The sequence below is a fragment of the Kogia breviceps genome, chromosome 5, assembly GCF_026419965.1.
Source record: "Kogia breviceps isolate mKogBre1 chromosome 5, mKogBre1 haplotype 1, whole genome shotgun sequence".
Lineage (NCBI taxonomy): Eukaryota > Metazoa > Chordata > Mammalia > Artiodactyla > Physeteridae > Kogia > Kogia breviceps.
In genome coordinates, this window is record NC_081314.1 from 1,272,072 (window position 1) to 1,560,429 (window position 288,358).

Consider the following 288,358-nt stretch of genomic DNA (forward strand, 5'->3'; position numbering starts at 1 on the left):
GATACGTGTATCTCAAGCAAAGAAACAATTCAATATACTTTATTAAGTGATTGTGAGGTATACATATCAATATTAATTTTAAATATGTTACATTGCAAAAATGCAGATATCACCTTGTCAGAATATTAGTAATGTATGTTTCAAAAAAAAAAATTAGGAAGTGATTTTTCCTCAAATTGCTTTATTCTGATATTTCTGTAAACATACATTAAATGTATTACCTAAATGTTTATTTTCCAAAGTTAATGAGTTGACATTTTACATTTTAAACTTTGTACACTCTCAACTCACATATCTTAGTTATTATTTACAGACTGAGTGAGTTATGTTTTAAATGATTTATTCTGGTTTCTATTTCATTATATTGAATCAGAATTCTAAATTACTTGACATGGGCTTTCAGACTGTTTTATCTTCAGATGATTATTTTGCTACCAAGAAGTTATTTTCAAAATAATTATCTCATGGACTTTCCCTATCTTTCACCTAACTTCTCAATATATCATTATCTAAACTTGGGAAGCAAATGTAATGCCCCTAGTCATGTTAGTAAAGAAAGTCTCAAATAATGCATAACATATAAATACAAATTCAGATGTATTCTCATTAAAAATACATTTAACTTAAGATAATACTTTTTATCTCCAAACTTGAGGGTTAATTTAACATGACAAACGGCCAGATCAATCTGATGTTATAAATCAACACCATTAAATGTCTGTTATAAAAGCAAAAGTTGAATTGAATATTCTAATAATGCTTTGTAAAAGATAGGTTTTGATATATTAAATTTAGATGTATAATTTTATAAAAGAGAAAAGTGATTTTGCTGCTTAAAGTATAATTTCTGGTAGCAAGGAAATTAGAAACAGAATCATAATAAAACTGAACAAAATAATAAAGACAAATCCTTTATAACTGCACAGCAGTTTGAGTGGAGAGGAGATATGATGAAAAACAAGATTTAAAGAATACAAGAATTGGATTGGAAGACAGTAATACCCATTTTCTCTCCTGTGTTCCATTTTCTTTTCACTGGACTTGGGCCTATGCTGGGGGAACTGAAAAACAAACAAACAAACAAAAAACCTAGGATATTGTCCCCATTTGACTGTCCTTGGTTGTTGAATTAACTGTATGATGGATACATTTAAAGGTTCAGATATATTCATACAATACCAGGATTATTTACCGCAAAGCCACAGACTTCGGCATCACATTACTAACCTGCAACACTTCAAACTTCAAGGCAACAGTAGTGGATCTACAAGAAAAATCTACAGGGGGCTATGCCTAAGCACGAACAGCTCCTACCAATCCCTGTTGAGGGGATGGTTCAGCTATACCGGTTTAAAGTCTACTTTCTCTTTTTTTTTTTTTTTTTTTGCTGTATGCGGGCCTCTCACTGTTGTGGCCTCTCCCTTTGCGGAGCACAGGCTCCGGACGCGCAGGCCTAGCGGCCATGGCTCACGGACTTAGTTGCTCCGCGGCATGTGGGATCTTCCCGGACCGGGGCACGAACCCGTGTCTCCTGCATCGGCAGGCGGATTCTCAACCACTGCGCCACCAGGGAAGCCCTACTTTCTCTTTAATGTGATTACAATTGTAAAAATGCATTCTGGTATAGGACATACCCTTATAGATATTTTGTGCTCTATATAAATATCTTACCTTTGCATTGTTATCTTGTTCTTATTATTAATAAATGCTCTATTTCATATAGTTTATCTCTTTTCTCTATAAATTGATGTATCTGAAAACAAACTATTTACCTAATAAAAATATCACCATCTGGTGGTGACTTTTATACACTGAAAAGACATAATCCCTAAGATTTCCCAAAAGATAAACAGGTATTACATTATCCAGAGACTTCCAAGAATTATGACTGACAGAAGCAACCATTTTGAAGTCAGTGAACATCACAGTATTACTTAGAATATAATAATAAGAAAAGGCTTGGTTATGCATTAATTGGAAGCTTTTTCTCAACATAGTTCTGTAGTATTGGATTTCATAGATAGATTTTCTCTTAATTTCTCGTACTATTCAGCTACTTTCATTCATGTACTCATCATAATAGTTAATGAATGCCTATTTCATGCTAAAAATAGTTCCAGGTACATAGGATTATAACTGCAAACAAAACCGAAACAAACATATATACTGTGAATGGACCTGTGAGCACACAGTCCACACGAGACTCCCCTCACTTCTGACACCACGTGCAAGTTCAGGGTGTTCCCTAAGCCACTGTCAATTTTAACAATTCACTAGAAGAACTCACAGAACTCCTTGAAAGTTGTATACTCACAGTTACGGTATATTACAAGGAAAGGATATGGATCAAAATCAGCCAAGAGAAGAAGCACATACAGCAGAATCCAGGAAAAAGGCCGAAGCGTGGAGCTTCTGTTTTCCTCTCCCCGTGGAGTCAGGAAAAGCAGTACTTCCCTAGCATCAATGTGTGACAAAACGCATGGGGTACTGCCAACAAGGAACAAATCTTGGTGTCCAGTCTTTAATGGGGCTTCATCATGGTAGGAGTAGGGTAAGCATGGCTGACTGCTCATAAGAGTGATCTCAGTATCCAGCTCCTCAGAAGGTCAAGCTTATATGGAACGAATAACTCAAAGCCTCCACCCTAAATCATATTGTTACTGTCTGGCTGGGCCAAGGCCTCCAAACCAACAAAGTCACTCCTATCGGGCATAACATTCCAAGGGTTTAGAGATGACCTCCTCAGAAGGGCAAAGGCCAGCCCTCTCTTTGGATAGGATTAAGTTCTTCACTACACATATGTAATGTATATACATATATATGTATATGTATATGTGTATGTATACATCTCAGGTAATGCTAAGTATTTTGACAGAAAATAGGCACTAGAGATAATAAAAATGAAAAGAAGAAAAATTAGACTAAAGGGATAATGACAGAAGGAGTGCTTTTTCAAATATTTTAGTGAGGAAAGGCTTCACTTGTGTCTCATCAGAGACACAAGTCCAAGATCAAGGTGTTGACTGATTTGGTTCCTGGTAAGAGCTCTCTTCTTGGCTTGTAGGCAGCCTCTGTCCTCACATGGCCTTTCTTCAGAGGGAAGACAGACCAAGTTCTGGTGTCTTTTCTTTTAAAACATTCAAACAATCCACACTATTTCCTTCTCATTTTGTCCCTACTATCTCCAGTATGACTACCCAGTCTTTCTTACTGAACAGTTCACATACTTGTCATATCAGGCATGCCCAATGGGTACATTTATTGGAACTATTCATTCCTATAATATAAATATTTGCCAGAACTCCCAAAATGTATAATCTCAGTCTGCTCTCTCTGCGTCTTTCACTCATATAACCAACTGCTTTCTAGACATCTCAATTTGTATGTTTTACAGGCACCTCAGACTCTACAAAACTCTAATGTGTTAATTATACACATTAGCTCAACCCTCCCGCAACCCCCGCAAAATCCTCCTCGTCCTATGTTCCTCATATCTCAGGTTATGGTACCCTTCCATTAGGTCATCTTTCAAATCTTAAACTCGGGGGCCATCTGACCCTTTCCTCTAATTCTCCGCATCCAATGAATCATTAAATCTTGACAATTATTTTCCCTAGTAACTCAATTCCAGTCCTTCCCATATTCCATCTTGCTCTGTCATCTCATTTTGTCTCCCCTACACCACAGCCTGTTAACTAGTCTCTCTACATCCACTCTTGCCTACTCCATTCCTTTCTACTCAAAGTAATCACTCCCCTACTTAAAACGTATTATTGTTCTTTCTGTGGCATGTAAGGTCTTTTATGGTCAGGCTCCTTTCTATCCCTTTGGCCTTCACCACATCTCTTAAGTTTCAGTGTGGAATTTTCCCACTCCCCAACATTTTATCATCTTTCTTCACGCACATCATTCCCTCCACCTGTAATAATCTCTTCCCTCCCCAGTAGACTGAGGTAAGTCTACTTATCTCAGTCACTGCTTACCCTCTCATTCCTTAGAAAGAACTAACCTGAGTCCAAAATTAAATTCTTTTTGCTGTAACATCTCATGGCTGTTGTGAAGGGGTACTTTTTCCTCTACCCTCCCATGTTTAGTTCTTGGAGACTTGCAGACTACACTGACAAAAACAGATTAGCAAGTGATAAAACAGATATAATCACTTATCTATGGGAGTTCACAGAAAAACGTGACTCAAGGCAGTGGTTAGAACTTGGGGCTTATATACCATCTTTTAGGGAAGGGAAGGAGGAGAACAGTATTTATGGGAAAACAAACGACTTTTAGGAAAGATAAATGAGCTCTTATGAGAACAGATGGAAAATATGTTGGTTTTGTTATAATGTCTTTTTAGGTGTGGTGCTGATTTGCAGTCTCCAATGACAAAAGTCAATCTTCCCTGGTTCCTCTCCCAAGGAAGGGATTTATGGCAACAGAGTCCTTCTGAGTTCTTTTGGGAGGCTCTGTTTTTAGGCAGATAAGAGATTTCAGGAACTCAAATGCCTCTGCTCAAAATAATTTTTCTGCCACAGAGATGCATTCTGGAATCCTTCATATGGCATTTTCCTTCCTTAACTCACAACACACATTTCTTTAGCCTTTATCTTCTCCACAAGACTGTAAGCAAATAAAAGCTGATGCCAATCTTCTCTTGTTCAGTGAGTATTCCCAGCACCTTTAAATCAGTCACATGTGTAAATGAACTAGATATTCCCTGATAAACTTGCAAGCCTATGTGGAGCAGTCACTTGATTATACAAGAATAGCCTGTGCTAATCAACAGCAGACGGCTTCACATGAACATAGGAATCTTCAGCTGCTGTTTTATCTAAATTGCCTAAGTGCTCTGCACTGAATTTGGGTAGACAGGCTCATCTTATGCCTTTGGATAAAGGTGGTAAACGATGATAACCCTTTAAAAGAGGCAGGGACATTTTTATACTTAATTATAGATTTGAAACAGATGCTAGGCTGTTTTCATGACATAACCACTAGTTTAAAAAAAAAGAAAAAAAAAGGAATTCATTTTTTTAAGGACTTTAGGAGGCAAAGCATCCGATCCACAGGTTCTTTTACTGTGCCAATAGACGTTTACAGGACCTACTGGGAAGCAAACTCCGGATTTTACCGAGAGAAATAAAGTAAAACCCAAAACCCGTTTCCTCACATGCTGGGCGTCGGGAAAGAAAACCTGTGAGCCTCCTGCTGGCTCTGCCTCCAAAGGTACAAAGGTAAACAATTGAGGGCACATCAAAGGTTTCACGTGACCCAACCCGGGGACCTCCAGGGCCGACGGCCTGTGACGTCACCGGAAACGTCTGCTTGTGACGCTCAACGTCCCTCCCCCTTGAACTGGGCGCCGGAAGCAAAGCGAAAGTGGACGCGCACCCGCTTCCGGGCCCGGTCGCCATTTCCAGCGGTAGCGGGGTCTCACGAGTTTTGGCCTACTGGGACAATGAGCTATGACTACCATCAGAACTGGGGCCGCGATGGCGGGCCCCGCGGCTCCGGCGGGGGTTACGGAGGAAGCTATGGAGGGGGCCACGGAGGGAATCGAGGCTCCGGAGGTGGCGGCGGCGGAGGACGGGGTGGTCGAGGCGGCCGAGGCCGACATCCTGGGCACCTGAAAGGCCGCGAAATCGGCTTGTGGTACGCGAAGAAACAAGGCCAGAAGAACAAGGAAGCGGAGAGGCAGGAGGTAATCTGAGACTCGGTAGTGGAGGGGGATGAAACCGGACAGGTTTTCTTTTCCATCCTTCGACCCCTAACTTTTTCTTCACTGGTGCATGTGCTTTGTGAAGTGCAAGTGTTGAAGCTTCCAGTAGTGGATATAGCGGTCGGTGAACGTTAGCCATGCGCATCTGACCTGAAGCAGTTGGGATTTATGCGAGTGTATACTTTGCTTAAAAGACGTGAGAACTGGGGACAAAACAAATGTTAAATTCAGGGTCCATCCGAAATTAACTTTTTGGGAGTGTCACTGTCATAGTATATCTGGCTACCTCTTCCCTTAGTATAATTAATGTCACTTTAAGTTCTTTGCCTGATGAGCTCTAAAATTACGGCTTTATACCTTAGACATTGGTTTGCGCCGAACAAAGACTATCAAGCACTATTTTTGTAGATCCTTAAGAGTACTCCAGCTTCCACTTAGTATTAAAATAGGCACAAACACAGGTTTTTTGTTTTTATGTGGGGCTATGCAGGTTTCTGCTGATTAGCAGCTCCTCTTTGAGAAGGAAACCTAGGATCCTAGAAGTGGAGGAAATTTCAAGAGATGATTTGGCTTAGTCCCTTGTCTTCAGGTTGGTAATTGTCCGTTTGATATGTATCCTGAAGACTTGTAGGAAAGGAAACATTAAAGTTACCTGAGTGGCCTGTTCTGATAATTATTATATATGTGGTTAAACCGAAGTTTTCTTAATATAAGCTTTATAAAAGCTTTTTACTGACTTTAAAAGCATCTTTCATATTAGATAGAGTGTAATTGAATCACCATTTAGGCTTCTGTTTTTTTGTTTTTTTTTTTTGCGGTACGCGGGCCTCTCACTGCCGTGGCCTCTCCCGTTGCGGAGCACAGGCTCCGGACGCGCAGGCGCAGCAGCCATGGCTCACGGGCCCAGCCGCTCCGCGGCACGTGGGATCCTCCCGGACCGGAGCACGAACCCGTGTTCCCCGCATCGGCAGGCGGACTCTCAACCGCTGCGCCACCAGGGAAGCCCTAGGCTTCTGTTTTTAAATCATTCAATTTCTTTGCTTTTCTTTTATCCATGTCATTTTTGTTGAATTGGGGGGGGGCGTTATCTATTTATCTTCACAACTTATAATCTTTAAAAATATATATATTTCTTCAATAACTAAAAATTAACTTGTTCATTGAGCAAACTTTTTTTTTAAAGGGAGGCACATCTAAGTCATCTTGAAATTGGAAGAATAATTAAGTGATTAGTACAGAGTAACTTCCTAAGAACTCTTTATCAAATTTTATTTACCCCTTTTTTCACACAAGGTTTTATGCATGTTGCTATGGGGGTCTGAAGAAGTGTGATATGCAAGGAGCTTACAGTTTAGTTGGGAAAAGAAAGAACTAAACAGACGAAACGTTAAGTAAATCAGGAAGAATTCTTCATTATTATTTCCATCTGAAGCCCGTTGTGCAGTGGGTCATTATGAATTAAACTCTTGATTTCTACTACCTCCCGAAACCTTCTCCATTTTAGTAAAAGTCACTACCATTTATTCACTTGCCAAGGCCAAAATGAGATTTATTTTTGATTCTTCTCTTTCATTTCAGCAAGTCTGTTTTCTCTTCCTTCTTAATATATCTCAAATCTAACCACTTATCTCCACAGCAGTTACCATAGATCAAGTCACTATTTTGTTGTCTGTCCATGGCTCTTAACTGGTCTCCTGTTTCTACTCCCCGTTAAGTCTGTCTTTTGTAGAGCCTTAGATCATCTCATTCTCTAGCTCACAATTTGAAAGCCAAGTCAATTCTGTCTCAGTCTCATATGTTTCAGTGCATCCTAACATGTTTTCCAGGAATCTTGGCAATTTAGCTTCTACATATCAGGTTTCCCTCTATGTACTTACCTTTCTGAACCTATGTTCCCAAGATGTAATTAAAGCTTTTGTAATCATACTTTTATTTTTGCTTTTTTATTATAGTTCTCATATCATTCTCTAAAATGTATGTCTCCATTTTCTCTACTAAATATGATCATATTTCAGTAATTGGCTCATCCTACCTCTTTTCTTTGATCACATTCAGCCCTTTGTGATTGCTTCCCATTCAGAATTTCCATAGCTTTTACTTTTTAAGTAATACCTGTGTTTACGAAGTGACTGCATTCTAAGGATGCATGCTTATTCTTTCAACAGATATTTTTTAGGTTCTAATATATTTGAAATAGTATCATAGGCACTGTGTTAATAAGCTAGATATAGTCCCTACCCTACAGAAATTGTGGTGTGTTAGGCACTATAAGGTGGTTAGAATACAATGCTAAAGAATTATACTAAGGAGGATGTGGGCTTATCCCTTAACTCAAATTAGGAAGAGCTTAGAAGATTTCCCAGAAGAGGTAACCCTTAAGCTGAAACTTGAAAGATAGCAAAGCATGTCTGTGTTTGTGATTTGGGGGCTTGGAAAGGGATTTTTAGGCCGAGTCAGCAGCATGTGCCACAGCCTAGAGGTCAGGAAGACCACGTTTAAGGAACTGAGAAGGGGATAGAGCAGTGGCTTTTACACTTTTGACCGTTTCCCACAAAAAGGGATATATTTTAATTTGCAACCCAGTGCATACACGTGTGTAAGTGAACAAAAAGTTTCATAAAATAATGTTTAATTAACTGTACATTGCCCTGGGGCTTTTATTCTTGTTGTTTGTACCTTTCTGCCCTTTTCTTAAATTAATACTGGTAATGATCCTTTAATTTTACAGATCGCAGTATGAAAGCTGGACTAGAAAATAAGCAGGGCTTTGAAATTCTTTCCCTTCAGAACTCTGGCAAGTCATTAAAGCATTTCAAGCAAAACATGAAATGATTGGATTTGCGTTTAAATTCACCCTAGGTAGCAGCATAAAGAATGGATTGAAAAAGAGGCAATCCTGGGACCGGGAAACCAGTTAAGTAGCTCTTGCAGTAATTAAGGTGAGAAATGACAGCTTGAATTAGGACATTGCTAGTGGAGATGGAGGGAAGCGGACAGCTTAAAGTGATTTAGGAGGTAGACTCAAAATGATTTTATCTGGAGGGAAGGGGAAGGCAGGTGTGAATGGATGACACTAATGACTATATAAAGAACTGGCTTGATGGAGGAAGACGATGGGCTCAGCTTAAGCACACCGAGTGTGATATTATAGGGCATACAAGTGGTGATTTCAAGGAAGTTAAAGGCTGTGTGGACCTGATGCCTACAGAAATCTAGACTGCAGGTGAACGTTTGACAGTTTGTGGGCCTATGGATAGTAGTTGTAATATAGAAATGAATGAGAAGAGGAGTGGGTGCAGGCCTGAACTCTGTAGACCATTGCTTCTAAAACCTGATTCACCTGGCATCTTGTAGAAATGTAGAGCTGGGGTGGGTCCAGAGATTCACCTTTTCCCACAGGCTCCCGGATGATGTCAGTACTGCTGGTCTGCAGAGCACTTGGGCTGTACAATGTAGAGCAAGAAAATTTAAAGTATGGGCTGAGGAAGAGAAGCTTGAAAGAATCTAGGAAGGAACAGCCAGAGAAGAGAAAAATAAGGAGATGGATGTTGTTTTGGAATCCAGGAGTGTCGTTTAGGGAGAAAAGAGTATATGAAAAAGAGAAAGTAATCAGTAGTGGCAAACACTGCACTGATGTCAAGTGAGGTAAGAGTTCAGAGTGTCTTGGATTTAGCAACAGGGTAATTGGTAACCTTGATGAGAGCCCTTTTTGTGGAGTGCTGGAAGTAAAAACCAGATTGCACTGGAGTGGCTAGGGAAGGAGAGAGGAGGAAATGGGGGTATCTCAAGGCAGTTCTCCTGTGAGAAGGAGGAGGAAAAGTAGGGGTGGGAGAATTCAGGACAGGATTTTTGTTTTCATTGTTTTAAAAATGAAGAGATTTGACTGTGTTCAAGTTCATGTACTGATGGTAAGGAGCCAGTGGAGAGGAAAAGCAAATACATCAGAGAAGACTAATTTATGATGCAGTAGTAGTAGACAGCCCACAGATCTTAATGGCTTATAGCAACAAAGGTTTGTTTTCTACTCACATTACTTGACCGTTGGAGTTCACAAGAGTTCTCATGAGAATGAGGTCCACATAGCCTCCCACCCATCTGGAGCATAACTGGTTTTGGTGGCAGCAGGGAGGGATACAGTAAATCACCCCTGATTCCTAGAAATTCCCATTCACATGGCCATGGGAAATGCATTTCTGCCTTGTATCTGTAAAGAAGCAAACCAGAATATTGATGTATAGCCTAAAGACTTACTAGAAAGAAAGATCTAGGAAAGGAAGATAAATCTTAATCAGAGATGGCCCTGAGGAGGTGGAAGGAAGGCTGCAGGGCTTAAGTGGAGAGATTAACTTTAACTAGGAAAATGTATTCCTCTTCCATTTTAACAGGAAAGAAGAGCAAAGGATGGGTTCTGATACAGGTGGGTTTGGGTTGGGTGGCAAGTGATTGAGGACTTTTCCTTTGGGTTTTGTTTTCCTTATGAAATATCATGTGTAAAATGTGGAGAGTGAACAGGAAAAGTGGTATGGGTGTGTTACAGAGAATGGAGAAAGTTTGAAGCAGTTACAGATAATTAGAAGCTGATGAGAAAGACAATTTGCTGCATGTAATTGAGGGTCTCCTTTGCTAGGAATTTCCAGTTAGAAGCGGAAAGAATATTTGAAGATTTCCAAAAGGGGGGGAAATAATAAAAAAATCAAATGCCTTGATAAAATAAAAGAGTCATGAACCATAAAATGTGTGTCTGAGATTCTGTGATTCTTCAGGCAGGGGGTGAGGTAAAGTGAAGGATGATGGAACTGGAAGAAGGTTAGGAGGGAGATAACCTACAGAGAATCAGGCTAGATCCAGGTATGGAATTTCAGAATTCCTAAATTCACTGCCCACAGCCTTTGGGGGCTCATTGTGCAGAGAACCACGTTGAAAATATTTTTTTTAAGTGTATGTTATGTTTTTATTAAAACGTATAAAATTTTCAGGGATTATTTCATTTTTCAGTCATCCCAGCTTTTTCTGCATATCTAAAATTCATTTAACAAGGTGAGGAGGAGAACTTTGTTCTTCTAGCAGAGGTAAAAACTTCAAAATGTGAAGTTCTCTTTGGTTGAAGAAATTCATTAGTGTGAATGAGTTTCATTGGGAAAGCAATCAGTCTTAAATTACTTAATCTTTGCCATTTTGAAAATGAATGAAAGGGCTTCCCTGGTGGCGCAGTGGTTGAGAGTCCGCCTGCCGATGCAGGGGACGCGGGTTCGTGCCCTGGTCCGGGAGGATCCCGCGGAGCGGCTGGGCCCGTGAGCCATGGCCGCTGGGCCTGCGCGTCTGGAGCCTGTGCTCCTCAATGGGAGAGGCCACAACAGTGAGAGGCCCACGTACGGGGGGGGGGGGGGGGGGGAATGAATGAAAGAAACTATGGCTATGAACCCTTGAGGTGTTTGGAAAGACTGTAAAAATTAAGGAACCTGTGCTTAAGGATGACTTTATGTCCTGGGGCTTCCTTTTCAGAGGAGGCTTTAATCAAAGTATTGCTGAGGATTCTTAAATTTCTAAGGGCCAAGAAAAAACATAGTAATCAATAACTTTCTTATGTAAGTACACAGAGCAGTAAATGTTAATGCGTACTGAAGCCCTACAGAATTTAAAGCATAGGGCAAAAGTGTTCTAATAATGATCCTTTGTGTTGGGGGTCCCCAAGACCACCCTCAGGTCCTGAAATTCGCTGGAAGGAGTCACAAATCTCTGAAAAGCTGGTGTACTCAAAGTAGCTGTCCTTAACAGCAAATTATTACAGATTAAAATTGGCAAAGGTAAAGGTGCATAGGGTAGAGTCCAGGAGAAACCAGGTGCAAGCTTCCAGCCCTAGTAGAGAGGGCATATTCTATACTATTGAGAAAAGATACATTAGTCTAATTTATTAACCATTTAAAAAAGATATCTATGTAGTACAATTATTAAAAAGCGAAAAAAATTGGACTTTATTTTTTGAATTTTTGAAATTTATATACAGCGGATTCTTATTAGTTACCTCTTTTATACATATTAGTGTATATATGTCAATCCCAATCTCCCCATTCATCCCACCACCACCACCTCCCTGCCACTTTCCCCCCTTGGTGTCCTTGCATTTGTTCTCTACATCTGTGTCTCTATTTCTGTCCTGCAGACTGGTTCATCTGTACCATTTTTCTAGGTTCCACATATATGCGTTAATATACGATATTTGGTTTTCTCTTTTTCTTTTTTTTAACATCTTTATTGGAGTATGATTGCTTTACAATGCTGTGTTAGTTTCTGCTTTATAACATAGTGAATTGACTATACATTTACATATATCCCCATGTCTCCTCCCTCTGGCATCTCCCTCCCACCCTCCCTTTCCCACCCCTCTAGGTGGTCACAAAGCACCCAGCTGATCTCCCTGTGCTGTGAGGCTACTTCATTTGGTACTATATGTAATTCCATGCCACCGTCTCACTTCATCCCAGCTTACCCATCCCCCCTCCCCATGTCCTCAAGTCCATTCTCTACAGCTGAGTCTTTATTCTTGTCCCACCCCTAGGTTCTTCAGAACCATTTTTTTCTTTAGATTCCATACGTATGTGTTAGCATACGGTATTTGTTTTTCTCTTTCTGACTTACTTCACTCTGTATGACAAACTCCAGGTCCATCCACCTCACTACAAATAACTCAATTTCGTTTCTTTTTATGGCTGAGTAATATTCCATTGTATATAGGTGCCACATCTTCTTTATCCATTCATCTGTTGATGGACCCTTAGGTTGCTTCCATGTCCTGGCTATCGTAAATAGAGCTGCAATGAACATTGCGGTATATGACTCTTTTTGAATTATGGTTTTCTCAGGGTATATGCCCAGTAGTGGGATTGCTGCGTCGTATGATAGTTCTGTTTTTAGTTTTTTAAGGAACCTCCATACTGTTCTCCATAGTGGCTATATCAATTTACATTCCCACCAACAGTGCAAGAGGGTTCCCTTTTCTCCACACCCTCTCCAGCATTTATTGTTTCTAGAGTTTTTGATGATGGCCATTCTCACTGGTGTTAGGTGATACCTCTTTGTAGTTTCCATTTGCATTTCTCTAATGCTTAATGATGTTGAGTATTCTTTCATGTGTTTGTTGGCAATCTGTGTATCTTCTTTGGAGAAATGTCTATTTAGGTCTTCCACCCGTTTTTGGATTGGGTTGTTTGTTTTGTTGATATTGAGCTCTGAGCTGCTTGTAAATTTTGCAGATTAATCCTCTGTCAGTTGCTTCATTTGCAAATATTTTCTCCCATTCTGAGGGTTGTCTTTTCATCTTGTTTATGGTATCCTTTGCTGTGCAAAAGCTTTTAAGTTTCATTAGGTCCCATTTGTTTATTTTTGTTTTTATTTCCATTTGTCTAGGAGGTTGGTCAAAAAGGTTCTTGCTGTGATGTATGTCATAGAGTGTTCTGCCTGTGCCTAAGAGTTCGATAGTGTCTGGCCTTACATTTAGGTCTTTAACCCATTTTGAGTTTATTTTTGTGTATGGTGTTAGGGAGTGTTCTAATTTCATTCTTCTACATGTAGAAGTCCAGTTTTCCCAGCACCACTTATTGAAGAGGCTGTCTTTTTCCACTGTATATTCTTGCCTCCTTTATCAAAGGTAAGGTGGCCATATGTGCATGGGTTTATCTCTGGGCTTTCTATCCTGTTCCATTGATCTATATTTCTGTTTTTGTGCCAGTACCATACCATCTTGATTACTGTAGCTTTGTAGTATAGTTGGAAGGCCGGGAGCCTGATTCCTCCAGGTCCATTTTTCTTTCTCATGATTGCTTTGGCTGTTTGGGGTCTTTTGTATTTCCATACAAATTGTGAAATTTTTTGTTCTAGTTCTGTGAAAAATGCCAGTAGTAGTTTGATAGGGATTGCATTGAATCTGTAGATTGCTTTGGATAGTATAGTCATTTTCACAATGTTTATTCTTCCAGTTCAAGAACATGGTATATCTCTCCATCTGTTTGTATCATCTTTAATTTCTTTTGTCAGTGTCTTACAGTTTTCTTCATATAGGTCTTTTGTCTCCTTAGGTAGGATTATTCTTAGGTATTTCATCATTACTGCATAGGAACACAAGAGATTTCTGTGCATTAATTTTGTATCCTGCTACTTTACCAAATTCATTGATTAGCTGTAGTATTCTGGTAGCATCTTTAGGGTTCTCTATGTATAGTATCATGTCATCTGCAAACAGTGACAGCTTTACTTCTTCTTTTCCTATTTGGATTCCTTTTATTTCTTTATTTTCTCTCATTGCTGTGGCTAGAACTTCCAAAGCTAGGTTGAATAAGAGTGGTGAGAGTGGGCAACCTTGTCTTGTTCCTGTTCTTAGTGGAAATGGTTACAGTTTTTCACCATTGAGGATGATTTGGGCTGTGGGTTTGTCATGCATGGCCTTTATTATGTCGAGGTAAGTTCCCTCTGTGCCTTCTTTCTGAAGGGCTTTTATCATAAATGGATGTTGAATTTTGTCAAAAGCTTTTTCTGCATCTGTTGAGATGATCATATTGTTTTTATTCTTCAGTTTGTTAATATGGTGTATCACATTGATGGATTTCCGTATATTGAAGAATCCTTGTATTCCTGGGATAAACCCCACTTGATCATGGTGTATGATCCTTTTAATGTGCTGTTGGATTCTGTTTGCTAGGATTTTTGCATCTATATTCATCAGTGATACTGCCCTGTAGTTTTCTTTCTTTGTGACGTCTTTGTCTGGTTTTGGTATCAGGGTGATGGTGGCTTTGTAGGATTAGTTTGGGAGTGTTCCTCCCTCTGCTGTAGTTTGGAAGAGTTTGAGAAGGATAGGTGTTAGCTCTTCTCTAAATGTTTGATAGAATTCGCTTGTGAAGTCATCTGGTCCTGGGCTTCTGTTTGTTGGAAGATTTTTAATCGCAGTCTCAATTTCAGTGCTTGTGATTGGTCTGTTTATATTTTCTATTGCTTAGTGGTTCAGTTTCGAAAGGTTGTGCATTTCTAAGAATTTGTCCATTTCTTCCAGGTTGTCCATTTTACTGGCATATAGTTGCTTATAGTAATCTCTATGATCCTTTGTAATTCTGCAGTGTCAGTTCTTTTTGTTCATTTCTAATTCTGTTGATTTGAGTCTTCTCCCATTTTTTCTTGATGAGTCTGGTTAATGGTTTATCAGTTGTGTTTATCTTCTCAATGAACCAGCTTTTAGTTTTATTGATCTTTCCTATTGTTTCCTTCCTTTTTTTTTTTTTTTACTGTATGCGGGCCTCTCACTGTTGTGGCCTCTACCATTGCGGAGCACAGGCTCTGGATGCGCAGGCTCAGCAGCTATGGCTCACAAGCTCAGCTGCTCTGCGCTGTGTGGGATCTTCCCGGACCAGGGCACAAACCTGTGTCCCCTGCATCGGCAGGCAGCCTCTCAACCGCTGCGCAGTCAGGGAAGCCCTTCATTTATTTCTGATCTAATGTTTATGATTTCTTTCCTTCTGCTAACTTTGGAGTCTTTTTTTCTGTAATTGCTTTAGTTGTAAGGTTAGGTAGTTTATTTGAGATGTTTCTTGTTTTTTAAGGTAGGATTGTATTGCTATAAACTTCCCTCTTAGAACTGCTTTTGCTGCATCCCATAGGTTTGGGGTAGTCGTGTCTCCATTGTCATTTGTTTCTAGGTATTTTTTTTATTTCCTCCTTGATTTCTTCAGTGATCTCTTGGTTGTTAAGTAGTGTATCGTTTATTCTCCATGTGTTTGTATTTTTTACGGATTTTTTCCTGTAATTGATATCTAGTCTCATAGCATTGTGGTCAGAAAAAATACTTAATACGATTTCAACTTTCTAAATTTACCAAGGCTTGACTTGTGACACAAGATACGGTCTATCCTGGAGAATGTTCCATGAGCACTTGAGAAGAAAGTGTATTCTGTTGTTTTTGGATGGATTGTCCTATAAATATCAATTAAGTCCATCTTGTTTAATGTATCATTTAAAGCTTGTGTTTCCTTATTTATTTTCATTTTGGATGATCTGTCCATTAGTGGATGTGGGGTGTTAAAGTCCCCTACTATGATTGTGTTACTGTCGATTTCCCCTTTTATGGCTGTTAGCATTTGCCTTATGTATTGAGGTGCTCCTATGTTGGGTGCATAAATATTTATAATTGTTGTATCTTTTTTGGATTGATCCCATGATCATTATGTAGTGTCCTTCTCTGTCTTTTGTAATAGTCTTTGTTTTAAAGTCTATTTTGTCTGATATGAGAATTGCTACTTCAGCTTTCTTTTGATTTCCATTTGCATGGAAGATGTTTTTCCATCCCCTCACTTTCAGTCTGTATGTCCCTAGGTCTGAAGTGGGTCTCTTGTAGACAGCATATATAGGGGTCTTGTTTTTGTATCCGTTCAGCCAGTCTATGTCTTTTGGTTGGAGCATTTAATTCATTTACATTTAAGGTAATTACCAACAAGTATGTTCCTATTACCATTTCTTAATTGTTTTGGGTTTCTTATTGTAGGTCTTTTCCTTCTCCTTTGTTTCCTGCCTAGAGAAGTTCCTCTAGCATTTGTTGTAGAGCTGGTTTGGTGGTCCTGAATTCTCTTAGCTTTTGTTTGTCTGTAAAGGTTTTAATTTCTCTGTCAAATCTGAATGAGATACTTGCTGGGTAGAGAAATCTTGGTTGTAGGTTTTTCTGTTTCATCACTTTAAATATGTCCTGCCACTCCCTTCTGGCCTGCAGAGTTTCTGTTGAAAGATCAGCTGTTAACCTTATGGGGATTCCCTTGTGTGTTATTTTTTGCTTTTCTCTTGCCGCTTTTAATACTTTTTCTTTGAATTTAATTTTTGATAGTTTGATTAATATGTGTCTTGGCATGTTTCTCCTTGGATTTATCCTGTATAGAACTCTCTGCACTTCCTGGCCCTGATTGACTATTTCCTTTCCCATATTAGGGAATTTTCAACTATAATCTCTTCAAATATTTTCTCAGTCCCTTTCTTTTTCTCTTCTTCTTCTGGGACCTCTATAATTCAAATGTTGGTGAGTTTAATGTTGTCCCAGAGGTCTCTGAGAGTGTCCTCAATTCTTTTCAATCTTTTTTTCTTTATTCTGCTCTGCAGTAGTTATTTCCACCACTTTATCTTCCAGGTCACTTATCCATTCTTCTGCCTCAGTTATTCTACTGTGGATTCCTTTTAGAGAATTTTAAATTTCATTTATTGTGTCATTCATCATTGCTTGTTTGCACTTTAGTTCTTCTGGGTCCTTGTTGAACATTTCTTGTATTTTCTCTGTTCTATTTCCAAGATTTTGGATCATCTTTACTCTCATTACTCTGAACTCTTTTTCAGGTAGAGTATTTCCTCTTCATTTGTTTGGTCTGGTGGGTTTTTACCTTGCTCCTTCATCTGCTGTGTGTTTCTCTGTCTTCTCATTTTGCTTAACTTACTGTGTTTGGGGTCTCCTGTTCACAGGCTGCATGTTCGTAGCTCCCATTGATTTTGATGTCTGCCCCCATGGCTAAGGTTGGTTCAGTGCATTGTGTATGCTTCCTGGTGGAGGTTCCTAGTGCCTGTGTTCTGGTGAATGAGTCTGGATCTTGTCTTTCTGGTGTGCAGGTCCATGTCCGGTGGTGTGTTTTGGGGTGTCTGTGACCTCTTTATGATTTTAGGCAGCCTCTCTGCTAATGTATGGGGCTGTGTTCCTGTCTTGCTAGTTGTTTGGCATGGGGTGTCCAGCACTGTAGGTTGCTGGTCGTTGAGTGGGGCTGGGTCTTAGAGTTGAGATGGAGATCTCTGGGAGAGCTTTTGCTGCTTGATATTACGTGGAGCTGGGAGGTCTCTAGTGGACCAGTGTCTTGAACTCGGCTCTCCCACCTCAGGCACAGGACTGACACCCAGCCAGAGCACCAAAACCCTGTCAGCCACACGGGTGTTGAAAAAAAAGTCCTTTTGTGTCATATTGATCTGTTTTTCTCTTTCTTACAATTTTGGACCTTGTGTCTGTCAGTAAATAGGTTTTGCTGCAGTTTGTAATTTCTTAATGCTTTCTTATCAGCCGGAGTTTTGCTGTATTGGACTTTTTAAGTGTATGAGCATAATGATGCTTTTAGTAAATCCTTTAATAACTTATCAGCAGAGGGCTTCCCTGGTGGCGCAGTGGTTGAGGATCTGCCTGCCGATGCAAGGGACACAGGTTTGTGTCCTGGTCTGGGAGGATCCCACATGCCACGGAGCGGCTAGGCCTGTGAGCCATGGTCGCTGAGCCTGTGCTCCACAATGGGAGAGGCCACAACAGTGAGAGGCCCGCGTACCACAAAAAATAAATAAATAAATAAAATTTATCAGCAGAAGTTTTCTGGAATTCCCTGGAGATCTCAGTGTATTCTTTTTGTGTGTGTTTTACTTCTTTAAAGAGAAAAATGGTTTAACACAAAAGTCATATATGCTCATTCGAAAAGCTAGATTCACCCATTCATTTGATAGACTTCTCTGGGGTATGTACTATGTGCCAGAATTATATCTGGGAGAAATACTGCAAAAGGCATAGAATGTGAAAAGCAAATAACCTTTTTAAAAATTAATAGTAGTGAAAGCAAGATCCCATTGCACCTGTTTTCTGCAGCTGGCTTTTTTCATTCAGTAACTTGGCCATCTTTCCTGTCTGTACACCTGGGGGAAAAAAATCTATGCACTCTTCTTTTTTACCTACTGTGTTTACTTATAATTCAGCTAATCATAATTTGCAGTTATAAAAAGGCAGTGTTTAAAAGTTCTTGTTCTTACTGTATATAGTGTAACTCATATTTTCTCTTCCATGTATTCTATACTAAGAAAACAATCTAACTCATGTTTTCTCTGGTGTCGCTTTTTAATTAAATCTCATTCTCTGAGGTAACTGCATCGTTTGGAATATTATTTTCATGAGCACTGATCATTTTATTTATTCCCTCTGAGCTCAGCCTTCTTCCCAATTTACTCCTCCTCATAATGTAAGAGATTTAAATGCTCTTAAAATGCTCATTGCAACCAAAATAGCATTTGCAGTTTTTAACTTTTGTTTTTACCAGAACATTTGGATTTTAATACATTTAATTGTGAGTATCTTTTAAAATTTAAGATAAGGAAAAGATTGTAACAATTAGTATTATTCAAGGGTAGGAAGTAAGGGAACCAAAGTTTTAATAAGTGACATAAATATCATTTCTTTGCTGGTAATAAGTAAAGCTAATTTTATAGACGTACAGTAGAAAAGGGTCTAGAGAGCAAGTGTGGGATGACTTTAACTTTCTTTTATATATGTTTGTTGAACACATGTTACTTTGCCTTTATTTTTTTAGTTGTCAAATAATTTTGCACATGCTTTCTCACGTTGATGAGGATGCTTTTTCTTTGCACAACATAGAGAGCTGTGGTACATATGGATGAACGTCGAGAAGAACAAATTGTGCAGCTGCTACATTCTGTGCAAGCTAAGAATGATAAAGATTCAGAAGCACAAATATCCTGGTTTGCTCCTGAAGATCACGGGTAAACAAAAAGTATTCTTTTATTTTTTATTTATTTTTTTTTTTTTTTGCGGTATGCGGGCCTCTCACTGTTGTGGCCCCTCCCATTGCGGAGCACAGGCTCGGGACGCGCAGGCCTAGCGGCCATGGCTCACGGGCCTAGTTGCTCCGCGGCATGTGGGATCTTCCCGGACCAGGGCACGAACCCGCGTCTCCTGCATCGGCAGGCGGACTCTCAACCACTGCGCCACCAGGGAAGCCCAAAAAGTATTCTTTTAAAAATGAACAAAGAGTGACACTTCTTTCAGAGCACTGGCTGGAAAAAAAGATAATAAAAATAACATCTTTAGACTCTTCTATAAGTGAAATTTAGCCTCAAAGTAATCTTTTTTCTTATGTTGATTGAGCAAATTTGGTGAAAGATTTAAAAATTTAGGTGCCATATTTATTTCCACAGGAGATCTAAATGGTAGGAATTGTCTATATAGGATTTTGATGAAGTTGTTACTTAGTTCTTCCTACTCCTCTTTGTATTTCTGGAATTTTCTTGTGGAGGAGATCTGTAAGAAGTTAAATTGCTGCTGTTTTAGGAAAATCATAGGAACTGTATCATCAGGGGCAAATTAGAAGTAGTTTGTCTGGGACCGTGTAATGTAGCATCCTATTTATAGCTCAGAAAGGGTGGCAAGAAAATGAAGTAGTGAAATAAAACATGGCTCAGAAAACTTGATAAAAAAACCACTGTGAGTCTTTGCAATGGAGGAATGACTATTGGGTGGATTTTTATTCTTTTAACTATACCACAAGGAATAACCTATCTGGGGGTGTCTTATTTGTAGTGTGGAAAAAAATTGAGTTCATTATAAGAATCTAAGTATTTTCAAATTGCTCTACTAAGAGAAAAGAATAAAGGCTTTTGATTTTGGTGACTTTGAAATCATTAAACAACATATATGGGACTTCCCTGGTGGCGCAGTGGTTGAGAATCCGCCTGCCAATGCAGGGGACACGGGCTCCTGTCCTGGTCTGGGAAGATCCCACATGCCGCGGAGTGGCTGGGCCCATGAGCCATGGCCGCTGAGCCTGTGCGTCCGAAAAACAAACAAACAAACAAAAAACACAACATATATTATTTTGTTTCAGGGCTTGAGTGGCTCTTCATTCAATCTTTATCATTTTTTTATTTTTGTCAAAATAGATATGGGACTGAAGCTCCTGCTGAGAACAAACCAAACTCAGTAAAGAAAGTTGAGGATCAGGAAAAAAAACTGATAAATCAAGAAAAGAGGCCATTTAGAATCCGGGACAAATATATTGACCGCGATTCTGAATATCTCTTGCAAGAAAATGAACCAGATGTAACTTTAGACCAACAATTATTGGAAGATTTACAGAAGAAAAAAACTGACCTTCGGTATATTGAAATGCAGGTAATGGAAAAGCAAGATGGGGAAAATATTTTTACTTGTCATCTCTTCTGACACTTGATAAAAATGTATTTATGGTTAGAGGTAGTTGCCTGATATAAATCAGTGCGATTGCTCAACAAGCCATCCTCTGGGAATTTTTTTCCCCCTTATAGTACAGAAAAGTAGTAGGCCTGGAATTACACATAAGTAGCCTATCTCATCTACAGTAGTTTAAATATATGGTGAAGAGAAGAAATATCTGAGAAATGGTAGTGCAAATGAAAAAAAAAAATCACTCTTAAGTTTAACATTTCTAGGCCATTTTAGCGAGATGTCATAAGAGACAAGGGTGGTTAGAATTGTAATGTTTTTTCTTTTAGAACATCTAATCCAACTCTTTAGTTTTACAGATGTTAAAATTAAATTCCTCAAAAGTTATATGATGTGCTTACAGTCACCAACACTTTAAAGACAGAGGTGTCTTTACATTCTGAAATTCTCCTGAGTTTTTCCAGTATTTTCTTTTCCTGCTAGGCAAGATATTTTAAGGTCCCTTCCTGTTAAAACATAAAATTGAATGCTTTATGGATATTCTAGAAAGAGATGTAATCAAATGTTCATATTTTTTTTAAGAGAAAATACTGAGGGAATTCTGAGGGCTATGTCTTTAATATGCAAATATGTACTGCCAGTCTTGAGAAAGGCAGATTATCACATCTTCTGTAGGAAAGAAACGATCTATTAACTGGCACTGAAGATTGGATATCCTCATTAGAACAGATCAGCTGAGGTTATCCATGACCAAATTGTGTAGTTCTTTGATGCCTTTTGAGTGAAAATATGATTTGGGGAGAGGAGATTTCAAGATGTATTAATTCAGAATATTTTAGTTGTCTTACAGCCTTAGGAACAAGAAGAGTTAGCTACTTGTCTCTGTTTGCTTTGTATGGAGGACAGAACTCAAATATTATTGAAAATGAATAATTGCTCTAGTTCAGAGAAAGTTAGAAGAAATGTGCAAAACAAAAACAGTTGGTGGTCTTCCTTTTGGTCAGGCACTGTTGTAAAAGTTTCACATGTACTACATCATTTGAACCTCTCAACATCCCTGTGCAAGAGATTACGCATGTCTGTTACAGAGGAGGAAAAAGGATCTTAGGTTAGGTGACCTATATGTGGTTGCACAGCTCGTAACAAAACCAAGTCTAAAATTTAGGTGTGTTTAAGAGCTCAACTTTTTAATCCTTGGTAATATGCCATATTTTTCTTTCAGTTATAAATTTTTTTAAACATTATTTTTCCACTTTCTAGATGCCTGTCATTCTGCTGTGTTTTCCAGACACTAAATAAGACATTTCCTGTCCTCAGACAGCTTATAATCCCATTGCTAAGTTCATTAGTTCTTTTTTATAAAAATTCTTTTTTTTAAGTCTTGACACATCACATAAGCTGTGAGGTAATGGTTTTGCACTCTTAACATATATATCTATGATATATTCTATTTACCAGGTTTATAATTTGATTACATTTCTTTTGTAAAAAAATTAAAATTTTTTTTTTAAATTTCAGCACTTCAGGGAAAAGCTGCCTTCATATGGAATGCAAAAGGTAAAATGAATATACACTATGTAATTTGATTTGCAAAATGTTTAAATACATTTTTTAAAGCTCTATATCAAGAAGAAATATAAATTAATGAACCTTTCCCTAAAGGATATTCTTGGAAGTTCATTTTATTCCTTTGAATTGTTGAAGGACTTAAAAAAAAAAAAAAAACCCAGTTCTGAAATAGTTTTCCTGAAGTTTTCTCATATTTATATGTCCATGAGTTTAAAAATAGAATTTTCACTTGTAAATTGCTTTGGATAGATAACGCTTGCTCTTAATTTGAGATCAAATATTTTAATTAAAATTGGGGCACTGCTGAAAATACAGTGCTTTAATTAACATTATGTTTCCTCATACAATCACCCTATGTAGAATAATATAGTCTCCTATCCTTCTCTGACTTCTCAACCTTCCTTTATTTTTCTTTCCTTTTTTTAGCACTTACTACCACCTGACATGTGTATCTTCCCCTCCTAGCAGTGTAAGTTCTTGAGGACAGTCTGTTTTGTTCACTATGTACCTCTTGACTCAGAACAGTGCCTAACATTCTATAGTCCCCCAGTAAATATTTGTTGAATGAATGAATCACATTCTACTTCTCAGTACTTACCAGCTGTAATTTCAGTGTTCAAACTTGGAACTTGTTCTGATATATATGAGGTGGTAGAATAGATAAGAAAATTTTAAATGGTGGGTTTTCATGTTAGATTGTTTCATAGATAAAGATACCTCATGACACCTCTTTGAAGTAGTGGGATGGTTTTGTTAGTACGGTGAATATTACATTAAAAATACTCATGTTTATCTAAACCTTCTAAGAAAGAAGATCTTTCCCAAGTAGGCAGTTTTCCAGATATCTGAATTTTAGTCATTTGATTTAGGTATTTAAAACTTGTCTTTATTTTAATTATTTGAAAGGGAATCGTCTTAAATTATACTCTTCCTTGTTCTTGAAAAGAGTATACAAAACTTGTCCTGTAGACAAAGCCATATTTATAATTTATGATATAAATCCTTAATGTTCCTAGTAGTTTTTTAGGTATCAGAGGATTTGCCTTGTACTCAGTAGCCCCACATGTCACCATTCTTTTTTTTTTTTTTTGTGGTTCACGGGCCTCTCACTGCTGTGGCCCCTCCTGTTGCGGAGCACAGGCTCCGGACGCGCAGGCTCAGCGGCCTTGGCCCACGGGCCCTCCCGGACCGGGGCACGAACCCACGTCCCCTGCATCGGCAGGCGGACTCTCAACCACTGCGCCACCAGGGAAGCCCCCATTCTTTTTAATTTGTTAATTCTTATGTATGGATTTATAAGCTGTCTCTTGTTCTTATCAGTATGTTTTTCATTAACAGAGCCATGGCTCTGTTCTTTTTATAATATGGTGCTTCTTATCTCTTGAAAACTGGTAGATCCAGATATCCGAACTGCCAGCGTTGCATATAACAGACTTTTTAAAGTATTAATATGCTTGTTAAAAACAATTACCTTCAGTTCGGTAGGATTTTGGTAACTATCATTTCAGACTTAGTCAACGTGTGATGTCCTTCACTTATTTTCCCTTTTGAAATAGGAATTGGTAAATATGATCGATAACCATCAGGTAACAGTAGTAAGTGGTGAAACTGGTTGTGGAAAAACCACTCAAGTCACTCAGTTCATTTTGGATAACTACATTGAAAGAGGAAAAGGATCTGCATGCAGGATAGTTTGTACTCAGCCAAGAAGAATTAGTGCCATTTCAGTAAGTAATCTCTCACTTTTTAAAATTCCCCACTTTGTTTTCCGTTCTCCCATGTAGTCCTGCTAGAACTTACTGATTTTGAAGGTTGGGGTGATTTTTTATTAGGTTTAAGATATGTTGCTATAAAAGCAAAATTTGGTTAACAGGTACTTGGTAGTAAAGCCCCAAAACTTGACCTCTCTCTGTTAGTGATAATAGATGTTTAGGAGTTCAAGATAAATTAAAAATGCAGACAATTTTCAATATGAAACTAAAAGAACAAGAAATTGATAATGTTTATAGAATTGATTAGGAGCTTCAAATAATCTGCATCATTAGATGCTTTACATTTTACTCCTTGATTCATTCAATACTGTTTTCGGCTCTCTCTGATTGTTTTTTTTAAGTATATAAGTACACTGAGTGGTGGTAGCTGTATTTCTGACTTTTTAAAGCAATTCAGTAAGGGAATTTATCATAAAAAAATAAGGCATTGTTTCAGGTTTATCATAAGCAGGTATAAGTACATGTTTATTACAAATAACATTTTTTGTTTGTGTTTAGTTAGATGACCTAGTTAAATATGTGAGTTATATGTTCTTTAAAAATGTTTGGGGTTTCTTACAACATTCAGTGTGTATAGTACATTTATTTCAGTGTTATGTAATTCTGTGTGTAAATTTAAATTATGAAGATTTATGGTTGTATTTGTTTTTATGAAAGTACTATTTATTACATCTCTAAGTCATTTAATACAGAATCTGGTCAGGAACTGCATTACCAATTAGCATTGTTTTGTAGGAGCTACTATATACGTTTTAAACTATGATTTCTAAGAGATACTATTTTTTAAAAAGTAAAGCAGCAGTCTTTATGGGAGGACGATATTCCTAGAAATGGCATAGGTTCCTAGAATGGTGAAAAATAAACCGTTTTTGTCGTAACAGTGTTATATAGCCTGACTTAAGTTAAAAATCTAATCTTATCATTTTCACTAATATATGAATGTATATATTGACAGTAAGGAGAAATGCAAATTAGGTTATTTCTTTGCTTATTTTTCTAAGATCTGTTGGTATTTGAATGGGCAGTTTAATCAGTAGTAGAAAGTGAAGTAATGGTCCAAGTCAATTTATATGAGATAGAATGATTGAAAACTTTTCCTTCTGAAGTATTATTTCTTAAAAACTAATCATGTCATTTTCTATTTCTAACCTCATAAATCACTGTTCTGTTACTAGATGACTGTTGGTTACTTTTAGTTTTACATATCAGTGTTGGGTTATAAGATTTCATCTGTCTAGAGCTTATCTTTGGCAGCCATAACTGTAAGAACATAACCAAGAACTAGAAATTAAGCCTACCAATCTCTACGAAAAAGAAGCAAATGAAAAAAAGTATCAACATATGTTTACCCTCATTATATACAAGTTTTACAAGTTTAGATTACAATTTCCAACTTTTTTTAAAAAAGACAAAGGTAGAGAGGATTTATAGAAAGTCGCTTTGAAAATAGTTATGAGGGAGAATTTCAGAGGAAATGAGAAGTAAACATAAGAAGCAGGTAGTCTTCAGCTCTTAAGGGACACAGTTTTAGATACCTCAGATTTTAATATCTTTCTATTTTTTAAATTCTGAAAATCTAATGGATAGTGTTTCAGCAACCAGATTTTCATAGGCATTCACGATATTTACTCTAAAGGAAATGCTTTCTTTGTAACTGTACTTTATTTTAATTAAAGGTTGCAGAGAGAGTGGCTGCAGAAAGGGCAGAATCTTGTGGCAATGGTAATAGTACCGGATACCAAATTCGTCTCCAGAGGTAAAGAATGTTCACTTGTTTACAGGTAGATTTTGGTGAAACTTTGAAGTTAGAGTTTCAAAAGAAAGATCTTTCCCCTATTTTTATGCTGATTATTGCTATTAGAATTAACATTTAAAGTAACTGCAACATATGAGGCTTGCAACCCACAAAATCATTTTTTTAACCCAAATTCAGATTTGGATTGCCATTTTAAGATGTCTTTTACATTATGGAATGATTAGAAAGATAACATTTTTCCTGGGTATATGTTAGTAGACCATCACTCACCCTGAAAAGGAGTTGACCTCCTGTATATTTTGATACCACCATGCAGCCACTGACTGACTGAATTTAGTTTTGTGTCTTTAACCCCCTAATCCCATTCCACTGTATTTCTTTAGTCCTTCTCTGCAGGTCAAGATTCCATTTACCTTTTTAAATGAATTGATTTTCTAATCACTGAACAGAAGTTTAGTTCCCTAAATATTTGGTCTTTTTCTGAATGGTAGCACTTTTGCTTTTAAAAAGAAATCATTAACATTGTATCATAACAGAAATAATGTATAATGAACTTGAAGCTAGTATGTCTCATTACTGTATCGTTGTAAGGGTTCCAGTAGTTAAAATTTAAGTATGAAGTTTTTCATTAAAACTGAAAACATTTTTTATTTTTTTTTATTTTTTATTTTTATTTTTTTTATTTTTTTGCGGTACGCGGGCCTCTCACTGTCGTGGCCTCTCCCGTTGCGGAGCACAGGCTCCGGACGCGCAGGTTCAGCGGCCATGGCTCACGGGCCCAGCCGCTCCGCGGCACGTGGGATCTTCCCAGACCGGGGCACGAACCCGCGTCCCCTGCATCGGCAGGCGGACTCTCAACCACTGCGCCACCAGGGAAGCCCAGAAAACATTTTTAAAATTGAAGATATTCTTTTAAACTTTTGTGGTACTTAAGTAATTTATTAGTAAAGAAAACCAAGAATTAACGCATGTCTTCCATTCACAGTCGGTTGCCAAGGAAACAGGGTTCTATCTTATATTGTACGACAGGAATTATCCTTCAGTGGCTTCAGTCAGACCCGTGAGTATGTTTCAACTCAGGACATTTAGTTAAATGTTATCAGAAGATGTAATTATTAAATTGGATTTTATTAATTTACATAAAAGTAAAATGGTTCTGTTTTTGAATTTTGTGTTAACGAAATTTACATTTCTGCTTTAGGCATTTGTCCAGTGTTAGTCATATCGTGCTTGATGAAATCCACGAGAGAAATCTACAGTCAGATGTTTTAATGACTGTTGTTAAAGATCTTCTCAATTATCGACCTGACCTGAAAATAGTTTTGATGAGCGCAACGTTGAATGCTGAGAAATTTTCAGAATATTTTGGTGAGTAAAATTTATGGTTGTTACTTTAGAAAGTTATCACAAAGCCGTTGAATTTAGAAACTTTTTTTTAAAGAAAACTAATACAGTGCTAGGTACAAAGTAGTCAAAATAAATGTTTAGCAGTTCATTTTATTTGAATATTCATCTACCCTCTAGTCTGACAGAGAATTGGGCGTTTTTTTAAAAAAATGTTGGCATCATCTTTGTTCTTATATTGAAGACATGTAGCCTTTTGGTGCTTCCACCAGATAATTAATGGCATGAGTGAAGTCAAACCACAGATTTGAATAATTCTATAAACTTTTTTTGTGATTCTTCTGTGGCTTTTATGTAATATCACAGGCTAGGGTGGCAATTTGCTAGTAACAGTAATAACTAGCAACCACTATGGAATACCTTCAATGTGCCAGCTAGTGTATTTGGCATGTCTTCACCAGTCCTCATAATGCCTTGTGAAGTAGGTGCTGTTCTTATTTTTACAGATGAGAAAACAGCCTCAGAGTAGTTAAGTAGCTTACCCAAGGTTGCATAATTAACAGAGAGTCAAGATGATTTGAAACTAAATTTGAGGGAATTCCCTGGCAGTCCAGCCATCAGGACTCAGTGCTTTCACTTCTGGGGCCCGGGTTCAGTCCCTGGTCAGGGAACTAAGATCCCACAAGCTGCACAGAGTGGCCAAAATATAAAAAAGGAAACTAAATTTGAGTAGCTGCAGAGTACATTCTTTTAAAATTATGCCTCACTGTCTTTCCTGCTTAAATTGTTGGAGTGAGGAGGAGAAGAGGGAATTAAAATAGAATAGAACTATATTTAATGTGTTTGTATTCAGCCCAGTTGACCCTCAAAGCCTTGTGAGATTAGTTGAGCATATTATACTTTGTCTTTGTCTCTGTCTCAGTCCTTTTTGATGAGAAATCCAGAACTAACTTTGAGTAAACTTAGGCAAGTCAGAGACAAAGTTTGGTGCCACCTCAGAAACTTTGATCTGTGTCTACAGTGTTGGCCTTTGTTTACAGTGTATATGGTTTATTTTGTTCGATACAAAAAACCTAAATAGCATTTAAATAACAATACTAAGAGACTTATTTTTTAACTAATGATTCTAAAATAGTAAGCAACAGTTTAATATTTGGTTAGGTCTTGCTTTAACTCCGTTTTTTCTTTCCCTAATTCTGGATACCACAGGGGTTATGTTTCTTATGTAGATTTCACTAAAACTTAGGTTCTGATGGCACCATCTTGGCTAATGATGAAGAGAAATAGACTTAATAGGTCTTGAATCCAACTTAAAATACTCTATTTTTTGGTATTCTGGGTTACTCTGTAGAACTGTGAGATGTGTCTACAGTTTGGTAACAGTAAATCAGTACTGAGTGAACACTAGACTGCTGGTTTTATTAAATTAGGTATGGAAAAATAAGGTAGAGCTGTAAAAGTGTCAGGACCATTTTCTGAAGTTAAAACTAATGGAGTCATTGTCCTATTTACAGTCTGTTGAGTTGTGGTTTTTTTGGAACATTCAAGTACAGATTTATGTTTTATCTACCATGATAGGTAACTGTCCAATGATACATATACCTGGTTTTACTTTTCCGGTTGTGGAATATCTTTTGGAAGATATAATTGAAAAAATAAGGTAAGTAAATAATAGGAACTAAAAGAGATTAAAGGTACTAACATGTCACCATTTTGTCAAACTTTAGTCTCAGAAACGCACCCTTACAACTGTTTCAAACTCATCTCTAAAACATTGTTTTTCCTTAAATCAGGGATTCCCAAACTTGGTTGCACATTAAAATGACCTGGAGCTTCTTAAAACCCACATTCACACTTCATACCTTAATGATATTATAGAGTCTGGGCTGGTAGCCAAGCATCAGTATTGTTTAAGGACCCCTGGGCAGTAAAGTTTGGGAACCTCTGTCTTTAGGGCTGAACCTCTCTTCTGGTTCTCCTAACTGGTATTCCTTCTCTTTTGCTGCCTTTTATTCCCCACCCTTTAAATATGTCCCCCTAGAGTTCTCACTTATACTTTTCTCAGCCTTTTATGATTTCACTGTTAAATCTTTTTTCCATGACCATAGTTCCGAATTTTCAGAACTATTTTCCAATAGCTTGCAGAACTAGAGCTTCAGAAGTGAAGCTCTTCCTGAATTCTAAACTTGTTATCTAACTCTATACTCAACAGCATTGCAGTACCACAGATTTCTTGAACCCCACATTTTTCAAACAAAAATCATGATCTTATATTTGATTCCCACCATGTTTCCACCAAAAAATTAAAGCAATCTGTGTTGCTTAGTATGCCTTATTATAATGGTTACTCCTGTTATCCTCCCCCAGTTGTCTAAGCTGTAAATCAGAAGAGCTGGTATTTATCAAGCAGTTATGTACCAGGATATGTTAACTGCTTTACATGCTCAGTAACCAAACTACTCTAAGTCATTCTATATGCCATCCCACTCTCCCCCTCAAAAACCCTGAGAGGTTTCTCCTTGCACATACCTTCTCATTTTAATTTCTTCTACTTAAGGTCCTTATTATCTCTCCTGTCTTAATTAAATAGTTCCTCTCTCGGCACTGCGGTCTTCACTCTTACAACCGCTGCCATCTATTTTCCAAAGAAATCTGGTCATGTGAGCTTTCTCCCCCAGGGTATGCCCCTTGAGATTTTTTTAAAAAATTATTTATTTATGTATTTATGGCTGTGTTGGGTCTTAGTTTATGGGCAAGGGCTTTCTCTAGTTGCGGCGAGTGGGGGCCACTCTTCATCGCGGTGCGCGGGCCTCTCACTATCGCGGCCTCTCGTTGCGGAGCACAGGCTCCAGATGCGCAGCGTCAGTAGTTGTGGCTCACGGGCCCAGTTGCTCCGTGGTATGTGGGATCTTCCCAGACCAGGTTTCGAACCCATGTCCCCTGCATTGGCAGGCAGACTCTCAACCACTGCGCCACCAGGGAAGCCCGAGATTTCTTTTTGAAAACTGATTGAGGAACCTTTATTGGTTTGTCATGGCCTGTAGCAGAGCACCTCAGCTGGTATGCCCGTTATCTATCCCCTCAGCCCTGCTCATTAGCTGCTAGCAGACTTCTCAAGGAGCCGTACAAAATTATGTTAGTATTCCTTGATGAGAAAGGGCTGGGAAAGCACAGCCCCATAGGATCAGGTTTCAGTTCCTTAGCCTGTCACCCCACGGCTCTTTTACAGTCTGGCCCTGTCCTCTCTTTCTAGCGTCACGCATCCCATGGTCTGCCCATCCTAAATGTACTATTCTCCGGTCTGCCAGCTTGTGCCCTTTCTTTCATGACTGTGTGCTTTGTTAACGTGCTATTTCCTCCTTTTAGAGCTACGTTTGCCACCTTCTTCATCTTTTCATCTATAAACTGTTATGTAAGAACAATCCCAGCTTCATTGCCCATTAAGCCTTCTCTGATGCCTCTCACAGAGTGAGTTACCTTCTCAACAAGACTCCCAGAGCACTTCTGTCATATCTCTTACAACACTTATTGCCGTGTAATGTATCTTTTTATATTTGCCTCTTGCACTAGATTTCAAATTTTCAAGGTCAAGGATTTTGTCCTGTTCATCTTTGTGACTAGTGCATAGCATAGTGCCTGGCCTGTAGTAAACATCTGAAAACTATATGGGCAGATGTAGAAACATTGGTGCTGAAGGTTTTTTTTCAAGACTCCACAGCTTACTTGTTAAAGGAGAAAATCAGGAAGTGATAGTGGGAATGTGAGAACAAAGATCCTGCTGCATATTTCACAAGGAGAAAAGTCAGCTTTTGAGTGGACTTTATTTAACAAATATTTTTTAAACTTTATGGCTTGCACTGTGCACTAAGATCTGAGCATAAAACAAGTGAAAGACTCATTACACACCCTCAGAACTTATATCGAGATAAGGAGACATACAAGCTATTACTCTAAGGTGTGATTGACCTGTTCTGGGGAAGTGAGAGTACATTGGAAATGAGTTTATAAAAGCAGGGATAGGCTGGACAAGTCAGGAAAGTAGTGAAATCAGTGTAGCAAAGAGGGAAGTGTGTATGTCAGGGAGGAACATATAAAAGTGAAAGTGTGTGTTAGTCTTCCATGCTATGGTTTTATCATCAATGCTTATAAATTTGTATGCTTTCCCTCCTCAATTCCACTTTCTATGATGTATCCCATTTCCTACCATTAGCACATTTGCCAGTTTTCTAAGATAATAATAGGCAACAGTTTGACAGTAAAAACAAAGTTCCAGGGATCAGTAATCTAAAATTACATAAAGATGGATTGCTTTCTTAAGGTCCCCGTAAGGCAGGGAATGTACAAGGAATTGTAGCTAAGGGGAGTCTCTTGAAGCAAAAGGATGGTATCTGTGCACTTGTCATTCTTTAGCCAGCCTAAGAGGGGAGGTGAAGTAGGGTGGTCATTGGATAGAAGTTTTCAGCAGAGGCCTCCAGCTGTTCCTTTCCCAGAAGAAGAGCTGTGCTACAGGGAACTAGGGAAGAAAGTAGGTGAGGTATTACGGAGGGGTTGTGATTGGGTTCTTGGGGAGGGGGGTTAAAGGTTACCTCTGTTTTTGGAATTGCTGGGAAGGGAGCCAACTGTGGGTCCATCCTGCTGACTAGACTAATCTCTGTCTCAGGTTGCCCTACCTCACATTGGTGCCTCTATATGTATCGAAGACTTAGGGGAATCCTGGGTCACAGGTACTGAATAGAGAAGGGGACTGATTAATACTTTTGGGGTGTCTGCTATGTGTCAGGCACTGTGCTTTATCACTTTTTAAAAAAAATTCTCATACAATACTGTTAAAAGAATATTACTCTCTCAAATAAGGAAACTAAAGACCAGAGGTTTATACCTTGCCCAAGGTCACACAGCTAGTCAGTGGCAGAGCAAGGACATCAGTCCCATTCTGTCTGACTCACGAAGCCCATGCTCCAAATCCCCCATTCCATCTGGATGCTCTCCTCCAGCTGAACTCTGAGGGGCTTTGGGGTTAAAGTTGTAGGTTCATTTTTCTTTGTCCCTCTCTACTCCCATGCCTCTGAGAACCCACTTATGGTAGGTGACATTCTTGGGCAGATGTGCCCTCTGTGTTTAGCAGTCACTGCGGCATGGTGGAGTGAAAGCATAGCAGTGGCCTGACACGAGATTTGAATGCTGATTCTCACTCTGCTGTTAGCTGTGTCTGTGAGACTGGGCAGAGCTAAGTAGTTCTCAAGCATGGGTCTGTAGATCTCTACACTGTCTGAATCTCCTGGGGCACTAATTAAAAGTCCTGGATTAGCAGACCCCAGCCAGACCTACTGAATCCAAATCACAGTATAGGATTTAGCAGTCTATTTGACAAACTCCCCAGGGGATTCTTATGTGCACTCAGGTTTGGAAACCTCCTATATTCAAACTCTGAGTCTTCTAGGCAATCATTAACTGTTATTTTAGACTTACTAATGTTAACTTTTGATTTAAAAGCAAATTCAAACTTAAAGATGGAAGTTACTCTAGTTATTTTTAAATTTTTATTGCTGAAGATGATCTAGAGGTTTATATGCTCTGATAGAGAAGAATGCTTTTTATCTAAAATGTCATTTTATATGTTAATACTTGGCAGTAAATTTATATTTAACTAGCATTCACTAGAAAGGATAGTGAAGATGTTCTTTAAAATTTTTAAATTCTAAATGTAAAAAAGTCAAGAGATATTGAATATTAGCTAAAACCAGAGTTTCAAAAAAGTGAAGCTATTTAAGAATGTTTTTATTTTAGATATGTTCCAGAACAAAAAGAACACAGATCCCAGTTTAAGAGGGGTTTCATGCAAGGGCATGTAAATAGACAAGAAAAAGAAGAAAAAGAAGCAGTCTATAAAGAACGCTGGCCAGGTTATGTAAGGGAATTGCGAAAAAGGTAAGTCTGTTTTGTTTGAAAGTGAACACGGTGGCTAAATGACTAAAACAAAAAGCAGGATTGTCTTGATTTTATACGCATTTAAGGATAGCATTGCAAGTCTCATATTCTAGCTGAATACTATACTGATTTGACTTGTAAACACTATCATAATCCCAGTAATTCTTTCCTATTTATTGATTATGTTTTCCCATTTGCAGATTGAGTTAATTATAAGATTTTATAGCAAGTTAAACTTCAGGAAACTGTCAAGTATTTCACGGCTTTCTATTTGACTTTGACAGGTATTCTCCAAGCACTATAGATGTTATAGGAACGATGGATGATGATAAAGTTGATCTGAATTTGATTGCTGCCCTTATTCGATACATTGTTTTGGAAGAAGAGGTTAGTTTTGTTTTTAAGTTTCAAAATTGAAATATAATTTCAATTTTATTTTTGTATCAAGGCCATGAAAAAAGAAAATTTTCTTAAATGCTTTAAAAAAAGATAACCTATGGAAGAAATGGCTTTTGACACCAGAAATAGGAATTTCAAAATACCAAAAGATTTAGACATTTGACCTGTTTGAAGGAAAGACTAAACAAATGAAATGTCTGGATTATAAATCCTATTTTTAAAAAGTGAACTTATATTCTCTAGTTATAATTAGTAACTAAAGTTATCTTGAGCTAGTATAATTTTAATGAAGACTTAATTGTGCACAGAATTGTACTTAGTGTATTTTGTTATGTGATCCTTTGTAATGGTTCTTTTCCCTCCATATAGGATGGTGCAATATTGGTCTTTCTACCAGGTTGGGACAATATCAGCACTTTACATGATCTCCTGATGTCACAAGTGATGTTTAAATCAGGTATTATAGAAATGCATTTTTTTGTAATTCCAAGAGTGGTACTTGAATCATATCTAGCCTGGTTATTTTCTTTCATTTGAGCTTGGTGGTCTTAGTCCAGGTTGGGTTTTTTCAAACGTTGGATCTTATTTTTTTCTTCTTCTTTTTTTTTTTTTTCTTGGGAGTTCTACATCAGAGATGAAGATGGTAGGTATGTAGTGAAGTTCCTTATTTAGTATTATGGTGAGACTATTTTTCCTCTCTTCCTAGATTTGCCTAATAAAATTGAGTTCATAAAGTTAAGATGTTGGCTTTGAAGTTTTTGTTTTTTCACTCACTTCTGCATTTAGTTGGGCAGAAAAGAAGTTTGAATTTATCCCTTAGTCCACTGTTTCTCAGCTGACTATACAGCAGAGTCACCCATGGCACTTCTTTAAAATGCAGATACCCAGATCCCAAAATATTAGAATGTGACCTGAACATCTGAATTTTTTTTTAAAAAGTCCTTAGGTGATTCTGATTGTTTAACAGCATGTTTTGAGAGGTATACCTCTTATATCTTAGAGAAATGCATGGGAACATTTTTCTCCTATGAAATTCGGTTAAAGCTTTTTCAGGAGTCATCATTAACTTTAGCAAAGCAAATCTATTTAGTATTTTATAGTTCTGAATATACTTCCTAACCTTACTCTGTTGAAGTGCTTTTTGATACATTTTATTTTTACAGAACACTAAAAAATATTTCGATCTAATTTTATTGGCTAAAATATTTTTTATTCTTTGTTAAATCCCATCATGGTAATGCCCTCTCTATAATTAAAATTATTTATAATTATTAATAATTTAAAATTTATTAATAATTTAAAATTATTTATAATTAGAATTATTTATTCTCTAGCCAGAAAAATGTTTTTATCTGATCACCATGATTCTTCTCTAATGAAATACTGCTTTCTCTTTTCCTTGTCATTGATAATCTTTCTCTATAGGAAAAGTATAGCTGTGATTGAACTATACAACCAAATTATGTTTTTAAACAATTGGAATACTTTCTTGGCTGAACCTTCCAATTTTGGCCTCTTCTTCCCCCGTCATAAACACTATTGTGTGATCTTTTAGTTTTAAAAAATATGGGTGTGTATATATTTTCCAAGAAAAATGCAGGGAAGATCATTGTGGGGAGAGTGAGGAAAGGGTGTGACATTATACATTATTATAATTGACTTGATTAACTTTCTAATTGAATTATTCTCAAGGATGGAGGTATTAATTTATACTTGCACCCCCAGCTTAATTTCTTTTAAGGAAATCTTTCAAAAATTTAACATACCTAATCTTTAACATCATCTGATATTTGTCTGTAATCAGATTTTCCCATTTTTTCCCCTAAAGTGTCTTTCACAGCTAGCTTGCTCAGACTATAGAAAAAGTCAAACTGATAGATCGTTTACTCTAGTTCTAGAACATCACTCCCATCCTCCCCTTACTTTACCCATAGTAGAAAAGACTAGGTCTGCAACATTCTGGAACTGTCTTGAATCTTTATGGTATCATTTCATTTGATCCTCTCTTACCTCTATTCCCTTGCAAATTCGAAGTTATATCTGAAGGCTTGATTCAATTCAAGTTAAGTATTTAGAGTTGATGTATTTCATATTTTGTCACAGAGACATGTAATTAAGAGCATTCTTTTTTAGCAATACCAATTGCTTGACAGCATTTACTGCTTTTTAAGTTCAGGAGGGTCATAGAGAGTCTAAGGGGGAGGACCATATCTCCTTTGAATAGCAACAGTTCTTTATCTGGGGGAAATACAGCTATCTAGGGGTCATTTGGACACTCTTGCTGGAGATGTAAGTCAGGTTGCACTTCGCTTTGGTAACTGTATCTAACTGAAATTTACCCTTGCTTCCTTAACATTCTCTCCTTCCCATTACCGTATTACATCAGACTTTCTGTCTATTGGCTGATAATCATGAATGGGCTTGAGCAACTTCATTTTGAATGTTAAAACTTCTTATATTCCTATTTTTTTTTTTAAATGTGGTCACTTTTGGAATGTATTACATTTAACCAGTGCTATTTCATTATTTTTAAGTAGGACATGGAAATTTAGTAAGTAATTTGCTTCAAAATTTTAAATATTCTTTGTATGATTAAAGTAGGATTACCCAAAGTCTACAAACATATTTATCCACATTAAGCAAAACGCTTTGGTCTTCAGTGAGTGGTGGGAATGGAGTTAATGATTTTTTTTTTTTTTTTTACTATAATTTGAAAAGAGAGCCTCCAACTTTTTAAAGCATTCTTTAGGAATTTAGAATTAACAAAAAAAATTAATGAACATAAAAAGAATAAAGTTGGTCTTATTATCAGGTAGCTTAGCATCTGAATTCATTGTTCCATATATATATATTTTTAAATAAATTTATTTATTTATTTATTGGCTGCGTCGGGTCTTCGTGTTGCGCGTGGGCTTTAGTTGCGGAGAGCAGGGGCTACTCTTCGTTGCGGTATGTGGGCTTCTTGTTGCGGTGTCTTCTCTTGTTGCAGAGCACGGGCTCTAGGCACGTGGGCTTCCTTCCGTAGTTGTGGCTCACAGGCTCTAGAGCGCAGGCTCAGTAGTTGTGGTGCATGGGCTTAGTTGCTCCACGGCATGTGGGATCTTCCCGGACCAGGGCTCAAACTCGTGTCCCCTGCATTGGCGGGCGGATTCTTAACCACTGCGCCACCAGGGAAGTCCCTGTTCCATATTTTTTTGATGGAGCTTTTCTGCAACTATTTGTCTTAAAGTTTAATTTTCTTTTTAATTTTCAGACAGGTTTCTTATTATACCTTTACATTCACTGATGCCTACAGTTAACCAGACACAGGTATGTTGTTAAATTTACCTTTCAAACTGAGGCAGGCTTTAAGGACTGCTTATTGTAGGTTTTATTTTCTTTTATTTTTTAAGGCACATTTTCAAATAGTAATCCATATAAAAAATTACTTCTTTGAGAACCTTTGCAAATGAGTCTTCAAGGAATGATTGCACAAAAAGTTGAATAAGAGAGGGTAATCCACAAATCAAATTAGTTTTGTCAGCATTAGGGAAACATTTAAAGATTGGTTTTACCAATAACTTGTTTGGGTTTCCTGAATAAAAGAAAAAGGTATGTGAATACCAATAAAAATAACTCAACCTAGAAATTAATAATCTATGACATGTACAGCTTGATATTTGAAATTTTGATTTAACAGAATTAGTACATTTGCAGGCATGAGATTTCAATAATGTATTATTACAGTTTTGGATGTTTTGGCTCTGTCAGATGCAGGGATTTCTTTAGTTAGATTGAACACTGCTTTCTCAAAGGCAAGGTGATTTTCTAGTGTTTGCAGTTCCTGGCAGAATGAGATGGATCCATTTTTCCACTCCTTGTAAGAAAATAGAGAGCTTTTTATTTTAATATACTTTCTGCTGGTACCTTAGTCCTGAGTAAGGCTCAGCCAGCTGGATTAGATACAGAGTGCATACCTGAGGGAAGAGAAGAGGAAAGAAAGAGAACTTTTGATTCCAAATATTGGACAAAATTGTATCCAGTGTGGAGGTACTGCCATCTCTGACACCCGCACCATAAATTATTTAGTCCTTTGCTAGAGAATATGTGACTAGACTGGCAAACAATATTTTCTTTATTGATTGTCACTTTTATAAACGAGGGGATAAGTTTATGCATTTTTTTTGCTTTTCGGCCAAGGTGGTACGTGCTGTCATGACATTGTAGGATTCGCCATGTGAGGGGGATTTTTTTTTTTAATCCAGTCCAGTCAAAAAGCTAGTATACAGTGGCACAGCCAGCTGACATTCATTCTGATGATAGGGTATCTGCCTGGTTGGTTGGTGATCTTACCTTTATAGTTTTGGGTAATTCATAATCCTTATCTTGAAACTTCTGTCCCTGTCCCTTAAAAGTTTGACTATACAATAAGACGTTTATACTCTCCAGCATTTGTTAAAAAACAAATTTTAAATTATCATATCTAAATATAGTTAGCAATTTATATACTACTTAAATACCTATAAATTCAAATTATGTCTATATTTAAATTATCACATTTCATTTGAAATCTTGTTTGTGGTAAGGGTCTGACATCTGTGGGAGATTCAGTTTGGTTTACCAAAATGGAATTCTGTGGTACTGAAGATGATGTATACCATATAAATATATCTATAAATATTAGATGCCTATGTCAGTGAACACAGAATTGCTAAAAATGAACAGTACCTGAAGTAATTCCTCTATTTGCAAGAATGAGGTATCAGAAATTAGTTTACTTTTGGGATTTTGATGTATTTATTCTTACAGGTATTTAAAAGAACCCCTCCTGGTGTTCGGAAAATAGTAATTGCTACCAACATCGCAGAGACTAGGTAAAAATTGTTTTAATTACCAACTACTGATGATTACATTAGTTTTGAGCCCCATAAATTATTAACGTACTTTAATCTTTTTCTTCTACAAAATACTTTGTAATTTCTTAAAAGTAAAGCTATTTTAATTTAGTTATGGTAGTGAACATAGGTTTTGTGGGGTTTTTTCCAACATATACTAATGTTCTAGCCTCTTTAGAAATAGTCTATTAAGTGGTTGTTTTAACACTTTCCTAAAGAAGCATGGGAACTGAGGTCAGTGTTTCTGGTTGGGAGTAGAATTGTTTGGTAGTTTGGTAATTAGTTATATACAGCATTTAAAATGTATTGTATTCCCTTGGAGGTACTATTATACCAATATGGTTGCTGCAACGGATTGTTCTGTGGAAACTGATATTAAATCATGGAACTGGAGGGCTCATAAAGCTACGTACAAAAGCCCTCAGGCAAGCTGTGAAGTTTGGCTGTAGGCAAATAAGAATTTAGCACATGATCTGTAAGATTGGCCCTATGTGCTGCCACTAAAGCTGCTGATGCTGCCTGTGATTTGGTGCTTGATCCCCCTTATGTTGGTAACTGGGAAGAGTGGTGGAAATCCTGAACTGCTAAAAATCAAATTGATTCAATAAAAAATGCTTTAAAATCCCTGTTTGTAGGCCTGTTACCAGTTAATGTATTTTTCATGTGTTTTTAACATTTTTTATATATTTCTTTTCCAAACAGCATTACCATAGATGATGTAGTTTATGTAATAGATGGAGGAAAAATAAAGGAGACACACTTTGACACACAGAATAACATCAGTACAATGTCTGCTGAGTGGGTTAGTAAAGCTAATGCTAAACAAAGGAAAGGTCGAGCTGGAAGGTAAGATGGGACCTTTGTATGAAGCCTTAAAAACAAAAAAATTTAGTGTAGCAAAATGTGTTGGTGGCATTTAAAAATATTTAGGACAGTTACCTTTCATATTTTTTAAAACTAACTGCAGCACGTTTTTAAATGGGAAAGTTGTTTTAATCATAGTTACTTTGGGAAAACTATCTACCAAGTTTTCTATTTTACGATTATTTCTACCTCTAATTCCTCAGTCTGGTTAATTAAAATTAATATTATGTTATTAGCTATATTACTTATAATCGTGTTTCTTTTTAAAAAGCATATGTTACTAATAATGATAGCTATTAATAATATTTGAATGTCAGGTCATCTCATAGATACTTTATATACGTTAACTTGCTTAATCCTTACCACAGTGCTGTGAAGTGTAGGTTATTATCTCTGTTTTAAGGGTAAAGAAATTAAGGTACAAAGAAATTAAGTCATCTGTCCAAAGTCACACAGTTTTGTAAGTAGCAGAGGCAGGATTTGAAGCCAGGCAGTCTGGCTCCACAGTCTGGGCTCCTCATCAGTATACTTCACAGCTGTGCTGGTTTTCACAAGTTACCAATGAAAACACAGGGTAGATACCTTTTCCGCACTCATGTGATAGCAGAAGAAATAGAAATATCTCTGTTTAATGGTAGGAGAAAAGATTTGCCTTTAACACAAATAATTGCACTTATTATTTGTTGTAATGCATACTTCACATTATGTTTACACCGTTACTCATATGAGTAGTAGAATCACGTCTGGAGTTTTAGAAGAGAGTTTTTATTTTGCCTCTTACACGTAGAGTAAAAAGATTCCTATTAATCTTCAAATACTGCCTTAAGTAAGGAAAGGGGAGTTGAAAGAAAATTTTACAGACCATTTTATCAGTCCTTTAAGTTGGTACTATATCTTTAAAGCTCTGACTCGCTTGCTGTGATCTTTGCTGATTATCCCAGTGTAACTTGATTCCAGGTAGTTTATTAGATTATGCAGTTGGTGCTGTTGAGCACAGTCACGGCTTAATTCACGAAGTGTGCCTTCTAATCACTTAACCAGGGCATACCTTGATTGGGGACCTAGCAGGATTGGAGTTTGCCCGTGCAGACCTGTCACTACTGGATACTGATTCCAAAAGTATTCACTGTGGTGAATGGGTTTTGGCACACTTTTATAAATGAATAGTAAACACACTAGGCCTTAGATTTGATCCATGAAAACAATTATGGAAAAAGAGTAAATGAAGTATTACATTTTATCTAATTCTTCATCCCCACTATCCTGGTGAAGGTTAACTGTGGAATTACAGTGGGTTGTTTTTTTTTCCCTAATTGAAGTATAGTTGGTTTACAGTGATGTGTTATTTTCTGGTGTACAGCAAACTGATTCAGTTATACATATATATACACACACAGTGTTTAATTCAAATGGAAAATAGTCCCTTGTGGGCTCTCCAGATATAAATTCCTTTAGCAAAGCTAATTAGATTGATAATTATGTTGAAGGCCAGAGCAAACTACATTAACTACGTGGTCTTCAGTGGAGACCCTCTTACTTTTAGTTTCTGCAGACATGTAATATACTAGATAATGGGTCTTTGTAGACTCATGACAGAAATAGCTAAGATTTTTAGAATTAATTTATTCCTATAGGAAAAGGGCCCTCCCCCTCCTTTAACAGCAAGCGCCTACAGAAATATTTTATAATGCTTGAAGATGAATGAATTCATTAACCTCTTCATATCTGTCCTTAACATTGTACAAAGAATAGTATCATTCAGGTCACTAGATGCAAAGAATAACCATTTCCAACATCCCTCTGAGAACTCAATAAATAGCACATACCTAAAAGCTTTTAAAATAATATAGACAGGTTAACATCATACCAGGATTTGTTACGTAAAATGCTCACAAGGCCCAAAGAGATTAACCTACGTATACTGCTGTTATTGAGAGTAGAAGTCTGGAATCTGTAAGATAGAAGCAGGGAACCGCATTATTGGTAGGGGAGGCAGGCCTGTATCTTTTAGAGCTAGGACTTAAGGTTGACGGATTTAAGCTTGTTCACAATGGGTTCGGGAGCAGGAATATGTGATTAATAAAGATGAAATAATACATTAGTTACGGTGTGGCTTGACAGAAATGTTGACTATTTCCCCTGCCTAGTCTTTTTCTCTGGAGTTCTAAACAGTCACTGACAATACACCCCCCGCCCCCTTTTTTTAAAGAGTTCAACCTGGTCATTGCTATCACCTGTATAATGGCCTCAGAGCAAGCCTTCTAGATGACTATCAACTGCCAGAAATTTTGAGAACGCCTTTGGAAGAACTTTGTTTACAAATAAAGGTAAATCAGCTGGGAGAGTTAAGAAAGTAAATAGGGTTCTAGTTTTCAGCATCTTTTATAGAGGAAAGTAGTGTACTAATCTGCCAGAAAGAACTCTTAGCGTGCATTTGTCTTTCTCTCTGTGTGTTAGTACGGTTGATCCTTGAACAGCGTGGGGGATGAGGGTTGCCAAAAATCCACTTGCTGCCTTTTCTGCCTCAAAACCAAAGGAACTGATAAATGACTCACCCAAGGGTGGTTAGTTGAAACAGTTTGGGTAGAATCAGGACTCAAACCCTAGTTCTTTTGATTCTACATATTGTGACCTCTAACTGAACACAAACCTTTCCCCATGCTTAGTTAATTTAAAAATCTGTAAAATAAAAATGCAAGTACTGTATTTATTGGGAAAAAAAATCTATGTAAGTGGACCCATGCAGTTCAAAAAAGGTCAGCTGTAAATTATATTTTTTTAAAGGTTTGACCAGATATTGACTAAACAGCTTTTAATTACATACTGCTCTGGATCCAGACTACTGGGTTTGAGTCCCAAATCATCCTGTGGCAAGCTGGTTCTGTTACATTGGGCAGGTTATTTAAATTAACTTCATATAAAATTCTTAGAGCAGTGCCTGGCATATAGTAAGTGTTCAGTAATTGTTAGCTATCTTAAGATCCCTCATTATATCTTAAGATCCCTCATTATAGACTACTTACCATTTTTTCAGTATCTTAATGTATTTTGATAAAATTAGCTGCCTTATTTTGAAGGTAATTGGTAATCAGCTTGTTTGTTGAGATTTTAACCAGCTACTTTTCTCATTAATAGAGTTGGTGGGTGTTAGAAAGTAGTATGTTGGCCTTTAAACATGTTTTTATAGAATCACAAATATAATTTTTACTTATTCTGGTAAAATAACTTGAAAACCGTGTATAGGTTTGATGCTTTATTTTGAGTCAGTGACACAGGCAGGATTAAAGTGTTAATGTCAGTATATGATATATGTTTCATTATGTTTGTCTCTCCCCAGATTTTAAGGCTAGGCGGGATTGCTTACTTTCTGAGTAGGCTAATGGATCCACCATCGAATGAAGCCGTGTTATTGTCCATAAAACACCTGGTGGAACTGGTGAGCTTGATTTTTTAAAAAACTGTGACTCAGCGTGTTAAAGTCAGTACGCCAGCTCTTTATAAAATTTACTTTCCTTATGGCCAGGTAGGCCGGTGAATGTGCAGTGCCGGATTGATTCCCTCTTTGGCTATTCGGCTTGGAGTATGAAATACAAGTTAGAAAGTTATAAAGTGATACCTTTGTGAGTTTTCTTACACTGGGCTCTTTCCACACAAGTTTTTTCATTATAGGCCTGATTTTAAATTACATAAAATTTTGAAATCTTTCAATTATTGGTCCTCTTCATTTGTATTCTAGAAATGAATTTGGTTGCTTATTCTACTCTTTCTGATTACCATAATGTTTTTAGAGCTTTTGTCAAATCCAGGTAATTTAATGACAGTATGAACATTTTCTAAAGGCAGCTCTTCTATTTTTGAAGGAATACTAGCAGGTGGCTTTTCTCCAAAATATCCCCTCCCCCTACCTATCATTTTCTTCTTACAGCTTCTTTCCTTCGTTTCTTTTATGAAGTTAGTGTTTTGAGGAACTAGTTTCAGTGTCTTAGTCAAGTGACCACTTAGTCGGTAGCCATCCCTGCACGAGACCATGTTGAGAAGCAGCACAGGACTGGAGAGAATTAGTGAGTGAGTTAATACCCAAAGTGGAGAGAAAGAATAGAGCTGTGCTGTCCAACACAGTAGCCACTAGCCACAGGTGACTGTTTAAATTTAAATTTTGAATTAAATTACAAATTCAATATCTTGGTCACACTTGCACATTTTAGATGTTCAGTAGGCACATAATGGCTAGTGGCTACCACATAATCAGTGCAGAAATAGACATTTCTGTCAGTGCTGCAAGTTCTGTTGATTAGTACTGGGTTAGAGGATGCTGAAGATGTATTTTATGTATTTCCAATTTATTCGTGCCCATCCATGTAGATAAATTTGAGAATTTGGTCCATGTAAAAATAAGCTCTTAATGTGAGTATTAAGTTGTGTAAATGAAAAGCATTGTAACTTATCTGACCATCTTTGTTGGAATTTGAATTAGATTTAGTGAGGTTACTGGTATTTTACAGAGCAGTGCGGTTTTACTCCTGACCTCTCTTCCCCTCCAGACTTTTATCGAATAGAACAGCAGTAGAAGGCTACGTGGTGATCAGAGAATCAATGTATTATTTGTGGTAGAGACAGACAGCCAGAGGACGGCTGGAGTCTGAAGCCAGAGTGGGGTGACTTCCTCTCTCCCAACTGAATTTAAGAACCAGTCTTTACTTAGCCATTTGTAGGCAACGAAATTGTGAAAAGGCTTGGAAAACCCTTGCCAACAGTAGGGTCTGAAGCCTACATTTTGAAAAAAACTTCTTGTTGTGCAATACAGCATTCCCATCCAGGGTAAAAGAGCAAAACAAAAATGTTCAGCTTAATGGTTTATCACAAAGTGAACACTCTTATTTTTATTCATGTCAAGAAGTTAAGAACATTTCCAGTATCCTAAAAACCAACTTCCTACCCTCGCCCAATTACTCTACTCTCAGGCTCAAAAATAACCTCTATCATGACTTTAATGGTAATCTCTTGCTTGTTTTTCGTGATGGTTTTACCATACCAGTATATATCTCTATAAAGAGCTCAGTTTAACTTGGCCTTTTGTGAAGTTTACATGAACTCACACAGGATGCGGGGGGTTTTGTTTTTTGCAGGGGGAACGGGGTTCTGGATTCTTTCACTGAACATTGTGAGATTTGTGTGCATTATTGCTTTTAGCTATAGTTCATTCATTTTCATTTCTTTACTATGTTTTATTATATGACTACTGAAAGGCATTTTTGTTATTTCCAATTTGAGGCAGTTACATAGAGTGCTGGTATGACTGCTCTTCAATATTTATTGTTTCTTGGTTGCACGTGTTTAAGTATTTCTCGTGGGTGTACGCTTGAGTGAATTCGCTGAGTCATAACGTATGTGTGTGATTAACTTTGGTAGGTAATGCCCAGCCATTTCCCGAAGTTGTCGAACTACTTACACTCCTCCCAGTGTCAGTGGTAGGTAAGCATTCTCAGCTCTATAGCACCACCAACCTGTAGTCTTTTATTCTAAGCATGTTGATAGGTACGTAGTAGTTTTGTGGCTTTAGTTTGCATTACCATGACTACTGTTGAATTTGTAGGCAGCTTTTTATGCTCACTGCCCATCTGGATAGTCTCATTTATAAATTATTGATGCCTGTTTTTCTTTTACATCGTAAGAGGTCATTGTATACTTTTTGTGTACTCTTGATCTGAGCCTCTTGTCAGCTGTGTATTGCACATGTATGTATTTTTACCTTTGCACTTTTTAACAGTGGTTTGATAAACTGAAATTCCTAATTTTAATGTGGTCAGATGTATCAGTCGTTTTCTTTACTGTTACTGCTTCTTGTCCTTTAGTAAGTTATTCTCTACCCTGGAGTCATGAGGATATATTGTTTTAACTTTGTTTTCTTTTTCACACTTAGCTGTATAATTCATCTGCAATGGATGTGTGTGTGTGTGTGTGTGTGTGTGTGTGTGTGTGTGTGTGTGTGTGTAGGTAAGGTAGGAATCAAAGATTTTAGACATGTAGAGCAGTTGACCGAAACCATTTATAGAAAAGTTCATCCTTTTCCTCTTTGTTCTGCAGCCATAGTCATAGATCAGGTGTCTGTGGATTTATTTGTCTGTAAGCTCTCCTTTATTCTGTTGGTGTACATTTCTATCTTGAGCTGGTGTCACACTGCCTTAATTACTATATTGAGTCTTACCAAGCGACATGATCTGTCCCATTGATTTAGTTAGTTATTCTCTTGGTGTTTTAGCATTTTCTGTGTATTATAGAACTTTTTAAAAAAATTATATCTTGGTTTGTGGTATTTTTGGATTATATTCAAACTTCAAAATTTTCCATTTTCTTGTGAGTCTGATATACAGAAATCAAATTGGTTTTGAATATTGACCTTGTATTCATCAATGCTATGAAACCCACTTACTCTGATAACTATATGTAGATTTTTGAGTACACAGTCACATCTATAAATAATTGCAATTTTATTTATTCCTTTCCAGCTGTTGTCCAGAATCCTTAGTACAGTGTTGAGCAGAAGTGGTATGATAGTGTGCGTTCTTTTTTTTTTTTTTTAAACATCTTTATTTGGAGTATGATTGCTTTACAGTGGTGTGTTAGTTTCTGCTTTACAACAAAGTGAATCAGTTATACATATGTTCCCATATGTCTTCCCTCTAGCGTCTCCCTCCTACCCTCCCTATCCCACCCCTCTAGGTGGTCACAAACCACCTAGCTGATATCCCTGTGCCATGCAGCTGCTTCCCACTAGCTATCCACCCTACGTTTGATAGCGTATATATGCCCATGCCACTCTCTCACTTCGTCCCAGCTTACCCTTCCCCCTCCCCATATCCTCAAGTCCATGCTCTAGTAGGTCTGTGTTTTATTCCCATCCTACACCTAGGCTCTTCATGACATTTTTTTTCATAGATTCCATATATATGTGTTAGCGTACAGAATTTGTTTTTCTCCTTCTGACTTACTTCACTCTGTATGACAAACTCCAGGTCCATCCACCTCACTACAAATAACTCAATTTTGTTTCGTTTTATGGCTGAGTAATATTTCATTGTATATGTGTACCACACCTTCTTTATCCATTCATCTGTTGATGGACACTTCGGTTGCTTCCATGTCCTGGTTATTGTAAATAGAGCTGCAGTGAACATTTTGGTACATGACTCTTTTTGAATTACGGTTTTCTCAGGGTATATGCCCAGTAGTGGGATTGCTGCATTGTATGGTAGTTCTATTTGTAGTTTTTGAAGGAACCTCCATACTGTTCTCCATAGTGGCTGTATCAATTTACATTCCCACCAACAGTGCAAGAGGGTTCCCTTTTCTCCACACCCTCTCCAGCATTTATTGTTTCTAGAGTTTTTGATGATGGCCATTCTCACTGGTGTTAGGTGATACCTTTTTGTAGTTTCCATTTGCATTTCTCTAATGGTTAATGATGTTGAGTATTCTTTCATGTGTTTGTTGGCAATCTGTATATCTTCTTTGGAGAAACGTCTATTTAGGTCTTCTTTCCATTTTTGGATGGGGTTGTTTGTTTTTTTTGTTATTGAGCTGCATGAGCTGGTTGTAAATTTTGGAGATTAATCCTCAGTCAGTTGCTTCATTTGCAAATATTTTCTCCCATTCTGAGGGTTGTCTTTTCGTCTTGTTTATAGTATCCTTTGCTGTGCAAAAGCTTTTAAGTTTCATTAGGTCCCATTTGTTTATTTTTGTTTTTATTTCCATTTGTCTAGGAGGTTGGTCAAAAAGGTTCTTGCTGTGATGTATGTCATAGAGTGTTCTGCCTATGTTTTCCCCTAAGAGTTCGATAGTGTCTGGCCTTACATTTAGGTCTTTAACCCATTTTGAATTTATTTTTGTGTATGGTGTTAGGGAGTGTTCTAATTTCATACTTTTACATGTACCTGTCCAGTTTTCCCAGCACCACTTATTGAAGAGGCTGTCTTTTTTCACTGTATGTTCTTGCCTCCTTTATCAAAGATAAGGTGACCTTATGTGTGTGGGTTTATGTCTGGGCTTTCTATCCTGTTCCATTGATCTATATTTCTGTTTTTGTGCCAGTACCATTACTGTCTTGATTATTGTAGCTTTGTAGTATAGTCTGAAGTCAGGGAGCCTGATTCCTCCAGCTTCATTTTTCATTCTTGAGATTGCTTTGGCTGTTCGGGTTCTTTTGTGTTTCCATACAAATTGTGAAATTTTTTGTTCTAGTTCTGTAAAAAATGCCATTTGTAGTTTGATAGGGATTGCCTTGAATCTGTAGATTGCTTTAGGCAGTAGAGTTATTTTCACAATGTTGATTCTTCCAATCCAAGAACATGGTATATCTGTCCATCTATTTGTATCATCTTTAATTTCTTTCCTCAGTGTCTTATAATTTTCTGCATATAGGTCTTTTGTCTCCTTAGGTACGTTTATTCCTAGATATTGTATTCATTTTGTTGCAGTGGGAAATGGGAGTGTTTTCTTAATTTCTCTCTCAGATTTTTCATCATTACTGTATAAAAATGCCAGAGATTTCTGTGCATTAATTTTGTATCCTGCTACTTTACCAAATTCATTGATTAGCTCAACTAGTTTTCTGGTAGCATCTTTAAGATTCTCTATGTGTAGTATCATGTCCTGTGCAAACAGTGACAGCTTTACTTCTTCTCTGATTTGGATTCCTTTTATTTCTTTTGCTTCTCTGATTGCTGTGGCTAGAACTTCCAAAACTATGTTGAATAAGAGTGGTGAGAGTGGGCAACCTTGTCTTGTTCCTGATCTTAGTGGAAATGTTTTCAGTTTTTCACCATTGAGGACGATGTTGGCCGTGGGTTTGTCATATATGGCCTTTATTATGTTGAGGAAAGTTCCCTCTGTGCCTACTTTCTGCAGGTTTTTATCATAAATGGGTGTTGAATTTTGTCAAAAGCTTTCTCTGCATCTGTTTAGATGATCATATGGTTTTTCTCCTTCAGTTTGTTGATATGGTGTGTCACGTTGATTGATTTGCGTATATTGAAGAATCCTTGCATTCCTGGACTAAACCCCACCTGCTCATGGTATATGATCCTTTTTAATGTGCTGTTGGATTCTGTTTGCTAGTATTTTGTTGAGGATTTTTGCGTCTATGTTCATCAGTGATACTGGCCTTTAGTTTTCTTTCTTTGTGACGTCATTGTCTGGTTTTGGTATCATGGTGATGGTGGCCTCATAGGATGAGTTTGGGAGTGTTCCTCCCTCTGCTATCTTTTGAAAGAGTTTGAGAAGGATAGGTGTTAGCTCTTCTCTAAATGTTTGATAGAATTCGCCTGTGAAGCCATCTGGTCCTGGGCTTTTGTTTGTTGGAAGATTTTTAATCACAGTTTCAATTTCAGTGCTTGTGATTGGTCTGTTCACATTTTCTATTTGTTCCTGGTTCAGTCTCGGCAGGTTGTGCATTTTTAAGAATTTGTCCATTTCTTCCAGGTTGTCCATTTTATTGGCATAGAGTTGCGTGTAGTAATCTCATAAACTTTTGTATTTCTGTAGTGTCTGTTGTTACTTCTTTTTCATTTCTAATTCTATTGATTTGAGTCTTCTCCCTTTTTTTCTTGATGAGTCTGGCCTATGGTTTATCCATTTTATCTTCTCAAAGAACCGGCTTTTAGTTTTATTGATCTTTGTTATCGTTTCCTTCTTTACTTTTTCATTTATTTCTGATCTGATCTTTATGATTTCTTTCCTTCTGCTAAATTTGGGGTTTTTTGTTCTTCTTTCTCTTATTTCTTTAGGTGCAAGTTTAGGTTGTTTATTTGAAATGTTTCCTGTTTCTTAAGGTAGGACTGTATTGCTATAAACTTCCCTCTTAGGACTGCTTTTGCTGCATCCCATAGGTTTTGGGTCATTGTGTCTCCATTGTCATTTGTTTCTAGGTATTGTGTGATTTTGTCTTTGATTTTTTTCAGTGATCACTTCGTTATTAAGTAGTGTATTGTTTAGCCTCCATGTGTTTGTAATTTTTACAGATCTTTTCCTGTAATTGATATCTAGTCTCATAGCGTTGTGGTCGGAAAAGATACTTGATACAATTTCAATTTTCTTAAATTTCCCAAGGCTGGATTTATGACCCAAGGTATGATCTATCCTGCAGAATGTTCCATGAGCACTTGAGAAAAATGTGTATTCTGTTGCTTTGGGATGGAATGTCCTATAAATATCAATTAAGTCCATCTTGTTTAATGTATCATTTAAAGCTTGTGTTTCCTTATTTATTTTCATTTTGGATGATCTGTCCATTGGTGAAAGTGGGGTGTTAAAGTTCCCGACTATGATTGTGTTACTGTCGATTTCCCCTTTTATGGCTGTTAGTATTTGCCTTATGTATTGATGTGCTCCTATGTTGGGTGCATAAATGTTTACAATTGTTATATCTTCTTCATGGATCGATCCCTTGCTCATTATGTAGTGTCCTTCTCTGTCTCTTGTAATAGTCCTTATTTTAAAGTCTGTTTTGGCTAATATGAGAATTGCTACTCCAGCTTTCTTCTGATTTCCATTTGCATGGAATATCTTTTTCCATCCCCTCCCATTCAGTCTGTATGTGTCCCTAGGTTTGAAGTGGGTCTCTTGTAGACAGCATATATATGGGTCTTGTTTTTGTATCCATTCAGCCAGTCTGTGTCGTTTGGTGGGAGCATTTAATCCATTTACATTTAAGGTAATTATCAATTTGTATGTTCCTATTACCATTTACTTAATTGTTTCGGGTTTGTTCTTATAGGTCTTTTCCTTCTCTTGTGTTTCTTGCCTAGGGAAGTTTCTTTAGCATTTGTTGTAAAGCTGGTTTGGTGGTGCTGAACTCTCAGCTTTTGCTTGTCTGTAAAGGTTTTAATTTCTCCATCAAATCTGAATGAGATCCTTGCTGGGTAGAATCATCTTGGTTGTAGGTTTTTCTCCTTCATCACTTTAAATATGTCCTGCCACTCCCTTCTGGCTTGCAGAGTTTCTGCTGAAAGATCAGCTGTTAACCTTATGGGGATTCCCTTGTGTGTTATTTGTTGTTTTTCCCTTGCTGCTTTTAATATGTTTCTTTGTATTTAATTTTTGATAGTTTGATTAATATGTGTCTTGGCGTGTTTTTCCTTGAATTTATCCTTTATGGGACTTTCTGTGCTTCCTGGACTTGATTAACTATTTCCTTTCCCATATGAGGGAAGTTTTCCACTATAATCTCTTCAAATATTTTCTCAGTCCCTTTCTTTTTCTCTTCTTCTTCTGGGACCCCTATAATTTGAATGTTGGTGTGTTTAATGTTGTCCCAGAGGTCTCTTGAGACTGTCCTCAGTTCTTTTCATTCTTTTTTCTTTATTCTGCTCTGCAGTAGTTATTTCCACTAATTTATCTTCCAGGTCACTTATCCGTTCTACCTCAGTTATTCTGCTGTTGATCCCATCTAGAGTATTTTTCATTTCATTTATTGTGTTGTTCATCGTTGCTTGCTTCCTCTTTAGTTTTTCTAGATCCTTGTTAAATATTTCTTGCATTTTGTCTATTCTATTTCTAAGATTTTGGATCATCTTTACTATCATTATTCTGAATTCTTTTTCAGGTAGACTGCCTATTTCCTCTTCATTTATTAGGTCTGGTGGGTTTTTGTCTTGCTCCTTCATCTGCTGTGTGGTTTTTTGTCTTTTCATTTTGCTTATCTTTCTGTGTTTGGCTTCTCCTTTTTGCAGGCTTCAGGTTTGTAGTTCCCGTTGTTTTTGGTGTCTGTCCCCAGTGGCTAAGGTTGGTTCAGTGGGTTGAGTTGGTTTCCTCGTTGAGGGGACTAGTGCCTGTGTTCTGGTGGATGAGGTTAGATCTTGTCATTTTGGTGGGCAGGTCCACGTCTGGTGGTGTGTTTTGGTGTGTCTGTAGCCTTACTATGATTTTAGGCAGCCTCTCTGCTAATGGATGGGGCTGTGTTCCTGTCTTGCTAGTTGTTTGGCATAAGGTGTCCAGCACTGTAGCTTGCTGGTCTTTGAGTGAAGCTGGGTCTTGGTGTTGACATGGAGATCTCTGGGATATTTTCACCATTTGATATTACATGGAGCTGGGAGGTCTCTTGTGGACCAGTGTCCTGAAGTTGGTTCTCCCACCTCAGAGGCACAGCCCTGATGCCTGGCTGGAGCACCAAGAGTCTTTAATCCACATGGCTCGGAATAAAAGGGCGAAGAAAAAGAAAGAAAGAGAGAGAGGGAGGGAGGGAGGGGCTAAAATAAAGTAGGATAAAATAAAATAAAGTTATTTACAAAAATAAATAATTATTAAGAAGAAAAATTTTAAGAAGTAAAAAAAAAAGGGGGACAGTCAGAACCTTAGGACAAATGGTGAAAGCAAAGCTATACAGACAAAATCTCACACAGAAGCATACATATACACACTCACAAAAAGAGAAAAAGAAAAAAAATAATACATCTTGCTCCCAAAGTCCACCTCCTCAATTTGGGATGATTCGTTGTTATTCAGGTATTCCACAGATGCAGGGTACGTCAAGTTGATTGTGGAGCTTTAATCCGCTGCTTCTGAGGCTGCTGGGAGAGATTTCCCTTTCTCTTCTTTGTTCGCACAGCTCCAGGGGTTCAGCTTTGGACTTGGCCCCGCCTCTGCGCGTAGGTTACCTGAGTGCATCTGCTCTTCACTCAGACAGGACAGGGTTAAAGGGACCGCTGATTCGGGGGCTCTGGCGCACTCAGTCCGGGGTGAGGGAGGGGTACAGATGCGGGGTAAGCCTGCGGCGGCAGAGGCCAGTGTGACGTTGCACCAGCCTGAGGCACGCCATGCGTTCTCCCGGGGAAGTTGTCCCTGGATCCCAGGACCCTGGCAGTGGAGGGCTGCACAGGCTCCCAGGAGGGGCGGTGTGGATAGTGACCTGTGGTCGCACACAGGCTTCTTCGTGGCTGCAGCAGAGGCGTTAACATCTTATGCCCGTCTCTGGGATCTGCGCTGATAGCAGCTGCTCGCGCCCATCTCTGGAGCTCCTTTAAGCGGCGCGCTTAATCCCCTCTCCTTGCGCACCAGGAAACAGAGGCAAGAGAAAGTCTCTTGTCTCTTTGGCAGCTCCAGACTTCTCCCTCCAGGCTGGCCGTGGTGCACTAACCCCTTCAGGCTGTGTTCACACAGCCAACCCCAGTCCTCTCCCTGCGATCCGACCGACCGAAGTCTGAGCCTGTTCCCAGCCCCCACCCGTCCCAGCAGGTGAGCAGACAAGCCTCATGGGCTGGTGAGTGCCGGTGCGCCCCTATCCTCTGTGCAGGAATCTCTTCGCTTTGCCCTCTGCACCCCTGTTGCTGCGCTCTCCTCCGTGGCTCTGAAGCTTTCCCCTCTGCCACCTGCAGTCTCTGTCCATGAAGGGGCTCCTAGTGTGTGGGAACGTTTCCTCCTTCACAGCTCCCTCCCACTGGTGCAGGTCCCATCCCTATTCTTTTTTCCCTGTTTATTTATTCTTTTGCCCTACCCAGGTACGTGGGGAGTTTCTTGCCTTTTGGGAGGTCTGAGGTCTTCTGCCAGCGTTCGGTAGGTGTTCTATAGGAGCAGTTCCACGTGTAGATGTATTTCTGATGTATCTGTGGGGAGGAAGGTGATCTCCGCGTCTTACTCTTCTGCCATCTTCTCCGATAGTGTGCATTCTTATGTTCTTATTCTCAAAGGAAAAGCTGTCAAAAATTTGTTGAGCATGTCTTTTGAAGATTTTTGGTGGAAAGTATCAAATTATGGAAGTTTCTATTCTTAGTTTACTAAAAGATTTTTATCATGCATGGATAATGGATTTTATCAAATACCTTTTCTGCCTCTAATGAGATTATATAGTTATGCTGTTCTTTATGTTAAATTTGTAATATATTGAATTACATTGATTTTTCAATTGTTAAACCAATTTTCATTCCAGAAACAAACCTGTCTTGCTGGGATTCAGTATGCCATTATTTTATTTTGAGTTTCTCATGCGTAAGATTATTTCGTTTCCCTTTCTCCAAATGTCCGTTGTCAAGTTGGTACCAAGATTATGCTAGGCTCAGAAAACAAGTGGAGAGTTGTTTGGTATTTTTCCCTATTCTCTGAAAGAGTTTTTATAAGATTGAGGTTATTTCCTCCATAAATGTTTAGTAGAGATCTTTGATGAGACATTTGAGTTATTTTTGGTTTGTTTTTTAATTTAAATTTTTACATTTTTATACAGTTTTTAAAGGTTACACTCCATTTACAGTTACTACAAAATATTGGCTATATTCCCCATGTTGTACAATACATTCTTGTAGTCTGTTCAACACCTAATAGTTTGTACCTCCCACTCTCCCACCCCTATAACCAGTGGTTGGTTGCCAGTAAGGGGGGGCAATTGAGTTATATTTATTATTAATTTTGTTGTTCAAATCTTGTTATTTTGAATGTCTACTAGACATTGTATTTACAGAGGTCTTTGTAGATAAAAACTTATAGCTTGGGGTGATGGTAGTTTCTTCCAGAGAGGATTTATGTTGCTTCTTCTGGGAAAAGATGCCCCAATGTTGGGTTTACTTCCTTGGACTTCTGTCCCTCCCCTAATCCTGGACTTGTGATTTTTGTAATTCTTTTGTAACTCCTCAGTCTTCAAGTAGCTTTTCCATCTGTTCAGTAGGATGATTGGATCAAATTACCTAGGTAATCAGAGCAGAAGTCACCCCTGTTTTGGGGGGTTCTAAATAAATATTTTATCTCTTGCTCTCCTGTCTCATGTCTCCTAAAGTACTAGAATATAGGGGCTATGCATTCTATAGTCCAAATATGTCGTAGTGTCTCATTTTTTGTTTTATTTTTCCTACAACTCTTGTACTTTACTGGGTGATTTTATTTGAAGACTTGTGTGTTATTTCTCTCATTTCTCTTCCAACATTTATAGTAAAGCCAAGTTGTTTCTGTTTAAATAAGTTTCTAACCTTTGCTGACCTCAAAACTTATGTTGCAAACTTACGTTTTCATGAAGAGAACTAAAGCTGAACAATATTAGGGAATTTGGACTTAAGAGTGGCCTATTATTTTTTCTTAAGCAAACTAAAATGTGGTGCTTACAATGTGTTTTAAACATAAACTCTTACTTTACAGAACGCTTTGGATAAACAAGAAGAATTGACACCTCTTGGAGTCCACTTAGCGCGATTACCAGTTGAGCCACACATTGGAAAAATGATTCTTTTTGGAGCTCTGTTCTGTTGCCTCGACCCGGTGCTCACCATTGCTGCTAGTCTTAGCTTCAAAGATCCCTTTGTGATTCCATTGGTAAGAAAGATACAAGTAAAAGGCCAGGTATTTTTAGATACACAGGATAGTTGTTTGCTTAGATAGATTTTTCATTGGCTTTTTATTAGAATGCCATTCTCTGTTATATACCATCAGAGCAATTTAAGTTGCCTTCATTTGTTTTAAGGGAAAAGAAAAGGTCGCAGATGCAAGAAGAAAGGAATTGGCAAAGGATACTAAAAGTGATCACCTGACAGTTGTGAACGCATTTGAGGTAAAAGGAATATATTTAAAATTTTAAACTCTGTATTATAGTTATCAGGAATAAACTGCTAAGTGAGAATGCCTAAAATTAGGTGAACATTTGAAAAAAATTGTACATCATTTTTCAGTTTTGTGATAGCTCATTACATTTACCCTTCTGGAAAAAAGTCTGTATTTGTGTTTTGATAACAATAGAACAAGTGAACAATTTATTTTAAAATTTTATTTGCTATTATTCTTTTGTATCTTTGTCTTACTGACATTTATGACAGAAGGTCCCTTTTTGTTCATTAATAAACTATACCTGTATTCAGATTTAACATTTTTGATAGAGCATGATAGTCATGTACACTATTCAGGATAGGGAGACTTTTTCTCTTATAGACAGGCTTATCCGAGGATAAACGTTTATCATACATCTTTGCAACATTTAAATGTAATTTGGTGTATAGAGACAGCAACTTTTTACTATAGTTCTAGTCTCAGTTTTGTACTACCTATTATGGGAAAGTTTATAATTTTTTTCTTTTGAGCTCATTCAGTATTTTCTTTTTTCCCATCTTTCTTCCTTCTCTAGCTTATAGCAAAGTAAAACAGTATAGTTTTGAAGTTGAAAGTATATAATAGGATTGAAATTTGTTCAGCAGAGTGCTCAGTTTGATTAATACAGTCATGTACAGAATGATGCTATTTTATGTAAAATGCACAGTATGTTACTATATAACTTGCTCTTTTTTGTGTAAAGAAAGGTCTGCAAATTCAGTTTTGGTTATCTCTTAATGACTAGGATCATGGGGAGTTTATGCTTTTTTAGTTTGTTAAGTTGGAAATTCTTTGAATTTTTTTACAAGAAAGTGACATATCAGTAGAAAGTAAAATTATTACCAAAATAAAGACAAACTGGTAAGCAGTCTTTGCTTTGGGGGACAATATCAATACTTTTCTTCATAGGGCTGGGAAGAAGCTAGACAACGTGGTTTCAGATATGAAAAAGACTATTGCTGGGAATATTTTCTGTCTTCAAACACACTGCAGGTAATGGTGAATGTTTTGAAGTGATTCTCATATCTTAGGTTAGGGGGACTTATATGTATTTTGTGTAGTCAAATCTATAGCAGAACGTTTTTGCTTAACTTTTGTGTGAGTTTGTCTTATGAAGTTAAATCATTATACAGAATCATAAGAGGCATCTTTATTAAATCAACTGCAACAAAACAAGAAAAGGTGTATAGCATAATAAACAAAAAACTAATGGCTAAGAAAAAAAATGAGTCCAGAGTTTAGCAGGAAAACACAGAGAGGCTCGATTACTGTTCCTGCACCCACACTTTAGTTGCCATTTTGATGATTCATCCTGAAAATTTTCACTAATACTCCTAAAATCTGTTTTAAAATCTCAGATAGAGCAAGTATCTTTTCTTTAACTTTTGGATAGGTATATTTATCTTCAACTGACTTAGTGTAGTGAGAAAACACTGGACAGGAGGCATTTGTGAAATAGAAGAAAGTGAACAATTAACAGGGCAGATGCACATCAGACTTCAGACTCTGCACTGAACTGGAGAAGTGATCTCAAGCCACTGGGAGTAGAAATATCCTCACCTTCCCCCATTACATGTACACTCCATCTTTGTGGCATAGATTTAACAAATCTACGGAAGTAAAAGAATCCAGAATCTAGCATATTTAGCCAAAAGTGCCCAAACATTAACAGAGTGAAAAGAAGGGTAATAACTCTGAAAGATACTACAGCCAATGGAAAAAAAGGTAATAGGTGTCTCGACATAGAAAATTTAAGAGTAATCGAATATGTATTTAGAGATATATTGTAAGAACATTTCCCTTAAGTGGGAAAAAATGAAGTACAGTATGAAAAGATGGTTGAATCCAACCAAGTGTTTTTTGAAAATATTATATCCAGTCAAGATACTAATTCAAGTATAAAGAAAAATGACAGGCATTCAAGAAAGCACTTGAGATACTGCACCCATGAGTTGATCTTGAAATATTTACTGACAATGAAATGCTGCCTATTAAGAAGTGAATCAGAAAGAATTCAGGAATGGAGAGTACATGCTAAGTCAGCTGGTGGTAGATACTGAAATTAAATATGGAAAAATGCAAAACAGTATTGGGAATTATGGAGACGGAATAAAGGTTATTGTCCTGAACAATATAAAATAATGGTGATAGAAACCAGGAGATAACCTAGAGAGTCAGTTATAAGAGAATGTAGGTGGGGAAACTAAAGTCACATAATTCATAAAAGGGATATATACTTAAATGTGACAATTTTATGTCTCATAATCTCTTACTTTAAGCTCACAAGGATCCTTTATTAAACATCTCTTATGATTATAAAAATGTAAGATTCATCTATTCAGTGTCATTTCTATTTAATTTCCTTAAATTGAACTAAAATTAATTTGAATGCTTTTATAAAAACAGCTTCTGTATTTACGTTATCCCATTGTTAGGATAGCATTTTTGTCTAATTCTTCTGTCTGTATAAGTGCATAGTAAGTGTCTGCAATATTATTTACTTAGTTAATAATATTTCTGACAGTATTGAGATTAGGGTAGTATTCTTTTGTACTTTGGTATACTACTTAAATGTTTTTTATAATGAGTCATGTATCATTTTTACCCAAAGAGTGATTTTTCTTATAAATAAACACAAGAAACAGGCCTTAAGCTTTTGTGCCAGGATGTAACAGTAGTTAACCAACATATATGGATGTTGGTTATTTTCTCTATGCTTTCCTGTTTTTTTTTTTTTTTTTTTTTTTAAATATGGGGTAGAGAGCAATTTTGAAAATTATGAGCCTTTTTGTAAACTGAAGTAATCCTTAAACATCAGTTGTTATTCCCTACAGCAGGCAAGCCTTAAGATTGGACAGTAAATATTTTTGGCTTACAATCCATACGGTTTCTGTTGCAACTGCTCACCTCTGCCATTATAATGCAAAAGCAACCAAAGATAGTGTGTAGATGAATGGGTGTTGTTTTGTTCCAATAAAACTTTATTGACAAAAACAGGTTTTTATAAATTTTGTAGTTTACCAACCCCTGCTCCAAAACATCACATTTTTGCAAAAGTGTTTCATAAAGCAGGGAAAGCTCAAAGCTAAATTTATTTATGAGTACATGCTTTATAACCCCTATAAATTTGTGTGAAAGGTATTCTAGTTCTGTTTGTTACCATTGCTCCCTAGATGCTGCATAACATGAAAGGGCAGTTTGCTGAGCATCTTCTTGGAGCTGGATTTGTAAGCAGTAGAAATCCTAAAGATCCAAAATCTAATATAAATTCAGGTAAAGCAGAAAATACAGTGTAAATAACTTGCTGCTGTTGTCAGTTGTATCAATATTTTACTTTTTTTTCTCTACCTTCCCACCCCGAATAGATAATGAGAAGATAATTAAAGCTGTCATCTGTGCTGGTTTATATCCCAAAGTTGCTAAAATCCGACTAAATTTGGGTAAAAAAAGAAAAATGTAAGCATTGAAGATTATTATGCATTATTTGTAGTTCTCTCAAACTTTCACAATCCTCTGCTGCCACAGGGCTTGTATTGTACATTTGTTCTTACTCATAATAGGGCCATATTCTTGTTACTTTTGGTCATTGACGAGAAGGCAGACTGTTTACCATGGGCATCACTTTCCCTCATAGCACATCCCTGGAGTCTGCTCCTTCACCACCCATTTTTCACAAAGAATGTTAGTGAAATATAATATCAATGTAAATGTGAGAACAGTAAGCCAGCTATACCTTGTTGAGAGTAAATTTTGTTTCAGGATTTTTATCCTGTCTTTTAAAACAAGTAATTTTCTACTTGAGCGCTTTGAATAAAATTGTGGTGATTTTACTATTTTGAGAAGTAAAGTATAACTTTAAATGTATGTACAAATAGAGTCAGCCTTAGTAGTAATTGGAGACAACAAATAAGGCATATTTTTGCCCAGTAAAAGAATTCATTCCGGTGAGGCAAAAGAGAAACTGAAAGTCACAAATGACTAGTGGTATGTGAATTGGTGCCACCCTTTTGGAAGACAGTTTAGATTAGAATTATGTATCAGCAGTCATTAAAATAGTCACTGGCCCTGTGGATTCATAAGTGAATATTTTAATTTAGTATGTTCTAAGGAAGTAATTCCAAATGTTTTTTTGACAGGTATGTTGTAAACAACATAGATGTGTAGTAGCAGTTGGGGAAATTATGATTTTATAAGACCATATTATATGGCATTTCTGTTAGGCATATAAAACATCACTATATTGACCTAAAATATTTGAACTGATGTTAGATGAAAAAGTTGGATATTCTGTAGACATGAAAAAATATAGACCTCAAAGATAGCCTAGAGTGCAGCAGTGCAGTGGTTCGCAACCTGCGTGATTTTGCCTCCCTGGGGACATTTGACAATGTGTGCAGACATCTGTGGTGGTTCTAAGTGGAGGAGTATATACTACTAGCATCGAATACACAGACGTCAGGGATGCTCTTAGGCATTCCATCACGCACAAGACGGTCCCCCACAACAGAAAATTCAATATGTCGAGAATGCTGATGTTGAGAAACCCTATTCTCTCATGGAAGATTATGGGTGACATGAATTTTAATCACTGTAGTTGGATTATCCACATTTTAAGTGATCTGAGTACTTTTTTGACATCAGTACTTTGTCAAATTCTTCTTCATATCTATCCCTAAACTTACAGGTAGCTTAACAGAGAGAGTCCTTGAAATACAAACATTTTATATATCCCTCTGCCATCCTGGGGAGGCTTTATGAAAGAAAGGTTGTTCTCTTGGGTTTATGCTTTGTTTTGGTCTAGTGCAGGGGTCAGCACATTTTGGCATACTGGCTGAGAGTTTAAGTTTTTGTTGGAACACAGCTGTGCCTGTTTGTTCACATGTTGTTTGTGCCTGCTTTCCAGCTGCACTAGCAGAGTCGAGTGTTGTGACAGAAGGTCCACAAAGCATAAAATATTTTCTCTCTGGTCCTGTATAGAAAAAGTTTGCCAAACCCTACTGTTCTGGTGATGTAGGGTTGCAGGATGGCACTGGTTAAGTTGACTGTGCGGTAAGGAAAAACAGTTGCTGATTTTATTCTGAATAATGGCTCATGACTGTGATTCAGATTTTGGTAGACATATTAAGGATTCCTAGAACCATGAAAAAGATGCTCTTAAAAACAAAGAGGAAGGATTAATGGATTATCAGCTTTATTCTTTAATTACCACTGACTATATAAACTATCAGACATCTCCCTGTTGAATAATATTAATTAAAGACTCCTACAAATTGAGGTGAAATTTTTGTGACTATCGAAGGAAGGACCCGTAAAAATGGAGAGATTGAACTAGAGCTGTGTACATTTATTCCGAGTATTCCTGTTTTGAAGCGGGGGGGGAGTTCAGTGAATGTGAGACCATTTAAAGCATATTTTAGAATAGGTTTTTAAAAACCAATTTTAGCTAACTCCCTTTTAAACAGAATTCTTCATTTTTAATTTTAGATCATTTCACAGAGTTATTCTGTAAATTGACGGCTGTTTATCAGTATCATGATTTACAGTAAAATGTACAGACTATTCTCTTGGTCTGATTCACTTAGAATTATATCAGGTATTTCATTTTTTGTACTTTACTGGTATAGTATATATACTAACATAATTAGGGAATATTTTGTCATCTTTCTAATATGTTGAGTAATTATACCTATAAGAAAAGGATTTGTTGTATGATTTAGAGTATTCTTATTTAGCCAATTATTTTTCCATGTCTTATTAAAATAAAAATTTGGTAATTTATATTGCAAAAATAAATTGAACTCATCTGTGGAGTTTGTTTTCCTTCTGGGATTAGTTTGGAATCCTCCAGAGTTTTGTTTTGTTTTGTTTTGTTTTTAAATTACATTTTAACTCTTTTAAAGGGTGAAAGTTTACACAAAAACTGATGGACTAGTTGCTATTCATCCTAAATCCGTTAATGTGGAGCAAACAGAGTTTCACTACAACTGGCTTATCTATCACCTGAAGATGAGAACAAGTAGTGTAAGTGAATACATAAAATAACCATGGGTCTGAATAACAGTCTTGTTGTATTTTTTAAATTGTATAATTTTCACAATTAGAAACAAAATTTATTTTCTTTAAAAAAATTTTTTTATGACATGACTTTATACCTTCTTTAAGCAAATAACCTATACTTTTAACGTGCAGCTCTGTCACAATGTATCTTTGTATTTTAATTAATTGGGATGGTTTTTTGATTTGCACAGTTTTCTTTCAGAGCCTGCTTTCAAGACATACTGGTATTTTATGGTATATAAGAGTTTACCCTTTGCAAAGAATTTTGTTGGCCTGTCGATACACAAGTATTGGTCAGAATATTAAGTGGGAATTCTGTTAATATACAAATAAAAAGAACTTCAGCTACATTAGTGTTTTGGTTTTATCACTTAGGAAATATTTTGTTTACAGAACAGTGCTATTGATTGAATTGAAACAAAAATATAAAACTCCTTTGTTCTCTGAAGTAAGAATGGCTTGTTTAAATGGTATTTCTTCAAATTTAGTCTCTGTAATTACACTAAAAGGATAATACCTGTTTTAGAAGAAAAGCACTAATAGATTGATACTAGTGATATTATTGAATTAATTGTGGCAATAATCCTTTCAGACTCCTTAATGTATTAATTTGCCTTAATTCTCCTTATAGATATACTTGTATGACTGCACAGAAGTTTCTCCATACTGTCTCTTGTTCTTTGGAGGTGATATTTCCATTCAGAAGGATAATGATCAGGAAACTATTGCTGTAGATGAATGGATTATCTTTCAGTCTCCAGCAAGAATTGCCCATCTTGTTAAGGTGAGTAACTTTACATGATTGTCTTTGATTCTGCATACAAGTTAGTATGTGGTCTTGTGGTTTTGTTCTTCCAAGTGTTCTACATGTTGTGTTAAATATTTCTTGCTTTATTTCAACAGAGGAAATTGTGTTGAGAAATCGATTCATAGTTTTTCTGAATTGTTTTTTGAGATAGTTATAGACCAACCATTCTCAATGGCTCAGTGTGATAAAAGTTTGAATTTTGTTACTGAAGTTGGCTACTCGTAACCACACTTTAGTTAGTTGCTCATTAGATATTTCAGTCTTTTTGTATAATAGCTTATTAAATTTCTTGTACCAGCTGAAGTCACTTTTATTTATTACATTGTGGGATAGTACATCTGCCTTTGTTGAACATGTATAATTTTTCCAACTTCAGGAATTAAGAAAGGAACTAGATATCCTTCTGCAAGAGAAGATTGAAAGTCCCCATCCTGTAGACTGGAAGGACACTCAATCCAGAGACTGTGCAGTTCTCTCAGCTATTATAGACTTGCTCAAAACACAGGAAAAAGCAACTCCTAGGACCTTGCCACCACGGTTTCAGGATGGATATTACAGCTGACGGCTTTTCTGTGGTGCCCGGAAAAGCCAGTTTGATAGCCATTTTCCATCATGGTTTAAGTCAAACCCCAGGACATGAATAATTTTCATGTGTAAGGTAGAAACCTTCAGCAGGTAGTAAATAAAGACTTAATGTGCATGAGTTAACAATGTCATCTGTAGCTATTATAAATATACCATAAAAAGCAGTTACTGTGTAGTGGTCATGTCCACATTTTGAGAGTATTCCTCATATATCTTGAATGTCGTACCACTTGAGAAATTCCTTTGTTCTGTTATGAAATATTAATCTCTCTGCCCATAATGACTGAGTATAGAATCAGTAAAAATAGAATGGTTAGCCAAAAAGCAGTATCAAATAAGAATTTGAACACATCCACATTTCTTCTAATGAGACTTCTATCAGAAGTAAATTAATTTGTTGTAATAAAGCCCAGTATTTAATAAAATGTACAGTGTGTAAATCTCAGCTAGCTTTTTGGGTTGCTTTCTGCATCTCCACCTATCCCTTGGTTTATCTGATGGTTTTTTGTCTTAGAATATATTTGTACAACTTTTACATCACCCTGTGCAGAGTAATGTAGCAGTTGAGAGCATGGGTCTAGAGCCTATCTAAGCTCAAATTTTAGCTCCGTCACTTACCACGTATCTTAGGCAAATTACTTGGCTTCTCTGTTTCCTTTTCCTTATCTGTAAAATACAGGTAACAATTATGAGGATTAACTATGTTATCATATGTAAAGTGCATAGCCTAGTGTCTGGCATGTACTGTGTACTAAGTTATAGTTATTATTTGAAATTTTTTAAATAACAATCCATTAGGTTAGGCTTTTCTTCCCCATGCTCTGAGTGCTATTTTACCCTCTCAGCCAGTGGAAGCTAGTGTGACATGTACTGTATGTTTTCGGCCCTGTCAGATTTTGACAAATACTCTTGGTTGCTGTCCAACAGCCATTTTGCCCCTCCCTTCCTGCTTGCTTGTTCATGTGTCCCTTCCTCCGTGCAGCCTTGTTCCCAGGGATGTTGGACCCTCTTCCCCAGGGGTGAATTGGATTGTTCTAAGCCAATCACGCATGGTCTTTTTCTCCTTAAAAGTAACTGATGAGGCATGAATATGTGAACGTGTCCTGGCCAATGGCAGCTGAGAAGAGATCTGCAAGGGGACATCTGAGAAGATTTTCCTCACCAGTAGACTTATTAAAGAAGGGAATTCTGTGCTCCTCCTTTGGACATTATCTCGTCTGACTCTGGCACTGGGAACTGCTGCAACCCTCTTAGGATCACAGGGTTGGCTCAGCGGGCAGGTGGAAATCACCAGAGGCCTTGATAATGCTAGTGAGCTGTTGAATTGTCCAGACCCTGCAACTTCCCCGCACATGGACTTATTCTGACATAATAAACCCTTCTTTGTCCTAGCCACTTTTAGTAGGGTCTTTTGTGTAATTTGGCAGAAGGGTATTAACTGAAACACATACTATCCATTGTTGAGTGTTGTTTGCTGAGGCTTCTGTCGCTTACTTTGTGATCTAACGGTTTGACCCTATGTCTGAGAAAAGTTGTAGTACTGGAAATACTGCAAAAAGAGACGTAGGAAGAACATCCTGCTGCACCCTAAAAAGTACAGATTTTACTGCCTTCCGAAGAAGCCAAAGGAACGGAGTATCGTATGATGACTGGGATTGATTGATAATTCTATGGTGGTCTTAACAGCACTGGTTCAGGTACTGCTTCCATTTCTGGGAATGTTTGTCAGCCTGTCATTGCCTTCTAGGGATTTTGAATGTATTTGTGTGTTCTAAGTCCATTCTCTTGGCTAGTATCCCAAAAGTGGTCTGCCTCTCACTGAATTCTTGTACTGGGTCATTTTGTGGCATATTAGTTTTGCCCCTAAACTGAAGGTGATCATTAGGTCCTATTCTATAAGAACGTTTGTGCCTGTTTTTTTTTTTTTTTTTGGCTTGCTTTTACTATCCAGTTTAAATTCAGTCAGTTGGCCAAAACGGTCTTGGCAGAAAGCATTTAAAAAATCTGTAAAAACAGATTACTAGTTAATTGGCTGCATGTTCATAGACAAATATTTAATCTCCATAAATGGGGAAAATGTTCCTGCAGAACTGTTTAATAGATGAGCTATTCAGAGAGATCAAAGGAGTTATCACCTCCAATTTATGTCTTCTCTATACCAGTCAAGATGGAAATTTTGCCTGAAGGTGCTATTTATGTTTTTCTTTTGTTTACAGAATAGGGTGTTACTTAGTGAAAAATGTATTCCGGGTCTCAGAACTGTCTGTTATTTGGTAGTTTTAAAGAATAAGAAACTAAATTACGAAGAAAACTATTTGCCTCACCATTCTGAGCGATACCAAGGATAACTTAAAAAAAATGACCCTGGGGCTTCCCTGGTGACGCAGTGGTTGAGAGCCCGCCCGCCGATGCAGGGGACGCGGGTTCGTGCCCCGGCCCGGGAAGATCCCACGTGCCGCGGAGCGGCTGGGCCCGTGAGCCATGGCCGCTGAGACTGCGCGTCTGGAGCCTGCACTCCGCAATGCGAGAGGCCACAACAGTGAGAGGCCCGCGTACCGCAAACAAACAAACAAAATAGCCCTGAAACAGAAGCTTACAGAAAAAAAGAAATCACTGGATAATCTTTACAAAGTGTCTTCGAAAAGTGAGTCCATGCGACACCTTCCTAATTCATTAACTTGGGCAAAAGCTCTTGCAAGTGATTTTCACTTCTTCATTTTTAAAGCAAGATCTACCCTACAAGTTAGAAATCACAGAAGCGCTATAATAGGAAGAATTTATTTTAGTACTCCATTACCCAAAGCAAATGGTAATTTTCCTTCCCCTCTTTTAGCTCTGAGTTTGTGTATATTTTTAAGTAACTGTGATCATGTAGTATAATCATATATTTATAATATGCTAATTGTTTTTACATGGAATTTTTATTCTGATTTTTAAAATACATATTCATTACACAGTATCTGGAAGTGCAACATATAAAAAAAAAGTTAGCACTGTTACAAACTTTTTTAATAAGCTTTAAGATATTATTTTATATAAAGTTACCCAAGTATAATTCTGTGTATTTTGTCAAATGTATAAAGTCATGTAATTGCTATGACCACAATCTTGATATAGAACATTCCCGTCACCTAAGAATCTCCCTTTTTCCCCTTGCAGTTAATCCCCTGCTTCCACTGGTAATCATTTGGTCACTAGTTTTGCCTTTTCTAGAATTTCAAATAAATGGATCCATATGTTGTCTTTTGTGTCCAGCTTCTTTCACTTAACATAATGCTTTTGAGACATTTATGTTGCTGTGTATATCAGAAGTTAGTTCCTTTTAAAATTATTTATCTTTGCATTGTATGGTTGTACCACAGCTCGTTTATTCATTCACCTGTTGGACATTTTTTTTTTGCTATTATAAATAAAGCTGCTATGAATATGTGTATACAGGTCTTTGTGTAGATAGATGTCTTCATTTCTCTTGGGTAAATAAATACCTGTGATTAGGATTGTTGTGTCATATAAGAAATTGCCAACGTGACTTACAGAGTGTGTATACCATGTTTTACACACCCACCCTCCATATAGTATGGTTCCAGGTGTTACAAATTCTCACCAGGACTTGGGTATTTTTAGTTATTTGTTGTTTTGTTTAATTTTTGCCTTTAATGGATGTGGAGTCTCATAGTTTGTTGTGGTTTTGTTTTTTATTTCTATTGAATGTAATAATCAGTGATGAGCATATTTCATGTGCTTACTTGCCATTTTCCTTGGTTGTCTTATATACTTATATGTGTGTTTTGATTTTCCACCTCATATGTTAAGTAATTGGGGCTTTAGGGATATATCTGATTAAAAAGAGAAAGGATTATTCTTTATGAATTTTAGAGCTGCAGAAAATTTTAAGTTCATTGACCTTTAAAATGGCAAAATGTGCCACTCTTCAATTGGCTAGTACAGTGGCAAGTAAGCCACGGTTACCAAGTGCCAGAAGAGAAAAGCACCGGTTTTAGGGGTCCATGATGTCAGGAGGTTGCACATCCACCGTGAGATGATGAATAGGGCATAATACAAAACATTTCTGGTGTGGGTAAAGGCATGGGAGCGAAGGAAGACGGCTGATGTGGAAGCTCTGCAGAGCCAACCTTTAAGGTTGCTCGGAGTTTTGGTAGTTTGTGATTTGCAGTGAATTGGCCCATTTTATCTAAGTTGTTAAATTTATGTCGAGTTGCTTGAATATCCTCTTAACCCCTTTGTGTCTCTGGAATCGGTAACAATATGTGCTCTTTCATTCTTGACATTGACAGTCTTTTTTGGTCAGTCTTGCTAAAAAAAGGTGTATGAATTGTATTCGTCTTTTCAAAGAACTAGCTATTTGTTTCATTGATTTTCTCTGTATTTAAGTGTTTTAGTGCCATAAATTCCTTTCTAAGAACTGCTTGAGCTGTCAACTACATGTTTTGATGTATTCTCATGGCATTCAGTCAGTGTGTTTTTTATTTCTTTATATATTTACCTCTTTGATCCACAAATTGTTTGAGCGTGCTGTTTAATTTCCAAGTGTTCGAAGATTTTCCTGTGGTGTTTCTGTTAATTTTTAGTTTGATTCTTTTATGCTGGTTGGAAAACTTACTTTGTATGATTTGTTCTTTTAAATTTGTCAGTTTATGACCCGGAATGTGATCTGTCTTGGTGAATATTACATATCTACATGGAAAGAAAGTATAATCTTCTGTTGTTGGGTGGAGTGTTCGCTAAATAAATGTTAGGTCCCACTCCTTGGTGGTGTTCTGTTCTACAGCTTTAACCACTATATTATGGATTTGTCTGTTTTTTCCCTTCAGTTCTGTTTTTGCTTCCCGTATTTTGAAGCTCTGTTATTTGGTACATACACATTTAGGGTTGTTATGTCTTCCTCACAGATTGACCCTTTTATTGTGATGTAGTATTCTTTGTTCCTGGCAATCTTCTTTGCTCTGAAGTCCACTTTATCTGTTCTAGTGTAGCCCCTCCAGCTTTCTTTTGATTGGCATTTGCTTGATATTATTTTTCCATTCATTTACTCTACACTTACCTATATAATTACGTTTTAAATGTGTTTCCAAACATATAGTTAGGTCACTTTTAAAAACTACTCTGGGGTTTCCCTGGTGGTGCAGTGGTTAAGAATCCACCTGCCAATGCAGGGGACACAGGTTCGAGCCCTGGTCCCCAGGAAGATCCCACAGGCCACGGAGCAACTAAGCCCGTGCATCACAGCTACTGAGCCTGTGCTCTAGAGCCTGTGAACCACAACTACTGAACCCGCATGCCACAGCTGCTGAAGCCTGCGTGCTTGTTTATCAGTATATCTCTAAGTTTTGGGGTTTTTTTGCTTGCTCTATGGATTACAGTATACATGTATAGCTTATCATAGTGAACAAGTAGCAACATTTTGCCACTTCAAGTAAAATAGATGTAAGACATCACCACTGAAGCCTGTGTGCCTACAGCCCGTGCTCCATAACAAGAGAAGGCACTGCAGGGAGAAGCCCCCTCGCCGCAACTAGAGAAAGCCCCCGTGCGGCAGTGAAGACCCCATGCAGCCAAAAGTAAATAAATACAATAAATTTATTTTTTTAAAAGAGACACCACCATTTAGTTTTCCCAGATAATTCCTTTACATACGTTGAGAACCAACCGTATCAGACAATGTAATATAGCTTTCAGCCCACTAACTTTTAAAACCTTAAGGATAGTCTAAAATATTTACCCAAATGTTTACCTGTTCAGTTGTTCCTTTGTTCCTGATGTTTCAAGTTTACTTCTGCCACTTCCTTTGTTAGAGGAACTTCTTAATTACTGGACTGTATATTTTTAGAGCAGTTTTAGGTTTACAGGAAAACTCAGCATAAGGTACAGAATTCCCTTATCACCTTTACTCTCTCCTAGTTTCCCCTATTGTTAACATCTTGGTACGCTTGTTCAAGGGATGAGCCAATAGTAGTACATTATTAACTAAAACCCATAGTTTTAGTTAGCTTAACATTAGCTTAGTTTAGTTAGCTTAACATTAGCTTCTTTGTGTTGTGTATTTTGATCAATGTATTGATACATAATGACCGGCATGCACCCTAACTTAACCATGCAGAATACTTGCACTGCCCTGAAGAAACTCCTCTGTGCTCCACCTATTCCTCTTTTCCTCTCCCTGAACCCCTGGCAGCCACTGATCTTTTTACTGTCTCCATAGTTTTGCCTTTTCCATAATGTTATATAGTTGGAGTCATACAGTGTATATAGCCTTTTTACATTGGCAACTTTTTCTTAGTAATACGCATTTAAGATCCCTTCGTGTTTTTTCACGGATAGCTCATTTCGCATATTGCTGGTGAATATTCGATTGTCTGGATGTATCAAGTTTATCCATTCATCTACTGAAGATTATCTTGGTTGCTTCCAACTTTGGCCATGAAGAATAAACCTGATATAAAAACTTGTGTGTAGACACTCGTGTGGACATAGTTTTAAACGCATTTAGGTAAATATCAAGGAGTGTGATTGCTGCATCATACGGTAAGTGTTTAGTTTTCTAAGAAACTGCCGGACTCTTCCCAGTGGTCTCTGCATTCCCGCCAGCAGTCAGTGCAAATTCCTCTTGCTCTGTGTCCTCACCAGTGTTTGGTGTCGTCAGGGTTTGGGATTTTACAGTCATTCTAATAGGTGTGTAGTGGTGTCTCATTGTAATTTTTCAGTTCCCTAATGATGTTTCATCTTGAGCATCTTCTCATACGCTTATTTTCCATCTCTGTATCTTTGGTGAGTTTTCTAGATTTTTGCCCATTTTTTAATGGTGTGTTTTGTTTTCTAATTATTGAGTTTTAAGAGTTCTTTGTATATTTTGGATGCCAATCCTTTATCAGGTATATTTTGCAAGATTTCCTCCAACTCTGTGGATTATCTTTTCATTCTCCTTTTAATGAAGTTCAGCTTCTCAGTTTTTCCTTTCACTGATCATGTCTTTGATGTTATATTTTAAAAGTCGTCTCCAAACCCAAGATTATCTGTATTTTCGCCTGTATTCTAGGAGTTTTATAGTTTTGCATCTTAAATTTAGGTCAGAGTTTCCATATAAATGGATATTCCTTAATTTTTGTTATTGATTTCCAACTTAATCATGTAGTCAAGAGACCTCACTCTGTATAACTTCAATCCTTTAAAATTTGTTGAAACTTGTTTTACGACCCAGGAAGTAGTCAAAAGTAAATATTCTATGTATGCTTGAAAAGAATGTATATGCTGAAATTGCAGCATGTCCTATATAAGCCTATTATGTTATTCTTGTCCAAAGCTTCTACACCTTCATTGATTTTTTTAAAATTTTTCCTATGAAATGAGAGAGGTGTGTTAAAGTCTCATTCTGTGACTTTTGGTGTAATTCTTAACATTTCTGCTCATTTTTGTCTTACTATTATTGAGACCGTATTGTTGGAAGAATATATATGTAGAATTGTATCTTGCTGGTGAAATGAAACTTGCATCATTATGTAGGCTCTATCCCTAGTCATACCCTTTATCTTACAGACTTGTTTTATCTAATACTGACATAGCTACAGGTACTGAATGTTGTGGTATTTTGCTCAGATCCTCCATCAGCACTGATGATCTTCCCTTAGCTGCTGGAAGTGCTACCAGATGACAGCCTTCACTCACCAGCCCTCTGCAGGAATTGTCCTCGCCTCACCCAAGGCCACAGCCTGCATCCTATGACTGGTCAGAGCAAGGTTAGAAAGACCTAGTCTCCTTGCCAAAGCTCTCTCTCTTTCCCCTCGCTCTCCTTTGAGACTCCAGTTAAATCCTGCACTTTCCGTCTCTCTCCTCTTCATGCTTCCTTGTAGGTTTCTTCTAGCCTCTCTTTCAGTTCACCAGAATCTTTTAACTATCAAATCTGATGTTAAATCCAGTTCCATAATTTCTAGTTGTTTTTTCTTTGTCACTTCTTGTGGTTGTTTGTTCTGTATTGCTTTTTGAAGTTTGGCTTTATCTCCATAAACGTAGCAATTGTATTTTACTAATGATTTTACTGTCTAGAGTCCCTGTGAATGTATCAGTTTTTTTGTTTTGTTTTTGTTTTTCCTGTATCCAGATGCTGTCTCGCAGAGGTTTTTTTTGTCTGTTTTGTTTTTTGCTGATCCTTTCATTTGAGAATTCGTTTTTTGGAAATAATTGAGAACTAAGATGATGATAGCTTTCTCCAGAGCAGGTTTTATTTCCTCCTGTCAGGACCTTGGTATGCTAGAAGCCTGAAGAGTAAAGCTCGAGGTCCTTGAGGTTTACGTCCTCACTCCAGAGGAAGCCCTTTGGAGACCGAACCCACAATGGAGATTATGGTAGGCACTAAACTCTGACCTGTGTTATTTAGTACTGCAAGTCTACCAAACAAACAGCTGCCTCTCTGCTGCTTTCCAGAGTCCAAGGAAAATGCAGCAGTAATTTGGGATAGAGCAGGGCCCAAAGACCATAGAGGAGGATGCATCCTGCTACTTCCAAAGATGATATCCCCCACCTCTCCCCTCTTTCGTCACTACCCTGAGCGAAAATCCAACAGAGATGCCTTGGATTTATGTATCCTATCACATAGCTGTATTTTAGCTGCAAAGAATGCTGGAAAACTAGCATTTTAAGGTTTTTAGAGGCTGTTGTAGACAGAATTCTAAGATGATCCCCATGACCTCTGCTTCCTTGGTGTTGCAGCTACCATTAGATTACACTGCATGGCGAAGGAATCTTACAGATCTAATTAAGGTCCCAAATCAGTTGACTTTGAATTCATAAGGGAAATTATTCTATGGGTCTAATATAATTTTATGAGTTCTTTAAAGGCAGAGTTTTCTCCAACTGGTAGCATAAGATGTGATGTAATGAGAGATTCCAAGTGTGAGAAGGACTGAATACGCCACTGCTGCCTTGAAGATGGAAGGAGCCACGTGGCAAGGAATTCCAGTTCCTGGAAGCTGTGAGCACCCTCCAATCTCCCCCTCCTCCAGCAGCCAGCAAGGAAACAGGGGCCTCAGTCCTACAATCACAAGGAATGGAACTCTGCAAATAACAGGTATGAGCTGGAAAGCAGTTAAGCCAACACTATGATTTCAGCCTTTTGAGACTCTTAAGCAGAGAACCCAGCCAAGCCATCCTAGACTTCTGGCTACAGAACTGTGAAACCATACAGGAATGCTTTAAGCCACTACGTTTGTGGAAATTTTATTCAGGAAAAGAAAATAACACGGAGTCATTCTTTGTCTTCCACCAAGATTCACAAGGTGGTGAAATGTCCCAAGCACAAAGGTTCAGATACTGAGTGGCCAAAATGAATGATAAGGTGTATACTCCAAGGGTCAGCAGCAGTTAGGAAGCTATGAACTATTTGAGATAAGCTGTTCCGTCATGCAGTTTTGTGGAAACTATAAGAAGAAACAGGATGGCTCAGTTCTTAAAAATGCCCCAGCCTTCTAGGGCAGCTAAGGCCCATATGTACCCAAAAAAGAAAGATCAGACACCTTCAATGTTAGCTGCAGATACCTTTTGAGTAGAACTCTGATTTGGCCCAAAATTCAGCAAACTATGTACTTAAATGAACACATCCTACAGTAAATTAAATCACATCAGCACAAAAGAACAAGTATATACAAAATCTTTATAAACTCATATTTTGCCAGAAGTGTACAAGCAGTCTCAATTCATTGGGACAAAAATGAATATTTTTGTTCTCCACAGGTCACTGGATGAAGTCATTGTACAATTCAGAAAAGCTACTAAGTTTGAAAGACAATACTGTGTCATGTTCACCGTTGAATTGAAACATTGTGAATGAGTTAATACCTGCCATAAAACAACACTTTATCTATTAACAGTATTAACCTGCTTGCTAAACAAACAGGCTCTGATTTATAAGATGCACATATTTCCAAAATCGTTCACCATCTCTACTGATAAATTAATTCACAGGATTCATATAGTTGCTTTTTAGTGTCAATAGCGTGTTAGCAAAAATAAGATGAAATGGTGTCTTTGCAAGCAACACATTTACCTTCCTTCCTAAATGAAAACATTCCATTAGATTAGATTTTAATTTGTTAGCTTCTCCTCCAGAAATTCTGTGACATCAAAGAGGAGACAGATTTCTTGTTTTACCAAACCCGAGACCTTGCTTGCTGGATCCACTGCTATTCTCCATTGACAGACTGGCCCAGAACTCAAGGAGCTCGGGGCCTGGCATGTCTTTATACCCAGAAATGTGTGCACTGATGAAGGAGAGCAATCCACAGGCGAGGCAGCCACAGGTGCCCCCTGCAGGCTCACTGCTGCAGTGACAGGACACAGAGCATGTGAGCTGAGCACACTTACCTCCCGCACTGGGCTTCTGCATAGTTACTCACAACTGAGTAACTGGTTGGCAGTCAGTAGCTGGGGACATGTCACACATGGATCTGAGTCCTTGAATGATGTACCCTCTGCCAGGTTTTACCCCTCTATGAAAGAGAATGGAGTAGAGAGGGAACGTAGCTGCCAGAAAAAAAAAAATCACTCTTCCCCACCGTCCAATTCCCTCTTTATGAAACATACTGCTACAATGACTTTTCTCTCTCCTTGCACTAGTGGAAGAAATAAAGTTCTACAGACACCCGCAGTTAAGAGAGGCTTCAAATCCAGCAAGCAAGGCCTTTAGTGCAAATAAAATGAGTTCCCATGAAGGTCAAAATGTTATGTTGCAATTAGGTACACCATGTTGCCTTCTTGATAACCTTTTAAGGTCCAATTTTATCTTCCTTGAGATTGTTAAAATGTGTTTCAGCCAATTTCCTTTTGGAAAGGGGAGGAGAAACGGTCAAAAACCTTACATGATTGAAGGCAAAGCAGCCTCACGTCAGTTTATCATCTCATATAGGTCTGTTTTTAAAAAGTATGACCCCTGTCCTATATTCAGGATTTTCTCATATATATGAACCATCTAAATTCTATGTTGTTAGAGTAGCTTACGTTTTATTAGAATATACTTATCAAAGACCGAAGTTGGGTGAGATGGATTTTTTTTTTTTAATCTTTAAAGTAAGGCTCCTTACTTCCCTTCTAATGAGGAAAGAGGTGGAAAAAATTCAAGTGTCAATTTCCCTTTCCTGGGAAGAGGTTTAGAAAAACTGAGCTCACCTTCAGAACTCTACCAGTTCCTTTTGAAATCGAGAAAGCATTAGCATCAGATCTAAAATATAAGAGGCAGGAGCAATATTTACAAAACTGGGTATTCCTTAAAGACATAAAACCTTGCTAACACTGGAAGAACCATACGAAGGAGATGTTTAAAGAGGGATAGTATACATTCTTGGTTAAGTGAGGATAGAGAAAACCAGGATACAGCATCTTACATATATATATATTTTTTATGCCAGAACATGATACAACTAGGAGTAGCTGAGGCTGCCTGATCCCTGAAGTGGACTGCTCAGCTATTCTGTTTACCTAAAGAGGTTTGCAAAAGGATTGCTGTGCACAGACTGAGCTTTGTGGACTAACTATCCAGTAGCTGTTCTTCCGAGAGAACAGAACCACCTGGCAAGCTTAAAGGCAAGTGTTTCCTTTCTTTTAATTAAATAGGCTGTGTTAAAATTAACATCAAAACCGGCCTTGAACCAGCCAGCCCACCATGATGTAGTGCAAATCTCCCAGTGACAAAATACCATCAGAGAGGCTACACGTTGGTCTCCAGTCCCAGCAAACGTCCCATTCTCTCCACATTCTTATCAATTGTAGCTTGACATGTTATCTCCTTGGCACATTCCATAGGAAACCAGCCCCTTTCTCCATCTCGCAGTCTCTCCCCTTCATACCAGCCTGCAAAGAAGAGCAGAGTCGTCATGGGGCACCAGGCATTTGGATGAATCTTGAGCGTTCAGCTCCGAGGGAGGACCCTGCCCCGGGTTGGGTACCACGGATGACGCAAGGTGAGAGAGAGGTGGGACAGGGGGCAAGGTTTCAAGAGGGAATCAATGGCATATCGTGGTGAGAGGCAGAACATGATCAGAGGCCCTTTAGTGAGGTGTCTAGGAGAGTACTGAGCTTGGGCCGAGCTGCAGAAAGGGATGATGTTTTGGGTAGCAAGAACATGACTTTTATTTTTTTACTTTATTTTTATTCAAGTATAGTTGATTTACAGTGTTCTGTTAGTTTCAGGGGTACAGCAAAGCGTTTCAGTTATACATATATATGTATATCTTTTTCAGATTCTTTTCCCTTACAGGTTTTTACAAAATATTGAGTATAATTCCCTATGCTATACAGTAGGTCTTCGTTGGTTATCTATTTTATATATGGTAGTGTGTATATGTTAATAATCCCAAACTCCTAATTTATCCCTCCTGCCCCCAACCCTTCCCCTGTGGTAACCGTAAATTTGTTTTCTATGTCTTTGGGTCTGTTTCTGTTTTGTATACAAGTTCATTTGTATCTTTTTTTTAGATTCCAAATGTAAGTGAAATCATATATTTCTCTTTCTCTGTCTGGCTTATACTTCACTTAGTCTGAGAATCTTGAGCTACAGCCATGTTGCTGTAAATGGCATTATTTCATTCATTTTTATGGCTGAGTAATATTCCATTGTATACATGGACCACATCTTCTTTATCCACCTTGTCACTGGACATTTAGGTTGCTTCCATGTCTTGGCTATTGTAAATAGTGCTGCACTGAACACTGGGGTGCATGTCTCTCTTTGAATTATGGTTTTCTCCGGATATATGCCCAGGAGTGGGATTGCTGGGTCGTATGGTAGCTCTATTTTTAGTTTTTTAAGGAACCTCCATACTGTTCTCCATAGTGGCTGCACCAATTTATATTCCCACCAGCGGTGTAGGAGGAGATGCCTTTTCTCCACACCCTCTCCAGCATTTATTTGTAGACTTTTTAATGATGCCCATTCTCATCGGGGTGAGGTGACCTCACTGAAGTTTTGATTTGCATTTCTCTAATAATTAGTGATGTTGAGTATCTTTTCATGTGCTTTTTGGCCAGCTGTATGTTTTCTTTGGAGAAATGTCTATTTAGATATTCTGCCCATTTTTTGATTGGGTTGTTTGTACTTTTGATACTGAGCTGTAAGAGCTGTTTGTATATTTCAGAGATTAATCCCTTGTCAGTTGCATCATTTGCAAATAACTTCTCCCATTCCATAGGCTGTCTTTTCATTTTGTTTATGGTTTCCTTTGCTATGCAAAAACTTTTAAGTTTAATTAGGTCCCATTTGTTTATTTTTGTTCTTCCATTATTCTAGGAAAGAGATCCAAAAAGATATTACTACTACTTATGTCACAGTGTTCTGCCTGTGTTTTCCTCTAGTAGTTTTTATCATATCTGGTCTTACATTTAGGTCTTTAATCCATTTTGACTTTCTTTTTGTGTGTGGTGTTAGAGAATGTTGTAATTTCATTCTTTTGCATGTAGCTGTCCAGTTTTCCCAGCACCACTTATTGAAGAGACTGTCTTTTCTCCATTGTGTATTCTCGCTTCCGTTGTTGTAGATTAAGTGGTCATAGGTGCATGGGTTTATTTCTGTGCTTTCTAACCTGTTACATTGATCTATGTGCTGTTTTTGTGCCAGTACCATACTGTTTTGATTACTGTAGCTTTACAGTATAGTCTGAAGTCAGGAAGCCTGCTTTCTCCAGCTCTGTTTTTCTTTGGCTATGCATCGTCTTCTGTGTTTCCACACAAACTGTAAAATTTTTTGTCCTAGTTCTGTGAAAAATGCCATTGGTAATATGATGGAGATTGTGTTGAATCTATACTTGATCTTAGCCAGAAGGTGGAGAAGCGATGTGTTGAATCTATAGATTGCCTTGGGTCGTAGAGTCATTTTGACAACATTGATTCTTCCAATCCAAGAACATGGTATATCTTTCCATCTGTTGGTGTCATTTTCAGTTTCTCTTATCAGCATCTTATAGTTTTCAGAGTACAGGTATTTTGTCTCCTTAGGTAGGTTTATTCCTAGGCATTTTATTCGATGCAATGGTAAATGGGATTCTTTCCTTAATTTCTCGTTATGATCTTTTGCTGTTAGTGTATAGAAATGCAACAGATTTCTGTGTATAAATTTGTATCCTGTGACTTTACTGAATTCACTGATGAGCTCTAGTCGTTTTCTGGTAGCATCTTTAGGATTTTCTATTTATAGTGTCATTTACAGTGTCATGTCATCTGCAAACAGTGACAGTTTTACTTCTTCTTTTCCAATTTGGATTCCTTTTATTTCTTTTTCATCCGATTGCTGTGGCTAGGACTTCCAAAACTATGTTGAATAAAAGTGGTGGGAGTGGACATCCCTGTCTTGTTCCTGATCTTAGAAGAAATACTTTTAGCTTTTCACCACTGAGTATGATGTTAGCTGCTAAGGGTTTGTATCAGGATGATCATGGCCTCATAGAGTGAGTTTGGAAGTGTTCCGTCCTCTGCAGTTTTTTGGAATAGTTTCAGAAGGATATGTGTTAACTCTTCACTAGATGTTTGGTAGAATTCGCCTGTGATGCCTTCTGGTCCTGGACTTTTGTTTATTCGGAGTTTCTAAAACACAGATTCAGTTTCAGTACTTGTAATTGGTCTGTGCATGTTTTCTACTTCTTCCTCATTCAGTGTTGAGAGATTGCACCTTTCTAAGAATTTGTCCATGCCTTCTAGGTTATCCAATTTATTTGCATATAGTTGCTTGTAGTAGTCTCTTATGGGCCTTTGTATTTCCATGGTGTCAGCTATAACTTCTTTCTGATTTCTAATTTTATTGATTTGGGCCCTTTCTTTTTTTCTTGATGAGTCTGGCTAAAGGTTTATCAATTCTGTTTATCTTTTCAAAGAACCAGCTTTTAGTTTCATTGACCTTTTCTATTGTTTTCGTAGTCTCTGTTTCTGCTCTAATCTTTATGATTTCTTTCCTTCTACTAATTTGGGGTTTTGTTTGTTCTTTCTCTTGTTGCTTTAGGTGTGAGGTGAGATAGGTTATTTGAGATTTTTCTTGTCTCCTGAGGTAAGCTTGTATCACTATAAACTTTCCACTTAGAACTGCTTTTGCTGCATCCCATAGGGTTGGATCGTCATGTTTTCATTTTCATTAGTCTTTAGGTATTTTTTTATTTCCTCTGATTTCTTCAGAGATCTATTGCTTGTTTAGTAGCATATTGTTTAGCCTCCACATGTTGGTGTTTTTTTCTTGTAGTTGATTTCTAATCTCATAGTGTTGTGGTCAGAAAAGATGCTTGATATGATTTCAGTTTTTAAAAATTTACCCAAGGTTGCTTTGTGGCCCAGCATGTGATCTACCCTGGAGAATGTTCCATGTGCACTTGAAAAGAATGGTATTCTGCTGCTTTCAGATGGAATGCTTTGTAAATATCAATTAAGCCAATGTGGTCTAGAGTGTCATATAAGGCCTGTGTTTCCTTATTGATTTTCTGTCTGAATGATCAGTCCATTGATGTGCGGTGTTAAAGTCCCCCACTATTGTAGTGTTACTGTCAGTTTCTCCCTTTATAGCTGTTAGCATTTGCCTTATATATTGAGATGATCCTATGCTGAGTGCATATCTATTTACAATTGTTCTATCTTCTTCTTGGATTGATCCCTTGATCATTATGTAGTGTCCTTTTTTGTCTTTTGTAACAGTCTTTATTTTAAAAGTCCATTTTGTCTGATATGAGTATTGGTACTCCAGCTTTGTTTTGATTTGGAAATCCTTTTGCGTGGAATTCCCTTTTCCATCCCCTCACTTTCAGTCTGTACATGTCTCTAGATCTGAAGTGGGTCTCTTGTAGACAGCCTGTATATGGGTCTTGTTTTTGTATCCATTCAGCCAACCTATGTCTTAATCCATTTATGTTTAAGGTAACGATATGTGTATTCTTATTGCTATTTTAATTGTTTTGGATTTGTTTTTGTAGGTCTTTTTCCTTTTCTCTTTTGTTCTCGTGATCTGATGACTATCTTTAGTGTTGTGTTTGGATTCCTTTTTCTTTTTTGTGTGTATATCTATTACACATTTTTCGTTTGTGGTTACCATGAGGTTTTGATATAGCAGTCCATATATATACATGATTGTTTTAAGTTGCTGATCTCTTAATTTCAACTGCATTCCATATATCCCTCATTTGTACTCTCCTCCTCTCATGATTACTGATTTAGATATCATATTTCTGTGTGGATGATTTCCTACCTTTACTGTAAGTTTGCCTTTACTGGTAAGCTTTCCCATTTTGTAATTTTCTTGTTTCTAGTTGTAGCCTTTTCTTTGTTGCCTAGAGCAGTTCCTTTAGCATTTGTTGTAAAGCTGGTTTGGGGGTGCTCAATTCTCTTAGCTTTTGCCTGTCTGTAAAGCTTTTGACTTCTCCATCAAATCTAAATGAGAACCTTGCTGGGTAGAGTATCCTTGGTTGTACGTTTTTCCATCACTTTAAATATACCGTGCCACACCCTTCTGGTTTGCAGAGTTTCTGCTGAAAAATCAGCTGATAACCTTATGAGGATTCTCTTATATCTTTCATTTTTGTCAGTTTGATTACTGTGTGTCTTGGTGTCTTCTTCCTTGGGTTTATCCTGTATGGGACTCTGTGCTTCCTGGACTTGAGTGACTGTTTCCTTTCTGTGTTAGGGAATTTTTCAGCTATTATCTCTTAAAATATCTTCTCAGGACCTTTCTCTCTTCTTCTGGGACCCCTATAATGCAAATGTTGGTGCATTTGATGTTGTCCCAGGTCTCTTGAACTGTCTTCATTTCTTTTCATTCTTTTTTCTTCTGTCTGTAGCAGTGATTTCTACCACTCTGTCTTCCAGCTCACTTATAAATTCTTCTGCCTCATTTATTCTGCTATTGATTCCTTCTAGGTGCGCTTTTCATTTCAATTACTGTATTCTTCAACTGTTTGGTTGTTCTTATCTTTTCTCTTTGTTAAAAACTTCTTGTAACTTCTAGCTCTGTGCATCCGTTCTTTTCCCACATTCTTGGGTCATCTTTTTTTTTTTTTTTTTTTTTTGCAGTACGCGGACCTCTCACTGTCGTGGTCTCTCCCGTTGCAGAGCACAGGCTCTGGACGTGCAGGCTCAGCGGCCATGGCTCACGGGCCCAGCCGCTCCGCATATGGCATCTTCCCAGACTGGGGCATGAACCCGTGTCCCCTGCATCGGCAGGCAGATTCTCAACCACTGCGCCACCAGGGAAGCTCTCTTGGATCATCTTTACGATCATCACTTGGAATTCTTTCTTAGGTAGATTGCCTATCTCCACTTCAGGTAAGTTGTTTTTCTGGGCTTTTATCTTGTTCCTTCCTTCTGGAACATATTCCTCTGCCATCTCACTTTGTTTAAATTTCTATTTGTATTTTTATGTATGAGGAAGTTAGTTATGTTTCTCAACACTGGAGAAGTGGCCCTCTATAGGGGATGTCCTGTGTGTTTCAGCAGTTCACTCCCCTCTTATCACCCAAGGGCCAGGGACCAACTGGTCTCAGGGTAGGTTCTGATCTGCATTTGTGTACTCGGTTCTGCAGGCTGCTGGATCGTAGCTTTCTTGCTTCTGGTGTCTGCCTCTGGTGAAGCGGGCTGGGTCTTGGCCCTCTGGAGGCAGGGCCGTGTCATGGGGTGTGTCTAGAGGTCTCTGTGGGTTCAGGAAGTCTTTAGGTGGCCTGTCTGCTGATCGGTGGGGCTGTGTTCCCGCCCTGTTGGTCGTTTGGCCTGAGGTGTCCCACTACTGGAACTGACAGGCTGTTGGGTGGAGCCAGGTCTTGGTACTAATGAACCAATATGTCAGTCATCCACCAGGACTGTTCATGTGGTTGAATGTAGCCCAGTATGTCTGCCACCAGGGTCTCTGTCCCCACAGTGAGCCAGAGCCAACCCCCACTTCCAAGGAGCCCCTCCAAGACCCACAGGTAGTGACTTCATAGGAGCCTGGGCCAGATCTGCTTTTGCCCTGGGTCCTGGTGCACACGAGACCTTGTGTGAGCCCTCTAAGAGTAAAGTCTCTGTTTCCCCCTTTCCTGTGGAGCTCCTGCACTCAAGCTCCACTGGCTTTCAAAGCCAAATGCTCTGGGGGCTCCTCCTCCTATATGCCGGACCCCCACGCTGGGGAGCCTGACATGGGGCTCAGAACTCTCACTTCTGTGGGAAAACTCCTGTGATATAATTGTTCTCCAGTTTGTGGGTCGCCCGCTTGGGCAGGGTATGGGATTTGATTATATCACGAGCGCACCCCTCCTACCATCTCATTAGGTTTCTTTTTTTCTTAAACAAAAGAGAGAATTTTATTGGCTCGTGTAATGGAAGAGTCCAAGGGTTGACCTCAGGCTTGGGTAGATCCAGATGTTCAAAGTACATCAACAGGATCCTTTTCCTTCCCGCCGTCAGATCTGCTTGTGTTCAGAAGATCACAAATAACCCCCAAGTCATGGCCAAGGTGGCCCCAGCAGCCCAGGCTTTCATTCTGCCACTAAGCCAGTCCAGCAGAAAGGGAGCATCTCTTTCCAACAGCAGTAAAAGTCCCACCTCAGACCTTGATTGGCAGGTCTGAGTCACGTGACTACCCCCCAAGGCTTCCAGGAGGAGGGGCCAGCCTTTCCAGAAAAACGTAGACTCAGTTGGGAAGGAGGGGGAGTGTCCCAAAAGACAAAGAAGAACGAGGGGTACAATAACCACTATCGTCCACCCCTACCCCGTGGACCTGTCCACCTGCAACGCAGAGCCCTGCAGCAGCACCTTTGCGGAGGTCAGCTGCTCAGAGAGCAGAGTGGTGTGCGGCAGAGGCAGCCTGCCGAATATTTCTCTTCTACAGTCACAGTCCTTTTGTGCCTTTAAAGCTCTCAAATCATAAGCCTGGAGGTTACGATTTCCAAGGACAGTCTTCTTCTGTGTGTCTGCTTCTTTTTCATTTTACTCACTAGTTTGTTGTATTTTTTAGATTCCACTTATAAGTAATATACAGTATTTGTCTTTCTCTGACTTATTTCACTTAGCATAATGAATACAGTTCCTCCGTATTGCTGCAAACGGCACCATTTCATTCTTTCTTATGGCTGAGTACTCATCATCAATCAACTTTATTTACTTTTGTTTTTTGTTTTCTTCTTCTTTTTGGCTGTGTTGGCTCTTCGTTGAGGCGTGCAGGTTTCTCTCTAGCTGTGGTGTGCGGGCTCCAGGACCCATGGGCTCTGTAGTTTGCAGCGCACAGGCTCTCTCATTGAGGTGCATGAGCTCCGTCGTTGTGGCGCACGCAGATGTAGTTGCCCCAGGGCATGTGGGATCTTAGTTCCCCAACCAGGGATGGAACCGGCGTCCCCTGCACTGGAGAGCGGACTCTTGACCACTGGGCCGCCGGCGGAGTCCCCATCAATCAGCTTGAAAGTGGGCCTCTCAGGCTGTGAGTCCCAGCCCTTCTGCCTGCTTTGTAGGACAACGTTCTGTTACCTTTATGCTGTCACTCTTCAAAATGTAGAATTTTCCAGATATCTAGAAAATTTCTGATCCGCATCTCAGCTCTATAGATTCTTTCCCTTTGGATATCTTCTCACATTTCACTGGCATCTGGGGAGGAAGAGCAGCTAAATGTGTGCTTGTTCCTCCACTGACTTAGAAGAATTTATATTCATTTTGCTTCTCTGAGCTTTTAAAATGAGTATGCGTCACTACGTTCATAGTAAGAAAATAACCCCCAAAGCTATTCTTAAAATGGGAGGGGTTTAGAAACATGTTGTGGTCAGGCAGAAAGGAGAAGCGTCGTGTCAGTGATTTGTACCGAGCATCATAGCACGGACCAGGAAACCACCTTCCCACAGTGCTTCAGGCTGAAGGAGAAAGAGGCTGCAGAGTGCTGCCATAGAGCCCAGGGCCTCACCTGTGCTTTTTATCCTCACAAGCTGAATTAGAAATGGTGTTGATGCAGTAAGAGTGTCAAATATAAAGCCTGCCATTAAACAGACGTGTCAGCTGGTGGCTTCACATGGCGAGCATTTATCAGCTTGCTCTTTGGAGGGACTCAGGTGCGTGGTTCTTCTGCTGGTCTCACCCAGGGTCACTCATGCGTCTTCAGTCAACCGGCAGTCGGTGGCCTCACTCACCTGTCTAGGGCTTGGCTGGCTGTTAGCTGGGGCAAGAGGGGGGACTGGGCCAAGTGTCTCTTGTCATCCCAGAGGCTATCTTGGGCTCGTTCACATGGCGACGGGTAGCAGGGCTTCCACGAACAGCAAGAGAGGAAGCTGCCAGGCTCTGGACTCACACAGCATCACTTCCACCAGTCTCTGTGATCAGAGCAAGTCACAAGGCCAGCCCAGATCCAAGGAGTAGAGACCACCTCTTGACGGAAGGAGCTGCGAAGTACCGTGGCAACCTTTGCAATCCACCATTTCATAATTCTGTCCTTTAATGCTAATGTTCTGTTTTCTAATTCTGTGTTGTCCTCAGGGTTCTGAGGACCCGGTCTCTGGAGTGGTTCTACAATAAAGGGAAGAGCCGCTTCAAACGCCTTGGCAGCACCAAGGTCTTGAAGAACCTGTACAGGAAACACCGGCTGGAGAGCGGCGGGTGCTTCGACATCCTAGGTACGCTGACTGCCCTCCATCTGGGAGTCTTTGCGCGGTGGGCAGGGTAGAAGAAGGCCTGGCTTGGAGGCCCTGTACACTGCAGCACACTCACCTGCAAAAGATTGCATCGCGGTGGTGGTCTTCAGCGGGGAGCGGGGGCAAGCCGTCCAGGGCGCAAGCGGTAAGGGTGCATTGCCTGCTAGTGTTGGAGGGTCTCCTGCAGAGCTGGGGGAGGCTGTGGCTCACCGCGGGGACAGGGACACTGGCAGTGGAAGTCCTGGGAAGTACTCCTTCCGTTAGGTTTCTTCTCCACGCCTTTGGATATAGAAAATCTTTTTTGGTAGGTTCCAGTCTTTTTTTTTTTTTTTTTTTTTTTTAAATCAATGGTTGTTCAGCAATTAGCTGTGATTTTCGTGTGCTCGTGAGAGGAGGTGAGCTTAGAGTCCTTCTACTCTGCCATCTTGTCTCCCAACTGACTTTTATTTTCTAAGTGAGGAAGGAAGAACCTCTGGAGATGAGAACTAGGTCACTGGGGGACTGGGAAGGAAGGAAAGCATTTCATGTTCCTTTTGAATAACAACCGTGTGACCAGATCCTATTAAAAAAACATTTAGAAGCAATGAAGTGTAGATAAAGGAGAGGCAGGCGCATAAGAGGAAACCAAAGGGACAGGGGATACGAGCAGTGATGACAAAATGAGACCGTGAACGCTGGGCCACCAGCGCCCCCATCAGGACACGGCCACTCACCATCGCTGACACACTGATAAAGGAGGACCACGTCCGCCACCTGCAGGGAGAGTTCATCGGGCTGCTTGGCAGTAAACGATCTAATGACTTCCACTTGGGTCAGTGCTGAGGGCGAAAGGGGACATAATGAACTTCCGGTAGCAGTGGAAAAACAAAACAGGTACAAATCAATAATCTGCATTCACTTAGTCTTTCTGTGCAGTCACAGCCAGCACAGATAGAAACAAGGTAGCCTCCTAAAAAGCAGAAAATCTTTCCCAGGAAGAGCTTTAGGATTTTAGAAGCTCAGAATCGAGAGAGGCCTTTTACGATACATGAATCCCCTCAAAAATAGCCTTGGTAAGAAGTCATTAGATACATCACACAGTAGAGCAGAAAACAGTCACTGTGCGTTGGGGAAACGGAGTCAAGACAGATTAGGTATGTGCCGAGGCCATGAGGATAAAATCCAACATCTGTCCCGTTCTCCTGGCTCTCATCCAGGGTGTTCCCCAGCCTACCCAACAGCACACAGAAGCTGCCGGAGAAGTTTAGAAATAAAAGGAGCTCCAAGCAAAAGTTAGATAGAAAACATTTTAGTTTGCCCCAAATTCTCGATCATAACAAAGCAATTTTTACTTCAGTGACTTTTCTACTGGGTGGCCTGAGTTTTTACTCGGTTTTTTAAAATATGAAAATTGATTCTAGAGAACTTTCAAACCAGTCACTTTAGCTCTAACTCTAAGCTTAAAACTGTGATTTTTGAGTGCTCCAGAATATCCACTTTTGCTGCCCTGATTCTTTGAATTTGACCTTCCAGCTAGAATCATCCAGAGCAGCGTAACAAGATGCTTAGCAGGTGACACTAATCTTTACTGTACCAGTTCCCAGTTCCCTAGAAGAATAAAATATATTTTTTAATATTACTTTAATTTTTTTTAAAACGGTCAAAAGGAAGGGTAAAGTAATTTACCTTAAGGTTAAAAATCCATTTCAGCTTCGATTCACACTGTCAGTATGGAGAAGGTTTAAACATGCTACTATTGCCCATCAACAACAGCTAGAAATTTAAGAGCCTTACAGTATAAGCAGGGCTTTCAATGTAAATTTAACTTAATCCTCACTGTCATAACCCCATGTTGTATATAATCACCTAATTTGCAGACGATTTCAGAGACTCGGAAAGGCTATGCAGTGATCTGCCACGTTTACACAGAAAAGAACTGCACTTTGAATTCAGTCCCCTTGACTTCCAAAGCAGGGGGCATCCAGAGCTGAGGTGGGGCAGCAGGAAGGAAATCTTGGGAGAAAACGTACAAAGCAGGTACTGTGGAGGTTAACCACTAATCACGCAGCAACCAGCAGGGGGCAGAGCCCTCCATGTTCCAGAGCAGCCGGCCCGCCAGGTACTTACAGGTTCGGTCCGGGGGCTGCTTCCCGCTGCTATGTCCCAGGGCAGTTATCCAGCGGGCTCGCTCGCTCCTAAACACAGAGGGCAGAGCCGGTTGAGAGATTCAGCGGTGCTTAGACACAGAATGAAGTATGTTCTAGAATGCAAAGGCTTTCCCCGAAAACAGGGCAGACATTCTCTAGAGAGGTAACTGGCTAGCCTTCAAAGCTAGGGTAAGAGTTATTTAAAAATGAAAAACAGTTAATACAAATAAAAATGATCATCTGGGAAATCTCAAATAGGACTCAAACGAGTCATTGTCAAAAGATTCTGAATGAATTTAGCTTGTTATTAAGTGGAATTTCTCATATAACAGTTTAACATTTAACAAATATCTGATTACACTAATACACTGTAATCACAAAAAGGTATTTCATACGCTCACTATCTGATGTTTAACATTTCAAAAAAGTATATTTCATTAAAAAAATCCTAGTAAATCAGTCCCTTACCACTCCCTCCCCTCTTCTCCTTCCCTCACACTCAACCCATTTCCAAATAAATGAGAAGCCTGACATTATTTAAAGTTGTTCTGTTCCTAGTACAACACATGTTGCCCAATATGAGCCTTAGTGAAATAGAAATTCTTTGTTCTCAAATGCTTAAAATAATTTAGTGATTACAGGAAAAAAAATTTTTTTAAGGTAAAAAACAACCAAAAGCTGTTAGACAATATTAAGCTACAATTCCATGAAACAGAATAATTATTTAACTAAAGGATCAAAAGTTTCAGGTGAGCAAGCATTACTCCATAATATAGTAACCAGGTTTTTGATCTGGAAAGTCAAGTATTAGTACTGTGATTAAATAAACCACACACACATACACACTTGAAAACCTTTTAAGAAGCATTTACATGGCAGATACAGCACTTGACACCCATTATTTCCTGTAAGCTTCCCAAAAGCCTGTTTAAGGGATGAGAAGACTGCACAGAAGTTCGGAGGTAAGAGAACCAAACGAAGGTCAGTTTCTACTGTGCCACTGTACCTTCTTAAGAAGGGATGCCTTATAGAAATAAAAAGTAAAAATTCTAAAAAAGAAATGGAACCTAATCAAACTTACAAGCTTTTGCACAGCAAAGGAAACCAGAAAAAAAAGAAAAAAGACAACCTATGGAATGGGAGAAAATATTTGCAAATGATGCAACTGACAAGGGCTTAATCTCCAAAATATACGAACAGCTCATGCAACTCAATATCAAAAAAGAAACAACCCAATCAAAATATGGGCAGAAGATCTAAATAGAGACATTTCTCCAAAGAAGACATACAGAGGGCCAACAGGCACAAAGAAAAGACGCTCAACATCGCTAATTATTAGAGAAATGCAAATCAAAACTGCAGTGAGGTACCACCTCACACCGGTCAGAATGGCCACCATTAAACAGTCTACAAATCACAAATGCTGCAGAGGGTGTGGAGAAAAGGGAACCCTCCTACACTGCTGGTGGGGATGTAAATTGGTGCAGCCACTATGGAGAACAGTATGGAGGTTTCTCAGAAAACTAAAAATAGAACATATGATCCAGCAATCCCACTCCTGAGCATATACCTGGACAAAACTCAAATTCAAAAAGATACATGCACCCCAGTGTTCATTTCAGCACTATTTACAATAACCGAGACACAAAGGCAACCTGAATGTCTATCGACAGATGACTGGATAAAGAAGATGTGGTACATATATACGATGGAATATTACTCAGCCATAAAAAAGGAGGAAATAATGCCATTTGCAGCAACATGGATGGACCCAGAGATTATCATACTAAGTGAAGTAAGTCAGAAAGAGACACATACCATATGATATCACTTATATGTGAAATCTAAAATATGGCACAAATGAACCTATCTCTAAAACAGACTCACAGATATAGAGATCAGACTTGTGGGTTGCCAGGGGGAGGGAGGAAAGGGAGAGATGGATTGGGAATTTGGGGTTGGTAGATGCAAACTATTATAGTTGGAATGGACAAACAACAGGTCCTACTGTAGAGCACAGGGAACTATATCCAATCTCCTGGGATAAACCGTAATGGAAAAGAATATTAATAAAAGAATGTAAGCGTGTGTAAAACTGAGTCACTGTTATACAGCAGAGATTGGCACTGCACTGTGAATCAGCTGTACTTAAAGGGATGCCTTTATGCCGGGTACTTTAAACAAAAAAACTTGGAGAAAAAAAATGTTTTTTCTCCCACAACGGCCTGCACCTAAAAGATGCTTCTCACCATCACTGTATCTTCACTCCCCGACGTGTATCCATCCTTCCATCCAGACAGAGCAGACTTCTTACAGTCTGGAACCCAACATGCTCTTCCACACCTTTCCTATTTGTTCTTCTCACTCTCAAGTACCACCTTCCCCCTGTTTTTACCAAGCTGTGCCCATTTGATTGCTTTATTGAAGAACACACACATAAGATAAAACACTGCACTAATCTTCAGTGTATACAGATCTGTGTTTACTTAGGTACCACCGCGTACACGTGCCCACAGATCAAGACAGACGTGCCAGGAGGTTCCTTTTTTGTCCCTTTCCAATCAATAACCTCCTGCAAAGGTAACTGCTGTTCTGGTTTCCATCACATAGACAAGTTTTGCCAATCTTGAACTTTATGAAAATGCAATCCTATAATATTGTCCACTTTGGTATCTGGCTTCTTTTGTTCAACACATCTACTCAACATTGAAAACACAAGCCTCACCTCCTCCAGGTGGCCGCCTCTGATGCGTGAACCCACACTTCCGTCCCCATCCCGTTCTTGATAATCCTGTTCCCACGCCCCCCTCTGCACAGCTCTGTCACACTGCCCGGCAGCTGTAGGCCTGCTGAAGCCAGGCACCTTATCTCCATAACTGCCTGCACATAACAGGAGCTCTGTAAACCCTGACCTCGCATAAATCACTACTACTCATTGACCCCCACCCCACCCCCGATCTTTTATGGACTCGTCTGTTTCTCTGACTGGGTCATAAACTCCCCAAGGACGGTAACTGGATCTTGTTCTAAATAGCATAGGGGATCACATATATGCCAGGTACTGTGCTTTTTTGTATTTGGCGAGTACCACCTAGTCTAACTTTTTTTTTTTTGGCGGGCCTCTCACCGCTGTGGCCTCTCCCGTTGCGGAGCACAGGCTCCGGACGCGCAGGCTCAGCGGCCACGGCTCACGGGCCCAGCCGCTCCGCGGCACGTGGGATCCTCCCGGACCGGGGCACGAACCCGCGTCCCCCGCATCGGCAGGCGGACTCTCAACCACTGCGCCACCCGGGAAGCCCTAGTCTAACCTTTACAACCGTCTTGCAAGTATTACCGTTATTATTCCCAATTTTTTTCAGAGGATGCAGCTGAAGGCTGAACTGTTAAGTGCCTGCTCACAGTAAAACTGCTAAGTGGTAGAGTCAGAATATAAGCCAGGCAGCCGGGGATCAAAGAGGTGGAGCTCCCCTAGCAGGAGCTCACAGAGTAACGAGGGATGGCAGGAAGGGTGGAAACTGCAGTCTGGTGAAAGACAGACTTACTTAAAAGAAGAAAATGAGGCTGGGCCCTGGTCAAGCTGGTGAGTCAAGTAGTAATATGCACAGTTCATGTAAAAACTGATGACACTGTCTTTTAAAAACGTTGTCTCTCTCTAATAGAGGACAAAAGGCTCCAGGGTGGTTTTATAAGGAACAAGTAAAGCACAACCTCCTTTCAGATAATCCCAAGCAAACACTTACATCTTTGGTATCTCTGTTGGGTAAGATTTTTAAAATTCAGGCTCAACTAGAATTTCCAAAGTACAAAGGCAATTGAAAGCTAAACAATATCTTAAGGATGGAAGGAAGAGCTGTTCGCCAAGAGTAACCTCAAACGATCCATTTGCGTCTCCACGTGCCATACCCAGACACGTCAGACTCATCTTTGGCTTTCCATGACATGTCCACATGGCCCTAACTGCCGTCTGCAGTCCTTCAAGTCAGATCTCCCAGCCGTGGACCGTCTCTGGCACTTGAGTGGCCGCTTTTAGGGGCAGCCTCGCCCTGTAGCCTAGACGTCCAGGTGAAATCTTTCACTCCTGTAGCATGCTGCCTGGATGCTAATGGCATCCCTTCGACATGGCAACCCCCCCCCCCCACCAGGGGCTGCAGAGGACAGAGCGAGACAGTCCTTGCTGCCTCGCCGAAAGGAGCCGCTGCTTGAAATGGCTTCAGTTGAATCAATCCCACCCCCTCTGAGATGCCATCAAAACCACACGACATTACCCAGGGCTTCCAAGAGCCGTGCCAAGGAGCTCCCTCCCATCACGAGGCAGAAAGCACTGCATCTCTGGAGCAGGGAGGAGACTCACTCCACATAAAATGGAACTCTAAGAACAAGAAAACCCCGGGCCTAGACATACTGCCATTATTAAATTTAGATATCAAGTCCAAGGCTCACACACAGCTGTTTCCTCCAGGGACGAGGTGAGACAGTCAACACGAATTCACAGTCCGTGCCACACCCAGCTTACTGAGATTTCCCTTTTGCCCAAAGTGCCAGAATCGGCAATGCCGCTGATGGTGACCTGGGGCAGATCAACTTCTAAGGCGCTCCTGACCCCTCCTTCCTTCAGACAACGTTCACCAAGTCCCCGCCTTTGCAGGAGCGCTGAGCCAGGCTGGGGCTGCCCAGGGAGGAAAATGGGGCCTCCCTCTTGCTCTTCAGAGCCTTCCTTCGATGAGGGAGCAGACAGACAGACGCACACAGAATCCAACACACGGCGCGACGTGCGGGGACGGCGCCCTCCAAATAAAACCCATCGGAGAGTTGCGAAGAGACCCTTTCAACATAAATATCTGGAAGCGCAGTCCCTTCTCTCTGCGTGGCATGAAATGGTGCACCTACAGCTCCCCGCTCAGGACTCAGCCCCTTGTCCCGTCCCTCATATGACTGATTAAGCACCGTAGGTTGAAACCTAATTACACAAAGATTGAAGATACAGCCAAGCTGGACTTCGCATTGCATACCGGGCGTCTGCTAGAAAACACAGATCCACACTAAGAAAGTAGAAAGCAGGCTCTGAAACAGAGGTAGGACTGTGAATGAGACGGAATGGAATAAACACCCACAAAGGGCTTCACCATTGGAGGGGGGTCTCCCTGGATTTTCAGTAGAAGTGAGGAGACCTCAGCTGCTGTTTAACCTTCCTTCTATCCCTTTGAAAACGGCATTTGACCAGATGTGTACCTTTTGTGCTCCGTTTCACAGCCTACAAATTTACCTGTGGTTCCTTGTGAGACTCCTGTACCCAGGGCCTTTGGGGAAAACGTCTTCCCAAGGAGGATCACGGAGATTGCTGTCTTTGTTCATTCTCTCACACACTCAGTTCAACGAGATGAGCTCATTCAGCAGATCCATTAAAGAAAACCCACAGGGCAAAAATCGTCCTCATGAATGCTGTGCAACAAAGCCTTATAAAGCTGGACACCAGCTCAACTTACTAATTTAAAAAAATCTAAGCAAAGCAAAGTAGTTCCCCTAGCCCACTAAGAGTGGTAGAAATTTAGATTCCATGACATGTTATATAGTTAAATTAACTGTTTCCTGTTTATCGTATCAAACAGCTCATGAGACCTAGTCTGGTCCAGAATCCTGAAGTTAACCTTAAATGCGTCAACTACCTGTTTCTTTGGAAAAAGACCCACACCGTCACCTGCTCTCCTGTTTTACTGGAGGTCAGTGATAAGGAATCACCAAAGATTTAAGTATCTTTTTTTTTGTTTGTTTGTTTGCGGTACGCGGGCCTCTCACTGTTGTGGCCTCTCCCGTTGCGGAGCACAGGCTCCGGACGCGCAGGCGCAGCGGCCACGGCTCACGGGCCCAGCCGCTCCGCGGCACGTGGGATCCTCCCGGACCGGGGCACGAACCCGTGTCCCCTGCATCGGCAGGCGGACTCTCAACCACTGCACCACCAGGGAAGCCTGATTTAAGTATCTTGACGGGCACGGTACAAACGTAAAAGATTACTGGACATAGATTCCAGATTCAAGGAAGAAAAAAACACGACAATCTGTAATAAATACATTTTTTTCCATACAAATTGTGATCTCTATATGTGGATTTTTCTTAAAAGGATGAAGAGTATGTCAGACGTACTATTTACAGTTTTATCCCATCCTATTTACTTCCTGTTAATTAAATCATTAACAGAAGCAGGAAGAGAGAGAAAGACCGCCCGCAAACAATGCCCCTTTCTCAGGAGGGCCAGGATGGGGTTGCCAGAATGGCTGACAGGACTATTAGACGTCTGGTTCAATTGGTGAGACAAATTTTGAGAAGGGAGGGCCTTTGCTTACCACTTAAGGTGATTATATCTCATAGCTAAATAGAACGGGTGAAGAAAGTTTTCGTTCATTACTGAACATGTCCTTATGTCTCATCTCTGCACAGGCTGGACCCAAATGCCATCCAAATTCCACTAGGGACACAGGAAGCCAAGGACGCCACTTGCCACGGCGTTGCTCTGTGCCAGCTGCAGCTGTCTGGGCTTCATTTTAATGAAGGCAGACAAAGGAGGCTCTCGGCCTTGAACATTCCTCTCGCAAGGCCCAGAGGGAAAAGTGACATTAGTAAAACATTCCTCCCTTGTCCTTTTATCAAGGGTAAATAAGCTTCTGTATTTCCCACCAACCACTGTCTCATTAATAATGCAATGACTTAAGATCTTTAACAAGCAAACAGATACAACACAGTATGGCTTAGAGGTACATGCAAAAAAAAAAAAAGTTTAACCACGTCCTTGACAGCAAATGTTGAAAAACAAGTGGAATTTAGATAAAACTTGCTCTAGCAGCACAAAACAAAACAAACAAACAAAACCCCAGCGAAGAGAGACTGATAGAGGAGCAGTATTTCTCTACCTGCTGATACTAGTCTACCTTGCCTTGGATATAGAAAAGCAAATTTTATTAATTGTAGGGCAATTTCAAAAAATATCTACTGGGAACCTGCTACATACAAAGTGAGAAAAGGACAAAACTGAAGCTGAGTATCGGGATTAGTAATAAAACCGTGAAGAACTGATTGGAGAGAAGAATGGTTAGGAGGCTTTGAGGGTGGTTCAAAAGATAAAGGATGGGGCGTCCCTGGTGGTGCAGCAGTTGAGAATCCGCCTGCCGATGCAGGGGACACGGGTTCATGCTCCAGTCTGGGAAGATCCCACAAGCCGTGGAGCGGCTGGGCCCGTGAGCCATGGCCGCTGAGCCTGCGCGTCCGGAGCCTGTGCTCCGCAACGGGAGAGGCCACGACAGTGAGAGGCCCGGGTATCGCAAAAAAAAAAAAAAAAAGAAAAAAAGATAAAGGATGTATGGCTTTGGGTTGCCCTGGGGAGGAGGTAGTGGGATGGAAACGTGGGAAGATGCAACAGCGTTTCATACAAGAAGCAGCAGTCCAGGATGGATCTGTTCAGATCTAGAAGCATCAGAAATGACACCAAGTGTCCAGACTGGGTAACGTGAAATGGTGTCAAGGGTACCATTTACAGACGTGTGTGTGTCAGGGAAAGCAGAGTGTACTGGTGATGACTGGTTCCAGACGGGCTGCATTTCTGAAGGGGAAGTGAACAGGGAAGGTTACATGTGGGAGAAAAACTAAGAGCACACAGATAACAGCTTGAGAACGTCTCAGAAAGGCGGTCAGCGTCAGAGAGCTGGGCAGCTCACAAAATTAAATGATATTAGAGGTAAAGAAAGTTGAAGGCTGGACTGTTGGGTGTGGTACCTAGGGAGCCACTGCTCATCTTCTGATGGAGCGCCCTCAGCTGGGTGGCAGAGGAAGACGCCGTACTGAAGACGGTCGAGGAGTAACTCAATATAGGGCGTCAGCTGCTCAAGCAAAAAACCCAAAGCATCATCGATTCCTCTCTTTCACTCACAGCCACCCCAACTCATCCTGTCCTTCAGTTGGTCCTGTTGTCTCCACCTCCACAATGTTAGGATTCCATCTCCTCGCACAGACCACAGTCCATTCCAACATTAAGACTCCCCTGGACTGGGACTTCCCTGGTGGCGCAGTGGTTGAGAACCCACCTTCCAATGCAAGGGACATGGGTTCGAGCCCCGGTCCGGGAAGATCCCACATGCCGCGGAGCAACTAAGCCCGTGCGCCACAACTACTGAGCCCGTGCTCTAGAGCCCGCGAGCCACAACTGCTGAGCCCGCGTGCCACAGCTACTGAGCCCGTGCATCACAACTACTGAGCCTGCACTCTAGAGCCCGTGCTCTGCAACAAGAGAAGCCACCGCAATGGGAAGCCTGCGCACTGCAACGAAGACCCAGTGCAGCCAAAAATAAATAAGTTTTTAAAAAATCATTAAAAGACTCCCCTGGACTAATGCAACAGGACCCTAACTGCTCTCCTCACTGAAACTCCTGTGACCACACCAGTCTTCCATGGAGCATCCCATTCCAGCCTAGGAGGCTCTAAACCAGTGCTTCTCAAAATATCTGGGGTGAAGAACTGGTCTTCACCACCCCCAACGCCCACCTCTGCTCCAGTTGATTGTGGACCAGGTGTTCTCAAATACAATAAAAATGAGTTACTGATAAAATAATCACATGCTTTGATGCTGCAGAAATGTCAAACTGCTGTAAGTTTTTGACTGCTTCCCCCAAGCCGGGCCAGTAGCAGTTTGAGGCCTGGCAGCCCACAGACCACACTGGAATAACTCGGCTCTAGAATGCTCTGTAGGGCTTCCCTGGTGGCGCAGTGGTTGAGAATCCGCCTGCCAGTGCAGGGGACGCGGGTTCGATCCCTGGTCCACGAGGATCCCACATGCCGCGGAGCGGCTGGGCCCGTGAGCCACAATTACTGAGCCTGCGCGTCTGGAGCCCGTGCTCCGCAACAAGAGAGGCCGCGACAGTGAGAGGCCCGCGCACCGCGATGAAGAGCGCCCCCGCTCGCCGCAACTAGAGAAAAGCCCATGCACAGAAATGAAGACCCAACACAGACAAAAAAAATAATAAATTTATAAAAATAAATAAATGTATTAAAAAATTTAAAATAAATAAATAAATAAAATGCTCTGGGCTCCACCAGCCTCTCAACCGCCCACTCTCTCCCTGGCTAATTCTGATCTAGCCAATTTCACTACGTTCAAGCCAAGTTTGATGGCCTCGAACTTGTTTCCCTAGGAGTTTGGCACTTGCTGTGCCCTCTGCCTGGACCGTTCTGGCCCTGCATTTTCCCATGGATGGATTCCTTCCAGGCGCTCAGGGCTCAGTCCCAAATGTCACCTGGAGAAGTCTTCCTCTGCCGTCCAGTTTAGAGGACAGATCCCCATCCCAGCACTTAACACTCCGGAATACATTCCTGGCTTTACCGTTTCCACTGCACTTATTTATTTTTTAAATTGGATGAAGAAATGCTCTCCCACCATCCCAGTTCACTGTAGGCCATCCGCCCAGGCAGACCGGCAAAAGTTCAGTGCCACCAAAGTCACCTCCTTGAGGGCAGGAGGCACAGAGGCATAGGTTCTTCAGTGGAACAGAAGCCCCCAGAGGGCAGGGGTCTGGTCTCTGCACCGTTCACTGCTACACCCCAGCACTTAGAATAGCACCTGAAAGGATGCAGGTGCACAATAAAAGTTCACTGAGTAAACAGGGAGAAATGAAAGCTGCTCTCTTGAGAAGTGCAGCTGAAAAGGGAAGGGGAGACTTAGGGCTGGGTTGGGGGCCAGAAGTAGTACAGCAGAGGGTAGGCAAGATGGAAAACAGGAGGAAGAAAATGAACGAACAAGAGGGGCACACACAGCAAGCACTTGGGATTCTCGGGGACAAGATCCCAGGAGCAGCGCTGAGGGGCTTCCTTGTAGAGCAAAGACTTGGCACTTGGCGTGAGCCCTGAGAAGTAAGATACGTGGTAATTCGAGGAGGTCCGAGAAGGGCATTCCAGGAAGTAGGAAAAACATAGGCCACGGAACAAAAAAGCACGTTTAAATGGAAGATAATTTGAGGGATGCAACGTCTATGCAGCATTTTATTACAAACTATTTCAAACCGTATGATGCCTTAAATTTACCACAAACTTTTGCATTTTAAGTCCATGAACTTAAAAAGTCACATTTTAGTAGTTTTTCACATTTAATAGCAACTAGCTTCCTGGAGTTTCCCTTCCAGAGCCAGAACAAGGCCAAGCTGAGCAGCGAGATGGGGGTGGAATAGTCTCCGAGATGGCAGCTTCTCAGAAGCTTAAAATTTGTTATTAGAAAGAATATCAGATTCAGGAAGGTCGAGGTCTAGTCCCATTTTGGCAGTAACTCACCTCCTGTGTGACTTTAGGCAAATCACTTCACCTTTTTGAGTCTCATCTTACATCTGGGAGAAAACTGAGGGACTTGGATTACAGACCTATAATTAGGGTCACGACATATTTTATCGTCTAAAGACACTTTGGAAAGTCAAAGAGGGTGCTATTCTTAATTTTGCCAGAACAATAGACATAACACCGATCCCAAAGAAACCGAGATGTACAGTCACCTGTCTTACTTATATGCTTCAGCTCTGAAGCACCATCCTTCTCTAGAAACACGCAAGGCTCCCTTCATGCTCTCTAGCTGGCCCTGTGCCTGGCCCATCCCAGATGCTCACTAAGCCTTTGCCCCATTTCCTTTGGGTGAGCTTGTCTGCATTCTTTATGTAATCAAAGCTATCGATCTGTTCTTCCACAACTTCACTGCCTTATAATAGTTGAACCGTCCTTGTGCCAAAGAGCTGCACCGTTCCTTCCGCTGATTTCACATTCCGTATAACCCCAGGTGCCTCTACTAAGAACAGTTTTGCAAAGAAGGTAAATATTTAGGTACAAACCCTATTCTTTTTCAAACCGAAGAGTAAGTAGCCAAAGAATGTAATCGACTGGTCTGAAATTCTGCAATTACTCAAGGCCTGGGTGGTGGTGAAAACCTTCTCACCTAGATTGCTAATGGACCATTTTAACCATGTAGAACATAAAAGACAGAAAAGTTAAAAAACATACTCACCTATACATTTGGCAAATCTTAGAAGCAAAGAAAACATTCTACACAGGCCGAAACTCTTGACTGCTCAAAACCAGGTAACCCAGAGCTGGCCTGCACATTTCCAAATACAGCATGTAACGACTCGCTAGACTTCTGAAAGCTGATTGGGTTTTTTTTTTGTTATGTTGTGTTGTTTTCTTTTAAGGAAAGTGCATCCTGGCTGTCATATATTTTCCTTCAGCACCAATGATACTTTATGCCTTGTAGGTTTAAAAGTGTTTGTCCAGTTATTTACTTTAACTGTAATTGAGTTGGGGCGGGGGAGGGAGTGAGGGAGTCACTCCTTCCATACCCAAGGAAACAGCTGCCTCTCTGCCCCTTCTGGAATGTTCTCTTGCTATTAATTAAAGAACTACAAATATGAGTCATACCCATGGGTTTACGGGTGACATAAGTAGATATTCTGAGAACATTACTCATTGAGGAAATGAACATCCATTCAGTCCATGGCAAGATCAAAAGGCAAGAGGGTGGAACAAAGACTACAGAACGTCCCAGGAAAGGATCTAGCCTTGGCGTAAAAACTGGACATGCCGATTTACAGCCTACTCTCTTGGAATAATCGCAGAAACCAGCAGAAGAGATTACATAAATTATGAATGAGACAGGAAAAGCTCTGCTGATAAAGAGCAAACAATCCTTATAAACACAGAGCAAAGGAAAACGTAAAGCGAAACCAACAACACTTTCTCCCTTACTAAAAAAGACAAAATAAAATCTGCATTTCTGAGAATTCTTTATAATAAGCAGTAATCTCCAAAGTGTTTAAGACTTTTTCATCCTCAAAGTCCTTTAAGATCCAAAGGTCAGACATACTAAATTCTCTTTTTTACGAGAGGCTTCCCCAAACAGAAGAGGTCTAGGTCTGTCTTCACAGGCCAAGGGATTTAATCATTTTTAGAGTCAAAGAAATGCCTTCCTCAGCCCTGGTCTTGGGTGTGTCTCCTGCTGGTCACCTGCACAGACCAGCAAGCACTGCACCCACCGGAGGTGCCCTCCCCAGAGGGGAAAACACAGAACAGCATCCTTGGAATGCAGCAGGGCTTTCCAGCAGTTTCCTGGAAGAATTCTGGGACCTTAGGAAGAGGTATTTCTTTGTTTTATAAACAAACACAGAGCATGACGCTCCTTTTCTTATTCATTCCCTCTGTTAGCTGTTGAGCAAATTTGGAATACTCTCTTTCTTTCGGCTGTTTTAAAATCTCAAATAGCTTTCTATCACCCTGCGCCCTCTTGGTTTGCTTCACCCTTGGAAAAGTTACTTCTAGTGCCAAAAACCATGAAATGAGCATTTAGCGTTTTTATGTGGATGGCTTTTTTCCTTCTTTTTCTTTTCTTGTATCTCTCTAACAATCCAGGGACCCTGTTAAAATACTCTTAAAAAGTGGAGATTATCCCTTTGGGTTGGCTTGCGCTAAGATTCTGTTACAGTCTTAGGGCTGTTATTCAAGATCTGCTGGTCCATTTCAACCACACCATGTAGGAGCCAAGTGGGAGACGGTGTAGGAGCCCCAGAGGACCAAGAATTAGGGAACTTCTCCTTTCCCTCCACTGTTCCACCCTCTGACCCAACACAATACCTGCCTGTGATGATTGTTCTAAGAGGAGGTTTCCAGTTTCCAAACAAACTGGTCAGCTATCTCTAAATGGACAAAATTGCAGTGTAACCCAACAGGACCCTACAGGGCCTTCCCAAGACAGACATCACCCCGACCCCGCCAAGACCCTCTGTTTCTGCTCCTCTCTGAAGTACCTAGGTAACACTATCTGATGCACATTTCCTGAGTTGTCCTACAGATGCTGAAACCACCACCAAATGGAAGAACTGAACCACTTGATGATCATGAGCCCCCAGACCGACTGGCACCTAAGGATTCATAATGTCAACCGCCCTGTTACCTCAACACCAGCCCCTCAGAGAACTGTGCGCGGGCTGATCACATCCCCTGCGACCCCCTCCCTCACGTGGCCTTTCCTTCGGGGACGTGGGGGTTTTTAGAGTGCGAGTCACCCATCCTCCTCGTACTGGTGCCTTTACAATAAACGCTGCGCTTCCCTTCACCACCCCCCGGTGTCAGTAGATCGGCGTTACTGAGCACGGGCAAGCTGACCCGAGTCTGGTTCAGTAGCAGCCCGGGTGGACTTGACAATTAAGCCCCCCGTTCCCTTCATCCTGTGTGAGGATGGACTGCCTACTAACTGCTGGTGAAACTGCAGGCACAAAAAGGATGGCTTGGGCTCCCCTGGTGGCGCAGCGGTTGAGAGCCCGCCTGCCGATGCGGGGGACGCGGGTTCGAGCCCCGGTCCGGGAAGATCCCACGTACCGCGGAGCGGCTGGGCCCGTGAGCCATGGCCGCTGCGCCTGCGCGTCCGGAGCCTGCGCTCCGCGACGGGAGAGGCCGCGACAGTGAGAGGCCCGCGTACCGCAAAAATAAAAATTTTTTTTTAAATGAAGCATTCAGGCTTCCCTGGTGGCGCAGTGGTTGAGAGTCCGCCTGCCGATGCAGGGGACGCGGGTTCGTGCCCCCGTCCGGGAAGATCCCACGTGCCGCGGAGCGGCTGGGCCCGTGAGCTGTGGCCGCTGCGCATGCGCGTCCGGAGCCTGTGCTCCGCAACGGGAGAGGCCACAACAGTGAGAGGCCCGTGTACCGCAAAAAAAAAAAAAAAAAAAAAAAAAAGATGAATGGATAAACAGAATTATGTTACATTCACACAGTGGAACATACAACTTAGCAATAAAAAAGAATGAACTCTAAATACACACAACTACATGGGTGAATCTCAAATTAATTATACTGAGGGAAAGAGCCAGAGAAAAACTAGTACATACTATACAATTTTATTTACCTAAAATTATAGAAAAATGGGGACTTCCCTGGTGTCACAGTGGTTAAGAATCCTCCTACCAATGCAGGGGACACGGGTTCGTGCCCCGGTCCGGGAGGATCCCACATGCCGCGGAGCGGCTGGGCCCGTGAGCCGTGGCCGCTGAGCCTGCGCGTCCGGAGCCTGCGCTCCGCAACGGGAGAGGCCACAACAGTGAGAGGCCCGCGTACTGCAAAAAAACAAACAAAAAGGATGGCTTCTGCCTCTGCATAAACGCTGGATGGGAAAGAGGGACCGTCCACATGTTAGGGAACCGTTGATCGAAACTGCCCCCCTTGGCCAGGCACGACGATAACCACTTCCATGAGGTGTCTCACAACAGGAGGTCCTACTAAGGACGCGCGGCTGCCGTGGAAAACTCACCAGGAGGATTCGGGAGGGGCCGAAAGGAGGGAGGAGACGCCGGCCCACAACGCGCGCCAACCTCCCAGAAACGGTCACGCTGGATCCCTCTTGGCTGAGAGATGCGAGAACCCCCAGGGAGGACCCCGTGTCAGGTCAGATGTGGGCAGCAAGCAGGGTGAGCGGCCGGAGACAACCCAGAAACTCACCCCGTCACCATCAAACCCGAGACGCAGAGCCACGCGGCACAGCCGTCCTCCTGCATCCCCTCAGCCTCCTGCTCTCCGCCCGGGCGCCCCTTCCCAATAAAGTCTCCTGCTTTGTCAGTACGCATGTCTCCCCGGACAACTCATTTCCAAGCGTTAGACGAGAACGCGTTTTCTCAGGCCCTGGAAGGGGTTGCCCTTCCTGCAACAGACATATTTCCCCAAACTGAGTATCTCTTTTGACAGAAATCACTGGTCTTTCTGCTGCCTGGTCGAAGGTAGGCGATACAAAATGGCTTCAATTTCAGTAGCTAAGAAAACTCAGGGCCTAGGATCAAACGACCAGTTAGGTCATATTCCTAGGGCTCCTGGGTCATAATTTTATCAATGATTAGAATAAAATGATTTTTAAAACACTCCGTAAATATGAAAGCACACCACCTAAAGCACAACACATCCGTCAGGAGTCATGGGGATGAAAATATCAGTATCGATCTCTCAGGACACCGAGAAGATCACCGTGAGAAGACGAGCATCTGTATAAAGGACCCAGACCTATGCCTGCTGCATAACAGGTAATCAATTAAAAAAATAAATAGTAGGGAGCGTTTGCTGCTTTTAGGGAGTCTGTGGACCAAGGGTAATTAGGTAGGGAGGACGGACAGCAGATATTCTGAAACCCTCTCCTCGCACATACTCACTGAGTCTCAGCTCCCAGCAGCATCTCCACTTTCTCGTTCACGTGGTTACTAAGGACTGTCAGCGTAAACAGGTGACTCGCAGAGTTCTGTCTGGAATAAAGCGCCGTGGAACTGTTCTTCCCTGGAGAAGAATTAAGCTCTTCACTGTCACAGGACTCCACCAGCAGCTGATCTCTTAAGGAATAATCGTTGACATTGTAACTTTCTTCACTGTAAGGAAGAGGGGAAAAGAACATATCAGAAATTCAGTGGATGAGACTGTGACATTATCGGTTTTCAGATCACATTTTGGGGGAAGGTGGCAGGGGAGGGAAGGAGGACAGGGAGAGAATGACTTATTTTAAAATAGGAATTGGAGTCTGAATTAATCTACCGATTACGAGTCAATATAACCCTCCAAAATTAAACCTGTTAATTACTATTTTTCTGTAGTATGCTAAATTGTATCTTACATATAAAAGCAATATTAAAAACAATTATTAGCACCTACTGTGTAGCACAGGGGACTCTACTCAATTTTCTGTAATGGCCTATATGAGAAAAGAATCTAAAAAAAGAGTGGATATAGGTACATGTATAACTGATTCCCTTTGCTGTGCATCTGAAACTAACACAACATTATAAATCAACTCTACTCCAATAAAAATGGAAAAAAAAACCCAATTATTAAACCCTCTAGGTTTTATTTTACATTTTCCTGGCATTTCCTTGCAACAAGTGAGACACGCATGCATCATGGTAAGGCTTGAACAGCTATACTTCCCCAGCCTTACCCCCACCTGCAGGACAGAGGTCGTCCCAAACCTACTCACACTCTGGGTAGCGAAGCTGCACTCGCAGCCTCCAAACCACCAGGCACAGGAGGGAAGAACAGCCCCAGAGGTCTGCTTGCTTCTGGCAAGACGCCCAACCCATCCTTCTCTCTAACACGTGTGGCCTCACCACCCGTTCAGAAACCAGCAGGACTGATCCTGCCACGCCCTCTGTCCCTGCTTACGCCCGAGACCTCCTGGTCTACTTCATTGCCCTGGACGCACTCTCACCTGCACAGTGCTGTGAGCGTGCCTAATCGGGCCTCACCTCCCTCGGCCCCTCGGCTGAAGCGTTCCACCGCATCCTCTGGAAATGCACCTCATTTGGGGAAGCCAGCAAAATCTTCTAAATCCTCAGCCCCTTCTCTGAACTCTCCCCTTACCTTCTTGCCTCGGCTCTTCTAGAGAGCACAGCCTCCTCTGAAGGCTGTCTGCCTGCTTGAGTCTCATTACTCCTGGACGACGATCGCTTCCTCCTCCCGGAAGGCCCCCAGCTTTGCTGCCCATGCCGTCAGTCTCTTATCTCATCGTCGCGGTCGTCTCCAGGCCCCTGGATCGCGCCTCGTCTTCACGCACGCGTTTAGTTGCCGGCTCACTGCCCCTCTCCAACACTGCTTTCTTGAATTTCCACGTGGCAGTCCTTCCATGACCCCAGCCTCTCAGCTCCCTGACTTCCCCTTCAACCATCAACCCCGTCACTACCACCCACTGCAACCTCTCTGCGACCCCAACGCCAAACACCTCTGTCTGACCGGCCTCGCCCATCTCTTCGACTCACCTCTTCTAGTCGCCCACCTCAACAAGTTTAACCCACCATGCCTGCAACCCACCCACGCCACCACCTTTCCCTGCATCCTTAAACCCTTCATGTCCTCTCATGCGTGCTTATTCACTTATCCAGCTTGAACTTCTTGATACCCCCTTAACATTCGCTCCTTGCACACACACGCATTTCCTCGGCAAGTCCCAACTCGGGTCACACACACCGCCCCTCTGTTCTCTATCTGTACTCTCAGCTGAACACGGCAGAGCTCGATAATAACTGCTGAGTAAGTGGGTGACCGTGCAATACATTTTAATGTATTCTAGGAACCATACTGGAGAATTACCTGACTTAATAATAAATGCAAGTGTGTGAACTCAGGAGAGCCAAGAGATCAAAACATTCCTTGTGCCTAATTACACTAGGAATGTCACAACAGGCCATTTCGTTCAAGATTTCTTAGAAAGATTTTCATCCGGGGGTGGGCATCTGCCTGTCAACCACTCTCTGTAACTCTCCTTTAAAAACTTTATAATCATTTTTAAAATGTAGTTTGATAGATCCTTCCCCCTCCGAAACCGGCAAACGCGGTTGTATCACCTATAAAAGCAAAATACCGCCTTCTGATCAAGTCTGTCTGGCGCTAGGGTGATCACCTGTATTAACCGAAAGCTCACGCGGCAAGGTCACCTCCAAGGCTTCTCCCCGAGACGGCCGACGGACCAGCACAACCGTACTCAGAATATATACAATATTTCTCGTATCAAAATGAGGCTCACCCAAGGTCGCATCATTTTTATAAAAGGAGGAAGCAGGGTGATACACTTTACAAACAAACAACGTTCTCCTTTTAAAAGACCGTGTCTACCAGAAACAGAGCAGTCGATTTTGGGCAAAACTGGTGTCAGGCTGCACCCCACGGGCCTACGAGCCTCGTAGCTGCCCAGCCTCGAGACCGAAGAAAGAGCGCGGAGACAGCGACCGAGACATCAGGGGTTTATCGGAGAGGGGATCTCACCCGTCCGAGGCCTCTGCGCCCTGCGCTGCAGACAGCAGGCGGGACGGGGCAGCAAGCAGTCTTCACTGCTCGGGGCGGGGGGAGAGGGAGGCTACCATCTATAGGCGGAAGTGACGCCAGGGGGGCTTATCAGTTACCAGGGAGACCAGCAGCTGGGGCACATCCCTCACAGGGCCTCAGGTTAACGATCATCACGAGGGTAGATGTTTCTCTTTAATAAAGTAGCAGGTGGAATCGTTCTGGCCTGACGATCAGAACAATCACCAGCTGGGGCGGGGGGCAAGCACGTTCCCCTGAGTGAGGTGTAGGTGGCGCTGCTCCAGCAGGGCGTGTACAGAGAACAGCCATCCTCAGTGGCCTGACCATACAGCAAGGGAAGCTTCTAATACCGTCTACATAGCTCAGACACAGATGTAGTAAAACCCAGGACTCAGGATAAAACCAAAAAGTAAAAAATAAAGACAAGAGCAAAACCTCAACAACAACATCAAGAACAAGAGAAAGAAAACAAGATGAACAAGGACTTGCTTGTTACTGTCCTCTCTCTGCACCTCTGAGTTCCTCTTTTGGTCCAACTCACGAGTTTAAAAAGACGACCTTTGAGTTAAAGACGCCCATTTCCAGTTAAAAATAATCCTGCTTCAGACAGAGAAATCCAAGCTCCTTACTGTTGCGCACACGGGGTATGTCGGCCGTGCCCTAAATAATGACATTGCTAAGGTATTCTTTGCATTCCCAAAGGAATCTACATGCTATAAAGCCATCGTTCAAGATGACTCAAGTTCCAAAACGTCTTCAGCATCAAGTGGCTTTGCTCACTGGGTAGTCCCCGGTAGAATTCAAGATGAAGAGTTCACAGGAAACTAATGTAAACAAATATGAAAAAACTAGTTAAGTCTCTTTTTCCCTCTTAATTTTCAGAGTTCATATTTCACCCAGTGTTTGCCCCAATACAAACAATACCAGCTACTGTTGTTTCATCGATGTGTTGAAGCTTTGTCTTCGGGGGAGTAATTAGAGACAGAAGAAGTAGACAAGTTAATAGAATGTTCTTTTAATTGTTCTCTCAAGCCATGACAACTACAACGCCATTAAGACCAAGGGTGGCCGTTTGATCCAGTTTATACCTGTGGTTCTCTCAGGTGTCCAGCTGGGAGGATAAAGAGCAGCCACTTTATTTGTAGCCACGTGAGTTCACCCCAAGGTATCCGTGTCTACACACCTGCACATCTGGGTCACCGAATGCACCCGGACACAGAACTTTCCCACTGTTTTGCCTTCTGTATCCAAAACAGGATGCAGGAAACAAGTTTGCTTTTTTTTTTTTTTTAACTGATTCAGTAGCAGTCACCCAAAATCATTATTTCGTCTAGACCTGCAAACATCTTCATTGTGTGATACACATCATGTCCACAACTTCTTCACTACTCCTTTAATGAATGTCATATCAAAAACGTGATTTAACAGTAGACAAGTAAGTTGATTCATGCTTGTCAGCTATTATTCAAACCCAATGGAATAAAAACTCGCTAGCGTTTGTGCTCTCTCTCACACACACACACACGCTCACACACTTAATCTCATAAAGGTTCCGGATAATATTTTCCCCTCTCTAAATCTGCTAAATGCTGAGTGAAATTCATTCTCCTCACGTCAGCCAGCACCCACTGTCTCTCTGATGCTAATGCAGAAGGATAACTGTTAAACTACGGGCTTCAGCAGAAGGAAGACGAACAAAGCCACAGTCAGATGCAGCCGTTGACAGCACCATTTCCTCCTCTGCCGACCCACCTACTGGGCCCAGTAAGTACAAAGCCAGCTCAGCTGGGCTGGGGAAGATGCTCCTTTCCTAGGGAAGCTGACGCTAATCAGACTTCCCCATGTTTGTTTCTTCCGTTTAACAAACATATGGTTTACACAGTCTCTGAAACAATCTGGATCGTGCAATTAGGAAGTTAAACTCCTCGGAAAAAGGCAGATGGAAAAACCACCTTTCCTCGCACGGAGCAGTTTATATGTAGACTTCCTCTGATTGTCTTAGACGGGCTCCAAGTTTGCCAGCTGCTCACGAAACAAGCGCAGCTTTGTGCGAGCAGAGGCTCCTATCAGGCCGCAGCGATCAAATCTACACAAGCCTGTTGCTCTGTGGCATAAACAATGATGGGTCTCCCTGTCGAAACCCTCTTCAAGTCCTAGTAACCTCTGCTGAGATCCCTTTCTTTTCTTAACAAGATAAAAAACTCTCAGTAGAGAACAGGATATGGTGGTAAATAAGTACCTCAATCATTCTTCCCTTGGAAGGCGTTCTTTTGTTAAGCAGCTCAGTGGTGTTCGGTTCTACTACATGCTACCTAACAGCATGGGCTGAAAACTGACACACCTTTTTGTGAATAGTGGATTTCTTTTTTTTTTAATTAATTAATTTATTTGTTTATTTTTGGCCGCTCTGGGTCTTCGTTGCTGCGCGCAGGCTTTCTCTAGTTGCGGCGAGCGGGGGCTACTCTCTGTTGCGGTGCGCGGGCTTCTCATTGCGGTGGCTTCCCTTGCTGCAGAGCACGGGCTCTAGGCGCGCGGGCTTCAGTAGTTGTGGCACGTGGGCTCAGTAGTTGTGGATCGCAGGCTCAGTAGTTGTGGCTCACGGGCTCTAGAGCGCAGGCTCAGTAGTTGTGGCGCACGGGCTTAGCTGCTCCGCGGCATGTGGGATCTTCCCAGACCAGGGCTGGAACCCAGGCGGGGAAGATTCTTAACTGTGCCACCAGGGAAGTCCCAACAGTAGATTTCTCCAAGTGATTATTACAGAGCACTTTGAACTTTCTCTCCCACAGATTTCTATAAAGGTGGGAACTTTTCATAGTGGGCATATATTTATTACTTTAAAATCAGGACAGTATTTACAACTGCCTACGACATACATACATTTTTAGAATACCAAAGCTGCGTATGTACATACTCAGTAGTGAGTGCAGGGAGACAGGCACCCAGCTCCACTCAGGACTTACTCTGGAAAGGAGGGGGAGGAAGAAGGGGTGATGATGAAGAGGCTTTAAGTACACCTGCAGTATTATATCAGGGCTTTTGTTTAAAAAGAAGAGATCTGACGGTGACATAGCAAAAAATTTATATCTGTTAAACACGGATGATAGGCATGTTAGTGTTTGATAATTTTCTGTATGTTTGATATATTTTGCAATTCAAGGTAAAAAAAATTTTAATAATAAATGCATAGATGTGAAGACTGTCATCATACCACGTGTCCGTGGATGCCTGAGGGTACAGGTGAAGGGACTCTTGGGCAATGGAATTTTTTTGGCGCTATAAACAACTGATTATTTGCATATAACATCATTGACTGAAAATATATTATAAGGTAAGAGTGAATTCACTCAAGTGGCTGGGTTAAAAAGAAAAAGGCTTTTCTGAGACTTCTCTGCTGGTCCAGTGGCTAAGACTCTACGCTCCCAATGCAGGGCGCCTGGGTTCGATCCCCGGTCGGGGAACTAGATCCTAGATCCCGTATGCCAAAACAACAACAACAAAAAGATCCCGCAGGCCGCAACTAAGACCCAGCGCAGCTAGCTAAATAAATAAGTAAACGAGTAAATAAATGTATTTTCCATATATGAGTGAATAACACTCAGAACATATAATGGAAGAAGTGATCTTTTTTATAATAGACACAAAACCCACAAAATATCTAGGATTAAACTTAACACGTTTCTCCTATATGAACACTGCTTTCAAATGCTTTAAAGAAGGCCTGAATGGATAGAAAAGTTTGATATTAAAGAGGTATCAATTCTTCCTAAATTAATATATAATTTTACCACCATCTCATTGAAAATAATCTCAGGATTTTGGGGGGCAGCAAGGACGGGGAATAGTCAAGCTGATTCTAAAACATACAGAAAAAGAAACATGCAAGAACAGTCAGACTGTGAAAGAAAATGAGAGTGAAGTAGCCATATATTAAAAACATATTTTAAAGCTACAGTAATTCAAAGACTGAGGCTGATAGGTACTAGCTGACAGATGGACTAGTGAAAACTGAACAGTGGCTTCACAAATTGACCCCAAATACATCTGAGAATTTACTACATGATATAAGTGACATTTCAAATCTGTGGAATATTGATGGTTTAGTCAACAAATAATATCGGGACATCTGGAGTAACATCTGAAAAATTTTGTAAAGCTGGCTCCTAATCTCACTCCATAAACCAGGGTACTTCCTTGGGTCCAAGCTCTGGGTACATAACAGTCATGAAAAAGAGGCAGTGATGGAACAGGTCTTTCTGTGGGGCCTTGTGACCAGGGGGTTGCTTTTACACATGCAAATACCATAGCAAGAGTTCCCACCTTACCCCTTATGAGCAAACGTCTTACGTTAATAAGGATGACCAGGAATGAGAAAGAGGCTAGATGACCAGGATGGAACCGGGACTATGAAAGCAAAGATGGAGATGGGGAAAACGAGAAGAAGAGTTAGACTATAAAGACCAGCTTTCCTACCCTCCTGCTCAAGTCAGCCTTATCTGTGAGCTGTCTCACCTTCCACCTTGCGTTGTTCTGGAACTTTCTTTCAGAGCCAAAATCTGACAGATTGGAAGGAGAACTTCCAATTCTTCCTTTTGTAAAAGAGTTAAATTTGCAAGAAAAGATGCTTGTAAGGATTATCCAAAGCAAAACACTAAAGGTTTTCTGGCTCTATCGTCAAAAGTAACATTTATTTTTCACCTAGTCGGTAGGTCCTTTTCCACAGGCTTTGTTTAAGACATTCACACGGTTTCCCAGTGCTGAAAAAAATCTTTACTTGGATCTGCTCGTCAAAAGACAAACGTCTCCTGAGCTAGCAGCTGCCTGCGTTTTCTGCCCACAGGCCAGCGAGCCTGCTCTCCAAAGCCATGGCGGCCCAACGCCCTACCAAATCCAGTGACCGGATGTCACCACTCTTCATCCCCAGAACTTGATGAGGTTGAGCGCCTGGGACATCCTGAAGCTCTAGCTTCCTCTTCGAATGCCTTCTGCAACAGTCCTAAGTCACCCTTTCTGATGGCCGTTCTCTAAGATCCTCTCCTAGACCCTCTTGCTGTTCTCTCAGGGATTTGTAACGTTTTCCCCGCGTGCAGATTCACAAAAGTCCGTGGGGTTTTATAAAATCAAAGAGGTTCTCCCCATTTCTCTTCAAGACACGTCCAAGAATTCTTCCTCTGCAGATTTCACCTTGTTTCTCTTCCCCCTTCTGAAAACATGACTGCTAAATCCCTGCACTTGATCTTGTGCTTAACTGGAATAAGCATACCCTAGTTCAACATTTCTAGGATGGAGGAGATTGGATGATGCTGAAGTTTACTTTGAGTTAAGAGGTTAAAACACTGTTTTCACACGACTGAAGTTGATTTCAATTTTAAATCTCGGTTTTAGAAATAAACAAATCTTTAGTAGACTAATGTACAATTTTAAAGTAATAAAGTACAGTATAACAGGTAAGAGTACAGATTGATCGAGAATGTCTGGTAAGAATCCCAAATTCCATCACTCACTGGCTTTGTGATCTTGAGCAAGTTACCGATCCTCTCTGTGTTTTCTCACACGTCACCTGGGGATAACAATACCCATCTCTTAGGATTGCTGGGAGGATTAAATGAGATAATACATTTATTATCTTTTTGCATGTAGAGCTTCTACTATCATGCCTGGCTGACAGTCAGTAAATGTTATTAGCGATGATTTCCAATCTTCCTGCAGAACAGCATGCCTTTAAATTGGCTGGCATTTCGTTAAAAGCCTAAGAATAATAGGTGCTTTGCAAATGAGTGAGCAGACTAAGCATAATTAGAGCTAAATACCCGCGTCAGGAAACTCATAATTTGGCAGGGGCCCCCGGCCAGCAAAACAAGGCATGATGTTTACCCAAAAACGGATTTCAAACAGGCTTATTTGCTCAGCTCCTCAAAATAATTCCGAAGACTAACAAACATGCCACATGCATGGTATGAACATTAACCTACAAGTCTTCGTGAACAGATTTCTCTTAGGATGGAACATTGCATGGAATTGCTGGGTCATATGGTAAACTGCTTAACTTTTTACGAAACTGCCAGACCGCTTTCCAAAGTGGCCGTATCATTTGACATACATTCTCACCAGCAGCGCATCAGGGCTCCAGTGTCTCTACATCCCCACCAACACTATCTTTGTCTTTCCTAATAGTCATCCTAGTGGCTGTGAAGTGGTGTCTCATTTTGGTTTTCAGCTGCATTTCCCTAATGACTAGTGACGCTGAGCATCTTTGCATATACAAAGCCATTTGGAGAGCTTCTTGGCTGAAATGTCTATTCAAACTTTTGCTTACTTAAAACTTGAGCAGTAAAAAAATAAAAATAAAATAAAAATTGCGTTGGCTTGCTTTTGAGTTTTAAGAATTCTTTATGGAATCTGGATACAAGTCCTTTATCAAGTATGATTTGAAAATATTCTACCCCAGTCTGTGCTTTGTCAATTCATTTTCTTAATGATTTTTTTTTCCTATTATGTAAGTTTCAGGTGTATCAATACATTGCTCAGGACCACTTTACAGCAGAGCCAGCTTTTAAAGGACTCAAGACTAGACTTCCAAAAGGAAAGAAAAAAAAAAAAAACCACATGCGCTTCCTATTTCATTGTTGAGAAAATAACACATAGTGGAAAAGAGGGTCACATGTGTTGGTAAAATAAGGATCTGTTGTGATTCACTGTCGCCAAGAAAGATGGCCAATGATCCACAACAGGACCAGGGAGCCCCCATTCCTGTCACCACGGATCTCCAGATCCTCCGACCCGGAGCCTCCCCGGCTGTCACGGGATATCCTGAACCCACAGCCCTTGACAAAGAGGAGAAGGGCAGGTCCAAGAGGCTGTCTGACATCACTGAAGCTGCCTGTCTGGCAGAAGCAGAATTACGCAAGCGCTGAAGAAAAAGGAGGCAGCTTCTGAAGCCCGTGACTCAATTAGGGGAGTAATCCGCGCACTGCAATCCAGGTGTGTCTCCACTGACCTCCTTGAATAACGGGAAAAATATACTGAATTCACTTTTCTCAGCCACAAAGGTATAGTGTCTCCTAATCGGACAGGAGGGATGTTACTAGAAAATCACTACTGCAAACACGTGCACATGATTCACAACAACTTCTAAAAGATTAAGGGTCGATCAATGGTTCTCTCTCACTCACTTGCCATCTGACGTGGGTTCCTGGTGGGGGATGGGAAGGGAGAGGCACGGCATTAAATGTCATTATCCCTGAGGCCATAATCCAGGTTTGGCCTTGGAGTGCACCAAACCTTCAGCTGTGTAGCAGTGGCTTAAGGTTTCAAACCATTTTTTTTAAAACAAGAAACTATTCTAGAAGCGGAAGAGCAATAAGCTGATTTGCGCCAAAGCTTTGGGGAGATACAAAACAGTGGGAAGAATGATGATATGCAGCGGGTATCAGTCCCTCAGCAGGGACAATTCACCGTGTGAAGAGCTCCGTGTGCACGATTCTCACTTAATTCCCATAGACGTTCCGGGAAGACGGTGACATTGTTATCCCCATTTTACAGATGAGAACACTGAGACCGAGAGATTAAAGGCGACTTGCCCAAGGTCACACGGCCAGGATTCTGAGCGCAGTTCTGTCGGACCCCAGACATCGATACTGGGCTGCTCACTTGGTGAAGCTTTTGACACCGAACGGGGCAACATCAACTCTTCTTCCAGACGCGGAGGAGACAATACTCTTACTACTCGCGATGTCAGGGGATCAAGGGTATGTGGGGCGGCGAGAGTAAAAGAGAAGCAGGAAAAGGAAAGGGGGCTCTCGTTTCTCTCCCACCTCATCTCTCCATCTTGATCTTACGACCTGACCCAAGTGGTCAGAAACAACCAAGTTTTATGTTCCAGGAATAAAAGTGCTTTGAGTCAGAGTTCTTACTGCCTTTTCTTTATCCGAGATACTCAACGTTAATCTTCCGAGGAAGGAGTTTATTCTGCAGAGACAGAGGGACAATGTCAGGCGGCCTCAGCTTTCTATAGTGGGAAAGCTGTCCAAACGGAAAAACTCAAAATGGGGCCAAATCAGGCCATGACCCTTTCCAGGGAGTCTGCACCGCTTTAAGTTACCGGGCATTCAAACTACTTAGGAAAATGCAAGTTCTAACTTAAATCCCTGCCCTCCTGATAATGATCAGGTAGAATTCTATTACAGAAAATCCTTCTTTTAAAACCCGAGGATGTGTAATGTGTCACAGAGTTCAAGTTATGTCAATACACACAATATTTATGGAACTAGGAATCAGGAAGTGGAAAGCTCCTTTCTTAAATATCTGCGGGAAGGAACCCGCACACCCTGACACGAGGTGGGCTCAAGGTAGAGAAAAGCTCACAAAAGCAGTTTGGCACCACTTCTAACTTTCTCCCACGACCAGTAAAACTATTAAAATATTCACTTCGCAAAATCTTCCTTTGAAAAAGTTGTTTATCAAAGCAAACAGAAAAGGTGCACGTTTCTAGGCTATTTTTTTCCCAGTAACATTACAAGATAGGGGAAAGGTGAAAATATTCTAGAAAAATGAAATGGAGAAGTAATGGACGTAAATTGTTAAGAGAGAAGGTTTTAGAGTCAAGGACTCAGATTAGAATCCTGGCTTTGATGAGAGACCTTGAAAAGAGACGTTCTCTCTCTCTGCCTCAGTGTCCTCATCTGTAAAATGGAAATAATACTAGGTTGCTGTGATAACTCAATGGTATATTGCATATACACTCTGAGTACAATGAATGGCGCGCTACAGTGCACAATAATACAGGTTCTTATCGTCATTATTACTGTTACTACTCATCTAACTATAGGGGTACCCAAGGACACCGTGGCTGATCATTTGTGGGTACAGAATCCAGGAGAAGAGTGAAAGAAACAAATCAGGACACGATTCCATTTACTGGTAAGGATAACAAGACGAGACTAGATTTCTGTATTCTTTTGGTATTGCGCCTGACACCCAGACCAGGCCAATCGATCGGTGGCTCTGAGGGTACGGCATGGCTGACTGGAGAAAAAACGCACTACAGTGAGATACTCACATGAACCACAGCGGAAGGACTAATACCGGCCAAGGGGGAAGTGGGTTCTAAACCTCCAGTCACTTCTTTTTCTGAACCCACCCCCCAACCCCATTTATCTCAAAGGCAATGTATTTGTTCTTTTATTAAAGAGTCCTTGGGACTTCTCTCTGGCGGTCCAGTGGTTAGGACTCCGTGCTTCCACTGCACGGGGCACGGGTTCGATACCTGGTTGGGGAACTAAGATTCCACAAGCCACACAGAGTGGCCAAAAAAACACTCCTCCTGTATTCCAAACTACCCGTGTTAATTGGTGTTCTGTGGAAAAGAGAGTTTCCTACAAAGAGGGTGGCTGGAACGACCTAGTATCAAACCACTGCCTTCTCCCCTGCTTCACGGCTCATCTAAAACAACCCTGGCTGTCGGATTCCCCTGCCGTATGCTGCTTCCCCAGCCTCCTTTATAAGGACAAGTTTTGTGAACCAAGACTGACACGTGAGATACAAGAAGTCTTCTGGGCTTCCCTGGTGGTGCAGTGGTTAAGAATCCGCTTGCCAATGCAGGGGACACGGGTTCAAGCCCTGGTCCGGGAAGATCCCATATGCCGCGGAGCAACTAAGCCCGTGCGCCACAACTGCTGAGCCCGTGTGCCACAACTACTGAAGCCTGTGGGCCTAGAGCCCACAAGCCACGACTACTGAGCCCATGCACCACAACTACTGAGCCCGCGAGCCACAAATACTGAGCCTGTGAGCCACAACTACTGAAAGCCTGCAAGCCACAACTACTGAGCCCACGTGCCACAACTACTGAGCCCACGAGCCACAACTACTGAAGCCCGCAAGTCACAACTACTGAGCCCACAAGCCACAACTACTGAGCCTGCACTCTAGAGCCTGCGTGCCACAACTACTGAAGCCTGCGCACCTAAAGCCCATGCTCCACAACAAGAAAAACAACCGCAAGGAGAAGCCACGCACCGCCATGAAGAGTAGCCCCTGTTCGCCGCAACGAGAGAAAAGCCCGTGCACAGCAAGGAAGACCCAACGCAGCCAAAAGTGAATAGATAATTTTTTTTAAAAAAAGAAGTCTTCTGAAGACTGTCTGGGAAAGGTTTTCCTCTGCTGATTAAAAGAAAAGCCACTTGAGAAAAAGAGTCCCTTTGGCCAGGCTCTACTCTTCACCCTTGTCTCCCTCCTATGTCTTTGAATGAAATGATGATGCCTGGACCTGGAGGAGCCACCTGCAACCATGAAGCAACGTGCACAGGGGCAAAGAATGAACAGAGCCCAGTGCCGCTGAAGAATGGGAAGGGGCTGGGTTACTGGTGACCACTGCACCCGGACTGTCCACCCTCGGTCTTCATGTTTGCTGAGAGAGGTAAATGTCTTAATCACTTGAGCCACTGCTATTTGAGCATTCTGTTACCTGTAGTCAAAAGCCTTCCTAAATGATCCAATAATGAACCTCCCAGAGGGGAATGGAGTATGTAGGATTTTCCAAACTCACCTGACTTCTTATGTATGTGTGTGTGTTTGATAATTCAACATTTTTCTCTCTTAAACCCTTTTGTATGGGTAGCTCAAAACATTAGTTGACACAATAGTACAAAATAAAAGCAAGCCAGAAAAAAAAAAAAAACTTCCTCTATAGAGCACAGTTTTGCAAATACAATCCGAAGTGTTTTCCAGATTGAGGTTACCTGTCATTTATGGATAAGTTTATAGATAAAACTCCAGAAGATGTGAGAAGCCACATGATAAAGTTCCAGACTTGCTTTTACCAAAATTAAAAATGAATCTATAATGGAGCAGAATACAAAAATCACATGTCTTTTAAAAATAAAAGAGAATTCAAAGAAATTTTACCTTGGGTGTGGAATGGGGGAGCGTGCCCCCTGGGTAATGCAGTCACTCAAATTGTTTCTATTTAACCATCTAGATGATTGGTTCACATTTGACAAATATTTATTAAATGGTCATTACAGGCCAGGCACAGTCTCTGCACTGAGGATGCAAAGGTCAACACGACAGACATGAACACACAGTAACACAAATATTATGACAGAGAAAGTGCAGGGTTCTATGGAACGCAGAGCAGCGGAAACCAACCCACTCTAGAAATGGATAAGAGCTCCCAGTGGATGTGTAGCAATTCATCTAAGACCTAAAGAATGAAAAGGACTTTGCCTAGAAAAGATGTGGGGTGGAACCGGGTTATGAGGCAGAGAGGGTATTCCAGGCAGAGAAAGAAGCTCGTGCCAGGTCCTGGGGGCTAGAATGCCTCCGTGAGTGCAAGGTGGGACCATGGAAGGGCTGTATGCAAAGGACAAACTGAGCCTTTTTAAAAGCATACTCTAGGGCTTCCCCGGTGGCGCGGCGGTTGAGAGTCCGCCTACCGATGCGGGGGACATGAGTTCGAGCCCCGGTGCGGGAGGATCCCACGTGCCGCGGAGCGGCTGGGCCCGTGAGCCGTGGCCGCTGCGCCTGCGCGTCCGGAGCCTGTGCTCCGCAACGGGAGAGGCCACAACAGTGAGAGGCCCGCGTACCGCAAAAAAAAAAAAAGCACACTCTGGCTATGGAATGTGAATGGATGGAGGGACGGTGTCATGAATCCAGCTAGGTGTGTCTTCTGGGCGAGTTCGAGGTGGTGGTACCAGGGCGTGGCAATGTGTGAGGAAAGAAGCTTCTTCATGGCGGCTGGAAGACGGAAATTAGACGGATGCGGAGCCCGGAGAGGAAAAGGACAAAGTGGGCTTGTTCAGATTTACTGTGGAGCAGCTGGGCGGATGGAGGTGCCCTTTACTAAGCAGGGAACAGACCCTGGAGAAGGAACAGGCTGGAAGGAGACTGGGACATGAAGGTAACCTGAGAAAACTCCCAATACAGCTGTTCACACCACGTGACCATGATGACATTCAGAAATCTATGAAAACTGGCATCAATGTGGGAAAAAAAATGTGTGCTCTAGAACTAGCTAAGCCGTTGCAGCACACTTCTCCGTTCTGTGTTTAAGTGAGGGGGTGGTGATGAGCCGAGGGCTGTACGAGGTTGAACCGTGTCCTCCAAAAAATATGCTGAAGCCCCAACCCCTGGTGTCGTCCCATGTGGCCTTCTTTGGAAATAAGGTCTTTGCAGATGGAATGTGTTAAGGTGAGACCATTCTGAATTAGAGTGGGCCCTAAATCCAGTACTGGGTGTCTTTATAAGGAGAGGGCGATTTTAAGACACAGACACAGGAGGCAAGAAGGCCAGATGAAGACAGATGCAGAGGCTGGAGTTACCTTCGGAGGTGCGTGGCCCTGCCGGCCTCCTGATTTCGGAATTCTGCCTGCAGAACTGTGAGAGAATACATGCCTGTTGTTGGAAGGCACCCAGTTTACGGTACTTTGCTACGACAGCTGTAGAAACTATGACAGGGAGGAAGACTGTTTTTAGCTTCAGAAGAAATCGAAAAGCAAGACCTAAGCCAGATACAAGGCACCGAATGAGACGAGAAGACAGTTAACTACCTTGCAAAATAAGCGTCTGGGGAGTGTGAGCCTATTTAGGTCTTGAATTCAGTTTTCACGTTTCAAAACCGGGGACAACGGTACTTAATCCAGAAGGCTGTACGTCGGGGCGTAGTCTGTGCGCTGTAATGGATAACTAATTATGAGTTATCGCTGGGCAAAACCTGGAGATATAACAAGTTATTATGCATTAATCTGTGAGTACAACATGGCAATCTATTCCTTTTCTATGACAGTGTTGGTGCTCCTGCTGGGTCAGGTCTGACAGATTTGCACACCTTCCTCCCTCTGAAGGCAAAGCTGGCTGACAGTTTGCCATCATTCTAGTACAGTGGTTCTCAACTGGGGGACATATGACCGTGTCTGGAGACATTTTTGGTTGTCACAACTGGGAGGGAGGTGCCACTAGCAAACAGTAGGTCGGGGGCAAGGGATGCTGCTAAAATATCCTACACAGCCCAGGGCGCCCCCACAACAACGAACTGTAGGGCTTCAACGGTGCCGAGGTGAGAACTCCGCTTTAGAAGTACCCAGACAAACCTGCAGTCAGAGCTCCAGGTACCAAGAATTCACCTTCTCATCCAAAGCAGTCAAACCGATCACGTATCCTTCCGAAATCTGACAGAACAGAGTATCAATACAGTGACTCACAAGCAGTCCATAGCTAATGGAAGCTTTAAACTTCTTTCGAGAGTCTAAAAAAGAGTGAAGGCTCCTGTCCTAGAAGACGGGGGCATGGTCACTAGCCGCTACGCAAGCACTAGCGGTGACACACACACACACACACACACACACACACTCTCTCTCTGCAGAGCTGAGGTAGCCACTCAGCCAATCCGCTGGCATAAACCATCATCTGCCAGACTGGACGGGAGGAGGAAGAGTAACTGTCCTCCCAAGCGGTCCCCGCCAGTAGCCAGCGAGTCTCCCTGAAGCTGAAAACCACTGGAGTCCCAGCAGCTAAGCTCCTTGACTGAACCCTAGAATTGCACTTAGGCCGTGGGTGGTGGGGTCAGTCCTACAGAGCTGGCAGTTATCTTTCGTCTGTACCTCGTAGCCACGCCTAAGCGATCGCCTTGTTCAAAGCTGCCGCATCCCCTCCGTGGCTGTCTCTGGCACGCAAAGCATCTGTAGCTGCCTCCTTGGAGCTGTAACAGACATACGGCTGTGCACACTGTACATTTTTAACCCAGCCTGTTTACCCAGACTCCGTGGTCTGCCTATCACCCTCACCAGATATGCAGGTCATAAACAACTTGAACCTCCAGTGCTATTCTCGGAGTCAAGAGCACTTAGTAACATGATGAGCTAATTGGTAAAGGCAAGAAAACCCCAGTTTTGGTAAAGGCAGTTAGGTACTCAGGGATGCCCTCTCCACTGAAGCTGTATTTCTTTCTTTTATTAACAAAGAAGAGCAAATATATCTAAGGAAATAACTATGGGATAGCTCACGGTGCAACATTAAATATAATGGCGAAATCTCCTGTGTAGGGCAAAGTACACTAAGTAGAAGAGCATATATCTTAATTCTAACTTTCAAAAGTCTGTATTTATTGGGTTCTAGGCAAGTCCAAGAATAAAAGCTGCGGGACTCTCCTGGTGGTGCAGTGGCTAAGACTCCGTGCTCCCAGTGCAGGGAGCCTGGGTTTGATCCCTGGTCAGGGGACTAGATCCCACATGCCACAACTAAGAGTTCCATGCCATAACTAAAGATCCCACATGCCATAACTGAAGATCCCGCATGCCGCAGTGAAGATCCCGTGTGCGGCAACTGAGACCCAGTGCGACCAAAAAAACAACAAAAGCTGTGACATACTGGTTTAAATACCCTTAATGTTTTCATCACCATAAGCAAAACTACATTTACATTTAAAACTGGCTTGGTACTGTCAATGTATATTTTATCATTAAAAATCAAAAGTTTAGTGAAAGCTTTTGGTCCACTGAGACAGAACAAATATTTCAACAGCTGGAAGATGTTAAAAGTCAAGAGTTCTGGTATTTGAAGAGTCATATATAATTACCCTCCTCTAAAAAGAAAACATCACAAAGAAAGCCAAAGAAACATGCTATCTCATAGGAAACCAACAAAACACAAAAATACAAAAATTATAATTCCTCTCCAATCTGTACTTGTAAAATTTACTTAGCTACTAGAACTATTTAAACTGTCCCAGGTAAGAGAAATTAATCTCTTCCTGAAGTTATGGGAACACTCTTCTCCTAAGTATGAAAGATAGTCAGCACCGTCACATTTCAGCTCTTCAGGGCAGACCATACAAAGTTTTCATGTCACCTCGGCAGCCGAGCAGCTGAAATAATTCATAATACAGTCTGATTAAAAGGAGCAGAAAGAAAAGCTCAACCTCTGTTTCAACTTAGTTTGAACTTTCAAGCTAAAATGTCAGCAACTCAGAAGTAGAATTCGAATAAACATTTCATGATAAATTCCGGCATTCCTTTTATATATTCACAGAAGCCTGTTTCCATGGTTCTCTTTACTTTGTCTAAACCGTACCCCGTGAACTAACTACTACTATTCCTACCATATGCCAGCAATTCAGCCTACCTTCATCGCCTTCATAGGTGGAAATAACAAACCACACATTTATATTTTCATTCTAAGTTCATATTCTAGGAAAGACGGACTATTTATGGAGAAACAGCAGGAAAATATTTTATAATCCAACACATACTGAGTACATTTAATAAAGAATGCTCCCTAGAGAAAGGCAGAGCTAAGGGCTAAGGGGAGTATGTGTATGTGTATGTGTATGTGTATGTGTATGTGTTTTGAGTGGGAACAGTTAGAACAAATGCTGTAAAGAAAAGGCTTGTGCAGTATTCCTTCTGGAGCAGGACCTGACTCCACAACCAGAAGTCGAAAGTAAGAGGAGTAAACACTCTGCCAACCAAGGCATTGACTTTCTTCCCTGAAGCAGGGAGTACTGGAGTATTGCTAACATTCTACCAGCCACAGGGAAACTTCCCCCCCCCAAAAAAAAACAAACAAAAAACTAACCTTTCTAAAGATTTTCTAACAATCTTTAAGAGCAGCGGATTTTAAATTAAGTTACAAGAAGTGCTAGGGTCACACCCCAACTTGTGCTCAACTTTTGTCTGTTTTATGCAAAGGTCCTATGGCAGAAGAACTCTGAAAAATGCTGATCGAAAATATCAAGAGGGTTTCCTCTCCAGGGATGTCAAGAGAATCCAATGACACAAACCTGTCAAATGATTAGAACAGAGGTCTGCGTGCTATAAAAGCCCGGCAGCAGTTGGCTCGGATAATGATGCTGGTAACAATTCAAGTCTTCGCTGTAAAGGTAATTTTTTAAAAATTGAAGCACAGAGGCTTGTATGAGGCCATGTGTAGCAACTGTACACCTAACATCTCAAGCTTTTAAAGGATGACCGCCTCCAACAGGTGTTTGAATTACAGAGCTTCAAAACTGCATGTAGAGCAAGCAACGCCACAAGAAGGCTCACCTCTTCTTCTTGGTGATAATGAGCACGTCGTTAAAGAGGAAGAAGTAGACTTGCTGTCTGGACGTCCTTTTTGAGAAAAGCAGAGTGTCTTCCACATACGCTGTCAACTCACCTCTTTTGACCAACCACCGGGAAGAGGAGACTAGAGGGAAAGGCTACAAAAAGAGAAACACTCAGTACCCAAAGCCAAAGTCAAGTCCTTCTAGGATTATAGAAAGTAAAGTATAAAACTTACATTCAAACAAATGATACATCGTTATTTTATATAATAGTGTATATAACAGGTACGTAATCGTGAAATACAGTTAGAGAAGGATAGCACATTCTCCAAGAGAAAATCAGAAAGAACAATTTATTTTCCAATATAAAGAACTATTAATGTTAACTTGCCTATATAAAAACTAAAACTCAATCAGAAAATGTGATTGGGTCAACCAAAGATTATTACCTTACCATTAACTCTTAACTGAAAAAGAAGATGGAAAAGGAGTCACTTAAAACTGAAAACGCTCAAAAGGAAACCTATTGGTATCAACTGAAGTTATTTTAAATATCACAAATCAGAATCCAAACATACGAAAAAAACATTGATAGCTGCGGTGAAAAAGAGACAAATTAAGAAGTCTGCATTCAATTCATGAACTAAAAAGACTTTATTCAAAAGGAAAGAAAAAAAACCCCTGCAAACGTATGTTTTGTCTATTGATTATCTACTTAACTGTATTCTGGAGAAAACCTTTTCTTAAGTTTATGGTAGTTTCCCTCATGGAAGTTCATCCCTGAAAGCACCATGCCATTTTCTGGTTGTGAAAATGAACTTTTTCCAGAATAATCCATCTTAATCTCATAGAAAAGGCTATATTCAAGGAACTGCATACTGTCTTTTCTTTATTCAGTTTACAGTTTCCAACTGGAAAACTCTCAAAACCTCAGAATAATCCTTACCCTTGAGAGCTCTGTTTTTTAAGTCACCAGAAATGCTTACTGCCAAAAATCTGATTGAAAAAACGACATCCATAAAAATAAGCAAAAGTTCTTGGACACACAAAAGATAACTCACTAGTAAGTGTGGTACAGCCAAGTGTCATCCATTTCAGGGAATAATGATTAAAAATAGCCAAAGGAAATTGAGGATATTTATTAGGGAGGAAATAAGAATGCTACAAAAGGATTTCATATTTTGGTAATTTATAAGGGACGTTTATAAGAAGGTTGCTCATCAGTTATATACTATTTTGCTGAAGATTTAACATAGAAGATGAAACAGTATGGCTGATCTCAAAATTTCTAAACTGGCTATTTAAAGGCGTTCATGTAGTTTTCAGCCTCCAAATCTCAAATCAGACGATGGCTGAGACTTAAAAGGTGACAGAGAGGTTGCTTAGATAACTCAGGAGGACCCCACCAGCACACACAGGAGGTCACCACAAATAATCAGAGTCAGGTTAGGTCCTGCCACAGGGCTGCAGCTCCTGGGAACGCACTGCTATCTTGTTATTGCGTGTATAGGATAAACCAATGACAGTATTACGTAATGCCGCACTATGACTGTTCTTAGTTTAGAAGATGGGGAAAAAAGTTTTTTTAACTCTTGGTCTTTTTTTTCTTTTATAAATTTTAAAAAAATCTTTCGCTGTGTTGGGTCTTCGTTGCTGTGCACGGGCTTTCTCTAGTTGCTGTGAGTGGGGGTACTCTTTTAAAATATTTTTTTAATTATTATTATGATTATTTTTTGGCTGTACGCGGGCCTCTCACCGCTGTGGCCTCTCCCGTTGCGGAGCACAGGCTCCGGACGCGCAGGCGCAGCGGCCACGGCTCACGGGCCCAGCTGCTCCGCGGCACGTGGGATCTTCCCGGACCGGGGCACGAACCCGCGTCCCCTGCATCGGCAGGCGGACTCTCAACCACTGCGCCATCAGGGAAGCCCAAGTGGGGGTACTCTTCAATGCGGTGCGCGGACCTCTCACTGCGGTGGCCTCTAGTTGCAGAGCAGGGGTTCTAGGCGCGCAGGCTTCAGTTAACTCTTGTTCTTAAAACAGATTGAGCTTTATGAACACTTCATACTCCACTGGGCAAAAATAAATTTCCAATGTATATCTAAAATTGACAGTGGCTTGCAACATGTCTATGCTTCTTTAAAAAACAAAAATCTGATACTATAAAAGTTTTTGGTTTCAGTTTATTGTTGAAAGATTCAACTCATTCAGATGGCTTTCTTTTAAGAAGAAGTTATACAAATGACCAAAATACTTAGAAGAATCACAGGAGCCCAAATTTCTCCTAAGTGAATTTCCCCCAGTTTAGAACCTTCGTCTAAGACTAGAATCGAGGTGTGAATCAAAAATAAGAAAAGAGGGCTTCCCTGGTGGCGCAGTGGTTGAGAGTCCGCCTGCCGATGCGGGGGACGCGGGTTCGAGCCCCGGTCCGGGAGGATCCCACGTGCCGCGGAGCGGCTGGGCCCGTGAGCTGTGGCCGCTGCGCATGCGCGTCCGGAGCCTGTGCTCCGCAAAGGGAGAGGCCACAGCAGTGAGAGGTCCGCGTACCGCAAAAAAAAAAAAAAAAAAAAGAAAAGAAATTCATGAACAAAAACACATCTTTAAAGGTATTGATATAATTCCCATGGAGAAAAGATTTTCATTCTTTTTGGTGTTACTTGGCATCCTGGAAAACCAGCCTCAGCATAAAATCTAACTAATTTTATGGGCCAGTGAGACAAGGAAGAACAAGTTTTTTCTAAATTGAGACAAAAATGCATCATTTAGCCATTTTAAAGAATACCCATAATTCAGTGGCTTTTAGTACATTCACGGTGTTGTGCAATGATCATCTCTATCGAATTCCAGAACACTTCCATTACCCTAACAAGAAAGTCCATATGCACTGAGCAGTCACTCTCCACTCTGCCCTCCCATTAATTAAGTTAATCCTTACAATAACGCCATGAGGGAAAGTACCTATCAGTCCTACTTTACGGTTCAGAAAACTAAGACATGAAAATTAAGTAATGCCCAAAGTCCTACGGCTAGTAAGCAGTGGAGCTACAACTGGAAGTCAGGCAGGCTGGCTCCAGAGTCCACGCTCTTAATTTATATCGGCTTCCTGTGCGGATCCCGTGGCCTCTCCTCACCCCTCTCACATTATCACGTGCAGCACATGCTACGCGCCCAGAAACTTACTAACTTAAAAATGAAAAACACATGGAAGTAAACATACGTACCTACATTCATACATACATAAATATCTAATACATACACACACAGAGAGACATATCTATAAGCTTTTATCCCCTTCAAATGAGAAAAAGACTAGCATTATTTTGCCGCCATGGTTAAGAATGTGGACGCTGCAGTCAGTCGCAGATCTGAATCCAGGCTTCAGTACTTCTTGGTGTATGACTCTGAGCAAATAATTTACTATTTCTAGCTTCGAATTCCTCAACGATAAAATGGGAATAATGGGAATAATAAAATAAAAAATAAATAAATAAAATAAAATAAAAATAAAATAAATAAAATAAAATGGGAATAATAATTAGATACTTCATGGGGTTCCTGTGAGGATTCAATGAGACTATGTGAAAATGGCACATAGTAAAGACTCAGTAAATATTTTCACGGCAATAACGGCTACGGTAGGACCACGAACCACACAGAACCAACACAGAACCCGCTACCTTTCCCTCGGGGTCGGTCCTCCTCTTGGATTCCCTACCTAGGTGGGTGGTGTGGACTCTCCATCCAGTCGACCAGACTGGACACCTGCGGTACCACAGCTACAGCCCTCCTCCCGGCATCCTGCTTATCTCTCCGCCTCTGCTTCCTGTCTCCAGACGGGTTTTCTGCCTCCGGTTTTATTACGTTCCCAACTCACCCTCCACACAGCTGCTGTAATACATTTTTAAAATAATAAGCTGAGGGCTTCCCTGGTGGCGCAGTGGTTGAGAATCCGCCTGCCGATGCAGGGGACACGGGTTCGTGCCCCGGTCCGGGAGGATCCCACGTGCCGCGGAGCGGCTGGGCCCGTGAGCCGTGGCCGCTGCGCATGCGCGTCCGGAGCCTGTGCTCCGCAACGGGAGAGGCCACAACAGTGAGAGGCCCGCGTACCGCAAAAAAAAAAAAAAAAAAAAAAAAAAAAGCTGAATCTGGTGTATGTGTGTAGAGTGGGAAGGGGAGGTTGTTAAAAAAAAAAAAAAAAAAGTCCCATGAAAAACTACTGAGTGAACACCACCTTTCCCACGCTGTTCCTCACCTACCCAGTTCCCAACCACTGATTACAGCCCCTAAAAGGCAGTAACTGTTATTGTTCTTCTATAACTTTCCAGAGATTTCTTACACATAAGCAACTTTTATACTCTTTTTTCCTCCTGTTCTGCACCTTACTTTTTTCACTTAATAATATAAGAGAGAAAGCTTACCGTATCGATTCCTAAAATTCTTCATTTTTTTTTTAAGTTGAGTGGTCTTATATAAGTTAGGTGTACTATAATTTATTTAATCAGTCCCCTATTGATAGATGTTTAGGTTGTTTCTATTCTTTTGCAATTAAAACAATGCCATATCTGTAACTTTGTGTGTATGTCTGTATATGTGTGTGTGTGTGTGTATGTAATTTTATACATTCATGAGTATATCAATAGGATAAATTCTTAGAAGTAAAATTGCTGGGTCCCAGTAACTTGCATTTGTAATTTTGATAGTTATTGACATATTGCCCACCATTGGGGTTATAACAATCTTTCCCACGAGCAACAGATAAACATGGCTTTCCCAACAACTCACTGATAAAATGTTTTATCAAACTTTTGAATTATTTATAAATCTAAGTGGTAGAATACATTATCTTAATTTCAATTAGCAATTTTCTTCTGAATGAAGTAAAGCATCTTTTCAGATGTTTAACAGTCATTTGTATTTCCTCTTCTGACAACATTTTTCTAGTTTGAAATTTTCTAATGGATTTTTTCCTTATCTTCTTCTTATAACTTTGAGGTTATATGTTGGGAATATTAACCCTTTATCTACATGTGAGCTCTAAATTTTTTTCCCAGTTTCCTATTTCCCTTTTCACTTTTTAAATGCCCTTTAATTTTCACTCTATGGAGAAATGTTTTAAATTTTCACATCGATCAATTTACCTTTTAAAGTCTTCTGGATTTGGAATAAGTTTTTGGTTTTTTTTTTTGTTTTTTTTTTTTTTGCGGTATGCGGGCCTCTCACTGCTGTGGCCTCTCCCGTTGCGGAGCACAGGCTCTGGATGCACAGGCTCAGCGGCCATGGCTCACGGGCTTAGTTGCTCCGCGGCACGTGGGATCTTCCCGGACCAGGGCACGAACCCGTGACCCCTGCATCGGCAGGCGGATTCTCAACCACTGCGCCACCAGGGAAGCCCTGGAATAAGTTTTAAAGAATTTTATGGGCTTCCCTGGTGGCGCAGTGGTTGAGAGTCCGCCTGCCGATGCAGGGGACGTGGGTTCGTGCCCCGGTCCAGGAAGATCCCACGTGCCGTGGAGCGGCTGGGCCTGTGAGCCATGGCGAGCCTGTGCTCTGCAACGGGAGAGGCCACAACGGTGAGAGGCCCGCGTACCGCAAAAAAAAACACACAAAAAACCTGAAGTGTGAGCCAACAAAGGAGTGGACCATGGCCTAGCCTCGCCATTAATTGTTATTTCCTCCTTTGTTCATCCTGTCATCTGCCCCTGAGCAGTAACAGGCAGCATATATGCAAAAAAGAATTATGGAAGAAAAACAAATTTGAAAAGAACAATTCACTAATACTCCTTTTTTGCAAACTGAGAAAGGCGTGTCCTCATTTCATTTAGGAGAATACCCTGGCCCAGCTCGGGGGAACCCCACTGTTTTGCAGGATACTTTGAGAATACTAAAGAAATCTCCTTTCTATTCTAAAATCCGATTATTTTTAACAGCGCTTTGCTCAAGTTTGGTGTCTTCCTAGGGAAAAAAGAAAGTGCCAGTTAGATAATACTTAACTCTGTGGCCTAGAGAAAGGGCACTTTATCTGGTATTAGCAAGAGCTGAATTGTCCAAAGCAAAGCCTCTGCTATTTCCCCTGCCAGCCTCTCTGTCATCAATTTATGGCCCCGCTGTGAAAAGCAAATTCCTCTCCGTTTTGTTGCCCTCAACTATCTCTTTATTCACATAGGATTTAAGCAAGAGCAGTAACAAATCTATTTATGAAGAAGTGTAAGAGAATACCTTAATTTTAAATTCCAGCTGGGAGTTAATTGTGTACATCATCTCAGTCCTTTCCATCTTCCGAGCTCCTTCATTGCAGAGTCGAACCAACTGGAAACAGAGAATAATAAGGAGGGTTAAGAGGTGAAGGAGAGAAACCTCACTTTCAAATGCAGACCTCACAGGAAATAATTAGCACTGTGGAAGCTCCAAAGACTCACTCCAGATAGTTAAAGAACTCACAGTTTCACACAGTCAAGACCTTGTACCCAGTTGGAAGTGGTGCCATCGGCATGTGAAGACAGAGGAGAGGAAAAACACGTCCTGAAACCCGTGGGAACATCACCAACCTCAGAGCTAGCTGCACCTCTCTCGCCACTTCATGTCCACGCAGCTGAGGGCAGACCCCTGACTTCAAAGGCAAATCCTTAGCAGAACGCCACATGCAAAAGCATGTGACCAGTAACCTGGATGCTGGAAGAGGAAAGCCTTCCACTGGAACCTAAGGGCCAATGATTCTTTAAGGATGGTCAAGCTAAGGGAAATTCAGTTGAATTAGAATTGCTGAATTATCTACAAACAGAATGAACTCACAGTCCTTTGATGAGTAGCTGTGATATCATGATTTATAATAAACAAAATATAGAGTTTGTCTTTGTCCACGGTTTCTGGCACACAGCTCCTAAAACCCTTGTAGTTTCCTAGGTAAGAGGTCCAGGGGCATCTCTGGCTATAATTTCGTTTTGCTACCGGTTCCTGAAATAGCTCCTGGGCATAAAAGTGAAATGGGTATCTTCTGTTATTCATAACAAGCCCCCTTCAACCACGGCTGAGTTGATGTGAGTGAGGTGACTTCTGGTAAAGCCCCTAAGGATGGGGCTGGATTGCCGGGGGAACCAACCAAGTGATTGAAGAGAAGGCGGGGACTTTCAGCCCTGCAGACTTCCAGGGAGGGGAAAGGGGCTGGAGATCACGTGACCACCACCGGACAATGACTGAATAATTCACGCCTACATAGTGAAGCCTCCATAAAAATCCCTGAACGTCGGAGTTGGAGAGCTTCCAGGTTGGTGAACAAGAACACTTCTGCGTGCTGGGAGGGTGGCATCTCAAACTCCATGATGACAGAACATCCTGAGCTCAGGATGCTTCTGGACCTCACCTTATCTCTTCATCTGGCCGTTCATTCTTATCCCTTAATATCCTTTCTAATAAACCACTAATCTAGTAAGTAAACTGTTTTCCTGAGTTCTGTGAGCCCCTCTAGCAAATGAATCAAACCTGAGGAGGGGGTCATGGGAACTTGATTTATAGGCAGTGAATCAGAAGCACAGTTAACAACCTGGACTTGTGATTAGTGACTGAAATGAACTGGGGGTGTAGTCTTGCGGGCTTGAGCCCTTATCCTGTGGGATCTGATGCTATAGCTCCAGGTGGAGTGAGAACTGAACTGAATACAGTAAGACACCCGGCTGGTACAGCAGAGCTACTTGGTGTGGAGAAAAACCCCACACATTTGGTGACCAAGGGTCAGAAATGAAGTGCTCTGTGGGTAGAGCATTGAGCACAGGGGAGACACACAGGAGTTTCTCCTTTACACTGTACCTAATCCATAATTACACTGTACCTCATACATAATTATTAGTTCACTGGCCCAAAGCAAAACGAACTTTGTATTTCCAGTTTCTTATTAACTGAAAAATCTATAAAACTTGTCCATAACAAGGATCATTGGCCATAAAGACATGTGATTGTTAAAAATGAAGCTAGAAATTCTGATTAGTTTTACTTTAATATTACTGCTTTATTAAGTTACATATGCTTCCTGTAAAAAAAAAAAAAAAGATAATACATAAGTAAACAAAACAGGCCATAAAAGGCTCTGACCTAATCCTACTCCATGGAGGTAACTGGAGACAAGATGGGTTATACACTTTCCCTTTTTTTCCTATGCTTACATGAACATATAAACACACACATATAATGTGTAGAAATTCTAATTTTTGTAAATGGATTACTCAATGCTTATCTGTGACTTAATTTTTTCACTTGCCAATACTTCCCCTTATAAACATAACATTCACTGAAAAAGAAGTTGATTTTGCACCTGGTATGTGTCAGATGCTAGGGTTGCAACATTTAAGAGATACACAATCCCTATCCTCATAAAAGAAGGGCAGACACAATAATTACGGACTGAAATCTTAAAGGGAAAAAAAAAACCCAGGGGGTCTGGGAGGAGGAGGAAGAGGAGGGAGCCAGGGACCCCTCCTGAGAGGCCATTTAGGCTGACAGCTGAAGGACAAAAGGGAGTTAGCACCCAAATCAAAGGAGAGCGCTGGTCCAGGCACAGAACACCAGGAACAAAGGGCTGACGCTGGGAAAGTGCCGTGTGCCCGAGAAAGTAAAAGGTCCTGACACAGGAAAATGGCATAAGAGGAAACTAGAGGACCAGCCCAGGGTCAAAGCATGCAAGTTCTTCGGGCATGTGGATTGTATTCTAAGTGCAAAGAGGGCTTCCCTGGTGGCGCAGTGGTTAAGCATCTGCCTGCCGATGCAGGGGACACAGTTTCGAGCCCTGATCTGGGAAGGTCCCACATGCCGCGGAGCAACTAAGCCCGTGTGCCACAACTACTGAGCCTGTGCTCTGGAACCCACAAGCCACAACTACTGAGACCACCTGCCACAACTACTGAAGCCCGCACACCAAGAGCCCGTGCTCCACAAGCAGAGAAGCCACGCAATGAGAAATCCGTGCACCACAATGAAGAGTAGCCCCTGCTCCCCGCAACTACTGGAAGTCCACGCGCAGCACGCAGAAACGAAGACCCAACGCAGCCAAAAATAAATAATTAATTTTTAAAAAAAGAGAGAGAGAAGCCACCAGCAGGCTTTCAGCAGAGGAGTGACAGGATCCAACATATGCTACGGCCATATGTGCTTTCCACAGTGTATTTATTCAATACCCCACTGGTGGACACTTGGACGTCTCCAGTCACTTAACAGATATTCTAGGCTTAAAGGGTACACCCATCTTCAGTTCCAGCATATCTTTAGGTCTGAATGGTCTTGAGGAGTTCACTGATGCAGGGACTGATGGCTGCACCTGATGAAAGCTAGGCGCAGAGAATATCCTGGCTGGGCTGGGGCAACTGCAATTAAAATATCCTAAAAGGGGGCCTTCCCTGGTGGTCCAGTGGTTAGGACTTCACCTTCCAATGCAGGGGGTGCGGGTTCAATCCCGGGTCGGGGAGTTAAGATCCCACATGCCTCGTGGCAAAAAAAACAAAACGTAAAACAGAAGCAATATTGTAACAAATTCAATCAAGACTTTAAAAATGGACCACATCCAAAAAAATCTTAAAAAAAAAAAAGTGACTTTAAAATTCTATATATATCCTGAAAAGGATTAAGACAGAACAAAATCCAATCAAGCAGCCGTTGCTCAGGGCGTTTTTATGGTTTCTCTGGAAGAATACGGATGTTCATAGTTCCCAAATCCGTGCTCCCAGACTTGGTCTGTCGCCTAAGCTCTGCGTCCAACTACCTGGATGGTGTCTCTTCTCGGGTCCCCCAGAGCCACCCCAGACTCGGGATGCAACGACCAAACCCCCTCACCCACTCCCCCGCCCAGTGTCCTCTAGGTCAGTAATCGATCGCAGCGTCACCCGCTCCCTCAAGCCAAAGAAAGCTGGGTCCTCACCACTCAGCTGCCTCCCGCCCCTCTGTCCTCCACATCCAAACAGTTCACAAAGTCTCCTTCATGTTGCCGTCCTGCTGTCCACTCGCCCACCAGCCCTGTCCCCGCCCTCAGGTTCAAACCTCCTGTGGATTACTGGCCTCCAAATTCTCTGCCATCACTTCTGCCCTAACCCTTATGTGTCAACCAGAGAAACATTTTCAGTCTTTCTAAGTTCAAATCTGATCATGAAACTCCTCAGCCTGAAATCCTTAAAAGGCTCCTCGAAGCTTTCAGAGTTAAATCTTCGCAAGCCCGTGATCTGGCACCCGCTTACGTGGTCCCTAACTCCCTGCTTCTCTTATCTTGGGCCTCAGTCTCACCAAATCTCTGCTCAGAGCTGCACACTCTTCCCACGGCCCTTGCACTTCTGCAGGTGTGTGTCCGTCTACCTGAACATTCTTCACCACACTCTGTCCCACTGGCTCCTTCTTATCTAGATTTACACCCCCCTATTTGTCTTTCAGGACTCATCTTGGGTATTACCTCTCTAAAAGGACTGGAGAGCAGAGACTGTGAAATTTCCGCATTTGTTATCCCACTTTAAAATGAAAGGGAAGGGCTTCCCTGCAGGCGCAGTGGTGGAGAGTCCGCCTGCCAGTGCAGGGGACACGGGTTCGAGCCCTGGTCTGGGAGGATCCCACGTGCCGCGGAGCAACTGGGCCCGTGAGCCACACTACTGAGCCTGCGCGTCCGGAGCCCGTGCTCCGCAACAAGAGAGGCCGCGATAGTGAGAGGCCCGTGCACCGCGATGAAGAGCGGCCCCCGCTCGCCGCAACTAGAGAAAAGCCCTCGCACAGAAACGAAGACCCGACAGAGCCAAATAAATAAATAAATAAATAAAATTTATTAAAAAAGAGAAAGGGAAAATGGAAAATAAAGTTATAATCTTTATTTCCTAAACTTCCAAACATAGACTCCACCAGCCGCCACCCCCAAAGACGTATTAAAAACAAAAAAGTTCCCCCAAAATATATCAAGCAATGGTATCCTCAGTGGACTCTTTAATGACTATCTTGAAGGGACAAGCACTAATTTGAATATAGCGTTTTTATTAAAATCAGCCTCCGCATATTAAAGCTGTGCCTTCCTTCAGCATCTGTCAAAGCTTTATTAAATTTGGCTAATTTTTTGTTTTAGGCCAAATTTATGTGGAAAAAAGAAAACTCAATCTCTCTAATGTAGAAATATAAATTAAAACAAAAATAAAATAGTTGCAATCTGTCAAATTCACAAACATGAAAAGAATATTGGATGCTGGGGAGTGCAGAGTGAGATAGACACTTAGAAATACTTCTGGTTGTCATGGATACAAGGACAACTTTTCTTGAAGGCACTTGGGGGTCTTTAAATCATACCTACCTTTTTTCCCCAATAAACCCATTTCTGGACACTTTTCAACAGAAATCATCAGAGGAGCACAATCATTTATGTAAGGCACAGTCCATGCAGCACTATTTAGAAGAGTAAATGAAATGGGTACCACATGAATCCACGTGTAAGTGTACATTTACATCCACTGGAAGGACACGCCTAAAATGGCAATAGTCACTGTCTTTGACAAGATTACTGATACATTTTATTTTCTCTTATTTCAATTTTTCAAATGTTCTGTAATGGACATTTAGTACATTATTTTTAAAATGTATCTTTGCAAACCTTAAATGCATTCTTTCCGAGTAGTACTTGGAGTGAAGGAAAAAAACCTTATTAATTCCTCCCTTCTGCAACCCTTTCCCTTTACCATCAGTAACTACGGTTGAAAGTCTGATGTGTATGATTTGGGGTACTACTTCTATAAATTGATGACATACATATGTATATAAACGCATTGTATTACGTAGCTGTCATTACACTATTTGCTCTGTTCTGCAACTTAATGTTCTTCACTTAACGACACAGCTTAGAGATCTTTTCATGTTAATACATAGACATCTACCTCTTTTAAATAGCCGAAGCAATAAGTTACGGGAAAAGATTCATGAGAACTTGGCTCTTCTGTCACTAAGAGAAAGGCTTATAACTTAATATTATCTCCAAATAGAAGCAGAATTTTTATGAGGTGCACGTTAAAGCAGTTATTCTCTTTCCACGGGAGAGTAAATAAAAGAGAGCAGCAGATGGGCTTCCCTGGTGGCGCAGTGGTTGAGAGTCCGCCTGCCGATGCAGGGGACGCGGGTTCGTGCCCCGGTCCGGGAAGATCCCACGTGCCGCGGAGCAGCTGGGCCCGTGAGCCGTGGCCGCTGCGCCTGCGCGTCCGGAGCCTGTGCTTCGCAACGGGAGAGGCCACAACAGTGAGAGGCCCGCATATCACAAAAAAAAAAAAAAAAAAAAAGAGCAGCAGAGACGATTGCATTGGCATAAGAAACCATGTCCTGAGCACCACTTAGACACTAGACACAACTCTGCACCAGCTGAGCTATCACATTCCCTGGAAATTTCCCTCCCCCCGGCTCCGCCCCAGCATCTGGGCCAAAAATCTGCAAGTAAATACACATTTCACTTGATAGAAACATCTTCCTTGTTTTTGAGTTGTTTGACTAAGTCAGTAAGTCTTTCCAAAGCCCCAATCCAGTAAGCTGTCACCATCATTTCAGCCACATACAGGAACAATTTCACTGAAGTATTATTGACACTATGCAAATAAATTTCATTAGCATTTTAATTAACAAAAAAGATATTACTCATTGTTTCCAAGAATGAATAACTATCTAGAGACACTTGCCCAAGCGCCTTAGGTGGAGTCCGGTTCTAAAAACTTGGGCCTCATCATACAAAATTTCACTCTCTAAAATAAATACTGGGAACTCCCAATTTATTTCATTTCAGGTAAGGGAAGCCAAGTGAAATTCTGCATTTTCATTTTGAACCACAAATGCTCTATGAACACAGTTTTTTTGGTTAAAAATACTGACACTGTTTTCCCAGAATCTATAAAACCCCATCAGTAACCTGCACAAATGAAAAAGAAGATGAATCTCTGAGCCAACTGTACTGATAACCTCAGTTCCCTACAACACTAGGAGATTGCGGGAATAATCCTGATATTCATGACCCCTGCTCGAGAGAGAGAAACGCTGCCTTAGAAAAAAACAATTCACTGGAACAGCACTTCTTCACAGGGGGTCCTTCAGACAGTAAGTATCAAGGTAAGGCAATTACATTACATTCTTGCCAGCCTTTCCTAAAAGAACCAGTGTCAAATCAGGTGAACCAGAGACACCTGAAGGAACGTAGCAGTCTATTGTAACCGGGATGTAGAAGTCTCAGAAACATTAAGGATCATTGCTGGTTCAATTCAATTACTATGACCTTCCTCCTTTCTCTTCTGGGTGAATTCTTTTCCAACTTCTCAGGAACAACCAAACAAAATCTGACACAGTCTCTTTCATGGCCAAGGCTAGACCTTCTCTAAGTACAATAGCTTCTACTGAAGGCCCTCCCCCATAGGATCTGGGGTCCTGGAGGAGAGACCCATGGGCAGGACCTTAGGTAGTTTCATACCTGTCAGGCCAAGTTTCTTCACTTAGTGCTCGCCAGAGTGGGACATGCAGACCAGTGATGGAGCAAGAGACGCATTCAAGTGGCGGACAGACTGCTATGGCTTGAATGTTCATATCCCCCCAGAGGACGCGTTGAAGTCTTAACCTCCGAAGATGATATTAGGCGTTAGGAAGTGGGGACTTTGGGAGGTGCTTAGAAGTCATGAGGAGACAGCCCTCACAAATGGAACTGCAGTAAGTCCCCTACATACACACCTTCCAGTTTCGAACTTTCAAAGATACAAACACGCGTCTGGTCCCACAAAGGCAGCAGGACCTGTGCCGGCAACGTCAGGCCTGAGTGACACGGCAGCTCGCCCTCCGTCTCCTGTTGCTGACGGTCCTTCACCTCTGCCACGTCTCACCTCCCCCCCCTCCTCCTGTCAGTAACTCTCCTCGCCTGTTGCCTCCATGCCAGCCCCTGGACGCCAGCTGCCGTGCTGTACTACCGTACTTTTCGAGGTACTGTACCGTAAGATTTAAAATGTTTTATTTTTTGTGTTCATTTGTTTTTCATGTATTATTTGTGTGAAAAGCAGAACAGACCTATCACAGTACAGTATTGTGTCAGTTGGGTAACTGGGTTAGCTTTATTGGACTTACAAACACATTGGACTTACAAGCGTGCTCTCCAATTTGAATTTGTTCCTACGCAGGGGACTTACGGTAGTGCTTTCCACAACAGGCCCCAGAGAGCTCCCTTGCTCCCTCCGGCCGTGTGAGACTAAAAGGAGAAGTCTGCAACCTGGCTAGAAGAGGGCCCCAACCCAACCCAACCATGCTGGCACCTTGATCTTGGACTTCCAGCCTCTAGAACCGTGAGAAATAAATTTCTATTGTTTATAAGCCACGCAGTCCACGGTATGTTGTTCTAGTAGCTGAAACTGACTAAGACACAGATAAACTTACTTTTAATACTAAAAAATAGGCAGAAGACCTACACAGACATTTCTCCAAAGAAGGCATACAGATGGCCAATAGGCACATGAAAAGATGCTCAACATCACTAATCATTAGAGAAATGCCAATCAAAACTACAATGAGGTATCACCTCACACCAGTCAGAATGGCCATCATTAAAAAGTCTACAAACAATAAATGCTGGAGAGGGTGTGGAGAAAAGGGAACCCTCTTGCACTGTTGGTGGGAATGTAATTGGTGCAGCTGCTATGGAGAACAATACGGAGGTTCCTCAAAAAACTAAAACTATTTTGAGTTGCTATATGATTCAGCAATCCCACTCCTAGGCATATATCTGAACAAAACTCTAATTCAAAAAGATACGTGCAGGGCTTCCCTGGTGGCGCAGTGGTTGAGAGTCCGCCTGCCGATGCAGGGGACGCAGGTTCGTGCCCCGGTCCGGGAAGATCCCACGTGCCGCGGAGCGGCTGGGCCCGTGAGCCATGGCCGCTGGGCCTGTGTGTCTGGAGCCTGTGCTCCGCGACGGAAGAGGCCACAGCAGTGAGAGGCCCGCGTACCGCAAAAAAAAAAAAAGATATGTGCACCCCTATGTTCACAGCAGCACTATTCACAAAAGCCAAGACATGGAAACAACCTAAAAGTCCATCAACAGAAGAATGGATAAAGAAGATGTGGTACATATATATAATGGAATATTACTCAGCCATGAAAAGAAATGAAATTGGTTGGGTCATTTGTAGAGATGTGGATGGACCTAGAGTCTGTCATACAGAGTGAAGAAAGTCAGAAAGAGGAAAACAAACATCGTATATTAATGCATGTATGTGGAATCTAGAATTTGGTACAAATGAACCTATTTGCAGGGCAGGAATAGAAACGCAGATGTAGAGAAAGGATGTGTGGACACAGAGGAGGAAGAGGAGGGTGGGTTGAATTGGGAGATTAGGTTTGACATAAATAGACTACCGTGTGTAAAATAGATAGCTAGTGGGAACCTGCTGTAGAGCCCAGGGAGATCAGGTCAGTGGTCTGTGATGACCTAGAGGGGTGGGCGTGGGGGGTCTAAAAGGGAGGGGATGTGTGTATACATATAGCTGATTCACTTCATTGTACAGCAGAAACTAACACAACATTGTAAAGCAATTATACTCCAATAAAAAACAATTATATATATATAAAGAAACAACCAGCTCATAAAACCCATGATTTTGTAGCTATTATTGGCAAGGAAAAGTAAAATAGACTCAATTTAAAGTTGATTAAAACAAAAAGTGCTTCACAATGAAGCGGTACAAAGATGTACCAAACTCAGAAGTAACGTGCAGCTTCGAGATATTCAGGGTGCTTCCGATGCAGTCGTGAACTTTGCTCCCCTGGGCCGTATCCTCATTGATTCCCATAACTTCCACTGCTTTCTCGCAGCTAAATATTCCCACTAGCATTTAAACACACCCACATTTCTCTAATCTTTAAACAAAAAAAGACCCTCCCTCACTTCCCTTTGAACTACAGCTCTCTTTCTGTCCTTTTTCCCTCAAGCCTGATGGTTGAAACAGCTACACTAGCTGCCTGCAGGTTCCCAACCTCCCACTCAGCCCTCAACACGCTCCAATCTGGCTCCCACACCCACCTCTGCAAGGACACAACCCACCTGACGAGAAATAAACCCAGTGAGCGCATCAATCATTATCCCACTTTGTCCTTCAGGAGCGCCCCATGGGGCTGGCCTTCCTTCCACCATATTCCATGCAATCTGCCAGACCATTTATTAAGTTTCCCTCCTTCTTCGGTACATGTTGGTTTTTGTTTTTCAAGTCTCCTCTGTTGGCTCCTTTTCCCTAAACGAGGTGAAGTCCGGCGCTCTTCACAGTTGTACTTCAGACCCACTAACTACTCTTCTTATTACACATACTCCCGGGTACTTTCATCCATCCTCCCAGCTTCCGAAATCACCACCAGGTTGCTGATCCACAAATCCACGTCTCCAATTCAAGCCTCTCCACTGAGCTCCTGACTTGGAGGTTCTATAGGGATCTCAGTTCCGACACATTCTAAATGCAACTCATCAGCTTCTCCCTATGTTCCTACCGTAGAGATAAACAAGAGCGTCCACCTGGTTGCACAAGCCAGAGACGATTTTCCTTGACTTCTGTCCGCAAATACGCCCACCCAAACACTCTCCATGCCTACCTCCCCGACGTTGTAGGTTTGCTTCTCTCTATCTTTCTAGCACATCAGTACAGGCCCCTATCATCTGCAGCCTCATCACTGGGGCTCATCCCCAACTGTCACCTGCACGGCACATGAATTTATAGCTTCCACAGCATCCTAGGATAAGGTCCACAATTCCCTAACATGGTTCCTCAGTGCTCTCTCTCCTGAACTGGGCTCTCATCACATGAAGAACATTCTAGTTCTCCAAATTCTACAAACACGTTCCTGTCTTTGGGAACATGATTACAGAATGCGGAGAACTCAACAGCTACTCTTGCTTCAGGCTTCAGCTTCAACATTACTATGTTTTTCCCTCGTATGTGACTTACGATCCTTTACCGTAATTCTTATTTCATGTCTGCCTTCCCCTTTACACAGCACATTCCACGAGGGCAGTAACCACCGACGTCTCATCCATCCCCATATTCTCTGGCAGCGTCCCTGGCACTGTAGTGGATACTCAATAAATACTTATCGAATTCAGACACCAAAAGAAAATGAGATATCCAAAGGCCCTTAAGACAAGACTGTCTGAAACAGTAAAAATACCAGTTTCATTTGAGTACAGCCAACATTGCTTTGTTTTTCGGCTACCTAAAGAATGGTGTGCAAATGGCTACGAGAATCTACCAGTCTTCAGCATCGAACTCACACATGTTCTCTTCAGAGGAATCGGAACGGGTGATCCCATTCCTGTGTCATGAGCCTCTCGACACTTACCTTGCTTACTTCCTTTAAGGCCCTTTTGCAGACTTCATACTTTGAAGAGTCCTTAGGTGTCTTTTGACAGATAGTCTGCAATCAAGTAAAAGAACAACAAAATCAACTGATTTATTGTACTAAGTAAAACAAAACCAACGTCTAGTCATAGAGTTTTACTTGTAGCAAACGTAGCAATGCTGAACACAGTACTACGGATGAGTCTGAAGATGACATTAAAATCCGATGACAAAACTAGGAGACAGGGCTTCCCTGGTGGTGCAGTGGTTGCGAGTCAGAGAATATTTAAATCAGAGAATATTTTAAAAGGCTGAGATCACAGAATATACAGAATCGAAGGAAACTCGGCTAAAACGCGTTTTCAGAAGAATAAAAAGAAAGAATCCTGAAAATTCATAACATTACTAGAAATGTTACATTTAGAAAACAATCATTTCTTGTTAAAAAATAGTGAAGTTTGAAAATTAATATTTTCCTATATGTGTCAAAGTTTCATTATTTCTATAAAAGTCTTATTAGGCATAGGAAATAATAAACCTTTTTAGAGCCAAAATTTAGTTTTGATAACCGGGCTTCATTCTATTCTTAGACATGATAAATACTGATTTTAAAAAAATCAGAGCTAGATTCACAAAACTGCAAGTTTCCCCATATTTACAAGGAGAGAAGTTCCTAAGTCACAGGGAACGGTCAAGGAAGGGTGTAAAGGGAGTAGACTGAGGTGGCCTTGGAGAGCAGCAGGTGCTGTGAATTCTCTTCCCCTCACCGTGCAGCAGAGCAGCAAAGTGACCGTGACCACATGCTTTCACTAGTTTCTAAACCTCAGTGCTTCTTTAGAATAGCTCTTAGAATTTATAATGGAATCGAGAAAATGGAATTTATTTTGTAATCTTACTCGACTGTAATTTTTTATTGTAATTTTTTTGCTTTATTTTTACCCTGTATTTTGACTTGTAAAAAGCAAGTATGTCAAAACTGACATCATATGAATATTATCCATTGTAAAGTAGAACTATGCCAAAAGATTTTTAATTTGATCAAAAAGATACTTTTTGGGGCTTCCCTGGTGGCGCAGTGATTGAGAGTCCGCCTGCTGATGCAGGGGACGCGGGTTCGCGCCCCGGTCCGGGAGGATCCCACGTGCTGCGGAGCGGCTGGGCCCGTGAGCCATGGCCGCTGAGCCTGCGCGTCCGGAGCCTGTGCTCCACAATGGGAGAGGCCACAATGGTGAGAGGCCCGCGTACCGCAAAAAGATAAAAAAAAAAAAAAAGATGCTCTTTGAGCTACCACATGATCCAGCAATCCCACTCCTGGACATATATCCAGAAAAGAAAAAAAACTCTTAATTCAAAATGATACATGCATCCCAATATTCATAGCAGCACTATTTACAATAGCCAAGACATGGAAGCAACCCAAATGCCCATCAACAGACGACTGGTTTAAGAAGATGTGATACATAAAATGGAATATTACTCAGCTATAAAAAAAGGATGAAATAATGCCATTTGCAGCAACATGAATGGACCTAGAGATTATCATACTAAGTGGAGTAAGTCTGACAGAGAAAGATAAATATTACATGACATCACATATGTAGAATCTAAAAAATAACACAAATGAATCTATATACAAAACAAAGGACTTACAGACACAGAAAACAAACTTATAGTTACCAAAGGGGAAAGGAAGACAGGGGAGGGATAAATTAGGAGTTGGAATTAACAGATACATACTATATATATTAAATAGATAAGCAACAAGGAGTTACTGTATAACACAGTATATATCTTACAATAACCTATAATGGAAAATAATCTGAAAAAATGTATATGTATAAAACTGAATCACTTTGCTGTACACCTGAAACTAAGACAATATTGTAAATCAACTAGACTTCAATTGAAAAAAAAAAAAAAGACTCTTTGCCCCTCTAGCTGGATGGGAGTCACGTCGGGCCACCCCGTTCTCTCACGGATGCCCCTGCAGGTGCAGCCCAGCCGGTGTGCAGCCCTCCTGAGCTACCGTCGGTCTGTCCTTCCGGCTGTGCTTCCCACCTGGCAGTCTCAACTCTTCTCCCGGCCACATCTTACCACTATTCAAAATCACATACTTGTTTTCTTCATGAATGTTTCCTGAGGTAGGACGGATGCCTGGGCTTTCCTCACTCATCCTGAGCAAAAATGCAAAACAGGGCAGGTTCATGCCCTGTGATGCTGTAGAGGACCTCCTTCCTGTGCGACATGGAAGCACCTCATCATCTTGGAATGTGACAGGAAGGGATCTTAGTGGTCAACCGGAGGAAACTGAGGCCCAAAGAGATTAAGTGACTTGCCCAAGGTCAGAGGCCTAGTGGCTCAGCCAGAAAAGCAATCCGGGACTCTTGACTCCAAGATGTCAATATTCTTCCCATTTCAAAAAAATGTTAAGAAAATGAGGGATAATCTAACTTCTTCAGAGTGACCCCACAAGCCTAAATTGAAGGTAATTTCCAAAGATATTAGACACAGGCGGGACTTTCCAACCGAACAGCACCTTCTCACTTAATTGGGGGATTTTTTTTTTTTTTTTTTTTTGTGGTATGCGGGCCTCACTGTTGTGGCCTCTCCCGTTGCGGAGCACAGGCTCCGGACGCGCAGGCCTAGCGGCCATGGCTCACGGGCCCAGCCGCTCCGCGGCACGTGGGATCTTCCCGGACCGGGGCACGAACCCGTGTCCCCTGCATCGGCAGGCGGATTCTCAACCACTGCGCCACCAGGGAAGCCCTAATTGGGGGATTTTTATAGAAGGGATATAATTTAAGTGGGGTAAGAATAATTTTCTTAATCGGACTTGCAGCAGCACAGCTCCGCACAGAGGAAAGAGACACCAGATCACATCTTACATCCATCAGCAGGGGAAGGCGGGTCACCCTCTGCATGGGGAGAATGAGAAAGGAGATCATGGGTAAATTCCTACAGTCTTCGTGGGACTCGATTCGGGACAAGACTTCCTTGAAAGATGGGTTGGTGGCTCTGAGGAAAAACAAAGAAAGACAAAACTTCAAAATACTTCCCCTTCAAGTTAAGAAGTACAAATGTATAATAAAATATTGTGATAAATTCATATGTTATCAATGATTTTTAAATATAGAAACAACATAAACACATAATTACATACAGAGACATGGGTGGCTTATCTGCCTTTTACAGTCAAGACTGGATATAAGATATAAATTTAAGGTAACAATATGAACAATAAGATGAAAATGTATAGGCTAGAAATTTTTAGAAGTAGAAAGTAGACTAATGAAAAAGCAATGGTATAATGGTGAATGTATACATTATAAATTAGTATACACACTAGAACTCATATCTGATCATCTGTAAACATTCCATTTAAAAGATAACACATGTTTTAACCCACTCCTCTAGCCCGAGATAATAATCTAAGAAAGAAATGTCAGACTGGATTTACTTACTAGGAGGTTTTTGGACTTTTTCAAAGCTTCTAAGACAGAAAACCTTCTGATCATGGGAGCCAGAATATTCCTCCTCTCCCAGTGACGTTAGAACAGTGTTAGTACTGCCAGAACATTTTTACAGAATTTAGCAAGACACATCTACATCAAGGATCTCATGTGGAACCACCCTATAACTTTCAGGGGTGGCCAAGAGGGGGTTCCAGGAAGAACGAAGCCTCAGAAAGGTCCTCAATTTGCCAAATAAAAGATTAGTATTCAGTGAAGACAGAAGTCAAACCGAGGTCTGCTGACTTTCAGTGGGTCCCTGACACTGCATCTCTCACTCTGTCACCTCACTTCACCCCAAAGGGAGCTCTCAGGAGTTCCAGGGTGACTTCTGAGGAGGAGGTGGGGAGGCGATGGCCCTGGATTCTGTAATCCCCCTGTAATCCCATGTTGGGGGGGCGGGGGGCAAGAAGCAGGGTGGTGGCAATTGTAACCTTTTTTAAAAAAATACACTTTGAAACTTGGATGACTGGGTTCAAGGCTGCTAGAAATAAATTAGGAAATACCCAGAAGAACAAAGTAAAAGAAAGAACACAGAAAGGTTTTGATCTCATTTTCTTAAATTGAGGAGTTTTAGGTTTCCTGCTAGCTTTGAAAAGATTTTTAGGAAGTTAAAAAAAAAAAAAAAGCAGCAGCAAATTCTAAACCAGTTGCCTATTTAAATTACTTAGGTCCCAGGCCTAAGTAATTTAATTAGGCAACCGGTTTAAAAGATTCTGATGAAACCAGAAAGATTTCAAAGATTCTGAGGACACAGCCTAGGATGCACCCTGGGCATTGTTTTGTTTGTTGGTTTCCACATCCCAAAGGGCAAGTGAAGTTGAAAATCACAGCCTTAAATGTAAATTTACAACAACTGCAACAAAGTTTCTGAAAACACAGCTACTAATTTCCATGTGAAAGCTCCAATGATGATATCACTGAGCTAATTTAAATAAAACCTTTATTTTTAAAGAGTTAAAGTACAGCAGTACCTATTCGCATTTTTTTTTAATCCTGCAAAACAAAGCGAAATTTAGCTCTAATTCCAGACTTTGTTTTCACACCTGTAACTTGGATTTTCCAACAGTTCCAGAGTAACCTTCCCATCAGCGGTTCCCATGGGGGATGGAGGGGAGCTTAGGGAAAGTGAGGGTTCTGATTCTCCATCCTCCACCCCTGCAAGGGATGTCAGGCGACGTCTGGAGATATTTTTGTTTATCACCACTGGGGTGTGGTGGTGCTACGAGCATCTTGCGGGCAGGGGCCAGGGATACTGCTAAGCTAAACATGCTACAATGTATGGGGCACTTTCCACCACAAAGACTAATCTAGGACAAAATATCAGTAGTGTGCCTACAAACCCTGCTTTGTACTAACAGCCTCCTGTGAGGCTGGCAGCTGTGGGTTTTCCGCCCTGCCCGCACGAGATTTTAATGAGAATGTGGAGGGGGAAAGGGCACAATCAGCCTTTCTCACCAACTTGGGGGCTGAGTCTCCAAGCAGCCGTGAGGTGCTCAGCACCAGAGGCTCTCACACATTGCACAGAAACTGACCTGCGTTCCCTGCTGCCGTCATAAACGCCACCGACTCACAGCAGGGGAGGAGAATGATTACAGCCAGTCAGCCCTCAGACTGCGTTTACAGCAATGTACAATTGCACTGTCAAATAGATAGCCCCTTGTGATAAACAAGCTCCCGACCCCCCGCAAGAAAGCAATATAGACATTACTGAACCAAGGCGGACTCTTTTAAGGATAGAGATGGCCTAGACATCACAAAATGCTCAGTAACCTAAATAGACAAAGGGAAAAAGTATGGGGGGAAATTTAAAGTTTAATTCTTTTTTTGTGTCATAGCTAAAGCCTTTGAGAACTTTTTTTTAAAAACTGCCTTCCTTCAGACCTTCCCCTGCTCTCCTTACCCCTAACTACCCAGAGGGGGAAAATCAGCAATTCCTATAAACAACTGAATAGAGCTGTCATTTGAATGCAGGAAGATTAGGATAGTTGAGAAAGCTCTGGCTCCTAGGGACTAGTTCAACCTACTCAAAAACTCTATCTTGGCCTCAGGCTACTTCATGGCCAAATAACAGTTTAGAGAACAATCTTCTCACCATTTAGAATGATGATCACGGATCGCCAACCCTCCCACCCCCCAACCCCGTGTCTTGCAGCAATTAAAAAAAAAAAAAGAAACAAGGAAAACAGCAACAAACTATAGTTTCATAATTGCTATAGAGACAAAATTCTCCACAAACTGGATTTTTCTAATCAAATGCCCTTACCCTAAAAGCAATCCTCTTAAAAATTTCTCCCTGGAAAGTAGATCATGAGGAGGCATTTCTAAATATAATTTAAGAGATACATTAATTTCAATCTATGTGACCTAATTAAAACAAATTAAAATTGTAACATTCAATATTGCTTACAACAATTTTTGTAGTGTCCGCTGTTGGTAGACTTCATTTGTGCAGTATTTCACATATGGGTCAAATGTGGATGCTGTGTGTTTTTCCACAATGTCACTTATGTCATCTATGAAGATGTTATTCTGATGCCTTGCTTCCAACTCTGTAAAGAATCTGAAAATAACAAAGAAAATCATTTACACTTCCTTCTGTGTGCTTTAATAGACAACAGATCATCCTCATGTAATACTATTATACGTACAGGATTTGAAAATATCCACAGTACACGGTACCAAAAAATACAAGAAAAAAACTATAAAACAGTCTAAATTTAAATCTATCATATAAAGACCTTATTACTTTGTATGGTTGGCTTAAAACATTAATAATCCAGGGCATTTCTGTGCTTTCGGGTATATTTTATAATGTACAGATTTCACTATTTTTCAAGAATTCCCTAGATACTAGGAGGGGGACAGAGTTCAAGCTTACATATTTTACTGTATTGAAAAGCATATGAGGGTTTCCCTGGTGGCGCAGTGGTTGAGAATCCGCCTGCCGATGCAGGAGACACGGGTTCGCGCCCCGGTCCGGGAGGATCCCACGTGCCGCGGAGCGGCTGGGCCCGTGAGCCGTGGCCGCTGAGCCTGCGCATCCGGAGCCTGTGCCCCGCAACGGGAGAGGCCACAACAGTGAGAGGCCCGCGTACCGCAAAAAAAAAAAAAAAAGAAAAAGAAAAGAAAAGCATATGAGCAACACACCTAAGTTAGTGCCTAAAAAACAGGTGTAAAACAAGCCTAGTTCTGTGTCCTTTCTCTCAAAGTAAAAATAATCATATCATTTAAATCTAATACGTGACATTTCAATGACTTCGTATATGACTGAAGATTGCAGTTTAGAATTGCCAGTGTGTGTGTGTGTTGTGTGTACTTGCACCAGTGACCAGCAACTTCGGTATCATCCAACAGCTCATCAGAAATGCAGAATCTCACCACCTACCTCCCCCAGTCGGAACCTTATCAAGATCGCCCCACGGTGTGAATGCACCCTGAAAATTGGGAACTTCCCGAGGGCACACTTACTGAGCAAGTTCAGAGCGGCAGGAAAATCTTGATAGAAACAACTATCACACAGGACTAGAGCATTTTCTTTAAAAGTGTGAAGAAGGTGAAACCAACAATAATGTCTAATGTTGTCTTCTGGAATACTAGTACAAGGGAAGGTCAGTTTTCCACAAGCCCTTTAGCATTTAGCACACCATTGCTCCTTACCAGTTTTCTGGGCGGACTCCATTATATAAAATTCAAGGCACACAGTGAATGAGACACCAGAATTTATATGAGATGATTAACAGTAAACACAGGCTAACATTTCCTGACATTTATATCTCCCTTCTTTTCAAAGAAAATCCTGGCACTCAAAAGAATTAAGAGGTCTTATTTTTATACATTTACATGTACATTAAACTCATTTTAATGTAAATTGTATTAGCTTCTTGCCATTATCTATTCTAATTTTAAAAGTCTCCATAGGAGCTTAAAAGACAAAGAAATGCATTTTAACTTCCTAGAAGAATAAATTTATTTATATTCTGGGTAAACACCTACATTTTTATTGCCTTTAAAAGGGACTTAGGGAAAATAATCAATATGGTTCCTATCTACATGGCCTCATCATCCAAGCCCCTTGTTTAAAACAGCAAAAGGAGCAACTGAGAGCACACTTTGCTGGACTATTTGGCTTTCCTCCCAATGGGATCAGGGTTTATACACACAGTTCCTAGACAGCAGGTCAGAAAAACACATCTGGGCTTCCCTGGCGGCGCAGCGGTTGAGAGTCCGCCTGCCGATGCAGGGGACGAGGGTTCGTGCCCCGGTCCGGGAGGATCCCACGTGCCGCGGAGCGGCTGGGCCCGTGAGCCGTGGCCGCTGCGCCTGCGCGTCCGGAGCCTGTGCTCCGCAACGGGAGAGGCCACGGCGGTGAGAGGCCCGCGTGCCGCAAAAAAAAGAAAAAAAAAAAGAAAAACACATCTATGTTTCAAAACTCAGTCAGTGACTTCATGTCACTTTGTCACTCTGAGTTTATGAAGTTTCAAATAAAATGTCAAACCCTCTCCAAAAAGTTTCAGAATTTCAAAAACATAAAACCATGTTTCTTAAAGAATATTTTCTGTCTAGACTGGTCCCTGACTTCAAGAAATTTGTGATATATTAAGAAGGTAAGAATGATAAACATAAATGATATAGGAAGAAAAAATGCTTGTATATAACTAACTACATGTTGGAACATATATGCAAAAGGGTGCTGGTGGCAGTATCTTGTTTTAAATTATATGAGCTATATATTTTTCATTCTGGTAAGATATACATTTTAACCATTTTCAATGGCTTTAATTACATTCACAATATTATGCAACCATCATCACTATTTCCAAAATACCTTCCTCACCCCAATCAGAAATGCTGTACCCATTAAGCAATAATTCCCCATTTCCCCCTCTCCCCAGCCCCTGATAGCCTCTAATCTACTTTCTATCTCTATGAATCTGCCTATTCTAGATATTTCTGGAATCATACAATATTTGTACTTTTTGTCTGGCTTATTTCACTTAGGATAATGTTTCCTAGGTTCATTCATGTTAAGGGATATACCAGAACTTTTCCCTCTTTATGACTGAATAATATTCCACTGCAGGTACATACCATAATTTGCTTATCTCTTCGTCTGTTGATGAACACTTGGGTCGTTTCCACCTTTTGGATATTGTGACTAATGCTCCTGTTAACATTACCATAACAAGTATCTGTTTGAGTCGCTGTTTTCAAATCTTTGGGATACATATCCACAGGTGGATTTTCAAGCTCTCTGACTCTGCCACTAATAGTATACATCACGAAATGATAGTATAGATCCGAGAACCAATACAGAATAAGCTGAGTTACATGCCAAGAAAAGAGTATTTCCTTAAATGAAGCTGGAGTAAGAAATGATCCTTTACCTGCGGACACTCAGAGTTGAGTGGCCCATGGGAGGCATGGAACCAATTAATTGCGATATAGGACTTATTCACAGAAACATACAGCGAGAAGCGCAGGGCAGGGTGACTGGCGGCGTGAGGGCTCCTCAGGGGTGAGGATGACAATACGGGGAGTAGGGGGGCAGAACACTGCAGGCAGGGGCACAGCGTGGGCGCAGGCACGGATCTCGCTGGGAAAACCGAGGGCTTCAGCGAGGCGAGGTGTCCACCAGAGGAGGAACAGGGGCTGCAAAGCAAGCGGGTCAGAGCTAGACTATCAAGGGTTCACTGTCTACTGAGGAACTTGGGCTTAATCTATGCTATGGATAAGGAGAACCTGCTGGCGATGTTGAAGCCATCCAATCAGACAGAGACAATTGAGACTGACGTGGGGAGAGACAGACCATAAGCAGGCCAGTGAGATGCTAATCTGGGCAAGTGAAAATAAAGCCTTGGCAGTGGGAAGTCAAAAAGGGAGGACAGGGCTTCTCTGGTGGCGCAGTGGTTGGGAGTCCGCCTGCCGATGCAGGGGACGCGGGTTCGCGCCCCGGTCCGGGAGGATCCCACGTGCCGCGGAGCAGCTGGGCCCGTGAGCCGTGGCCGCTGCGCCTGCGCGTCCGGAGCCTGTGCTCCGCAACGGGAGAGGCCACAGCGGTGAGAGGCCCACGTACTGCAAAAAGTAAATAAATTTTTAAAAAATTAATTTAAAAAAGGGAGGACACATTAGGGTAATAATTTGGTGGGAAAGTTAACAGAATAGAGAAACTCATTAGATGGAAAAGTCAAGGAAGACGTTGTGGTTTCTAGTCAAAGTTTCTGGCTGGGCATCAAGGTAGCTCATGAAACCATTCATGTAGACAGGGACTTAGGAGGAAGGGGGAGAAGCAAGAAGAAAAGAGTTTAAGTTTCCCTGAAAATATACATGTGTGAGAATTCAGAGCCACAGGAATTCTAGGTAGTATGTAATCAGGACAAGTTCATTTTTAGCTGGTTTTCATATAAATGCAAAATAGTTGTAATTTCTTTTAGCTCCAAGTGTCGTTTAAGAAAACGTTCAAAGAAAACTGAAAAAATAAGAAACCATTCATAAGGTCATTATCGTGTAAATCTAGGAAATAAATATCTTAGAGGCAAAGATCTCTTCCAATTTCTTGTCTTCAGCTAACTGCTACAGTCTGAGGAATGCAGCTGCATGACCCAAAACAACAGTAACTTGGCTTTTCCCAATGAAAAGGAAAATTCATTTATCACTATAGAAGGTTTGCCAAAGTACAAGATTAAAAATGAAATACTAATGAAATATCTATGCTACTTATTTTAATATAATATAAACGAAGCCACCCATCTTTTATTTAGACATTGGCATAATTAAAACATAATTCAAAGCTTTCTATGTTAAATTACACTGGTTGTTTTTGGCAAATTTGCATATTTTACTAAGTGAGCTGAGCTACAAACAGGCCAAGAAAGTATTACTAAAGAATGAAGTATTATTTCAATAACCAAGAAAGCTGGAGATCCAAATGAAATCTGAAGCAAAAAGAAAAGCATTCTGGTTCCCTAGACGAAACTTGAATGAGTCTGTGAAGCAATTTGGCTTACCTGAAGGATAACTTTTTAATGGAAATCTACTTCAGCCCAATGAATTTTTTTTTTCTGGCACAATACCTTCATTATTTCCTCTTTGTAGCATTACCAAAATGATCACGTTTTACAACCAATCATGTTACACAACCTTTTTTTTTTTTTTTTTTTTTCCCCACCAAAATTCTAATGTCATCGCTAACGTCTAGATTTTGAGAAACCTCTGATGAACCAGGAAAGGCTTCCTGGAAGCACTGCCTCTTAACCAGAAACCCGGGTTAGCCCTGTTTGACTGTTGACTCACCATCACCAGCATCCGGTGGCTCTGAATTCTCACAGATGCATATTTTCAGCTGTCTATTTGACACGTTCAAAGGAAAATTAAACTGCTTGCTTCTTGATTCTTCTCTCTCCACCTCTTCACATCCATACGTCACATGAGCACTGCAAATGACTGCAGCCTGCCCGGGTGAGCTCCTTGGCTGTGCAGAGAAAGGTCAGCCCACCGAGAAACACAAGGGCAGCCTCCCAGGAGGTGGGGCCTTCAAGATGAGTACTATACAGCCATGTTCGAGGAGCTTGCTCAAGGCCTGTAACCTCTCCTCTTAATATTTCCTGGAGCTGCAGGGACTGGGTATTCTTGAGGCTTTTGGTGGTTGCTTTATCAAGTGATGGGCTTAAATGTGGCACCTCATTTTCAGGGAGAAAACAAAGTCAACGGTGATGTAGCCGCTTCTGATACACTCAGCACATGTACTTTTGTGAGCGTCACTTTCTCCCTTCCGTAGTAGGCCGAAAAGACCTACAAGTTCAGGCTACATGTCCCCATACCATCACTAACAGTCTTCTTAAAATTCAGCTGGTAATGCCATTGGCATGTCAGGGATGAGCATTTCCCGAGAGCTCTCGAAGACGGTACAGTAAATCCGCCCAACTACGGAAGAGACTAAAACTTATTTAACGCAGACAACAAATCTGGTTTCATCAGCCAGCCAACAAAATTTCTTCCCAAGTGCCTAGCCCAGGACGACATGCTTCGGTGGACGTCAAGGAGCAAACAATTGATAATCCTGACAGCCAGTTACTGTGCCAAGCCCAGGGCTTCTCATGCACTGCCTCATCTAATTTAATCCTCAGACGGCCAATAAACCCATAAGAAAACCAAGGCTAAGAGTACTTCAGTCAAAACTTGAAACAACTGGGCCTCAGTCTGAGCCCAGAGCCAGAGGCTTTCTGAGTCCAGAGCCTGTGTTTGAACTACTACACCTACTGTAGCCTCTGCTCGCAGGTACCCACTGCTCTGTTACTACTGGCCAGCCCTCAACCTAGCCATCCAGAAAGAAGGCTAACAGCTGGAACTGAAGAAGAAATACACTACTTTCCAAGACGACCAACTGTTTCACTATCTCAGCAAATAATTTACACACATCAACACAGTAAAGACTTTCACAGTGGATTTATCCTACGGCAAGATGTGCAAGACCGCAGAAGAGCTGAGAGCCCCCCTAGCTGCAGCCTCCAGGAGGGCGGCGGCTGGCAATGTGCTCTGCTCTCCATCCACACAGCATGAACAAATACTGTTTTACGGGTGCCAGGTGAGACCCTCCGGGAGTCAACATCTTAGCCCTCCCTGTTCCTTGCCGCCCTCCCCCCTTTGCCCCACTCATTCTTCAAGTCTCAGATTAAAGTTCGCCTCTTCCAGGAAGCTTTCCCTGACCCTTCTGGGCTGGGTTAGGCACCCTTGTTTTATGTCTTAATAAACCTCTGTGCTTTTCCTTTGGTGTACCTACTATGATCATAATTAATTATGATTTTGTTTACCTTTGTCTCTCTTAGCAAGGGCTAGAGGACAGAGGTCATGTCTGTTTCGTTCAACACTCTATGCTCGGGACCTGGCCATAGCACCTGGAATACAAAAGAGAGCCAAATATTTGATGGGTGAATACATCGAATTTGTGTTCTAAACAAGTTAAAGAAAATTATGAAGATGGAACCCGTTCGAGGAATTTTGTTCTGTTGCTATTTTACTAAGACTGTAACCCCTGCAAAGAAGTCAGGCTCTACGTTGCTTCACTCACTGGTAAATCAAATCCGTATATATTTACTGACCACAAACGGAGTTCCCAGAGCTATTCGACGCAGTGAAGGTCACCAATGAAGGCAATGAACTCCCAGCACAAGCTTTTTTTTTTTTTTTTTTTTTTTTGCGGTACGTGGGCCTCTCACTGCCGTGGCCTCTCCCGTTGCGGAGCACAGGCTCCGGACGCGCAGGCGCAGCGGCCACAGCTCACGGGCCCAGGCGCTCCGCGGCACGTGGGATCCTCCCGGACCGGGGCACGAACCCGCGTCCCCTGCGTCGGCAGGCGGACTCTCCACCACTGCGCCACCGGGGAAGCCCCAGCACAAGCTTTTACAATCCTGTCCAGTAGGGTCACTAAAATGAGACCCAGTTCAGCCCACGTTTCTTCAATGCCAGCTGCACTTACTGAAAACCCTACCACACCGGCCCCTCCCTCACCTGATTTAGGGAGGGTTCCAGGCCACTAAGAAGCTCAGCACTGAGCGCTCTAGCTGGAGAGGCACAGAAAGCGGGGCTCTGGTTATAATCAGTGCTGTCCCGTGCCTTTCTCGGAATGGCACCCTTTCCAGGTACTTTTCCTTCATTAATATCCATCTACCTAAAGCAAACTCAGATCATTCCTGGCTATACCTTCCTCACTGGGGCGAGCTGTCAAGCTAAGTGGCTGTGCTATTCCACCAGAGAGGGTCGTATTCACTTATGCCGGAGACATGGAACATACCAGGCAGGTTTCACTTGTCTAAATTGCTATTATATAATAAAATATCTTCACTAAACAAAGAAATAGTCCAGATAAGTGGCAGCAAACTATGTGCTGCTGGAAATACTTTCCTAACAGAGCAACAACAGGACATTCTGTTCTCTACCAAAATGAAATTCTATTCTGCTGTGGATAAGTGAGATTTGGGGCTTATTTGTTTGGGTTTGTTGGATTTTTGTTTGTTTTGGGGGGTTTCGTTTTGCTTTGTTTTGTTTGTTTTGGTGGTCACGTTGACACTAAAGCATCAATTTCTTTTAATACATTAGATCAGGAAGAGCAAACGCATGGCTAGAGTAACCCCACTAGGCCACGGCAGGCATTCCTGGTTATGGCGCTTTGCCCACACGCAGAATCTGTACTTCAGGCAGCCATCATCCATCCATCAAAATCAGTGATGAACAAAGATGAAGCTCATCTATGAATCCTTCACCAGACCCACACTGACGGATAGGAAATCTGTTAATTCAACAGAAATACAGGGCTGTTGCTTCGCAATGAGAATGCCCTACATCCTGGTCTGGTAAAGGTCTCACAGGGTTTCCTCCCCAGCAGACGGTACAACCTTCTCCCATTCCATCTTAGTGTTTTCTGAAATTTTCTCTCTGGGTTGATAAGAAAGGGATAAGGGTTGAATTAAAAATGGGAATGTGCGAAGAAATGTCCTCAACAAAAATGTTCTGGTAGCCCTCATTTCCATCCTGAGAGCTACTGTGTGATCCTTAAAATCTCTAGGATGGTTTTTGTTAAAAGATTCTTATCGTCCTATCAAAACCTTTAAAATCAACCTGGACATATGAATGGAAGGGACTGGGGTGAAGAGATAAATGAAGGGTTTTCTTACCCTTAATACCACACAACACAGAGCCTGCTAGGTTTAAATACAGCTCCCCCACAGACACTTTCAGTTCAGGGCACCCAGCAAATCCCAAAGAAGAAAGGTGGGGGCCAGGGAAGGCAGGGGCATGGAGAGAATACAGAACCAAGGGCCCCGGAGGCTCTCCTGCATCGGTCAAGGCTCCCATTTCTTCGTCTTTCCTTTTTTCACCGATCACATACGTGCTATAGAGGGAACGTACACAGGACCACACAAATATAGAAAAACAGTATGTTTAAAGTGCTTGAAATTTTAGTATCATTAGACCAAGTTTTCGCTTAAAAATCAGAATTTAAAGTACTTATCATACGAATCTACTTCACAGAAGCTGGAGGAAAAGGGTCTTGTTCCCATGGTAACCTTCTGCATACCTGATTCTTTTGTTTCAGCACTACCCACGCACTCATCCACATTTTAATTTCTCCCAGAAAGGAAGATAACACTCGAATGAATGAATGACGGGAAGCATGCGCCACTGAGAGGGCTTGGTTGAGAGTCCGCCTGCCGACGCAGGGGACGCGGGTTCGCGCCCCGGTCCGGGAAGATCCCACGTGCCGCAGAGCGGCTGGGCCCGTGAGCCGTGGCCGCTGCGCCTGCGCGTCCGGAGCCTGTGCTCCGCAACGGGAGAGGCCGCAACGGTGAGAGGCCCGCGTACCGCAAAAAAAAAAAAAAAAAAAAAAACGTCCTGAGAAGAGAAGAAAGCTTGTGTATGCATGCGCCTGGGATGCTCTGAGTTATTACGGACAGTTCTGCAGTTTTTAATTATGTTTTCTAAAAATTTGAGCACAACTATACATTTCCATCTAAAAGAAAATCACACCCCCACCCCCGATTTTATATATGACTGTGAACACCGAGACCGGGATGCCTGGTTCATCACTGGATTTCCAGGCCCTAATAAGGAATGAGGACCCTATAAACGTGTTGACCGAACCAATACCAGGTACCTATTATTCCTCCTTGCCCCACTGTTAAAGTCCTGTCTCCCAAGGAGAGGGACAGTGATAATATAAAATATGGATCTGCCAGGCATGAGTTAATAACTTCAGGCAGGAGTTAAATGATCAGGTCCTCACAAGGTGGGTGAGCTGGGGTGAGGCCGTGCCCAACGGCCCTGCTGCTTGCCAAGTATGGCAGGTGGGTGTTTATGCTCCTGACACCGCATCCAAGACACAGGGCTGTAACCTCAAGAATAGTTTTGCTAATCCACTGCCTGGCCAAAATTCTTTGAGAACTCCAAACCTAGAAAAGATTTATGACTTTCTGAGGAACTGTTTCCTTTTATTAGATGACGGTTACATAACCAATTCTGTGACCCTTTCCTCTTTGCTGCCTGGAAGGGTGTTGCTGTGTTTAACCCTCACTCGTAGTAGGTCTAGCAGGAGAGCTGGCTGGCGATGCTGACTCCCTTTGTCCTTGCCTTGTCTCCTATTTCCCACTCAAACAGATGCACTGGGCACGTGTCATTTACTGCAAGGAGACTTGAGCCTTTGGTGGATGCGGTTGGAGGATAAATTATCAATTTACAAACAAACAAACCCAGAAAACGTGGCTTCTTGGCTGCTGTTTGGAAACAGCACTGAGAATGAATGTATAGAATGTTGGAACAAAGTCAAATGAAACAATGACATCTTTTCATGCTGAAGCCCCCTTTCCTATTATGAACTGGTCATTCTGGAATAAAATCAGCAGAGAGGAACATGTTTGCCTTCAGGCACTATGTCCAGGTCCTTTTTAGGGGGCACCCTTGGTGTTTCAAGTCAGAATTCAAACCACAAGGAAGAGTAACATTTAAAATAAGCCCCAAATCTTTGCATCTTGGTTTTTCTTGATTAAATATGCCCCCAAAAGTCATCTTCCTGACAGGAGGAAATGCTTTCTACGGCTCCCATCAGCTTCATCGAGAAGAAAAAGGAACCAGGACACAGAATTTTGAAAAACTCTAGAGGTTGGTTTCCTAAGCCATAATCTCCTAAGAAAAAGGATGCTTGTCTGCACCGGGGAAAGAGAATCCCATGTCTTCACTGACATGTTTCAAACCTGCTCCAGTTTATCAGCAGCTGGCTCCACTCCGCCCCTTTTCACACAACCCTCTCCTTCACCTTTTTTTTTTGTTTGTTTGTTTTTGCGGTACGCGGGCCTCTCACTGTTGTGGCCTCTCCCGTTGCGGAGCACAGGCTCCGGACGCGCAGGCGCAGCGGCCATGGCTCACGGGCCCAGCCGCTCCGCGGCACGTGGGATCTTCCCGGACCGGGGCACGAACCCGTGTCCCCTGCATCGGCAGGCGGACTCTCAACCACTGCGCCACCAGGGAAGCCCTCTCCTTCACCTTTCATCAAGGATTTTAAAAATACTTTCTTTTTAGATGGCAATTAGCACAGGCTGGCAAAGTAGCCAAAGAATAGGATCTATGGGGGTAAACAAGTTCTTATCCTGGTTTTAAGTGGATTTGGGATAATAATAAATTTGTTTCTTCATTTATGAAAACGAAAGGAACCGAGCAGAGAAGACTGGGTCAATCATCAGTCCTGCCACATGCAGCAATCAGCTCAAGAAAGACCAGTGGCAACACGTGGAAGCCGGAAACATGCCGGGAAGAGGGCAACAGACCTACAGGCCAATGGTAAGGGAGCCTGAAAGCAGGGAAAAGGGAGAACGTGCAATTATTAAACCTCCAAATCACCTCCTCGATATCAAAGACCGGGCTTTCCACTTTCTTTCTCTCAAGCTTTATGCACTCCTCCAACATCAGCTATGTGTGACCTCTTATCTCAAGAGTAAACTCTATTAGATCACAGTACCTGTAAGTAAATACACTTCCAGCCAAAGTCCATTTTGCACGGTACCTACTACAGCAAGGCTATCCTGTACCATTATATCACACGGCTGGAAGATGTATATAGGATATTGGTTAAGAGTGCAGGCTCTGGAGCCAGATGGCTTGGGTTCAAATCCTGACCCCATCTTCTGCTAGCCATGTACCCTTAGGCTACTTAACCCTTCCGTGCCCTCTTTCCTCATTTATAAAGTGGGAACAATAATGGTGTTCTCATGATGACTAAATGAATTAAAACATGTTCAGTAGTTAGAACACGGTCTGGCACCTGGCACGTCATCAACATTAATTATTACTTAAGGTACAAAAAAATGCCTCTCCCTCCTGGGTGAATTTATACAATCCACATGTCTTTTAAGTAAAGCCAGTTGGATTCCTTTTTTCTTTTTTTTTAACTTTAATTTTATTGATGTTTTTATACAGCAGGTTCTTGAGGTCAGTTGGCTTTCTTGCTTTTGCACTCCACTCTGTCCAAGGACAGCGAGTCTCGCTCCTGTACTTCCATCAGTTAAGTCTGGGTGGCAGGTGTAATACCATCCCGCCATACACTGAATCGCTCAAAGTCACCGGTAAGCACTTCCTCATCAACTTCTTAAGAACTGTAGTAGGTACTTATCAATGACAAAACTAGAGGAGGATTAGCTCAGTCCTTCATAGGGCCTATGGGTTGGTACCTCCTTGATGAGTGGGAAAGCAACAGACCAAAGCAAACTGACAATATGCTCTCGAGAAGTGGCGGAACATATATAAACACTGTTCTCAGCCTTGGCCTCCTACTCATTGTGAGGAAGAAGTCACGTCAATTAAGAGGCTTTAAGTCAGGCAAGGCCCAGACACACTTGGCAAAAACACAAAGGGCACCATGTTTATTTTTAGAGTCTCCTTTGGTGGGCTAAGTAATGGCCTCCAAAACTGTCCACGTCCTGTGACTATGCTACCTTCCGTGGTCAAAGGGACCCTGCAGATGTGATGAAGGATCTTGAGATTGGGAAGGCGTCCTGGATTATCCAGGTGAGTTCAGTGTAATCACAAGGGTCGGAGGCAGGAAGGTCAGAATCAGAGAGGAGATTTAAGGACGGAAGCAGAAATCAGAGAGGAAAGAAGGCATGATGCAGCTGGCCTTGGAGATGCAAGAAATGGTCAAAAGCCAAGGGATGCAGGTGATGTCTGGAAGCTAGAAAAGGCTCAGTAACAAATCTTCCCCTAGAGCCTCCAGGAGGAACCAGCCCTGACGACACCTTGACTTTAGCCCAGTGAAACTGACTTCAGACTGCTGACCTTCAGAATTACAAGAGAAAAAGTTTGTATTGTTTTAAATCACTTAGTCTGGAGTAGTTTGTGACAGCAGCAGTAGGAAACTAATACATCCCCTTAATCTGTTTTAAACCTCTCCCTCTTCTAACCTCCTGTTCCCTCTCCAGTATCCAACACCCACTGTCTGTGTGCAGGCGTCCTGATTATGGGCCCAACTCTAGAGCTTCATCAAGTCTAGAGAGCTGGAGGTTCCAGACCCAGCTCTGTCCCCTCCTCATTCATTCAGTGACCACTTACGGAAAACCTACTACGTACCAGGCTCTATTCTAGGCACATAGAACACACAGCCCGAGGCAAATACAACAAAAATTACTGCCTTCATAACACGTATAATCTAGTTCCCAGGGAGGTGAACCCCTCCTTGTTCAGCTACCTTGGGGCCCTGCTGGAAGCTGGCACAAATAGCTATTAACGCCACTGATGAAAAACAGAACAAAACACTTTCTCTTTTAAGTCCTCCAAAAGACACTCTAAGAAGGCAAGAGATTTTCACATTAGGTGACCAGCAGGAAGGAGAAGGGGGGGTGAGGGCAGGAGTGGTACATACGAAGAAAGATGGTGGGAGGGAGACACAAGAGGGAGGGGATATGGGGACGTAAGTATACATATAGCTGATTCCCTTTGTTACACAGCAGAAACTAACACACCACTGTAAAGCAATTGTACTCCAATAAAGATGTTAAAAAAAAAGAAAGAAAGAAAGATAGGAACTAGCAGGTTATGCCCAGGGAATGTAGTGATGGACTTGTTCATGCTAGACGTTCAAAGGGGTCCATGACACAAAGAAGCTTAAGAACCACTGGCTTTGAATCAAAATAGTTTAGATAAAGCTGAATTTCTAATTATTTGAGAATTTAATTATATCTTATTAAATTTTTTTAAAAAGTCTTCTAACCATAAGTTTGTCTTCTATGCCTGTGAGTCTGTTTCTGTTTTGTAAATAAGTTGATTTGTGTTATTTTTTTTAGATTGTTTAGAAAACAAACTTACAGTTATCAAAGGGGAAAGGAGAGGGGGAGGGATAAAGCAGGAGTATGGGATTAACAGATACATACCACTATATAGAACATAAACAACAAGGATTTACTGTATAGCACAGGAAACTATATTCAGTATCTTGCCATAACCTATAACGGAAAGGAATCTGAAGGTGTACATGTGGGAAAAAAAAGAAGTCCAATCATAGAGTTCAATGTCCATCTCATCTATTTTACATACTACCACAGTCATTTCTCCTTCCCTTCTTTATCATGAAGGTCACTTCCTTATGAAGAGGTCTGATTAATTCCAACCCTGTGCAATGTGACTTTTGCCCATTTCATCCCATAGACATTACTTCCTTAAAAATCTCAACGTTTGAAATCCATTATTAGTTGCAGCTTGCTTTCTTTAAAAAAAATAGGGCTTCCCTGGTGGCGCAGTGGTTGGGAATCCGCCTGCCAATGCAGGAGACGCGGGTTCGTGCCCTGGTCCGGGAGGATCCCACGTGCCGCGGAGCAACTAAGCCCGTGAGCCATGGCCGCTAGGCCTGCGCGTCCGGAGCCTGTGCTCCGCAGCGGGAGAGGCCGCAGCAGTGAGAGGCCCGCATACCGCAAAAAAAAAAAAAAAAAAAAAAAAAAAAAAAATTTTTTTAATTTACTTATTTTTGGCTGCGTTGGGTCTTCGCTGCTGTGCTCGGGCGTCTCAGCACGGTGGCTGCTCGTGTTGCGGAGCACGGGCTCTAGGCGCGCGGGCTTCAGTAGCTGTGGCTCGCGGGCTCTAGACCGCAGGCTCAGCAGTTGTGGTGCACGGGCTTAACTGTTCCGCGGCATGTGGGATCTTCCCGGACCGGGGCTCAAAACCGTGTCCCCTGCATCGGCAGGCGGATTCTTAACCGCTGTGCCACCAGGGAAGCCCACAGCTTGCTTTTTAACTTAAATAGATAATTGTAGATGTTTAAGAAGAAAACAATTTTTACTGAAACTATGATAAATAATTCAAAAATTTGCACTTCAGTTTAATACACATTTAAAGATAATATTAATATATTAAAATTGTGTATACTTTGAATATAATGACACTTTACTTTATAATTGTTCAGATTGGCACTATCAGATAGAAATATGAATCACATACGTGAGCCACATAAGTAATTTAAAATTTTCTAGTAGTAACATTTAAAAAGTTAAAAACAGAAACAAAAAACAGGTGAAGTTAATTCTAATAATTTATTTACCAATACAGTAAAAACATTATCTTTTCAAAATATGATCAATATAAAAATTATTAATGAGCTATTTTACATTTTTTTCATATTAAGTCTTGGAGTCAGTGTATGTTTTACACTTATAGCCCATCTCAGTTTGGACAAACCACATTTCAAGTGCTCAATAGCCAATTAAGGCTAGTGGCTGCCACAAAGGACAGGGCGCATCTTTAGATCACCGAAATCAAGAGGAAAATAAAACATGTGAAAGTCTTTGTTATAACAACTTAATTTATGTTTTTGCTGAAATGAAGGCAAGGAAATAAAGTTTTGTGAAATAAAAACTGAGAAATTACTGGAGGATGAATTATAAATGTAGCCAGGACCTAGACTGGGAGGAACTTGGACTGCCATGTTCAGGTAGTTTCAATTCCTTCCTTAAGTAATAGGGAACCACAGATGTTTCTTCCATTTTAGGAAAGTAACCTAGAGGTACCAGGGTGAAGAACAGGATGCAGGGCTGAAGGCTGAACTCAAGTGCGAAGAAGAAGGCAAAGGAAGCCAACCACACGTCTACACACGTGATCCACTTAAGAGAAGAGGAGGCTGGCAGTTCCTCAAAATGTTAAACACAGAGTTACCATACGACCCAGCAACCCCACCCCTAGGTGTATACCCAAGAGAAATGAGAAAGTATGTTCACACAAAAACCTGTATACAAATGTTCGTAGCAGCATAAAATATAACAGCAGAAAGGAGAAATAGCCCAATGTCTAATTGCCCAACTAATGAATGGATACATAACATGTGGTATATCCATACAATGCAATATTACTCAGCAGTAAAAAGAAAGACTCGTACGTGTCACAACATGGATGAACCTTAAAAATTTTACGCGGGCTTCCCTGGTGGCGCAGTGGTTGAGAATCCGCCTGCCGTTGCAGGGGACACGGGTTCGTGCCCCGGTCCGGGAAGATCCCACATGCCGCGGAGCGGCTGGGCCCGTGAGCCATGGCCGCTGAGCCTGCGCGTCCGGAGCCTGCGCTCCGCAATGGGAGAGGCCACAACAGTGAGAGACCCGCGTACCACAAAAAAAATTTTACGCTAGGTGAAAAAAGCTAGACATAAAAGATCGCATATTATATGATTCCATTAATATGCCATGTCCAGAATAGCTAAACCCGTAGAAACAGAAAGTGGACTGGTGGTTGCCTAGAGCTGGAGAGGTTTGGGGGGAAATGGGGAGTGAACCCTAATGGGTGCAGCGTCTCTTTCTGCGGTGATGAAAACGTAAAGCTGATTGTGGTGATGTTTGTTCAATCTATGAATATACTAAAACCCACCAAATTATACAACTTACATGGGTTCTTTGTATGGCATGTGAATCATTCTCTCAATAAAGCTCTTTTAATAAAAAGGGCAGCAGCTGGAAAATGCACAGAAGGGGAACACGTTGATATCCATGCCTTCTGTTCATGTATAGAGCTCCCCTCTCTTTTCCTCCTTTCCCAGAGAGCAGATTCTGTGTGTGTTTCATCTCTTTTCAAGTGACTCTTACGAAAAGTCCCAAGGTTTAAATAAACGAGCGCTTTTCTGGTTCAGGCCAGGTCAGGAGGCCCAGAGTCCAGTTGTTTGGACCAACACCCAACTTGGCTGACCCTAAAGTGCCTTCAGGGAATTCCAGGCCCCCAGGAACGCAATCTGAAACCACTCAGTGGATCTGAAGGGCTGAGAGATGTGGGAATGTGAAGCATCTTTGCAGGGTCAGTGGGGCTGCGGTGGGGGGGAGTCCAGCCAGAGTCTCCCAGTCGCACCGGGGAATGAACGACAGACAGCGTGTCCACACCAGAGCAGCCCCGGCCCGCTGCTCACGCCTTCCATCCAAGTGACAGCTGTCAGCCTTCTGCCTCCTCACCATAGAGACTCCCTCGTCAGGGTGAGGAATAGGTTCATTTATAGAAAGCTAAGAAAGGTTGTTTTTTTTTTAAATCCTCCCATAAGGCTTTCAAAGAGCATCCATGACGCAACGGAGTCCAGAAGAGTCAAAATGATCCAAAACTCTTACCCTGCATTTGACCGCAATCAAGATGCCGGCAGGCTTTAACTGTCTTTAATGATGGTGAATTTAGGACTGCAAAATACATTTTCTATTCCCTTAAAGAAATTTCTATGGCATGTGTACTTCTTAAATCTACATGGCCTGCTGCCAGGCAGTAACCTATAAACCAGGAGCAGTCACACTTCACCAATGTTTGTGTTCTGTTTTATACCCGTACCCCTCCCTCCTCTTATTTCTCTACCAAAACCCTGGTCCCCAAACACACATCTTTTGCAATGGTATTTTGCTCTCCGTGGTATTCTCTGTCTCTCTCTCTTTTTTTTTTTTTCCTTGTTTCAATCCACTTTTAAAGAACTTACCAAAACCCCTTCTAAAAACTCTGGTCCCCTCACCCACTTCCTCTGATTCATCAATGAGACCCAGCTGTCCAAACCAAACCTCTACCTGCTGGCTTCTAACCACACAATTGCCTCTAAGAGCCCACGATGCCCTCCTCCTCTCGGTTCCTTCCTAACCAGCTCTCTGAGCCACTTAACAAAGCCAGCCTACTGCCTGCACCCACCTACATCCTGCAGATGTCATGGCAGAGAACCTTCTTTTATTGCTTGTTAAGAACGCTGACACCAGATCACCACACCGTCACTCACCAGGATACACAGTGGCTGGACTGTAGAGAGGTGACCACTTACAGTTTGCCGGGAGTTTGTCATTCTCTGGTTTTCCCTCTTTTTTAATTTTAATTGACATCTTCACAGTAAACGACTATCAAAAGCGAATCTAGATTTTCACCAAGATACATATATATATACACTTGCTTTGGGTCACTTCACCGAAGAGTAGCTCGCAACCGGCCTCACTTACTTTCTGCCACAGAAGCAGGGCAGGCTGCCAGCTAGCTGCAGGGACTTGAGAAAGACGACAGAAACTGCCTACTTGTGGTTTACTCAAGGGAGAGCTGCACTGGGATCGCTTCATAAGCTAATGGTCTCGAATTTTAAAGGAATGTGGGCGGCTACACCTGTAGGAGGGAAGGGACATGCTACTGGAGAGCCGGACTGCAGGATCCAAGTCCTGCGGAGGCCTGTGACTGCTGAAGGTGTCTGCAGCGTCTCTAGTTTTCTCTAGAAATTGAAAATGCCTGGGCACCTGTGTTAACAAGGCCGGCGTAAATTTCACCTACAGAATTGTTATCTGTGATTACACCTGACAGCTTAACTAGACATTGTATAGTGCTTTATAGTTTCCAAGTGGTTTTATACCCCTTTCTATGAAACAGGCTGTCCTTAGCTTTTAGCTATGTAAAATAAATCCCCATTGGCTCCTTTCTGAAACAAACAGACAGCATAAATAATTTCTTTGGGGGGGGGGGTAAACTGAAAAATCATAATTCAGCGACAGGAAATTACTCCACGGAAAGGCGTTTCTGAAACAAAAGATCATTTGTAGGTTTTATTATTATTATGAATCAGTATACACTAAATAAATCGGAGGCAGTCAGCTTTATAAAAAAAAGTATGCAGAATTTATCTCTAGGAATTATAAAAGAATTCAAGACCTTTGAAAAATATAATTTTATTAAGGTCTGCTTTTCTTTTATAAATCTTCAGGTTTCCGTATATTAATTCCTTATACTTTTTCGTTTTTTAACGTTGGCTTGAAGATAAACAGGAAAAGAAGAGGGAAGGATTTCATTTCCTTGGAAAGTTGATGAACACAGGGCATTCTAGGTAAAAAGGGTCACCACCATGACTGCTCTCTTCTCTCCAATAGTCTAAATGGCCTATGCTAAGCAGCTTTCACATTCTCAGTTCTATGTGCAGGCCGCGGGCCAAGCCAGACTTGACCTGTTTGATTGAAGTGTAGCTGCAGGTGTGGGGAGAGAGGTCAAAAATCTAACCATGACCTTTTATAGAGGCCTTTCAAACAAGATGAAAGGGAGGCCGTCACTGTTTCTTAGACTTTCAAAACCTGGACTTTACCCTCTACTCTATGACACAGGGTGGTAAATTCAATTTTTTAAAAAAATAAACTCTTGAAGCATTACAAGTAGGAGACGCTTCACTGGTAAAACGCCCATCTGCACGCCGAGGGCTCTTCCACACCATCTAGGACCTCCAGAGACTCCGCTTAACAATACTCTCCATCACCATCTTTCTTTTCTGTGCTTATACAAGGTATGTTTCTCTTATCGAACTATTTCCTAATTTTAAGCATTTCTCAGTTTTCAGTAGTTGCCTTACCTCCTTGCCAGACTAATACCTAGAAGCCAACGCAAGTTTCTTAATTTTTTTAACCAGGAAAAAAAAAAAAAAGTGTGTATATGTATATAAGTTTCCCTGTTCTTTTTTTTTTTTTTTTTAAAAAGGGCGCACTGTTTTTACTCCCACGTTAATACTATAAAAAAGGCAAATTGACCCGATCCTTTAGTTGCTCTAATGTCAAAAATTTGACAAAGGAGTATTATTTAACTGAGTACCCATCTAATTTTAACAGAGGGAAAACATAAAAAGAAATAAGCATGTGTTATTGAAAATTATACAACTGTATTTTCTTAATGCCTCAAATTACATAGTATTATAGACAAAGGTATATTTGAAAGTCCCTATGCTTAATTTCCCTAAATCCTGGTGAAAGCATTCACCCTAATATTCAATACATTAATATATATTCCCCTTTCCTCCCTCTCCAATGCTGCTAAGTTGATAGAGAGGGGCTCTGAGGGACTTCAAGTGTGTGACCTTGTGCACGGGCACGAGGTGCACGTGTGCACTGATTTTATCAGGCTAATTCAGAACAAATGATCAAACCAACAAAGTGACCACCAGAGGTCTCAGATCGGTGGCTGATGGGTTGAAACTGCCCTACATATGTATGTTTTTAAAAATCTCATGTCACAGCTACGGAAGCCCGCGCGCCTAGAGCCCGTGCTCCACAACAAGAGACGCCACCGCAGTGAGAAGCCCGCGCACCGCCACGAAGAGTAGCCCCCGCTCGCCGCAACTAGAGAAAACCCGCGTGCAGCAACGAAGACCCAACGCAGCCAAAAATAAATAAATTAAATAAATTTATTTTTAAAAGAAAATCCGAATTATCTCCCAACACTTAAAAATCAAGAGACTGCACCCACACACCCAGATTTCCCACTTTTCTTGAAATAATCAGATCTCAACACTGAGCTCACATCCCCACAACAGCCACAGTGGCCGCGACGGCACTCACACCCCCGTGTACGGTGACCACCAGCACTCAGGACCATCTCGCACCCATCCTGCTTGACTCAGCTCCGTGACCTGGCTGCCAACACAGGGATCTGCAGCTGTCCCCCTCTAGAGAGGGCTCCAGAGTCAGATCTGGCTCTGAGTTCTGGCTCCCTTAGTACATGAGTACTGATTACTTAGGTGCAATTTACTCAACCTCTGTGCTTCTCATCCACTAAAAAAGATTTATCTCCTGCATAGATCATGGCAAGGATTAAATGACACAAAGTATAGAAAGGACTTAGCACAGTACCTGGCACATGGGGCTGAATAAATGGTGACAGACTTTGTCATTATTATCATCATCAAATGACAAAGCATCCAAGGGATACCTGAGAAGATGCTGATTTCCGTCCAAGTCAAAAGGTTTCTGAAATCACTTTTCTGCCCCCTTAAATGTATGCATTGTTTAGAAGCACCTTAAGTTATTAAGCACTCATTAAACTTTTGCTTCCATGTATCAGGATCTTGCAAGCCCAGAGTCCACATGTGTGGAAAAAACAAAAACCTACCTAATCTCTGGTTTTCATTTAATTCCTAAGAAGAGTAACATATTGTTCCTCAGAGATACTTTTATGCACGAATCAACCCCTGCCCCTGAGACATATTAATATAAAAATAAAGAATATAAGCTTTTATCAGCCCGCAAAGTGTTATTTAAACGGTGAGGAAGAATTAATTGCTGCAATTAGTATCAAATTTTAACAAATGTATAGCGGTAACATGTTTGTCTTTCATTATAAAGGCTTTGGAGTTTGCAAATTGCAATAACTGATATCTCTGTAAGAACTGTAATTAATCGGGAACTTTCACAGTTCAATTACAGAAGGAATAAAGGAAGAAAAATTATACCCAGCCATCACTTCATAATCTTAATGCAATCTCTGTGAGTCGAAATCAGTAGAAAAGTCTTTTTAATTTCTATTTGTAATCTGAGCCAGAAGAAACTAGATGGGAAATTAAGTCCAATTATTTATAGCATGCTGGCAAAAGTCCATAATGAATTTTTAGACAGGCTGGGGGAAGAGGGGAAAAGAATCCATGGAAACCTTACTCATAAATTCTCTTGCCATGGCATATTTAGATATTAATAGCACCTGGCTGAACACACCACATTCTAAAAAGTAAAATGTGTTATAAAACCTTAAGTTTTTCTCAGATGTTGACGTTGGCTACTGCATTTTGAAAATTGGTATAAACAAGGGCAAAATTATGAACCTTATAAGCATTCTGCTTCAAAGTCAACAGTAGTAAAGCACAGCCCATCCCTGACACAACAATGTGAAGTTATAAAAGCAGGCACCTTCGCAAAAAAAAAAAAAAAAAAAAAAAAGCAGGCAGCTTATTTATGCAACAGATGTTTTCATAAAGCTAATATTTTTTGCAAATCAAATCACTACAAATAACCAGGGAAACCCTTGGATGGTTCATTTTGTAAAAAGAAATGGGTGTGGAAATGCTCCCCCTTAGAATGTATCTGTGCTACGTGTGAGTCTTAAGCCAACCTGTTTTTAAACACAACCCGTACTTCCTGCATTCAGAAAACAAGTGAAAGCCCGGAAGAAACATCCATGTCCGCTGCCACAGTGAAACTTCAGCAGCAGCATTACTGCCACGTAGCGTGCAGCTCTCTCCCCTTCTTTTCTCCACTTGGAAGCGATGCCAATTACTCTGAAAATCCTCCGTTAGGCACAAAAGCCACAGCGAGACAGGGGGGTTCTGAAGGTACATCCTTGATTTACTCGGTGAAGTGCAACTTCATCTACTGCTTCCTGTGCAGCACTCGGCATCTCACAGACGTAGTGCAAAACATGGATCCTCAAAAGGATTCCACAAGAGGCTAATGTCATTCTTAAGATATTGATTTTTTTCCTTTATAAAGACAGAAAGGGAAACACAACAAAACCAAGATGCCACCTGGCTTCTAGAGCACACCATTCTCCTGGGTTTCCTTCTACCCCCACTGGCTGTTCCATCTCAGTCTCCTTTGCCAGCTTCTAACCCGTCTTCCCAATCTCTCAGAGCCCAGGGCTTGGCGCTTGGCGCTCTCTCCCGCATCTCCCGTAACCGCATCCAGCACCATCCCTTGAAATACCATCTATGGGTCAACCACTCGCACATATGTCTTCACCCTTCAAACTGCCCCAATCCAGACTTACACATCAAACTGCCTATTCAACAATGCCTCTGCCGGCTCACGGCCACCTCCAAAGGTACAGGGCATGTGAGACAAAGAACTACTTCCGAACTCAACACTCTGTTAAAGGCAAAACTACGGAGACAGTAAAAAGAGATCAGTGGTTGCTACAGGCCTGGGGAGAGGGAAGGATGAACAGATAGGCCACAGAGGATTTTTGGGGGCAGTGAAAACCATTCTGTATGTTACTGTAATGGTAGATACAAGTCATTACACATTTGACAAAACCCACAGACTGTACAACACCCAAAGGGAACCAAAAGTGAACCCCTAACGTAAGCTAGGACTTTGGGTGATAATGACGTCAATGGAGGTTCATAAGTTGTAACAAATGGGCCACTCCGGTGGGGATATTAATAATGAGGGAGGCTATTGCTTGTGGGAAGTTGGGGGGTGTATGAGAAATCTCTGCACTTTCTATTCAATCTTGCTCTAACCCAAAACTGTTCTAAAAAGTAAAGTATATTTTTAAAAAATACAGCTCAACAGTGAATGAACAAAGAGAAGAAGGACACCTAAAAGCTCATCACTCCATCTGTGTTCCTCTGTATCACGATGTATTTACAGCATCTCAGCTAGAAAGGTAATGCTTTTCCTAAAAGATCTCCAGAAGAAAGGAGGGTCCTAGGCATCCTTCAGGAGTGATGACATAAGTCACCAGTATTACTTGCTGACATCAAATGGAGGCCACAGGCGCCCTGACTCTTCTCCTGAGGTTAAAATTTAAGACAAACTTCCCGAGAACTTTCTTAACAAGACGCTGATCTCTTAGATCCCCTGACCGGTAGTGTTTCGTAGAAGTCTTTCCTGGCTCCTGGAGAAAAAGCTGACCAGTGGGGAAGACATGACCTCTCTACTCTAGTCCCAGAACCAGCCTCTGGACCACTCTGTCACAGAGCAGGAAACAAAATGAATAAGAGTCACCCAGCTTCGGGCCACATCTGAACCCTCGACCTGTCCCTCCCTCTCCTTTTCTTCTTCTCCAAGCAGCTGTCCAAAACTAAGAGGAGTCAGTTTTCAACTTCGTCCTTGAAGAGGAAAAAGAAATTAAACATCGCAGCTTGTATTTGCAGAAGTAGCCGCTGATTAAGAATCATTCTCACAGCTGACGGACATCACCACCCAGTTTATCCTTCAAACTGGGACACCTCTTGAGTGAGAAAGGAGTAATTCCTAATTACACCCAACAACTGAAATTATCCTGGGCAAACAAGGATGTGCAGTTATCCTAATGATTTAAAGAGCACTTCCTATATACTAGGAACTATCCTAACTGCTTTTCATGTATTGACTAATTTAATGTCCACAACCACCCAAAGAAGTAGGTATTGCCATCATCTCCAGTTTGCACACGTGCATACTGAGAGACAAAGATGCGAGGAAGCTCGCCCAAGGTCGCACAGGGCAAGAGGTAGAGCAGGGATGGGGACCCAGGCAGACTGACGGCACCTTAGTCACAAAGCTAACGCTGTCAGTAACACTACGCTTCGCAACATTCTAGAAGTCTCGATCTTTACAGTGTTTTAGAATAAACCATTAAAGCTTAATTGTAGTTTTTCACAGTCCTGAGTTATTTCATTCCTGAGAGTATTTTTTTCTCTCACATCTAACTGAAATTAGTTCCGCTGTACCTCTGGAGAGCTAGCAAGGAGCTGGCCACTGAAGTTCTCAATGTCTTTTGCCCGTTCTCACCATTCATGACAGCTGTGTTCTACAAAGTCACTCTGATCACTGAACTAGCAAACACCGAACCGTTAGTCCTACGTGGAAATACAGAGTTAGGCTCCTATCAGCCTCTGGTCACAGCGTTTTCATCAATCAATCAATGCACAACCTTGTTTTATATGTGTTTGAAGATTTTTTTTTTTTTTTTTTTTTTTTGCAGTACACGGGCCTCTCACTGTCGTGGCCTCTCCCGTTGCGGAGCACAGGCTCCGGACGCGCAGGCTCAGCGGCCACGGCTCACGGGCCCAGCCGCTCCGCGGCACGTGGGATCCTCCCGGACCGGGGCGCGAACCCGCGTCCCCTGCATCGGCAGGCGGACTCTCAACCACTGCGCCACCAGGGAAGCCCAGATTCTTTAGATATTCTGATCACCATTAGCTCGGTGCTCACTTAGCAGCTGATACACCGAGGGGATGAAGTGATCTTCCTAAGAATGAGGTCAGGAGGATTCCTTGCTCTGGTCTCAGGAAAGAGAAATGTGATCAATGAAAACTAGAGTTCAAAGTTGGTGATAAGTTCATGCCAAGAAATTCTGCAATAAAACAGTCAAAGGCAAGCCAAAGTTTCTCCAATTTGAACATCTAAGTTTCCAAATACAGGGTCTTCAGAGAGTCCAGAAGAATACATTTTATTCAACAGTATGCAGGGGAGGAGTGTCTGGAGTCTAAAGAATTATATTTTCCCTCCTCCCTAAATTGGAAAGAAAGGGAGCAAACAGCAGAAAATCATTTAGTATACCCCTCAGAGATATTAATAAAAGGATAAATTGGTAACATTCTGATATTCTAAATTGATAAAACGACATTCTGACCAGAAAAGATATTTTGTGGAAGTAAACTGGATATTGGCCAGGAAGACGAAAAAAAGAAAAAGGGATAAAGGGATAACCAAAGGTTCGAAACAGAAGGCATTTCAGTACAAGTGATCCCCCAGGGACAGCAGAAACACAAACTAGGTAAACCAAACTCAGCCCATATTTAATGGTGTTTTAAAACCCACAAAACATGAACTTTCAAAGGACTCTATCAGATGCTCCAAAAATTAAAGATAAGATAGCTAAATCATCTAGATTTTTAAAAAATTTTTATTGAGGTAGAGTGCTATATTAGTTTCAGGGGTACAGCAAAGTCAATCTGTTATACAAATACATATATCCACACTTTTAAAAATTCTTTTCCCATTATAGGCCATTACAGAGCACTGAGAAGAGTTCCCTGTGTTTTACAGTAGGTCCTCACTAGTTACCTATTTTATATAGAGAAGTATGTATATGTCCAGCCCAATCTCCCAGTTTATCCCTCCGTAACCATAGTTTATTTTCTACATCCGTAACTCTATTTTGGTACATAGGTGTTTAAAAAACTTTCCTCCTGAAAAGATTTTTAACTTAATGTCACTTAGTGAAATCCAAGAGAATGATTTCATGGTTTAATCCTTTCTCATCTCTTTTCAACAGGACAGACTCAAGTAAAATTTCAACTTGTTGAGAACGGCTATCAAAGATGTCCTGGAAAACATCTTATTCCTGGCAGATTTTTCAAAGATATCTACGTATATACACAAATGCATACCTTAAGTATGTATATAACTAAGTGTCGGACATCAAATATGCACACGATGGAAGAGAAGAAATAGGGAGTTACAACGGCAGGACAACTTCAGCAGATAAACACAAACACTACTATTGTGCCCTGTTCTGGCTGCTCGTATCACTTCTCTGCTAGAAGAGAAATTCCAATGAACTCCCGATACAGAGACAGTTTTCTTGCTACAAAGGGACTTTTGTTTGAATCCCCCCACAAGTGACAAGGTCAATCTTAGCCAGTCTTGACATTTCTATGGAACCTTTCCACCAAACTTTTTTCCAAGTTCAAATCATTTCCTGAAACCTGTTTGAAATCCAAAGAAAACACTGTATAGATAAAGTATCGGGTAAAGTCTTTAACAAATACCACTCATGACACACATTTTCCTCAAGATATTTTTCTATAAATATACTTGTAAAATCTAAAATCACAAGGCTTGGATGATTTACTCCACATTCTTAAAAAGTTAGACTCAGAGTATGGTAATCATATACTGAATTAATATTTAAAACTGTATTCACCTGTCTTCTTAGCATATGGAAAGTGATTTCAGAATTTTTTAATAAAATCATATTTTCACAGCTTTTAACACAAAGTTGACATTTTCAAAAATAAAACATTTTGCCATGAGGCTTCTCAGTATTTACATTACCAACTAAGGGAGAAAGAATTCTTTCATTTAAGTCCTAAGAAAGACTTGCAAACTCACTTTCTACGAAAGTTTATTTTGGAAACATTAGATTTTTCAAAGACGCAGAAGATTATAATCTGAATTCAGTCAGCAGTTCCCAAACATGCACTTTCTTTTCTTCCTCAAATCACTGTAAAAGTAGCTTAAGGAGTTTACTGTAAGCAACGTTCATGTCTTTTAAATTTTACTATAGCGTTGAACGTTAGGGCATCTGATGAGCTAGGAACTACATACAGCACTTTCATAATCAATTGGCTTGTTTCTAGAGAATACTGCAATACTTCAACCATGGAGACACATTCAGAGACTGCTTATGATAAAGAAACTGGAAAATATCCTTCACTTAGGGAACCATGTCCACAGGGAAATGACAAGACAATGATGTCTGTGACATGCCACGGAGCTGTGTCAGAAAACTAGCTGCTCTTTGCTTTTAAGGTCTCCATATTCTAATGGGTCAAAAACTTTCAAATATGAGATAAGAGTCTAATCACTCTCCATGACTAGCTTCATGGGTGATGTACATCAAAAAGAGCAGATCCTAATTCTTTTCCAGATGAGTAATCCTTAACAGAAGCCTAAAATGAAATTTAGTTCTTTAGACTGAAATCTTAACTGTACTTAAAATATGTGTATTTTTGCAAACATGGTCTAGAGGAATGCATTCTGAAGAATCAAAAAACTCACTAGTTTCAATTCCATTTAAGCAAATGACCTTAAACAAATTCATATAATTAATTGGGGTCTCAGTCTCCTCACCTGCAAAAGGGAAATGATGGTACATTGCAGGATGCTCTAAAGGATTAAATCAGATGAAATACGAAAAGTGTTGGAAAAACACAAAATTGATGTCCAGAGGCTAAAGATTAATGCATAGCAATTAGAGACAACATCCCACAATAAACAAGCAATCAGAAAGCTTGAAAGAGCTTGCTTTTGAAACTTAATTCATCAACCATCTTCCTTGCTCTTAAATCAAGTGTGAGATTTAACTTGGCTAAATCACAAAGTTTACATTAAAGCCTTTCCCATCGGGCAGAAAAACTGTGTGGTCCTACGCTTGTTTAACTTACAACTGGCAGAGTCAAAAATCCATGTAATGCTTCAAAATCCACAGCTGCAAATGCAGTGCAGATGAAATACAGCAACTGAACCCCAGCCCTTGTTTCTTTTTCCACAAAGTTCTACTCTAGTTTAAGATTGATAACAGTTAATGACTCAGCTCGGTAACACTTTGGTCTGTCCCAACCAGGATCATTATCCAAGTTTAAATCTCCACGTGACAACTCAAAATCCACAGACTCTTGGAGCCTGCGAAAGCAATGCGAAAAGGCAAAAAAGCATGTAATTGCCCAAATGTCTGCAAAAAACATAACAAGGAGAATGGCCCAGTTAGCAGCCGGAGCATGTCAGGGCCTGTTTTGAAGTCCTGGGTCAAGGAATCTACCACGCACAAGCAAACACGAGGCTGGGAGGAAGCAAACAGCACAGGTTTTAGTCCTAAACGAAGTCATGACTAACTACACCTTATGATTAGGGAGGGACCCGTTTATTTGTTACTTCATTCAAAGTCAAAACAAAGACGATCGTTACAGTGTCATAAAACTTGCCACAATCATCTTTAAGTACAAACTCATGCAAACCATCGCGCGAGGGTCTTCCTAAAACAAGACCTGTTCTCTAACCTAGTCCTGGACCAATGCCAGCTGAGGCTAATCTAGAGGACATACACACCAAAGTCAATAAATACAAAATCCAGAGACATTTCAGAGTACCAGATTTAGATGATCAAAATGACAGTAACGATATCAACAAAACCACTGCAATTTGAGAGCTTACCAAGTGCTGTGCTAAGCTCTTATTTAATTCTATACCAAGCCTAGGGGGTTAGATATACTATCATCCCCATGAGACAGAGGCAGACACTTAAGATTTAGGGTTAATAAGTACTTGCCTAACATGTTACTGAAATGGATGTATTTATTAAAGTTGGAGGTTTTATATATTTGTGCTGTACTCCTACAAAACTTAATAGTAATAATAATAACGTATTCGAATATAAATACTATTGTTGGAAATTAAGAAATGTTACTTAACTTGAACGAATGAAGGCCAGTCACCATTTGACACAAACAGGGTGAAGGTTACACATACTCCTGGTCACCACCATTCCAAGAGGGGACTGGGGCAGGTGTCGACTGTCACTATATCCTCGTTTGCTCTATGTTGGTCCCTTGCTCACTTGGGGCTGGATCTCCCGGTCCAGAGTTCATCTATTTTGCCCCGTTGCTGGGGTGACGCAGGGTACCCTCCAGCTGTGCGTGTGGTGCTGAAGACAGGGTCTGGGCTCTGCCTATTTCTCAAGCCGGCTTCCAAAAAAACTCATGTTTTTAGTCACACCTTTACCCCAACTTCATCAATTCCTGCACCTTTCAGAGGTTCTGGGGTTTAAATCTGGTTCCTTCTTGGCTTTCCTCACTACCAACTATTTAGAGTTAAACTTTCTCAGACTTCCTGAAATATTTAGAGAGTATTCATGTTTCTCAGGTTTCAAAATATTGTTCCTGATGTCTCTTTTCTTGTTTTTGTTTAATTTTGTAAAGCTTTTTGTGCCTTTGTGCACTGACTATCCCATCATTTTTAATGGGATTTCAGAAGGGAATGAATATTAGGGCAGGTGTCTACCCAGTCATCTGTCTTGCACTAACTTTTACAAAGATTTCAGATGCCCCCCCTGCCTGCTTTCCTTCAGTCTTTACTAAAAGGACTGCATCTGCTATTAAGACATTTGTTGTCTTTTCCCTATGTCTCTACTTGAAATGATACTTAAAATAACTTATTTCTTTATTACTTCAGACACCAGTTATTGGTAAAAGCTGAACAAGGTAGACTAAAATACCCACATTATCGTAGAGTTCTTGAGGTGAATTTCCAATGAACTTCTTTGTTTATTCATCTCAGGATAGAGAAAAAGTCACAGAATGTCATAAAAGTAGCTTCTGAATGTCACTGTTTTTCAAATGTCAGCTAAAGAAGTTTGGTTTTAGAAAGAAGAAAGTTTCTCTGTTACATTAAGTGAAACAGGGTAATTGCTTTAGTTACCAAATAAACGTGGTAAACCTGGTACCAAATAAACTTACACTGGATATTGTGAAAGCAAAGAACATTTGCTAATGAGAAACAACGGCAACAGCCATTACTTCAGGGAAAAAAATTAAACAGGTTCTACAACATAAGGAATTCCATACTCTCTGGCCTAGTTAAATTTAATATGTTTTTCTTTTAAAATTGAGCTTTACGAACTAGTCAAGAAAGACTAATGCTAATATTAACATTACAAAACTTCTGAAAGTTTGCGGTCAATGCATTAAAGTTGAGAATTTTAATTACCACATAGAGAAAACACTTTATAATGCAGATACGTTGTGCCATTATTTGAGTAAAATGTCATTTTTTATAATATGAAGTCATTTTATAAAATAATATTAAAACGTGCATTAACAGTATCCAGTGTTCCATGACATTTCCATTTTCATGTAATCTGATTAAATTAGGGAAAAGAATCTTCTGGAGAAGCAAGTTCTCATTTTGTCTGTTCACTATTACTGTAATTTACCCTTCCACACAAAGCAGAAACTGGAGAATTTGGCATTAGCTGCTCATTATATGTTGGGAACAAATTCAGTTCCTCAGGACACAAAAGCACATTGATGGATATTTTCATTTTGCTCTGCAGAAACTGAAGACAGCATAGTTTTAGCTTTAAATTACTTCCCAAAGAAATACCAATATTTTAACTTTGTAATGGAAACAAGAAAAACAAGCATCTTGCAAAGTTCTTTAGCAGCATATTTTTAGAGGTTACAAATAACAGTATATTCCATTATTGAAAAAATGCAAATGAAGTATTGTTACCATAATCTCGATGTTTAGAATGAAAACTCAGAATTAAGATTAAAAACACATCATTTTATAAAACATCAAAACAGAGGTTCATCTAGTTTTCATTTTGCAGAAAACATTTTAATACAAAAGACCTTACTTAGACCTTAATGTTTCTAAACACAGCAGTGGGATTAATATTCAGTCTTATACAAAAGGCAATCTCCTTTCCATAGTATCAGTCTTTTACCATCAACAGATCTTAAATTTAAAAGCAAATGGAATTACTGAATAAGATCATTCTGTTGCTAATTCATGTAAATTAATCATACTTGTAGGTCTTTTTCTATTAATATGGCAACTATGTATAAATTATTCTAAATGAACACAGATACATAAAAGCAGAACAAAAAAATAATCAAAGGATATATGCAAATATCAAAGAACATACAATGTGTGGTGTTTAGTTATGAATTAAGCTTATTCATTTCTAAACAAAAGATATCTAATACTCCTTTTTTTTCATGGGATGATTAGGTTTTTAGGACATCTCTGGGCCTTAAAAGACAGAAAGACCATGAATCCAGGGAGATTTCATGCATTTGAGTCAGAGGGAAGTTAAAACAGTCAAAGGTAGAAGAAGTAGGTCCAGAGTTGGGAGGTCAAAGGCCCTGCCCTGGCACTGACCAAAGGCATACTGGGACTGCCTGAACAGTTCTAATCATCCCAAGAAAAAGAAAAGGGCCGCACTCTTTGTAGGAGGGGTCAAAGACAGAACCAGTAGGGTTCCGGCTGCCTCCCCGCATATGCCTTTAAAGAAGACTACAAAGCAAACAGCTGCCTTGCCCATGGCACTGACACAGGGGGGTGACAGGAAGGCATTAAAGACAGGGGCCAAACCCTCCACAGCCAAGGGGCCTGAGAAAAGTCCTGGCAGTTCTTCTTACCCTATATGCTTCAATTTTGTCCCCATCCACCACCGCCCCCGACGTAGGCTCCTTAAATGTTTCTGTGCCAAAATTCTGACTTTGGTTTTCTTTCTCTTTTTGCTCGATCCGTGCATCTCAAGGAGGACACAAGGGGCATTTGGGTGGAACAATTCATGCTTGTCTGGGGCAGTTCTACCACTTGTAGGACGTCTGCACCTCTGGCCCTCACCTACTAACGCCAAGAGAGTCCCCAGGTCCTGGGGCAACCGAAAACACATTCCATGTGCCCCCAGGAGGCAAACACAACCACCACCGGTACCACCACCACCACTTAAAAACCATCACTACAAGTTTTCGTATCTCATTTAAACCCACTGTGCCAAGAACGTACATGACTCAAATCTACATTCAAGTCAAGATTTTTCTGGAATTCTAATCTTTTTCTCCTTTCAACTAGATACCTTCCCCTCAGGCTCCACTGTCATTTCAAATGTGCCCCAAATTGAACTCCTTATCTCCCTCATTAAGCCCCAACCTGTTTCTCTTACACCCTGGCTAATACAACCACCATCCACACTCAACCAGGCAGAAGCTGGGAGGTAAACAAAACGCCTCCCTCTCTCTTGCCAAGTCCTCAGGATTGCAGGTTCCAAATACCCTTCAAGTCCTTCCTCTTGGGCCTCCTACAGGATTCCCATCATCTCTGGCTGTGTTACTGCAATGGCCCCACACCGCTCACCATCCTCGCCTCCTCTCTTAGGCAAACACCATTCTACCGTCACCTCCCAGACCACCCCGTCAGTCCCCTACTTAATTGCCCATTTTGTCCACCCAGCCCTCAGTAAACAGTAAAAACTCCCCAGCGGGCACACCAAGGCCATTACCATCTTCTCTCCTCCTCACCTGTGATTCTCACCAGGGGCCCTATAGGCCCATCACCTCCAGCGTGACCCAAACCCGCCCATTTTGGGGAAGTGCCCTGCTCTAGGAGGCCTCTGTGCACACACTGGAGATGTTCCATTGGCCGCCACTGGCCCCTGAGGACCAAGAGCCACAGGGCCGATGCCACCAGCTGAAATGCTCTAGAATCCAGGCATCTGGCAGAACAGGAGGCTCCACAAGTGTTGACTGAAGTGAACAATTCTTTATGAAGCAGGCAGGAATTCACTAGGAACAGCCACTGATAAATGCACACACCCAGAATCAGAATGATCTTGTCCCTGCCTGCTTGTTTTCACATAGCATCCTCTTACACACAAGGGCTTCTTGGTGACATTTACTGGAAAACAGTGAAGAACCTGAGCCACTGGAAAGAGGACCAGACATCACACTGTTAAGTCAAATGTTGAGCACGTCGTGACCTCAGCCTCCACTAGATATGCCGTCACCTACAGCTACAATTATTCATCAGGTAAAAGTGAAGCAATGAAAATAGTCTTGATTATGCCGCACTTAGCAATGCCCCACACTTAATCAGTACTTAATTCAGACGCTGATCGTTTGTTTATTCAAGAAAAAAAAAATGAAAATTTTATGATTTCTTAAGACTGGAAACTCTTTCATGGGTAGCACGTGAAGGCATTAGCACTTGAGAGTCAGTCACTCTTGGAGCCCAAATGCTGGAAATTCAACAAGCAGGCTTTACATAATAAAATAGGTTTTGTAAATCTTCTGAGAACTTTGAATGTTAAAAAGGCTGTATCTGAAATGAGTATTTCAAACTTAAATAAACTTTTGTAATGTATGTTATTATGATACAGACACAGGATTACCATGCAGAAGCTGACCGTTCTTAGCTGCAATATAACAGAGATCGAATATTACACAGGCATCTCTCCAAATTAAAACACTGCGTTTCAAATAAAAACAAAACAGAAAATGTGAAGGATAAAGATATCTCTTTCTTTATCATTTAATGCAGGCTGAGAAGTTTCTGAGTTTTGTTTTAAAAATGAAAAATAGACAAAAATGTCCAGAATAGCCTCTTACTACAGAAATGAAAATACTTAAATAAAATCATAAGAGATTTAAATGTTGTAAATGAGTGAAATTTAAATAATAAAATTTTCATCTATAATTTACATACAATGACTTATTTCAGGGTTAACCAATTATGGTTTTTATCCCCATTTTCTATATAAGAAATGAGTTGGAGAGGTTTAGTTAGCAACCTTCTCAAGGCTAACCAACTACCAAGAAAAGAAGTGATTGCTGGGGTCCAGGCTCCTTCGGAAGCCTGCCTGGCACACGGCAGTGCTATCGAGGCCCAAAGACTCTTAGGACCCAAAACACACTCTGTTGGAGAACTGCTGTTACTCAACAATCGGAACTGACGAACAGCTTTCTCTAGAGCCATTTATACGCTATGAGAAGTGGACTGATGGCCACACGATGCAAAGAACAATTCCAGAGAGGAGTGAAAAACATGCCACCATGGTTTTCAGGAAACATATTCTAATTAAAATCATGACTTACATTTTATGGTTATCAAAACAGAAATAATTTTTTATAGCGATATATCTAACATGGAGATTTATTTTCACAGGTAAACCAAAGTACAAGCTAAAATGAAAGAGACTCACTTTGAAATCTGAATACCTGTTGAACAGGGACACACCATCTAAGGCTCTTGCTCTGCCCCCTTCACTAACGGGAGAAAGGAGATTTTTCATTTCTCTTACCAAAATGGGCATGACTGGTATCAAAAAAAAAAACCCCAATAGGCTGAACACAAGCAATGACCCAGCTTCTGAAAAAGGACTTCCAAGCTGCAGTGTGTATCACCACCTGCACTCCACAGGCCCCTGTTCTCTAAGGCCCAGCAGGTCCTCTGGACACATAGTTTTAAGTATCCACGCCAGTAATAATATTGCCAAGATCTTTGCTTGTGGCAGGATCTGGCTTCTGAAGTTGTGTCACTACCATAAAATATTGGGAGAGCTCTCTGATCTGACCACGAATTGCATCTCTGCAGTGGCCCCAACTCACACGCTGACCTGTTCAGCACAGATGTTCCATCTTGCAGTTCAAAAGGAAAATCTACCTGCACACAGCGATGGAGCCAGGGATACAAACGTGTTACCGTCACGGCCGACGTGGATTTTCCCTAAAGTGACAAATGAACAACGTCCAGATTCACAAGGGCTACTCACCCCAGGGACAGATCCTGTTTTTGTGGGCCCTGAAGCCTGTACAATTCGGAGGCCCCCGAAGAAAAAAATTAGGCACAAAAGCAAATATTTAAGAGGTGTCCTTGCAGATGAGGAGCCCTGAAGCTTAAGCTATGAGTTGTACAGTAAACCTACCTTTCACCGAACCGTACAGAACCGCCAATATTCAATCCATTTGGTTTGTTTTTTAATTTTCTTTTGCGGTACGCGGGCCCCTCACTGCTGTGGCCTCTCCCGCTGCGGAGCACAGGCTCCGGACGCGCAGGCGCAGCGGCCACGGCTCACGGGCCCAGCCGCTCCGCGGCACGTGGGATCTTCCCGGACCGGGGCACGAACCCGCGTCCCCCGCGTCGGCAGGCGGACTCTCAACCGCTGCGCCACCAGGGAAGCCCTTCAATCCATTTTGACCCACCAAAAGAGCAACTTCGGGTGGCTCAACACTGCTGGCACGTGCTGGCACCCCAGGCCAGGCTGTGTAGTTCCCTCGGGAGGACGGAAGAGCTCACCACTGGTCCCCAAACTGAGCTTCCTGCGCTCATTAAGAATAATAATGGAGGGCTTCCCTGGTGGCGCAGTGGTCGAGAGTCCGCCTGCCGATGCAGGAGACACGGGTTCGTGCCCCGGTCCGGGAGGATCCCACGTGCCGCGGAGCGACTGAGCCCGTGCGCCATGGCCGCTGGGCCTGCGCGTCCGGAGCCTGTGCTCCGCAACGGGAGAGGCCGCAACAGTGAGAGGCCCGCATACCGCAAAAAAAAAAAAAAAAAAAAAAAAAAAAAAAAAAAAAAAAAAAGAATAATAATGGAAACTCTTCTAATAGTGCTTATGGAAAGTGAAATAGGGAAAATCTGTAAAAATCATTATGGTCACTATGAGTGCATTTTACAAATAATATATACACATCTTAACCAGGACAAGACTATGAAAGTGTAAACAAATAATTTCTGTATTTGAATGGTTTGATAGTGAGTTACCTTGTTTCCTTCCAGCTAATGTTGTTATATTATTGGCATAATTAAAAAGGAAAAATAAAAGGGAAAAAGGAGAAATAGGGAGAAAGAGACGGAATATAGAGACCTTAGACATAACTGTCTTCTGTGACAATTAACGACACACTTAGCATCTGTCTATACCTCGACCCCTTGAAACACATCTTAAAATTTATTTCAAGGAATAAAGATAAAAGCCAATTGAACAAATGAGAGGCGTCACACCTCTAAACGTCTTCCTTTGGAGATACCGCGGCTGTTTGTTAGTAAGTAATGTCTCGACACGACCAAAGGCAAACGAGAGTGAACTTACTTTTTGCTTGCTTCGCAGACGTCTGTAATATTGGAGAAAAGATGGTGACTCTCTGTTTTGGTCATCGTATCACTCAGTGCTTTAGAATTTTTAAACATTCGTATCAAGATCTCCAAGCTGAGTAAATATGAATGTTCCGAGGATATAACTTCAAAGATAGCCTGATAGGAGGAAGAAGAAATGTGTTATTCATTCCTTCAATTAAAGAATTAAACCTAGCTCTCACAATTCTGCTATAAGAATAACATAATATCTTTAAAAATACAAAAAGATACGTATTAAAAACTACATTACCCAACTACTGTCTTTATATAAGGCACATATACCCAAATTTTGAGAAACAGAGTCACTGCAAAATAGGAAATAGGAAAAAAAATGAAAGAGTGTGGATGACTTGAGACTGCATCCTGAGGTCACACTTTGCCAGGGGGCAGACTCTCTGGGAGGAAGCTAGGGCATGTCCTAAAATCTCAGTGTGACATTAATTAACCTTTGGGGTCATTTCCTCCAGCCCTGATTTCAAAGCATGCTGCTCTGGGACAGTGAAGATTCATGGACCTCACTTGGGATTCAGAGAAAATTTCTCACAAATACATTTCTTCCCTCCCTCGTGGGTCCTCCTTTCTCTCCCTGTGTTTTAATCCAACTAATCTGTGGTTAATAAGAGCAAATATTCTGGGTGCATTAAAGAGCATGACTGGACCTACCCTCAGGAGGTTCTTATCAGCCACAGGAATTCTTTTATACAAACTCATACAATTGAAAGAAATTCCGTCCAACAAGCCACCCTCTCTGCTCTCATGGTGTCTCAAGAAGGAGCGAAGGACCCCCTGCAGAAACTCTTGGTGTCAGGCACACAGTGGTTTACCTGATAAGCGTTCATTAATTATCAAAAGCCAACCCACATATGTGGAGAGACACCAGCACCCTAGGTAAGGAATTCGTCTAGCACCTTAACGAAATCAGATTCTCCGAGAATGGCCAGGCAGGGAGAATTCCTCCTCGGGGAGGGGTAGTGAACATCCTCCCAGGCTTCAAGTTCCCATGCTTCCTGGAGACCTTCCCTAGTGACGCTGCCATCAACCCCCTTGACCTCCAGGGCTCCTCCCTTCAGTGCTTGGCCCAAAGGGCACAGAAGATTCTCCCCGGGAGACCCTGTGCTCCAGCTGAGGCCGGGTGGGAGCAGTCAGGCAGAGGCAGGCGGACGCCCCGCTGCGGGTACGTGAGCCACAATTCTGGAAGTCAGGCTAGTGGTGCTAATCTCGGGGTTCACCTCTCTTTTTAGCATCCATAAGCTTTTAGAGAAGTCACACTCGTCCAACCTCAGCTGCGCTCCAGGGACTTAAGTGATATAATCATCTAACGAGTAAAGAGTAAAGAACGTTAAGTCTCATTCAACCTGTATCTAGCGTGATTCTATTCAATCGATACAATTATCCCCAGGAAATGTAACGCAAACTAAAGAAAATTCACCCATCCTGACCAAACATCATGGATTTCAGGTCGTTGATGGATATGGTGCCTTGAAGTGACTAAAAAATATTTTCGAAAGCAGAGACTTCTGTAATCAAATCCGAAATGTGAAGATTCAAACAAAAAGATATGATGAACGATACAGAGTAGATCACAGGAAAAGATGACTAAGTTGTAGTTTAATATAATAAGTTTAATGTAGTAACTGAAAACATGCAACTGGGTCATCAAACTACTTAAAAGCAAATCACATTAGACCTGTTAAAATATCTGTACAGGAACAGAAAGATACCACAGTTAGATTTGCTGTCATTACCAGGGCTTGAACCTGGGCCCTTGCCAGTGAAAGCACAGAGTCCTAACCACTGGCCCGCCAGGGAATTCCCAGTCATTACCTTTTTATATCACAAATCTAAATAAATATTTTCAAAATATAAGGGAAACAGAATAGGTTTAAAAGAAAAGAAACATTCAAATGGGACTAGGACCCTGGAGAAGCTCTTGAATTTGTCCACAAACAGAGAGAAATACTGTTTATGCCACAGTGTTAACCGTAAAAAAAAAAAAAAAAAAAAAAAAGTACTGCCTGTTGTCCCTCACTAGGAGAACAGATTTTTTTTTAAGTAGTATTTAGAGAATGGAATACTATACAGTAGTTTGAATAAATGATCTAGATTAACATGCATTAACATGGAATCTCAAAAACAATGTTGAATGTAAAAAGCAACCAACCAAAACATATGTTCAGGATCATACCACTTATCTACATCTTAACAGATACACACAAGTATATGTACATATATATACCTAATACATGACTGGATGGATACACATCAATTCATAATTATAGTTGCCTCTGGGGAGGAGAGGAAGGGAATGAGACAGAGGAGGAGAATGCAGGACTTCTATTTTATTGAAAGTCTTAGTTTCTTTATAAAAATAAGAAAAAAATTATAAATGTAATACATGTTTAATTCTCAGAGACGAATACACCAATGTTATATACTTTTTTTTTTTTTTTTTTTTTTTTTGCGGTACGCGGGCCTCTCACTGTCGCGGCCTTTCCCGTTGCGGAGCACAGGCTCCGGACGCGCAGGCGCAGCAGCCATGGCTCACGGGCCCAGCCGCTCCGCGGCACGTGGGATCCTCCCGGACCGGGGCACGAACCCGTGTCCCCCGCATCGGCAGGCGGATTCTCAACCACTGCGCCACCAGGGAAGCCCTATTTTGTTTTTTTTTTAAGTTAAAAAAATGGCACTACAATGCATCCTTACATTTTTGTGTTATTTCAGGCCAATGAAATAAGAAAAAGGTATCTCATGTCCTCTGTGGAACTGATTTACATGCATGTATATGCCTAAGCTTCTGTATCTCCATGCTCATATGCATAAAACAGAAGGAAAGTACTTTGACAACTACGCAATATTATTACAGTGAGCAATTTTCTTAGACTGCATTTATTAAACTTCAAGCTATGAAACCCTCTTATCATCTGTTTTACTTTTTATTAGGTAAACGTTTATGTTGGTATAATTTTAGATTTCTAGAAATCTTGCAAAGAGGGTTCAGAGTTCCTGTATTTCCTTCACATGGCTTTCCCTATCCAGGGTACATTACATTTTGTCTGTAGACAAATATTCACACTTTATTCAGATTTCACCAGTTTTTCCACTAACATCCTTTTTCAGTTCCAGGATCTAAGTAATGTCTGTTTCATTTTTCAACGTATTTCTTCCAGTGCAAACACACGCAGACTAGGGGCTTTGTTAAGTTAAAATGACATTGGTATATTTTAAACTTTCTTTTATGGGGGCTAATGTGTAGTTTTATTTGACGATGATCACATACTCCTTTTGTTAAAAAAAAAAAAAAAATGGATACATCGTCAAAGGAGAATGCTGAACATAACAGGTACCCCTTGGAGCCCTAAAGCATCTGCTTGGTGGAAAACATACCTCTTGTCTCTTTCTTTCTTCCTGGCTAACTGTCTGAGATAATCCATTTCTTTTCACCTAGGGGGAAAAGCAAAATAAAGTTGAGCGCATTTACTTAAACAACTTCTTTATTATGTAAGACATAACTCTATGCCCTTCAAAAATGAATTAAGAGAAATTATGCAAAATGTTGAATTCAGTACATATTAATTTTGAGTCTCACACCCCTCAAATGACATTTAATTACACTAATAAATTAGCATAGTTCAACACTAAAGAAATGAAAAGTGTCTAGAACACTATCCTATCAGGTTGAGTTAATCTGTTCTATTCTTAGTTCTGGCTATTCCTAAAATACGTATGAAATTAATCTTCTGATTCATAACTGAAGAAATTCCTGATAATAAAGAAAATGAAGCCACCACTCTTAACAGTTTACTGCACAGAGAACCTTGGTCAGTAATACGGTGTCCTTGTTACATTGAAAGAGGAATTTTAACACTATTTTTTTCACAAAGCCTCAGTGGGAACAGCAATGCTCTTTATAAAAACCCAATCAAACAAGGAAACGCAGTCCCCTTGGCCCAATTTCAGCAGTCTTTCAGGCATATTTAATTTTGACAAATAAGGATATTAACCTGATAGTCTTTGGAGAAGCCACAGTACCTACAAGAACCAAGAATGCTAGTACCGTACTTGCAGTAATACAAGGTGTATGCCTAGTTGAATCCCTGCGGTTTCTAACTCAACTGCCACACATTTTTACCTGACTGCTGTAATTCCTATGAAAATTCAGTCTCTAACCCAAAGAGTAGAGGCTGAACTATGAACTCCATGAAGGCAGGACCTGGAGTCTCTTCTGACATACCCGGCACTGAGTCTGGCACATGAAAGATATTCATGTTTTTCAGTTCAAGTTTAATTAGCAAAAGGTAAGGCATATATGCAAAATAGCAACCAATTAAACCCTGCACTTCACGGGAAGAAGAGCAGGAAGAGAGTGCCCTCCCCTTGTGTGAAAAATTAATAGCAATAAAATATAACAAAGGTCTTCAAACGTTTGGCTATCATACTTCTCAAAAAAACCCTTAAAAACCATGCTCCCTTAGACCCATTTTTAAGTTGGCATCTCAAATTTTCATCCTAAACTTAAAGAATTTTGAAGATATATTTTGCTGCTATTTGTAAATTTAGACATTTTAACCATGTGTTATTACACTCTTTTAAATGTATCCAATGGAATATAAAAACCATGATGACTAAATACCTATTGCATAACATCATCCATTTAAAAATAAATAAGCTTTCCTTAACAGCTGGAGATTTTACATTATTCTTCTTTCTCCTTGAAATCGCATTTCTATGTCAATCCCACCCCCCCAAGTTTCCTAGTATAATTCTATGTGTCAGGGTGTCTTATTAGTCACCCTAGCATACTTTAACACAAAAATAGGTTTTTACATTTAATTTTCTATAATTTCCTGTGACCAATGAGCTTTAAGCATAAAGACTCTTCTGGATTGTAAAATCACTACAGATAGCATTACTAATCTATAATCAAAAGGATACAATTACTTCCAATTTCAACGCATTTAGCCCTAAAAGTAAAATTTTACTGACGATGCAACTCTGAGTGAGACAGTGGCTTAATTAAAGGAGGCTTTGCTGAAACCAATATTTCAAACTGACCCCATTTTATCTTGTGCCTGCGATTTAACATGTTGCGACAGGGCACCAAAGTAAGATTGGGTACGGGTAAGAGAGATGGCTTTCTTTAGAAAAATGGCAAAAGGGGTAACTGTGAAAGCGGAAGTTGGAAATTAAAAAAAAAACCTGCTGTAACACTTTAACTGCAGATACAGTCTCAGTTTTAGAAAAAAGAATACCTAGGAGTTGAGAATCTGGAAAATGGTCCCCTTAAAACTATTCCTGCCCACCTCACCAGGTCTTGCTGAATGCCCTGGGGTGTGACGCATATCCCAGCGTGAAGACCGCTGGTACACAGTGCTCTACATTGTGGGGTCAGGAAGATAAAGACAACCACATGTTACTGCCTTTAATCTGATTGTCGGAAAAGGTTGGAAAGCAGTACAGTAGAGCAGAAAGAGTCCTAAATCAATAGTAAAATCGGCAATCATTTACTGAGCACCAGGAAATATGCTGTGTATTTTATACCCCGTTCCCACTGAATCCTCATAAAAATTCTCAAAAGCCAATACTACTTTTATGCCCATTTCACAGATGGGAATAACAGCTAAGGATTAGGAGCCCAGATCACACAGCTAATAGGCAGCAAGGCCAGGGTCCCCACCCAGGCCTGTCAACTTCAGGGCTCCCACTCTTAATCGTGATATTATCAGGGATAGGAACTCCCAGCTTTCTATGAGAGAGAGGCACCCCATTTCTAAGGTTGGATGATCATCACGACAACCCCTTCTTTTTTTTTTTTATTTTTTATTTTTTTTCAGTACGTGGGCCTCTCACTGTTGTGGCCCCTCCCGTTGCGGAGCACAGGCTCCAGACGCGCAGGCGCAGCGGCCACGGCTCACGGGCCCAGCCGCTCCGCGGCACGTGGGATCTTCCCGGACCGGGGCTCGAACCCGCGTCCCCTGCATCGGCAGGCGGACTCTCAACCGCTGCACCACCAGGGAAGCCCCACGACAACCCCTTCTAATGCCAGGTCTGTACCAAGTCTGCATATGTTTGTTTTCATCCACCCGTATCACGGAATGTGGTAACGCCTTCCCCACCATCCTGACCCGGGGTCAGCCTGTCAGCAAGAACCCACGGCTAAAAAAGGCTTCTTCAAACATTTTAATAAGGTAGGAGACTGGACAGAATAATGAAACCGTTCAGAGCTGCTCCCATTTGGTTAACCCTGAGCAGGAACTTCACAGGATTTCCTGCCTGACACAAAGTCCTGGCAGAGCGATATGCCGGCATCACGCCCACTGTCTCTGCAGGTGAGGTCACCAGCGAGAACTTCCATGTCACCGGCATCTCCATCCACAACTACTGCTGAGTTCAAACCCGGAAATCTTAAGGGGAAGAGAGAGAAGCATGTGGGCTTAGAGTCCTACCCAGACACAGCTAGTTGACTGAGGGATAAAGAGTATTTCATCCTATCAACAAGAAAAAGAAAAAAAGCCCTAGCTAAAGTAGTTGCTCTTCTGAGAGGGGAGAGAAGGTAGTTTTGAAAAAGGCAAAGTACTAATTGCATAGAACTGTCATCTTTCACTAATAATACTAATTTAAAAAACGATAAAATATTCCTTTACCCAAAAGAGTCATGAGTAAGAGAGACCAGCAGCCCATACAAAACTGACCAAAAAGAAAAAAAGGATTCCATGAAACAGTCCTGGGTTATAATTAAGAAAACAGGCTCATTGGGGGAACCTGAAAACTGGCTCTGGGGAGTTACGACGAGCCAGCTCCCTCCTGGCTGGCTGCCAGACCACCGCTCCAGGTCCTGGCTGGACAGGTTCTTCTCCTGAGCCAAGAGGAAGCATTTCGTCCACCTGAGACCTTCCACGTTCAACTCTAAATTAAGCAGAGCAGGTGCCTGGAGGTCGAAGGTCAAGAGAGGCAAGATGATTTCAGAGACTGAAGAATTTGGAAGATGAAACCAGAGAAAGAAGGGGAGAGAGGATATGAAAGAGGGCCTCACAGACACTAGCAGGAGGCAGGCGGGAGAAAACTGGGGGAGAATGAAAACGCAGAGCAAAATGTCAGGCGGAAAGAAACAAGGAAAGAAGGGGGTAAGGGAGGGAGGGAAAGGAGAGAAGGAGAAAGCGTGTGTGCAAAGATTTTAATAGTAAACATCTCTGGAAATTTTCTATTCAAAACCAGTGACCTTATGGCTGAACTGAAGTAAAAATCATTGGAAGGTCCAGGCTCTTCTTTTGCACACACAAAAATGTGTCTAAAGCATATGCTTATACCTATAGTTTTTACATTTACATGGTTTTTTTGCAGTTTGCACAGTTTTGCTAAGAGAATCTGGCAAAATTCTCCAAGGGTTCTCCTTGTTTCCATGTATGGAAAAGAAAATACACCAGCTTCCAAAATGGATTCCTATTTTGTTATCTAAAATGAAAGAAATTAAATTGTACAGCCTCTTTTTTTATTTTTTAAATATATACTTTGCAGTGGCGGCTCTGGCCCAGCACGAACGGGAACACACAGACGGCCAAGCAACACTCCTTTACAGCTCTCTTCTGACCTCACTTGAACTTTCTCATTCCTCACTGGTCTAAATTTTTTATTTAACTATCTCATCAAGTAGAATTACATAACTAGTTTAATGAAACATTAAGAACTAGATTCCACTTGGGGTTCTTGATTTCGTATAATCTAAGCAATTCACAAAACTCTTCAAATCTAAGGAGAAAGTGTGAATATATGTCAATATTGTCAACATTTGAAATGGATAAAAATTACTTCAAATGAAACAACAAAACTGTAGCTCACAACTATAGTTGACATAAGTTGAAAAATATGAACGTATATTATGTGGCCTGTCAAGATAGTGAATGCAGGGAACTCACTAAAGTCCTAAGTCCTAAATGCATAATTTTAAATTATATATATATATATATATTTTGTGTGTGTGTGTGTGTGGTACGCGGGCCTCTCACTGTTGTGGCCTCTCCCATTGCAGAGCGCAGGCTCCGGACGCGCAGGCTCAGCGGCCATGGCTCACGGGCCCAGCCGCTCCGCGGCACGTGGGATCTTCCCGGACTGGGGCACGAACCCGTGTCCCCTGCATCGGCAGGCGGACTCTCAACCACTGCGCCACCAGGGAAGCCCTATAAATTATATTTTTACTGCTGTAACTGGGTTGAAATTCTCCTCTCATGATTTTTGTAACCAGTATATTTTCCATGTTCAGAAGAGACAGAAGTTAACAACTGGCTAAAACTAATAAAGGACAGTAGAAGATACTTCATCTATGGATATGATATTGTCTTACTAGACCCAAGATATAGTTTTTGAAATTTGTAAAAGGGTAAACTCCCTAAAGTACGGACCCCAAAGTTAATTAATAGATACTCCACCTAAAATTGACGGCGAGTAAGTCAGAGAAAGACAAATATCGTATGATATGACTTATATATGGAATCTCAAAAAATGATGTAAATGAACTTATTTACAAAACAAAAATAGACTCACAGACATAGAAAACAAACTTACTGTTACCAAAGGGGAAAGAGAGGGAGGGATAAATGAGGAATTTGGGAGTAAAATGTACAGACTACTACATATAAAATAGATAAACGGCAAGGACCTACTGTACAGCACAGGGAACTCTACTCAACATTCTGTAATAACCTATATGGGGAAAGAATCTGGTAAAATAATAGATATATGTATATGCACAACTGAATCACTTAGCTGTACACCTGAAACTAATACAATATACTGTCAGTTAACTATACTTCAATTTTTTAAAATGGTTAAAAAATAAATAAAATAAAATGGATGCCGATTTCCTTCTTGACACTTTGCCAGTCTGAGCTTGTTAGATGACTGTCCCACAAAGGAACAAGCCGGCACGGACTTTGTGCAATATTCCTTGGCCTTTGACGCCACTGACCGGAACAGGTAATAAGCCAGGTTCTCTGCACCTCCAACAGAGCCCTGAGGTTGCCATTTACACAGAGCCTATCTACAGGATAGCGTCGGCCCTGTACTTGTGGACAGAGCCGAGATGAACTACACCAGTCTCCTGGCTGATCAGATGATCATTTTCTACGGGGTAAATAAACAAGGATATGTCCTCAGGCCCTCTGTGACTTGACAGCGTTCTTCTAGATAAGACAGGTGCACATTTCTTCTATTTTTCACCGCCAGCCAGAGAAACCAGAATAGGAGGGCCCCCAAAAGACTGACCGACCAAAACGGCTCAGAAATGTAGTCAATTAAAAATTAGATCAGATATTTATAATCCAAGATCACTCGGGCTCCATCCATAAAGCACTAATGTCCATTGAATACCCATTGGAGCTAAGATCTTTAAACTTGGAGTTACCCACTTGCTGAAAATTGACTGGTTTATTCATGCCTCCTGGTGATTCTCTATTCATGGGCTTCTATTCTCAAGAGTTCAAGTGGGAAGAGAATGAATTGCAAAGTAAAATTATACCAAAAGGGACACAATCACTCCTAGGTCCTTTCTACAGACTTAACACAAGCCGAATAGCCCCTGAATTACAAATGAGCTCGAATTCTTTCACTGCCAACAACATGGCAACAGCGGCTCTCTGAGTGTACGTTTGAAGTTCCTAAAATGAAAAATCTGCCACAGGCCCGAAACACTGTCCTCTGTAAGCAGTCCCTGCAGGCTGTCTCAGGCCCCGCCACGTCCACCGAGAAATCACTGAGATACCGTCCACCTAAGCCACACTGCCGCAGGACATCCACATCAAAGAGCCAGAGATCTGGATAACCCAAGATCAGATAAATGAGGTCAAGATGGGGACAGTGCCATATTTTTAGGGAGGAGCTGGTAAACAGAACACTATTTTTTAGAATAATGAGAGATAGAAGACAATGGCTCATTTAATAAAATCATATGCTTAATTTAAAAAGATGTCAAGTAACGTGCCAGGGACCTTCTCACTCATTTGTTCAAAAAACCAGATCTCCTCTCTGATCTACAGTGTTGAGGTTAATTCTATAATCCTCACCAAAGTTCTCGAATCTCAAGAAACAGCAAGCTCCCCCAGCCTCCCAGAGGTAACCTCAAGTCTGTAAAACTGTGGGGATCTCAGATAAGACAGGCCAGGGCTTGGGGCTTTTACCCTGTAATGGCCTGAGTCACCCTCTGCAGACAGAGCCAGGATTCCTGATTGAGCCCCAGTTACTTCAGTACAGATATGAGGCCGAGGGGACACATCACAAACAGCAAGGTCATCAAATGTACAAGAATAAGTTGCTGTGCTTTCTATGATTTAGGAGATAAGCATGCGTTACTTCCTTTGTAGCCAGCCCTCGTAAACCAGCAGCCTATATCTAGCCAATTCCTGATTCAGAGTATTAAATCTATTTCTCCGACTACCAACGTATCAAATGCTTACCATGCAGCAGGGAGTATTCTTCCCATGCATCTAAAACGGCTAACAATGCCGCAAGGAAGCTATTACTATTGCTATTTTGCAAATAAGAAAATGGAGACACAGGAAAGTTACATCATCGTTAGCCCTAATAAGTGGCCAAGCTGGGATTCAACCCAGGCCTGCTTGCTGCCTCCAAGGACTAATCTCTCCCTTTTTTTTTAAATAAATGTATGTATTTATTTATTTATTTATTTTTGGCTGTGCTGGGTCTTCGTTGCTGCGTGCGGGCTTTCTCTAGTTGCTGTGAGCGGGGGCTACTCTTTGTTGCGGTGCGCGGGCTTCTCATTGCAGTGGCTTCTCTTGTGGCAGAGCATGGGCTTTAGGCGCGCGGGCTTCAGCAGTTGTGGCTCACAGGCTCTAGAGCGCAGGCTCGGCAGTTGTGGCGCACAGACTTAGTTGCTCCACGGCATGTGGGATCTTCCCGGACCGGGGCTCGAACCCGCGTCCCCTGCATCGGCAGGCGGATTCTCAACCACTGCGCCACCACGGAAGTCCCAAAGACTAATCTCTTAACCACCGTGGAGCGCTGCCTTCTCATGCTTCTGAATTTCTTAAGAGGTGTGACCTGCAGCTACTTTTCCCTTAAACTAAGGTCCTCCCCCGGATGCCCCAGAAACTACATCCCCAACTGAATTCCCAGCTCCTGCTGCAGAGAAAGTCAAGCTGTCAGCAGGGCGCCTGGCAATTTAACTTGTTGATTAGTTCTGACATTTGTGGAATCTCCTCAAATTCCTCTCTCTGACTTGTGACTCTCAATACCGTCATTCCCCTGTGGGCTACTGAGCCTGGACCCAGGTGTACTCAATCTCTATTCCCCCGTGAGAGAGAAACCCAGTTCTCCTTTTTCTATCTGCAATGAAGAGGAGAGAATGATATTAGGACATACATGAAAAGCTCATGACACAGAAGTAGAGAGGATAAAAAGTAAACTGGTTTTAGGGGAAAAAGGAGATTCCATAAAGTTATTTAATAAAAGATGAGCAGTTTTAAAAAGTGGAATATTTAATAAAATACAGAGGAGGAGACCAGACTAATAACAGGGGTGAACAGTGGAGGGGGTTAGGAATGTTGGTAAACTCAGAGCCACTTCCAGTCTTAACTGTTATGTTTAGTTCTGTAATAAGGTGAATGGGTTTGCATGACTTTTGTAATTCAAAAATAACTGTTTCAGGGCTTCCCTGGTGGCGCAGTGGTTGAGAGTCCGCCTGCCGATGCGGGGGACGCAGGTTCGTGCCCCGGTCCGGGAGGATCCCACGTGCCGCGGAGCAGCTGGGCCCGTGAGCTGTGGCCGCTGAGCCTGCGCGAACGGAGCCTGTGCTCCGCAACGGGAGAGGCCACAACAGTGAGAGGCCCTCGTACCACAAAAAAAAATAAAATAAAATAAAAAATAACTGTTTCAAAGAACTTAAATTTTGATTTTCAGTTGGAATATTAGGAATAAACTAATGACTAACAAAAGGAATTGGTTAAAAGAACCAAACACCTACCTATTTGATGAAATATGAGCTTTACAAAGGTTGTTGTGGAAGAAACTTTAATAACATGGAAAGTCATTCACAACATTGTTAAGAGAAAAAAATAGGTTACAAAACAGCAGGTTTAATGACCTGAGAACATATTTACAACACTGTTAAAGGGAAAATATGAGTAATAAGACAAAATGATTGTGTTAATTTTTGCTTAAAGGAAAACTCTTAAATACACATTAAGAAAAAAAAAAAAAAGTCTGAAAAGTTATATACCAAAATGTCAACAGTGATTGGATGGGAGGGATTTCAACTAATTTTTATTTTCTTCTTTTTATCTATTGGTACTTTTTGATTTTCCTATAATAAACATCTCTTGGCTTTGGAATTAAAGCATTACTTTTAATAAAAACTAAAATATGTTTCCAAGTCCTCTCTCAAAAAAGAAACAAAGCTCGTAGGACAGGCAAACGGAACTGTTTACGGATGCCAATAATACCTGCGTTTCTTTGTTCCTGCCCACAGGAAAGCTCTTAAGTGAGAGGGGACCATGAGAGGGATTTCGGTCAAGCCCAAACCGGGCAGTGGCTTATGAGGCAGTGTTGAAAGTGGGTGATGACAGGCAGGGGTGCAGACGGGCGAGAGCAGAGGACTCGGCTGGAGTCGCACAACTGACAATGACGCCGATGACACAGAGTGAAGGCGTGAGTCAGGAAGGGGCGGACGAAGGCAGAACAGGTCTGAGGGGCTCCTCTTGCAGCAGAGGACACCTGTTTGTAACGGTGGCGCCAACATCTTTGCTGCCATTTTGGTTTTGCTTGTTGTTTGGGAGCAGTGGCAGGTGTATGGGAATGATCACCTCCAAACAGTAAGCTCCTTAGAACAACACTGACACTGAAGTTAGTTTCTTAGACTGGCAATAAAATCTAAGCTGAGTAAAACCTGTTTTGGAAAAATGGATACTAAAGTTAACGAATAGGGACTTCCCTGGAGGTCCAGTGGTTAAGACGCCCCACTTTCACTGCAGGGGGCACAGGTTCGATCCCCGGTCAGGAAAATAAGATGCCACATGCCGCGTGGCACAGCCAATAAACTAAAAATTAAAAAAAAAGTGGACTGATGTTTTACACGAGATGTTCAAAGCACGCACTGGTTCCACTGGACAGGAATTACCTTATTATATGGAGGAGACCTGAAAATAGGCACAGAATTAGCACTGTTCTCCCATTTACCTGTATCTCAAGCTTCCTTCAAGCAACAGTTTATACATCTATTGCTTCTATTTTCCACTCTTCTGTCCATCTAGCCCGTCTCGTTTTAGTCAGAGTCTCTAGAGAGCACTTTGCTGACCTTTACTGCTTTCTATGATATCTATCTGTGTCAATCATTTTCGCATTTTGTCCCACAGTCTTTCAAAAACATCACTTAAACCTTTCATTTCTATTGCCTCCTAAACCAGCTTCTAAGTTCCTGCAGCGCAGGTACTGGTTTTCAGCTTGATTTTTTTTTTTTTCCACCACGGTGCAGTGGAATACAAATGAATTTTGTAGTCAGACACCAGCGTTTTCAAGCTACAAGCTTACAACCTCTTAGTGAATAGCAAGATGAAGCCCGAGAATTTCTGATTGCCATCTACTTAAAGGTAACGAAACGGAAAGGACAGAATAGAGAATACCATAGTGCATGTATTAAGCGTAACTTCGGCTTTGTAAAGCTTTTGTTTGAGATACACACACATCACCCATGAACACACGTACTGGCTTACCAGTAAAGTGTTAAGCCACCGACATAGACCATGGTTGCAATGTCAACTCCACCATATGTAAATTTACACTAGATATGTCGGTCCGGTCACTTCACACTCCCACTCACCCTCAGGAGAAAAGCTGTTCTGCTCAGAGCTTCTGCAAAAGCAGCAGCCCCAGTGGCCACACTGTACACCATCATGCATCATGGAGGCCAAAGCTGATTGCAAAAGAGCTACTTAAGCACCTGATCAAATAACAGTAAATGTTTAAGTGACCTATTTAAGTGGGGGTAAAGTGGCTGAGCCTATACGATTCTCTCCCAAGAAACTGACCTGGGGGGACCTTCAAGATGGCGGAAGAGTAAGACGTGGAGATCACCTTCCTCCTCACAGATACATCAGAAATACATCTATGCGTGGAACTGCTCCTACAGAACACCCACCGAACGCTGGCAGAAGACCTCAGACACCCCAAAAGGCAAGAAACTCCCCACGTACCTGGGTAGGGCAAAAGAAAAAAGAATAAACAGAGACAAAAGAATAGGGACGGGACCTGCACCAGTGGGAGGGAGCCGTGAAGGAGGAAAGGTTCCCACACACGAGGAGCCCCTTCGCGGGCAGAGACTGTGGGTGGTGGAGGGGGAAGCTTCGGAGCCGCAGAGGAGAGCGCAGCCACAGGGTGCGGAGGGCAAAGCGGAGAGATTCCCGCAGAGGATCGGTGCCGACCAGCACTCACCAGCCCGAGAGGCTCGTCTGCTCACCCGCCGGGGCGGGCGGGGCCGGGAGCTGAGGCTTGGGCTTTGGAGGTCGGATCTCAGGGAGAGGACTGGGGTTGGCGGCGTGAACACAGCCTGAAGGAGCTAGTGCGCCACGGCTGGCCGGGAGGGAGTCCGGGGAAAAGTCTGAAGCAGCCGAAGAGGCAAGAGACCATTGTTTCAGGGTGTGACAGGAGAGGGGATTCAGAGCACCGCCTAACGGGTGAGCCGAGGCTGTCAGCGTGGACCCCAGAGACGGGCATGAGACGCTAAGGCCGCTGCTGCCGCCACCAAGAGGCCTGTGTGCGAGCACAGGTCACTCTCCACACCTCCCCTCCCAGAGCCTGTGCAGCCGCCACTGCCGGGGTCCCGGGATCCAGGGACAGCTTCCCCAGGAGAACGCACGGCGCGCCTCGCGCCTCGGGCCGGTGCAACGTCACATTGGCCTCTGCCGCCGCAGGCTCACCCCGCACCCGTACCCCTCCCTCCCCCCGGCCTGAGTGAGCCAGAGCCCCCGAATCAGTGGCTCCTTTAACCCCGTCCTGTCTGAGCGAAGAGCAGACGCCCTCAGGCGACCTACACGCAGAAGCGGGGCCACATCCAAAGCTGAACCCCGGTAGCTGTGCGAACCAAGAAGAGAAAGGAAATCTCTCCCAGCAGCCTCAGGAGCAGCGGATTAAATCCCCACAATCAACCTGAGGTACTCTGCTTCTGTGCACTACCTAAATAGACAGCAAATCATCCCAAAAGTGAGGCAGTGGACTTTGGGAGCAACTGTAGACTTGGGGTTTGCTGTCTGCAACTGACTTGTTTCTGATTGTTATGTTTATCTTAGAATAGTTTTTCGTGCTTGTTATCATTGGTGGATTTGTTTATTGGTTTGGTTGCTCTCTTTTTTTTATTACTTTTAATTTTAAAAATTATTTTATTTTATTATTTTATTTCTTTTTTTCTCCCTTTTCTTCTGAGCTGTGTGGCTGACAGGGTCTTGGTGGTCGGGTCTAATGTCAGGCCTGAGCCTCTGAAGTGAGAGAGCCGAGTTCAGGACACTGGACCACCAGAGACCTCCTGGCTGCATATAACAGTTCTCGAGAGCTCTCCTAGAGATCTCAGTCTCAACACTAAGACCCAGCTCCACCCAAAGGTCAGCAATCTCCACCCAAAGGCCAGCAAGCTCCAGTGCTGGATGCCCCATGACAAACAACTAGCAAGATAGGAACACAACCTCACCCATTAGCAGAGATGCTGCCTAAAATCCTTCTAAGTTCACAGACACCCCAAAACACACGACCAGATGCTGCCCTGCCCACCAGAAAGACAAGATCCATCCCCACCCATCAGAACACAGGCACCAGTCACCTCCACCAGGAAGCCTACACAAGCCACTAAACAATCATTAGCCACTGGGGGCAGACACCAAAAACAATGGGAACTACAAACCTGCAGCTTGCGAAATGGAGACCCCAAACACAGTAAGTTAAGCAAAATGAGAAGACAGAGAAATATGCAGCAGATGAAGGAGCAGAGTAAAAACCCACCACACCAAACAAATGAAGAGGAAATAGGCAGTCTACCTGAAAAAGAATTCAGAGTAATGATGGTAAAGATGATCCAAAATCTTGAAAACAGAATGGAGAAAATACAAGAAACATTTAACAAGGACCTAGAAGAACTAAAGAGCAAACAAACAATGATGAACAACACAATAAATGAAATTAAAAATTCTCTAAGGAATCAATAGCAGAATAACTGAGGCAGAAGAATGGATAAGTGACCTGCAAGATAAAATAGTGGGAATAACTACTGCAGAGCAGGATAAAGAAAAAAGAATGAAAACAATTGAGAACAGTCTCAGAGACCTCTGGGACAACATTGAACACACCAACATTCAAATTATAGGGGTCCCAGAAGAAGAAGAGAAAAAGGGTCTGAGAAAATATTTGAAGAGATTATAGTTGAATAATTCCCTAATATGGGAAAGGTAATAGTCAATCAAGTCCAGGAAGCGCAGAGAGTCCCATACAGGATAAATCCAACGAGAAACATGCCAAGACACATATTAATCAAACTATCAAATACTAAATACAAAGAAAAAATATTAAAAGCAGCAAGGGAAAAACAACATTACATACAAGGGAATCCCCATAAGGTTAACAGCAGATCTTTCAGCAGAAACTCTGCAAGCCAGAAGGGAGCGGCAGGACATATTTAAAGTGATGAAAGGGGAACACCTACAATCAAGATTACATTACCTAGCAAGGATCTCATTCATATTCGACAGACAAATTAAAATCTTTACAGACAAGCAAAAGTTAGGAGAATTCAGCACCACCAAACCAGCTTTACATCAAATGGTAAAGGATCTTCTCTAGGCAGGAAACACAAGAGAAGGAAACGACCTACAAAAACAAACCCAAAACAATTAAGAATACGGTAATAGGAACATACATATCAATAATTAAATTAAATGTAAATGGATTAAATGCTCCAACCAAAACACACAGACCAGCTGAATGGATTAAAAAAATAAGACCCGTATATATGCTGTCTACAAGAGACCCACTTCAGACCTAGGGACACATACAGACTGAATGGGAGGGGATGGAAAAAGATATTCCATGCAAATGGAAATCAGAAGAAAGCTGGAGTAGCAATTCTCATATTAGCCAAAATAGACTTTAAAATAAAGACTATTATAAGAGACAAAGAAGGATAATGATCAAGGGAATCAATCCAAGAATAAGACATAATAATTGTAAATATTTGTGCACCCAACACAGGAGCACCTCAATACATAAGGCAAATGCTAACAGCCATAAAAGGGGAAATCGACAGTAACACAATCATAGTAGGGGACTTTAACACCCCACTTTCACCAATGGACAGATCATCCAAAATGAAAATAAATAAGGAAACACAGGCTTTAAATGACACATTAAACAAGATGGACTTAATTGATATTTATAGGACATTCCATGCAAAAAACAACAGAATACACTTTTTTCTCAAGTGCTCATGAAACATTCTCCAAGATAGTTCATATCTTGGGTCACAAATCAAGCCCTGGTAAATTTAAGAAAATTGAAATCGTATCAAGTATCTTTTCTGACTACAATGCTATGAGACTAAATATCAATTACAGGAAAAGACCTGTAAAAAGTACAAACAAATGGAGGCTAAATATACACTACTAAATAACCAAGAGTTCACTGAAGAAATCAAAGAGGAAATTTAAAAATACCTAGAAACAAATGACAATGAAAACGTGACAACTCAAAACCTATGGGATGCAGCAAAAGCAGTTCTAAAGGGAAGTTTATAGCAATATCATCCTACCTCAAGAAATGAAAAAAATCTAAAATAAACTACCTAAACTTGCACCTAAAGCACTTAGAGGAGGAAGAACAAAAAAAACCCAAAGTTAGAAGAAGGAAAGAAATCATAAAGATCAGATCAGAAATAAATGAAAAAGAAATGATGGAAACAATAGCAAAGGTCAATAAAACTAAAAGCTGGTTCTTTGAGAAGATAAACAAAATTGATAAACCACTAGCCAGACTCATGAAGAAAAAAAGGGAGATGACTCAAGTCAACAGAATTAGAAATGAAAAAGAAGTAACAACTGACACGGCAGAAATACAAAGGATCATGAGAGATTACTACAAGCAACTATATGTCCATTTTAGGACAACCTGGAAGAAATGGACAAATTCGTAGAAAAGCACAACCTTCCGAGACTGAACCAGGAAGAAATAGAAAATATGAACAGACCAATCACAAGCACTGAAATTGAAACTGTGATTAAAAATCTTCCAACAAACAAAAGCCCAGGACCAGATGGCTTCACAGGTGAATTCTATCAAACATTTAGAGAAGAGCTAACACCTATCCTTCTGAAACTCTTCCAAAAGACAGCAGAGGGAGGAACACTCCCAAACTCATTCTATGAGGCCACCATCACCCTGATACCAAACCAGAAAATGACGTCACAAAGAAAGAAAACTACAGGCCAATATCACTGATGAACATACATGCAAAAATCCTCAACAAAATACTAGCAGACAGAACCCAACAGCACATTGAAAGGATCAATACACCATGACCAAGTGGGGTTTATCCCAGGAATGCAAGCATTCTTCAGTATATGCAAATCAATCAATGTGATACACCATATTAAGAAACTGAAGGAGAAAAACCACATAATAATGTCAATAGATGCAGAAAAAGCTTTTGACAAAATTCAACACCCATTTATGATAAAAACTCTCCAGAAAGCAGGCATAGAGGGAACTTACCTCAACACAATAAAGGCCATATATGACAAACCCACAGCCAACATCAATCTCAATGGTGAAAAACAGAAACCATTTCCTCTAAAATCAGAAACAAGACAAGGATGGTCCACTCTCAGCACTATTATTCAACATAGTTTTGGAAGTTTTAGCCACAACAATCAGAGAAGAAAAAAAATAAATAAAAGGAATCCAAATCGGAAAAGAAGTAAAGTTGTCACTGTTTGCAGATGACATGATACTATACACAGAGAATCCTAAAGATGCTACCAGAAAACTACTAGAGCTAATCAGTGAATTTGGTAAAGTAGCAGGATACAAAATTAATGCACAGAAATCTCTTGCATTCTGATACACTAATGATGAAAAATCTAAAAATGAAATTAAGGAAACACTCTCATTTACCACTGAAACCAAAAGAATAAAATACCTAGGAATAAACCTACCTAAAGAAACAAAAGACCTGTACACAGAAAACTATAAGACACTGATGAAATAAATTAAAGATGATACAAACAGATGGAGATATACCATGTTCTTGGGTTATAAGAAGCAACACTGTGAAAATGACCATACTACCCAAAGCAATCTACAGATTCAATGCAACCCCTATCAAACTACCAATGGTATTTTTCACAGAACTAGAACAAAAAATTTCACAATTTGTATGGAAACACAAAAGACCCCAAATAGCCAAAGCAATCTTGAGAAAGAAAAATGGAGCTGGAGGAATCAGGCTCCCTGACCTCAGACTATACTACAGAGCTACAGTAATCAAGACAATGTGGTATCGGCACAAAAAGAGAAATATAGATCAATGGAACAGGATAGAAAGCCCAGAGGTAAACCCACGCACGTATGGTCACCTTATCTTTGATAAAGGAGGCAGGAATATACAATGAAGAAAGAGAGCCTCTTCAATAAGGGGTGCTGGGAACTAGAACACTCCCTAATACCATACACAAAAATAAACTCCAAATGGATTAAAGACCTAAATGGAAGGCCAGACACTATACAACTCTTAGAGGAAAACGCAGGAGGAACCCTCTGTGACATAAATTACAGCAAGATCCTTTTTGACCCACCACCAGGAGAAATGACAATTACAACAAAAATAAACAAATGGGACCTAATGAAACTTAAAAGCATTTGCACAGCAAAGGATACTATAAACAAGACGAAAAGACAACCCTCAGAATGGGAGAAAATATTTGCAAACAAAGCAACTGACAAAAGATTCGTCTCCAAAATATAATAGCAGCTCATGCAGCTCAATATCAAAAAAAAAAAACAACCCAATCCAAAAATGGGCAGAAGATCTAAATAGACATTTCTCCAAAGAAGATACACAGATTGCCAACAAACACATGAAAGGATGCTCAACATCACTAATCATGAGAGAAATGCAAATCAAAACTACAGTGAGGTATCACCTCACACCGGTCAGAATGGCCATCATCAAAAAATCTACAAACAATAAATGCCAGAGAGGGTGTGGAGAAAAGGGAACCCTCCTGCACTGTTGGTAGGAATGTAAATTGATACAGCCACTATGGAGAACAGCATGGAGGTTCCTTAAAAAACTACAAATAGAACTACCATATGACCCAGCAATCCCACTACTGGGCGTATACCTTGAGAAAACCATAATTCAAAAAGAGTCATGTGGGCTTCCCTGGTGGCGCAGTGGTTGAGAGTCCGCCTGCCAATGCAGGGGACACGGGTTCGTGCCCCGGTCCGGGAGGATCCCACGTGCCGCGGAGCAGCTGGGCCCGTGAGCCATGGCCGCTGAGCCTGCGCATCCGGAGCCTGTGCTCCGCAACGGGAGAGGCCACAACAGTGTGAGGCCCGCATACCAAAAAAAAAAAAAAAAAAAAGAGTCATGTACCATAATGTTCACTGCAGCGCTATTTACAATAGCCAGAACATGGAAGCAACCTAAGTGTCCATCAACAGAAAAACGGATAAAGAAGATGTAGCACATATATACAGTGGAATATTACCCAGCAGTAAAAAGAAATGAAATTAAGTTATTTGTAGTGACGTGGATGGACCCAGAGTCTGTCATACAGAGTGGAGTAAGTCAGAAAGAGAAAAGAAAATACTGTATGCTAACACATATATATGAAATTTTTAAAAAAGGTTGTGATGAACCTAGAGGCAGGACAGGAATAAAGACGCAGATGTAGAGAATGGACTTGAGGATATGGGGAGGGGGAAGGGTAAGCTGGGACGAAGTGAGCGAGTAGCATTGACATGTATGCACTACCAGATGTAAAATAGCTAGCGAGTGGGAAGCAGCCGCATAGCACAGGGAGATCAGCTCGGTGCTTTGTGACCACCTAGAGGAGGGGTGGGATAGGGAGGGTGGGAGGGAGACGCAAGAGGGAGGGGATATGGGGATATATGTATACATATAGCTGATTCACTTTGTAATAAAGCAGAAACTAACATACCACTGAAAAGCAATTATACTCCAATAAAGATTTTTTTTAAAAAAAAGAAAGAAAGAAATTGACCTGGGTAGCTATACATGGAAGCTGAAAGGATAACATGAGGAGGGGCTGGACCATGCTAGGTAACCTCAAGTCTAAGTTACAAGAACTCAGAAACTCTGAGTATGCAGGAGCTCTCGCAAGAGAAGACAGACCTGGCAAAAAGGGAAAATGATCCAATTCATGAGAAGAAATAGCCAACAGGCCACTTCTGAGACTGAGTCACATTCCTGGCCAAGTAACAGATAGAATTGCGGTTCCTGCTCTTCCAGAGCCCTGGGTACACATCCGTTATTTAGCGAAACTTTAGAGGCTCTGTTCCAGGTAACCTCAAGACCCTAAAGAAAACAGTAGGAGAGGGCTTCCCTGGTGGCGCAGTGGTTGGGAGTCCGCCTGCTGATGCAGGGGTCGCGGGTTCGTGCCCCGGTCTGGGAGGATCCCACGTGCCGCGGAGCGGCTGGGCCCGTGAGCCATGGCCGCTGAGCCTGCGCGTCCGGAGCCTGTGCTCCGCAACGGGAGAGGCCACAACAGTGAGAGGCCCGCGTACCACAAAAAAAAAAAAAAATTAAAAAAAAAAAAAAAAAAAAACAGTAGGAGAGTAACCCTATTTGTCACTTCGGAGCCTCAGCTGCCTCAATATATAGTAGAGAAAGCACCCGCTCTCATGGTAGTGTCACAAGCTCGACATAAGCTGAGTGAAATGACCTAGTATAATCCCTGGTGCACAGTCTCCTCTGCAAACACTGTGTTAATAATTTAACTGCATGTAAATGAATTAATATGATGATGATCCAATGACAGGTCCCATAGCTACAGCTATCTGCACCGCCTGCTCACACTGAGATCTTAACCCCAGCTGAATATGAGTTGAGCAGACAACAACCATACTCCTTTGCACATAACCGCCAGAAGCAGGGTTTCCTACCGCCCCAAATATGAACTACTCCATTTTTACGTTATTGCAGGTGGATGGGTAGCAGAGTTTATCTCCTATACTAAAGGGGAAAATAATCTGCAATTTCCTTTCACTGGCAAAAATACTTCCTTCTGCAGAAGCTGTCCACTGGCTCTAGTCCTTATCCCCCCCAGATAACAGATATACAGATAATAAATGCCATAATAATTGTAAGACATAAGAGTACGGATTAATCATGTAGAACATCAACAGGCTATAAGTACTCTGGATAAATCAACCAAATTTGAGAAAAAAAGTGTTTAAGCACTAGTTCCACGTTTAAAGATTCAACAGTAATTTTGATGGTGACAATTTCTCTAATCAATCATCATGGAGACAAATCACTCTGTGGCTATGGCTCCGGTGAATAGCCCCAGCACTGGACCAGGAGAAGAGACACCACAAGGGGACATCTTAAGGTCAAGAGGGCAGATACAAGAATCTAATGGATGATTTTCACAAGTGCAAGCTCAGTATTATAGAGCCTTTCTCCACAGTTATTCAGAGCTCCTCAAAGTAACCAAGCCTTCTTTCCTTTCACCTAATTACACTATATTCCTACAGACTCCTATTGTTCTTGAATGCATCTGTCTACCTCCCCAAAAGAAATACCAAGTGCAGGATGAGGGAGGCTGTAATTTAATTTGATTTTGTAGTATGCAAATTCCTACCATAGGTAGTTCTAAACTATGAAGATACCAAGTTTCCTAATGTATCAAAGACATTTATTAAACCCAGGATGTAGCCAAACTGTCAAGAATTTCTCCTTTAAAATAAAAATTAAAAAGAGCCTCCAAATAGCCCCCAATAGGAAACTTCCTGGCTGCTTTCTCCACTGAGTTTTTTTGCTGTTATTTTCACTTATGGGATTAGGTTTTTGCCTTTACTCATTCATTTATACATTCACTCACAAATTCATCACATATTTACTGCAAGCCTACTGTAAGTCAGGCAATGATGTGCTAGGAATAGGATAGGAAACATAACAGACAAAAATCTCTGCTTTCATGCAGATTTTATTCCAGTGGGAGTAGATGGACAATTAACAAGAAAAGTAAATTACATAGTATGTTAGAGGGGTAAGTGTCAGGAAGACACTGGAAGAAGAGCTATATACTGTAAGCTGAGGAGACAGCAAGTGCAAAGGCCCTGAGGCAGACTGCACCTTGTACTGGAAGAACATCAGTGTAACTGAGCAACAAGCATGGGATGAGTCCACAGAGTAACCAGGGGCCAGAATACACAGCCTCCCTGGCCCCTGTAAGGCTTGGCCTTTATTTTGAGTGGAGGTAAGAAATAACTTGAGGGTTCAGAACAAAGGGACAATATCTCAGTACGTTTTAACAGGATCACAATTCAACAATAGAACTATATAGCTGCTATACGGAGAAGAGACCAAAATGGAGCCACGTAGATGCAGGGAGTTGATCTGGGAAGCAATGGGGACAATCTACCTCCACAGTGACAGGGTGGCAGCAGAGAAGTAGCTCTGTTCTTAAGTTACAGGCAACAGACTTTGCATCAAGTCGGAAGTAGGTTATGGGAGAAAGAAAAGAGTGAGCAAAGGCTCTAAGGGTTCTGACCTTCACAACTAGAAAATGGAGTCATTATTTGCTGAGAAAAAGAAGAGATTATGGGCTTCCCTGGTGGCGCAATGGTTGAGAATCCGCCTGCAGATGCAGGGGACGCGGGTTCGTGCCCCGGTCCGGGAGGATCCCACGTGCCGCGGAGCGGCTGGGCCCGTGAGCCGTGGCCGCTGCGCCTGCGCGTCCGGAGCCTGTGCTCCGCAACGGGAGAGGCCACAACAGTGAGAGGCCCGCGTACCGAAAAAAAAAAAAAAAAAAAAAGAAGAGATTATGAGAGAAGCTGATTTGGGTGGGAGAGAAGAGAGTGATCAAAAAAAAAGTCAACTTTTGGAGAGGTTAACTTTGAGATGCTGGTTAGATACCAGAAACAAAGCTGGATACCCTTGTCTGACGCTCAAGGAAAGGTCCAGTCTAGAGACAGAAACTTGAAAGTCATCAGAGTCGATGATGTCTTTAAAGCCACAAGGCTGGATGAGATCACCAAGGGAGTGCAGATAAAAGAGGAGCCGCAAGGATGGAGCCTCTGGACACCCCCCCCCAACAGGTAGAGGCTGGAAGAAAAGAGATCGAGAAGCTGCAGGTGCACTGACTTTTTCTCAAATCCTCTGACCCTCCATCACCCCGAAGGGTCCGCATAGCGTACGTGATGTTTTCTCTGCTTGGGACTCCTCCAGCCTGCACCCGCCCCTCTAACAACCACTCCGACCTGACACTTATCTGGTAGCTGATCGGATGGCAGCTCCTGTCATCTCCTCTGCCACCTTCCCTTGACTGACAGCATCTTGCCCGGACGGGTGCCCTTCCCACAGGGTCTGAGAGCAGCACAAGCAGGTCCTTCACAGCATTAACACAGCAATTCTGCAAGTACATGTGGGATAACGGGGTGTCTGTCTTGCCATTCAGGGTGTCAGTAAGGACATGAAAGCAAGGTGGAGTCTGTTTGTGCTCTATCTCCACTGCCTAGAACAGGGCCCTCCATAAAGACTAGGTCATTCATCAATCTCTCTCACCAATTTTCTGCTCAGTGAAATGAGACCCTCTTTGTCTGGGTCCCAGGTCTAGGTTTCCAGTTGAAACACCTCCTCTTGTACTTACACCAACCAATATGAAACAGCCCTGTGCTCCTGTCCTCGCACTTTCTTGGGGCACCTGTCTCTTGTGCTCCGTACCTGCCCTCAGGGCCTAAGGCACACACCTGCCACATTTTCACCACCCATTGTTCTCTCCGGAGAATCAACAACATATATATTGGCACATCTACCACTCAATTGCCCTTTGCTTACTAAGCTCCAACCAGAGTAGTTTTTTTTCTCAATCTCTATATATTTTTCAGAAGGGTGTCACAGTTCCACCATCGCTGTAATTCAGAAAAAGAAAAGCTTCTAAAGGTGACATGAACAACGTGGAAATGTACTCAATACACACAGGAAGCTACAGTGAGGTATCCCCAGTATTTGGAGATAAAGTCAAAAGAAAAAAATACTCCCAAACTGAAACTGAAAAAAACAAAAAGTATACACTAGTTTTACACATCTCCTTGTGCGTGCATTTTTCTAAAGAGAAGGTCCACGGCTCACAACTTTTATCAGATTCTCAAAGCAGGTAGAGCTCCCCAGAAAAGAAAGATGGCGAAATGCATATCCATCCTATAGCCTAACCCAGAGACCAGAAAGAACACTGAAGATCATCGTGTAGAGGCGTGAAATGATTTATAAGACACACTGTTCGGGGAAAAAAACAAGTTGTAATAGCCGCACAGTGTATCATTTATGCAAATGCACGTAATCTTTATTTTTTCCTTACATGTACACACGTGGATTTCAAGAAGACCGTTACCAAATTGAGAACAGCGTTGCCTAGAGAGAAGGCAAAAGAGATTGGGATTGCAGATATGATCAAAAGAGACTTTGGCCTCATCTGAAATGTTTAATCATTTTTCACGGAACATGTGCTATGTATTGCTTATACAGTCAAAATCAATTTTCAAAAATGTTGCGGAAACACCACAATCTAACTGTACTGAAATCACAAGAGTATACCAGAGCCCGCTCCTGCCCCAGTCTAAGCAGGCCCCGGCTCCAGCCCTGTTAGCTGGACCATGGTCTCTGCTGCGGCTCCCAGGTCCGGGCACATGGACCTCCAGTTCGGTTAAATATAAAGATACTCCAGGAGACCTACTCTCCAACTTCACAGTTAGTGCACTAGTACACGTCTAAAGCCCTGACTAAGTGTTTACATGGTAAGTACCAAAAGTAAGCCAGATGTGAAAAATGCATATGAGAAAAGGTATTAATCACCATTTAAGGTAAAAACAATAATGTTATGAGACTGCTATGTTACAAAAATGTAAATGGAAAATTCTATGACTGAAGAGATTATTTTAAGCAGCAACTCACTGAACAACTGAAAATTAATTCAGACAAGTGTGAAAAGAAAATGTAAGGGAAAAGGATGAAACTGTCGATGACCTCTAAATGCATTTCTGCAAACAGAAGGATATTCAGATTTATTACATCTGTTGAGCTCTGATTTTCAGTGGAAAACAGGGTCTTTCACAGTAAACGTGGTGTAGATTCTAAAGGAATAAGTCCCACCAAATGGAACTGCTCAAGACTCCAAAGTGTGCTATAGTTTCAACTGAATGAAATTACATTTATAATCAAATGGCCATTTTTCAAATCGCCCTTTCTCATTTGGCAGTTCCAGAAGGTAAGCCAGAGCAAGCTATTGTGTCTTACTTAGGAGCTGATTCCAGAACTCAGGAGACCAAAGTCCCAATTCTAGATATGAACCTAGTTAGCCACACGAAGGACAGCTGAAGACGTACTCTAAAGAAAACATAAAAAACCAGTTCCAGAATAGAGCTTAACATTTTGGAGCAAACTGAAGAAATACGCAAAATGATTTAAGATCACTGATAAAGCACATGTCAGCAAGTATCGAGGAAGAGTCCAGTGAGAGGATGACTCCAGTACGTGTACGTCGGGTGACTGTATTCGGGATTGAATCCAAGTAGAAAGTTTGCCTGTGTGCTTGTTTTTGACTCTGAAGCCTGAGCTCCCTTGTCAAAGGTACCTGGGGCGTCAAGGCGGTGAAAATTACACAAACACACCCCACGGCAAACAAACGGGGTCAGGGCATAGCTGGCAAGCGTGGCTTTGGGGCTGTCCCGGAACTTAACAAAACAAACACGGGTTTCGCAACTGTCATTTTTTAGTCCAACACACAGTACGTGATGGGGGGAGGGGTCAAGTTATGACAAAAAGCCAAAAGCCTTCAAGATTGATTTTTTAATTTTCGGTAATACTGTAAATCCTCCTGGGAGCCCATTAAAGGATGAAACGGATTCGAAACCTGAAGCTCCCTTTGCAGGGAGGACTCAGCTGTTACCCACCTAGCACTAACTGTAGCAGGTACCCAGTGCTCTATCCCACACTCATAATACAATCAACATTTTTCTTCAAACCCACAAGCTTTGCCCAGAGATCCAAGAACTGCTGTCTTAGTCCTCACGATGCCATTTTAGATGATTCGCTGGGCCATTCACCTGTGTATGGCAGGTTCCTTTGTCTCTGGGCACAGATCTCTGGAGGACAAAAATGACTTTTCAAATTGAAACCTCAAATTTCTTCCCCTTATGACCAACTAAAACCTGGAAACCACGATCATTCATTTCTCATATATTAGCGTTCCCCAAGGCCTGAAGAGCAGCATGAAGTTATATTCCCTGGAACAAAGAAACCTATATTTCTGATGAAGAATAGATCGATACCCTCTGACAACCCAGTGAAAGACGAGTAAGCCTGGCACCAGCTGAGGACAGTATGGAGACTCGGGCTGTGTTCCTGACAATGGAGAACGCCCCACTTCTACGTGGAGACCCTGCCAGCAAAGCCACACTGCTGCACCCATTCACGACTAAGTCACTGTAATCCAGCTAGGGAAGCCGAGACTTTCTCTAGTCTATGAAGGCCCAATGAAATGCCTCTCTTACTCGGTTCTAATTCTCCCTCATTCCTAGGTGACCACCACGCAACACTTAAACCTGTCCCAACAGCAGACACGGAGAACCACCTTTCGTGGCTGTCCAACGAAATCAAAGGAGACACATCATAAACACACTAGGACCAATTACACACAGACTGAAGGCTTCAGGACCTTACGCAACAACCAGAGATGGCTGCAAATCGCGGCTCTTCTAAAGAGTCTCCCGCACACTTCACAGTCAACCGATAAAAGTGTCATCACCTCAGGAGGCAGTCACGTGTTGGCAACAAAGACAAGAGATTTCCACAAAATAAAACAACCAACAGCAGCTAATGCACAGGTGTGCTCACACGCACCCCTCCCAAGTAGAAAGTCAAGGTAGATGCCAAATTGAGACCTCACCCCTTTGCCAGAAAACCCCCTTGTCCTATTCCCTTTCTGGGATCAAGGCCTTACGCGAGGAAGACTTCTGTGTTAAAGACAGGATGGGGGCTACCCTACTTAGTTGGTATTACTGAAAGGTAAGCATGGAAAGATGATGGAAAGTCGAAGTGTTCCAAAACCTGCCCTGAACACTGTAGCCCCTTTACAAGGAGAGATCGGGGCACAAGGTCAGACGGAGAAACGGAGGTGTCTACCCCTTATGGAAAACAGCCTGACATTTTTCATAATTCATGAAGCCTCTTCTCTTTAGGGTCCTAACTGCAACCTGGATATTTACTAATTGCTAGGCTTCTAAAAAAGTAATCCCTGCTTTCTGTTGTTTTCTCTAAAAGCCAGAGCTGCTTGCAACTTTTTAGTGGGTAGAAAACCCACCTGGGAAGGACAGAAGAGAACTTCAGGACAGTGATGACCCCTGGGGAGGAAGGAAAGAGAAAAGGACTGGAGAGGAGGATGGTTAACTGAATCTGTCTCCAAAAATAGAAGCCTGGGCTTCCCTGGTGGCGCAGCGGTTGAAAGTCCGCCTGCCGATGCAGGGGACGCGGGTTCGTGCCCAAATCCGGGAAGATCCCACGTGCCGCGGAGCAGCTGGGCCCGTGAGCCGTGGCCGCTGCGCCTGCGCGTCCGGAGCCTGTGCTCCGCAACGGGAGGGGCCACGACAGTGAGAGGCCCGCATACCGCAAAACAACAACAACAACAACAACAAAAACCAACATAGAAGCCTGAAATAAATATGTTAAAATGTTAACATCTGTTCAAGCTGGTACCTGGATGGTAGGTACCTGGAAATCTATTACACAAACTTAAGTTTTAATTTTTCTACAAGCTTGAAGTTCTTCATAATAAAAAAATTAATATGTTTTAAAAATGAAACAGAGACACAAAAGGCACAAAGAAAATACAGGCCGGTGCCCAAGTGCTGCAAGGTGGCAAGGTCCAATCATGCTGCTTTGATTAAGTGTAACTGCCACCAACACAATAAATACACACAAGCCTCCTGGGAACACGTGAATCCAAGATAACACACGCTGCAGTTAGAACCCATTTTATAGCTGTACATTTTATCACTGGATAGTTTTCCCGTATCAATCTTGTTATCCAAAAGGTGCATCAGCACATCGATCCTTTGCCAAATAAAACACATGCCCATATTTGAAGCTGTAGTGAAGGACATGTCGTACTGTTTCAGGGTGCATTTGTTAATCTAAATGAAAGCCAAACTCCAGGAGGCATAAATATGGCAGCCTGGTTTTTGGTACTAAAGCTAAGCTGGAGAAGAGTGTAAGTGACACAGAAGTCCACATTTTTGTTTAGCACTCAGAGAACACAGCAGAAGGATTTAGGCCTGTGCTAACAAGCACAGCTGCCGTCCCAGAGGAAGAACTCAAAAGAGTCCACAGTTTTCTTCTTGAGGGTCTTCTACCAAATGGTCCACACCAACAGTGGAATGACAGCCATTTAGAGCCGTCTTGGCCTGTGTGGACCTTGTCACCAGTTTTTCCAAGTATCTGCATTGGTATATAATACCACAAGATCATCAGATCAGGGAATAAGGCTACCAACATGCCGGTTCTGTGGACAGATGATACCACCTCACCACTGCGAAACTCACAGAAGCGTCACGGAAGATGCAAACCGTTAGCACAGGGGCCAAGCCTGGCCCGTAGATATTGCTGGGCTCATACGACATTTTTGAAAACGTGAATTAGGATAATACTCGTCAAAGTCTGGCTTTCTGTATTCTCTTCTTTAAATATCAGAAAATACCGTAACACGGGGCTGGTTTGAACTAAGCGTGCGCTGTTCAACTCATACAAGGCCTATGGGCCCCAGTCCCCGCCACCTGCCGTCACCCACACTCACCAGCATCACTTCTAACACTACCTGCTCTGCCCCCGTAGGCATTTTAATCTGCGGCATAACGCTAAGGGCGTCGCACCGTGGGGGGACTGGGACTACATAACTTCTCCTTAGAACAAAATTAGGGGGTGTGAGAGAGACAGGAAGAAAGGGCTTGGTTTCTAGAGTTCTGAATTCCAGTACAGGGCAGAAGAGGAGAGGAAGAGCATGAGCCAGAGGTTGCCCATCCTCATTATCAACATGCACCCACTTCCACGGTCAAGTTTACGAGCGCCAACATATACAACTTCTTCCCTGATGCTGACGGGTTCCCGAAACACATGAGATTCCTGACTCTGAACAATGCTCATTTCGGCTTCAGAGGGAATCACTTCTGCTCCCGTACTGCCAAAGGACTCACAGAGGTGCACTGGCCTGTTTTTCATGCAACACTCCCACCACCCAAGCCAGCCACGGGAATTCCCTCCTACCTGGTAATGCATCAGATGCCCACAGATGCTGTACCCAAAGTCACGTCAAGGAAACTAAGCATCACACTGGGACACTGTTAAGCCAGGAGGAAAAGAAATTACGGCTGAAAACAAAAGATGTTGGATGCAGAGAGGAGAAATTACTCAACACAAAAGTAAGTGTCAGATACTCGCAAACACAAGATGCACACGGGAAGACAGAACAGAATGCCATTCGTTAACCATTTTCAAGAACATATAAATGTGTCCCTATCACATGAGATTTCCAAGGAAGAAGCGTACTAAGTTTCCTGTTGTGTGTAGGTACATATACATGTATCATACATATACGTATGTCTATATAGCCATAATTACGATAAAGCTCGGGATCTATTAAGCTACCACTACATACACACTCTATAAAGAAAACAAGAAAAGATACTAAGTAGAAGAGTTTCCAGGGTCCATAGTACATCAGTCTTTTATTTTATAAAAACCTGATAAATTTTCCTGATCAGAATTGTCAAAGTTCATGTTCTCACTGGTGCCTGCAGAGTTTCAAGAAATAGTTCACAATCTAAAAAGAAGAGTCTTTCTCCTTAGGGTTACAGGATCACTGGAAGAAAAAATTAAAACCACAGCCAGGCATAATGTCCACAACTTGGTCTTCTCACTCCCGCAGACAGAAAAAGAGAAGGTACACACTCACCGCAGACAACTGGCTCCACGTGGACCTCAGCGGCTTATGGTGAATCACAATTTTTTCGTCTGATTTCTGTTCTTTGGGCTCCGACTCTTCATCAGAGTCAATGTCAAGGGCCTTTTCTTTGTAGTTCTGATACAGAACAGCGTTTTCTGCAAGAAAACCAAATCCTACATGTCACTAATTGCCCCCCCATCGTGATGCTACTTGTTCTAAACAAACATCTGTATTTGTACGTATATGACGTTTGGTCTCCAGTTACACAAGAGACAAATGGATTTTGTCACTGAAGAGTCATTAACAAAAAGTGATTTTCTCACTCACACAGCTCTATCCCCAATTCATCTGCAGGGGAAGGGCCCACACATTAAATGCCAACTGAAGCAGAGTTTCCATGTCTCTGTCCACTACCCGTGAAGGTCATGTCCCGTTACATCACTGTTTTTTAGGTTAAATTGAATTTGCACCCTTTTATCTGTCTATCTATTTAACAAATATTTACTGTACACCCACAATGTGCCAAGGGCTGAGAGTAAATAGAAAATGAAAGACCCTTCCCACGCCCTCATGAGCTAAAAACTGAATGAGAAAAATAGTCAGTCATTGATTCATGTATTCATTCAACTGATATTTAGAAAATGCCTACTAGATGCTAACGACCGCTAGGCACTGGGGATACAACAACGAACAACAACAGAAAAAGACAAAAATCTCATTCTCTGTGGAGCTGACATCAGAGTGAGGAGAGAAAGACAATAAACGAACAAGTGACTTTTATAATATATCAGATGCTGATAAATATCATGGAGAAAAATAAAAGAGGGAAAGGGGGAGCATGTTACAAGGGCTGATACATAGATTTTAAACAGGGTGGTTTAGGAAGCCCTCACAGAGGTGACGTTTAAGCAAAGATCTAAAAGAAGTGAGAAAGTAAGCCAGCTGTACAGCTGGGGAAAGAACATCCCATCAGAGAGAACAGCAAGTACAAAGGCCCTGGGGCAGGAGTCTGTTTGGTGCATCTATATGTACAAGGATTAGCAAGGAGGCCTGTGTGTGTGGCTGGAATACGGTAAGGGAGGGGAGAAAGTATAGAAGTTGGGGGTTAGGATGAATAGAGGGCAGACTTGCCTCAATGTCATTGAAAGGACTTTGGTTTTTTACTCCAAGTGAGAAGGCAAGTCATTTTAGAGTTGAGGACACAATGATCTTGCACAAATGCATACCTACATACCCAAAGATTTACATACAGGGGCTCTGAGAACAGACTGTCAGCAGGATATGATCTAGTCTGGGGGTCAGAGAGGTGTTAATGAGCAATATCTTAAGATCTGAAAGCTGAGAAAGCACAGAGCTACAGAAAAAAAGCACATGTAAGAGCCCCGAGGCAAGAGGACATATATTACCTTAGAAGAACAAAGGAAGGTCATTCACTGGAGTATGGGTGTCTAGAGGACAAAGGGTGTAAGGTGAGTTTAGGGGGAAGAGCCAGACAGTCCAAAGAAGCAGAGTTTTGCAGGCGATGTTAAAGAACTGGATTTTATCCTGAGCCCAAAAGGACTGAGTTTCTTTCATACTGTAAGGGTTGTCTTTTATCCCGATTGCAATGGGAATCCACTAAAAGGAAAAGACTTTATTAGACTGGAAAAGCAAAATATTGACTCCTTAAGGGACTAATTAGGATGCTACTGAAGTGATGAGTGAAAGACAGTGGAGACTTGGGGGGATGGGCTGGATATGGGGGTCAACTGGATATGGTGGGAAGGATGTCTCCTAGCTCTGTAAGTCCCACGATGGAAAAGTAGGAAATGGGAACTCCAGAAGAGATGCACCTTTAGAGGAAAGATTATGAGTTTGGTTTGGGACATACTACTGAGTTCGAAATGCTTTTCCCATCTACTGAAGCCAGAAAACATCGGCCTCACCCCTCAGCAACTACTGCATGTTCCATGTGCACCATTACTAAAGTAATACTGGAATCTATGCAAGATTTTACTGTTCTCTGACTGTTATGAATACGTAAAGCAGATCATGAGGGTGTAGACTGAGTTCCCCCTACCTCTGCGGTGTCCTTTAAGGTACTTAGTGTGTGTATGCACACATTATTCATATACATTCATTCATTCTCACAACAACGTGGGCAATAGTATTACTGGCTTCATTTTACCCAGGATGAGACTGAGGCTCAGTGAGGTTAAGAGGCTTGTTCACTGTCACTCAACTGATGAGTAGAAGCAGGACAGGAACTCAGGCCCCTGGTTCCAACATCACAGGTTCCCACCACTTAACCACTCAGCTTCCTGACTTACATTCCTGTTAGTCATTAACTGTTAGGCTCCTGCATCCCTCATGTACACATATGTGAAAAAGAATTTCTAGGTCATCACATCTGAGAAGAGAGGAGAGGGTGCACAGACACAGCTCCTTGTAAAAGGAAACAACATAAAACTAGTTAGGATGAAGGTCTGTCCTCAGACTTCAAAAAAGCTCGACATTTTTAACCCTTTGAGGCAAAGGTCTCCAAACCACTATCAAATTCCAGAAGATGCAAAGCATCTCTCAAAATTGATATTAGGTAGATGCTCTGTTCACTGCACAGTCATAACGGGGTAAAAGAGGAAGCAAACCGGACTAAGAACCAGATCTCTGTCCTAATCCTGGCTGTGTGAAAGTGCATAAGGTACTATAAACTCTCCGAGCTTCCAGATTCCTCAATTATAAAATCTGAATGTATCTCAGCCAGCTAAAGTACTGTATCTGGGTTTCTTCCTCATAGAGAACCGTTTTCTAAGATTGGTACAGTAAATACACTTTTATAAACTGGTCATGTTTTAATGATTTAATGAGACCTGATTTTTATAAGAATTATATAGGGAGGGCTTCCTTGGTGGCACAGTGGTTGAGAGTCCGCCTGCCGAAGCAGGGGACACGAGTTCGTGCCCCGGTCCGGGAAGATCCCACGTGCCGCGGAGCGGCTGGGCCCGTGAGCCATGGCCGCTGCGCCTGCGTGTCCGGAGCCTGTGCTCCGCGACGGGAGAGGCCACGACAGTGAGAGGCCCCCATGCCGGAAAAAAAAAAAAAAAAAAAAACTAAAAACATTAAGTCAGAGGAAATATGACTTAAGATCTAAATGCCAAACTTAATTTTTTAACTAAAGGGCTAGAGCTTGCCCTAACTCTTTCTCCACTTCTTGAGGGAGGTGGGGATGGAGTCAGAGTAGAGAAGAATTAAAAATCCCAGAACATTGGTCTGACAAAGTCATCTGTTTACAAAGAATGCCATTAATTTTACTCACTGCTGGTGAATTTAGCTTAGTGCAGAGCTTTGTGCTGTATAATGTGTGAAGAAGGTGTACATTTTTCTCATCTTGTGTTTTTGTAACTTCAGCTGGATTTCAACTTATAATTGATATTCCACATTGAAACAGCAATAAAAGTCTGGAAAATCAAATGCTTACCTTCCCCATCAAATGTTCCTTGTCCTTTCAGCATTTTTTTCTAAGAAACAAGAAAAGCAAAAAGAGGAAAAGCAAAGCAAACTATGTATGAATGAGCCAAACAGAAAATACAGCTATTTTAAGAAAAAGCACTTTTTTGGTTGTTACATTCATTCGACTTCCAAAGGCATACAGCAGATGATCCCTGGAGCAGTTCACTCATATGACTACTACAGCTCACTGAAAAGGTGAAATGACATGTACAATGTCCCCCACGCTCCGTCAATACAGCTTGAGAATCCTCAGATGACCAGCAGTCCGGCTTATTTCATTACTCGTGATTCACCATCACTGTTAAATTGAGGGCTTCCCTGGTGGAGCAGTGGTTGGGGGTCCGCCTGCCGATGCGGGGGACACGGGTTCGTGCCCCGGTCCGGGAGGATCCCACGTGCCGCGGAGCGGCTGGGCCCGTGAGCCGTGGCCGCTGCGCCTGCGCGTCCGGAGCCTGTGCTCCGCAACGGGAGAGGCCACAACGGTGAGAGGCCTGCGAACCGCAAAAAAAAAAAAAAAAAAAAAAAAAAAAAAAAAAAAAATTGAACTCTGCTATACTTGCAGAGTTGGAGGGGGATAAAAAAAACCACATAAAATGTTATGGAACTTCTTTAAGGCCGTGGGATCTAAAATAAAAGTCTTGCTTGTGTATTACACATGTGACATTTATATAGACTCTCTGATTAATCAAGAAAAGATGTGGGTGCCAAAACGAATTCCTGCCCGATTGCTGAGATCTGTCTTGCGTCTGGAGAAGACAGCACATGCACACTCCAAAATCTCCTTCCCTCGTTTTCCCTATTTCTTGATGTCATATTTAGTAATATTTTAATGAGCACGGCTCCTAGGTCTTTATCTGGGAGCAACACCACACCATTCACTGGAACCTGAAGTTTTCTGCTACCAACTTGTTAAATGCACTCAAGGATGAAGTGGGCACAAAATGGGAACAAGATACAACTACAGGCAGCGGTGAGAGAAACCAGAAACAGCAGAGGCGACAAACTATGCCTTTTGTGATCTGGCCAATGACTTTTAAAATTCACATTTTACCTGAATGATATTTACCATGTGATCACCACTGAGAAAAATAATTCAGTAATTAAATCGTCAGTGTAAGTAATTAAAATAATTAAGAGGCTCAAGGGAAATCAGTTTTCCTGTATCAGCTGTGATGAATCAGCAGCGAATGACTGACATTTCTAAACAAGCACCAGGCAGCGCCAACCACATAATCAAGAGTGCAGATCCACACCTGCCCACCATACCCTTTTCAGCTACCCGTATTAACACTGTTCGGGGATCACTCGGCCAATACTTAATTTTCTGTGTTTTTTTTCCCCCATTTGTCCCCCACTTTTTGCCCGAAGTTAGAAAACAATGAGAGTTTCGGTTCCTCCCATGAAGCTGCATTAACCTGGGCTGTGCCTGCCAGTAACAGCATGGGCAGGAGATAAATGTGCACGGGTCTGACCAACAAACACGAGAATTAACAAATAACAATAACCTCTCGTTTCCTCTGTGCCCCTCCTCTCCACCCCCATGGCCTTCACTTGTGGCTTGGTGAACGCCTAACTTGCGACATGCTTACCTTTATCCTTCCCAGGCTGGTAAACTTCTCCTTGTCTTCCATCACTGCTTTCAGAATAGGCTGGGACATTCTGTTTTTCTTCTTCGAGGTGGTAGGACTGTCAAAGTCCACGCCACTGACCACCGCCCTGCGATAGGACGTGGACCTCAAGCCTCTCCGCAGAGACCCCGGACTGTCCAAGTCGTTCTCCGCCTCGCCCTCGTCCTCTGCGGGGCCCAGGGGCGCTCCGAGGCCCTCCACCATGCTGCGCACCTTAAGCAGTCTCTTGCAGGGCTCCACATTCTGACTGTTGGATTTACTTATTTTAATTTCCGAGGCCAGGCTCTTCGGAATGATCTGCTGTTTCCCCACTTTGAGGGCGGCGGGGCTGTTTGTGCTCAAAACCACTGAGGGATTCTCCAGGAGCTCGTTCTCCTGTGAGGGAAGCCTTTGGAGGGGGAGTTTTTGCTCCAAAGACCTTTTGTGCGGCGCGGGAGAGAGTCTCGAAGGTCCCCGCTCGGGGCCCTTCGCCATCTGGCCGGACAGCGAACGGACGCCTGGGGGGGCGGTATTAGGGGTAAGCGCATTTGCAGCAGGCGAAAGCAGGGGGCCGGCGGGGAATCCGGCCCTGTCCCCCTCGGGGCTGCAGGGGGCAGGCGCACGAGAAGTCCGCGGGCGGTGCAGCGGCTGCTGCACGAGCGAAGTCGCAGTGCCCTTCGCTGGGGATTTGGGGAAGCCGCCCGACGCCGCTCCGGGTTCCTGGGGTGACTTGGGCCGTGGAAGCCGAGGAGAAACAGCCCTGTACTCCGGGGAGACGGTCCTCCCATTGGTCACCAACCTCCGATGGGCGCACAGCAGCAGGGGGCTCCTCTGGATCGTCCTGCCGTCGGAGGCGGTGGGCACCTGGGCCGGAGTCTGCGCCGCGGGGAGCATCCCTCGGTCCTCCACCGGGAAATCCGTGATCAGCAACCCGCTGGGGCTCTGGTAGGACTGGGGCCTCGGCTTGCTCCGGCCCAGCAGCGGGGGCTGAGGGGTTGAACGCCTCCGCCACAAAGGGGTTAAGCTGTTGCTGGAAAAATCTACTTCGGTCTTGCCCTCCATAGCAGAGCCTCGGGCGTCAGCCCCGCGGGGCGAACAGCACCCAGTGAGTCTTGCCTAAAGAGGAAAGAAGTCATGGAACTTTGCCTCCGGACAACCAGGAACGCCTTGCAGACACGCGCGCTCTGAGCCCGGGGATCTCCCGGCTGCCGCGCGGGACACAACTGCGCGTCAATTACCCGCCCTTTCTGGGGCAAAAACTGCGCTCACCGCGCCGAGCAGTCCAGTACAGATATCTGGGCTGTGCCCAGGCGGATTAATCCAATCACTTCCGCGTCTTTCCCGCGCCCAAAGACCACCCGCACGGAAAGAGACAGCCACCAATTCGCCGGGTGCAAACTGATGCACGAGAAACTTGGGACGAGTTCAGCTTTCTCGGGAAACTCGCCGCGGGACGCTCCCCTCCTCCGCCAGCCAGCCGCCCGCCCCCGTCGGTGGTCCCCTAGCGCTCTAGCTAACTGCCCGTCTCCCAGGCGGATTTACCTTAAGGGCTGTGCAGAGCCCAAGGCCAAAGAGCACCCACCGCCCCGTGGGTGGCCCGTATCCCAAACCGAATCGCGGCGGCAGGAGCTCTGGAGAGCTCTGCAGGCGACCAGGCGTCGGCTCCGCCCCTAAGCTTGACCCCGCCCACAGCCTTGGCCACTCCCGGGCCCGCCTCAGTCGCAGCCATCCTGGAGCCGCTGCCCTCCCGCCCCCGTCTCTCGTGAAAAAAACGCACAAGCGCACCTGAGCTGGGTGCCGAGCTCCCGGGATCCGGGCCGCGAGATGCGGGAAGGGGGCGGCGTGGGAGCTCCGAGCGCGCAGGTCCGTTGCCTGGAGCACAGCGTGGGAACGAGTGTGGGAGCCCTGCCAGGATGTAATTTACGAAGCCCTGGGCCCCCGGAGATCTTCCCGGGTAGAAACCCGGAATGCCGAGCAGAGTAGGGTCTGTGAAATGCGTGAGCTGGAGCGCGTAGCTCTGAACGCAGAAAGCCAGACGCCTCTCAGCATTCGGGTTGTCTTAAAACACAAATCCGATGCCTTGCTCCCCTGCTTAAAATATCTTACAGACTGATAAGTTTTCTTGTTTGTGCCTGGAGTATTTCCGGAGGTATACTTACAGCCAGCTCGGGGGAGGGGAAACTGGGTACCTAGGAAACCGGAGGGAGGGAGTGTTTTCATTCAATGATCTTTGGATCTTGTATACTTTGGATTGCGAATGTTACCTATTAAAAGTGAACGCAATTTAAATTACAAAAAAAGCGTATTGGTTTCTAAGCATACACAGAATAAAATTCAAAATCCTCTCCATAGCTTATGAGGCCCTACAGGAAGTGCTCACGTCTGTAGCCTAGTCTTTTCCCGCAACACTTGTTCCTTCACTGTTTTTAGGCCACACCCAAAGTTTGACAGCCTCAGAATCTTCCCTTTTATTCCTCCTTGACCTTCTGACCTGTCACTCCATCAGAGAGGCCTTCCCTCTTGAATCAGATTATGGCTTATTTATTTTCCCAGCCACCTGTTCTCTTCCTTTTCTCCACTTGCCACAATACGCAAATACATTTAATCATATATTCATTTTTATGTTTATCTGTTTTATCTTCTTTTGACTGAAAGCTGCAAGAGGGCAGGGGCCACGTTTCTTTATTACCGCCTCTGTATTCCAGGCACATAGAGGGCACTTAGCAAATATTTGTTGAATGAACGAATGAATGAATGAGAGGAGTGATGCGAACACAATGGCCGACTGCCCGAGTGCTCCGTCGCCAAGTAGTAGAAAGTTGGTTGCGTCCTGGACAAGCTCCAGCTGTGTGAGAAGAATAAGGCAAAGTTGAGAAGACAGGTGATTTGTAGACCATAAGATCTGTATAATTAATTCTATCAGCAAGACATATGGGCTGCTCTCCAAGTTCTCTTTTTTGGCATTCACGCAGCCAGTAAGGATATATCGAGCATCCACTGAGTGCCCCTGTTTGCCCTGGACAGGTTGAATGTGATGGCCAGAAATATTAGGAGGCAATCTCTGGGTGGTGGTGAGATGAAGCCTGATGTTTTTCATGCTTATTTATACTTTGCTATACTTTCCAAATACTGTACATTAAATATATGTTACTTTGATCTGAGATATTTTGTAAACTAGAAGAAATGGCATCAAAACATTTATAAGAATTTTTTCTATGAAAAGAAATTTACCACTTCGGTTGGAAGAAATATGGCTGCTTACATACTTATACCTACCCACTTTTTAATATAGGACATTTTCTATACTAACCCATACTACTTTTATATTGGAAAAATATAATACATTTAATTTTAAAAGTGCTTAGCGAATGACAAATGAAATGCCACAATTCAGAATGCAATTTGTGACTTACTTTAAGAAGTTGTTAATGGTGATGTGAGAAGCTAGCTTCTCTTCAAATTATGTTGGTTCTGCAAACAAGCCTAACTGATAATTGTGAAGAAATCTCAGGATCTCCCTACCTCATTCCTAAGCAACAACATAATACCCACCAAAACAAGAACAAGGATAAAACACCAAGCTCTGTTCCTTCACTAAGGGAAGCTTGGAAATTCACAGATCTACTGCCCATTTTAGCCTCCATTCAACTTACCACATCTATTCAAATCTAGGACATCTTTGATTGTATGTACCACCAAGAAAGAAAAAGAGCTGCCAATCAAACTATGACACAATGTGTTGTCACATAGGATCTTTTTAATACTTATTGAAACAGTGCTTTTAGACTTGGATATAAATTTTTCAGCAATGTGCATATTTAGAAAAGGAAAATATAAGCAAAATAAATTGATTAAAGTATTTCTACAAATTCTGTACACAGAGTCTAATTCTCCTGAATCCCTTTTCACACAGAACATCAATAAGTGTGTTTTTCCACACAATATCATTGATAGTATAGCATTTCTTAAAAGGATGTCCTAGCCTTGTCTCTGAGATTTGCTTCCTATCCAGACACATTCTTCAAGTTTGATGCTGGCATAATCCTATTTGACTAAAAGCATAGTTTTCTTGTTCAACTGAATTATATGTCACTACATATAATGTAGCCTCTCTGTTAACAGCCAGAAGGAAGTTTCTGGCAAACTGAAGCTCCAGGCCTTCACTAATGACCTGTGTGATACATGAATTGGTTATATTAGCCTCTTGTTGTTTTGGAATTTCTTTCATCTAATCTGACACATCTGGCAATTTCTCCTGCCTTCAACTGCATTTCTTAGCATATGGCTTTGACAAATGTAGTATTAAATTGCACAGAACTCAGTAAAATGATGAAATTCGAGTAGTTATAACCATGTTCATAAATACAAAGGCAATGCCAACTATATCAGGACTGCCACCTGGCCATTGGCTGTTTCTTTAATAGTAAGACACATCCCAGTTTCAGAGATGTTACAATGTGAGCCCAAAGTACTTCTAAGAATTGGAGAAATACAGTATGTTAAACTATTAGGAATGATACATTCCACTGGCAAATTCTGATTGGTATATATTTTTAATGAAAAAATTTTAATTTCTTCCCAGTTTTACTGAGATATCATTGACATATAACATTGTAGTAGTTTAAGGTGTACAACATGATTTGATATACGTATATACAAGTAAGTCCCATACATACAGACGAGTTCCGTCCTGAGAGTGTGTTCATAAGTCCAATTTGTTCGTAAGTCCAAAAAAGTTAGCCTAGGTACCCAACTAACACAATCAGCTATATAGTACTGTACTGTAATAGGTTTATAATACTTTTCAGGCAAGTAACACATAAAAAACAAACAAACAAAAAATAAAGAAAACATTTTTAATCTTACAGTACAGTACCTTGAAAAGTACAGTAGTACGGCACAACAGCAGGCATGCAGGGGCTGGCATTGAGTGAACAGGCAAGAAGAGTTACTGACTGGAGGAGGAAGAAGAGGTGGGAGATATTAGAGCTGCAGGATCGTCAGCGATAGGAGACGGAGGGCAAGCTGCAATTTCACTCATGCCTGACGTAGATGAACGCACGTTCACATCTGAAAGTTCACAACTTGAAGGTTTGTATGTAGGGAACTTACTGTATGGTGAAATGATTATCACAATTTAGTTAATATCCATTACCTTGCATAGCTACAAGTTTTTTTTCTTGTGATGAGAACTTTTATGATCTGCTCTCTTAGTAACTTGCTTTTTTTTTTAACATCTTTGAGTATAACTGTTTTACAATAGTGTGTTAGTTTCTCCTTTACAACAAAGTGAATCAGTTATACATCTACATATGTTCCCATATCTCTTCCCTCTTGCGTCACCCTCCCTCCCACCCTCCCTATCCCACCCCTCTAGGTGGTCACAAACCACCGAGTTGATCTCCCTGTGCTATGCGAGAGCTTCCCACTAGCTATCTATTTTACATTTGGTAGTGTATATATGTCCATGCCACTCTCTCAATTTGTCCCAGCTTACCCTTCCCCCTCCCCATATCCTCAAGTCCATGCTCTAGTAGGTCTGTGTTTTATTCCCATCCTACCCCTAGTCTCTTCATGACATATTTTTTTTTAGATTCCATATATATGTGTTAGCATATGGTATTTGTTTTTCTCCTTCTGACTTACTTCACTCTGTATGACAGACTCCAGGTCTATCCACCTCACTACAAATAACTCAATTTCGTTTCTTTTTATGGCTGAGTAATATTCCATTGTATATATGTGCCACATCTTCTTTATCCATTCCTCTGTCGATGGACACTTTCAAATATACAATACAGTATTGTTAACTGTAATCACCATGCTGTACATTACATCCCAGATCTTATTTTTCTTATAACTGGAGGTTTGCACCTTTTGACCACCTTCACCCATTTCCCCCCAATGACATATTGAACTATTAAAATATTCAGTGGTATAATACAGGGTCTTAGAGGCTGAGATACCAATTATTGCTACATTTACTAAACAAATTTGCACTTATCACCACTTATGTGTCTGGAATAATAATTAAGCTAATTTTAAAGTGCAGTTTGCTAACTAGTGTTATTATTACCTTGAAGTTAAATCTCATGCAATCTTTTTTTTTTTGGCCACACCATGAGTCTTGCAGGATCTTAGTTCCCAGACGAGGGATCAAACCCAGGCCCCAGCAGTGAAAGCACAGAGTCCTAACCACTAATACTTATTGGGTGCATTTAAGTGCTAAGCACTGGGCCAGGCCTTCCTGAAGTTTATAACTTGCTGATTAACAACATCTGAAACATTAAAATAAAAATTAAGGCACCTAAGCTGAGTAAGGTGTATGATAAGCTCTCTGTTCTCTGAAAGCCTCTGTGAAGGAGTCTGGGTAGAAGTGGACCAGAAGAATAGGTAAAATATCACGAGATGGAGAAGAAGAGAAGGGCATCTGAGAGACATGTCCCAGCATGAGCAAAAACATGGGGGCATGGCTTGGGAACTGATATTTATTAAGTGCCAACTATATTTCAGGAACTAATTTAATCTCAAATTAATCCTGTCTCCACTTAAATAATGAAGAAGCTGAGGCTCTAAAAGCTCTTCTCATACTGCTGGAAAGTGCTTGAGTCAGAATCCTAACTCAGATCTGTCAGGCTTCAGAGCCCATGAGCTCCACATACCAGAAACTAAAATCACAAGAACAGGGAACGGGCATTTAGAAGTTGTGGGAGACAGATTTGGCTAAATGTGGGGAGAATAGAATGTGGTGTGTTACATAAACTGAGGGGTCTGGATTTTACTTGGATAACATCTGACACTCTCTGAAAGTATTACATTTAAACTTGGCTATCTTTTAAAACGATAAATCTGATAACACCAGTCTCAGAGATAAAATAAATAAATAAAAATAAACAGATTTGTTTGTGCGTTAAAAAAATCCACCTAAACCCCTAAAATCTGAGGGAAACCTTATCTTGGAAGGAAATTACAGAAAAATATTTAAATATATACATAACAGACAAAGCGTTATAGCAATATCACTCACAAATCTATAAGGAAAAGATAACAGTGGAAAAATAAGCAGAGTGAGAATACAAATTTTAGAGAAGACACAAGTGCCTTCTATACATAAAAACACACTCAGGCCCAATAGCAATAATAAAATTAAAATAGTAATGAGATCATAGTTTTCCATCCATTAGATCAACAAAGATTTTAAAAAAAAAACCCACTGTTGGTAAAACTGCTGGCAAAAGAGGGTTCTGACTCATTCATGGTAACAATGTAAACAACCTTTCTGAAGAGCAATTAGATGATACTTAATAAAAACCTCGAAAACAGGAAAATCTTCAACCTAGTAATTCCATACACAGGAAATAATCCTGAGGAAATAATCTTTGATGTGTAAAAAGAAGTATATTGTTCAAAGATGTCCGTCAAAGCATTTCTTAAGGTGGCAAAAGATTAGAAGCAGACTTTATCATTAGAAGACTCACTAGTAAATCATGATGTAAAATGCAACCACCAAAAATAATAGTGTAGATATATAATTACTCATACAGAAATTCAAAATCCGATAAGTGAGGGAGAAAAGCTACTTTTAAACACATTATGCAGAATGTCCTACTCTGAGGGTTTTTTTAAATTGATTTATTTATTTATTGGCTGTGTTGGGTCTTCATTGCCGCACACAGGCTTTTCTCTAGTTGTGGAGAGTGGGGGCTACTCTTTGCTGCATTGTGCAAGCTACTCATTGCGGTGGCTTCTCATTGCGGAGCACGGGCTCTAGGTGTGCAGGCCTCAGTAGTTGTGGCTCGCGGGCTCTAGAGCGCAGGCTCAGTAGTTGTACAGCACTGGGCTTAGTTGCTCCGCGGCATGTGGGATCTTCCCGGACCAGGGATCAAACCCGTGTCCCCTGCATTGGCGGGTGGATTCTTAACCACTGCGCCACCAGGGAAGTCCCGAGTTTTTAAAAATGCAAATAGCTATGTGTAAATACTTAATGCTGAGATTTGTAACATTCAAAACGTTAGCATGTCCACCTCTGGTACCAAAATTAAAAGTGGTATTTCAGTTATACTTTGCTGTGAAACAAACCACCTTACCACTTAGTGGCTTAACACAGCAAATGTTATTAGTTACTGCTCCTCACCATTCTGTGGGCTGCTGTGGTGTGTCCTTCTTCTCCTGCAGGTCTCCCGGGGCTCTCGCACGCTGCTGCTGCAGCCAGCTGTGCGGCAGGCTGGATTGGAAGGGCGCACAGAGCCTCACTCACTCGTCCGACGGTTGGTTGGTGCTGGCTGTTAGGTGGGGCTCCTCAATTCTCCCTTTCTCAGATCTTAAACATCCTGGACAGGCTTAGTATCCCTGGTACAATGAAGTGATGAGTCAAAATGACAAAGAAAAAATCTGGAAAGGATCTTTGAAAAAGAGGTTTTGTGAATTGATTAGTTCTCACTGGGGAAAAAAAAAGTTCTTAAAAAAAGACTTTCTAAATACATGGTTCTGAAGAACCTAGGGGCAGGACAGGAATAAAGACGCAGACGTAGAAAATGGACTTGAGGAGCTTCCCTGGTGGCGCAGCGGTTGAGAGTCCGCCTGCCGATGCAGGGGACGCGGGTTCGTGCCCCGGTCCGGGAGGATCCCACGTGCCGCGGAGCGGCTGGGCCCGTGAGCCGTGGCCGCTGACCTGCGCGTCCCGAGCCTGAGCTCTGCAATGGGAGAGGCCACGACAGTGAGAGGTCCGCGTACGACAAAAAAAAAAAAAAAAAAAAAAGGAAAGAAAATGGACTTGAGGACATGGGGAGGGGAAAGATAAGCTGTGACCAAGTGAGAGAGTGGCATGGACATATATGCACTACCAAACGTAGCGTGGCTAGCTAGTGGGAAGCAGCCGCATAGCACAGGGAGATCAGCTCGGTGCTTTGTGACCACCTAGAGGGGTGGGATAGGGAGACTCGAGAGGGAGGAGATATGGGAATATATGTATATGTGTAGCTGACTCACTTTGTTATACAGCAGAAACTAACACAACATCGTAAAGCAGTTATACTCCAATAAAGATGTTAAAAAAGAGAGACTTTCTCACAGCCCTTATAATAATGATTTATATATTACCCTGTGTTTTAAAACGCTTTTTTTGAGCACTGACAATATACCAGACCCTCCTTGAACTGCTTCCAGTGTGTTAAATGACTTAACCATCACAACCTTAGGAGGTAGAAACTACCACCGTCTCCAGTTGATAGATGAGGAAACTAAAACGCAGAGAGGTTAAGCACCCATGCAGTCTTGCTCCAATCGGCCTCATAACTATTACCCCATCATATTGATATTATTTGTGATTCCATTATTCATTTCTGTTCATCTTTTTCACAAATAAAATGTAAGCACCCCATTGTCAGTTTTTTCTCTACCTCCTATAGTTCTTCAGTCACGAACAGATTGATCCATCGATGATAAGATCCAGAAGGGAGAGCAGGCAAACCCGGAGAGGTCATCTAATGAGGAAGAGAAACGCTAAAGCCTTAGAAAGGACGCGTTTCTGAGAGGAAAGTCAGATCAGTAGTCCGGTCTATTTGGCTCCTGGCTGGTACCAGGCTCTGGGCTCAGTGTAGATGCGGTAGTAAAGAAAGTAGGTGTGGTCCTGCTAACTGCCCCTGCCACGGTCTCGCTAAGAGTCTATCAGTGAAGACCAAGACCAGATGGCATCTAACGCTGGCCAGCTTGCTCATTGAGTGCCCTTTCGACCGGCCCTTCCCGTCTTGGTGGGCATAAAAGCCAACATGCAGGGCTTCCGGAGAAAGCAGTCAGCGTGAAAACTTAGGGCAGGCAGCTCACTGCAAGTGTGGGAATGTTGACGGTAAAAGTGAAGGAGAAACATAGGACAGCGGCTGGAGGGAAAGGGAGAAATAAGTGGCTTTATGTCAAGACCAGGGACACTTGGCTGGAAGTCAGGCAGCTGGGTTTTCAGCTTGCGTCTGCCACTTTCCAACTGTGGAATGAGGACAAGTCACTTAATCTTAAAGACCGTAGTTCCTTCAACTGCAGAATGAAATTGTCCCCCCTCCTCAGCACAGCGTGAGAAACGCTGGTTCAGTTAGCATAATTTGGAGGAGGTCAGTCCAATGGCTGGGGAAAATGGAACACAGAAGTGGGGTGGGGAGCGGAGGAGATCTGACAGATAACTCTACAAAAATGAAATTCCTAATTAACTTTTCCCCTACCTTGACCAGCAAATAATTAGAATAAAGTTGTTCTTCAGGCTACTGTCTCCTACTCTAGCCTAAAGAAAAAAGATCATAACGAGAAAAGGGTTAGATCTTGTTGAAAATGGCTCAGAGGCCTCTTCTTGACAGGACCTGAGGAAATGGTTAAGATTTGTTCCAGAGGAAGGGCTTCTCTCTTGCTGCCAGTTTTTTCCAGCAGCATCCAATCTGCTAATCCACAGCTGCAGGGAGAATGATTTACATCTGGTCTATTGACCCACCAGTGATACCGTGTTTTGAGGGGGAAGCTCTCCGTTGAACTAGAGCGATTAAGATCCCAGATAAACCACAAGGTCGGGCGGAGAGTGGCTCCCTGAACTGGTCAGGCCCCAGAAGCTACTGTGCACTGTTGTTCTTTAAATCGTAGGGATGACAGAAGCAACTGAGCAGCCAGTTTCTTCAGTGGGTTCTAGTCTGAGGTCACTGCATGGCTTGGACAGACCCTTCACCTCGTTAAACAGTAGTTTCCTTGCTGGTTTGGTATTTTATTTATTTATTTATTTGAATTTTATTTTATTTATTTTTTTATACAGCAGGTTCTTATTAGTTATCCATTTTATACATATTAGTGTATATATGTTAATTCCAATCTGGTATTTTATTTTTTTTCTTTTAAACTTTTAATACATTTATGTGGTAAAAATTGGGGTTGTACAAAAGTAAAAAGTCCCCCCTGTTTGGGCTTCTCTGGTGGCGCGGTGGTTGCAAGTCCACCTGCCAATTCCGGGGGCGCGGGTTCGTGCCCCGGTCCGGGAGGATCCCACGTGCCGCGGAGCGGCTGGGCCCGTGAGGCATGGCCGCTGCGCCTGCGCGTCCGGAGCCTGTGCTCCGCAACGGGAGAGGCCACAGCGGTGAGAGGTCCGCGTACCGCCAAAAAAAACCCGAAAATACCTGCTCTTGTCTCTAGTTTCCCACTTCGCCCTCTAGAGGCAATTCACTGTTAACAGTTTGTGTATTTTATAAATTTTCAGATTTATGGTGGGACATAAACAAGCATATATATCCCCACATACACTAGACACCCATACACACACTAGTATCCTATAATGGGGTTCTTATCATTTGTGTGGGATATCATTCTATACCAGTACTTATAGAGCCACCATATATTTTTCTAACATCTGCATAGCATTAGGTAGGATCAAATGGAATTGCCATTTTTATAAGTCAAAAAGAGTCAAATACCAGCAATTTCATATGGTTCCACCTAATTATACATCATTTATTAGCAAATTTAAACATTTAAATTATTTCTGCACAAAATCTGAGCACCAGTTAAGAAAAAAGGTTCCTTGTAGCTCTAAATTTCCGTAATTCTTTGCTTTGTTCCTATTCTTCAATGCCTGGGACAGGTAAGATAGTAATAGAGAATATTTTATTGAACAAAGATACAGGTATGGTTTAATTCTGCTTTGTATAATTAGAAGTCTGCTCTTAATACAATCTTAATGGTGAACATGCTCTAAGGAGAGCTGTGCTCCTTTTTAGGGAAACTGGATTAGGGGTGATATCATCACTAATTTCCCTTGGTGATAATTTCCCAGTGTCTCCGCCCCTTCTTTTCTGGACCCTGCTCTTTCTCTGAATTATCAAAACGGTGTGTAGAATCATAACTCTTGTTTCATGAAGTTTGTTAAGTAATTTGAACTTAATTTGAGTTATCTGAATGGGCCACACTGTTCCTTTTGTATGAAGTATTTGGTGTTTGCAAGAGAAGTCAAGATAAAAAAAATTCTGCTGTGTGCCCTCCATTTGCCAGGTAAAACTGTATCAGGAATCATGTGGGGATACTTAAAACTGGCCGATATTTTCAAGTTTTCTCCTGCCAGATTTGTTGGGAAGGAATCCAGTCTTACCTATCTCAAAAATTCAGCAGGGAAAAGCAGCTGAAATAAATTAAACCCGCGATTACTAAATTCTGTATTTACCTAGACATTCTGGCATTTGGTTTAAAAGACAAAGCTTTCTAGAAGGGTTATTTAAATTCAGTTTTGCTACAGATTTTAAATTGGAAGAAAAATGGTAACAGAGTAAAGCTCTATAAACCATACCCGCTGGGCTCATTACCAAGCTACTCTCATCAAGCAGTACTGATCGTGTTTGAAAAAATGCTTTCCAGGGTTGAGATCTTTCACCTAGCAACCACTTTGAAATGGCTTCCTGTGCTGGCCCAGGACTACTCCAAATGCCCAGTTTTAAAACTGGTGGATGTTTTGCTGTGCATGGGCCACAGTCATTGAAGGGAGGTTTAGAACTTTGTTTTTAGGGCAGAGACATGCAGATCAGAAGAACTGTTTAATTTAACTGCTCAACTGGGTTTGGGAATAGAGTTGACAGACTAAATACAAATTAATGCCTGCCCCAGACATACTGTACTAAAAACTATTTGTTGGTCCTCGGAAATTCAAATTTGACTGTGCATTCTGTATTTTTATTTGTTCAATCTGTCAACTCGGTTTTGGAGAGAATTTTGTAGTGCAGAGTGGGGGAATATTTATAGCATATACATCACATACATTAACTTGATCTCCCAAGGCTACTGATGTTATGGATCTAAAGTACCTTCCCAGAGCACTGGCTATTGGACCTAACAGGGAGCCTGAAGCATAGGAGGCCACAGGTAGGGCGGGAGCTAACAGAAGGGGACAAGAAATCAACCCAATGTCACACCCTGGGAAGCTAACCCGAGTGGAGGACAGGCAAAGAAGGGGCTAGCTGCGCAGGAGCAGCCCTCACAGGGTGTAGTGGTTCCAGGGGAGGAGGGGGCGCTGCCTAGACGTCCGGGAGGAAGGGGGAGTGGTGTGATGTCAGCATTCATTTCATTTTTAAGGAATAGAGGAGGGGAAGTAAAGCCCTCTACGTAAATGTGCCCTCTAAAGCTTGGGCTGAGGTGGAAGAGGTGCAAGCTGGCATCCCACAGAGGTCACTGCCACCTCCAGGCAGCATCCAAACAATCCTGAGGTCGCTTAAACCAGCCTGGAGAGCCAGCCTGGGGCTGAGAGGCTTTGTCAAGACCCCGCCCTTCCAGCTTCACCTGGCCCAGTTCTGAGCTTGGGAGAGGCTGTAACTTTGTCTTCAATCCAGATCCCAGCCCCCAGCCCCACCCCAGAAATCTGCAGCCTCTGCTTGTTAACCCAGTGGCACAAAATAGTTAAAACAGAATGCATATGTTATTTCCCACGCGTTTGTGCACATTATCGAACACCTCCTGAGGGACACATAAGAAACTGCTAAATGGGGTGTGGAGAAAAGGGAACCCTCCTACAGTGTTGGTGGGAATGTAAATCGGTGCAGCCACTATGGAGAACAGTAGGGAGGTTCCTTAACAAACTAAAAATAGAACTACCATATGATGCCGCAATCCCACTCCTGGGCATACATTAGAGAAAACTCTAATTCAAAAAGATACGTGCACCCCAGTGTTCACAGCAGCACTATTTACAATAACCAAGACACGGAAGCAACCTAAGTGTCCGTGGACAGGTGACTGGATAAAGAAGAGGTGGTATATTTATACAATGGAATATTTTACTCAGCCATAAAAAGAATGAAATAATACCATTTGCAGCAACACGGATGGACCTGGAGATGATCATACTAAGTGCAGTAAGTCAGAGAGAGACAAATATCGTATGATATCACTTATATGTGGAATCTAAAAAAAGTGACACAAATGAACTTATTTACAGAACAGAAACAGACTCACTGATGGACGTAGGAAACAAACTTACGGTTACCAATGGGGAAAGGGGTGGAGGGATAAATGAGGAGTTTGGGATTAACAGATACACCTATCTACTATGTATAAAATAGATAAACAACAAGGTCCTACTGTGTAGCACATGGAACTATATTCAATATCTTGTAATAAATTAAAATGGAAAAGAATCTGAAAAAGAATATATATATATATACTGAATCATTTTGCTGTACACCAGAAATTAACACAACATTATAAATCAACTATACTTCAATTAAAAAATTAATTTAAAAAAAAAGAAAGAAGCTCCTAACTGTGGCTACCTGGGGGGAGAGGACTGGAGTATGGCAGGGGTGGGGCAGGGTTTTGAATGGAGGTATATTTGCATACTCATTGCTTTTATTTTCCTATGTGTATATATTACTGACTCAAAATAAAAATTTAAATGTGGTGACTATGATAAATTCAGTCCAGAATCTGACTCATGTTTCAACTTGCGTCTTTGATTTAAGATGACTCATGACAATAAGGTGTTTTAAAATAAATGCCTTTCTATACTGTCTCTGTTAAAGAGGCCTGGGATCTGACACTTCAGCATACTTTCTGGAAAATTTGCTGCTGAAATCAATGACAAATCAACCCTTGACAGAAAGGTTTGCTTATCTTTTTAAATGTTTGCCCTGAGTTCGGTGCCATGTTGTTTTTACATATAGGTGTATGTAAAGCTCAAAATGAAAATTTGATGGAAACTAAATCAGTCTTTTACATCTTTTTTTAAAACATAAAAGCAGTACTGAATCCCACCTTGTAAGTTCTGTTAGGCCAGGTGTCTGTCTCTTTTGTTCAGTAATGGATCCCTAGGACCTAGAGCAGTTCATGGCACATATCACATGCTCAATAAACAGTTGTTGAATGAAGCAATACATGATCAATATAAAAATGCAAGCATCACAGGAAAATACGGTACAGAATGTCAATTTCCTCTAAACTCTTTCCTCCCAATTATCAGTTATTCTAGTCTCTTAAAATAAAAGAACAAATCATTTACTTCTTAAGGAGTAAGTGTCATCATAAGTATGTTTTTAAAAAAGTTAATTGAATGATACCATAGAAATGAAAAGACAAGCAACAGAATGCAAGAAAATGTTTGTAACAGATAGTAACTGGCAAAGGACTAGTACCTAAAATATGTAGAGAACTCGGTCCAATCAATTAGAAAAACTGGCAAAATACTTGAACACACATCTCATATTAGAGGAACTCCTAATGGCCAAAATCACATGAAAAGTACTCTCTCATTTAATCATGAGAGAAATGAACATTAAAACCACACAGTTGGGCTTCCCTGGTGGCGCAGTGGTTGAGAGTCCGCCTGCCGATGCAGGGGACGCGGGTTCGTGCCCCGGTCCGGGAGGATCCCACGTGCCGCGGAGCGGCTGGGCCTGTGAGCCGTGGCCGCTGCGCCTGCGCGTCCGGAGCCTGTGCTCTGCAACGGGAGAGGCCACGACCGTGAGAGGCCCGCGTACCGCAAAAAAAAAAAAAAAAAAAAAACCCACACAGTCAACAGATGGAAAAAAATGTTGAAGTCTCACGATACTAAATGGTGATGAGGATCTGAGCAACCGGAACGCTCATATATGCTCTGTGAGCGAGGAAATTGCTTAACTCTGTGTACAGAACTCCACGACATTATCTTCCAAAGCTGAATATACAGCAATTCCACCCCTAGGTATGCACGAGAAATTCATTAACACAGCAAAATGGAAATGGGCCCAAACTGAAAACTACCCAATTATCTGCCAGCAGAAGATGGCTGTAAAAATATGGCAGAGCCCCTACCACGGACTCCTACACAGCAATGCAGACGAGCAAAGGGCATCTTCAGGCAACAGTGTGGATAAAGCTCACCGACATACAGTCATCATACAGTTTTCTTATGATTTCCCTAGGGGGTCATCAGGTGGCTTCAGGGGACAGACCCCCTCCAGCAATTCAGAAATGCCCTAGGGCTGGCATAGTTCCGTGTAGACAGCCAGCTCCACCTGAGGGCTGAAGGGTCATGGGGGCTCGGTGAGGGGAGGAGAGGTTCATATAGCGTCTCTAAAGGGGTTTGTGGGTAAAGGGTAGACTGTGAAGCCAGGAAAACCTTCTGACAGTGACATGAAGTCCCTGACATAGAGATCAGAGGGCAAGTCTGGGGCCGAGGCTGCCAGAACCTCCACTGGGGTCTGTGGCCCTGGGGCTCTCAGGCCTGGCTGTGGGTTGAGAGAGTGAGTTTTGCTGAGATGGGGATTCTTAAGCACCTTGGTAAACACAGGCTGCAGAAACCTCAGACTAAGGAATCCACAGCGGCAGTAGCTCTGGGTCAGTTGTCTGTGGCCTGGGGCCATCGTTGCTGTTCTTAGGATTGCTGCTGCCTCCGCTGCTGAAGGTCTTAGGCCCAGTTGTTCTTGAAACGCATATGAGTTTGTGCTCAGCTCACGTTGTGTTTCAGACATACCTCCCTTCTTTATAAGTTGGCTCTCTCACCTTCTCTGAGTACTTCCTTAACTCCTGTTGCTGTCTCCTGCTGTAGTGGTGTGTTCCGGCCCTGCTTCTTTTAGTAACAACTGTGTGATCATGTACCTCTCTGTCATCTGTGACATCGGCTCCTTCCTCCTAGACCCATGGGTTCCAGAGGTGCTCTCACCCTTCACTACTGCCACTTATGCCTTTTGTCAACAGTTTGTTGTGAAGAATCACCATGAGTTTGCTCTACACACGTGAAGACCTGTGAATTTTAGGGAGTTTCTGTGAAGGGGTGGAGATGGAGTTTGTACTTCTGAAAAGATAATCAAAATCTGAGCTCCTCCATTTTCTAGGTGAGTCTCTGAGCAAGTCCCTGAATCTCCCTGAAGTTTATTTCCTTGCTTGAAGTGGGGCTAATAATACCAGCTGTGACAATCCCCAGATCAAAGGTAAATATGGAATTAGGAAATGCTTGTGGAAAACACTCTGTAAACTCTATACAAAATAAAGACAGGGCTTCCCTGGTGGCGCAGTGGTTGAGAGTCCGCCTGCCGACGCAGGGGATGCGGGTTCGTGCCCCGGTCCGGGAAGATCCCACGTGCCGCGGAGCGGCTGGGCCCGTGAGCCGTGGCCGCTGCGCCTGCGCGTCCGGAGCCTGTGCTCCGCAATGGGAGAGGCCGCAGCAGTGAGAGGCCCGCGTACCGCAAAAAAAAAAAAAAAAAAAAAAAAAAGAAGCATTCAGGCTTCCCTGGTGGCGCAGTGGTTGAGAGTCCACCTGCCGATGCGGGGGACGCGGGTTCGTGCCCCGGTCCGGGAGGATCCCACGTGCCGCGGAGCGGCTGGGCCCGTGAGCCGTGGCCGCTGAGCCTGCGCGTCCGGAGCCTGTGCCCCGCAACGGGAGAGGCCACAACAGTGAGAGGCCCGCGTACCACAAAAAAAAAAAAAAAAAAAAAGACAGACACTTTATTACTGATTCACAGGGGCAGAATTCTCAAAGGCAAGTGCACACATGAATCACCTGAGAAGAATTTTCAAAGCACTCAAGGTCAGCTCCTGCCTAGGCCACCATGGTCTCCAGAAGATTTTCATTTTGTTGTCTGGGTCAGTGCCCACGAATCTGTATTTTATAAAGTATTCAGGTGCGTTTAATGCAGGTCATCCTTTGACCTCACCCTGAGAAAACACTGGTTTCACTTTAGGTAATAATAACTATTTCATATACATACATTATTTGTTCAAAGAAATTCCTAGTATTTCCAGATGAATAGAGGGGACATTAATATTGAGTATCAAGTTAGGGATGCTATAGGAGTTCTCTGGGAAAGCTGGAAAACTTTCTTGAGGGCATGATAAATAGAATTTGAATAAGCAAAAAGAGGAGGTGTTTCCTGGCCAAAGGTCTAACATGTGTATACATTTATACAATATATGTGTGTGTGTGTGTATATATATATATATAGACACATATATAGACACATATGTGTGTCACACACCATGAGCTAATTGTTTATATTCTTTTTGCATTTTAATGTTGGCTGGTTAATCCTTTCCTTACTGAATATGAGCTACTTGCATATCTAGAAAAATAGCCCTTGGCTGATTATATATTTTATAATATTTTTCCAGTTTGTTGTCTTTTCACTGTCTATGTACTCAGTGCTTTACTGATCCAAATAAAAGGTTTAAGTATTTTTTTTTATGTCATAATTTAAAAAGGTCTATCCCATTCTATGATTATTTTAAAAATTACCCATGTTTTCTTCTGGGCAGTTATGGCCAGAGGGCATATCTTACAGTGGGTGTTTGGGCAGTAGTCATAGGAACCTCAGCAAATATGGTTTCTTTCCACTTAAGGTCTATAAATCACTGAATCAGTTGCTTTATCTATAATAACTCTTAATTTTACCACCTCATCAGATGTTACTGTCTGAACTTTACTATGAGACCTAGAGAAGTCTTAAAATGAATAGGAGTCTCCTTCTTTCCCTATTCTCTGAGTTTAAATAGCACAAGACCTGCCTGTTTTTTGAAAGCTGGAAAAGTTAATGATGAAATTGCTGGACCCACACTTTTTGGAGGGCAGTTTTTTGTTTTTGTTTTTCCGGTACGCAGGCCTCTCACTGCTGTGGCCTCTCCCGTTGCGGAGCACAGGCTCCGGACGCGCAGGCTCAGCGGCCATGGCTCACGGGCCCAGCTGCTCCGCGTGGCACGTGGGATCTTCCCGGACCGGGGCACGAACCCGCGTCCCCTGCCTCGGCGGGCGGACTGTCAACCACTGTGCCACCAGGGAAGCCCTGGAGGGTAGTTTTTTATATTCCTTTCAGTATTACTCAACTACTTGGATTTTATAGCTTTTCTTGAGTCCATCTTTGTATTTTCCTAGATGTGCTTTTTCCTTAATTGTCTTAACTGCCTGTTTCTAAGATAAGTTATATTTTCTGTCCCATTATTAATATTCTGTACTTTTGCATTATTATTTACTTAACATTGCCATACAAGTTTGTCTGTTTAAATTTGGCATTGTTTTCCAAATGCTTCTCAAGTTTATGTATCAATCCTACTGACCTTTTCTAATTTGTTAATTTCTGCTTTTATCTTTAATAATGTCTGTGTTTTTCTTTTATTTGTTTTGTTCTTTTTCTAATTTCTTGAGTAGTTTGTTCACACATGTTATCAGCCTGGATTCAATCAGGAGAGAGAAACCATGTAATAATTTACACAGGGAAAGTTTAGTAGGAAGAATTATTAACCACAACAAAGGATTAGAGTAATTATGCGTTGTCCAGTAAGAAGTAAAGAGAACTCTACAGATTTCAGAAACAGCAACTATAAGGACCGGCCACTACCCGTGGGGTTGAGACGGAGCACCCAGGCAAAACCCCGCCCCCAGGGCGTGGCATGGCGCTGAGATGCAGATCTTGTTGAAGGGGTTGCTGCCCTGGCTCACCGGGTAGCAGAAAAGTCATCGTATTGCTGTGCCGGTGAAACTTGCTAGAAATCTGTCCTCTTGGAGTTTGCTAAAAATCTTCCCTTGAGGGTGCCAGGGAAAGCTATTCATAGGGAGGTGTCTTAATGGAGGCACTTCAACTACCCACGGTGGGTGCTAGGGCAGGCTTCTGGCCATGGGGTTCTGCAGTCAGTTGCACACACCACGAGCAGAGCACTGGATGGATAAGCTGAGAGTCCTGCAGGAGCCTGCCCTGGAGAAGCTACCAGCTCTGCAGAAGCAGAAGAGCTCCTCTACAAAACCTACAAGGGAGGGGGCATGGCGGGGGAGGGGCGGGTAGCTGCTGGCTGCCATGCACTGCAGAACCTGAGGCCTCTGCAGGAGCCTGGCGCTGAAGAAAGCCACCCGCTTTACAGTGCAGGAGCCCCCCCCCCGCCTCACAAGTACCACAGAACAAGGAAGCAAGCCCCTTCCCTTCTGCAGTGTTTCTGCAGCACTCTATACTGATACAACTTCAGTGCCAGCTAGCAAAGAAAATATATTTAAAGGGCCCAAGTCCATTTTCACTGAGCTGTCTAAAAGGGTGAATTTGGAGATAAGAGGCAATCAATAGGTAACTAGCACACGTGTTTTCATTAATTCTTATTGAATAATAAAAGCATTGAAAGAGATGCATTTTGTCCCAAGTACACTTCTCATAAATTTAAATTTTGTGTTGTCATGTTTATATGTTACCACTGTTTTCTAATTAGTCTGTTATTGAAACCATAGACAAGCCCCTGTGACCCTGTTTTTGAAGTAAAAGGCTTTTGCTTTGGTCTTCCAGGCCTCCCCTGAGTTGCAAAGGGCTGGCTGGGAGAGGTAATGATCAGGAAATGTGAAGATGTAGAAACAAAGAATAACTGTTGGGCTGGAAAACTGGTAACAATTTAGATTATAAATCAGCCACATAGCAGAGTCTCTGAACTCCCAGGTCTCTGAAAGCTATAAAGGTCTGGCCCACATTCCTAAATTGTTTTTATAGGAAGCAGACCCTCACCAGATGAAAACTGCTGACTGCAAGCCTGTAGACCTCAGACCAGTTGAAACTAGACTGATGGTGCTCTAAACTTCACCTTGATGCCAGCTGATCTGAGAATTGAGCACAAGTTGATCACGTTCCCCCTGGCCCCCTCCCTCACACTGCCTTTAAGAAACCGTTCCCGGAGGGCCGTCAGGGAGTTCAGGTCTTTTAAGCACTAGCTGTGCGTTCTCCTTGCTTGGTGACCTGCAATAAACACTGTACTTTTCTCTACCGTGACCAGCTGTCATTAGATTGGCTTTGCTGGGCGTTAGGCAAGCTCCAGGCTCAATAACATTATTAATTCTTTCACTTTCTGCGACTCAATAGTTATAGATATACAATCTATTTTTAGTTTATAGGTGGACTTTCATTTCTTATTTACTTCTGTATTTTTTCGCTTTACAAATATTTACATTTATTATACTGCAAAGAATGTGCCCTTACTAGTTATACTATTTGAGATTTATTAAGGTTTCCTTCACAACACTTGGTGAATGCTCCATGGATTTTTTTTTTTTTTTTTTTTTTTTTTTTTTGTGGTATGCGGGCCTCTCACTGTTGTGGCCTCTCCCGTTGCGGAGCACAGGCTCCGGACGCGCAGGCCCAGCGGCCACGGCTCACGGGCCCAGCCGCTCCGCGGCACGTGGGATCTTCCCGGACCGGGGCACGAACCCGTGTCTCCTGCATCGGCAGGCGGATTCTCAACCACTGCGCCACCAGGGAAGCCCGCTCCATGGATTTTTGAAAAGAATATATACTGTGTATGTGGCAAAAAGCTCAATACATATACTAATTAAGGTTTAGTTAAATAATGTTTATTATATTTGTTAACTTGGTCTATAGAAAACTGACAGAGAGATTAATGTCTCTGTGATTTTTTTTCAATTTGCTACTATAATTTCCCACAAATTTTATTTTATTTTTATGTTGAGTTTTTTGACACATAAGCACTCATTAATGGAGTTTGGAAGAGCATATCCAATTTTTATCATAGTATATTTGCCCAGATGCCTGGCACATGGTAGATATTTAATAAATACATATTTAATAGTGGTCTTAAATTTTTTTTTAAAATCAGTTTTGGATGTATTTATTTATTTATTAGCATCAATATCATATCACTTATATTGTCTGGAATATATTCAATATCCTGTGATAAAGCATAATGGAAAAGAATATGAAAAAGAATATATATAACTGAACCACTTTGCTGTACAGCAGAAATTAATACAACAGGGTAAATCAACTAGACTTCAATAAAATTTTTTTAAATATATATATATAAATTTATGACTCCTCAGATTAATCCCTTCCCTTTGTACTTTTGATCCTTTTATTTGACTATTGATCTTTTTCTACTCCTACTTAAACAGTACAGGATTAGAATTTGCCAATTAAGAGAAAAGAAACTTTGTCTTATTAAAACTTTTAGCCCATAATAATAATAAAGGGGAAGGAAGAATTTTCCATTTTCTATTGTTCTATGTTCTAGATTGGGTATTCAGTTGACTCTGCAGACAGAGCCTGTGGGAAGTAGCTCTTGATTAAGTTGTTTCTTCTTAGCCACAATTTACAGCATTTCTGCCATCTGGAGTCCGGGGTCAGGACTGGGGAAGCTCTATTGTTACCATATCCAGCTGCATGAGCACAGTGGGTGGGCAAGTTCATATCCAGAACTAAAGACTGAGAGACTAATGAGTCTACAGAGGCCAAAAGGTAACTTACCTGTACAAAACAGCCCAGGGAGACCTGTGGGAGCCTGGAAAATGCACACCTTGCCTAAAAGGAGCAGCTGCTACTCAGCTTCAGTCTGTTGTTGCCACATGGGAATGTGGGCTCAGCACCGCCAGAGAGAGCTTTTGATTCAAGAGAAGCCTGAAACCCGGATTTTTTTTTTTTTTTTAATGCAAAATCTCCCAATTTTTTAACCCTTGGCAACAGTTTGAAATTTTAAAAATATTCTGTGGGCCAACAATTTGTGGTCCTTACAAAACCCATCTGTGGCCTACCAGTTTGTGACCTCTGCAGTAAGAGCTGTTTCAGAGGAGGCCAGATTTATTTAGAGAGGGTGGCAGTAAATCTCGAGGTCTAATCACTAAGAGCCTGGATTAATTTTATGAAATGCTGAACAGCTTCATTGTCCCTCACGGTTGTTTGGGGGCACACAGAGATGCCTTTTAAAGGTGTTACGTGGTCATTGTAATTCTGTCTTTGGTGTCTATTCTGCTCCCATCTTGATGTGTAATAACCATATGGTTTTGTTACCGAGTCCAAGCTTGTACTACTTGCTGCCTGAGACGCGAATCAATCGAGAGACGAGTTGCTGGGGCAAAGGAATAGCAACTTCATTCGGAAAGCCAGCAGACTGAAAAGATGGTGGACTCGTGTCCCAAAGAACCGTCTTCCCCAAGTTAGAATGCAGACTTTTTTATACTAACAGGGGAGGGGGTAAAGTCCTGGTTCCAGCCAGACTTTAGAGGGGATGTGTTCATTTCTTCCTTCCTGCACAGGTGGGCCTGGTCAGAACGTTTCCTGTGAGCTAAACAAAGGTATTTTAGCTTAACACTCATTACCTGGGAGGCAGGGTTCCCAGAGATGGGCCATTGTGTATAATTTAAGCTTAGAGGCAACATCCCTTTAGCTATTAACTTGTAACAGAACAGGAAGTTTCTTCCCTATAACCCTTTGGGGGAGATTGATTTTTTTCTCTACTTCTAATACACTATCCCCCTTGCCCACATCAATAGACAGTAACCCAGGCCTGAGCCAACCAGCAAACAACATTTCTGAGACACAGATCCACTTGACTGGATGAGGTTTACAGATTTTAGAGCTAGAAGAGACCCTGGAGCCTAACCAGTTCAGTACACTTATTTTCAGATGAGGAAATGAAGCTCTAAAGAGGTGAAACAATTTGGCCAGGGCTGTGTAGCTGTCTAGAGGTGGAAATGGGACCATAACCAGTCTCTGCACTCTACCTGCTTTATTTAAATTCATTATGTTACCTTTAAAAACAAACAACTTTCTTAGAAGTATTTTGCATTGATAATTCTCTTACAACTATTATTATTATCATTTATTTTTTATTTTTTTGCGGTACGTGGGCCTCTCACAGTTGTGGCCTCTCGTGTTGCGGAGCACAGCCTCCGGACGCGCAGGTTCAGCGGCCACGGCTCACGGTCCCAGCCGCTCCGCGGCACGTGGGATCTTCCCGGACCAGGGCACGAACCCGCGTCCCCTGCATCGGCAGGCGGACTCTCAACCACTGTGCCACCAGGGAAGCCCACAACTATTATTATTTACATACTTTTAAAACTTGACCTAATTCCCACCCTGTTACCATATAATATACCTCCCCCCTCTGAACTCAAAATAATATGTTAATACCACTCATTTTACAACTGTATCAATCAAGACTCTTAGTTACCACAGACAAAAAGCCAAAGTACACTTGCATTAGCCAAAGACTTCTATTTTTCAACTTAGAAGTCCATTGGTGGCACTGCTGGATGCAGGGGTTCAATGATGTCACCTGGTCGTCCCTGCTTCTCTTGGTGCACTGGCTTCTTTCTCTTTTGGAGCCAAAAGCTTCCTCTATGCAGCTGGGAAGATGGCTGCCAGCAGCCCTAGGCTTACATAATCAAATTTAGTAACCAAGTGGAGAGAAGTTCCTTCTCTCAAAATTCGTATGTCACTCTCAGAGGGAGGCCCTGATTCTTGTGTGTTGTGTCTTGGCCCTTGGACCAATTTCTGTGTCCAGAAGAATACGCTACTCTTTTATAGGTCCAGATTGCATCCTGTTTCCGACCCTGCCTGGGAGAAAGATGAGGTACTGAGGTGGAAGCCTTCACTAGGAAATGAGGGTGGGCAAGAGTATAGGATCTTTATAAATAATAGCTATCAGAGACCACTAAAGCAATTACACAGCCAGTACCGTTGCAGCCCAGTATGATTATGTTTGGGAAATAGAATAGGATCCTGCTCAGTTCCTGTGCATTCTGGAGATAGGCTTGGTTGGGGTCCAGGAGAGTGTATCCAGCAATGGCAGGATTGGTTATTTATGAGGAAAGAGAATACTCCAAGGAGAGACATAAAGCGGTGTCAAGGGCTTCCCTGGTGGCGCAGTGGTTGAGAATCCGCCTGCCGATGCAGGAGACACGGGTTCGTGCCCTGGTCCGGGAGGATCCCACGTGCCGCGGAGCAACTAAGCCCGTGAGCCATGGCCGCTGAGCCTGTGCGTCCGGAGCCTGTGCTCCGCAACGGGAGAGGCCACAACAGTGAGAGGCCCGCATACCGCAAAAAAAAAAAAAAAAAAAAAAAAAAAAAAGCGGTGTCAAGTACAGGAGAGAGATGAAGGGAGGGGGTGAAGGGAGGTGGAGATGAGGCAGGGAATGCTTTGATGAGATTTTGCACAAAGCCAACTTGGTTGGTCTTACCACGACAGCAGTAACTTGTCCTACAAATGGGTTTTTAAGTTAATAGAAAACTCCTGACAAATAACACTTTTTAACAGATACCAGACTTGGAGCAATTGCTGAGGGAAAGTGTAAATTGGTTTAAATTTTTTGAAGTTTACAGTGAGTATGCCCTTTGATTCAGCCATTCCCCTTCTCAGAATTAATCCTAAGGAAGTATCTATAGGTGGAGATTGTGCTGTAAGCATCTGATTGCTGTTACAAGTTGCAAAAAGATGGAAACAACCCAAACGTCTCACAGTGTAAGATCGGGTAAGTAAAGAAATCATTACAAATACAAACAAAGGAATGTACTGCAGCCATTTAAAATGCTGCTGTAAAAGAGTATTTAAAGAAATGAAAATCTGTTCATAATATTATGTTGCATGAAAAAACAACTTCCAAAATGGTTCAAGATTAATTAACTTTTATTATACTCTACTACATCACCAGATAGTTGTATTATCCGATTTAATCTTTACAATTCTATGTCGTGGTTATTATCATTTTCCCCATATTACTTAGCTCCTCCTAACTTCATTTCCTTCTCTATAAATGGGGTACTGTTGAGACAGGCAGCTGGAAGCCACATGCCTGGATTTAGAGCGGCTCTATCACTACTATCTATGTGACTCTGGACAAGTTACTTTTTTCATCACAACCACTCTTAAAAATGTGCTTTATATTGCAAATCAGTACTCATACGCACACACAGATACAGTATTAATGGGAAGAAAAATTTTCAAAACAATACTTATTCTTACTACTTTGGATACATTCCAGTATGTTCCTTTCTGTACAATTCCATTCCATTCCATTCGTATCTACTTTATTCTATTCCACTTTATTTCTTTTAATGATGGTTACAGCCCACCAAACACCACCCATCAATGGTATCATGCCTTACACTCAGTACATGCTCAATAAATGGCAGCTGTTATTTTTGCTATTCTACTTCTTCTTTCTCCTCCTCCTCTCCCTCCCGCTTCTCCGTCTTCTTCCTATTATTATTATTGGTAGTGGTAGCAGCACTGAGGTTGTGACAGAAGGTGGTTAAAGGCAGTGCCGTTTAAAAACAGTAGGGAGGTGCGTAGATTCCCTGCTTCGGAGTGTGGAAGTAATCCATAAACACAAGGCAAATTGCCACAATTATTATAAATGTTAACAGTTCTAAGAGAACAGGTGGGTTTATCCTGTACTTAAATTCAATTGTCAATGATGGCAGTAAAGCTGAAAATGTGTTTTAGGGAGTCAGCCAATACTAAAAGAAGGAGACAGAAGACTAGATTGGCTGTCAAACTTCAGCAGTATTAGGACTCTTTCAGTTACAGGTGACAGAAAATCAAAACCAGGATTTCTGGAAAAAATAATTTACTGCCTTACCTATGGAAAGACACAGCAGTAAATCTACTGGCTTCAGTACTGTTAGAGCCAGGTGCCCAACAAAGCCCTCAGGAAACTGTTCTCTTCTATCTTTTGCCTTCCCTCTCAGCCAGGATTTCTTTAATGGTGGCCTCTGGCAACGGAATCCCTAAGTCTGGAAGACAGAGAAAGTCTCTCTTGCCAAGTTCCAGTAAGTCCTGGGCCTGGCTCTCACTGACTCACATTGCGTTCCATCTTGGACCCGACTGCTGCCACCAGGGGTTAAGTTGCTGTGACTGTCCGGGATCCCCAGAACCATATGGACTGAATGAGAAATAGGTGGGTTGTCAAAGGAAACCAGGGTGCTGCTACCAGTAGTAGGGGGAAAAAATGTGGGTGCACAAAAAATGTCCCCTGTAGTTAGTAACAGTACAGAGAAAGATAGAGGGTCCCAGAAACCCACATAAAGTGAGTGGCCAGAAGAGGTTAAAAATCCAGCCATGAATCACAGACAAACGTTTGAGCAGCAATAACAGAAGAATTCAGAACTCCAGAAATCCTTAGCTGCTTCGCCCATCATCTAGTATGTGCAGAGATCAGGTCAGGAGTACCCTTCTGAGACAAGGAGGAAAGAAGAGAGCGAGGGCAAGGAAACTGCATCGAACTAATGAATAATTATCTCATTTAATGAACCAAAAGTTGGTCCTTAGGCGACCCTGGGGTGGGTGGTGGTAGTTCCATATACACACAGGAGAAAACTGAGGTCATACAGCTAGAAAGTGATGGAGTTGGTATTTCAACACAGCTGTGTCTTACCCAAAGCCCACGCTCATTACCTCGGCCTGACACTGTCTTCCCGTCTTTTCCTGACTGGGAATTCCCAATTACGCTTAAGCCTGTCAAGATTCATCATGCATCTTGGGGCTCCTATTACACTTCACTCACACCCCTGCAGGATCTTTCAACGTGAGACTGGAATTAGTTGTTAAATCTGTCAATGATCCCTAAACTTCATGGATCAAGCACTCTTACTGGTCAAAACTTCATGGATCATGCACTCTTACTGGTCAAAACTTTGGGGGCAGCCTCCTCTATATGTATTTTTATTTATTTATACTTACATGTGTTTATAATAGAAATATAATTATTACATATTTGTAATACTAATGTTAGTCTTAACATTAGATGGCGAGGCCCCTGAGGACACTGGCTATTGTGTCATCTTTAGCCAGTGCCTAGCACAGTACCTGATATATGCTATGGAGACAGGATTCTCAGATAAAAAATTTTGAACTACACTTTCAAACATGATGATGATATAATTGCCCATTATAGCCAGACGTCTGCCGTATGTTGTCTCAGAAAATGTAATCCTCATATTAATTCTAAAACATAGGCACTATGCTTCCCATTATACAGATGCGGAATCTGAAGTTCAGAGAAGTTAAGAGTTCCTCCGGTCACCCTGTAGGTGGCAAAAATCATACTCTAGGCCAGGTCTTCAGATGCCTCGATGATGTTATTACTGCTAAATACTATGTTAAGATCTATTTTAATACATAAAGTGACAATGAGTCAGAATAGTTTAAATTGATGCTGTTCTGGAGAATTTAGAATATCTGGCTATTAAATAATTACTCATTAAATAGCCTTATGTTATTGACATTTCCCCTAGCTTTTGCTGTGTCTTTCTAACTGGATTATAAGGTCCTTAAGTGTGCGTGATTCTTTACATTTTCCTACCCCTCCTTGCATTTCTCAGATGCTTCGCAAATGCTTTTGGCTGGATTATTTTTGAGAAGAACCAGGGAAAGATGTGCCCAGGAGTGTGGGGATATAGGATATGGGGGTGGAAAGGGGTCGGGCAGGTGGAAGCGGGTTTCCTTGACAGCGGGCCTACCCTCAGCCCGCTTCTCACACACCACACACCACACACCACCAGGCTGCTGAGCCTGGTAGTGACTGTGGAGAAAACTCTTGTTCCCAACTGCTTGATTGATAGGAGCATCTAGGTGAGGATGTCCCTGGAGGCGCAGTGGTTAAGAATCTGCCTGGCAATACAGGGGAGCCAGGTTCAAGCCCTGGTCCGGGAAGATCCCACACGCTGCAGAGCAGCTAAGCCCGTGCGCCACGAGTACTGAGCCTGTGCTCTAGAGCCCGCGAGCCACAACTACTGAAGCCCGGGCGCCAAGAGCCCGTGCTCCGCAACAAAGAGAAGCCACAGCAATGAGAAGCCTGTGCACCGCAGAGAAGAATAGCCCCCGCTTACCACAGCTAGAGAAAGCCTGCGCGCAGCAACAAAGATCGAACGCAGCCATAAATAAATAAATAAATAGGAGCATCTAGTTGAAAAGAGACACTTCTACAGAATATTAGGTACTAAGATTTCAAAACTCAGGAGTGAGAGGGACATAGAAATGATCACTCTGAGTTACCGAGAACATCTTTTTAAAAACTTCTTTGAGGGCTTCCCGGGCTTCCCTGGTGGCGCAGTGGTTGAGAGTCCGCCTGCCGATGCAGGGGATGCGGGTTCGTATCCCGGTCCGGGAGGATCCCACGTGCCGCGGAGCGGCTGGGCCCGTGAGCCGTGGCCGCTGCGCCTACGCGTCCGGAGCCTGTGCTCCGCAACGGGAGAGGCCACAGCGGTGAGAGGCCCGCGTACCGCCAAAAAAAAAAACTTCTTCGAGATTAACTGTCAGTAAAAAGTTGAATGTAAAATAAATGGAAAAATGTCAGCAAGGAAATGGTGTCTATGGTGCTGAGTAGAAGTTGTGAAAAGCAAAGGGGTTGCTTAACAATGAAATAGAAATCAAAAGTGGGTAGACATACTGTCCTATTTTAAATGCTACAACATACTAGATACGAGAACCAGGAAAACTGAAATGACATTGGAATCCAGAAATGGGAGAGTGCTTTAATTTTTTGATAGCATTTTTTTTCCTGCCACTAAATCATCTGTATCAGGCAAGGCACCTACTTGGAAATGAACTCACTTATCTACAGTGTTTCCAATGGTGAAGTGATGGTATAAACATTTAGATATAAAATTGGATAAATTCCCTTATATGCACATGCCTGAGAACAGCCCAGCTGTGCCCCCTAGTGATATGCTGTCCTGTTGCTTTATTAGGAGACCAGAAAAATACGGAAGCAAATGTATTCTGAGTGCCTCTTCTGTCTTAGAAATTAGCTTTCTGTGGGGAATGACTGCAACTCTGGAAAATAAATGCTTCTAGGAAATAGGTATAGTGAATGTGAAACAAGAAGCTCTTTATTTTCTGTTCTCTGGGGCTCCCTTTTTCTTCACTTATAAATTTGGGCTGTTGGTGAAACTGATATCTTCAATTCCACGCTAGTCTGTTACCAGGGGATTGGATTTAAGCATAAAGAATTCTTTACAGTTCCAGTATTGCAAGTAAGTTGGATCGAGTTAGGGCAATCATTTTTGAAAGGGGTATTACCTTACTTAACACATGTTGTGTTATATGGTATGGCAAGAGCGCTGCCAGCGTAGAGGAATTTTCAGTCAAATTTGACTCTTGGCTTGATTTAATTTTACCAGGAATATATGTGCACCTGTCTTAATTTCCTTGCTTGGTTGTAACTTCCATGTATACAGGTCTTGTATCTTCTAGAACTTGGTGTTTTGTACCGTATCTCAAAGTGTGCCTTGCATACAGAAGATTTAAAACAATTTTTCAAACAATGACAAACTTTAAGAAAAATTGCAAGTACCTTTTTTTTTTCCTGGACCACTTAGGAGACAGTTGCACATATAATGCCCTGTCTCCCGTGAATATTTTAATATGTATTTCCTACAAATAAAGATTTCTCCTACATAACCACAATACGATCAAAATCAGAAAATTCACATTGATATGTTACTAAACCTCAGACCTCATTCCAGTTTTGCCCTTTGTCCCATTAATGTCCTTTACGGCACAAAGAGTAATTTCGGCATCACGTGCTACATTTAGTTATTTCTCTGTAGTCTCCTTCACTCTGGAGCAGTTTTTCACGTTCATGACCTTGCTCACTTTTGAAAACTATTTGCTGGTTATTTCATAGAATGGTCCTTAATTTGGGTTTGTCTGATGTTTCCTCACAATTAGATTCAGGTTGTACATCATAGGCAGGAGTAACGCAGAGGTGATGCTGTGTTCACCTATCAGGTGACACATGATTTCAGTTTGCCCCATTATCAATGATTTTCACTTTCATCACTTGATTAAAGTGGTGTCTGCCGGGTTTTTCCACCGTAAAGTTACTCTTTTCACTTGGCAATTTATACGTGCTTTGTTTGGAGTTCTTTTAATCTATACAAATACTCTGTTTCTCATCAAACTTCCAATTTATTCATTTACTTATATCTCTTTAGATTCATGGGTTTGATTGTATTCAACTGAATTCATTTTATTCAAGGATCCGTTAATAACATTATTTATTTTGCTCAAAGTTTCCCAGTTTGGTCAATGGGAGGCCCTGCAAGTTGACTTCTGTGTCCTTTTGACATTTCCATTGTCTTTTGAGGTTTTTAAATAATTTATTTATTTTTTATTGAAGTATAGTTGATTTACAATGTGTTAGTTTTGGGTGTACAGCAAAGTGATTCAGTTATACACATATTCTTTTTCAGATTATTTTCCCATGTAGGTTATTACAGAATATTGAGTATCATTCATTGTGCTATGCAGCAGGTCCTTGTTGTTTATCTATTTTATTTATTTATTATTTTTTAATAAGTTTAATTATTTATTTATTTCTGGCCGCATTGGGTCTTCGTCGCTGGTTCTTCGTTGCTGCGTGCGGGCTTTTTCTAGATGCAGCGAGCGGGGGTTACTCTTCATTGCGGTGCGCAGGCTTCTCACTGTGGTGGCTTCTCTTGTTGCGGAGCATGGGCTCTAGGCGTGCGGGCTTCAGTAGTTGTGGTGTGCAGGCTTAGCAGTTGTGGCGCATGGGCTTAGCAGTTGTGGCGCACGGGTTTAGTTGCTCTGTGGCATGTGGGATCTTCCCAGACCAGGGCTCGAACCCGTGTCCCCTGCATCGGCAGGCGGGTTCTCAACCACTGCGCCACCAGGGAAGCCCCTATCTATTTTATATATAGTAGTGTGTATATGTTACTCCCAAATTCCTAATTTATCCTTCTCCACCACCTTTGCCCTTTGATAACCATAAGTTTGTTTTCTATGTCAGTGAGTCTATTTCTGTTTTCTACATCTGTGAGTCTGTTTCTGTTTTGTAAATAAGTTCATTTGTATCATCTTTTTAGATTCCACATATGTGTTATTAATGATATCTGTCTTTCTCTGATTTACTTCACTTAGTATGATCATCTCTAGGTCCATTCATGTTGCTGCAAATGGCCATTATTTCAGTCTTTTTCATGGCTGAGTAATATTCCATTGCATATATGTATCGCATCTTCTTTATCCATTCATTTAGGTTGCTTCCATGTCTTGGCTATTGTAAATAGTGCTGCAATGAACATTGGGGTGCATGTATCTTTTCGAATTATGGTTTTCTCCAGACATATGCCCAGGAGTGGGATTGCTGGATCATATCGTAGTTCTATTTTTAGTTTTTTAAGAAACCTTCATACTGTTCTGCACAGTGCCTGTACCAATTTACATTCCCACCAACTGTATCGGAGGATTCCCTTTTCTCCACACTCTTTCCAGCATTCATTATTTGTAGATTTTTTGATGATGGTCATTCTGACTGGTATGAGATGATACCTCATTGTAGTTTTGATTTGTATTTCTCTAAAAATTAGCGCTGTTGAGCATCTTTTCATGTGCCTTTTGGCCATCTGTATATCTTTTTTTTTTTTTTTTTTTTTTTTTTTTGCGGTATGCGGGCCTCTCACTGCTGTGGCCTCTCCCGTAGCGGAGCACAGGCGCCGGACGCACCGGCTCAGTGGCCATGGCTCACGGGCCCAGCCGCCCCGCGGCATGTGGGATCTTCCTGGACCGGGGCACGAACCTGTGTCCCCTGCATCAGCAGGCGGACTCTCAACCACTGCGCCACCAGGGAAGCCCCATCTGTATATCTTCTTTGGAGAAATACCTATTTAGATCTTCTGCCCATTTTTTGATTAGGTTGTTTGTTTTTTTTGATATTGAGCTATATAAGCTGTATAATCTGTTTGTATATTTTGGAGATTAAGCCCTTGTCAGTTGCATCATTTGCAAATACTTTTTCCCGTTCTGTAGGTTGTCTTTTCATTTTGTTTATGGTTTCCTCTGCTGTGCACAAGCTTTTAATTAAGTCCCATTTGTTTATTTTTGTTTTTGCTTTTGTTTTCTTTTGGTATTGATCATCTTACACTGATACTTTTCTAGTTCCAGCTCTGGAATCAGTCATTTTTCCAAGGAGTTCCTGAATCCTTTTAGTGGAGAATGGTATTTAGAAACCAAGATCTGGGCAAGGTGCTCTTGTTGCCCTTTCAGAAAATTGAGCTAAGGACTAGATGTATGTACATATGTACACACACACACACACACACACACACACACACACACACACTTACATCAATATTTATTTCTGTATCTATCTATATTTATTCAAAACCATAAGTTCATAATGATTCCAGTTCAACACGGAGTGAATTCTAGTTGTGTTTTTTCCTTTGCTGTAATTCCCCTCTCTGACTGAGGAACTTGGCCCTTGTTTTCCTTGATAGATTTACTTAATCAATTTACCTAGATGTTGCTCCTATGCATGTTTGCTCTTCTTACCCTAGCTCTGACATCCCTGCAGGGTTACTGCTGTATGGATATCCTCTGTGCCCAGGTGGCTCTCTGACTTACCGGCCCTGCTCACCTTCATCACGCTCTGCCACCCTGTTCCAAGTTCCCGCCATGCAAGGATGTCTTCCTCACTTGGGCTTCTATAGACCCTGTGGTTGGTAGGGGGAACAGTAATGATCCCTAGAGCCTTAAGACTAAAATTTCAGGAAAGTAAGGAGGAAGGGAGAGAACTTTTAAATTTGTTACTTTAAATGTGTTTGAATGAATGAATGAATGGTGTATGCGTTTCCTAGGGAGGCCATAACAAATTGCCACAAAGTGGCTGTCTTAAAACAACAGAAATTTGTAGTCTTATAGCCCTGGAGATTGAAAGTCTGAAATTAAGGTGTAAGTAGGGCCATGTTCTTTCTGAAGGCTCTAAGGGAACATCCTTCCTTGACTCTTCCTAGCTTCTGGTGGTTGCCAGCAATCCTTGGTGTTACTGGGCTTTCAGCTGCATAACTCCAGCCTCTGCCTCTGTCACATGGCGTGCTTTCTGGATGTCTGTGTCTCTTCTTCGTTTTTAAAAAACTACTATGTATAAAATAAACAAGCCACAAGGATATATTGCACAGCACAGAGAATACAGCCAACATTCTACAATAACCCTGAATGGAGTATCGTCTACAAAAATATCGAATCATTATGTTGTACACCTGAAACCAACACAGTACTTCAAATCAACTATACTTCAATAAAAGTAAAATAAAAGACATAGCTTTTGAATTAAAAAAAAAAAAGAACTCCACATGTCAGATTTTTCCAGGGCACAAGACAAAAATAAAACTGGATTATTTAAATCATGATTTGTCTTTCCATGCAGCTCATCTCTTCTCTTTTTATAAGGACACCGGTCATATTGGATTAAGGGCCCACCTACTTATTAACTTAACTAATTACATGTAATCAACCAACTAACTAAAGAATGACTGAATGAATGGTATTTAGAAACCAAGATCTGGTTGCTAGGGACTCCTGTTGCATGGTCACTTTTAAAAGTCACTTCCACCTGACCTGTAGATGCTAATGTTCCTTAGGGCTCCATGATGAGCCCCTTTTCTCTTTACCATCAACTGTCTCAACCATCCCCATGCTTTCGTATATCATCTCTGTAACAACTTCCAACGCTATACCACTTTCAACATAGACCTCGCTCCTAAGCTTCAGATTTTATATCACGCGCTACCTATACACCCCTACTTGACTGTTTCGCATATTCAAAACCAAATTTTTATTTTCCCCTACACCTTCTCCCATTTTTTCCAGCATAGGTAGGTCAAGCCATACCTGATTGTCATACTCGATGCTTACCTTCCCTCTAATATTTTTTCGAAGCCATTGCCACAAATTCTCACATCTTCTGCTTACTCTTTCTGTCTTCTTTCCATCTCAGCGGCTACCATCCTAGTCAAATCCTCCATTATTTCTCATCTGATTGACTACATCTGTCCCTAACTCATAGCTTCAATTCTGATATTTCCCCCTTCAATCTTTTGTCCTCAATATAGGCAGGGTGATTCTTTAAATATACAAATTTTTAAAATAAAATTTTTAGCCATACCCCAAAGTAGCAAAAAATAGTATAATGACCTCATGTAACACATCAGCCAGAATCAACAATTACCAACATCTTGCTTACTCAATCTATGCCTTTTTTCCCTTCCTTCCACCCTCCTCCTCTTCTTTCTTTCCTTCTCCTCTCCTTCCCCCCTTTCCTTCCTTTTCCCTACCCCCCCTCACTTATCTCTCTCTCTCTTTCTATCTCTTCCTTTTACTTATTTATTTTTGCAGGTATATTTTACAGGAAATTCTTGACATCATAAAATTTCACTGCTACTTGAGAAACATCTCTAAAGAATAAAGAATAAGGATATTCTCTTATGTAGCCATAACACCATTAATACAACACACCAAATTAAAGATAATTCCTCAATATCATCTACTTCTCAGTCCATATTCAAATTTCTCTAATTGTCTCAAAAATCTTTTTTACATTTTGCTTGTTAGTTACAATACTCATTTAAAAACATGGATCACGGTCAAGATACGGTAGCCCCATTCTTTCCAGGCCCTCCCCTTACAGCTAAAAAAAAAAACCCTGGAGATAATACAACAATAAAGCATAGGAAGATTCTGAAAGGTGGAAAGAAGACAGATGTTCTAGGGACCTCGGGACTTGAGGAAAGACATGGCAATGAGTCCCCGAGATTCTTTATTGCTGCTCACGTGTTCCAGACAGGTCGTTTCCTCCAAACTGGAACTGTCAACAGGCACAGAAAGAAAAGCTCTAAGAAAAAGCCTTTTCTATAGCCAAAGGATCAGGAAAAGGATGGCTTAACAACAGAAAATCTTTTTTGGCAATACCTGCCCTCCAACCAACACCAACAGAAACACTGCCTGGCTTCCTGTGCTTTCAGTGGAATCAAACAGGAAGCGGATTTTCCATCCATCGTCTGTCCCACCCCCATGGAAGCAGACAGTGGTGCTCTGCTTCTCTTGCCTGTTGGGGTGAAGTCGGTGAGACTGAGGGGGGGGCTGACCTTTCACCTCCAGCTCAGCGGAAGCAGTTGATGCTCTGATCCCCCTGCCTGGGTGGTGTTGGCTGGGCTGAATGAGGAGCTGATCTTTCCAATGGAAGCAGAGATGGCTCCCATTCTCCGGCCAGGGTAGCATCAGGGAGGTCCGGTGGCAAGCCGAGCCTCTACTCCCATCTGGCAATGAGACTGAATGGATCAGCACTTCACGATCCCCCACCCAGGTATCCGCAGGGCTCAGTGGGGAGCAGAGCTTCTGCCCAGATTCTGCAGCGACAAAGTATGTGACTTTGCACCGCGACTCCCCCTTCTCTGAGGTCAGCAGAGCCTAGGAGGGAGATGAGCTTACGCCACCCACTCAGATACAATGAGACAGACTAGTTGGTTCTCCAGTTTCAAGAGGAAGGTGTCAACAGGTTTGAGGAGGAGCTGAACCCCCCGCCAGCCCATCTACAATAAAGCCGTGTGAGTCGGCATTCTTCTTTTCTGGGGGTGTTTTTGGCAGGGCCCAGAGGAAAGGTAAGCATGCGGAACCACTCAGCGCTTGTGCTACATCTCAACAGGGAGACTTTTTGCTAAAAAAGAAGATTAAAAAGGATCCGGAGTCTCATAATATCCCAAATGTCCAGGATGCAATGGAAAATGAAAATTACGTGTCATAACAACAAAACATAACTTGAATGAGAATAGGAAATCAACAGATGTGAACACCAACATGAATTCGACGTTAGGATGATCTGACACAGATTTTAAAAGAGCCGTCACAAAATGTCTCAACAAACAATAACACATTCTTCTGAAACAAGTGAAAAATAGAAATTAACAGCAAAGAAATAGAAGTCACAATAAAAGAACCAGTTGGAAAGTATAGATGGAAGAGTACAATAACTGCAATATAAAACCCTATAGATTGGCTCAATAGTAGGCTGCAGATGGCAGAGGATAAAAACCAATAAACTGAGGACAGATTAGCAGAACTTATCCAATCTGTACATCAGAGAGGAAACAGACTGAAAAGATAAATGAACAGTCTTAGAGACCTGTGAGAGAACAAAAAAGCTAATACTTATATCACTGGTGTCCCAGAAGGAGAGGAGAGAGACAGCAGGACTGAAAGGTATTAGAAGAAATAATGGTTAACAACTTCCCAAAGTTGGCAAAAGATATGCACTTAAAGATTCAAGATGAGTCAAGTGGATAAATGCAAAAAGATCCACTCTAAGACACATCATAATTAAACTTTTGAAAACAAGAGACAAAGGAAAAAAAATCTTCAAATATGGGTCAGAGGATGGCATTCTGCTCTTTATAACTTCCAGTGGCTTCCCCTGTGCCCATGATCCAGAACAATGGTGATTTGGGACTCCTACCCTTCAGCGCTATTGAGGATACCAAAGGTCCAGCCACACGAACAGCCACTGGCTTGTTCGGTTCCCAGCCACGAGGCTGTGACTGGGTTCTCACGTCTCTGGTCCAAGCTAAGTTGTAATCTTAGGCACAGGGACAAATCTTAAGGCCTCCTTTTACAACTAAGGGGACCCCATCCATGGCACTTATTCAAGCAGTAAACCTGGTTCTGGTTGCTGCCTCCCCAACATGTCACATACAAGAAACGTCTAAAATCGCCTTTACCTGAAAGGAGACAAAATCCTATAGCGTCTGTCTGCTTCTGTCCCTGGAACCCAAGAGACCTTGGGTCCACTCACCACTGTTCATTTCTGCTCCACTTCTGGTTCATGTTTCTGTTGTTTTGATTATACAGATTCTTAACTTACTCGTGTATTCAGTTACTCTTTTTGTGAACAAATATTTAATGAGGACATAATATGTGCTTAATATTTGGGTGGGAAGAGCATATACCAGTTAGACTTAGATTCTGTTCTAAAGACACTTAGACTCCAGTGGGTAGGAGAGAGAACACGGGTGCACTCATAAAAAGCCAGCATTTTACAGTGCTTGCTATACATGAAGCTCTTGACATGGGTTAACTTATGCAATATCCATTAGCAGCACTGAGGTGAGTGCTATTATTATAGCCTCCCATTATTTTTATCCTACTTTGAGGAACGCTGATGTAGAGTGACTCACTCACCCAAGGGGACACATCTTGTTCATGGAGGAACCAGGATGCAGGTCAGCAAAAGGAAATCAGTCTGAGACTGCATGGCTGAAAGACCAGCACACTTGGCTCTGATGCAGAACTTCTGAAGGACTTAGAGCAGGGGTGTGATCAAGTATAAAGGTCATGTCGATTTTAGCAAACCGACAGGGTAGATCAGATCAGATGAGCCTCTAGTGAGGAGATTATGAGACAGTGGGGGCCCAGGACGCATGGTGGCCATGAGAATGGACCAGAAGGTACAGAATAACAGCATCTAGTGACAGATTAGAAATAGATATAAGGGGGATAAAAAGTGTCTCTTTTATGTCAAAAATCAAAGGATGCTAAAGATCCCTGGACTACAGCATGAGAGATGTGAGCTTCATCAGGGTTTTTCCATTTATTAGTTGTGTGTGCCTTTTGGTATGACACTTCAACCCTTAATCCTGGATTTCTGGCTTTTCGTGAAAAACTGGAAGATCTGGTAACACTAGGCTCCTCCTGATCTCACGTGACAGCAGTGTGCTTCACCTTCAGAAGTGCTGTCCCTCTAGCCAGGTCACCTATTTTCTGTCCTTCTATCCCTCAAGTGTGCTGCAGCCATAGCAATCATATTGCCTGTCTGGGCTCTGCAGGTATTCGAATATTTTTAGCCCTGGACTAGTGGATTTTCCAGTTTCTTCCATTTGTGCATCTTCTGAATCTAAAACTGTCATATGTTTCCTAAAAGGGGGGGGGGGATGGTAACAGTAATAGGTTTAAGAGCTTATCTTGTACACTGTATTTTAAGTGCTTTACATATATTATGTCATTCAATCCTCAAAAGAGCCCTTTGGCGTCGATATTATTTTTCATTCTCCTCATGTCACAAGTGAGGAACAAATGCTAGGAGAGGCTAACTTGGCCAAGGTCACATGGCAGCTATGCTGTAAGTCAGGATTTGAACCCAACAGTCTGACTCCAGATCTAAGGCTTCTAAATCGTAAGGCTCTGCAATTCGAAAGTCGGCGAATTTTGGAGGAAGGCTAGTTGGTTCTTGGCGTACGAGAGGCTGATGGTCAGTGTGCCACGATGGCTGTGAAGGCATGAAAATGATCCAGGTACTAGCTACCCTCGGCGGAGGAGCGAGAGCCCTCAGCCCTTGCAACTCTTCACCCCACCTGGTAAATAACCGCAAGAGGGGACTCAGTGTGGTCCTGGTGGTAATGAAGCGTTAAGAGCTGAGATGCGCAAGGCTTTGAAGGGATTTAAGAATCACAGGGGAACGGGAGCCCGAGTGACAGCTCGGGGTGCGGGGAGCTGACATGAAAGCTAGACGTGTGCTAGCCCTTTTCTTCTGCCAAGAAGCTGTAAGTGCAAACTTGAGATCTGGACCGGAGGCCAGACAGGTGAGATACTGCTGTGCTTCCATCAAATCAAGTTTACAAACTATGGTGAGAGATGTTTTTTCAAAACTATCCAGAGTGCTGCTGGGCAATGGAGCTACAGGGAGGGCTTAATGGCTGTTTTAAATCACTGGTTTATCAACTACAGATATCTAAAAGATATAATACAATTTAATAAAATGTGGAAAAACGTACATGAGTCTTCAGGAACTTATAAACTATGTAAAAGCTTAAATATGAAACCACAAGTGGCAATGTTTTCCCTAAAACGTATATTTAAGCATTTTTCCTTCTTTGATTATCATAATTTTCCTCTTTTTCTTTCATTTTTTATTCCTTTGGTGAGAAAAAATGGTTATGAAAAGTTATTTTTTAATTATATAATTAATGAGGCAAATGGAGAATGTATATAAATGGAAAGAATAGTCTTTTATAACAACTGGGCCCATTGAGATATAAATTAGAGAACTGGTTTATCTGCTGTGATATGTTTTTTGAAGAGTTGCTAATAAACCAAGTTCAGGGGCTTCCCTGGTGGCGCAGTGGTTGAGAGTCCGCCTGCCGATGCAGGGGACACGGGTTCGTGCCCCGGTCCGGGAAGATCCCACGTGCCGCGGAGCGGCTGGGCCCGTGAGCCGTGGCCGCTGCGCCTGCGCGTCCGGAGCCTGTGCTCCGCAACGGAAGAGGCCATGACAGTGAGAGGCCCGCGTACCGCAAAAAAAAATAATAAATAAATAAATAAATAAACCAAGTTCAGAACGTTTATTTTTCCACTTAGGAAATGTTAATTAAGCACCTACTTTGTGCTAGGATCTGTGTAGGAGGCAGAGGGGATAAAATAATACGGTTAAGATTCAGTGCAGGCTTCAAAGAATCTGTAATTTGCTCCAGTTATCTGAGGCCTGGGGACAGTGGCTGACATTTAGTTTGGCTCTTTTGAGGCGAAGGATTACCCATCCTGAAGTGTGGATTGATCTACTGCCCCCAGATGTCTTGCCCTATTTACCCTACACTGTAGGCCACATGTCAGGAGGGAATCAGGCAGAATCCTGAGCGCATATCTGATCTCTAGTCTGATACACTAAGCAATGTCTTTCACTCCCTTCTTCCAAATTGTGCAAAATACGTGTAAATTATAATAACATTTCTTTTTTCTAATTAATTCATAAAGTGAAAAGTGGTTGAGCCAGCTCTGCATAAGCCCTATTCTCTACTTCTGTTAAAACTGCTCTTAAAAGTATATAGAGTGTTTTAGGGCTTCCCTGGCAGCGCAGTGGTTGAGAGCCCGCCTGCCGATGCAGGGGACACGAAGCCCCGGTCCAGGAGGATCCCACATGCCGCGGAGCGGCTGGGCCCGTGAGCCATGGCCGCTGAGCCTGCGCGTCCGGAGCCTGTGCTCCGCAACGGGAGAGGCCACAGCGGTGAGAGGCCCGCGTACCGCAAAAAAAAATAAAATTAAAAAAAAAAAAAAGATATAGAGTGTTTTTAGGCCAGTCTTCATGGCTTATGCTGACTGTTTTTTACCTCAGGAAAAGGTTAGAACAACCACAACTGGATTGGGAAGCCAGGAATTTGTGAAAAAAGTGAGATAAGATTTTGGATCGGCTCCCATGACTAAGTACTACCAGTTTTGCAAAGTACTATAATCAGTTGACACGCCCAAGGGGTGGCTTGGCTTGGTTTCAGTCATTGTCCCCAAAGCCGCTCCAAGTAAATTTCCTGTAAAATCTATGTAAAAACCGGGTTTGCTAGGAAAAGCCCCACAGAACTCCCTTTCAACCAGAATGACTCCTCTGAGTCCCTCTTATTACATAAAAATTCTGGAGCAGCCACCAGCTAAAATTCATTCTACGGAAGTTGTAAAGCTGCTGCCAAGGCCTGACCCTGATCTTGTCCTGCTGCTATCATTAGATTCCTTCCTCACGGCTGACAGCAAGCAAACCCTCCTGCAAGGATGAAATCAATGATGTGCAGCGAAGGAAGGGTTGGTTTGACCGATGTGTCTGTGAAGACTAGAGAAGGAAGGTGTCTTGAGGTTGGAAAAGAATGTGAATCTTTGTCACTACCTGGAAAAGCTGGCCTGCTTGGGTGTGGGGCTGCATGAAAACCCGCAGAGAAGAGCGGGACCAAGACCCCGAGATCTTTTCCCTTCGTTTCAGAATCTTGTCTTGGGTGGGGAGTAATAGTGAACCAAAGAGGGCTGGCCCTTAGTGGGTGGTAAGTCCTCTTCCTAAAACAGGTCATGTGGCCTTTCATCCAGGCTCCTTCACTGATTTGTATGTACATTCGGGCAGGTCACTCAATTCATTTCCGTGTTCATCTTACCAGAGGTTTGTCCTCGTCTGCAAAGTGAAGGCTCTGGATCTCTTATTCTCCATGGCTTCTTCCAGCTCTAGGTACATGTTTCTAGGTGGGACCCTTTGCAGCTGACGGGTCCAGGGGATGCCAGGGATGTCCAGACCAGATGTTGGGAATGGTTCTGTTTATCACAGATGATAAAGGGCCGTCCTGATATAAGAAAGGAGACACAAAAAAGAGATTGGCTTGGTGTCCCCAGCTTCAAGCAGAATCCACATCTTGGTGAGTGAAGTGAGGGTCATTTGGCTTAAGGTGTTCAGAGTGGATGAGGTTCTTTATCTCATCCAGTGCCTCCAGTTACACAGAACTGGCTAAATTGCAGTGAATCCATTGCAACAGTCAAAGAAAACATGATTTAAGCCTTAAAGAGTGAAATTGCCTAAAACAGAATAACTGTTTCTTTTAGTTTGACTGAAAGACTTAACTTTGCCCTTCTTTACTTAAAATGAGTTCTTTGTATTGTCCATAAGAACAAATCTTAAAAAATTTTTTTTGAGAAATAAGAAGTTTAATACATAAAACCCTAAAAATTAATGTGACTGAACCCACATATTTATACCACATTATATTTATAAATATTATCTCCAGTATTCCTGTGCTATGTTAAAGCAAGGATGTGTAACTAATATTGTGAGAATATGGCAAATGGGGTGGAGAAGGAAATAGTTTATATTAGAGTCACTGTAATTAATAGAAGGAAATACATATTTTCACGTAATCAAATACACATGAACAGTTTCCACTTGCATCATGGGCGTGGATTTGAAGGCAACATAGAATAAGGAAGGAGCCAACTTTAAAGATGTTTATTTTTTCAGCTTATGAGGAACAGGTGGAGTTAAGTATGCAGAAATATACATCTGAAAATTAAATAACTACACCAATGAGTTAATACTCAACTCTTCAAGGGCAGAAATGGTCTCATTCAGTTTTCAATCCTTAGTACATTCCAACAGTACTTGCTACACAAAAGGTATTTGGTACATTTTGAGAGAGGAAGGAAAAGTTTTCCCCCATAAAACAGTTGGGCAAAAGCTCACTTTTGCTTGACCCTGAGGAAGAACTAATCATTTTCTAAAGTGGTAAAAATCTGCAAATAAAAACCAGATCATCTTATTGAATGCAGTTGAAGTTACCCTTTTGCCAAATGTTTATTCTTTGACTCCAATGTGCTGGATAATGTACAAGGGCTAACATAGCTCAGAAGAGGAATAAGACACTCCTTGCCCTCAGGGAATAGTGGACCTAATAGGGGAGATAAAACATGCAGAAGCAAGTGGTGACAAAGCTATAGTGACATAAAAGTGTGTTATGTTGTGTACACGTTCAAGGGAGATATTACTTTGGGCTGATGGAATTTGTTGAATGCCTACTACATGCTAGGCACTTGGAAATTTATTTCTCTCACAAAGATGGACATGATTATACCTACCTCACAGCTGATAAGACGGAGGCTCAGAAAGGTATGCATGTGAACAATTCATAGCTGTCACTTTGTGCTGGATGCATGCGGCTCTTTAAATTGTCACATGATGCCTTTCAGGAGCACAGGACGTTCATGCAGGAAGGAACATTGGGGCTGGGCCTTACAGACCTTGTCTGTAGTAGAATCCTGTCCTGTAAGGTTTCCCCTTCTGAGCAGTGCTCTGTGAGCTTCTTTCCTTCCCCTCCTCACTGACCCATTGCAAGCCAGGTCAGTTAGTCTTCTCTTGAGAGCTATCAGACTGAATTGCTTTTTGGTTTTGGGGGTTTTTTTTCGCGGTGCGCGGGCCTGTCACTGTTGTGGCCTCTCCCGCTGCGGAGCACAGGCTCTGGACGCGCAGGCGCAGCGGCCACGGCTCACGGGCCCAGCCGCTCCGCGGCACGTGGGATCCTCCCGGACCGGGGCACGAACCCGCGTACCCTGCATCGGCAGGCGGACTCTCAACCACCGCACCACCAGGGAAGCCCTATCAGACTGAATTTTAAGGAACAGAAGCATTCACACTTGGTGGGTAGGAGCTGTGGAGAATGTGTAGTGAGAACTCTTATCTATCATGTCTGCCACGATGTGGAAGAAACTAGACCATACTAGAGAAGATGAAGCTGATATGCCAATAAGAGCAGAGGCGAGAATGAGAATGAGAGAGAGAAATAGAGAAAAAGAGAGAGAGAGAGAGATTTCCAGTTTTCATGAGGCTCCATTCTAGCCTTTTCCTCCCTCCTGCTATGGGAAATACTCCAAAATCCTTTCATCCTTCCAATTTCTTTGGTAACTTAGTTCAAGTCTGTTTTTCTGTCACTTGCAACCAAGTATGATAAGGTAGTCTTTGAAGGCAATATAAATAATTTAAGTAAAAAAAAAAAAAAAAAAAAAAGGTAGGGGGAAGTACAAAAGAATCTCTCAGTCTGGGTTTCCCAGAAAGCAGAGCTTGAGGCAGAGGAGACTGTACTACTACCCTATGGGAGAGTGCAGTCCTAGGGCTGGGTATGAGGGAAAGGGGAGGGAGACAGGAAAGGCAGGAGGGACACAATGAGATGTGTCCTAATGGTCAAAGGTTTGCCTGCTTGGACATGGATTCTCTGCTCTTCCAGGTTGCACCATATGGCTGCCTAGGGCCCACAGCATCAGCAAGCAGAGGTGTCCTGCCCAACGCAGGACAGGAGAGGTATGTGGTGCAGGCGTAAAGTGAGGCGCTATCGAGTTGTGTCTGCTGCAATGAGTCAGAATCCATGAAGAGTTGGTAAGAATAACACGTACTTCACACGGTTGACATAAGAATTAAAGAACGCAAAGTACATAGAACAGTGTGGGACACCTAGTTGGCATTAGCATTCAATAGATAATAACTATTATCATTGTTACTGCTACTTCTACTAATTGTACTACTACTATTGAAGATCTTAGAAAAGAGTAATATCACCGTAAGGGCACGGAGGATGGGTGAGAATGGGGGAGAGAGTGGAGATGGAGAACCAGTTAGATCCAGGAGCACATATTTAAATGTAGTAAATGAATTAATCAGAAGATTATTGAGGGCTTCCCTGGTGGCGCAGTGGTTGAGAATCCGCCTGCCGATGCAGGAGACACGGGTTCGTGCCCTGGTCCGGGAAGATCCCACGTGCCGCGGAGCAACTAAGCCCGTGAGCCATGGCCGCTGAGCCTGCGCGTCCGGAGCCTGTGCTCCGCAACGGGAGAGGCCACAACAGTGAGAGGCCCGCATACTGCAAAAAAAAAAAAAAAAAAAAAAAAGAAGATTATTGAAATAGTTCAGATGAGCAGGTAAATAAAGCTGGTTAGTGTATTTTGTAAAATCCTACGGTTCTCCAGATGTCTTTGGTTTTCTTCTTTTGATTAAAAAAAAAACAAAAAAACCCATGGGTATAGAAAAATATTTCTCTACCAAAAGAACATCAGTGCAAATATAAATGGCAACTGAATCTTGGTCTTGGTGTCAGGCAGTGGGAGGGAGCAGTAGGGACTGAGGTCAATAGGAGAGTACACACACAGTATAAAGGAATTACTGTTGCTCAGGAGCAGCTGAGTAATTCCATATGAGAAATCGGGCCAAGTGCTTCCAGACATTTAGATTTCTGAAGAGTGGCTGAAATCCTGAGAATTGCATGAAATCACTCACCTTTTTTTTTTTTTTTTTTTTTTTTTGCGGTACGTGGGCCTCTCACTGTTGTGGCCTCTCCCGTTGCGGAGCACAGGCTCCGGACGCGCAGGCGCAGCGGCCATGGCTCACGGGCTTAGTTGCTCCGCGGCACGTGGGATCCTCCCGGACCAGGGCACGAACCCGCGTCCCCTGCGTCGGCAGGCGGACTCCCAACCACTGCGCCACCAGGGAGCCCAATCACTCACCTTTTAATGTTGGTTCAGATTTTTCTAAAATATCATGTGAGTCAAAGAATACATATCTAAAGTCCTCATGTAAGCCATGGTTGTTAATTAGCAATTTTCGTGAGTAGCAGGGAGGGCACAGAAGCCAGATTATAAGGATGTGACTTCCCAGCGTGCAGCTACCATATCTTATTGTATATTCAGTATTAACAGTACCTCATTGGCACAGATGTCAGTAAAATGATCCTTCCCTTAAAAGTTGGTTGGAGATAGACACATAAGCATCTAATTATAATACAATGGGATAAATATGATGCAGAGACGAGGCCAAGATATTAGTGCACAGAGGTAAGGCAACAAATTAAGGGCGCCTACATCCAATAAGACTTCTCAGAGGAGGTGACATGGCATTGCTAGGTAGTGATGAAAAAAACCTAAGAGGTCAGATATACATTTTTTTTTCAATATTTACTTTATCATTTAGAGTGGTTAAAGCAAATATTGAAATTTAAAGAAACATATAGTAATTCTATACCTTATTCTGCTTCATGCTGTGGAAAACAATAAATGCATTAATATTTCCCCTTAGGATTGAAAATGTTTGGGGAAGCAAAAAAAGATTGTTTGCCAAATAATGAAAAATTTTGTTTCCTTAGAAAATGTCACGTCATCTGACAGAAAAAAATTACTGCAAAACTACAAGAGTACCTGTTCAGCCAACAATAAAGGAGGTCGACATTATAGTTATTCTTTTATTTACTTCTCAGACTGGGAAAATATATCAGGCCTTTATCTGATCATCAGATAAGACTACATTTTCCTCAGTAAGAGAAACAGATTTTATCTTCAGGAGATAATAGAGAACGTTTATATGCATATTTCAGTGGCGAAATAATTAAATTTTTTAGAAATACCCTTGAAAATCATTCAGATATATGGTTACTTTTGAAGATCTTCACGATCTTTTTGAGATCTGAGATTCCACTTTTTTAAGGCAACATTTTCTTCTTGAAACAGATATATCCCATTAAAAAGAAACCAGAATAAATGTGCGATCACCAACTTGCTAAACTAGTTTAATTAGCGTTTTAACAAGCATTAATGTGAGCAACACAGAGGTCCTGAAATGAAAGGATCACATTGTTTTGAGTCACTCACTATAGTGCATTATTTTAAATTCTTTTTTCTTTTCTTTTCTTTTCTTGTTTTTGATGAAAGATGTAAGAGAGACATTTCAGAAGGGAATATGTACCTTGATGGGAGACACGATCTTCAGGACTGGAAAACTGCATAACGTGCCTCAGCTACTTGCAATTCTCGTTCCAAGAGCTAGTTCCCGGTTCTGTAAAATGTTAGTAATTCTGGCTTTGGCTAATTCATAATTTATAATAAACCATATGGGACACAGGGTAACATTTGTTTTTGAACCATCTAAGACAGGGGAAAAGAATTTTAAAGCAGCTTAATGTTATAAATGAGTCTGCAGATGAGATATTTAAGATGATTAGAAAAAAGAACAAGCTGTTCTCAAACACTTTGGAAGTATGGACTTAAATAAACAGATGAGCCATGTGCAAATTATTTAAACCTATTCTAAGCCCTGTCATATTTGGAGGGAACCTTGAAAGGTCATTCACTAGCATTCTAGTTTCATGACCATAAATACCTTTATTTGAGAATACTTTGTTTAAAATGTCACTGGTTAATAACGTAATAACTTTTCTTAAAGCACTCTATAATGACCACTGTTCTTTTTAGAAAAGAGTCTAAATCAGTGTTTTTCAAAATAATATCTGTAAATTATTTGGAATAGCTTATCTGTGTTTTATTAGATTTTCCCTCTTTCTAAATATATAATTTTTTTTTTCTATTTTTTTTTTTTTTTTTTTTTTTTTTATTTATGGTACGCGGGCCTCTCACTGTTGTGGCCTCTCCCGTTGCAGAGCACAGGCTCCGGACGCACAGGCGCAGCGGCCACGGCTCACGGGCCCAGCCGCTCCGCGGCACGTGGGATCCTCCCAGACCGGGGCACGAACCCGCCTCCCTCGCATCGGCAGGCGGACTCTCAACCACTGTGCCACCAGGGAAGCCCTAAATATATAATTTTAAGGTTTAAAAAAATTCATTCATTTATATATTTTTAAATAACATATCTTGGGTCTGGCCCAGCAGCGCCTTGACAAACTATGGCAGGTGGATTAGAGTGAGGGTGGAGGTAGCTCTGACACTTGGCCTCTGAAAGAGACCTGGTGACAGATGCTGAGTGGATCCATCTGACGAGCAAGGTAGGGTAGTCAAAATGGTATGGTATAAGAAAAATGAAGTGTTGGGGTTTCATGAAGTTATCCTCAGAGATTGGGGTGGAGTAAGAAGAAATCAAGTGATGCTCTATCTTCAGAAGCCCAGACATTCAACCTCAGTGAAGTTAGTAGATCTCAGTACCCAGATTTCTAACAGAGGTGTTGGAAAGAACAAGGCAAGACCCACTGCGAACTAGCATGGGTGAGAAGGCAGGTAACTAAGATAAAAAGACTAAGGTGCAGAATCAAGGCAGAAAACGCGGAGCCACAGAACTATGAGGTAGGTGGAGTGGACAATTGTCCACGGTGCCCAGCCTTCATTCCCTTTTTTCTTATCGTAGGTCTCCTTTGGGAAGCCAGCCAGATAATGAGCAAGGAGTTGACGTCATCCAGCTCCTGGGGTGAGCCCTGGATGGCTTAAGTCAAGCAGCATAGTGCCTATGACCTAAGTTGGATCAATGTCAGTGAACCGTTGGGACTTTAACTAAGACTGCTAGCATTGCAGTCTCCTCTTTTTGGAACTACTGTCAGTGCTAGTATCATGAGGCGAGCCGTACTGAGGAAAAAGCTGACATGGCTTGTAAACATGGAAGACTGGAAATTGGCTGGGAAATGAAGACAGAGCCCTAAGGATACAGTAAACCCCGGATCTTGTGATGACTAAAGACAGCACTATCTCTCTGGACATTTTAGTTGTCTGGACCAATGAATTCCTTTTTTGTGGCAGCCATTTGCGTTGGGATTTCTGTCACTTGTGATTGAAAGCACTGGATACATTAGACGCTGGCCAGGAATAATGAAGAAACACGGTTGTTAGATGATTCATGGTGGGCACCGAGTCTCGAGGATAAGACCAGTATCGTTATGATTAGGGTGACTTAAGGTTAGAGGTGTCTTGATGCTGAATCCCAAAGTACTGGGCAAGAACTATTTAAATTTCTTTTGCTGAAGATTAGGATTGGTTGCATCTTAATTGGTTGAATTTAAGGTGAAAGTTGAGCCTGCAGATGGCAACAAATTTGACAGGAGGAAGATGGGCGAAGAAACAGGCTGGGTCTGAGTCCATTTACAACACTCCTAAACTTGATTTATTCTTGGAATTGGGGACGGAGAGTTTGAGAGGGACTTAAGATCTAATTTTAGAATGTAGGACAAAAGAAGACATAAATGTACATAAATCATTAATTACTTAAATACTTTGAAATAAAAATTTTAATATGTGTAAATAAATAGCTATATACCGATATATCAATAAGTGAGGCAAACCTATGTAGTCAATCTCTTTATTTTAATTGGCATGAAGAATGCACATGAGACTAATATGGTTACAGTTATAATTAGAAGTTATATTTCCTTGCTATCCTCTCTCACGAAGACCCTACCTATCTTTGTTTATTGTTATATTCCCAGTACCTAGAGCAATTACTGTTTGGTAAATTGAATCGATAACTTGGTTGTCTTCCTATAGGTTCTCTCCAAAGCTGACCTTGACATAAGGTGCTTGGGCAGAGATGGTTTATTTCAGATGTGAACCCAGGCAGCCAAGCAAGGAAGGAGAGAAATTAAACAGGGGAAGGAAAGGAACCAATAAAAGGCATATTAACAAGCCAGCTACCATCGTAGGCAACAGGACCTCAATCTCACAGGGGACGTCTAAGAAACCAAGTGGAACATGCCTCAGAACTGTCACCCTGTACAGTGGGAAAGCTAGGACTTCACCTTCCACATCTCATTCTCCATTAGGTGAGGGCTCACCCCATCCCTAGACGTGCACTCCCCAACACTTGTGTTGGGTCTGTCTGCGATGGAAGGCCTACCGTATCACAAGGTGGAGAAAGCCCTCGGGCAGAGGAATGGGGAGAGCCAGAAACTTGAGATGGGGAGTTTGTGATAGAAACAATCTATCACAGTGACAGGTGAAATTTGAGGCAGACCAAGAGGACATGGGGTGGACATCTATAGCATCTGCCACACTGGTAACCAGGACACCTGTTTTCATCTGGTCAATATCTCTTCCCCACTACTTTAGGTCATGGCATCTCCCCTTCACCTGGTGAACTGATACTCCTCCAGTCCACGCATTGCTGGTGTCTAACAATCAAGAACTGCTGGGTTCCATCTTACTGCCCTAGAATGTTATATGTGGACACTGAGAGGATGAGAAGATCTTTCTTTCCTCTGAGTTCACGAACTTAACTGATTTATACCTGGACTCATCTGCAGCCATGCTTCTCCTTCCTCTGCTTCAAGGAGGAAGCCATCTACAGCCTCAGAGAATGGAACCAATATTTACAGAGAGAAGCAAAACCAAAGAATGCAGAGAACCATAAAGACAAAGTTGAGTTCTAAAGTGAAGTCATTTCTTTCTTTATAAAAAAATAAATTTATTTATTTATTTATTATTTATTTTTGGCTGTGTTGGGTCTTCGTTGCTGTGCACAGGCTTTCTCTAGTTGCAGCGAGCAGGGGCTACTCTTCGTTGTGGTGCACTGGCTTCTCATTGCGGTGGCTTCTCTTGTTGCAGAGCATGGGCTCTAGGTGCATGGGCTTCAGTAGTTGTGGCTCGCGGGCTCTAGAGTGAAGGCTCGGTAGTTGTGGCGCACGGGCTTAGTTGCTCTGCGGCATGTGGGATCTTCCCAGACCAGGGCTTGAACCCTGTGTTGGCAGGTGGATTCTTAACCACTGCAGGGAAGTCCCTGAAGTCATTTATTAAGGCTGATCTACTCCGGTCAGGAAAGTTCCCCTGACTTACCCAGTCTCATGAGGAAATCGGTTTTCTATTCTACTCCACCTCCACTTTTTTCTTTACATACTCTAGACTGAATTAGCTTTCTCTCATTAACAGCTGAAATAGTATTACCCAATATACTTGCTTTAAAAAAAACAAGCCACATAGTTGGTTGAAATAGAGCAACCATTAGTTTCTAGGAGGCAGAGAATCCTACAATGAACAACACATACCTCATCTACACTATGGAAATGTAGTAGCTGGGAAGAAAATACTTATCTCTGCTCTAGGAAGAGAGGAAAAATGACACAAATCTTGTGTGGTCTACAGAAAGAACAAATCTCTTTAGATCCTGAGTCTAGTACATATAAAGGTGGGTTTTATACATAAGTTTTTCGTTTGTTTGTTTGTTTGTTTTTAGGACACCAGAACACTGAGGGATCATGGAAGGAGTCCTTCAAAAAAGCTTTGTATCACCAATTGTCCTTTTCTTTTGTATGTTCTTCTAAAGATCTTTTTAAAAGTTGTTTTACTATGCATTTATTATCTTAATTATAAATTAGTACTTCACAATGACATCTTAAACACTCATGCTTTTGCCTCTTCTTTTTTCTTCAACTAGTAGAAACAAGTTAAGAAGTAAACAGCTTGACAACATTGTTACCTTCCTTATAAGACTTTAAAAAAATTATTATTTTTCTTTTCTTAAATAGAAAATTCCTATACTTCTCTCAATCTGCTGCTATAAAATCCTGCTGCTTGATTTTCTATATTTGATACTTTTGTGACATTTATTCAAATTGAAAAAAGAGCTTCAAATTATTTGTATTTTATAGACACAACCCAGGAAATTTCATGTAAATACAGAAAATCAGTTTTTGATAAAACATAAAAAAATGATGTATGCATGATTCTGATGAGAAACAATGATGTTTAATACAATTTAACAAATTTTTGAGTTGCTGATGTTGGTCAGGGATTGCACTAGACCCAAAATAATAGGCTGCATATCCAGGTCTTATATAAAGCCTGACATGATTTTTGTTATTGGAGAACTAATACCAAGAGATACTGTGAGGCTTGGCTGTCTTCCTTGCAATGGCGTTCTGAGAAGGCAGATCTAGAACCATGGGGTTGATAACCTGATATTTCTGTCCCACGGCCAGGGGTACATTGACCCCTTCCCCATGGATAGGTTATGTTACTCTGAACAACTGAAGCCAGTGAGCTGGGTGGAGAGCACAAGGAATAGTAAAGAAGGAAAGGGAGGGTCATAGAGGGACTGAGTATCAGGTCTGGAGGAGCTTCGGGCAGTAAACAGGAAATGAGTTTTAAGATGACAAGAGGGAGTATCGAGAAGAAACTGGATCAAGAGAGTGAGTATTAAAGTGTGTAAACAGTAAAAGGATTGAAGACCCACTTTTCTGGGATGCCAGCAGGAGTGAATCTGATAGCTCAAAGGAGCCATTTACAACTAGACATCATCCACAAATCAAATAACTGAAAATCAAAACAATGGAAGCAATCTATCAGTTTACTTAGAACACACCAAATAACTTGCTGGATTAAATTGTTTTTCTCAAAGTCACTGTACCAATTTACATTCCCACCTGCACTGTATGGGAATTTCAGTTGCTCCACATCCACACCAACAGTTGGTATCGTCAGTCTTTTTTATTTTAAGATCATGGGTATTACAAAAAAAGATCTCATGTATCTCATGAGGAGCAAGGTTGAGATCCAATTTTCTATAATCTGAGAGAATCATCCTAGATAGATAAGAATGGAAACTGACCTTTAGAATAGCCACCTGGGAAGATTAATCTCTTTGTGTTTAGTCATCTTCATTTATAAAATTAGGATAATAATTCATAAGGCTGTTGTGAAAATTTGCATATGTTAAGACATGCAAAGCACATTGTCTTTGCAGTTCTAACTATTGTTATTGTATCTGCCGTAGAGTCAACCAAACAGTGAACAAACATTCCTGGGTACATTCTTCAATGGGTTGTGTTAGACCTCCTCAAACACTCCTGCATTCTACAGGTTATCCAGTTACTCACTCATTTACCAGGCAGGAAGGTTATAAAAGGCATGTTTTTAGTCATTATCTGACAATGCCAAACCAAAAAAAAAAAAAAAAAAAAAAAATCGTGAGAAAAGAAATGATTGAATAGGAGGCAAGAGAAAATGAGGATAGATTATCTTCTTTATAATTTCCATTACTGTAAATAAATTCACAAAAATTATGAACAGCCAAAAATAATCATTACCCTCTCAAATTTCAACCATTGGTTTATGAAATATGTGTGTTAAATTTTAAAGTCTTCAAAATAAAATGGAGAAAATAACATTTAAAAATCTCTTATTATACACACACACACATAAAATAATTTCTGTCAATATATACAATTTCAGAAATAGCAGATGCTGTCAGCGGGGTCAATGTAGCTTAAATTTTAGCCTTAGGAAAACAAAATATTTTTATATCAAATCAAAAGTTGAAAAAATATAACCTGACATATGAATATTTAGAATGAGAAGCAACAACTAGGATCCGCACCAAGTATGCCATTATATCAATTGTAATTTAAAGCAAAAAATAGCATATTGTGTATCTTTTTTTTTTTTTTTTAAGATTCCACATATAAGTGATATCATGATATTTGTCTTTCTCCATCTGGCTTCACTTACTATGATAATCTCCAGGTCCATCCATGTTGCTGTAAATGGCATTATTTCATTCTTTTTTTATGGCTGATTAATATTCCATTGTATATATGTAATACATATATATGCCCAGGAGTGGGATTGTAGGATCATATGGTAACTCTATTTTTACTTTTTTAAAGAACGTGCATACTGTTCTCCATAGTAGCTGCCCCAATTTACATTCCCACCAAGAGCATTTGTTATTTGTTATGTAGACTTTTTAATGATGACCATTATGGCTAGTGTGAGGTGATACCTCCTGGTAGTTTTGATTTGTGTTTCTCTAATAATTAGCAATGTTGAGCATCTTTTCATGTGCCTATTGGCCATCTGTCTGTCTTCTTTGGAGAAATGTTTAGTTAGATCTTCTGCCCATTTTTAAATTTGGTTGTTTGTTTTTTTGATATTGAGCTGTATGAGCAGTTTGTATATTTTGGAAATTAATCTCTTGTCAGTTGCATTATTTGCAAATATTTTCTCCCATTCGTGGGTTGTCTTTTCATTTTGTTTACTGTTTCCTTTGCTGTGTACAAGCTTTTAAGTTTAATTAGGCCTCATTTGTTTCTTTTTGTTTTTATTTTCACCACTCTAGGAGATGGATCCAAAAAGATATTGCTGCAATTTACGTCAAAGAGTGTTCTGCCTATGTTTTCCTCCAGGAGTTTTATAGTATCCGGTCTTACATTTAGGTCTTTAATCCATTTTGAGCTTATTTTTGTATATGGGGTTAAAGAATGTTCTAATTTTTTTTACATGTGGCTGTCCAGTTTTCCCAGCACCACTTATTGAAGAGACTGTCTTTTCTCTGTTGTATATTCTTGCCTCCTTTGTTATAGATTAATTGACCATAGGTGCATGGATTTATTTCTGTGCTTTCTTTCCTGTTCCATTGATCTTTATTTCTGTTTTTGTGCCAATACCATACTGTTTTGATTATTGTAGATTTGTAGTATAGTCTGAAGTCAGGGAGCATGATTCCTCCAGCTCCATTTTTTTCCCTCAAGATTGCTTTGGCTATTTGGAGTCTTTTTGAGTTTCCATACAAATTAAAAAAAATTTTTTTTTTTTTTTTTTGTGGTACGCAGGCCTCTCACTGTTGTGGCTTCTCGCATTGCGGAGCACAGACTCTGGACGTGCAGGCTCAGTGGCCATGGATCACGGGCCCAGCCATTCCGTGGCATGTGGGATCTTCCCGGACCGGGGCACGAACCCGTATCCCCTGCATCAGCAGGCGGACTCTCAACCACTGCGCCACCAGGGAAGCCCTAAAAATTTTTTTTGTTCTAGTTCTGTGAAAACTGGCATTGGTAATTTGATAGGGAATGCATTGAGTCTGTAGATTGCCTTTCATAGTATAATTTTGATAATATTGATTCTTCCAATCCAAGAACACAGTAAATCTTTCCATCTGTTTGTGCTGTCTTCAATTTCTTTCATCAGCATCTTACAGTTTTTGGAGTACAGGTCTTTTGCCTCCTTAGGTAGGTTTATTCCTAGGTATTTTATTCTTTTTGATGTGATGGTAAATGGGATCATTTCATTAATTTCCGTTTCAGATATTTTGTTGTTAGTGTATAGAAATAGAACAGATTTCTGTGTATTAATTTTGTATCCTGTGACTTTATCAAATTTATTGATGAGCTCTAGTAGTTTTCTGGTAGCATCTTTAGCATTTTCTATGTATAGTATCATGTCATCTGCACACAGTGACAGTTTTACTTCTTCATTTCCTATTTGGATTCCTTTTATTTCTTTTTATTCTCTGATTGCTATGGCTAGGACTTCCAATACTATGTTGAATAAAAGTAGTGAGAGTGGGCATCATTGTCTTGCTCCTGATCTTAGAGGAAATGCTTTCAGCTTTTGAGTATGATGTTAGCTGTTGGTTTGTCATAAATGGCCTTTACTATGCTGAGGTATGTTCCCTCTATGCCCACTTTCTGGAGAGTTTTTTTTATCATAAATGGATGTTAAATTTTAACAAAAGCTTTTCTGCATCTATTGAGATGATCATACGGTCTTTATTTTCCAAGTTGTTAATGTGGTGTATCACACTGAACTTATTTACACACACAGATGAACTTATTTACAAAACAGAAACAGACCTACAGACATAGAAAACAAACTTATGGTTACCAAAGGGGAAAGAGGTGGGAGAGGGATAAATTAGGAAGTTGGGATTAACATACACACACTACTATATTTAAAATAGATAACCAACAAGGACCTACTATATAGCACAGGGAACTATACTCAATATTTTGTAATAACCTATAAGGGAAAAGAATACATACTTTATATCTCAATCACTGTGCTGTACACCTGAAACTAACACACCCTTGTAAATCAACTATACTCCAATAAAAAATAGCGTATTTTGCTTGTGGTTATTCAGCATGCAAGAGCGAATAGATCAAGTTTTACTCTTGGGCTTCCCTGGTGGTGCAGTGGCTAAGAATCTGCCTGCCAATGCAGGGGACACGGGTGCGAGCCCTGGTCTGGGAAGATCCCATATGCCGTGGAGCAACTAAGCCCGTGCGCCACAACTACTGAGTCTGTGCTCTAGAGCCTGGGAGCCACAACTACTGAGCCCATGGGCCTAGAGCTCATGCTCTGCAACAAGAGAAGCCACCACAATGAGAAGCCCGTGCACCACAACAAAGAGTAGCCCCCGCTCGCCGCAACTGGAGAAAGCCTGTGTGCAGTCCGCACACAGCAACAAAGACCCAACTCAGCCAAAAATAAAAATAAATAAATAAATATTTTTTAAAAAAGTTTTACTCTTGAGGCAACGCTGTGAATAAGTCAACAACTTTAATTTGCCACCTACATCGCAACCAGAACAAAATACCTTTGGACGTACAAGAGTCAAATGTGCATTGTCACATTTTTCACTGTTTATATATTACTTTGTAAATAATCTGAACTATATATAACACTATAACAAAAATAGACATAACCTGAAACCCTACCACCATTAACATGTCCGTGTTCATATTAGACTGTTTAATAAACTCTAAAAATTAACATCTCCCATTTGGATCCTCATTGGCTTACTGGGTTACTCAGTGAGATTCAGATACTATACCTTAGAATAGCCAGTATAATATGCTCACTTCTTGTTGCCTTGCTCCTTCCATTCCTCCCTTCCTCTTTTCTAAAAATATTTCAAAATTCGCATCCGTGGGTGGATTGCTGTGGTCCTTGTTCTTCTTAAGCCAGTCAGCGTAATAGCCCAAGTGGATACTGATAAGCTATGTCAACCAGAAGAACAAATAAGACTAAGCTCTGGGATTCCAGCTGTGGGAAGCAGACTTTCCCTTTTCTGTCGGAAACATGTGGCCTGGAGACCTTCTTGAAATGCCAAGAAGAAGGTCTTTTGAGAATGGAGGAACCACTGAAGACATACTGCTGAGGGATGAAGGGTAGCAACTACATTCCGCTCACATTGTTTTAATTACTGGATCAAACTTCTGACACAAAACCTACTCTGGACTTTTCAGTTATGTGAGACAATAAATTCCCTGTATTTTTATTTATTTTTATTTTTATTTTTTTTATTTTTGCGGTACGCGGGCCTCTCACTGCTGTGGCCTCTCCCGCTGCGGAGCACAGGCTCCGGACGCGCAGGCGCAGCGGCCGTGGCTCACGGGCCCAGCCGCTCTGCGGCACGTGGGATCTTCCCGGACCGGGGCACGAACCCGCGTCCCCTGCATGGGCAGGCGCACTCCCAACCACTGCGCCACCAGGGAAGCCCTTCCCTGTATTTTAAAATCCAGTTTGAGCTGGATTTCCAGTAACTGAAATCTGGTTACTTTCAACCAGAAAGGAAGGAAGGAAGGAAGAAAGAGACAGTCAGACCTTGTTGGAGATAAACCTGAGAGTTTAAACACTCAGAAGAGCTGCTTGCCATTTTCAAAATGGGTACTTTGATCATTGTTTCAGTGGACTTTTAGACAAGGGCAGATACTGTATGGCATTTTGTGCTTCTTGCTTCCATGCATTTGCTCATTTCTTTTAAGGCTCCGTTCAACTGACGTTTTCTCCCAAGAAGTCTTCTCTGAACCTGTCAGCACTGAGGAATCTGACAATCTTTAAGACACACAAAATAGTCACTGTTAATGTTATTTATTATTTTTAACAGTCAAATTCTCCTTAACTGGTTGCACACTCACGGAGGCAGGATTTGTCTGGTTCATATCTCCCCGACCAGGCCAAACACGATGTCTTGGCATCATAGGTCCTCAAAAAGGTTTGTTGAATGGGACAACTTTGTTTTCTTTCCCTGACCCTATAATGAAAGATATTATGATGCAATCCCCCCTTCTTTTCTTCTGGCTCTGATTTCAAGAAGCAACCACAACAAATTTTTCTATAAACCTCACCATTTAGAGGCAGCAGTTCTAGTCTGCAACCTCTGAAACCCGAACAGGAAAGGACACTATGTATTGATGTTAGAAATCCACAAATGCTTCAGTTTCAAATATTTTCCACTGTGTTTTTTTTTTTTTTCTTTCATCAAATGAAATCTTTCCATGTTTTAGCTCTCAGAGAGATTAAGCACATTTAATCTAATTATGCAATTCACTGACAAAAGCAATCTAAATGCGAAACACTCTGTTGGTTGTATTTCACAGTTGCCATGGGAAACAGACAAGTTTGGAAAACGGCAAGTCAAGTCTGAGCCCTGGCATTATCGTGCCTCTGAGGGGAGGCATTACCCGGCCCTGTTCTTTCTTTCCTTTGTATGCGTGCTGCATGGGGCTCCACAAATAACCAAAAACAACTGCACCAAGATGGGACTACCACATACGTTTAAAAAATGGAGAAAAGCTCTAAAAGTTAAACAAGCAAACGAACCGCAAACGAATAATGCCCAACTTGCCAGGGTGTCTGAGACTTGCTATCTCCTGAAGATAGGTAAAACACAATTTATCTGATGTAGGATAACAAGAGTCTTCCTGGCATTAAAAAAAATTCCTAATTCCATATATCCTTGGTAGGTCCTCAGGCTCACAATTCAACCTTATGTATTATAGTTGTAGCTGTAGGTTTTGTCTTTCATCCTGGTATATGTTATATTCAGATACGGAAGAGATGAACTATGATACTCCCAAGACATATTTCTTAATTATTTTTATTCACTTTAGGTTATCAAATGATGAACGGTATGTTTTCTTCCCCAAAATAATTTTGCAGATTATTTTGGATTCTAGGCTGGGTTAACAGGACAGCTCCAAAGCATTTTGGAAGTGGGAAAAAGAATGCTGGCCTCCACGTGGGAATATTAAGATGCACAAAATGGATTTCTTGAAATGAGAGTGTTCAGCCATGTAAAGACGGCCGGTTTGACCAGTTTCCTTGCCCTCAACTTGCCAGCCTCTCCTGTGTGTTATCTGATTGGAAAGTCTTTGTAACTGAGTGACAGGTATGGCAAACTCGTGCAAGACAGCTTTTTGTAACAGAAACTGAGCTCCGTGTTAACCTCTCCGTTAACTCTGAGCATCCAAGCGTGCATCTCAGCAGCTTGGACTGTCTTCCTGAGCTCTTCACCTCACAGCAGGCCCTACACTAATGTGGGCTATAGAGGAGGTGAGATGCTCTCTAGCCCTGGCTTCCTCCCCTTTTCTTCTGGCCTGGGATGTTGAGGTCCCAGAATGCCTTGAGGCAGGACCCACCCAAGGGATGGCTTGATTAAACTTTCCAATTTACACAAATCTTGAAATCATTAAGTATTCTGTTTCTACAGTCTATTTCATGTCTCAGTCTTGTACTATTAGCCTCCACCCAAGACCTCCCAGCTGGAATCACAGTGCTTTTTAGCTGTAGGATTAGCATTGACAATTTCCATTCATTCGTTTATGTATTCACTCAACCAGGTATCTCTCCATGTCGTCACTGAACAAATATGTCTGTTGACCTCTGCTATAGATTGAACGTATATGTCCCACCCTCCCAAATCCATATGTTGAAACCTAATCCCCAAATTGATGGTATTTGGAAGTGGGACCTTTGGGAGGGCTCTACTCTCATGAATGGGATTAGTGTCCTCAAAAAAGAGATTCCAGGGGGCACCTTCCACCATGTGAAGACACAGGGAGAAGACTGCAGGCTATAAACCAAGAAGAGGGCTCTCACCAGACACCGAATCGGCCAGCACGTTAATCTTGCACTTACCACGCTCTAGGCCGTCAGACATGAATGTCTGTGCTTTATAACCCACCCAGTCTCTATGGTGTTCTGTTAGAGCATCCTGCACTGAGACAAATCTTGTCCCGTACACAGTATTGCGACACAGTGATAAGCGCAGTACTCTGAGTGCAGTGATAAGCAAAAGCAGACAGTCCTGTCCACAGGGATCTTACGGGCCACTGAGGGTAGGAGATAATCACCTCCCGCCCCTCACAATACACTTAAACTTAGAAACGAGGTAGGTTCTTTTTTTTTTTTTTTTTTTTTTTGCGGTACGCGGGCCTCTCACTGTTGTGGCCTCTCCCGTCGCGGAGCACAGGCTCCGGACGCGCAGGCGCAGCGGCCACGGCTCACGGGCTCAGCCGCTCCGCGACACGTGGGATCCTCCCGGACCGGGGCACGAACCCGTGTCCCCTGCATTGGCAGGCGGACTCTCAACCACTGCACCACCAGGGAAGCCCAACGAGGTAGGTTCTTTGAAGACAAGGTACACGGGGCTATGAAAGAGCTTATCAGGTTGAAGCCGGGAGGGCTGCGGGGGAGCAGGAAGGCTCTGTCCCAGAAAACTTCCCGCTTGTGTGAGGTGGGTTGGAATCCTGCGGACAAAGGAGTGAGTAGGAGTGAGTTTTGCATGGGGAGAGCATTTCCCGCAGAGGGAACCGTCCACAAAGCTCCTCTGGTAGGAAGAGTCTCGGAGAGGGAACTGAAGTAAGGGCAGTTTGACAAGAGCACGGACGGTGAGAAGAAGTAGGGTGGGAGAGGATTTGGAGGAGGCCTTGTGGATCAGGATAAAGACTCTGACGAGTAGGCTACGAGAAATGACTGAAGGCTTTAAACTGTGACAGTGGAATGGCCAGACTTGCGCTTATTTGTAAAGATCATCATCAGCTACTATGTTGAAAACAGGTTAGAGAAGAAGTGGAAGCGAGAGGGGCGATGACAGTCCTGCTGCAGATGAAGACCCCAGGATCGTGGTGGTGGGTATAAACCGTAGTGGGCGGATGTCAGAGACCTTCCAAGGCGTATTCATTGGCATAGTAATGTACTGTGTATGAAGTGTAAAGGAGAGGATTCCGGAACTGAACTTTCTGACTAGTTCAGTCACTCACACAGAGGGGAAACTGGAAGAGAGTCCATCTGGAGGAGAAAAATCATAAAGGCAGCTGTGGACAGTTTGAGATGAGACATTTAACCGGCTACGTCCAGTAGGCATTTGGACGTGCAGGTCTCAGGTTCAGGAGAGCGATCTGGGCTGCAATTACACTGTAATTGTAATCGCTGCTGGATCTGTGGATCACTGCTGTATATATAGGTGCTAATTGCATTCATAAGTATGGATGAGCTCCCCCGAGGAGATGCTGTGGAATGAGAAGACACGAGGACCGAGGGCTGAGAACAGTCCAACATTTAATGGCCAGACAGGAGAAAGGGAAATTATTAAAGAGATTGAGAAAAGTTGTCAGACAAATTAGGAGAAAACCAGGAAAACCAGGAGAGAATAGTGGGCTGGATAATTCTCCGTTTGTCTTTCCACCCTTCTTCATGCTGTTCTGTGCCCTGGGGAACTCATTTCCATGAGTTGCCTCAGCTCGATGTTGGGCTCAGCCAATGAGAGAAGAGAGAGATGAGATCTATTTCCCTGGTTCCTTCCTGTTATACTGTGGTTTTACAGTGGTTTCATTCTTCCAACATCAACAGTTTGTATCTTAGAGTGAGTTTAAGAGTACATTGAAGGAAAAAAGAGAGAGAGGAAAGAGAATATGTATCGATGTCTTGATGAGTCTTTGGAGGCATTCTGTGTGGCCTTAAGCAGAAGAATGCACCCACGTCAAATCACAGCACAGCAGATCGGGTGTGAGGCTCCCTACGTACAAAACGTCGTTGAGATTTGCCTGTCTTCTGTCTTTATCCTTTTCCGCATCTCTCATATTACTCCTTAGCTGACTCCAATCTGCCAACTTATCAACATCTTGCATAAAGGAGAAGAGTCATGGGAGAGTAGCTGGAGGTGAATATGGGCTCAAAGGAGAGTTAACCAACAACGACAATCCTTAATCAGGTCAAGAAATATATTTAAAGTTTCAGGATCAGCATTTGGTGGAGATGTGAACTAGCTTAGTTGCTATAGGTCTGGTGTCTGGTGTGCAATGGCAGAGCCTTGCATGCACACCCAAACAACCTGAAATGTGTTGCTATTCTCCATTCCTCCCCCTGGTGTCCCAATGTGTATGATCAGGTCCCTGCTTGCTGACCTTGTTCGCTTCTCTGGGCAGCAGTGTCTTGACCAAAATAAAGAAGTGGGTCTGTTTAGTCATAATAATCCTAATGGCTGGAGGGTCCTTAATTTGAAAAGTTTCAGCAGCAAAAAGAGAAATTAATTAAAAATGGCTAAGCCTACATTTTTGGAGGAGAACTATATAAAGTGTTCTGTAGAGTTAATAATTAATCATGAATAATGAATTGTGAAATTAATATTCATATCTTCCTTTTTAAGCCACTGCTAATGCTTCAAGCCAAGTGAAGTTATATATTTACCTCTGATCTTGGTTTTCTTTTCTTGGGTTATCTGTGCTGTTCTGACATATGCCTCTTGCCTTGTGCTAGGAACGTGATATCCTTGAGTCTGTGCCTTAACTACCAATTACAGAGGGTTAAAACAATTTTTTTTATTATTGTTCTAAGTTCACTAAGTATAGAAACACTTTAACTATTTTTAAAGGAGGTGGCTTCTGGCCAGGCTTTCTGCTAAATGCCTTCTGATAATTCTAATTATTCCCTGGAAATGGCTTCCATTTTCATTTGCTGGAATGCAACTTCTGGCTTTTTAAAAAATACTCTATTGCCTCTGTATTCTACCTGCATGTTGCAATGTGAGGGGATTTGTTTCACTTACTTTGTGAGTGAAAGAAAATAATTTGCAGTTTGAGTTTGAACTGCAAAAGATCTCCCGCTGGGCAAGAAGAGTAATGCCATGGTATTTCCTTTCTGAGTCTGTTAAACATCCTTCCTGGATGCAGAAGCTCAGGAGTTTGTTTTAGAGCCAAAATCATGTGGGGTATTTAGATACCAAAATTTGAACATAAACAAAGAGGTTTTAACAAGTAAGGGTACAGAAATGGAGTTTAAAACTAAATTGGATTTCAAATCTGAAATATTCCAATTCCAAATTCTTCAGTTCCCTAGGTGTTTTATACTTGGGGAATAAAATAGTCCTCATAAATTTTACGCTGTCAGGGCTTCTTATGATGTTGAAAGCCAGTGGGCCCATGGCCACCTATACAAAGTGGGAACAAAATAGTCTGTTAAAAAAAAAATAGTCTGTGGATTTGGATCAAAAATTGCCCTCCTGGCTTAGCACTTCCATTCTTACTCACAAATGGCCTGAATTCCAGACCCTGCCCACGTGTCTGCTTCCTGACTGCTTCTCATTAGCTGAAATTTCCTAGATTCTACTAAATTAACATATGCCATTACTTGAAGATGTGCAGCCAAGACTTAAATATAAAGTAGGAGACTCAAGATATGCTTTCTTTCCATTCATGAGGATGGCCTCACTCTAAACATCATGGGCTACAAACATATGTTTGTTCTTAAAATTAGAAGAAAGAGAGTATATATGCCTTGAAGAGTGTTGTTATAATTAAGTAAATAAGATTTTTGCAGCCATTTGGAGATTTCGACAAAGTGTGGATTTTTTTTTCTTCCAGGTCACCCGTGTGATGGGACTGTATTGCAATATAATTACAAATTTAATTTGCAAAATCTTGAAGTTGGCTTTTTTATGGTTTAAATGAGTTGGTTTTTTTTTTTTTTTTTTTTTTTTTGCGGTATGCGGGCCTCTCACTGTTGTGGCCTCTCCCGTTGCGGAGCACAGGCTCCGGACGCGCAGGCGCAGCGGCCATGGCTCACGGGCCCAGGCGCTCCGCGGCACGTGGGATCCTCCCGGACCGGGGCACGAACCCGCATCCCCTGCATCGGCAGGCGGACTCTCAACCGCTGCGCCACCAGAGAAGCCCTAAATGAGATCTTTTCATTAGTTTATGGTTACTAAAGTAATAAAATGTAGGAAGTATTAATTTTTGACCAATATTAAGAAACTGAATTTTCTCAAAACTTTTGTTGTTTAATGTTTTTATATATTTTGAGATCTTTTTTAGGTGCATACAAATTAGAATCATTACCTTTCCTTGGTTAATTGGCACTTTAAAAATGATGAGTCTCTTGTAAGGAAAAAGCAGCCTCAAATGCCAGACTCATCTCTCTGGGGTTTCTTCCAATCACAGATCTCAGCCTTTCAATTTTTCTCTGTATCATCAGTTATTTGATGCCTCAAACATATAGTTTATGTTTAATTTATCTTTGCTAACTGTTCTCAGTGAGGATATTTGTACAAAACAACTTAGTTAGTCATTGCCTAATGAGGAATTTTAAAAAATACGTTTTATTAAACGGCACAGACATTGACTGCAATAAACATACCCATCATTAGAAAATAAATACTGTAATTCAAGAAGAATATTTAATATCAATTACTTGGTTACTTGTTTTTATTGAAATAAAAGTGGCTAGTTCAGTGCCAACTGGATTTGTTATTTTCCAAACATTTTTCCAAAGCATATATGCAGATGATGATGAATAGAGTAATTTAGAGGAAAAGCACTATGAAAAGACTATTTTCAGATGTTAATGTATTTTCAGGGAGGGATTATGTAAAATTACTGAAATACTTTATATTGTTGTGACTGTCTAGTGATATTTTAAAAAAAGAAATATGCACAAAAAAGTTTCATTTCTACTTAATTTTTTTCCACTGTAAAAGCAAAATAATTTTTTTGTCAAGTATACTACATAGGTCATGCTTTATACTTCTGTTTGACCATATATAGAGGTAAATGTCAAGTGTCCTATTATTGGTGAAGCTAGTTTGATTACCTGTTTAAAGTGATGTCTTCCCCATCTCTCCATTGTAAAAATATATTCTTCTTTCTTTGTTATTAAGAAATTTGTGGGAGTGACATGAGATTTATGGATATAGTCTTCTCCAACAGGATTATAAGCAATATAACTGGTTAGTGATAACTGGTGATCTTTGCTGAATGAATTTATAAATTGTGGGTTATAAAATGATGATTTTCTAATTCTATCATTCTTTCTCTTAGCTGGCATTTGTTAAAGAAGATTCTTTTTTGAGAATCACAGAAGAGCTCTTTCTCCCTGGCCACTGTCTGTGAGTAGCACTGGCTCCAGGTGACCCTGGCATACATCCCCAGTCCTGTATTCCACACAGAATGGGCCTTTGGTAGTTCAACTATCCCTTCAACAATAATCCCTTCAATCTTTCTTTTTACTTAAGTTGATCAGTCAGTTTTTAAAGTTGGCACCAATTTGCAAAACCACTAGCAGTGTTTGAAGATACCAGTTTCTCTGTACAATTTTGCATTTTTCTCTGTCAAATACTAAACTAGCCTTAAAGTAATTATATCTAATCTATAAAAAAGACTTTCACCCACTGGAAATATAAGCCTAAATTGTAAAACGATTAAGATGTTATTGTTGTTTCTATTGAAGCATTTTATCAATTTCTTAATTCTTAGAATAAGAAGTAAAATTTACCTGGACATTTCCACAAATATTCGCTAAGCATGTAGTTAGGGATTGGAAACTTAATAAACTAATAAGAACCTGCTTTATAAAAAATAAATAAAATAAACACCCCACTTTCACCAATGGACAGATCATCCAAAATGAAAATAAATAAGGAAACACAAGCTTTAAATGACACATTAAACAAGATGGACTTAATTGATATTTATAGGACATTTCATCCAAAAACAACAGAATACACATTTTCCTCAAGTGCTCATGGAACATTCTGCAGGATAGATCATATCTTGGGTCACAAATCTAGCCTTGGTAAATTTAAGAAAATTGAAATCGTATCAAGCATCTTTTCCGACCACAATGCGATGAGACTAGATATCAATTACAGGAAAAGATCTGTAAAAAATACAAACACATGGAGGCTAAACAATACACTACTTAATAACGAACTCATCACTGAAGAAATCAAAGAGGAAATTAAAAAATACCTAGAAACAAATGACAATGGAGACACGAACACCCAAAACCTATGGGATGCAGCAAAAGCAGTTCTAAGAGGGAAGTTTATAGCAATACAATCCTATCTTAAGAAACAGGAAACATCTCGAAAAAACAACCTAACCTTGCACCTAAAGCAATTAGAGAAAGAACAAAAAACCCCCAAATTTAGCAGAAGGAAAGAAATCATAAAGGTCAGATCAGAAATAAATGAAAAAGAAATGAAGGAAACGATAGCAAAGATCAATAAAACTAAAAGCTTGTTCTTTAAGAAGAGAAACAAAATGGATAAACCATTAGCCAGACTCATCAAGAAATAAAGGGAGAAGACTCAAATCAATAGAATTAGAAATGAAAAAGGAGAAGCAACAACTGACACTGCAGAAATACAAAAGATTATTAGAGATTACTACAAGCAACTCTATGCCAATAAAATGGACAACCTGGAAGAAATGGACAAATTCTTAGAAATGCACAAACTGCCGAGACAGAACCAGGAAGAAATAGAAAATATGAACAGACCAATCACAAGCACTGAAATTGAAACTGTGATTCAAAATCTTCCAACAAACAAAAGCCCAGGACCAGATGGCTTCACAGGCGAATTCTATCAAACATTTAGAGAAGAGCTAACACCTATCCTTCTCAAACTCTTCCAAAATATAGCAGAGGGAGGAACACTCCCAAACTCATTCTATGAGGCCACCATCACCCTGATACCAAAACCAGACAAAGATGTCACAAAGAAAGAAAACTACAGGCCAATATCACTGATGAACATAGATGCAAAAATCCCCAACACAATACTAGCAAACAGAATCCAACAGCACACTAAAAGGATCATACACCATGATCAAGTAGAATTTATTCTAGGAATGCAAGGATTCTTCAATATATGCAAATCAATCAATGTGATACACCATATCAACAAGCTGAAGGAGAAAAACCATATGATTATCTCAATAGATGCAGAGAAAGCTTTTGACAAAATTCACCACCCATTTATGATAAAAACCCTGCAGAAAGTAGGCATAGAGGGAACTTGCCTCAACATAATAAAGGCCATATATGACAAACCCACAGCCAACATCGTCCTCAGTGGTGAAAAAGTGAAACCATTTCCACTAAGATCAGGAATAAGACAAGGTTGCCCACTCTCACCACTCTTATTCAACATAGTTTTGGAAGTTCTAGCCACAGCAATCAGAGAAGCAAAAGAAATAAAAGGAATCCAAATTGGAAAAGAAGAAGTAAAGCTGTCAGTGTTTGCAGATGACATGATACTATACATAGAGAATCCTAAAGATGCTACCAGAAAACTACTAGAGCTAATCAATGAATTTGGTAAAGTAGCAGAATACAAAATTAATGCACAGAAATCTCTGGCATTCTTAAACACTAATGATGAAAAATCTGAGAGTGAAATTACGAAAACACTCCCATTTACCATTGCAAGAAAAAGAATAAAATATCTAGGAATAAACCTACATAAGGAGACAAAAGACCTGCATGCAGAAAATTATAAGACACTGATAAAAGAAATTAAAGATGATACAAATAGATGGAGAGATATACCATGTTCTTGGATTGGAAGAATCAACATTGTGAAAATGACTCTACTACCCAAAGCAATCTACAGATTCAATGCAATCCCTATCATACTACCAATGGCATTTTTTACAGAACTAGAACAAAAAATTTCACAATTTGTATGGAAACACAAAAGACCCCGAATAGTCAAAGCAATATTGAGAATGAAAAATGGAGCTGGAGGAATCAGGCTCCCTGACTTCAGACTATACTACAAAGCTACAGTAATCAAGACAGTATGGTACTGGCACAAAAAGAGAAATATAGATCAATGGAACAGGATAGAAAGCCCAGACATAAACCCACACACATAAGGTCACCTTATCTTCGATAAAGGAGGCAAGAACATACAGTGGAGAAAAGACAGCCTCTTCAATAAGTGGTGCTGGGAAAACTGGACAGGTACATGTAAAAGTATGAAATTAGAACACTCCCTAACACCATACACAAAAATAAACTCAAAATGGGTTAAAGACCTAAATGTAAGGCCAGACACTATCAGACTCTTAGGGGAATACATAGGCAGAACACTCTATGACATAAATCACAGCAAGATCCTTTTTGACCCACCTCCTAGAAAAATGGAAATAAAAACAAAAATAAACAAATGGGACTTAATGAAACTTAAAAGCTTTTGCACAGCAAAGGATACCATAAACAAGACCAAAAGACAACCCTCAGAATGGGAGAAAATATTTGCAAATAAAGCAACTGACAAAGGATTAATCTCCAAAATTTATAAGCAACTCATGCAGCTCAATAACAAAACAACAAACAACCCAACCCCCAAATGGGCAGAAGACCTAAATAGACATTTTTCCAAAGAAGATATACAGATTGCCAACAAACACATGAAAGAATGCTCAACATCATTAATCATTAGAGAAATGCAAGTCAAAACTAAAATGAGATATCACCTCACACCAGTCAGAATGGCCATCATCAAAAAATCTAGGAACAATAAATGCTGGAGAGGGTGTGGAGAAAAGGAAACACTCTTGCACTGTTGGTAGGAATGTAAACTGATACAGCCACTATGGAAAACAGTATGGAGGTTCCTTAAAAAACTACAAATAGAACTACCATACGACCCAGCAATCCCACTACTGGGCATATACCTTGAGAAAACCATAACTCAAAAAGAGTCATGTACCAAAATGTTCATTGCAGCTCTATTTACAATAGCCAGGACATGGAAGCAACCTAAATGTCCATCGACAGATGAATGGATAAAGAAGATGTGGCACATATATACAACGGAATATTACACAGCCATAAAAAGAAACATAAAAAGAAACGAAACTGAGTTATTTGTAGTGAGGTGGATGGACCCGGAGTCTGTCATACAGAGTGAAGTAAGTCAGAAGGAGAAAAAGAAATACCGTATGCTAACACATATATATGGAATCTAAGAAAAAAAAAAAGAATGTCATGAAGAGATTAGTGATAGGATGGGAATAAAACACAAACCTACTAGAGCATGGACTTGAGGATATGGGGAGGGGGAAGGGTAAGCTGTGATGAAGTGAGAGAGTGGCATGGACATATATACAGTACCAAAGGTAGGGTGAATAGCTAGTGGGAAGCAGCCTCATGGCACAGGGAGATCAGCTCGGTGCTTTGTGACCACCTAGAGGGGTGGGAGGGTGGGAGGGAGGGAGATGCAAGAGTAAAGAGATATGGGAACATATGTATATGTATAACTGACTCACTTTGTTATAAAGCAGAAACTTATAAAGCAGAAACTAACACACCATTGTAAAGCAATTATACTCCAATAAAGAGGTTAAAAATATATACATTAAATTAAATTTTAAAAAATTGGTGTTAATTTAAGACATGAAAAAAAAATGAGTGAGGAATAAAGACTTGTAGCTTCCAACCCAGTAGAAGAGACAAACTAAATATGCAATTACATTACAAACAACTTGCATTTCAAAGAATCTCAGGTACTTTGATGCTTTTTCAATTACCTTATACTAGAAGCTCCCAGCAGAAAGTTTTCACACAACTGTATCATAACTGCCACCTGGCTGGCAATAACTGTAAGATGTTATCAATTATAAGATACCTCCTCATTTCAGAATGTAAAAATATGAAAAAATATGCATCTTGGAATTCATGGAAAATAGCAGCAAGCACTTTGATAAAGAAGTTGGGGAAAACACAGAAACGGCAATGGACGTGGACGTCCATTGTAGAAGAAGTCTTTCTGAATGAAGTAAGGTCTAGTCTGAGACGTGAAGGCTGAGCAGGGGGATGTGAAGGGAGTAGAAAAGAGGGTTCCAGGCAGAAGTCAATTTCCATGACATTTTCCTCATCATTGAATTTGGGGGTTTTGAGAGTAGATTAGAATATATGCATGTATTTTAGTACTTTATTTTGTTTTAGTAGCAATTTTTGAATGGAAATTCTATCTGGAAGCCAAATACATACATAACACACATAAAGGGGTAGTTGCTTTTATCAAAAGAGTGTGGGTGAGGTTGAGCTCTATCCATTTCCCTCCACTCTTTCCCTTAAGGGGGCTCATAGGAGTGTGGTTTGAAAGCCACTGGACTAAATGATCCCAGGATCCCTTCTACTTTTAATGGTCTATAATTCAATGTGACAAGCTCATTTAGACACTATCTGAAGCTCAATTCAGCTTCAGACATTTACACAACTGGTAAGTGACAAAGGTGGGCTTCAATACCAGATAACCTGATTCTAACATTCACACTTAAAAAAAATTTTTTTTATTGCAGTGTAGTTGATTTACAATGTTGTGTTGGTTTCAGGTGCAAAGCAAAGAGAATCAGTTATACATATACATATATCCACTCTTTTTTTAAAAAAATTCTTTTCCATATAGGCCATTACAATGTACTGAGTAGAGTTCCCTGTGCTATACAACAGATTCTTATTAGTTATCTGTTTTATATGTAGTAATGTGTATATGTCAATCTCAATCTCCCAATTTATATCTTCCCCCATTTCTCCCCTGGTAACCATAAGTTTGTTTTCTACATCCATGACTCTACTTCTGTTTTATAAATAAGTTCATTTGAACACTTTTTTAAAGATTCCACATATAAGTGATATCATATGATATTTGTCTTTCTGTGTCTGACTTCATTCAGTATGACAATCTCTAGGTCCACCCATATTGCTGTAAATGGCATATTTTGTTCTTTTGTATGGCTGAGTAATATTCCACTGTATATATGTACCACATCTTCTTTATCCATTCATCTGTCGATGGACACTTAGGTTGCTTCCATGTCCTGGCTATTATAAATAGTGCTGCAATGAACACTGGGGTGCATGTGCCTTTTTGAATTATGGTTTTCTCTGTGTATATGCCCAGAAGTGGGACTGCTGGGCCATATGGTAGGTCTATTTTTAGTTTTTTAAGGAACCTCCATACTGTTCTCCATAGTGGCTGTATCAATTTACATTCCCACCAACAGTGCAGGAGGGTCCAACATTCACACTTTTAACCTCACATTACACTGACTCCAATAGTGTTACTGCTATTTTTTTTCTAAATGTAAAATGGGGATAACACTATATTCTAAGGCCATTGAAGAACAAATGAGCTTCAACTATTTGTGTATGAGTGGTGTTGGGTGTGCCCATATAGACATTGTTTCTTTATCACCGCATAACAAATTACCCCCAAATTCTGTACCTTCAGAAAATACTAATTTTAGGGGACTTCCCTGGTGGTCCAGTGGTTAAGAATCTGCCTTACAATGCAGGGAACGCGGGTTCAATCCCTGGTCGGGGAACAAAGATCCCACATGCTGCGAGGCAACTAAGCCCATGAGCTCTAGGCCCCGCATTCTAGACCCCGTGCACCACAACTACTGAGTCCATGCTCTCTGGAGCCCGCGCACCACAAGTAGAGAGAAGCCCACGCACCGCAACGAAGGGACTGCGCGCCACAACGAAAGATCCTGCATGCTGCAACGAAGACCTGACGCAACCAAATAAATAATAATAATAAAAAAAGAAAATCCTAATTTTATATATCACATGAGTTGGGAATTTAGAGAAGCTTTGGCTCCACGTGTTGCAGACTGGGGTTACTCAGTGTTACGCAGAGTGCCTGGTCTACATTAGAGGCTTTCCTAGCACACCTGGCGCCTTAGTAGGTACGGCTGGAAGGCTGAACTCTGTTGGGTCCTTCTCCTCGATACGGCCTCCGGCTTTTCCACTTGGTCTCTCCTCTTTTACCTAGTGGCTCTGGGTGCCAAGAGTGAATCTTCTAAGAGAGAGGAAGTGAAAGCTTTCAGTCTCTTAAGGCCTGGGCTCAGAAACTAACATAGTGTCACTCCCTCCATACGCTACTTGTCTACACAGTCACAGAACCAACCACATTCAAGGAATGGGGATATAGATCCGATCTTTTGATGAGAGGAGTATCGAAGGATTGGAAACCATCTTTAATCTGCCACAGACTCAGCTGAGGAAGAAGTCCATTAGGGCACAGCCAGCAAGCCCGGATGGACTGTAGTCTGCATTTATATTTTCCCCCTTGCTTTCAGGGGTGTGGAAATTACAGTATGCTAGAGGATTTATGAGGCAATTCATTTAGTTAACCAAGTGTGAAGATGATAGTTCTTTACCTTGGGAAGGGAAAGGCTGATTACAGGAGCTGCTAAGGCCTGTTTAGGGAAATCACTAGTCTCAGGAAAAGTGGGAGACCAGTTTGAATAAAATAACTGTGGCAGGGCAGGAGAAGGTAGATATTGTTTTAGATAGAAAAGGTTTAAGGTGAAATGTTCTTTCACTGTGGCTCAAGAAATTACCTAGCTGTCAAATATGGAGTTTTCTGAGAGAGGAAAGGTATATTCCAGTGTCTTCTTTTTTTTTTTTTTTTTTTTTTTTTTTTTTTTTTTTTTTTGCGGTATGCGGGCCTCTCACTGTTGTGGCCTCTCCCGTTGCGGAGCACAGGCTCCGGACGCGCAGGCCTGGCGGCCATGGCTCACGGGCTTAGTTGCTCCGCGGCATGTGGGATCTTCCCGGACCAGGGCACGAACCCGTGTCTCCTGCATCGGCAGGCGGATTCTCAACCACTGCGCCACCAGGGAAGCCCTCCAGTGTCTTCTTTAAGAGACGGGACTATGGTAACCTCTGAGAAAAGAGGACTAGTTATATAAATGCTCATGATTACCCCGGGAAGAAACCAGGAGGTAGGAAGAGCTGGCCTAGCTTTACGAATGTAAAGGGGAAGGTCAAATTGAACAACTGAGATGGTAGCAGCTACCAAATGAATGGAGAGAAGCCACTTGAGGCTTGAAAGGAAAGGGAAAAATAGTAGATTTCATTTCAGGAATTAATATAGGCAAATTGTGGATTTTGGAAGGGATGTAAGGGAAAGTGAAGGTGGAATTGGGTGTAATGTAGCAAGAAAATAAGAAGGGAGCTCTTGCAGACAAAAAGGAAACAGTGGACGTGGCTTTGTGAATAGAGGAGAAAAGGAAGAGGAAGCTTCCTTCCTTCACTACGAAGCTTCTTGTAAAAGAAGTCTACAAATGTTCAATCTACAGGTTAACTATTTAAAATTTTTAAGTGGGAAAGAAAAAGTGTACCGTTTCAAAAGAAGGGGAAATCATGCAGAAGAGGAGACACAGCAACTCTTACTACACTTCAGCCAAAGAGGAAGACAGTGGAGCCAGTCACCAATGGTTCTTGGTGGATGAAGGAGGTGAGAGGGGAAGGACAGAGTGGATTCATCGCATCTGCAGAGTCTATTCTGAAGAAAGAGAAGAAGGTAGACAGCAGAGTCACCATCATGGTGGTGAAGGCCATACTAAATCTGATACCATGGAAAATGAGAAATACATGAAAAGTAACACAGCCACTCATGAAAGAGAAACAGAATAAGGGACATGTGTGCCTGGGTGTATGTGAATATGTGTTTATGCCTTTGGGTGTGTGTGTGTGTGTGTGTGTGTGTGTGTGTGTGTGTGTGTCTTATAAGAAATGGATAGATAATATTTTTGAAACTTTGTCAGTTGTTAAGATAAATTAGAAATACATTCCATATATAGTAAGTATTAATCTTAAGCCACTTGGCCAAATCTGTAAGAATAGCGCATTACTTTATTTCCTTCAAATCAACTTAAACCCTAACCTGGTTTCTCCATTCTGAGAATTGGCTGAGAAATGCGGTATCAGTCCCGATCGTTACTCTCTCCTCTTCCTAGGATCAGGCAGGAAATTCAGAGGTTTACGTGGTACTTACAAAACAAAGGCAGGGGCTCGAAACTCTAGTCCATTGTGGTTTTTACTGATACCCTCATGACCCAAGCACCCATGGACCCTTGCAATTCATCAATTCTATTATTTGGTGCCACCTGTCGAACAAAACTCCTGCCTGGGCTTGCCACTCTCTGGGCCTCTGCCAGGGAGCAGGATGTAGATCTTTGTGAACTCCCTCTCCTTCCAAACTGCTCCCCACCCTTCCAAGATACATCTCCCACTCCCAACACAGACACAGATGCACAGCCCCCCTCAAAGGGACTCCAGGAGAACCAGTATAATATATCTGATGAGTACAGACCTTCACCAAAGATTACGACACAAATGTGTAGGTGTAGCTCTCCACTGCCCCCTCGTGGCAGGCAGATGCACACCCAATCTCTGGGGTCTTAGCAGCCCCTGAGAAAGGACATGTCTGCCAGGTTGGAGATAGGTTCGCCGCCTTTTATATTTCCAGCCACATCAGCAGCCAGAAGCAACAGGTTACCATAAAAGGCAACACTTCAGCCTCCCTCGCAAACCACGTGAACCGGATCAGAAATCTGGGTTCCAGGCCCTGGAACGGTTGCTTTGCCAGCACATAGACTTTCCTTGAGTTTCCCATTTAAATCTGCTTAGGGACTTCTGTGGGCAGCCCTGGCAGCGGCCACCATGCTGAGGGAAGGATATTAGAGAGAGCCTGTCTACCTTCTTGGAAAGGGAGAAGGGAAAATGCAGAAGAAAAAGCAATAATGTTCTGAAAAAGCAAAAAATGTTCTGCCAAACGTATGTAAATATCTTAGTATCTTTTACTATGTAGGGGGAGAAAATTCAAGTGTGGATGTAAAAATGTTCTCACAAATGGATTGTTGCCCTCGGACATATTTGATTTCTGTTTTTCAAATTATAGCTTCCAAATATCCTGAGTAAGGTTTATGACAAAGATGTAACTTCCATTTTAGACAGCTGGATTTGTAGCAGTTTATTTTAATCATCTATTCTAGGAATTCATTTCCGGCATAATGAATAAGATAATGTCTTATTTTGAGCCCGAGTATTGCTCACTGAAAGAGAAATATTGTCAAAAACCATAATTAACTGGCAGTAACTAACTAGAATTATATACTGGGACACTGGCTACAGTAATTGCTCAATTAATGTCGTGTGTTTTCTTTGAAAACAGCAGTTTGATTGATGAGATTTCCAAAGCACCTTTACTTGGAACGTTTAGGGAAATAATCAATAGAGATCAGTTGCCAAACTCTAATATTCATCTACGGGCTAAGCAATTATTTCCAGTGCCTTTGATAAGTAACATAATTCTCTTCATTTATGATAGAGCAACACAGGCTTTAATAGGAAATTACGGCTTAATGTACCCACCCACCATTCTCCGTAAGGCATGGGTTTTGAGTTTTCTCTCA

The 288,358-nt window shown here is 41.6% G+C and overlaps 2 protein-coding genes and 2 long non-coding RNA genes across 8 annotated transcripts; 3 read left to right on the forward strand and 1 right to left on the reverse strand.

Annotated features, from left to right (window-relative positions):
* The first annotated feature begins 5,352 nt into the window (after window positions 1-5,352).
* Window positions 5,353-63,587, forward strand: DHX36 (DEAH-box helicase 36). Of its 2 annotated transcripts, XM_067033528.1 has the most exons (26): window positions 5,365-5,695; window positions 19,125-19,249; window positions 20,426-20,657; window positions 22,206-22,244; window positions 23,813-23,983; window positions 25,705-25,784; window positions 26,770-26,844; window positions 26,986-27,152; window positions 28,707-28,788; window positions 30,495-30,596; window positions 32,916-33,056; window positions 33,341-33,443; window positions 33,825-33,912; window positions 36,709-36,764; window positions 38,244-38,308; window positions 39,032-39,175; window positions 41,403-41,520; window positions 42,531-42,629; window positions 54,305-54,478; window positions 54,627-54,713; window positions 55,655-55,738; window positions 57,919-58,018; window positions 58,111-58,201; window positions 60,646-60,766; window positions 61,434-61,586; window positions 61,987-63,587. In XM_067033528.1, the coding sequence occupies exons 1-26, from the start codon at window positions 5,453-5,455 to the stop codon at window positions 62,170-62,172; spliced, it is 3,126 nt and encodes a 1,041-aa protein (XP_066889629.1). In that variant the 5' UTR covers window positions 5,365-5,452; the 3' UTR covers window positions 62,173-63,587. The 2 variants fall into 2 exon arrangements, with proteins under 2 accessions (XP_058919618.1, XP_066889629.1); XM_059063635.2 differs by lacking the exon at window positions 30,495-30,596 and having other exon boundaries at window positions 5,353-5,695.
* Window positions 63,588-70,352: 6,765 nt separating this feature from the next.
* LOC136794217 (uncharacterized) lies at window positions 70,353-74,152 on the forward strand. Its single transcript, XR_010840598.1, has 4 exons — window positions 70,353-70,552; window positions 71,045-71,274; window positions 73,607-73,781; window positions 74,001-74,152. It is a non-coding gene; the product is annotated as an uncharacterized lncRNA (long non-coding RNA).
* ARHGEF26 (Rho guanine nucleotide exchange factor 26) lies at window positions 71,400-215,674 on the reverse strand. Of its 4 annotated transcripts, none has more exons than XR_010840596.1 (16): window positions 215,595-215,674; window positions 213,792-214,925; window positions 212,171-212,210; window positions 208,723-208,868; window positions 180,884-180,940; window positions 177,456-177,616; window positions 142,033-142,185; window positions 138,999-139,128; window positions 136,115-136,189; window positions 125,000-125,089; window positions 118,788-118,942; window positions 100,122-100,331; window positions 84,908-84,975; window positions 83,515-83,619; window positions 82,878-83,080; window positions 71,400-74,048 (listed from the first exon to the last, which is right to left on the reverse strand). XR_010840596.1 is itself a non-coding variant. In XM_067033529.1 (15 exons), exons 2-15 carry the CDS (start codon window positions 214,869-214,871, stop codon window positions 73,906-73,908), a joined length of 2,613 nt encoding a protein of 870 aa, XP_066889630.1. In that variant the 5' UTR covers window positions 214,872-214,925; window positions 215,595-215,674; the 3' UTR covers window positions 71,400-73,905. The 4 variants fall into 4 exon arrangements, 2 of the variants coding, with proteins under 2 accessions (XP_066889630.1, XP_058919626.1); XR_010840597.1 differs by lacking the exon at window positions 215,595-215,674 and adding an exon at window positions 215,352-215,464; XM_067033529.1 differs by lacking the exon at window positions 82,878-83,080.
* Window positions 79,303-98,279, forward strand: LOC136794218 (uncharacterized). Its single transcript, XR_010840599.1, has 3 exons — window positions 79,303-79,484; window positions 82,647-82,783; window positions 97,784-98,279. It is a non-coding gene; the product is annotated as an uncharacterized lncRNA (long non-coding RNA).
* Window positions 215,675-288,358: the final 72,684 nt, after the last annotated feature.

Coding starts and splice junctions, on each gene's coding strand:
- DHX36 (XM_067033528.1), top strand. CDS start 5,453: ATGAGCTATGACTACCATCAGAACTGGGGCCGCGATGGCGGGCCCCGC. Junction 42,630..54,304: donor TAAAACACCTGGTGGAACTG/GTGAGCTTGATT, acceptor CTTACTTTACAG/AACGCTTTGGATAAACAAGA. Junction 54,714..55,654: donor CAGTTGTGAACGCATTTGAG/GTAAAAGGAATA, acceptor TTTTCTTCATAG/GGCTGGGAAGAAGCTAGACA.
- ARHGEF26 (XM_067033529.1), bottom strand. CDS start 214,871: ATGGAGGGCAAGACCGAAGTAGATTTTTCCAGCAACAGCTTAACCCCT. Junction 180,941..208,722: donor CGTGGAGCCAGTTGTCTGCG/GTGAGTGTGTAC, acceptor TTTTCCCCCTAG/GTGAAAAGAAATGGATTATC. Junction 84,976..100,121: donor CTGCTGGGAGCTGAGACTCA/GTGAGTATGTGC, acceptor CTCTGTGTTTAG/GAGCGAGCGAGCCCGCTGGA.